General features: G+C 42.9%; 2 protein-coding genes across 2 annotated transcripts; both read left to right on the forward strand.

Moving 5' to 3' along the window:
* Window positions 1-61,638: 61,638 nt before the first annotated feature.
* On the forward strand, window positions 61,639-182,748 carry FSTL1 (follistatin like 1). Its single transcript, XM_030205031.1, has 12 exons — window positions 61,639-61,656; window positions 63,689-63,785; window positions 63,992-64,050; window positions 132,588-132,692; window positions 133,047-133,176; window positions 136,824-136,856; window positions 143,434-143,564; window positions 159,898-160,016; window positions 162,618-162,730; window positions 163,889-163,999; window positions 178,447-178,523; window positions 182,523-182,748. The coding sequence occupies exons 1-12, from the start codon at window positions 61,639-61,641 to the stop codon at window positions 182,565-182,567; spliced, it is 1,038 nt and encodes a 345-aa protein (XP_030060891.1). The 3' UTR covers window positions 182,568-182,748.
* Window positions 182,749-203,799: 21,051 nt separating this feature from the next.
* Window positions 203,800-222,295, forward strand: LRRC58 (leucine rich repeat containing 58). The gene is made up of 4 exons (XM_030203993.1): window positions 203,800-204,434; window positions 216,039-216,167; window positions 217,279-217,556; window positions 218,443-222,295. The coding sequence occupies exons 1-4, from the start codon at window positions 203,977-203,979 to the stop codon at window positions 218,634-218,636; spliced, it is 1,059 nt and encodes a 352-aa protein (XP_030059853.1). The 5' UTR covers window positions 203,800-203,976; the 3' UTR covers window positions 218,637-222,295.
* The last annotated feature ends 66,063 nt before the right edge of the window (window positions 222,296-288,358 follow it).

Below are 288,358 nucleotides of genomic sequence, written 5' to 3' on the forward strand. Positions count from 1 at the left end.
AAACGGGCCTTATTTACTAGTTAATAACACAAGAATATGAGTAACATAGTGGAATAAAACATTATAAAAACAGGTCTAGCTCAAAACGTCTTAGTTTTAGTCCTGGATGTTTTTGTTTTCCATTATGGTTGAAAAACATCTAAGTCTCAGGAATGCCCAAGTCCCACCCTGAATACGCCCCTGATACACCCCCTTGAGATTTGGACATGCTTCTGATGGACTTCAAAGAAAAACATCTAAAAATTAGTTTCGAAAATACAGATTTGGACGTTTTTGTGAGAACAACATCCAATAGCTGCTTTATGCCACTTTTTAGCCATTTTTCTGTTTTGAAAATGAGCCCAATAGTGTATATAAAATTTACCCATGTTCTCTGGAAATGTAGGTGTGGATATAGGCACCAGTTCTAGGGCTCGTGTAAATGTCCACATCTGCAGTGCAGATGTGGGTTATGCTACAGATGCTAGTATTGTCTAAAGAAAAGTGGCACCTAGTTTTCTTTATAAAATAGTTCCGAAAGTAGGTGCCTGTTTATTAAATTACTCAAAGTATCATATCCCCCAAGCACAGAGGATGGTTGACCCTTTAGCCTTTCACCTTATAGGTCTTATAAAGCAGAGTGACTATTGCTGCAGTTTGTGGATTTGATGTAACTTCTTAAACTTTCCAGTATTCCCCACTCCATTTAAACTCACTGTTCAGTGTGAATTGTACCGCTGTGGCTTATTTAGTTTTGACACCTGCAGTGTTATTTTCTTAGTAGTGCATTGGTAGTAGCAGGTGGGCTTTTCATATGCAGATCACATTTTGTTAGGGAGCTTGAACAGATGTCTGAGGCTTCTTTTGGGGCCATTAATGTGCAAAGGAGTGGAACTTGCTTCCTTGTACAGCTGCAATGCATGCTTACTGTTACTGCAGAACCTGGGCGCTAGGTTTATACCGCATTGTTGATGATTAATCACAGTCAAGTTGACTAATGTGTCTCCTTAGAATCACGAGGCCAGTCTTAAAAATTTCATTTTTATTGAGTGGCCTTTAGCGGGCGTAAGATTTTCTGGGGCTTTTTGTTAGACATTTGATTTGCAAGACTTATAGTAAAGAAAACTATTTTTAAAATGTGGGTTTTTTAAAACTGAAATTACAATTGGTAAATTGGTGAATCTATTATATGAACAGATGAATTGCAAGGAGGGTATAAGGACAGGGACCCCAAGCTTTCTAGACAATGGTTGAGGCAATTTATTTTATTAATTCATTTATGACTCCTTTTACCAAATGGTGGTAAAAGAGGCCCTGCAGTGGTATCAGCGCATGGGTTTGCCGTGCGCTGAGGTCCCCTTTTACCCCCACCAGTAAAAGGCTTTTTTTTATATAGGAAGGAAATGGTCATGCAGTAAGTTAAACACTTGCTATGAGGTCATTTCTTGGTGGAGCCCTTACCGCCTCCTGTTTAGGAGGCAGTAAGAACTTCTGCGGTTACCAGGCAGTGCACAGCACCCCTGCCACTCAAAGAAAAAACAAATTGGCACGCCAGAAACGGTGTATGGTGGGGGCAGGAACTACCACCAAGATCCTCCAGAAGCCCGGCAGTAGAGCCAAAGTGCAGCACGGCAAGCCCACTGTAGGCTTGCCGTGCTTTCGTAAAAGGGTCCCTTATTTTTTGTTAGTTTCAGCTCATATCTTTTCTTTTCAGTAGTAGTTCAAAGTAAATTACATTCAGGCACAGTAAATAACGTTAAAGAAACTTTCTGGTCTATGGAACCATGAAGTTCTGTCTGATTGGACAATGAGCTTTAATGCTCTTTCAAAATCCATCCTGGAACCTGGGGATCTTAGCATATAGCACCCCCTACTCCTTAGGAAGCAACCAGGATAGCAATGGGATTTCAATTTCTAAAGTCCTTAAGCTATTTTTAACCTGGTGTTGGGAAAGATACAGTAGGATAATATGCTAATCAAAACTTGATTTGTATTCATAAAATAATATATGGAGACAAATGACCTGAGATATACACTGCTGTCAATTCTTTGTCAATCACAGCAGCTAGCACACATCAGTCATAGGAGTTGTGAATATACAGAGTTTTTTTGAAGTATTTTTGGTGTATGCTGGTCACTGTGACTGACATATAATTGACAGTAGTGTATATCTAAGCAGGGGTGTAGCCAGACTTCGGTGGGAGGGGGGTTCAGAGCCTAAGGTGAAGGGGCGCATTTTAGCCCCCCCCCCCGGTGCCGCCGACCCCCCCCCCCCCACCATTTTAGCCACCACCACCACCACCACCCTTGACCACCCCCAGCGCCAACCCTTTCGACCCCCTCTTCCTGCCGCCGCCAACCCTCCCCTGCCACCGCAGTCGGGTACCTTTGCTGGCGGGGGTCCCCAACCCCCACCAGCCGAAGTCCTCTTCTCCGGCGTGGCCGCGTTGCTGATCTGCAAGGGCAGGCTTCTGTTTCTGTGAGTCTGACGTCCTGCAGACTCACAGATGTACAACGTGCAGGACGTCACTCACAGAAACAGAAGCCTGTCCTTGCAGATCAGCAACGCGGCCGCGCCAGAGAAGAGAACTTCGGCTGGCGGGGGTTGGGGACCCCTGCCAGCAAAGGTACCCGACGATGGCAGCGGTGGGGGAGGGTTGGCGGCGGGAGGGGGGGTCGAAGGGGTTGACGGCGGGGGGGGGGGCAGGGCCAAATCTACGGGGGCCATGCCCCCGTGGCCCCACATAGCTATGCCCCTGTATCTAAGATCTTTATTCTCCATATGTTTTTAATTAATTTTTGGATTTGTCTTCTGTCAATATTGATAATAAATCATCAGCTATCATCAATACAAATTAGTTGTACAGTATATTTGTTATTTGCTTTACAGTTGTTTATTCTGTGATCTTTATTTTTGGTTTATGGTGTGCTGATCTTACAACACATGTGTATGCATTCCTATTCAGCCCATTAAATCAGTAGCCCATTTCACTAGGGGTAGCTGGTCACAAGATACAGGAGAAGTGACACCTCACCAGTCAGAATGTTGGTTTGAGTATAGGGGACACAGAGAAGGAAGATGCTGAACATGGGGAAAGATAGCTACACAGAGATGGAAGATGGATGGTGAGCATGGAGAAAGAAGAAATGTCAAATGGGCAGGAGACCCTGGCAAGTGAGTTGAGAAGACAGAGGGAATGGAAACCAGAGCCTGGAACCAACATGATTTGAAAAATAAAATGACCAGACAACAAAAGGTAGAAAAAATGTTATTTTCTATTTTGTGATTAGAATATGTCAGATTTGAAATGTGTATCCTGCCTGAGCTGGTGCTAGACATGGCTGGGGCCCAGGTGCAGAAATTTCGGCGTGGACCCCAAAGCCCACTATTAGGCTGTGCCTTCTTCAGCTTCCAGGAAGTTTAGGGCTCTCTTTGGCCAGGGGGCAGTTGACCTAGCCAGTGGCGTTCTGAGGGGCGCTAACACCTGGGGCAGATCGCCGATGCGCCCCGCCCCCCATACAGCGCAACCCCCCCTCGGCGAAGGAACACCCCCCCACCCCAGCGAAAGAACCCCCCCCGGGTGAACACCGCTGGGAGGGGTGCCGCGCGCCAGTCAGCGTCATTGGTTTCCATGCTCCCTCTGCCCCGAAACAGGTTACTTCCTGTTCCGGGGCAGAGGGAGCATGGAAACCAACGACGCTGACCGGCGCACGGCACCCCCCCAGCGGCGTGCACCCGGGGCGGACCGCCCCCACTGCCCCCCTCCCTTGGTACGCCACTGGTCCTAGCTGCACTCCCCTAACGCCATCCCTGGCATATGTGATCTTCATATTTTGCACAGAAAGAAAAAGAGAAGAACACTTGCTGGACCCATGGGAGGTAACATAACCAGGGGGGACCTAGTCCCGGTCCCTCCTTCTGGGGTAATCAAACATATAAACGGCGAGTGACCGAACTCACTCGCAAATGTGCAGTAGAGGCTTCCCTCTCAATACGTGATGACGGGGGCGGGACAGAGAGGGAAACTGCACTCCCCCCCCGAGATCCCCGCCACTGGTAACCCCCCCCCCCCCACCCGGCCCTCTGATCGCAATTAATTCAACTTACATCGCCGCAGCACACAGATCAGCTGAGCTCCGGTCGGCCTTCCTTCCCTGCCTGTGTCCTGCCTTCGCCGACGGTACGTCACACGAGGGCGGGACACAGGCAGCGAAGGAAGGCCAGGCTGACGGGAGCTCAGCTGATCTGCGTGCTGCGGCGATGTAAGTTGAATTAATAGCGAACAGAGGGCCTGGGCCAGGTAGAGGGGTGGCGGCGGCGACTCCGGGGGGGGGGGTACCGGTAGCGGCGACCTCGGGGGGGGGGGGGGGGGGCAGCGGCGACCTCGGGGGGGGGGGCCTTGGAAAACCCCCATTCCAATAGTAGCCCGTTTTAACGGGCTCAACGGCTAGTATAATATAACATAACCAGGGGAGCCTAGTACTGGTACCTCCTTATGGAGTAACAGAACAGAACCGGGGGGGGGGGGGGCTAGTACAGGCCTCTCCTCCTGGGGTAGTATAACCAAGGGGGCCTAGTGCTGGCCCTTCCTCCTGGAGATAACATAACCGGGGGGCAGTGTTGGCCCCTCCTCCTGGGGTACCATAACATAACCAGGGGGGCCTAGTGCTGTTCATTCTTCTTGGGGAAACATAACATAAAATAACCTGGGGGGCACAGCTAGTGCTGGCTCCTCCTCCTAGGGGTAACATAATATAACATAACATAAGATAACCAGGGGGGCCTAGTGTTAGCCTCTCCTCCTGGGGTAAAATAAGATAAGCAGGGGGGGCCTAGTGTTAGCCCCTCCTCCTGGGGTAACATTGAGGCAGCCATGGCATAATTATATATATATAAGAAATCATATGAAGGGTTAATTCTGTTAAAAGCTTGGTATTTGAATTGAATTCTTATTTCAAATTTCAACTTTTACTTTGTAAGTGAAGTGAAGGTATGCCAGATGGTTCAGATTATATTGAACTCTAGCGTTTGCCGGGCTGGGTTAGAAAGGTCAGAGACAGGAATTTCTTTCACCCTTGTGATTGATGGATTGCTAAGCAAACACATATGTATGAGCCGGCATATTGCAGGCAGTTTGTTTGGGATTGAATTGAACACTGCTTGGAAGAAAATAGTTAGATTCTAAATAATTCTAGATATAAATAGATTAGTATTTACAAGTTTTTGATATTTAGAATATGTCTTATAAGAAATACTGATTCTGTGTAGTTAAATGTAGGATGTTTGTTCAACTCTGTGTTACTTTCAAAATGATTCTTTGTCTGATGTTTCTAAGCAAGGACTGCAGTGAAGAGGCCAACATGTGGTTTGACTTAGCCATAGTTCTGGCTGGTTCAATGTATAAGCTGATAGGTGAACGAGGTCAGGGCTAGTCAGCTCTCTTCTCCTTGATTAATTATAGCTAAGTGTAGGACTGGCCTCCTGAAAGAAATAACAGACCATAGCCGTATGCTATTAAGTAAGATTAGCCTTTGACCCCTTTAATGAATGCCAGAGTTTAGTTAGCAGTTAGTATGAACCAGACTAGGAATATGAGAATAACCAATCTCACTAGGGCCTCTTGGTCTCTAAGTGAACCCAGGTTAAGCTATAGATGAGAAATCAATCATAATGAGAAATGTAAGAGTTCTGGAGACCAAATGTCTGGTGTAAGGGGCCCCAGGTCACAGGTCAGTTTAGGATGTCTGGAACCTATGTAACTGATATTTTTAAAGTAATGATTGGTTGAGGCAAAGTGACCAATCTATTCCTTAACCAATTGGAGAGTAAGGGGGCTGGGCTAGGCTAGGCTGGATAGAACAGTATTTAAGTAGGAGCAGAAGCAGTTTACGTCAGAAGGAGCTCAGAAGAAAGGAAGAAAGCTGGAAGACAACAGGAGAGACAGCAGAAGAGAAGCAGCTGAGACAGAAGCCACATGACACAAAAAGAGCTGAGAGAAAGAGAAGAGAGCTAGAACTGATGTCTTGCTTTGTTTGCTGGCAAATAAAGAAGATTACTTTCTCATTCTGGTGTGTGCTGTCTGACTCCTGAAGTATCACAAATTCATGCATCCATTCCTGCAACAATTCTTGGTGGCAGCGGTGGGATTCGAACCCACTCCCCCGAAGAGACTGGAGAATATTCGCCGGGTATGTATTCTGTATTCTGTATTGTAATTCTAGCTAGAAAGTTGTAAATCAGCCCCTCAAACAAATTGAGGAAGGAGAGCCTGATCAACTCTCAGCGAAGGCCCTAGTACCTTCTAATCTAGAGGAGATTAGAAGCGAAAACGCTTGAGCTTATCTGTATCTGAGAAATCTGAAATTGTTGGGTGGGATTTTCTGTATGGAATGTGTGATGCGTGAATGATTAACTGAGTGCGGACTTCTTATAGCTGCATTTCCAATTAACGCGAGTTCAATTGGTCAGCAACGGAAGGAAGCGATTGCTGTCTGTCTACCTAGTGTTTCGAGAGTGCGGACCCCTTACTGCACTTTCAAAAATTCCCTCCCTTTTTGTGTGTTGTAACTGTAAGCATTATGGGTGGGACATCATCTAGACAAATTGATACCCCCCTAGATTGTATGCTTAAGAACTTTAAAAAAGGATTTTTAATTAATGACTATGGACAGACTTTAAGCTCAAGTACTCTAAGAACCTTGTGTGAAGTTGAGTGGCCATCTATGGGAGTGGGGTGGCCCCCTAGTGGCAGCTTAGATATTGAAGTAATCCGGAAGGTCTACAGCATAGTTGTAGGAGAACCAGAATATTCTGAACAACTCCCTTATATAGATTCCTGGGACAGCCTTGTGACTGACCCTCCCTCGTGGTTGAAAACTTATATGGGATCCCCAGTAAAATTCATGTTAGGCCGTGTTCAAAGAAAGATTAGAAAATCTAAATTAGAAGAGGGAAAGAGCCCTAGGAAGCCTACCACCCAATCGGTGGCTTCCGCCCCTACCCTGTCTGAGAAACCCATACTCTCTGATGACCCCTCAGACCTTGAGCCACCACCTTATGGCCCATTGTTGGGGTTCCGTGCCGCCCCTAGAGATCCACGCCGCCCAGCTCAAGCCTCTCCAGCACAGGCTTCTCCGGATAGTTCTTCCCCTCCTGTGCAAAACCTGCCACATCCTAGGTTGGACTTTTCACCCAGTCTCTACTCTCCTCTGCCACATCCTCTCCTGTTAACCTCTGAAGACCCGCTTTGGGTTCCACTCCCTGACTCCTCAACTCCTGACAGCCCAGCCTCTCCCTCTAATACCCCTACCCACTCATCAGGGGCCCGGCATCCCTTTCAATGGACTGAATCACCTGTGACCACCTCTCAGTCTATGAGTACCCCTCCCCATCCCTCAGGGGTTCAACACACCTCCACTGAATGGGTTAGACCTGCTGCAATCACCTTTGAGCATGATAGGAGGGTAGCTCCTAGCTCTACCTCAGGTTCTATTCCCACCTCCTCGAGAGTTCTGCCCCTCCGCCAGGTAACTACCACTCGACCGGATCCTAATAATCAGGGTCAGGTTATACAGGCACAGGCCTATCAGTATGTACCCTTCACAACCACCGATCTCCTGAATTGGAAGACGCATTACCCCTCTTATACTGAAAAGCCTCAGGCAGTGGTGGACCTAGTGGCTAGCATTATGGCCACCCATAACCCAACCTGGACTGATTGTCAACAACTTCTCCTGACCCTCTTCACAACTGAGGAGAGGCGGAAGATTTTGCAAAATGCTGAGGCCATCACGCGAGCACGTGCTCCCGAGAGGACACCGGACCTAGAGGGGTGGGTTAGAGCTCGGTTTCCTCGCGCAGCTCCAGCTTGGGATCCAAATGATGGGCAGCACTATGAACTGTTGTCTGGCTATTGCCGGGACTTACTGGAAGGTATGAGGAAAGGCATAAAGAGGCCCATTAATCTGGCAAAGGTTTCTGAAATTCTCCAAGGGGCAACTGAATCCCCTGGGGCCTTTCTAGAGCGACTAATTGAAGCCTACAGAACATACACCCCATTTGACCCTGAAGCCCAAGAAAACCAGAGAATGGTGAATAGTGCATTGGTGGCCCAGAGTATGCCAGATATCCGGAAGAAGTTGCAGCGTCAGGAGGGATTCGCAGGGATGAATACCACCCAGCTAATTGAGATCGCAACCAAGGTTTTCATTAATAGAGATCAGGAGGTGCGCCGAGAGGCTGACCGGAAGATGCAGAAGAAGGCCGACCTTTTAGCGGCAGCCATTACTAATTCCACCCTTAATCGAGGTCGACCTCTAGCTAATGGGAAGCCAAAGTGGGACCCCGGACCACCAGCCAGGCCCCGAGATTCCTTCAATCAATCCCGGCCAAGGGGGGAGAATCCCAGACCAAGATTGGAGAGGGATCAGTGTGCCTATTGTAAGGAAAGAGGGCACTGGAAAGATGAATGCCCCCAGAGGCGCCAGGGACTGAGAAGGGGACCAGGAGATCGAGGAAGCCGAGGCCGAGTTCGAGAGGGAAGATATGAGCCTCCTGAATCTGACATCATCGGGATAGCCGAGATGGCAGAATGGGACGAATAGGACAGACCGGGTTCCTACAAACTGGGCTCCCAGGAACCTATGGTCAAGTTAACTATAGGGAGCCGCTCAATTCCATTCATGATTGATACAGGAGCTGAACATTCTGTTGTGACGGAGCGATTAGCGCCTGTGTCTGGAAAAACTGTCCGAGTGGTGGGAGCCACGGGGGTGCAGAACCGGAGGCCCTTCCTGACAACCCGTAGATGCCAATTAGGCTCACACATAGTCACTCATGAATTCCTTTATATGCCAGACTGTCCAATCCCTTTGTTAGGCCGAGACCTGCTGTCCAAGCTTAGGGCCCAAATTTCCTTTGACTCTGATGGCCAGACTTCAGTCTCCTTTCGGCCCCCAACATCCAGCCCTAAGGGTATACTGAGTTTCTGTTGTCCTCTTGAAGAAGAATGGCGGCTGCATCAGTCACATAGCCAAGTTGACCTACCCCTGGCAGACAGCTTTCAGGTCAGTGGGGTATGGGCAGAAGATAATCCCCCAGGGTTGGCCCGAAATATTCCTCCTGTACATGTAGACTTACTTCCAAGTGCCCGGCCAATCCATCTTCGTCAATACCCAATTCCCAGAAAGGCTCTGGAAGGGATTCAAGCACATTTGAATCGTCTGTTATCCTATGGAATTATTCGTCCTTGCCAGTCTCCATGGAATACGCCATTATTGCCAGTTCAGAAGCCAGGGACTGAGGACTACCGGCCAGTCCAAGACTTACGAGTGGTTAACAAATCCACTATTTCATTACACCCTGTAGTGCCTAATCCATATGTCCTGTTAGGATTGATACCTTCTGGAGCTACCCATTTCACAACACTAGACCTAAAAGATGCCTTCTTTTGTATTCGGGTGGCCCCCGCTAGTCAATTGCTTTTTGCCTTTCAATGGGAAAACCCAGTAACAGGAAGGAAGCTTCAGTATACATGGACCCGCCTGCCACAGGGGTTCAAGAATTCCCCCACTATTTTTGGGACAGCCCTAGGACAAGATCTTAAGACTTTTAAATCTGAGCCTTCCAGGCAAGTTTTACTCCAGTATGTAGATGACCTCCTGATTGCAGCAGTGACCCAGGAAGAGTGTTTTGAGGCTACCAGAGAATTGCTGGAGCTACTCTTGGATGCAGGCTATAAGGTCTCACGCTCAAAGGCCCAACTTTGTCAGTCAGAAGTGAAGTATCTGGGCTTTTGTATTTCCCAGGGAAGTCGGAGACTGGATGCTAGTAGGAAGCAAGCGGTAGCTGCAATTCCCCAACCCAAGTCCAGAAGAGAAGTTAGGGAATTTCTGGGAGCAGCCGGATTTTGCAGAATTTGGATTCCAAATTTTGCATTGATGGCGAAACCCCTTTACCAAGCCACAAAGGGGGGTGAAAAGGAACCATTTGAATGGGGACCTACTGCTCAACAATCCTTCATTGCCATAAAGAAAGCCCTACTCCAAGCCCCTGCGTTAGGCCTTCCTGATGTGGAGAAACCTTTCTCATTGTATGTCCATGAGCGACAGGGGGTTGCTCTGGGTGTGCTGACCCAGATGATGGGATCCTGGCAGAGGCCTGTTGCATACCTGTCTAAACAGCTGGATGGAGTGGCTAAAGGATGGCCAGCCTGCATGAGGGCCATTGCAGCAACAGCCTTACTGGTCCAGGAAGCTGATAAGTTGACCTTGGGGCAAGAACTGGTTGTTAAAGTCCCCCATGCAGTTCTTACCCTCATGGAGTATAAGGGCAACCACTGGTTTACAAATAACCGCATGGTTAAGTACCAAGCTAGCTTGTGTGAGAATCCACGGATACACCTGGAAACAGTGGCTACATTCAATCCTGCTACTCTTTTGCCAGCATCTGAGGGACCACCGGATCATGACTGTATCCAAACCATGGATGAAGTGTACTCCAGTCGACCAGATCTTAAAGATGTTCCGTGGAGGGACCCAGATGTAATTTATTTTACAGATGGAAGCAGTTATGTGGAGAACTCCAAGCGATTGGCAGGCTATGCTGTGGTGACAGAGGACAAGGTGATAGAAGCAAGAGCCCTGCCCCAAGGAACTTCAGCCCAGAAAGCAGAACTTGTGGCCCTCATACGAGCTCTGGAGTTAGCAGCAGGACTGGTAACCAACATTTATACTGATTCTAAGTATGCCTTCACAACCCTACATGCTCATGGAGCTTTGTATAAGGAAAAGGGACTCATAAATGCTGCAGGCCAACCTGTTAAGTATGGACCTGAAATACTTCAGCTGCTAGAGGCTGTTTGGGCCCCCAAGAAGGTAGCTGTCATTCACTGTAGGGGACACCAAAGGGTAGATACTCCAGTGGCCCGAGGGAACCGCCATGCTGATCGGGTGGCCAAGGAAGCTGCTCGAGGACCCCTAGCAAGTACTGTGACTCCCCTGTTCCAAATTCGATTGCAAGAATGGACGCCTATGTATACCCAAATGGAAGAGAAATGGGCTCAAGAGGAAGGTGCAGTAAGGAGACCTGATGGCTGGTTACATCTCCCTGATACCAGAGTTCTGGTGCCACGCCACCTAGCTTGGCCTGTAGTGTCTCAAGCTCATGACCTATCACACTTAGGGAAAACAGCACTAGCCCGCCTACTCAGTCGAGTAGTGGTGCTGGAAGGATTGGATAGTCTGGTTGCCACTGCCTCTGCCCGATGTACTCTCTGTGCCCAGAATAATGCTCGTCAGGGACCCCGTATTCCACCAGGAGTTCAGTCTAGAGGACTAACACCCTTTGAGTCTTTAGTTATAGACTTCACAGAAATGCCCAGGAGCGGTAGGCTCCGATATCTTTTGGTCATGGTCTGTACCTTTTCTGGGTGGGTGGAAGCATATCCTACAGTCACTGAGAAAGCCACAGAAGTAGCTCGAGCTCTCCTTAGGGATGTCATCCCCAGGTATGGACTGCCCCTTGCCATAGGTTCAGATAATGGTCCCGCCTTTGTTGAAGCTACACTTCAGGCCCTGTCCCGCGCTTTGCGCATTACCTGGAAATTGCATTGTGCCTATCGTCCCCAGAGTTCAGGGCAGGTTGAGCGAGCAAACAGAACCTTGAAAAATAGCCTAGCAAAGATTTGTCAGGAAACCCAATTGAAATGGCCACAGGCATTGCCACTAGCCCTCTTTCGCCTCCGATGCACCCCAACTAAAGGAACAGCCCTCTCTCCCTTTGAAATTGTGTATGGGAAGCCCCCAGCCATTTTACAGGGAATTAAGGGAGACATAGGGATTTTAGGGTCTGCCCAGGTGCAGGAGCAGGTAGCCCTCCTGGGTAAGATAATTTCTGAGCTTCAGTCTTATGTGAGAGAAATAAACCCTGTCCCCTTCCAGGCTCAGGTACATTCCTTCCTGCCAGGGGATAGAGTTTGGGTGAAAGATTGGAAGCTCCAGCCTTTGGGGCCCCGATGGAAAGGACCTTTTACTGTTTTGCTTTCTACCCCTGCAGCTGTGAAGGTCGCAGGGATTACTCCATGGGTCCATTGGTCTCGAATTAAGTCTGCTGACCAGACTGAGCCCAGCACGGATCAGACGGAGCCTAGACAGTGGAGAGCAGAAAGTGATCCAGCGGAGCCATTGAAGTTGCGCTTGACCCGAACCAAAGAATCTACTAGCTGAAAAGAAGGGTCAACTGCATACTGCAGGAGCGGCTGAACTTCGGCTTCACACTGAGACTCTTTCTTGCCCTGATTCTGGCTTTCTTGGAATTTGAAAGCTTGATCCTTGTCAGTTGAGGGTCTATCCCAACTGGTATAAGAACTCAAAGACTGAGAACACTATATGAGAGTAATCTGTGATTAGCACAGACTGTTGAAATATTATTGCTTAATTAGTTTGCTGTATTTGTTTTAGATTAGGAAGAGAGAAAATGTTAGTAGTTTGGATGCTTTTGTTGTTTTCTACTCCTTGCCTCCTTGTTCCTAATACCCCAACTCGCTCCAACCTTTGGTTACACTCAGTCCAGGAACTAATTAGCCAGGCAAAGATTACTTCCCCTTGTATTGTGTGTTCCCGATTTTCTCCTTATACCACAGATGTCCCAGCTGTTCCTGTCCCTGTGCAGCTCCCAGCTCTTATACCTCCCTACTTTTCGAGTTCAGGTCCTTGGAGCCAGGATTATACTTGGTGGTCCTTTTATAATGCTACTTCCCCCTCTGAATCTTCTCTAAGGCCAGTTTTTACGTCTCCCTATCCAGCCTCTGGAGTGTTTTGTTTAACAAGAAGCATCTCAACTGTTCTTCCCATTCCCTGTAATTATACTAATGTTCTCCCAGAAAAAGGAGAATCTGTGTGGGTAGTTTCTCCAGGTACTCCTATGTGCCCTGCTACCATACCTGTAGATTATGACCCAGGTGATTATCTGGCTCCTAAGCGTACCACTGAGAAGACTATAGTGTCCAAGCTTATTTTCTACTTTCATAAGTCCCCGGGGTATGAAGAGTTACTAACAAATGAGCAGCCTGTCACAATTGGGGATTGGCGCCTATGGTGTGCAAAGTCTCCATTTCGTCTTCGTTCCCCCTGGGATAGGGGCTCGCATTATGGGCACCCTAAGTACCCTGTCCAGCCTGAGCCAACATTTATTGGGAACTTTCCTCACCCTCTTCTTGGTCATTACTGGCTCTGTGATAATGTCCTCCACATGATTCTTCCCCCTACATATAATTTTGTGTATTGGTAACCTTGAATTATTTTCCTAAAGTTATTCCTCTTAAGCCACTATCCCCGCACCGCTCTAAGCGAGAGGCTTTGTCCTTACCCTCCTCCGTTGCCACAGAGGATGAGGCGATTGAATTAGCCCTTCAGTATATTAATTCTACTTATCCTCTGACTAAAAAGAGACTTGTAGCCCTTTCTGCCACAGCCTGGATTCCAATTGGAGGCCCAGTAGCGGGTATTACTGAACTAGGTATGGCTACCCGGAGACTTCAATCCCTACTCCATGTTTTAGTTCATGAGCTGAACGTGGTAGTCAATGCATTGCAGGATCAAATTAATGAATTAAGTATAGTTTCTCGGTATAATCGTATGGGCCTTGACTATCTCTTTGCAGCTCAGGGTGGTCTCTGCACAGTGCTAAATTCTTCAGAGTGCTGTACTATTGTCATAAATAGGACGCATGTGGTTAGGCATGCCATGGATAAAGTCCTACAGTTGGCCAGCCTTAATGTGGAGGATTACCGAGGAGGATTAGACCTTACCTCCTGGTGGTGGTCATTGACCTCCTGGATACGCCCCTTGTTCATTTCCCTAATAGTCTTAGTTTTAGCAGGGTTGTTGTTTTGTTTCCTGGCCTCATGTGCTTCGGCAGTATGCCGTCGGACCTTAACAAGTAGGGTAATGGTGATTCACAAGTCTATTCCTAATTAGGATCACTATAATCTCCAGAGTTTGAGTAGTGAGACTTATCTCTGCATAAGCTGATTTTAGTCTCAAAGGGGGGAATGAGGCAGCCATGGCATAATTATATATATATAAGAAATCATATGAAGGGTTAATTCTGTTAAAAGCTTGGTATTTGAATTGAATTCTTATTTCAAATTTCAACTTTTACTTTGTAAGTGAAGTGAAGGTATGCCAGATGGTTCAGATTATATTGAACTCTAGCGTTTGCCGGGCTGGGTTAGAAAGGTCAGAGACAGGAATTTCTTTCACCCTTGTGATTGATGGATTGCTAAGCAAACACATATGTATGAGCCGGCATATTGCAGGCAGTTTGTTTGGGATTGAATTGAACACTGCTTGGAAGAAAATAGTTAGATTCTAAATAATTCTAGATATAAATAGATTAGTATTTACAAGTTTTTGATATTTAGAATATGTCTTATAAGAAATACTGATTCTGTGTAGTTAAATGTAGGATGTTTGTTCAACTCTGTGTTACTTTCAAAATGATTCTTTGTCTGATGTTTCTAAGCAAGGACTGCAGTGAAGAGGCCAACATGTGGTTTGACTTAGCCATAGTTCTGGCTGGTTCAATGTATAAGCTGATAGGTGAACGAGGTCAGGGCTAGTCAGCTCTCTTCTCCTTGATTAATTATAGCTAAGTGTAGGACTGGCCTCCTGAAAGAAATAACAGACCATAGCCGTATGCTATTAAGTAAGATTAGCCTTTGACCCCTTTAATGAATGCCAGAGTTTAGTTAGCAGTTAGTATGAACCAGACTAGGAATATGAGAATAACCAATCTCACTAGGGCCTCTTGGTCTCTAAGTGAACCCAGGTTAAGCTATAGATGAGAAATCAATCATAATGAGAAATGTAAGAGTTCTGGAGACCAAATGTCTGGTGTAAGGGGCCCCAGGTCACAGGTCAGTTTAGGATGTCTGGAACCTATGTAACTGATATTTTTAAAGTAATGATTGGTTGAGGCAAAGTGACCAATCTATTCCTTAACCAATTGGAGAGTAAGGGGGCTGGGCTAGGCTAGGCTGGATAGAACAGTATTTAAGTAGGAGCAGAAGCAGTTTACGTCAGAAGGAGCTCAGAAGAAAGGAAGAAAGCTGGAAGACAACAGGAGAGACAGCAGAAGAGAAGCAGCTGAGACAGAAGCCACATGACACAAAAAGAGCTGAGAGAAAGAGAAGAGAGCTAGAACTGATGTCTTGCTTTGTTTGCTGGCAAATAAAGAAGATTACTTTCTCATTCTGGTGTGTGCTGTCTGACTCCTGAAGTATCACAAATTCATGCATCCATTCCTGCAACAACATAAGATAACCAGAGGGGGCCTAGTACTGGCCCCTCCTTGGATAACATAACATAACCAGGGGGGGGCTAGCGCTGGCCCCTCTTCCTGGGGGTAACATAACACAGAAATCTACTTTAGCTGTATTTGTAACCGTGATAGAACAATGGTTTCAGAAGATGCATTTTCTAGAATGTCAAAACCCTTGTTTTCCTTGAGAATGAATTAAAAACCACAAAGAACAAGTGGTTTCTGGGTTTTGTTTTGGTGCAATTATCCTGTTCCAAGTGAATTATATGAAGACACAAAATGTTACCATTTTGACTTAAGTCCATAACAACAAATTATGCTGCAGATGTATTAGCCCTGGTCACAAAGGAGAGGGTGTATTGCCAGAGCTGTTGATGAGATCACAGGCAGCTCAATTTCTATGTAATGGGGTGGGGAGTACATTTAAGGATTCTGCTGTGTGGCAACAGTTCCAGCACAGATGGGAATTCTTGATCATATAACAACCAGAAATGGGAGGTTCAGATACAACTTTTCTCCGTTCTGAGATAGCTGGCAGTTGCAAAATCCCAACACAGCCACTCCATCCTTACTTTAGCACAGAAAATCAGAGCATACATTCAGAGCTACAAGGTTTTGGTTTTCTGAATGCATTTTCTTTTTATGACGCTTTGTGTTGTGAACACTGGTGGCCTTTCAGTGCTTTTTGCCCCCCTCCCACCTCCACCCTTTTTTTAAAGAATTCCAGCAGCTCTTTGAACTTCACCACCATGCAGAGAGAGAGAATCCAAGAAACTGACATGCTCCAAGTGCTTTCTATGTGCACATCAGGGCAGGGTGTCTCCTCGCCATTAGTTAACATATACACAGTCTCTTGATAGCTCATGTTTGTAAAAAGTGTGTGACAGCCCTAAAAACTTAACATCATTTGTTTATGGAAGACTGACCACCTGGCTCTACAAGGAAAAGATGAGTCATCGCTGGTAGGGAGAGAACTAAACTGCTGCAAAGGGAAATTTCAGTCAAAAAAAGTCTTTGAAAACAGGAACAGAGCCAGAAGTTCCATGCAGAGTTAGTGGAGCCAGCTTTCTAGACTGGCCATCCCTGTGTTTGTACATATATATGAATCCCCCACAAAAATGTCCTGGTTAGAGTTCTCTTGAGCCAGGCAGGAAAGGGAGAACAACACCTAAGAGCAAAGCAGGATAAATGGTAGGATTGTCGACTGGCCGGTTTATTAAAGGCCAAGTCGGCTGCCGGAAAACCCCTAAAACCAGCAATACAAAAATTGGGGGGGGGGGGGGGTTCTGCCCCCAACCTTGCGGCCCCTCTCTCTCCCCTCCTGGTTCCAGCCAGTGTCTCTCTCATTCTCTCCACACTTCTCAGTCCAGCATCTCTTACACCCTCCCACAACAGGGCCGGCGTTAGGGTTGGGCAAACAGGGCAATTGCCCTGGGCCCACATGTCACTGAGGGCCCCAAACAAACCTGCCTGAAGTTCAAAGATGGACAATCTGCAAGCATGCTTTGGGGCCCCCTCCCTAGCATCTGCCCTGAGCCCCATCATGTCTAGCACTGGCCCTGCTCCCCAGGTCCTTCAAACTTGCTTCTTTCACTGGCAGCCATTAAGGCAGACTGCTCTGGCTGGCTCAGGGACTTTCCTTTGCCGGGTCCCAAGGAGGTTGAAGAAAACAGGAGATTGGATGTTCCTATCCAGTCCATTATATAGGCTGAAGCCAGTAGGCAGAGCTTTAGTTCACCCAAAACAATAGCAAATGCTATTGAAAATAACAGCAAAAGATTAAAAATAAATGAGTGGTCCAACTGTAAAATGTCTAAGGCTGTTCCAGTAATCCAGTTGGATAGGCACTGCCTTAAAAGGTGGAGGACAAAAGCTTTTTTTTTTTTTTTACTTATTTGACAGCTTTTTTATTTGAAAGCTTCCCATATATAGATATAAATATCATGAAATAAAAATTGAATATCACTAAAACAGCTTTAAAATATATCTGGTAGAAATAGCAGTTATAACCTCTGTATTTTGTGCTCATTTTTCTACACTGTTCTATACAATACAGATGGCAAGATTTCAGTGAGGATATCTTGTTTCTTGATGGGTTCATCCTAACTGTTGCTGTAATCTGCCTTGGGAAGCCTGGAGGGGCATAATGGAACAGAAACGCCTATCTCCATGGGCGTTAATCTCCGAGAACGGGTCCGTGAAGGGGCGGACCGAACCGTATTATCGATAAAAAATAGACGCCCATGTTTTATTCGCCAATGTGTGAGCTGGGCGTTTTTGCTTTTCAGCGATAGTGGAAAAGGAAAGTGCCCAGCTCAAAAACGAATAAACCCAAGGCATTTGTTCGTGGGAGGGGCCAGGATTCGTAGTGCACTGGTCCCCCTCACATGCCAGGACACCAACCGGGCACCCTAGGGGGCACTTTTACAAAAACAAAAAAACAGGTAAAAGAGCTCCCAGGTGCATAGCACCCTTCCATTGTGTGTTGAGCCCCCCAAATCCCCCTCAAAACCCACTGCCCACAAGTCTACACCATTACTATAGCCCTAAGGGGTGAAGAGGGGCACCTACATGTGGGTACAGTGGGTTTGGGGGGGTTGGACGACTAATAAGCATTAAGCAGCACAATTGTAACAGGTAGGGGGGATGGGCCTGGGTCCACCTGCCTGACGTCCACTGCACCCCCTAACAACTGCTCCAGGGACCTGCATACTGCTGCCTGGGAGGAGGGTATGACATTTGAGGGTGAAAATAAAAAGTTGTGAAACATCATTTTTTTGTGGTGGGAGGGGGTTAGTGACCACTGGGGGAGTCAGGGGAGGTCATCCCCGATTCCCTCTGGGGGTAATCTGGTCATTTAGGGCACTTTTTGGGGCCTTATTCGTGAAAAAACAGGGTCCAGGAAAAGTGCCCTAAATTCTAGCTACAAACGCATCCATTATCGGCGAAGGGCGCCCATCTCTGTTCGGGTGATAACCACGCCCCAGTTCCGCCTTTGACACGCCTTCGACACGCCCCCATCCACTTTGTCCGCATCCGCGACGGAGTGCAGTTGAAAGCGTCCCAAATTCGGCTTTTGATTATACCGCGTTATTCGTTTTTGTGAGATAAACGCCCATCTCCCGATTTAGGTCGGAACTTGGGCGTTTTTCTCGTTCGATTATAAGCTGGCTGGTGTTATAAAGATGGAATATATTGAAATTAAATGGAAGTAAAATTAAACTCTTCTTTTGTTGAAGCACATGGAATCACATCGTCATCTGTTTTGTAGAAGTTTACATTTTAGACACACAAATGGATTATTCTGTTTTTAGGCATTTTAGGGACAAGTGGTTTTATAAGTCAAAATAAAAATAAATATTTTGTTTCACGAAGATCTCTTTTGTTTAAACATAACTAAATGGGCTAAAAGCCCTTAATGCAGTCCATTGGTTTTCTTATATTTTGTTCTTTTGATGACTTATACTGTGCCAAAACTGAAAACTCTTATCTCTTATATCTGGTCGATAATAAAAGGAACTCACTGTGAACACTATCCACCCTAAAAGGTTGTTTTCTGGCTGTACATGAGGAATTGTGATATTGAATAAATAAGTGTATGTTTGTGTCCCTAGTCGTGCATCCAAAGGTTATATAATCCTTTCAAGATAGCCAGTTAATTCTTTAACTTATTAGTGGAACATAACCACAAAGGCATGATATGGTCACATTTTCAATATGGTAATACTAGGGCCCAGCTAAGGAACAGGTTATTTTGAATTAGTCTTCACTGGACCAAACTTGCTTTCATTGTGTTATCACCATCCAGCTGAATAGGTAGTGTCTTAAAAGGTGGAGGATAAAGGATTTTTTTTTTTTACATTTATTTCCCACATTATCCCAAGCAATACAGACACACACTGGCATGACAACCTCATAGGCCTATTTTACTTCTTTCTGAAAGCAGGCTACAAATTAAGACCAACTCAATTGTAGCATATCGCAGGGGCGTAGCCAGACACCCAATTTTGGGTGGGCCTGGGCCCAAAATGGGTGGGCAGAAGAACTCCGCCTTGTCCCACAAGTGATTTGGTCTCTCCCTCTCTCACCTGCATGCCATATGGTCTCTCAAATATCCCCCCTCCCCTGCATACCTTTTAAATAGCAACTTTTCACCGGCAGCAGGCAGCAACTAATACACTCTGCTCATGTTAGCCCCACAGCCTTCTCTCTGACGCAACTTCCTGTTTCCGCATAGGCAGGAATACATCAGAGGGAAGGCTGTGGGCAGTATGTATCAATCGCTGCTCACTGCAGGCAAAGATCTGTTATTTCAAGGTATGCAGGATGGACAGTTGTTGGGAATTTTAGGCTGGTGGGGCTTGGGGATCCCTGCCAGCCACATCATAGGTGTGCTGCCCCAAGCACACCCTTGGCTACACCACTGAGCACATGGCCTGGATCTGCTGGTTAGGGGTAGGAGCTATAATATGAGCAACACAGTACAAGCCTCTGCCTGAGGTCCTGCTAATATACAGCTCAGACCTCCGAAAAGTTCTAGGAGACTTTACTGCAGACAAGGCCACAAGTAACCACACAAAACCCAATTGCTTTGTTTGAAAGCTTCCATAGTAATCCAGAATTTTTGAATTGCCTGCACTGTTTCTTAATCCTTTTGGAAAGGGCTACAAACACTTATGTAAAAATAATTCAGTTTCCATCCCTAAATTCATTCTGTGGGATTCCTGCTGAAATGTCCATATGGATAATGAATACTGGCTCTGAGGATGTCTAGTGAAGTGAAATCAATGGAAATCTGGTCTGGTGAACACCATCAAACACCAAAAAGGAGAAAAAGTCCCCTGTGAAAAGATATGGAAGTAAGGGAGGACAAAGTAGACAAAGGAAACCTAGGAGTCAAGGAATGACAACTACAAACTTTATTATAACAAAAAAGAAAATTAAGCCAATAGATCTATGTAAAACAAATCCTCAAAAACAAGAATTCAGAAGAAGGACTGGACATGGTGTAATGTTTCGGCACAACCACCTGCATCAGGAGTCATAGTAATCTGAATGGTTCTAAACACAACCCTCCGTTGTTGAGGGTTAAATAATCCTCAAAAGGAAATTATCAGTCTAAGTTCTATCCCTTCTAAATGCTCCAAAGAAGTTTAGTGTACAATTGCTCTGAGGATCTCTAATGAAGTGAAATCAAAGGAAGTCTAGTCTGGTGAATACCATCCAGCTGATATTTAGTGCCATTTAAGTGGCCAGGAATGGCTCCTGGCTGCTTAAATAGTGCTTAGCTGGCTAAGCACTAATATTCAGCACGAGATAGCAAGTCAGTGCATAGTGACTATCCAGTGATATTTCATGATATAACCCACTATCTGCTAATAGTCAGATGCTGGCCAGCTACGTTTAGCAGCCAAATTAGACCACCTAAATAACAGTCCTAGCTTTAGCCGCTATAATCTTAACTGGACAGTGCTGAATATTAACTTAGCTGTTTAAGTGTGGGCCGTGCTCTCATTATTGGCTTCCATGTGTTACATTCAAGGGTTAACTGTCAAAAGATGCTCAGTTCCTAAATTAGGATCTTAAATTTAAGATTTTCATTTAACTTTAGGATAGCTATTTATTTTCCTAGATTAATGGTCATAACAACTCCCCCCCCCCCCCCCCCCCCCGATATTCATCCAGTGGTAGTCAGCATTTTCAAAGACGCTAACCATCACTGGATGAATTTGCCACTGAAAATCCAGGAATGGCCCACCCACAACAATTTAACCAGGCAGGAGGTTAAATTGCAGTTGCAGGTTGCCAGAACTACCTGGTCAATTTCTATGTCCTCATACATTGGACTTCTGGGGCTAATATTAAACTGGGGTAGTTAACATTTAATCAAGCCAGCAGTTAAAGTGAAACTGGATATTCAATGCCGGTACCCCAGTACCTGAGTATCAGCCAGCGCTGATTATCTGGTTTCAGTGCTGACACAAAAGGCAATTTGATTAGTAGCAGTGATATTCAGATCACTAACGCTTTTGCCATCCTAACTTTATCCAATCGCTATCCAGTTAGCGATCTGAACATCACTGCTAACCAGGTATCCTCTGGCTTTGACCAAGCTCTGTATGGATAGTGCTGAGGTAGTCAGAGGAAATATTTACTGGCACTATCCATGAGTGCAACTTACTGTCCCTCTCATGAGCCCTTAACTGGTTAGCAGCTCCTGTCCACTGGATAAGCCTTTTAGTATCGACCCCTCTGTTTTCATGAACCACTTCACTGTTTAAGTCTTGCCTTCTTATTTCTATTGTTCTGTGGCTATGCCTTCTTTGGGCTCCAACTCTTCTTGCCTAGCTCTGTCTGGCCTCTCCCATATAAGTCCTGCAACTCATCAACATCTGTGGACCCAGCCCAAAGGGAAGGTGATCTGTGCTGGCAGAAGACATCCACCTGGTCCCACTAATGTACATCTAATCTTACCTTGGCCTGTGTGTGGCAGCTTGTGGCTCAGGAACACTTCACCTGCTGCTCAATATGCCACGACACCCACATTCCTAAATTTGTAAATTTAGGATCCTAGTGAATTTTGGAACCTATATTTAAGTTATCAACCCTAATTAGTTTTCAAAAAAGCCAATTTAGGTGCATAACTAAAAGTTACATACCTAAACTCTTAGAAGACTGACCTGTTGCAAATGCTTAACTATTAGATTGACGGCTTAAGTGATGTATCCTTTTTCTGATGCTCAGAAACAATGTGTGTGAAATATCTTAAAGGGTGTCTTAATTCTTTTTTTTTTGTTGTTGTTCTGGTTGCATGATATGCTTTGGTGGTGGTAGGGGGAATACATTCATGACCAAAGCTGGGGTTTTTTTTCCACTGGAATTCCTTGGTTTCTTTCCAGTTAACTTTAAAGGTTTTAATTTATATATATCACTGTCTCTCTGATAAAAGGGCTGCATTCCATGTAATTAAAGTTACATTTCCAAGCCCAGAGGGAACATTCTAATTAGTTTCATGTTTGTTCCAAGAATGATTATCCTGCATGAGAGTGAAGAGCTGAAGAATGTTCTGTAGTTGTGGGGGTTCCATAGGTTTACTTCTGGTGCCCAAAGGCAGGAATGAAACTTGAATATCTTCTGCATCCAGTCTTTTCTATAAAGCTGTGCTTTCTCAACAGTTTCCTCCAGAGGCGGAACAAGAGATCATTAGATTAGAGCCAACCAATATATTTAAAGTTGGCACTGTATCCTTCTCCGAGGTCAGGCACTGTTCTTAAGTACTGCTGCAATGTGGACAAGTACCATGTGCCCATTTGGTTTTCTGTCGTTCTCTGCCAAAAGTATCGAGCCTGAAGCCCAAAGGAAGGTTGTGAAGATGTGTTTATTTTTTGTTTATGTGTTGTATTTAAATCTGATGCTCACTGCTTTCATCTGTTGATACTTATTTTAATATGTAAATATCAATAGTGGAGTCTCTCACAAACAGTAGGAAGTTATTAGTTGTGTTGTAGGTGACAGTGGATAAGAGGCAAGTGGCCCATTCAGTCTGCCCAGTTGTCCTCTTCTCTGGTTCTCTAACACTTTGCATGGTTGAGCAAAATCTTGGGTCCCTCTGATTGTTCCTTCGCCACATCTTTTACCTGAGTCCCAATCCCCCTAACACTGTCCTCTAATCTATCTGAAGCATATTTAAATTCCATTACAGTGTTGGCTTCCACCACTTCCAATGACAGGCTATTGTAGGCACTGTCATTTTCTTTATTAGTTCTTATGTATATTAATGTACAACATCTACCACCCAGGCTCCCACTCAGGCTCCCTACCAGTTCTTATGTCTAAGCTTTGTAATAATCCAAACAGGCACCAAAACTAGTGAGGCAGTTTTATCATAGTAACATAGTAGATGATGACAGATAAAGACCTATATGGTCCATATAGAGAGGCATGTTCAATATGATGTCCAAATGGCGAAAAAATTTTTTATTGGAAAACACGCAAAGAGCTATGTCTATAATGGAAGAGATAAATAAACAATTTTCAAAAATACAGTATTAAAACATTTAATACAAAGATGCACTGCAAACATCACAGATGTTTTGAAATAAGTATCTCTGTCAATCAGAAATACACTATGCAAAACGTGCAATGACAGTAGTGTGTCAAGAAAGTGTCCGTAGCAATGGCAGGATGTTCCCTCCACGTGCAAAATGTGCACATACACCTCTGCACATGGAGGAACTTTCCTGATTGTGGACAGCAATATCACTGCACAGAGAGCTCAGTTTCTCCATAGAGAGCTAAGTACCACCACCACCTGCCTCCCTGCAATGTCTCCACGAGGGCATGGAGATCCATCAGGAGCAGTCTGGAAAGGTGAGTGTGAAGTAGTGCCCCCCCAGGATCACATCACCAGTCATGTGCAAGCACCATACATAGGCAGAGTCACATACAGTGAGATCCGAAGGAAGACCATCAGGCCCCCTCCCCTCTGCTTATGGCCCACATCTAAAAAACAACCTAGTACACATCCCCCAGCTCCCATAGGACCCCCTCCACTAACCATTAAATGCTGAAATGGGCTGAACATTTGTGGACCCTCTAACATCCCCCCCAGCATGCTGCCCCATGCCCACATACTGAAAGGAACATTGGCAGCAGCTCACAAAAGTACATGCAGCCACCTAAATGCATACTTGTTGTACCCCACTGCCCATACCCTCCTCCCAGCAACAGTGCACATGCTCCACAGAAAGGGCACCATGCCATCTTCTGTCCCCATAGCCACCTCAGCTCACACAGTACCTGTGCCTGTGTACTGCATACTCACCCCCTCAGCCCCCTCCCAATCTGGCAGTTGCCATTTGTCATAGGCAATGTGAGGAGTATTGCACAAAATGTCATAAATAAGATAAATATGTCAAACCAAGAAGCCCCAACACCTGAATCCTGTCTCCACCAACTAGTGTTTTGCAAACAATTTGGCATCCACAGGGACCTTGAGGCACTCAGGCGCCTGTACAGGCGCATGCAGCAGGAAGACACAGGCCTCATCCAGTATATGAGGGAGCACCTCAAGATCCAATGTAAGCACCGCTGACATTGAACTTCTATAACAGTTCTGTCCTGGGTCACGGCACGAGAACGCAGCTACCCCCATTACAGTATGCCCACAACCCCCGTATCCACTGGAATGTGTTGTAGCTAACCCCAAACCTATGAGATGACATGGAAAGGAAGGAGGGGAAGAGATATTAGCACACTCCTGTGACCAGTAGAAAAGTGTCCAGCATGTCACACACAGCTACCTAGCACATTGCAGCAGCTATGGCAGGGCAAATAAAACAGTAACCAAAAAGACCCATAGTGAGAATCAAACCCACATCCCTGCATTGAGGGGCCACAGCCCTAACCCCCACACCACACACATACCTGACAAAGGAGTCTTCAAGGAGGACCACAGAGGGCTGTGAGAGTACAAGTTGCCACCCAAATGGATGGCCCCTCATGCCCCACAGCCCACACATAGAAACATAGAATCATGACGGCAGATAAGGGCCAAATGGCCCATTCAGTCTGTCCTTCCTCAGTAACCACTAGCTCCTCATTTTCCTAAGGGATGCCACGTGCCTGTCCCGTGCTTTCTTAAACTCTGACACACTTGGAGGCTTATTTTCAAAGCACTTAGAGGCATATTTTCAAAGCACTTTGGGAGGCTAAGTTCCATAGGTTTCTATGGAACTTTGGGAGGCTAAGTGCTTTGAAAATATGCCTCTTAGCCTCCCAAAGTTCCATAGAAACCTATGGAACTTAGCCTCCCAAAGTGCTTTGAAAATATGCCTCCTTGTCTCCATGACCTCCACCAGGAGGCCATTCCATACATCCACACTGATTGTATATACCATTGTGAGGTCCAAAGTTAGGTGTGCTGCCCTGTGAAACATCTCTCAAGGCCAAAGCTAGGGGCCCTTGAAACCTCTATATGATAGTGGGACACAATCCCCTCCTTAGGGAAACTACCACCTATGCGTACTCCTCCCCCAGGTCCCCCCAAGAGCATGCCCATGAGTCATGGGGTGATGTGCAACCACTGGCATCACAGAGGGCCCTAAGCCAGCTAGCATGATTATATCACAGATGAATGCACCCGAACCTAGGTTTCCCACCTTGCAATATATAAAGTTTCGTTCTCATGTGGGTCCCAGCAGAGATGGCCAGAAGAATGGGAGGATCAAACAAAGTCTCCTGCAAACTCTCAGCCAGATGTAGGCCGCATTGGCATGGGGATGCACACACATCCAGATTCCTGACAAGAGCTGCAACAATGGCACCATCCATGCAAGAATGCAGTGGCATACTACCTGCTAGCCACTGCCTAGACACACATGACCCTCCAACAAGGCCTGGACCCATCTTGCATGCCTATAGAGAGATAACCTTCTCAGGGGACAAACAGATATATCATTGTCTCCAGAGTTCTTTGCTATGTCATCTCATTGTTGCCACAGAACATAGATGTCCCCCGGGTAACAACCAACAGCCCCCAGCTGTCCCTTCATACCAATAGCCAACTGCACCACTATGCACTCCATGTAGGATCTGATTACCTAAATTGCAAACCTTTTAAGCACACAGGTCACCTCCAGCTGCTCTCCAGCCTGCCCTGGACCAGCCCATCCCGGACCAACCCACCCAAGCCTAGCCTGCTGCCGGAAGGGTCTTGGAGGAAGTGATATTGGACTTTGGGCAGTGAGAGGTGCCCTTCATCCCACAACAGAGCTACACTCAGCACCAGATAGAAGTAGAGGACCCCTGAAGGACATGCTCCCACTGAAAGGGGAAGGGGAGGACAAAGAGCCCCCTCCAAGGCAGCTAGGCAGGAGGTCACAGCAGCTAAGGCCCCCCCCAAAAAATGGCTGCCATGCCTGCTGGCGAATACGCCCACTGTTAGTCACCCTAGCCCAGCTACTGCTACAAGTCACAGGCATGTGCAGAGACATATAGCAGGAGCTGGGAGCCATACACCACATACAGGAGCAAATACTGAGGGAGCTCAGGATGCATTGTTAGGAGCAGCTGCAGCAGCAGCCACAAATAAGGGCAATGGACAAAACCATTGCAAGTAATAGAAAGTATTATTTTGTTACAAATGCAATGTTTTCTGATATAAGCTAACAAAGGTCTATGCCTCCAAAAATATGTGTTGATGCCCTGATATGCAAGGCTGACAACTGATGTGTTTAAACACTACTAGCCAATCCCTAGGAAAGAAACTGTAGATGAGGGGAGGGAACGGGGTTGTGGTTAAAAATGAGGGAGAGAAGTGTTCAATGCCTTTGGTGTCCACAATCAGAGCAGCTCCTCCTTACTGTAAAGTGCTCAACCAAAGGGCTGCCCAATGAAGAGGGATCTATTGTGGCCTGTATCACAAGAAGCCCATGGGACTCAAACCTACCACCCCCAGGATCCAAACCATTATGCAATGCCTCCAGTAGCTAGAAAGCAGGTGACAGGGAATGTGTTAAGACCTGCCACAGCCAGTAATGGCAGTTGAACTTAGACTGGCTACTCCAGCACCTGACAAAGTGTGAGGCATATGGAAGAAGCTATCAGGTTCCACAGTTGGGGGAAAGGAGGGAAGCACACATGACTGCAGTCTTTTTAGTCCCTTCTAGCTCATGGCTGTAGGGTATCTGTTAATGGGGTCTTTCCCAAGATGAGACATTAGGCCAGATATTCCCATGCCAGAGCCTGTGGGCACCCTGGCCAGAGATGGTGAGAAGATGGCCAAGGAATCTGTCAGAGAGATGTGCAGGCAATGTTGCCAGGAAGGGGGTAGCAGCTACTGATGTAGGCCACATCTGGCCTACTCTAAGCATTTCCCTGCCTATGCCTAACAGTTTGCAGCAGGAGCCCAGCCCCATATACCCCCTTCACTCTGCAGGCCCACACCCATTTTCAGACTGCATACAGCTAATCAAAGTAAAAGAGTGTTGTCTCGCACTAGCCATCAGTATGGTACCAACCAGCAGGTGTGCCTAGGCGGTGCCTGGACTAGAATTTACTCTGTTCAGCATGCTGTCTTGCCCACAACCAGCATAGCTCAGGGCTTAGAAAGAGCTGCTTCCTACCTACGTATTTACATATTTAAACCTACTTACAAAATGAGGTAAAGGAAGGGTAAAAATATATACACAAGGAGGGAAAGGAACTATTATACACGTCTGTTGTCTCACAATAGCGACCAGTCAGATACAAACCAGCAGGTGTGCTTTGCCATTGCACAGAGTACAGTTTACTCTGTGCTCAGCAGGCCATAGGGCAGGGGAATAGTATAGGCACGGTAGGCACACTGAGGCTTTGTCTAGTACACTACTCATCCAGCAGGTTCCTGGCCCTCCCAGTAGATCCGGTGAGGCTCCCAGAGGCAACTGCCCCCACTGAGAGCAGGTGACAAACAAGCTGGTCCTGTGTGGCCAGCAGCTTTAGGGAGTCCAACAGTTAGGACAGGGGCCCTGGCTTCAGGGTCCACTGAACATGAGGGCCAGGACAGGGATTAAAGTATAAGATGTTGGACATTGTCAGTCTCAAGCCTGGGAATGGGTGGCTATATGCTCCAAGCTAAATATGGTCTACCACACAATGGAGATATGGAGGACTGCAAAAATTAAAATGGAGCCAGCTGAAGAGGGATGTGAAGCGCCAGGCTAGAGAAAAGCCACCAGATGTGGACCCTGTGAACCTTACCCCTGAGGAGCACAGGATGCACAAGACCCATTCTTAGGGACTCCATCCCCTTCCCCCCCCCCCCCCCCCCCCCCCCCCCCAGCTTCTCAGGCAGGCAGCCACAAATGGGCGTTTCTACAGTAGTAGAATCTGCACATATCCCCCACAGTAACATAGTTTCAGGATCAGAATTTGAATTTATTATTTATCTGCCCTTCCCCAGAGTGGAGTACAATACATGCAGTAAAAAACATTAAATCCACAAAAGTTAACAAATATATCAATAGCAAAAAAACACTGTGTTTCAAGATTCCTTCCATCCTTTGTGTTCCTGTTGATCAATTCTTGCACTTTACTTTGTCCAGCAGCCAGGTCCTAGAAAAAGCAATCTGTTAGCAGAAACATAAGGCAGACTAGGTCTCAGGTCATCTCCCTACCAGAAGGGGAAGGATAGGTTCTGATGTGTCTGCTTACCTGGAGACAGTGGCAAATGGGGACTCCAGCTGGCTCATGGTATGCAGGATTCAGCTGCCTGATGATGGAGAAATAGAATGGCTAATGAGTTTCATAAAAAAATACGGAAAGTGGAAAGAACACAGATATCCCATGGAGAAACACAGGAAAAAAGCAAGGAGTGGAAATGGAGTCAGGCTCATCGAAACAGGCCAGAGACACTAGAAGTAAAACAATAATCTTTAATGGAGGATGACTCAATATGTTTCAGAACACACAGTTCCTTCCTCAGGAGTCTTGTTATCTGTATATGAAAATGTAAATCCTCAGGTAGTGAATTTTAAGAATGAGTGGTCTTTAGAAAGACCTTTGTGGTGAAGGAGAGTCCTGCTGCTTCTAAACATCGCTAAAAAGCAGTGAAATTAGTTAGTTTTCCAGGTGTTGAAGATTCCAGCCTGATAATCCACCTCCCTCTTAGCAACATAAAGCAACGTAGAGGGTTGAAAATGTTGTCTACATTTGCTTGATTATTTTATTTTCAGCACTTGATATACTGCAAGTGATCCCTAAGGCAACTATGAGGTTTACAATTTCTGTTACAGGTACTTTGCACTGTCCCTAATGGGTTCACAATCTAAGTTATATATTGTACCTGGGGCAATAGAGGGCTAAGTGACTTGTCCAGGGTCACACGAAGCTGCAGAAGGAATTGAACCCGGTTCGCCAGGATCTCAACCCACTGCTGACTGTCAGGCAGCAGCAGGAATCAAACCCAGTTCTCCAGGTCTGCAATCTGCAGACATCATTCTTCCCAAAGGTCTATTCCCAAAACGTTTAAGTAACCACAGCTGAAACATCTAAAGTGCCCTATAAACACCTGCATCTCGGTCCACATCCCACCCATACTATGGCTTCCAAAATGAATCCCCCTAGCAGGGAGGGCAACTTTAGCAATACTGAGGTTGAGCTGCTAGTGAAGGAGACAGTGGCATGCCATAGCAATCTTTTTGCTTCAAAAGAGCAAAAACTGTGCTTATACCAAGAGAATGGGTGGCCATATACCATAAAGTAAATGAGGTCTACCTCACAAATCGAGATGTAGAGGACTGCAAAAGGAAATGGAGGCAGCTGAAGTGGTTTATAAAGCACAAGGCTGAAGGCAATCTACCGGATGCAGATCCCGTGAACCTCACCCCTATGGAGTGCATGGTGCACTAGCTTTTTCCCAAGGATACCTTCACATAGGCTGGGGAGTCAGGTAAGGTTTGGGAAATAAAGATGCTGGCTGCTCTCTCTTTTTAACCCTTTGTCAAGCATGGACAGTGTGAGGAGTTGTAATGGAAGATTTTAAAGATTGTTTTTCAACTCTGCCTTGACCGACAGTGCACTCGGGGTCTGTATTTTTGATTAGAAGTAATTCTGTTTGTGTGAAATGTGGAAGAAGATAAGACACAGCTCTAATTAATTTGGTATGTGAAGGGAGAGGTGGAGCCTGTTTTGAGTTCAGACTGGCCACCTGGACTGAGAAACATGTGACCACATTCCCACAGTATGGCTTGTTTATCTAAACAGAGAAATTCTGGGGGGCGTGGCTAAGCCTTGAGCGGAATGGCTGCCTGATTTCTCAGCTCCCGCTGTTTAAAAGACTCCTGCACTACCGTCATTCCCAAACAGAGTGTAAGTGAGTGTGACAATAGTGGGGTTACTCACTGTCCATCCGGGTTTACCATGGCTGGGAAGAATTCAAAAATGGACCCGATATCGGCGCCACTACCGGCTCCCAAGCGGCACAAGCAAGATCTCCGCTCTGGGACTGCCATGGCAACTGAAGCTACTTCTGAGATTTCGCTACATGTTATTATGGAAGAGCTCCTTTCCATTAAATCGCTCTTGCAGGAGAATCAGACCTCTCTGCAGGATATTAAGGATGAGATTGTTGACATGAAGGCGAATCTCTCTAGTATGGAACTCCGCACTTCGGCGCTTGAAGGTACAGCTGAGAGGCAGGGAAACCTGCTTATGGACTTGCGAAGGAAGTCCACAGAAGTGGATTTCTTAAAAAAGGAGGTTGAGGACCTGCAAAATAGATTAAGACGAAATTCTGTTCGTCTGCTGGGCTTGCCGGAGGGCTCGGAAGGTTTGAATTTAAGGGCCTTCTTGGAAACTTTTCTACCGAAACTGCTGGACCTCACGCCGGAACAACGGTTAGAAATCAAACAGGCTAACAGCGTGCCATCTTTCAAACGGCTGAATCAGCAAGCTCCGAGGCCTATAATTATAAAATTCCTTCGCTATCCAACGGCATTGCTCATCCTGCAAATGGCAAAATTAAAGGCGCCACTTGCGTGGGAGGGTGCGAAGCTCTTCATCTTCCCGGATCTGAATAAAACCACTGTCCAGAGAAGAAAGGCTTTTCTGCTGTTCCGGGATCGTCTGAAAGCTCTTGGGGCTCAGTATGGTCTCCTTTATCCAGCGCGAATGCGTGTGACTGTTCATAACACGACTAGAAGTTTTGACGACCCGCAACTCCTGGACTCTTTCCTGGACTCATTTAAAAAGTGACTTTGTTCTTCACATGTTATGCTTACTGCTGGCTTATTTTCCATGATTACTGTTTGATGGTAGTTCCAAGTATCTTAGGTAGATGAACGGGCGGTCTTCAGCTCTACTTTCCATCTCCCATGATCTCTTGTTCTTTAGTTGCTTGCAACTTTTGTTATTTTGAATTTTGCCCTCAGGGGTTTAGTTTTGTCTGTGTTATGTTTCTTTTGTTTTTTTTATACAATTCCATGGCAGCACCTGGGTCCCCGTATCTTTTTGAGGACTTGGGTGCTATCTTCATTATTAGTGTTCCATTGCGGTTTGTTAGAGCTTGCATATGTCTCATGTATATTTTCCTAGTTTCTCCTACCACTACATTATATTGGGGGCTATTTATTGCAATGTGCCTAGAATTTCGCAGTTGCCTATTCTTTTCTTACAAGGGAATGTTAAGTAGCACTCTGTACTTGCTATGGTGCCTCCTTGTTCTGCACATGTGGTTACTCATACTGGGTCCTCCCTAATGCAGCTTTACTGGTACTGCCCCACTCTGATAGGGTCTGCTTTCCAGTTCAAATCCCTCACTACTTTTGAATGGAATTTGATTGGGTATTGCTCATTATTTTTTTGGTGTATCTAAATTCGTAGGTGATGTCTGTGTTTTTAATAGAGTTTCCTTTTTCTCTTTATTGCAGGGCGCATATTTCACTGTTATACTTCTCATAGCTTCAGTTTTGGTGCTGCTATGTTTCTTCTGCACTGTCTTCCCGCTGGGATTTCCTACCCACTGGTTGGTCATGTCAATTCAACACTGCTTTAGCTACTATAGTCGCTGTGGGAGTTTTCCAGTAATATTTCCTTTCACCTTTCAAGTGATGCATCTCTATCGCTTCATTTGTACTTATTTTGTAATTAGATGAAAATACTTTCCATTAATGTACAAGGCTTAAATAATCCTATAAAGCATAAGAAGGTATTGTTGTACATTAGGAGATTACAGGCTGACATTATTCTAGTACAGGAGACACATCTTCTGGCGGCTGATGCGGTGGGATTCCAAGACCAGTTCTATTCTCTTATTGCCGCTTCTTCTGCAGTGCACAAGAAAAATGGAGTTGCGATTCTGGTTCGCAAAACATTTACTTTTTCCATTATAAAACAATGCTCCGATAATGAGGGCAGATGGCTATTGGTGAACTTGGCAATGCCTGCTTATGATCTGTTAATAGGCAACTTGTATGCCCCGAATTCTGACTCTCCCACATTCTTTCATGCTGTGACTGCTGAGATTGTTTCCTTTGGATCCACACATATCCTTCTTGGGGGTGGTTTTAATCAGGTTCAGGATCTTCTTCTGGACCGGAAATCCAACTGCCTCTCTAGGGTGTCGAAATCCCTATATGCGATCCAGGACCTTAAGACATCCCTGGGTTTGGTAGACCCTTGGCGTATTTTCCATCCCACGGAAAGGGACTTCACTTTTTACTCTCCTCCTCATGGAAGCTTCTCTAGAATTGACTACTTTCTAATCTCCTCGAATTTATTGCCACACACATGTGCCGTAGATATACTCAGTAGAAGTATCTCCGATCACTCACCAGTGTCTCTTAACTTTAATGATTTCTTGCACAAACAGAGTACACCGCCTTGGAGATTTAATAGTCTGCTGTTACAAGATGATACTTTTGTACAGTTTCTTCACTCCAAGATCGAGGAATTCTTTCATTTCAACATTTTGGAGGAGGGCAAGGTTCTCTTGTGGTGGGATGCTTTCAAGGCTACTACACGGGGGCACATAATTAGTTATTCCACCATGGTAAATCGCAGGCGCAGAAGAGATCTGGTTGAGAAAACTACCAAACTCAAATTATTAGAACAAAGGTATATTGTAGATAATGATCCGACGACTCTGTCGTGCTTGCAGAACTTAAAGTATGATTTTAACACGTCCCTTACCCGAGAGGCGTTGGACTTGATTCATACTCATAAATCAACACTTTACGCGGAGAGTAATAAAGCAAGTCACCTTCTTGCGCAATACCTCAAAACTAAAAGAAGCAGGAATAGGATTCCACAAATTGTTGACTCCACAGGGGTTGTACACACTTCTGATGAAGCTATTGCTCAACAATTCTACTTGTGCTATAATAATTTATATACTTCTGAGGTTCCCTTTTCCATAGCGTCTTTTGGGGAATTTGGGAACCATCTTGATAGGCCTCTAATTGACCTCTCTCAAAACCACTCTTTAGAACAGCCCTTCTCCCATCAGGAAATATTGGAAGCAATTCATTCTCTTTCTACAGGGAAATCACCAGGGAATGATGGTTTCACTGTAGAATTCTATCAGAAGTTTGCAGATCTTCTGGCACCCAAGATGAATATCATTTATAATTCGCTCTTAATGCATGAGGGTCAAACTGGCTCCTTTTACCAATCGACAATTATTGTGATACCCAAACCGGACAGAGATCACTCTAAGGTTGAGAATTACAGACCTATTTCTTTAATTAACATAGATAATAAAATATATGCAAAAAATTTGGCTCGGCATCTGCAGCATATTGTTCCTGATATAATTCATAGGGATCAAAATGGGTTTACGGTTGATAGACTGGCTAGTGATAATTCTAGGCTTTTTTGGAATATCCTAGCACATGTCGAGGGTTCCCGTGAACCATTTATAGCGGTATCCCTTGACGCTGAGAAGGCCTTTGATAGAATTGAATGGGATTACTTGTTCCATACTTTGGCTTGGTTTAATTTTAGCCCCTCCTTTATTAAAATGATAAAAATGTTATATACTAATCCAATGGCTTCCCTCTCAGTGAATGGTACTAATTCTCAACTTTTTCCCCTTAGAAGAGGTACTAAGCAAGGCTGTCCATTATCTCCTCTCCTTTTTAATATTGCTTTAGAACCATTGGCAATAGCCATTCGGGCTCACTCGTCTATTTCTGGTGTGTCTGTAGGCGAGGAGATGTTCAAGCTTTCCATTTATGCGGATGATATATTGTTATATACTACACCAAATTCTCTTCCCAGTATATTGGATGTTATCAATTCTTTTTCTTCTCTGTCTGGTTATAAAATAAATTGGTCCAAATCAGCTGTAATGCCGCTAAATTCACTGGTGCATAGATCTCAGATTTCTCACTTCCCATTTTCCTGGGAGCCTAATAAAATTAAGTATCTGGGCGTATGGTACTCAAAGTCGGTGGATCAGACTATGGCTCTTATTAAAGACCAACTCTTAACTTTAACCTCTTCAATTTTGAATTTATGGTCTCCACTTTATTTGACATGGTGGGGAAGGATAGAGGCTATTAGGATGGTTCTAGCTCCAAAGTTAAATTACATTTTTAGTAAGACCCCCTTCTCTTTTCCGAGTACTCTCTATAAAAAGATTGACTCTCTGCTGCTTAAGTTTCTTTGGAGACAAAAACCCCCTTGTATTTCACTTAAGAAACTTAAGCTACCAAAGCATTTGGGAGGTCTTAATGTTCCTGATTTTAAAAACTATCACATTGCCTTTCAACTTGCACAGTCTCTGCAGTGGTTCCAAAGGGAATTTTCACATCTCATGCCTAGGTGGCTGATTTTGGAGGCCGCCTTGGTCCATCCGTGCCCTTTAAGTGTTCTCCCTTGCACGGATTTCTATCCATACACCAAACATCTTAGGCTGTTAAAAGCCTCTGCTTCTACTATCCGTACATTTAGAACTGGTCTTGGATATAGTATTAGTTCGCTGGAGGATGTCTCTCTCTGGTATAACTCTGCCTTCCCCACGGTTCTTCTGCAGTCTCTAAGGGAGGAGTGGATGGGAAAGGGAATATGGTTGTTATCTCACTTATTTCTTGCTGGTACTCTGTTATCTCCGGATGCTGTATCAGCATTATATGATGTCTCCTTAATAGATCCACAGGGATGGAGGGACATAGCTCAGTGTATTTTGTCCTTTCAGGTCTCTAACTCTCTTTTGTCTACTCCTTCCGATTTTGTCTCCTTCTGTCATAGCATTGCAGCGGGTAGAAGGAAGGCATCTGTTTTGTATAAGAAACTTCAAGATTCCTATGTGGATGCTGTTGCTCCCTTGCGGCTGTCTTGGGAAGCGGATTTGAGTTTTGACACAACTGACTTTGATTGGTATACCTTTTGGGTTAATTCACTGCATCCTACTAAATCAGCGGCGATATCCCAATCCTCTTATTTTATATTCCACAGAGACTACTGGGCCCCTGCTAGAGTGGCTAGGATCACTAAAAGTGTTACCTATAAATGTTGGTCATGTCAAGGCCCTGATGGGTCACTAGCACACATGGTTTTCTTCTGTAAGAACGTTAGAGCATACTGGCGACTTATTTGGGCAAAAATGTGTCTTGTTTTTCATCTGCCAATGACCACAGCAATCTCTTATGAAATAGTGATTTTAAGAGCCTCTTCTCCTTCTGTCACTATTTTGGAATCGGATAAGAAATTGTTCAACATCCTATTAGCTGTTGCCTTGCATTTAATTATCTCCAATTGGAAAAATAATGTACATTTAAATTACAATGAATGGTGGAGCTAAGTATGTGTGATCAGAAAGTATGAAATGATTTTGGCTCGCAAACAACATAGAGTTAAGTCAGTATTAAAGACCTGGGGCCGCTTGGATTTATTTTGTCAAGAATCTCCTGTCATTACCTAACCTTGCGTATTCCTGCTGGTTTCTAGGGATGGAACGCTGCTAATGCTCTGATTTTTTTATTGTATATGCCATGGATTGTTATTATAGTTTGTTTATTGTCTGTTTTATGTTTTACGCAAAATTATTAATAAAAATATGAAGCAAAAAATAAAAAATAAACAGAGAAATTCTCAAGCATTCTGCAATTTTCCTTAGTTCTGAACATGAGTTCTAAGCCTAATAAAAAGGGGGATTTTTGCCAGTGAAATTGGGAGCTCATCTTTGAGTAACGTACATACTGTGCAGAACTATATTTCCTGGTCAAAGAAACTCCTGGCTTTCGCTGTGAACATGGCCCCCCCTCCCAGCTGATGATAAGAGCCTGGATGTAGAGATTAAGGACCAGTGACGTATATATATTATGATGTATTATTGCTTCTTTTCCTGGTCAAGAGACTCCTAGCATTGCTTGGATGTAGGGACCAGTGATGTAATGATTGTTTATTTTTAACTATAGATAGGTATTGTTTCTTTTCAGTTATATAGCTTAATCATTGTGTATATATCTTCATCATTGTGTATCTTAGACAATTATGAACCTCTAATAAAAGTCTCATTTACCTAATATGAATCCAAAAGAATCCACAGTAATTACTGAGTAGTCTGTCAGTGAGGCAGGCTGTAAAATCAGATCAGAACAGGAGGCTGAAAGAAAACCCATCTGTACTAGAGGTTATCAGATAGGTGGAAGGGAGGGGGTAAGAAGGCAAACCAGACTACAGGCAGAAAGGCAATTTATCAGGGTCCATGTCCTAACAATTCAACATAGAGTAGTGGTTATTGCTTAGGTTTGGGAACACTCTGTTCACTAGGTCAAGGGCCCCAGTGTCTCATTTTTAGATGCCTTCTTCCCCTCTCCCATCTCAGGCCATCAACCACCAGTGGCTATTCCTGCTTTCAAGGCATCTGTGGCCCTCTCACTGTACTCTTCAGACTACTGCTACTATCCTTTCTTCTCCACCCACCTGGCTGTGTGACTGACTGGCATCATAGCTTCTGAGGTCCACAGTGTTCCATACCCTTGGCTTCTGCTTTGAGGGATGTGCAGGCATAAATCATATGGTGCATGACAGTAGCAGTCCTCATCACCTGTGGTATACGAGTGCACTTGGAAGGATATGTTCAGGTTATGATGAGTACAAATAAATATTGCACTTTCTTTACGGAAAAACTCTGTATGAGTGTTTGTCTGGTACAGACCCCCAGCTGGTGTGGTCCCTGATCTGCTCTGTGTGCAGGGGGTGGGGGGTGGGGGGGGGTTCATCATCCTCTTGGTCTGGCTGCTGCTGCATGTCCTCTGGCTGGGGCCATCTTTGCTGTGCCAAGTTGTGCAGCATGCAGCAGGCCATGAAGATCTTGGTAACCTTTTCTGGGCTGTACAGGATCTCCCTTCTGGAAAGGTTGAGACATCTAAATCTATTTTTGAGCTGGCCAAAGGTCTGTTTGATGTTGATGCAGGTGTTCTTATGGTTCTTATTGTATTCCTTCTCCACCTCATTTTGGGGGTGGACAATGGGAGTCATGAGTCAGGTTTGCTGTCACCTGTGGGGGGAACAAGAATCACAGACATGAGTGTGCATTGGCTGGTATGGGGACCTTGTGGAGTTCAGGTCATGGGTGTGCGTTCTGGGGGCATCTTGAGGGAGGGAGGGAGTGTTGTGATGTTAGAAGGGGGGAGTGAGAATGGGGGTTAAGAATTCCTATACTGTTTATCTAGGAGCCAGGTGCCGGTGATCTCCCCTCCATCAAACCTGTGGTAAATTCCAGAATACTGCAGGATCATCATGAGTGGACCCTGGGTACCGAGCATACACATCCACACGCCTGGGCATATCATGGAGTGATATGATTTTCTATTCTTATAGGTGTCCTCATGGGCAAGTGGGGGGGGGGGGGGGTCGAGTGTGATGTATGTACAGCCAATGAGGCCTATGACTGAGGGGAAGCAGTCTATGACGTAGACCTGGATCATATTGTTCTGGAGGGCCTGGGCAGTAGTGGGTAAGGTAATATACTGTGTGGTGTGGGTAAGGAATGCATCAAGGAACTGGACAAGATAGTTGGAGATGGCAGGCTGGGTGAGGCCTGTATGGATTGCTAGCACTGACTGAAAGGTGCCAGTGGCAAGAAATGCAAGGGAGGCTGTGACCTTAATTTGGACAGGCGCTGGATTATTCCTGCATTTCCTGGCCTGGAGAATGGGTTGTAGCTGCAGACTGAGGTGCTGTATACCAGCTCTATCAAAGCAATACCTAGTAAGACACTCCTGGTCAGTGAGGTCCAGGAAGTGGGTCCTGGGTCTAAATACTCTCAGATAGGATTATCTCCTCCTGGGCCGCCCCTCCAAACTCTCATCCACATCCAGCAAATCAGCCACAATAGCATTCAGCACATCCATGATTGATGTGCAGGTGTTCTACCACCATAGGTGCAACTTACTAACCCCAGTAACTCCACTGTGCACATTTCCACCTATTGCACCTAGTGAGACCCAGCACCAGCACACAGAACAGTGACAAACTGGGACTGGACAAACAGAGCAACAATGAGAGACAGAAGATAAGTAGGTAGGGAGGTAGAATGGGATATGTGGTGGTTTGGCGACAGTGAGGGGTTGGTGGGGGAAAGGGGCCAGATACAGAGCTAGGAATGGTTGTGGCTGGGAGGGCTAGCAGGTGTGGGCAAGGACTTGAGGAGGTGAAACAGAGGAGGCAAGGCAGGAAATGTGAGGGTCAAAAGGTTCAGACTGAGGCAAACAAAGGTAAGAAACCACTCAGTAACTCACCACTCTCTCACAAGCGACCAATTCCATCTCCCCACTCTCCAACTCAGATAATTCATAAATGAGTCCAAAGACAGGCTTCGACTTGACCTAGTTGCTTTTAAAGCAGGTGTAAATCATGTTTTTCATTCCAGCCCCAGGAGATTGTTTTGCTGTCCATCACATAATGCTGCCGATCTCATGCCCACGATAAGCCCTTGAAAAATCCCTTCTGAAAATGCTTAGTTTTTGGTGCATATCAGACAAACTTTTTGTGGGTAAGTTTGATTATTTGATTTAAATGTTTTTGTGTGAGAAACATGTCCATCTACCATTTATACTATCTTTCTTTTTTTAGATATTTTTTTCTTTTATGAGCCCTTGAGTCTGCCTAATAATTTGGTTAGAGTTGTACCTGCCATGACACTTACCCCATTGCACCCCATCTCACCTTTTCCTTGAGCAGGTCCCATTGCTGCTGTGTGCCGGCAGTTGCCAGTCCTCCTAGGGTACACACACATGCCAAAAAGCTCTGATTAATTTCCGGCAGCGGCAACACTGATGACACTGGTAAACCCCATAAAGGGCATCACTGCCTGATCCACGATACTTAAGGGAGCGCTTGTCTTCATCCCAGGGCCTTCACAAGAGGTCTTCAGCCTTGTTTTTGTGTTCCTGCCTTGAAGAATCCCAGCCTTGCCTTGGACCCAGCCCCGTGTAGCCCTAGACCCAGCCCTGCCTAATTCCTGCCAAGCTCCAGTCCTGCCTTGTCTCTGAGTTCCTGCCAAGCTGCAGTCCTGCCTTATCACTGAGTTCTGCCTGTCTTGTCTAGTCTTGACCATTCCAAGTTCATGCCTGGCTCTGCCCTGTCTAGTTCCAGTTCTTACCTTGTTCTGCCTTGTCTGGTTCCAGTTCTAGCCCTGCCTGCCTTGTCCAGCTTTGTCCAGCCTGGTTCTAGTCATGTCCTGTTTGCCTTGCCCAGCTCTATCTGGCCTGGTTCTAATTCTTGCCATGCCTTATCCAGCCTTGCCTTGCCTATCCCTGTGCCTGTCTTGTCTTGCCCAGTTCTTGCCCTTGCCCTTGCTTTGCCTTGTCTGGATCCAGTTCTAGCCCTGTTTGCCTCTCCTCATCTGGGCTCAGTTCTAGCCTTCTCTGCTGTCTCATATTTAGCCTTGTCTTCCCCTGCCTTGTCTTCAGTCAATCCTTGTCCTGTCTTGCCTAGTACTCCTTTGTTCCAGCCTTGCATCAGTTCCTGCCTGGTTCCTGCATTGCTTCAGTTCTTGTCTTGGATCACCCTGCCTTGATGCCAGTCTTGAGGATGTGGTATTAGTGGTTAGTGTATCTGGGTTTGAAAAAAAAAAAAGGTTTGGACATGTTCCATAGTCTGTTATTGAGATGACATGGGTGAAGCCACTGCTTGCCCCGGGATTGATAGCATGGAATGTTGTCTGACCCAATATGGCTATTCTTATGTTTTTATGTTATATTACTCATGAAATCAAACTGTCTAAGTGATTTACATAATAAAACAAGTAACTACATATTCCAGTATGTTGTCTAGAATAAATAAGATTAGGAAACACTGGTAAATTTTACATGAGGTCAGAGAGAGAAAGTAAGAGGAGTTAGAAAATAAGGTGACAAATTTAACGAACGTTGCATATGAGGTCAGAGAGATGGTTAACATACAGATAGGTAAGAGAATAAGAGGAGTTAGAAAATAAGGTGGAACATATAGATAGGTAAAAGAGGAGTTAGAAAATAAGGTGACTAATTTAAAGAAAGTTGCACATGAGGTCAGAGAGATGGTTAACATATAGATAGGTAAAATAGTAAAAGGAGTTAGAAAGTATGGTGATTAATTTAAAGAAATGTGCACATGACGTCAGCGAGATGGTTAAATCTTATCACAGCTAGGGTAAGAGTGGATAAATATGTCCTGCTGCAGTATATGCAGCCCGTGTCACTCCTTGTGTGTGTGAGTGAGACTAACAAGTTAGTTACTTCTTCCATTAAAGGCCTGGTTGAAGAGCCAAGCTTTAACCTGCTTCCTGAAGCAGAGATAGTCTTGTGTTAAGCAGAGCCTTTCAGGGAGTGCATTCCAGAGTGTGAGGGCTACTCCGCAGAAGGCTCGCTTGCGGGTATCATACTTGATTTTATATGACTTTTATAATATAGAAAGATATATAGACTGTCACCCCATGCTGGTGGGTAGTCTGGTGAGGCCATTCCCTGAGCTGGACACTCTTAGAAACATACTCTACAAGGTAGAAAGGAAGTCAGTAATTTTATTTACAGTCAGTCTTTATAATGTGTCTGATTTATATCACAAACTTAACAGTAGGCAATAGTTTTCATATCCAAGTCAAATTCATCTGGTGACAAGCAGTGTTTAAAAATAACATTGACCACCACTGGCTGAATACTGTCAAATCTTCAAAATGACCAAGCAGACACCTGCTGTCCCCACCTGTCCTTGCACTGCACATCTGTCCCCAAAATGCTAAAATTCTGACTCTTACCTCCAAGTAATGCCATGCCCATGGCAGGCTGTAATTTTTTTTAATTAAAATAGTTTAAAGATTATCCAAAGATGGTGTAGTCACATGCATGAGACCACACGGGTTCTTTCTTCAAAAGTAACAAAAAAAGGACTTGTATAGTCTCTATAGCTCAAACAGAACATCTTTCATAATTTTTATGTTGGTTTGGAAGAAAGATATCACAGCTAATCCAGCTGTCTGAGGTCCAGTGCTGCTAGTGGAATTGCATATTAGTGATGCCATAGTAAAATCTACTGTCTGATGGTGTTCTCTGTTTTTTTTTTTTTTTGTATACCCTTTGTACTTTTTAAATGCTAAAGGGTCAATATTCAGCCAATGGCACTTACCCCCAGATTCTATATAGTGTGCTTAGATTTAGGTGCCAAAATTGGCACGGACTCTATAACACTGTGCATAACTTAATTGGCTTAACAGGCTAATGAGCACTGATATCAGCACTTAACAAGCAATAATGAGCACTAATTGGCACTGATTAAAATTTAGGTGCACAACTCGCTAAGCATATTCTGTAAAGATGTACCCCGAAATTCTAACACATGCAGGCAAAAGGGGCGTGGCTAGGGTGGAGAAATGGGCGTTTCATGGGCGTTCCAAAATGTAGGCGCCTAGTTATAGAATATGGCCCAGTTCGCCTAAATCTACACACTGAGATTTACACCAAGTTTTCATTGGTGTAAATGGATGCACGGAGATTTAGGCACTGATATATCAACTAAGCATATTCTATAATTGGCCCCTAAATCTAGCTGCCGATTATAGAATACACTTAGCACTGATTTCAGTGCCATTTTTTTTAGGTGCCATATATAGAATCTCCTCCTTAGTGTTTTGCAGACCACTGCTAGTGTTATGCCCAGAAATTCTGTGCTAGGCCATGTCCAGGCTCCAGCACTGAATTTCTAAGTTTACAGAACCAGCTAAACCATAGCTGGTTAAGTGTGATATTTATTTATTGCACTTGTATCCCACATTTTCCCACCTATTTGCAGGCTCACTTAATTGGTTATGGTGCACTGCATAAAGATAGGGCTGACATTTATGCAATCCTATATGTGCAGTTACCTTGCCAGTTAAGTGCTGAATATTAGCACTTAATTGGCAAAGTGCTGACTTCAGTGGCGTACTGACCTTATATGGCACTCTTATATGGCACACACCGCCTCAGGCAGCGCATACTCCCCTTCCTCCAAGCAAGGGGGTGAGCAGAGCAGGCACACGCTGTCAGCTCTGCCAGTCCCCTACTCTGGAAGAGGAAGTTGACCGAGGGGGCAGGGGACCGGCAGAGCCAATAGCGAGCGCCTGCTCCTCATACCCCCTTGCTGCCGGCACCTGGGGCAGACCATCCTCACCACCCCGCCCTAGGTATGCTAGAGGCTGACTGTCTCCAAAATAGCCCCACTAACCACTGAAAATGAGTGGTTAGCTCCAAATAAGCGCCTTACCAGGTCAGGAGCTGTTTCTGGCTGTCAGGTTCTCAGGTTCAGAGCCCGCGGGGCCGGGCTCTGGAGCAAACGTGAGCCCTTGGGCTGCTGCCGAGGAGCGACAGCAGCAGGCAAAACCCACCAACCAACACTGGGCACACTGTCTCCTTGGAAAAATGGCAATGAAGACAAGAAGAGATGAAGATAAGGCTTGAATGTGGCCTGGGCCTAATTTGCATAAAGTATAGGAGTCAGGAAGCTCCCTGGTTTGGGAATACTGCTGCTGAATGAACTGAATGGTGTAGCCTGTCTGATTCCCTTTTATTAGAGGCAAAGGCCCTATCCCTGGTGCTGAAGGACCAGTAACCAGACTAGTCAAGGGTCAGTCATTAATCTGCCTCCTGATGCTCTAAGCAGTGATTTTCAACCGCTGTGCTGTGGAAGTTTGGGAAAGGATCATTCGGAATCCACCGCTTATTTCTGGGCATCTCTCCCACCTGTGCTGGAGTCCAGCATCTCTCACTCCCAGCTCCTCACCTGCCCCCTGGGTCCTCTAAAGGGCACAAAAAGTGGAACACAGCAGAACAGTGGCATGAAGTACTTGAAGCACAGGATCTCCCTTTACACACCTCCAATGTCACTAAGGTCCTCCCAAGGAGTATCCTTAACCACACCCTCTCCAAAGGACATCACGCGATGTGATACTCACCAGCGAGCTTTCTCCAGAGTAGCCCCCACACTCTGGAATGCACTACCTTAAAAGTTTCACTTAACACAATACTACCTCTACTTCAGGAAGCAGGTGAAACTATGGATCTTCACCCAGGCCTTTAATGGAAAAAGTAACTAACTTGCTAGTCACACACAAGGAGTAACACTGGCTGCACATATTATAGCAGTACATGTTTATCCACTCCTACCCTAACTGAGATAATATTCAAGAACCTTTCTGACCTCATTTGCAACTTTCTTTAAATTAGTCCCCCTATCTCCTTGCACCCTGTGCTATTAAAATGTTTTATTGTGTTGTGTTGACATTGTAATGTAGCATACTATGCCATACCTTGTATTGTAATTTCATTATTTTTACTGCTGTAATTGTCTATTGTGTATGTTGATAGAACATCTAGGGTTTTAGGGGGTTTCTTAAACTGCTCTCACAATAGAGCACAAGTGAAAAAATTATATGGGATCGTATTGCTTAAACTGAGGTATTTACGCTTTATTGGATTTTATTTATTTGAGGATACCATTCAAACTCCTCTTATTGACCTACAAGTGCATTCACTCTACAGCTCCTCAATGCCTCTCCACTCTCATCTCTCCCTGCATTACTCCCCCGGGAAATCCATTCACTGGGTAAATCTCTCTTATCTGCACCCTTCTCCTCCACTGCTAACTCCAGACACCGTTCCTTTTATCTTGCTGCACCATATGCCTGGAATAGACTTCCTGAGCTGGTACGTCAAGCTCCATCTCTGGCTGTCTTCAAATCTAAGCTAAAAGCCCACCTTTTTGATGCTGCTTTAAACTCCTAACCCTTATTCACTTGTTCAGAACCCTTATTTTATCATCCTCACTTTAATATTCCCTTAGCTCTTGTTTGTCCTGTTTGTCTGTCCTAACTAGATTGTAAGCTCTGTCGAGCAGGGACTGTCTCTTCATGTTCAAATGTACAACGCTGCGTACGCCTAGTAGCGCTTTAGAAATGATAAGTAGTAGTAGAGGATCATTTCAAACTGTTAGTTCAATTACTGACCTCTCTGGCTCATACCGACTACCTTAATGCTTTAAATGTTGGAGTCTCTATAAAGGTAATGCACCGACTTCAGTTATTGCAGAATACTGCTGTGAGACTGAAGTTTAGAGCGATAAAGTATGACAATTCAAACTTAGGCCTTTTTTTTTAAATGTCATAATTTTTAATGTGCTTCGAGGTTTCAGACCAGAGTATTTTTCACACTTTCTTTACTTGCATCTAAACAGTCATGGAGTTGGTATCATTGTTTTTACTCTTCTTTCCAATTTCAAATAACTAAGCTTTGGAATGCTTTCCTTTATATCTGAGACAAATTTCTTCCTATCTGAGTTTTTGTTGTGCTGACACCTTTTTAGTTTGCAAAGTATTATGCTAGTGATAATTAAATTTTATTTTAGTATCCAATTTTGTTTAAATCCTGTAGTTCCTGGCAAATGCATCAGTCTTAATTTTTTGTATGTTGCTTAGAACCTAAATATCAGTGAGTAGGTTACTAACAAATATAAAGAAGAAAATAGATCATGCCATGGTGGACTGAACATTGGGACAACAGGGCAGTGCCAGAGGGTCCACAACAGTAGAGGGTCCACAACAGTAGGGATGATTAGTGGCCCATGATCCTTACTGTCTAGGGGCCCAGATCACTGTCAGTCTGCCATTGGATCATGCTGGGCAGCAGCAGCTAGAGTGGTACTAACATTACCACAGGAAGTAGCACTGAACCAAGAGAGTGGACAGGGCTGCAGCAGCAGGGCCTGGAGCAGTCGTGGCTAAGGCCGGCATTAAAAATGCTGGAGCCCAGGGCAGCAATGTAGGAGGAAGCCCCAAAGCCAGCTGGCAAATTTCATTATCTTCTACTTTGGGCAGGTTTGGAGCCCCCTCGCTTGTTTGCATCCCTGTAACGCCAGCCCTGGACATAGCAGGTAATAACCACAAGTGGATGAGGAAAGAGGATTTTCTCTCTTTTTTAAATCTGAGAACAGAACCCACTGTAACCAAGACAGAAGGCAGGCACAGAAAAAAGCAGCACCAGAAGCAGAGAAGGTCAGAGGAAGAGGAAGATTTTCTTTCTAGGTTTTCATATGTGAGGCTAGAAAGGGAAAGGGAATGGGACTTGATATACTGCCTTTCTGTGGCTTCTGTAACTACATTCAAAGTGGTTTACATAGTCTATACAGGTACTTATTTATACCTGGGGCAATAGAGGGTTAAGTGACTTGCCCAAAGTCACAAGGAGCTGTAGTAGGAATTGAACCCAGTTCCCCAGGATCAAAGTCCACTGCACTAACCACTAGACTACTCCTCACTCTAGAAGAAACCACAAGGAGGGGGGGGGGGGGGGGAGAGATTAGCCTTTAGTGGAACTGTGAACTCAGTCCTTCTCCTAGTTTCATGGAAATTAAGGGGAACCAAGTACAGGGATATTTGTTTTTAGGAACACCAGCTTTTCCTACTACTACTATTTAGCATTTCTATAGCGCTACAAGGTGTACGCAGCGCTGCACAAACATAGAAGAAAGACAGTCCCTGCTCAAAGAGCTTACAATCTAATAGACAAAAAAATAAATAAAGTAATCAAATCAAATCAAGTTTATTGCTAGTCTTGAACAATGTGGACTCATGATATTCCCTGCCATTGACAATATCTCTTCACTGGGCCTACTGGTTGATAGGAAAGGAACTGCTAGTGACCTTAGCTAGACCTTGCCAGGCTGTAGGATTGTATGTCCAGTATGGCGAGTCTGTGGTTTATGAAATCATGAGTGGAGTAGGATAGGTTACTAGGGAATAGTTATTTGTTCCTTCAAATAGTTCTTAGACTAGGGGGACACTCCATTAAACTAACAGGTGGTATATTTAAAGCAAATTGGAGAAATTATATTTTTCACTCAATGAACAATGAAGCTGGGGAATTTGTTGTTGGAGGATGAAGTCAAGACATTTAACATAACTGGGTTTAAAAAGGGGTTGGTCAAATTCTCAAAGGAAAAGTCCATAAACACTTAATAGTTAGGTAGGCTTGAGAAAGCCACCACTTATCCCTGAGAGGGAGCTGCAAGGAATGGATCTTCTCTTTGGGATCAGCTGGTATTTCCTAATGACACAGACTGGCCACTTTGGCGGCAAGATGCTGGGTGCAACCAACAGCTTTTCAGCCCCAGCATGATACATCTTATGTAATGGCAATAAACAGGAAGCAGCTTGGTAAATGTACTAGAATTAAATCAGTAATAAACTGAACTCATGAAATATTCATGGAGCACAGCTATTGCAGGAACGAAGCAGGAAAGAGAAAGTAAAAAATGAACAAAGGTGACTAATGACTAGAGGCTATGAGATACCGAGCACATTACTCCATACTAATAATCTCTTCTCTGTCAGCTAATATAACCAGTCCATTTAGGGAAAGTGCATCCTCCTTTCCTAGAATTCATCTTACTGAAAGGTCTAGTAATTTATCTTAATCCCTTATTACCTGTGTGTACTTCAGCAACATTAGTCTGTTCCATCAGTTTGATATTATATCCCTTACAGTAGGATGTGAAGTCCCAAAGAAGAGAGATTTGCATTGATGACAGGCCCAATGGAATTTGAATTGTTAACCTTAAAGGCAAGATGCAACAGAGGAACTAGAGAAGCAGGAAGAAGCTGGGGATAGTTATCTCGCTGTCAGGAAGTAGGATGACTCCATTTGTTCAGCAAAGGGCATGCTCTCATTGGTCACACAATGTCCAGAGCCTTAAAAAGGGGCTGAATGTGAGCTGTAATGCTAAGACAGAAGCTTTGATAACTGGTGCTATTGCAATTTGTGCTTAAATCAGCTCATGGCAGAGTAGCCTAGTGGTTAATGTAGTGGACTTTGATCCTGTACAACTGAGTTCAATTCCCACTGCAGCTCCTTGTGACTCTGAAGAAGTCACTTAACCCTCCATTGCCCCTGGTACAAAATAAGTACCTGAATATATGTAAACCACTTTGAATGTAGTTGCAAAAACCTCAGAAAGGCAGTACATCAAGTCCCATTTCCCTTATGTCTGTTACTATATGTCCAATATATGTGCATGTAATTGTCAGAATATAAGGAGAACATCAGAGACCAGGTCTTGCTAGTACAGCAGGCTGCTGGGATACATTCTTTGAAACTTCTGCTCATCCAATCCTTTTCTTAAGTGTTCTTGCAGAGTGTCTAACTTCTCATATCCAAACCCTGCTCTAACATTACTGCTCCATATGTGGTCACCCTAACAGATATCCTGCTCTATATCTGGTACCCCTCACAGGTACCTTTCACTATACCTGGTCACCATCACTGGTATCCTGTTCCATACCTGGTCACTCTTACAGGTTGTCCAGCCCCTGCAAAAGACTAAAGGCATCTGTCTCAACTTTGGATCCAGCAGGCGGCAGCCAGCATTTTCATGTCCATCACTGGCTGTATTCCCGGATATTCAATGCCGGGCCATGTCCGGACACCAGAATTCAATATCCAGTTCCAGGTTGGCTGCTAAAGCTTATGCGGTTAAGTGCAATATTCAGCCCTTGACCACATAAGCTGAACTGCTTAAAGATAGAACTGATAATTATGCGGGCCAATTTAAGCAGTTATCTTATGCAGCCAAGGGCTGAATATCGGCATTTAACCATGTAAGTGCCAACTCCACCCTTGGAAAGCTCACGTTAGCCAGCTTCGGCACAGGTGCTAACCATGAATATTCAGCGGCACTAACTGGTTATGTGCTGCTGAATACTGGTGGCTAGCCACAGGCAAGTGTTCCCCATTCCAAACGTAGGACCCAAGAGACCGGCACAGCTCCAGAATCTCAACGCTTGGATGAGGCAGGGGCATAGTCAGACTTCGGCAGGAGGGGGGCCAAAGCCCAAGGTGAGGGGCACATTTTAGCCCCCACCGGCGCCGCGGACCCCCGCCACCTTGACCCCCCCCCGGCGCCCCTCCCCTTTCAACCCCCCCTTCCCCCTGCCAACGCTGCCAACTCTCCCCCGAGTCTCCCACCGCTGTCAGGTACCTGTGCTGGCGGGGGACCCCAAACCCCACCAGCCGAAGTCCTCCTCAGTTGGTCTCTGGGCTGGCACGTTGTTGCAGCTGATGTGGAAGCCTAGGATTCTGTTTCTTCTGTGTGAGTCATCCTGACGTCCTGCGTGTTGAACGTGCAGGACGTCAGGACAACTCACACAGAAACAGAATCCTAGGGAAAGGGGAAAGGGAAATAGGACTTGATATACCGCCTTTCTGAGGTTTTTGCAAATACATTCAAAGTGGTTTACATATATTCAGGTACTTATTTTGTACCAGGGGCAATGGAGGGTTAAGTGACTTGCCCAGAGTCACAAGGAGCTACAGTGGGAATCGAACTCAGTTCCCCAGGATCAAAGTCCACTGCACTAACCACTAGGCTACTCCTCCACTCCTAGGCTTCCACATCAGCTGCAGCAATGCGCCAGCCCAGAGACCGGCTGAAGAGGACTTTGGCTGGTGGGGGTTGGGGACCCCCACCAGCACAGGTACCCGATAGCGGAGGGGGGAGGGTTAGCGGCGGCAGGAAGGGGGGGTCGAACGGGTCAGTGGGGGCCAGGGCCAAATCTGGGGGGCCCAGGCCCCCGTGGCCCCACGTATCTACGTCCCTGGTAGGGAGGAGGGTCTTATATTTGGCCATGTCGGATATTTGATAATAAAGAAACCTTTTTATGAACAGTTTGTGCGATCTATGTATTCCGTACATCCTCAATGGTTTCAGCTATGGAAGTAAACAAGAACAGAACTCATTTACAACAGACATGTGATTTGATTTTATTCTAATTCCAACTTGCTATATTCTTTCCTGTGAAGTGTAAACACAGGTGTGATACCAGCTAAATACTCATAAGAATTTCCATACTGGGACAGACTGAAGGTCCATAAACCCAAGTATCCTGGTTCCAACAGAGGCCTATCCAGGTCACAAGCACCTGGCATGATTGAAAACAGTAAAACAGATTTATGCTGCTTATCCTAGAAATAGGAGTGTACTACCATTCACCTTGCCAGGATGAACAGACAGATGCAGAAATGTGATCAGAAATTAGGGAGGCTAACAAACTGGATAACACAGTAATAATGGGTGATTTCAATTACCCTGATATTGACTGGATAAATGTTGCATCAGGGCATGCTAGGGAGTAAAATTCCGTGATGAAATCAAGGACTCCTTTATGGAGCAGCTGGTTCAGGAACCAACAATTGGGGGAACAATTCTAGACCTAGGCCTTAGTGGATCGCATGATCTGGTGCAGGAGATAATGGTGCAGGAGTCACTTGATAACAGTGATCATAACATGAAGCATAAGGAGCCTTCAAGAGTAGGGGTGTCAACTCAATACCTTATTGAACAAACCCGACACAGTCCGTGTTTCAGTGAACCCGCCTGTGTCAGGAGTCTCAAAGCGCTGAAAGATGCCAAAAACCAGTGTGGGAACACCAAAAGGCATATAAACATTATCTTGCATGAGTGAGGACTGACATGGAACTGCAGAGTACCACACTGAAAAAACACAGACAGAATCACAGAATAAAGTATTGAGTTGGTGCCTCTACTCTTGAATGCTCCTTGAGCTTTTTGTTGCATTTCCGCTCCTTCCTAAGTATGCTTTGGACTCCCTCTCCTGCACTTCCAGTGATCATAACATGATAAGATTTGATACAATCTCTGGAGTAAGTACACACAGGAAATCCAATACATTAACATTTACCTTTCAAAACGGAGACTGATAAAATGAGAATAGTAATTAAAAAAAACTTAGAGGAGCAGCTGCAAAGGTCAAAAATTTATATCAGGCGTGGATGCTATTCAAAAATACCATCCTGGAAGCCCAGACCAGATATATTCCAAGTATTAAAAAAGGAGAAAGGAAGGCCAAAAGTCAGCTGGCATGGTTAAAAAATGAGGTGAACGAAGCTATTAGAGCTAAAAGAAAATCCTTCAGAAAGGGGAAGAAGGATCTGACTGAAAATGATAGGAGAAAGCATAAGGAATGGGAATCAAATGCAAAGCGCTGAAAAGGAAGACAAAGAGACTTTGAAAAGATTACATAGAAGGCAAAAACATATAGTAAAAACGTTTTTAGGTATATTAGAAGAAGCTAGTAAAAGAATCAGTTGGACCACTAGATGACCGAGGGATAAAAGGGGCACTCAGAGAGAAGACAAGGCCATAGCTGAGAGATTACATAAATTCTTTGCTTCAGTCTTCACCAAGGAAGCTGGGGGAGAGATACCAGTGCCAGACATGGCTTTCAATGCTGATGAGTCAGAGAAACTGAAATAAGTCTCTAAACCTGGAAGATATAATGGGGCAATTTGACAAACTGAAGAATAGCAAATTGTAAGGACTAGATGGTATACATCTCAGAGTACTAAGAGAATTGAAAAATTAACTTGCAGAGCTATTGTGAGTGCAGTAATATGTAATTTATCTTTAAAATCGAGCATGGTACTGGAAGATTGGGGCATGACCAATGTAACACCAATTTTTAAAATGGGTTCCAGAGGTGATCCCGATTTCAGTGCCAGGCAAAATGGTAGAGACTATTATAAAGTACAAAATTATAGAGCATATATATAAGCATGGATTAATGAGTCAAAGCCAACATGGATTTAGTAAAGGGAAATCTTACCTCACCAATCTACTATATTTCTTTGACGAGGTGAATAAACATGTGGATAAAGGTGAGCCAGCTGATTGTATCTGGTTGAGAATGGTATATAATGCCTTTATATTGCTCCATGATACGACTGCACCTCAAATATTGTGTGCAATTTTGGTCACTGCATCTCAAAAAAGATTTAGCAGAATTAGAAAAGGTACAGAGAAGGGCAGCGAAAATGATAAAGGGGATGGGACAACTTCCCTATGAGGAAAGGCTAAAGCAGCTAGGGCTGTTCAGCTTGAAGAAAAGATGGCTGAGGAGAGATATGATAGAAGTCTATAAAATACTGAATACTGAGTGGAGTGGAACAGGTAGAAGGGAATCACTGGTTTACTTTTTCCCAAAATACTAGAAATAGGAGGGCATGCAATGAAGCTACTAAGTAGTAAATTTAAAACAAACTGGAGAAAATATTTCTTCATTCAATGTATAATTAAACTCTGGAATTCATTGCCAGAGAATGTGGTAAAAGCAGTTAGATTAGCAGGGTTTTTAAAAGGTTTGGATAATTTCCTAAAAGAAAAGCTCATAAGCTATTATTTAGATGGACTTGGGAAAATCTGTCACAACCCTCACCTGTTTTCTGTGGCCTCTAGCAGCATTTCATGCCAAAAGAATCTGTTTTAGTTTCTGGAACTCTGCACTTCCTTTATAGCCCTCCGAGAGGGTGCTGGCTGATGACAACACTTCCTGTCTAGTGGTAAATATAAGAAAGATCCTGACTCACAACTACTGCTTTTGCAACAGGTTACCTAGCTTTCCCTGGGTTGTGTTGCTTTGCGTGTTCCTGAGTGCCTGCCTTGTCCTGTTCCTGTTATTTGCTTAGCCTGTTCCAGGGTTCCTGCCTTGTGCAGCCCCCAAAGGTTATTTTAAAAACCACTTCCTGCCTTGGTGCCTGTACATTTCTCCAGTCTCCCTGCCTTGGTTCCTGTATGTCCCTTCAGCCTGCCCTTGTTCCTGCTCTCTTCCTTAGACTGATTTCCTGGCTTTTGACCTCAGCCTGTCTCCTCCACTCTTCTGATTGCCACCTGCCCTGGCCTTGCGGATTGCTTGGACTTTCTTGCCCCTTTCCAATACCATTGTTGGTATCTGGACTAGCTTGCCCACTGAGACCTCTGTTACTGTATGTCCAACTCTGCTGGTGTGCCTCTACACTTGGCAGCCCTGGTCATAGCCTAGTTGTGACTCACTTGCCACCAGTCGGGGCCTTTGGGCTAGTTAGGCAGTGTCAACTCGGCAGTGGCCCAAAGGCTCACCCTCCTTGGTGTGTGACAAATACAGTCCTTATTTCTAGGATAAGCAGCATAAAATCTGTTTTACTGTTTCGAATCCTGCCAGGTGCTTGTGACCTGGATAGGCCGCTGTTGGAAGCAGGATACTTGGGCTTATGGACCTTCAGTCTGTCCCAGTATGGCAACTCTTATGAGTATCTGCATCACTTCCAAGTCCCCACCCCGCCGGGTGCATTCTTGTTACCTGCTGGGGTGCTGGGAACAGCTGCGCGGCTGTCGGCTCCACTGGTTCCCTGCTCCTTTTGCCCCGGAACAGGAAGTTAACAGCAGACGAAGCAGGGAACCAGCAGAGGCGACAGTCGCACGGCTGCTCCCTGCACCCGAGGCAGACCACCCCCTCTGCCCCGCCCTCGGTACGCCACTGAGTATCTGGCTCACATCACACCTGTGTTTACACTTCACACGAAGGAATATAGCAAGTTGAGATTAGAATAAAATCAAATCAGATCAAATGTCTGTCATAAATAAGAGTTCTGCTCCCATTTACTTCCATAGCTGAAACCATTAAGGATATACAGAATATGTAGATTGCACAAGATTTCTTTATTATCAAATACCCAACCACTTCAGGGCTGTATTAGGGATACACTAACATATTATAGCTCAATCAAAACACACACACACACACACACACACACACACACACACACACACACACACACACATATATATATATATATACAGTGCAATCTGCTTAAGTGCAAGGGTCTGGGACCAATGAAATACATGCAGTTAACCGGAGGTTGCACTTAACCGTTGTGACCCAAAGAAGATTGACATCTGATAAACATATATACAGTACTGTTTATTATACGTACAGTATACAGTCTCCGTTAACTGACGTTAGGTTTACTTGAAGTAATCAGTCATAGTCCTCTGTACACTCTTGGGTCTATGAGTTCCATAGACTACGTCTGCCAGACGGTAAAAACTGTCATAGCACTGACATCCAGTGGCCTCCAGATAGGCCTGCACAGTGTTGAGACTCTCCAGGGCTCTTGCAAAAGTGACAGGAGATTGTTAAATTTCGTCAGCATGTGCCTTGCTGCTCATTTCATTGTCTGTTTCATCATCAGCCGTTGCCTGCATGTAGGCGCATATCTCAACATCTGTGCTATTGTCAGCTGTTTGTAGATCGTAATCAACAGCTACGTAATGATGAAACTCCTCTTCAGTAACACCGGCTGAGATGTCAATAGCCTGTTCATCTGACGCGTTTGCAACAGCTGCATCTGTTTTGTCCCTCTCCACATCCCTAACGAAGCTTGCCCACTTGTAGCAGTTCACAATGGTTGCCTGTGTAACATGATTCCAGGCTTCTTTCTGTATATGTAGGGAATCCAACAGTGATAGATTACGAGCCAGTTCAACAGCACGTTTATCCTTGCCAGTCTGGTCATCCATAACGCTCATCAGACGATGTAGCACAAGAGCCCGATAATGTTGTTTGAAATGACCACCTTGACGTTAGACAGCCTGACATCATCACTGTGTGCAGCACAATTATCACAAAGCAACAAAATCTGATGCTTTTGTGCCCGCATTCTAGTGTCTAACTTCTTTAGCCATTGCTTCCAAATTTCCCCAGTCATCCATGAATTTGCATTTGCCTAGTATGACACAGGAAGTCGCTTAACATTCTTGAAGCAACGGGCTGTTTGCTCTTTCCAATGACGAGTGGTTCCAACTTCTCACTCCCATCCATATTGCAGCAAAGGAGGATCGTCAGTCAGTCCTTCGACATTTTACCTCCAGTAGTTTCAGCATGTTTGAAAGCAAGTGTTCCATCAGGAATCGCTCGCCAGTAGAGACCATTTTCGTCAGCATGGAAAATGTCACGAGGCGCAAACTCGTTCAAGATGGAAGAACTGAAGCAACCCAATTTTCAGCACCAAAGTCATCAGCGTCTTGTTTTTCCACCATGCTGTTTCTTGAATTTTATGTTGTTCCTCTCCTTCCATCTTTCCAACCATCCAACAGTGGCTTTGAATTCAGTTAGTCCAAGACCTTCGGCTAGCTGATTAGCTTTCTCCATAACTAGTGGACCACTGACAGGAAACTGTCTGCTCCTGACTTGAGAAAACCACCGAAGAAGAGCATCTTCTACACCCTCAGCTTTTCCCCGCCCATTTACCTTTCCTGTGTCAATTTGTATTGTTTTGCCAATCTTCCAGAAGCTGATGTTTCTGCTTCAAGCTATGTGAAATTTCACTGGGATTGACACCATATTCTTTAACAATAGATGCTTGACTTTGTTTGTTTTCTAATTTTTTAAGAACTTCTATTAGTTCAGCCAGTGTTAAAGTCTTACAGTTGCGCGATGACGACTCCAGTATACACTCTAACAACTTTCTTTCGCTTATTCTGCCTGTGGCAGTTAACCAATCAGATTTCATATTTATCGCCCCTTCTCACATGCCAATCGGCTTCCATATTCCGTACGGGCGCTTATGCTGAGTCTTTCCTGCAGAGGAGCGGTCTTAAACCATGCATATAAGCGAATCTTGCACTTATCAGTGGTGCGCTAAACCGAAGTTTGTCCCCATAGAAATTGATGGCGCCAAAAACAGGACTGAAGTACGGCATGCAGTTAAACAAAGCATGCGCTTATCCGACGTGCACTTATATGGAGTGCACTGTATACACACACACACACACACACACACACACACGCAATAATGAAGAGATGATTAAAAGTCATTTTGGCTCCCCATCTCCACATTCAGTTCAAGCATTGCCTACTCACCTCCATGTGCATTCACTCAGCAGCAAATAATTATATCTCTTGTATGCCTCTTCTTTTACCTCCCCCTGCACCCTGCCTCTTACTCTCAGCTCATGAAGCAGGCTGTTCCTAGGAGTAGCCTAATGGCTAAGGCAGTAGGCTGAGAACCAGGGAAGTCAAGTTTGTGGCTCCCTGTGATCTTGGACAAATCACTTAACCCTCCATTGTTTCAAGTACAAACTTAGAGGCTGATGCAGAAAGCTACCACAAGCAGAAGCATGTGGTTATGTTACTGGGCACATGATGCACAGAATTTAGGGGCCCTTTTACTAAGCAGCAGTAGGGCTAATGCACAGGTACTGCTTGCCAAACCTAGCGCTGGCACCCTGCGGTAGTTTCAAAGCTGGCACACACTGTTCCCCATGGTAGAAAATATGTTTCTATTTTCTACTGTGGGTGTGTTCCTGGTGGTAATCGGCAGCGCAGCCACATTGGTGCATGCTGATTACCGCATGAGTAGCACGAGAGCCTGTACCGCTAAGTCAATGGGTGGCGGTAAGGGATCAGGCAGTAAATAGCCGCACGTTACTTTTGACTTTACTGCACAACCATTTACTGCCTCCATTTAAAAAATGTCTTTATTTCCCAGCTGCGGTAAAAAATGGCCCAGCACGCACCAATTTTAGACATCCACATTACCATGAGTTAGTAAAAGGACCCCTTAATTTGCGCAATACACAAAGGTGCACAGTGTATTAAAATGAATGGTAATGAGACCATTAGGTCTTCATCTGTGATGCATGGAAATAAACCAGGGATTTTGAATGCATGTGAGAAATTCATCACCACATGCAAGGTAGCATAGTTAGGTTAGTCAAGAGGATTTAATGCCAGTTTTGGGGATTTACTATCAGATTTTTATTTTTTTTCTGCCACCACAGCAATTACCTGCGACTTTAAAAGACAGAATGGGAGGTAACAGATTTGTGCGTGGGTCTGAAGAAAATGAAGCTACCAGCCCATATATGTGCATGAACCAGGATGTTGTTGTGTGCCTTTTAGCCTCACAAAAATTTTATGTGTAAGAAATTTTAGTGAGGATATGTTTATGCGAAGAACAACATTCTGGTTCATGCACAGATGTGTGCTGGCACTTTCATTTCTTCTGATAAGTGCACAGTGAAGCTGCCTTTACAGTAGAATCTTTGTGTGCTGGTGCAGGTATCCGGCAGGCTTTCCTTGATTAGCGTGCAAGTTCTGCACACTTTGAATTTGCATCTCATTAACATACTGCACCAAATCATGCACTCCTGGACGGATGCATTTCAGCTAAAACTTAACGCAGAAAAAACACAATGTCTCATACTCACCTCACAACATAACACAAACAACTTCTCCACCATATCCACACCATACTGCTCTCTTCCCGTCTCACAAAATTTGAAAATTCTTGGAGTTACCATTGATCGAAACCTCACACTCGATACCCACGTGAAGAATATGACGAAAAAGATGTTCCACTCCATGTGGAAACTCAAAGAGTAAACCTTTCTTCCCGAGATTCATCTTCCGCACCCTGGTACAGTAAATGGTAATAAGTCATCTGGGTTACTGCAACACACTGTACACTGGCTGCAAAGAACAGACTATCAAAAAACTCCAAACAGCCCAGAATACTGCCGCAAGACTCATATTTAGAAAAACTAAATATGAAAGTGCAAAACCCCTAAGAGAGAAACTTCACTGGCTCCCACTTAAGGAACGCATTGCGTTCAAGATCTGCACGGTTGTACACAAAATCATTCACGCAGACGCCCCAATCTACAAGCTAAACCTTGTGGACCTACCTCCCAGAAACGCTATAAGATCATCCCGCAAATTTCTCAATCTGCACTTTCCAAGCTGTAAAGGACTAAAATACAAACTGATGCATGCCACTACCTTCTCTTACATAAGCACGCAGTTGTGGAATGCATTCCCTACAGCCCTGAAAACTATTTTTTATGTTACATTTGTACCCCACGCTTTCCCACTCATGGCAGGCTCAATGTGGCTTACATGGGGCAATGACGAAATAACTAACTTTCGCAAATCTCTGAAGACATACCTCTTCAACAAGGCTTACAAAGAGAACCTATAGCCTTACTAAACTACCATGCCAAAATGAAAGGTCACCTTCTATACTTACCCGCCGAACACTCTCCTTTTTCTCTTCCCATACTTAATCTCTGTGCATTACTAATTGTATCTGATATCCTGGAATGACAATGTCATAACAAAACTCTGTAAGCCACATTGAGCCTGCAAATAGGTGAGAAAATGTGGGATACAAATGCAATAAATAAATAAATATATTTTATTGATAATTTTGTGGCAGAAGCCATGTGCTCAGGCATCGGCACATGGCTCTACCATGTGGTTTCTGCATCAACAGATTGTAAGCTCTATGGGTATAGAAAAATATCTACCATATCTGAATGTATCTTACCTTGAACTTCTGAGAATACCCTCTTCTCTAGCACTGCTGACTCTGGACGCCACACTTTTCCAACTTGTTGTACCCCATGCCTGAGAACAACAGGAAGAAACCCTCTGCACACACAAATCACACCAAAGGAGCAGAGGTGGCCAAAAGGAAGAAAGTGTCTTTTATTGTAAATGTAACCCAACTTTGTTCTGGCAACATAGCTGAAGTCAGCATTTCTGTCACTGGCTTTAAAGGAGTATCACACCATTTACTTGGTTGACCACTGAAAATTGGAGAACAAACAGGAATCCGTGTGAGCCCTGATGCAGGCATTTATGCTGAAACTCAGTTGAGTTGGGTCATCAAACATATAAATGACAAGTGACTGACTCACCCGCAAATGCGCAGTAGAAACTTCCCTCTCTGTCCCGCCCTCGCGTCAAGACATGATGGCGTCAGAGGGCAGAACAGAGAGGGAAATGGCCACTGGAGCCTGGAGATGAAGCAACATTGCCGGCGCACCAACCTCCACCTCCCCATCCCCGACGTCTTCGCTGCCGCTCCCACCCCCCTCTGTATCGGGCCCCCTGCACTGACAAGACAGCGCCTCTCACCTCCGGATATGGGGGAAGGGCATGGAAGAGAGGAGGGTCGGTGGATGGGGTGAGGCCAGGGGAGACAGGAGGGCTGCTGGACATGGGGGGGAGGGCAGGGGAGAGAGCAGGGTTGCTGGACATGGCTCGATGGAGGGGAGGGCAGGGGAGAAAGGAGGGTTGCTGGACATGGGAGAGGGGCAGGGGAGAGAGGAGGGTTGCTGGACATGGGGGGAGGGCATGGGAGAGAGGAGGGTTGCTGGACATGGGGGGAGGGCAGGGGAGAGAGCAGGGTTGGTGGATGGGGGAGGCCAGGGGATACAGGAGGGCTGCTGGACAAGGGGGGGAGGGCAGGGGAGAGAGGAGGTTTGCTGGACATGAATGGATGGAGGTGAGATTTATTACATTTTGCAAAACACAATCTCGCCCGTTTTAACGGGCTTAACGCTAGTCTTTACAATAAAGGACACTTTGTTGAAATCTCCTTTCTTCCTTTCAGCCACCTTCTTGGTGGTATCCTATGCCTGGAACAGCCTTCCTGAGCTGCCAGTTGTGGTCCCATTCCTGGCTACATTCAAGTCCCACCTAAAGTCCTGACTGTCCATGTGACCATAGGTGAATGTAAATAAAGTCCATCTCAGAAACCTCTATGTATCTTGACTAGATTGCAAGCTCCGTAGATCAGAGACTGATTCTTACAAGTATCTGTACAGCAATGTGTACTTTTAGAACTGAAAAGCAATAGAATGTTCTCTAGTTTCTTTCCTTTATTTCATACAAAAGGAAAATTAGAGAAGTCTATTTTTAACATTTACGTAAAGGGAACAGCATTAGCACTGCAAAGTGTTAGATCATTTTACCATAGTGCACAAGTTACTCTATGTTTACCAGTTAAACGTAACTGTTATTTACAGAACACTGTTTATTTTATCTTGAGAGAAGACCTTTGCCTTTAATTCCACTAAGCGGAAGGATGTCTAGCTGTTCATAGCCCACTCTTCACATAATCAGGTCCGTTCTATAAATTGGCACCTCAGCCTAGGTTTCCTAATGCCATGTGCCTAGTGGCAATTCCATAACAGCATCTTGGCACTAAGATTCCAGCATATGTTGGCACTGGCGAATCCATGTTTATGTGCACCCTCTTATGCCATGCCAATGGAAGGCGTACGCTGACGCTCCTACGTGCAGTGTTCCCTCTAAGCTGAGCAGGAGTCCTCCACCTACAGTCCTGTCAGTGGGGGGTGCTGTTTCACTATCACTTTTTCAATAGTGAGGGACAGGCAAGTTCTGCAAGACGCCAGGGAACCTGCTTGTCCCTGGAGATTGAAAACACCGTTTTGAAACACCACCCCCTGCTGGCAGCAATGCAGTTGAAGACTCCCGCTCACCTTACTATCGAGCTCAATTTCAAAAGAGAAGGACATCCATCTTTTGACATAAATCGGAAGATGGACATCCTCCCAGAGACGTCCAAATTGGTATAATCGAAACCCAATTTTGGATGTCTCCAACTGCAGTTCGTCGCAAGGACGTCCAAAGTTCAACGGGGCGTGTCGGAGGTGTAGTGAAGGCGAGACTTGGGCGTGCCTAACACTTGGACATCTTTGACCCATAATCGAAAAAAACAAGGACGTCCCTGACAAACACTTGAACGTTTTCACCTGGACATGTTTTTATTATGAATAAGGCACAAAAAGGTGCCTGAAATGACCAGATGACCACTGCAGAGAATCGGAGATGACCTCCCGTTATTCCCCCAGTGGTCACTAACCCCCTCCCACCCTCAAAAAACATCTTTAAAAATAGGTCATGCCAGCCTCTATGCCAGCCTCAGATGTCATACTTAGGTCCATGACAGCACATGCAGATCCCTGGAGCAGTTTTAGTGGGTACTGCAGTGCACTTCAGACAGGTGGACCCAGGCCCATACTTCCCCTACCTGTTACATTTGTGGAGGAAACAGCGAGCTCTCCCAAACCCACCACAAACCCACAGTACTCACATCTAGGTGCCCCCTTCACCCCTAAGGGCTATGGTAGTGGTGTACAGTTTTGGGTAGTGGTTTTTTTTTTTTTTGGGGGGGGGGGGTTGGGGGGCTTAGCACACCTATCAGTTTGTTTTTGATTTAAGGTAGGAAGAAATAAAGGTCAACCAACATGTTGTAGGTGATACTCTTATTCTGAACGAACTTAATATACCCTTATTTCTACAGACAAGTACAGTTCCCTTGACTTAGAATGAGAGGAGGCATGTACATTTCCTACATTTAAGTGACTGTGTGCAAAACAGTCCTGACTGCATTAATGGAATTTCACAGTGTCATGTCTGACGCTGGACTTGGGATTGTTTGATCCAGAGCGCTAGAATTAAACACTATTGGTTTCCTTCCACAATCTGACTAGACTGTACATAAACTGTCCCCCAGGTCACACACATCCTGCAGTTCAGATTGCTTGCTGCCCCTGCCAGGGGCTCAGTCCAAGACTGGTGATAGGGTTGTTGGCCCATGGTCAGATGAGAGCTCTTGAGGGGAAATGATTGCATGCAAGGGCAGACCAAGCCAGTCAGATTTTCAGGAAACCCACGATGAATATGCAAGAGAAATTTTCACACACTGCATCCATTATATGCAAATTTCTCATATGTATTCACTGTGGATATCCTAAAAAACAAATTGGCTTGCTGTGCCTCAATAACTGGGTTGAGAACCCCTTTACCAGGGGGATCCATAGGTGAAAAAGAGGGAATGTTTTAGGGATTTTTTGTTTTAATTAAGATGTGAGACAATAAATAAAGCACTAAAGATAAAGCCAGAGTAGGTTTAAATGGGTCAGACCAGAATGGATATGTTAATCGAACTGGAAAATAAGTACATTTTGTCCCTTTCTAAAGCTTACTTGTTCATGCTGAAGCCCTGGCCAATCCTGGGGACAACACTCCTGTGATACTTTCACTTTCCTTCAAGTGTTTGAAATTCAGGTCAGAGCCACAAATTTCAGTGGCTCAAACTCAAATGCCATAAAAAATAGAGAATACAGAACTTGTAATAAAATGATCTCTGCAGTCAGATTTGCAGTCTTAATGTACAGTGATGAGAAACTGTTATTTTATGATCTTTCCATTAAAAAGCCTGATTGAAAATAGTTTCTAAAGCCTTGCGTCTGATTTGGTGTTTGGTTTTTTTTTATCATCTCTAAACCGGCGCTTTTCACTCATCAGAGGAGGTAGTCATTCCTAAGACTACTCACTTCACTTCTGTATCTTTCATAAAGAAACAATACCTGTCTAGAGTGGGTGCCCTTTCCTGGAACTCTTTGAGTTTCAAATAGATTACATGTCTACTGAATCATACTGACTGAGCTGGACGGACTGGTCTCCCACTATCCCCAATCCACATAGCAGGTCACTAGTCTAGAGGTGAGTTGGAAATCTTACACCAGTGAACATATGTGACTGAATTAATATCCAGAAACTGCATGTGAACGTCTGTGAAACCTGGACAAAATGGTCCCTGGAATGCAAAGTGCCATTAGTTCTTTGATTTGGGGGGGAAATTGTGCTGTGTGAGTGGTGATCCAACACAAAATATTCAAAACTAATTATAAAGATGAGTCCAAAAGCTCAGGTACATTGTCCTAGTGTTATGCCAAGTGCTCATCGAAAGTAATTACTTCTCAACTTAAAGTAATTAGTTATGGTAATTTAAATTACATAGCTGGAAAAGTAAAGTACTGATAACTAATTACTGGTCCTTTACTTCAGAACATGACATGCATGCAGCAGTTTTATTCAATCAAATAACATAGTTTAATAAAAACAGCTTTTGCAATAAACATATGCAATTGTCTATACTGGAGCACAGTTCAATTAAACCAGAGTTAAGCTACCTCATTGATTGAGCAGCTATGTGCCATGGAAGTTTACAGTCTCGGACAAAAGAACATTGAAGTACCACCCTCAATTTATGGTTTTCCTTTTAGCCAAAAGTCCAAGAAGAGATGTGTGTATGTGGTAGTGCCGTCCTTCAAATTCTGATGAGAACCCCTGTGCCAGAGCTGGTGGTGGGAGGCGGGGCTGGTGGTTGGGAGGCGGGGGATAGTGCTGGGCAGACTTATACGGTCCTGTGCCCTGAAGAGGACAGGTACAAATCAAGGTAGGTATACACAAAAAGTAGCACTTGAGTTGATCTTGTTGGGCAGACTAGATGGACCGTGCAGGTCTTTTTCTGCAGTCATCTACTATGTTACTATGTTACATGGTAAGGGAGCTATGTTCCTTAGAGCAATTTATAAAGTCCACTGCAGTGCCCCCTTAGGTGCCCGGTTGGTGTCCTGGCATGCCAGGGGGTCCAGTGCACTACAAATGCTGGTTCCTCCTATGCCCAAATGGCTTGCATTTGGATGTTTTTGACATGGACATCTTTGGTTTCGAACATGGTCGAAAGTCATAAACGTCCATGTCTAGGGACATCCAAATTTAAGGATGTATTTTCGAAATGAAAGATGGCCGTCCATCTTGTTTCGAAAATACGGGGTTCCCCGCCCTGGATTTTGCCATTTTGCAAGGATGTCCAAATCGCAACTTGGACGTTTCTTTTGAAAATGCCTCTCCACGTGTGCCAGTAATGCATATAATTTATAGTATTCTATAACCTACATGCACAACTGGGAGACATGCCCAAGGCCCACTTATGCTCTAACCCTTCTATGCCCCCTTGCAGTAGGTGCTATTGCACTTAGATGCTATCTTATAGAATAGTGCCCAGTGCATATAGGTGGCCTGTCAATCAATGGTGCCTAAGTGGCAGGTACCTCTAAGTGCCAGCTTATAGAATTGCCCCTAATGCCTTTTAGCAAAACACTCATAAGTCACCCTGAAACTCTTTTTTTGTAGCACTATCCTGAGAGGCAAGGAAACAATATTTCTATTTACGAATATCTCCATTAATCTAATTGAAATGTTTGCACACCCTTCTCTATATAAAACTGCCGCTACGGGTTTTGGAGTGGAGGAGTAGCCTAGTGGTTAGTGCAGTGGACTTTGCCCCTGGGGAACTGAGTTCGATTTCCACTGCTGCTCCCTTCATTGTTGTTGAATCTAGTCACCCTGTCATAAGGTATTTCTGTACCTCTGTGAACATCGTATTCTACAGATAGGACATAGGATCTTTGTATGCTATGGCATAGGGTTCTGGTATGCTACATGTTCACTTACAAGAGCGGAAAATATTTATGAACGATGAACATCCACAACGTCCCATTTTGCAAGTAGTACAAGAAAGCGGAGAAAGAAGAGAGGGTGGAGGCAGGGGGAGCGGCCGGGCTCCTACAGCCTGTCTGTACAGAAAATAGAATTGTTTATTTATCTGTGCCTCCAAATATTTCATCTGGTCCAACAGAGAGTGGAGCAGCCCGGCGACGTGTCTCCAATCTCCACTTCCCCCCAAGGCTTCCTAAGTCCTGAAGGTTTCATCCTCCCCTGATCCGCCAGGAAAACTTCCCATAGCTCCACCCCATCTTCCCTTTCTTCTGCTGCAGCCCATCCTCCCTCCGGTCCTTCTGACCTTCCCTCTCTCGTCACTGGAGGTGGGAGGGAAGAGGACGAGGGGATGGGATACTGTTTCAGCGTCAGGGTAGCTCACACAGCCCTGACTCGAGAGCACATTTTGCAGTTTAAAGCAGAAGGGACGCCCACCCCCCACCTTGCTCCGCATTCCAGTATTCCGGAGTCTGCTCGATTGCAGCCCCCACCAGGGTAAGGAGAAGCGATCGGATGGCTGCGACAGGAAAGCAGCAAAGAGCCCGCGACAATGTGGCTTCATCCATCTCAAATAGACAATTGAAGAACAAAGTTTATTTCGAGGGGGGGGGGTGGGGGGGGGGGGGGGTGGAGGATTGAGAATAAACTTCTTAGCCTCGCTCATCGCCACACTCAACGCCTCTTCTCTCTTTCCTTTCCAGATGATCCTGAAAACTTTGCCAGTCTGGTCCTCCTGGCCATCTCCTGGGTCCATGCACTGGTACGTAGAGGCACCCAAGGGTCCTGCCCTACTTCCCGGCGGATTCCACGCTTGAATCCGCTTGGGGGCAGCTTTCTCACTTGGCTTCTAACAGCTGGTGGTGGGGGAGGGGCGGAGGGAGTTTGAGTGGGGAAGTGAGTGTGAGTGCAGACTTGTCTTAGAATCAGCCCCCCACCCCCCCACCCCCCAGGATTTCAGAGATTACTTCTGATCCTTTTGTACTTGGAATGTTCAGACTGGAGGAGGAATTATGTGAAGTCTCAATGTGAGTCAAAACTCAATATTTGCTCCCTTTAGATTAGAACAACCATTTGGGCTAAGATATGCACAAAAAATAACAACAAAAATAAACTAAGAAATAGTTAAAAACAGAATTTTAAGGCTAGAGAGTTTAAAAGGAGCTGTGACTTAAAACGTACATTCTCCCTCCAGCTTGTATTTCCGTTTTAATATTGTACAATAGCAAAATGAATACAGATTAGAAATCTGCTGTTTATTTCTGGCCTGTAAATTAATTTGACTCGTCTTCTTGCTTTTGTACTCGTATGACTGACTTTCCCTTGCGTACTGTAATAGTGTTTCCCTGAGCACGCTATATAATTTTCCAGTGTTTTGTGAGTTCTTAAAAAAAAAAAGGTTTGTGATCTTATTGTTCTGTTGTTCCCTACTTTTTCAATGGCTTTTGCACATTCTCCGACATGAAGTTCTCCGAAGCAACGCTGTAATGAGTAAGAGACAAACCTTTAAACGTTAAAAAAAAAGCCCATTTTTACCTTCTTGTTGGTTTCAGCTGGGCTAGAGGATGAGGTTTCAAACAAAGACTCTGGTGTACTCAGGCTTTTTTTTTTTCTTCACATTCGTGCCTATGGGAGAAAAAGCTGACTACATCAGGCCAAAAGTATTTGGTATTGCAGTATAGAAATCTGGAAGTGATTAGAAAAGGCAACATCCGAAGGGGTCACAGGGGGAGGGAGACAAAGAGAATGTAGGATTTAGAGAACAAACTATTTCCGGTGGGTATTTTTTTTTTCTGCTGGCAAACTTTCCACTTCAGATATGTAAGAGAGTACCCCAACCCTTTAGTTGAGTTGTTAGAAGCACAAAGGACAACAGACCTCTCCCACATGTTACATTCCCTGTATGTGTACTCTGAGCTGTTATCCAATGCGCTCTTCATATATGGGCCTAACCAGGGACAATTCTTGTGATCAGAATACCATGTCCTTCTGTAGCTGGATCATGTTTTGTACTCTCTTCAGTAATGGGGTTGTAATTCCTCCCCCCCCCCGTTTTGCTCTTAAAGGTGTCCATTTACCAGCTGTGGTAAAAAGGAATCAGCAAGTAGCGGCAGGGGCTGTTTTTTGCCACGCACCAGGGCCCTTTTTACTGCAGCAGGTAAAAGCCCCTCAAAAAGACGTGGCCGTGCAGTAAGGATTATCCTTAACCGCGTGGCCATGCAGAGGGAGCACTTACCGCCATTCAATTGAGGTGGTGGTAAAGGCTCCCATGGCAACCGGACAGCAATTACCGCCGGGTTACCACAGTGCTAGAAATTACGGAATTATTTTCATACCGTCAGAAATGGCACACACTTGAGACGGAGCTACCACCGGCGGCCGCTTTGGGCTGGCAGTAATTCAGGGTTGCCATGCGGCAACCCTTTAGTTAAAGGGCTCCTTAGTGACTAGCTGCATGCCATAATCATTAAAAAACACCTGTTGAAAAAGGCATACCCCACCGACCCAACTTAAATATGCCTGTACCTTGCAACACAACAAAACCAAAGCTCGTAATGGACATAGAAGAACTTTTGCCCTCTACGATTCTCTTCCTCTCTACGATTCCCTAATGTGTCTCTTACACATGAACCTTATTCTATCACAACATTACTGTATTTGTTCACACCGGAATTGGCGAATGCCTTTACGGTACTCTGTAAGCCACATTGAGCCTGCAAATAGGTGAGAAAATGTGGGATACCAATGTAACAAATTAAATAAATAAGGGAAAGGCTGGATCACATCTGGTTTTACACCCACTCCCCTATGACCTCTCTCGGACTTGTAGATCTTAATGAAATTGGAATTGCAGATCTAGAGATAACAGGAAACCAGGACTGGCTTAACTTGGTCCTTCTTGATCCTTATGACTTGCAGTTGTCTGGTTAGCAGAGCTTTGAGCAAAACGTGGAAGAAAGCCGCTGACAAAACTAGGCCCCCGTAATGTATATATATTCTGGTGTAAGGGTTAAACCGAAATTAGCCTCTAGAAGGACTCTGGACATAATTTTGTTTGATTTGCTGAATAAATCCTCCATGCTACCAAGAACAAATTTGTGTGGTATGGGGAGGAATAAGCAAGAAGATGGGGCAAAGACTCTTTTCGTCCACCTTGGGAAAGAGTCAGATATGCAACTGGGCTGAAGCACACAGATTACTGATTTTCATTACATTATTCTAGAAAACAAAAGTAATATTGATCTCTTTTAAAATGAAAGCCAAATACTCTGCAAAGATGGTTAAAAATATACCTGTTTTGACAGGATGTGAAAAGACACAAATGTAACCAAAATTATGCATGAGAGTATAAGAAAAGCCATGCTGAGTCAGACCAAGGTCCGTCGAGCCCAATCTGGGTCACAAGTGCCTGGCATATCTCAAGATGTAGATGGTTTATGGTTTATTTGTGGCAGAGCCGGTGGTGGGAGGCGGGGCTAGTGCTGGGCAGACTTCTACGGTCTGTGCCCTGAAAATGGCAGATACAAATCAAAGTCAGGTATACACATAAAGTAGCACATATGATTTATCTTGTTGGGCAGACTGGATGGACCGTACACCTTTCTCTGCCGTCATCTACTATGTTTCTAAACTATGTTATATATCACCTTTTGTAAACATACATCAAAGCGGTTTACATAAAATGTAAAATGTTACATTAAACATATGTAGAGCCGCTTTATAAAAGGAGCTCAAAGAAGGGAACATATGTATTAAAATAGGAAAATAAGAACTAAAAAAGATAATGTAATAATAAATTGTAGTTACTTACCCTGTGGCTGAGAACATCTGTAACTACTGAGACAGAAAAGTCTTTTGAAAGAAGTTTTAAGTGCCACCTTAAATTTAATAAGAGGGTTCCGCATGAAGGGCAACTAGAAGGGTATTCCAAAGAAGGGGGGGCTGCACAGAAGAAAGCAGAATGACGAGTAGATTCTAAGGTTTTTTTTTTACTAAGCCGCGGTAGCGTTTTTAGCTCACCGTAGAAATCAGCTGGGTAATGACTCCTCTCAGAACCTAGCATTTTATACCTGTAGTCAGTATTATTTCCCACAGGGCCGCTGAGGGGGAGGGCGGGGGGGGGGGGGGGGGGGGCAAAATTCTCCAGGCCTGGGTTTCCAAGGGAGGCCCAGTGCTGGGGTTTCTCTCTCTCTCTCTCTCTTCTGCTCCTGATGGGACCTGGGTGATCGCATCCCGACAGGAGCAGGAGAGAGAAAACTCCAATGCCGGGCCCCCCTTGGAGGCTGGGGAGGACCCGGAGGAGCAGACACTGCACGTCTTCCTCCAGCGCTGCTCTTCACTCTGCCCATTGCTTTCTAAACGGCTGCTTTTCTTCTCAGGTCGCTCATTCTCGGTTTTGAAACCTTTCCTTCTAACCCTTCAGCAATATCTCTCACAAATATATTAAACAGTACCGGCCCCAGCACCGACCCCTGAGGCACTCCACCACTCACCTTCCTTTCCTCCAAACAGATTTCGTTTACCATCACCCTCTGTTGCCTGTCAGTCAACCAGTTTCCTATCCAGTTCACCACTTTGGGTCCTAAGTTCAGCCCTCTCAGCTTATTCACGAGTCTTCTGTGAGGGACAGTATCAAAGGCTTTGCTGAAATCCTAGTAGATTACATCTAGTGCATGTCCTTCATCCAATTCTTTGGTCACCCAGTCAAAGAAGTCAATGAGATTCATTTGGCAGGATTTTCCTTTGGTAAAGCCATAAAACTTTAAAGTTTTATGGTAAAGCTACAACTTTAATTTGAGTATTAGGTGTGCCAATTCCAAAAATATTAGAATTATTATATATTGCTATTAATAAAGGTTCAAGTGCAATATTAAAAAGAAGAGGAGATAGTGGACAATCCTTTCTTGTACCTCTGTGTAATGATAGGGATGTGGTTAATTTATTGAACTGACATCCAGGAGGAAGGATTGTTATAAAGTGTTTTAAGCGAATTGGAAATTTAGATCCAAAGTTAAACCAATCTAGGATTTTAAAGTGATAGGACCATTTAATGCAATCAAAAGCTTTTTTTGCATCCAAGGAGAGCTACAGAAGGATGATGGCTCTTGGAGCCTATATAATTAAGGGGGCCTTTTGCTAAAGATTAGAACATGTTATCTATATCAGAGCCTATAGGAATAAAATGGGTCCTTTACTACTACTACTACTTAGCATTTCGCAGATAACATGTACTAATCTTTAGTAAAAGACCCACTAAGTGAATAGAACAATCTAAGATTATCTCTTATAAATCTGTTTTTCATAGATCCTATTTGATTAGGATGCATAAGACTATTTAATACTTCATTTAATCTATGTTTTAGTTAGAATTTTATAATCTACATAAGTAATGCCACACTGGGAAAAGACCAAGGGTCCATCGAGCCCAGCATCCTGTCCACGACAGCAGCCAATCCAGGCCAAGGGCACCTGGCAAGCTTCCCAAACGTACAAACATTCTATACATATTATTCCTGGAATTGTGGATTTTTCCCAAGTCCATTTAGTAGTGGACACATTTAGAAGAGGGAGAGGTCTATAATTTTGAAGTAGTGTGATCTCTTCCAGGCTTTGGAATAAGAGTTTTAACACCAGTAGCAAAATTGTGTTGATTAATAGGATCACGATACATGGAATAAAAATAATCCACCAGAAAGGGCATAAGTAAAGATTGAAAGCTTTTAAAAAATTCTGCTCTACAGCCATCTGGTCCTGGCGTTTTATGTGTAACTAATGTTTTAACAGTATTTTTGAGTTGTTGTTGTTGTTTTTTTTTTTTTTTTACCAGAAATAGGAGCTCCCAAAAGTTCTTGTTTGTTTGTCAGAGTGGGATGATCAAAATCTTGAAGGAAAGAATCAATGGTATCAGAGTCAATAGTTGATTCAGACTGGAAGAGACTGAAAAAAAATCACAAAGGACTGCTCTATATCTGTTTGAGATTTAAAAAAATTGGAATTTAGTATTTTTAATAGAGAAGATTTGAGTTTTAATACATTTACTTTTTAAATATTGAGACAGCAAGTGACCAGCTTTGTTGTCTCCAATATATTTCCCAGACTTTTGTATAAAAAAAAGTCAGCCAGTGTACTACTAAATAGTTTGTTGTGTTGATATTTTGCTGTAATGAATTCCTTAAGTAATACTGGTGATGAAGATAATTGATGTTTGGATTCTAAAATCTTGATGTTATATTCAAGATTCTTGAATTCAAGATTATCAAATTTTTTGTTTGTTTGTTTTTGGAACTATAACTGATTATTTCTCCTCTAAGAATAATTTTATATGTGTCTCATAATACTACAGCATTGTAATTCTGGGGAGAATTATAAGTTAAAAATTCCTTTGTGACATTTTCAATATGCTGAAGAAAATCAGAGTCACGTAAAAGGTCACTGAGACTTGTGTGATACTTCCATACCTAGTTTTAGGTTCAGAGAAATAGCAGCATGATCAGAAATCATAAGTTGAAAAGCTGCACAATCTGCTACATCTGATATTAATGTTTTTGATAATAGAAAGAAATCTATTCTGGTATGTGTATTATAAGATGTAGAATAGAAGGTATAATCTCTATTGGTAGGATTAAGTATCTGCCAAGGGTCAATAAGATTCAGATTAGAAATGAGATCATGTAGCTCTCTCCATGAATGTGATTTGGCACATTTTGAAGTTGATTGCCTATCTAGAGTTAGATCTAAAGGGAAATTAAAATAACCTGCTAAGGTAAATAAACAGTCATTCTCAAGTAAGAACTGAGACAATTCCCTAATAAAATCAGGATTATCAATATTTGGAGCATAAATATTTAGAAATAGATATTTAACATTTTTAACAAATCCAATTACAGCTATCCATCTGCCATCTGTAGATGCCTTTTGAGATTTAATAGTAAAAGGAAAGGGTTTGACGCACTACAGGAGGATAAATATGATCAGAGATCCACTGGAATTTTAATTTTAGACATTCTGATGTCGGTAAATGTTTTCCTGTAACATAATAATGTCAGAATGTTTTTTAAAATATAGTTGAAGATCTTTTTCCCTTTCACTGAGTGGTTTAGTCCATTAATATTTAATGAAAAAAATATAAGCATTAGCCATAGTCAAAATAGTTCAAAAATAAAGCAGTATAAGAAATTCCATCACTGGACATGAGTAAATCTGGAAAAAAGGAATCCAGGAAGTAATAAAAAGGTATAGAATAGGATTGTAAACCTACACCGTTAAACATAGAACGCACATTGGGTGTGAGAGACATGACATGAAGAGGCATACAGGAGAGACCTGTTACATAGCAAATACAAACATTCATTCAAAGAAAGGATAAGGAAAGGGGATGAGATTTGATAGACTGCCTTTTTGTGGTTACAAAGAAGGGCATTTTCGAAATCCAGGGGCGGGGTAACCCATATTTTCGAAACAAGATGGACGTCCATCTTTCGTTTCCAAAATACCGTCCCTAGATTTAGATGTCCCTAGACATGGACGTTTCTCACTTTCGGTGATTTTCGAAAGCAAAGACGTCCATGTCAAAAACGTCCAAATGCAAGCCATTTGGGCGTGGAAGAGCCAGAATTTGTAGTGCACTGGTCCCCCTGACATGCCAGGACACCAACCGGACACCCTAGGGGGCACTGCAGTGGACTTCATAAATTGTTCCCAGGAACATAGCTCCCTTACCTTGTGTGTGGACCCCCCCAACCCCCCCCCCCCAAAACCCACTACCCAAAACTGCACACCACTACTATAGCCCTAACTCAGTGGTAACCGAGCAGTGTGCGGTGCTGCCCGATTACCACCAGGTAAGCCCCCAGTGTAAAAAATAAAAAATAATTCTTGGCGCACCGGAAATGGTACGCAGTAGGGGCAGTAGTGCCAGATTGGTGCACAACAAAGCAGCGGTAGCTCTACCGCTGCTTTGTAAAAGGGCCCCTTAATGACTTGCCCAGTGTCACAAGGTGCTGCAGTGAGAATTGAACCCAGTTCCCTCAGTTCCCAGGCTACTCCTCTGTAGTAAAAGAACACCTTTCATTCCTGGCCTCTCGTTCATAGTGATGCTGGTGTTGGGTGACAGATTCTTTGATAGCTGTGGTGTAACTTCTTGGGAAACTGGATCTCCTTGTGTAATTCCTGGATTTGGGCCAGAGGAAAGGAGGGAGCCCAGCAATATTTCCTGGATACATGAATCACTGCAAATCCTGGTTCTTCTCTACCTTCCCTATTGAATATTTTGGCCTCAGGTTTTGTGGTCAGTAGATTTGCTTTGAATAATTCACCAAATCCTCAAAATGTACAGAAAAATATACAATTTTTGATGGGGCTATGGGAGGCACAATAATTTTCTTTGGCTACTCTGAGCTTCCAGCTCAGTTGGAACCATGGCTGGAATTTGGCACCATAAACCTTCATTCACAGCTGCTCAACAAGTTTTTTCCTCTGTATCCCTTTGAAGTTCATTCAGGCCCCCTCAGCCCAGTCACTGCAGTGACAGTCCTCAGTCTGGGGTCACATTCAAAGGCCATTTCTGGACTTCTATCTCATGCCACTAGGTGTCACTGTTGTGTAGTGACTCAGCTCCTTCCACCCTGTGAAAACTGGGTGACTGTGAACACTGTCTTCACAGCATCCTGGCTGACCTGGGAAGCAGAAGAGATGAGTCAGAAATGGAGCCCATTTCCTTTATACAGCAGTGTGCAGCAGAGTTACTGAACCACTGGGCCAATCCTAGAACAACAGCATTTTAACAGAGCAAAATATTCATATTCCTATGTGGTGGAATTGCTTAAATAGGTACCAAGTTAACATTTAAACTCAATTCTCTTTATGTGTTTATTGAAAACCTAGGGTGCCCTAATACATCCACCTATAATTCTATTTTGTACTGTAAGCACGCTACCCCCAAATTTAAAAAGAAACACTTTGTGTTGGTTAGGTTTTAATCGAAGATGTACGTATAGATCCTGAGTTGTGAAGAATGAAAATAGATCTTTACAGCTGTTTTAATGGCATCATATCTGACCCATGTGGAAAAAGAGAAAGAAGTGCCCTGAGGAGCCATGGTCCCAGTGCAGCTGCTCTGTGAGTACCCTTCTGACCCCTTTTAGGCAAACACATCTGTTGTTAGCTGTGGACAAGACTCTCCCCACGTGACCCTCATTTGCCAGAGTGCTAACTGGCTCTGCAATTAACAGGGATCTGCTAACAAGACTGGGCCAGGAAATAGTTGTGGTGATCCATTACCACAGTAAAGGTCTCCATCTTCTTAGGGCTCCCCACTGTCTGAAATTCCTGCAGTTTCAGTGGGAGTGCAGCTGGGGGGGGGGGGGGGGTTTCCTAGGGCTGGGAAAACTTTAGATTTCCTAGAATGTTTTACTCCAGGACTGTTTTAAAAGTTTGACAATGTATGATATCTTTTTTAGCTTTGTAATAAATCAGATGCTGCTTTAAGTAAAAAAATAAAAATCCCAGAAGTTTGGCAGTACAAGTGAATTATATCCTCATGTGAATGCCCTGATAGTTTGGGAAGAAATAACTGAAATTAATCATGATGTTCTTGGTGTTTACATCAGAAGGCAGCTACTCACTTTAAGGGCGGTGCTTGATAAGGAATATTTGACCTGCTACATCAGCAGTATTTTGCATAACTGCTGAAGTGAAATGGAAGTAATTTGGGCAGACTAATATCAAAAGAAAATGTTGTGCATTACCTATGAGAGAGATCCATAATCATTTTGAAGAAAAGACCTTTTCAAGCGAAGACTGTTACTCTGGCAGGCACAGCCCATGTAAAAGTCTTAGGAACTGTAGGGAAAGGGAAATGGGGCTTGATCTACGCCTTTCTGTGTTTTTTACAACTACATTCAAAGCAGGTTACATAGTATATACAGGTACTTATTTGTACATGGGGCAATGGAGGGTTAAGTGACTTGCTCAGAGTCACAAGGCAAACTTTTAGTCTTGTGCCTCTCCCTCCAATTAACTTTTAGGCCCTCTGCCCCACTCCCAACAATCACAATTATCGCTACACCATCCCTCCTAGAATAATCTGGGTAAATAGGTTATTTTGAAACTGCCCACCCTTACAACTGATAAAAGAGTTGGTGGTCAGGATCTATTGTTATTCTTTGACTACAGCTATTCATGCTTGTCAAGACTATGGAAAGCATGGTGAATTCTCAGCTCGCTGATTATCTGGATACATTTTCGATTCTTCATGCCTCCCAATCTGGATTCCAGTCTCACCACAGTACCGAGACAGTACTGGTTACTCTCCTGTCCAACTTTAGGAAGGATCTGTCTTTTGGGAAAAACATCTTACTTCTTCAATTTGATATGTCAAGCGCGTTCGACATGGTTGACCACAATCTCCTCCTTACGTTACTAGCTGCATATGGTGTTGGAGGTACTGTCTTGGATTGGTTTAGGGAATTTCTGTCTTAACGATCCTATCGGGTCAAAGTCCAGTCTACTATTTCGCCATCTTATCCCACTCTATGAAATTATGCCATCCCTGCGACACTTTGTTCCGTACTTTGTATCATTTCTGTGATACATCGTACCTAATCTAAGTAATTATGTCATCTCTTTGATACATTGTTTCCATCCCTGTATTATCTCTGTGATACTTTGTACCATACTTTGTAAGCCGCACTGAACCTGCTATTGAGCAGGAAAGAGCGGGGTATAAATGCCACAAATAAATAAATAAGAACATAAGAATAGCCCAGTATCCAGTTTCCAATGGTGGACAATCCAGGTCACAAGTACCTGGCAGAAACTCAGTAGCAACATTCAAAGCTACCAATCCCAGGGCAAGTAGTAGCTTCCCCATGTCTGTCTCAATAGCAGACTATGGACTTTTCTTCCAGGAACTTGTGTAAACCTTTTTTTAAACCCAGATAAGTTAACCACTGTTACCACATCCTTTGGCAATGAGCTCCAGAGCTTAACTATTCGTTGAGTGAAAAAAATAATTCCTTCTTTTTATTTTAAAAGTATTTCCATGTAATTTCATTGAGTGTCCCCTGGTTTTTGTACTTTTTGAAAGAGTAAAAAATCAATTCAACTTTACGCATTCTACACTACTGAGGATTTTGTAGACCTCAATCATATCTCCCCTCAGCTGTCTCTTTTCCAAGCTGAAGAGCCCTAACCTCTTTTGCCTTTCCTCATATGAGAGGAGTTCCATCTCCTTTATCATTTTCTTTGAATCTTTTCTAATTCTGCTATATCTTTTTGAGATACGATGACCAGAATTGAAAACAATACTCAAGGTGAGGTTGCATCATAGAGTGATACAGAGGCATTATAGTATTCTTGGTCTTATTTACCATTCATTCCAGTATTTATATACTGCTTAGACCTAAGCGGTTTACAGTTTCATTTTACAGGTACTGGGTCTGTCCCTAGTGTGTTCACAATCTAAGTGGTACTACATTGTACTACTGTTGTACCTGGAGCAACAAAGGGTTAAGTGACTTGCCCAGGGTCACATGGAGTTGCAGAGAGAATTGAACCTGGCTCCCCAGGATCTCAACCTACTGCCGACCATCAGGCAGTAGTGGGAATACGAATCCAGTTCCCCAGGTCCGCAATCCACTGCACTAACCATTAGGCCACTTCTCCACTCCTTTCCTAATAATTCTTAGCATCCTGTTCGCTTTTTTGGCTGCTTCTGCACACTGCTGTTTGCTGCCCCGCCCCAGAATCTGCTGCTCTAGGTGACTGCCTAGCCCTGCCTAATGGTTGGGCTGGCCTTGCTGGCAGGACAAGATTCTGGGTTGTTAACTGAAATATGGTCTGAGAAAGTAGAGAAAAGATTACCTAATTTTGTCTTAAGTTCTGCCAATGTTTGTGCAGAGATTGGGAATTCAATCCATGACCAGTGATTTTAGGCAAGTGTTTTATAGTTTCTAGCCTCTGCACATAGTAAGTGTGTTTTCTGTACATATTTTCCCCACTCACTATACTAGATAGTACTTTTTTACCTTACACTCTGTCCCCCTGATATTCAGCTGGTGGTGGTGAGCATTTTGCTGCCAGTGTTATTCCTGGATATTCAATTCAGGGCCTGTCCAGCTTCAGTATTGAACATCCAACTTTTTTTTGAGCCGGCTAACTCATGGCTGGTTAAATCAATATTCAGTCCTTGAACTCATAAGCCAAACTGCTTAAAAACAGGATTATTTATACAGCTCAATTTAAGCAGTTTATATGTACGGTGAGGGGCTGAATATCTAGGGTTACCGTATGTCTGGATTTACCCGGACATGTCCTCTTTGAGGACATGTCCGGGCAACCGGGTGGGTTTTGCCAATCTGCCCGTTTGTCCGGATTTCTGGACAAACGGGCAGGCTGGTGGGCGAACAAACGGGCAGATTGCTAGCCTCCCCTCCCCTTACTTACTACTGCCCTGGTGGTCTAGTGACCTCTTCTGCCTTCGGGGCAGGAAAGAGCCCCCTCTTTCCTGCCCGGAGCGCTGCCCTACATGCATCCTTCCTGTTGCTGATCTCGGCGTCGATTAAAAATGGCCGCTGAGAATTGAAGTGACCTCGCAAGACTTCAGCTCTCGGCGGCCATTTTGAATTGGCGCCAAGATCAGCAACAGGAAGGATGCATGCAGGGCAGCGCTCCGGGCAGGAAAGAGGGGGCTCTTTCCTGCCCCGGATAGGTCACTAGACCACCAGGGCAGTAGTAAGGTAAGGGGAGGGGGTGATGGGGAGGGGGGTGACGGGGTGTGTGACAGGGGGAGGGGAAATGTGACAGAGGGCGGGGCGAGGGTGTGTAAGGGGGCGGGGTGTGTGGTGGGGCGGGGCATGTGTCCTTTTTGGGGAACAAAATATGGTAACCCTATGAATATCAGTACTTAACCCAACTCCACCGCTGGAATGCCGGCTTTTCAATTGCGACGCTAACCAGTCATTTTTAACTAAGATAACCAGTTAAGTGCCAATGAAAGTGACTGGGTAGCCACAAACAAGCAGTTTAACCAGTTGGCGGCTGTTTCCGGCCTGTTAAATTGTTTTGAAAATCAGCAGGTGTGTTTTCATTCCATTCCATGTGGGGTGAGGACAGGGGCCACACATTGCCCCTATTTCACACAGTTGATATGCAAACCACATGTAGTTGGATATATGCATTAACATACAGTCATTTGCATTGTGTCTGAGTACAACAGAAATATGCTTCCTGAGAAGGTCAAGGTGGGGAACCAGCTGACAGCAGAATGGGCTGTCTCAATGAAAAAGAAAATCACTTGTAACTCAGAAATTAAAAATGAAGCAATAAGAGCAGAGACTTGTTGGACAGAATGAAAACCTGTCAAGTGCCACTGTTTCGCAGTAGACTTGAAGGATATTTTGGTTGGTGACAGACAGGCAAGTTAATTCATTTTTGTCCCAGTCCTTCAATGGCATTCCCTTACACTTATTCATTGTTAAATATTTTCTAGCTAAGCACCTCTTCTGGATCCATTCTCGTGATAACCTGTTTTCTTTCCCTCTGTTTTCTAAATGTACATAGCGTAAGAGCATTTTCTGTCTGCTATTTCTTCCATAATATACCTTACAAAAAATGTGAGAATTTTCTCAAGCAGGCATGTTCGATCTTTAATATTATTCTGTGTAACTTTTTCCTGGGACTGTCTGTTTGCATAAATACATTTCATTGTCACATAGTGAAGCTTGTTAGGCAGCGTGTAAATGGGAGACAGAGGAGAAAAAGATTAGAGACCAAAGACAGATAATACTAGTACATCACAAGGAGTAGATTTCTCAAAAAGAAGCTGAATGCCAAATTTATTAAGCAATGGTAAGCACTAATGCATGCTTATCGCATGCTAAAAGTTACTACTGCAGGATGTGCTCAGGTGTCCGGCGATAGTTCTGGGATCAACACACACCAATTCCGCACTAAAAAATATAAACAAATTTTTTTAGGAGGGGCATGTTTGAGGGCAGAGAGTAGGTGTGCCCTATGCTAATCAGCAAATTGCTGTGTGCTGCTGATTAGCGCGGGAGCCCTTACTGCCTAGTAAATAGGTGGTGTTAAGGGCTCCCACGCAAATGACCATGCGCTAATTGGGAATTTAGCATGTGGCCATTAATGGGGAAAAAAATTGTGGCCATTTTACAGCAGTGCTAAAAATGGCCTCAGCGAGTGGGAAATCCATACGCTAAAATTAGCACAGGCCATTTTTGAGCATGGCTTAGTAAAAGGGCCCCTTAGTTAGCTAAGTTAAGATGCTTTTAAGTCACAGCCTAGCTAGCTAGATTGTGACTAATGATGCGCCTAAATTTAGCTGACAATATGTTTTCTAGCCAGCTATATCTGTCTGGACATGTTATTATTATTATTTGTTACATTTGTATCCCACACCTTTTGCAGGCTCAATGTGGCCTACATATAACCGTTAACGGCGTTAGCCGGTTACGGTTTGAACAAATACATAGTATGAATGAATACAAAGTGATATTGTGTTATAATGAGGTATATGTATGGTAGGAAGCATTTGGGGGGAACTTAGAGAGGGAAAGGGGGAAGAAGAGTCAGGTAATGCCCGTTACGGTCTTTGGTTATATTGTGTTGCAAGTGACCGGTATTTTTATGTTGGGTCAGTGGGGTATGCGCTTCTGAACAAGTCTTTCTTTAGTGCTTTCCGAAAATTTCGGTGGTCGAGTGTGGTTTTTACTGCTTTTGGCAATGAGTTCCATAGTTGTGCGCTTAGGTAGGAAAAGCTGGTTGCATAGATGGATTTCTATTTGAGTCCTTTGCTGCTTGGGTAGTGGAAGTTTAGATATGATCATGCAGATTTTGTGGTGTTTCTGGTTGGCAGATCAATGAGGTCTGTCATGTGAAGAAAGACTAAGGAGGCTAGGGCTTTTCAGCTTGGAGAAGAGACAGCTGAGGGGAGACATGATAGAGGTATATAAAATAATGAGTGGAGTGGAATAGGTGGATGTGAAGCGTCTGTTCACACTTTCCAAAAATACTAGGACTAGGGGGCATGCAGTGAAACTACAGTGTAGTAAATTTAAAACAAATAGGAGAAAATGTTTCTTCACCCAACGCATAATTAAACTCTGGAATTTGTTGCTGGAGAACATAGTGAAGGCGGTTAGCTTGGCAGAGTTTAAAAAGGGGTTGGACAGTTTCCTAAAGGACAAGTCCATAGACTACTACTAAATGGACTTGGGAAAAATCCACAATTTCGGGAATAACTTGTATAAAATGTTTGTACGTTTGGGTAGCTTGCCAGGTGCCCTTGACCTGGATTTGCCACTGTCGGGGACAGGATGCTGGGCTCGATGGACCTTTGGTCTTTTCCCAGTATGGCATTACTTATGTACTTATATATCCCGGTGCCTCGCCATAAATAATTTTGTGAATTTCTCTGGGGCTGCCGACATTTTGTGTGGCTAAATCTAATCACCTATTTTCACTAAGAAATGGATATTACCAGGACTGTCGCAGGGAACATGGTGGCAGGGAAAAATGGTCCCCTCATTTGATACAGTTGGCTAGAGATAGGTTCACCTCCAATGATGGTGGATTGGCAAGAAGGAGGGCACCTTCAGTGGCACAGCCAAGCATGGCTATGGAAGAGTTTACCTCCAGGCTGGACTGATGGTGGTAGTAGCATAGTGCAGCAGTGAGTAACATTCGTTAAACAGGTACCCACCTTTCAGATGGCTATGTGATTCCTGTGGCCACTCTCACATTGGGGCAAGCTGGATGCAGGCTTTGGATTGAGAAGGGGTAAATAGATTCTGATTTCTTTAAGAAAAGTACTGCATCTCCTTGTGTGCAATGGAGTCAAAACAGGACTTTATGACATGAAATTCTTGGCAAGCCTGAATGATAATCAGTGGCTAGCAACCACTAAATCTGTGTAGTGGCTAACTCAGTGACTGTTTTGTGCTCCAGCATATAGAAAACTGGGCTTAATTTCCAAGTCAGATCTGTCACCTTATGAGGCCCAGACATCCTGGAACAGAGATACCTTGTAGCTGGATTTAGGGCTGTGGTAGCGTGAACGAGGGCAGGCTCTGGAGCCAGGATAAACCAGAATCACATAGTAGGTTTAAAGTGAACAAAATAATATTTTATTGAAGGTGTCGGGTAAGGGTCCTGTTCACAGGTGGAGAAGAAAAGTAAACACATACTTTTCATACACATTCCTTTCTACTACTACTACTACTACTACTATTAACATTTATATAGCGCTACAAAGCGTAAGGGTATCCCTTTGTGGCCTGCTCCTGTATAACCACATCATACGTTGCTGGGCTTCAGTCTGGCTCCCCAGAATTACTAGTACAATCATTAGCAGTTTAGGGTCAAAGATACCAAATTGCAAGGTTCCAAGTCAAAGTTGGCCTACCTAACTGTAGCAGTTGCAGTATATGCAGTGGAGCATCGCTGCTTCCCTCTGGGTCTCCTTAACCTAGTTGTGCCCTGGGATTTTATACTTCCTGGATTATGCCCTTCTGGCTCCACCCCTCCCATATCACTTCCCCCTTGGGCAGGACTATGGGTTTTAAGGTGGTTCTGACACTGTGAGAGTATCCTTAAGGGAAAGACTATAGACTCCCTCACTGGAGCCCATGAGTCCGAGAAGGAGCCCTAGTCCATAGCCATCATTTGAAGACTGTCACTTCAATAACTGGGCTAATTGAATTATTTCTAACAACCCCTGTTCACCAGTCCTCGAACCAATCTCATTTCTTCGGTGATGTTTCGGACGCTGTCCTTGAGTCCATTTCTCCTGAGGCATTGGTCTTTTCCTTTGTCCTTGGGTTTGTTCATCAATCAGGGTATCTATCCTGTGTTCTGAGCTGTTCCTGGCTCAACCCCCCACAGCAACAAGATCTTACATTCTTCCATCCTATTTTTATAGGCATCTTTAGATGAGAATTGACAATTTTATATTACTTTAATGCTCAGTAGAACAGAAACTTAATGAGAAACATGACCGTTCATCCCTCACATGCATTAAAGTATTGGAATACTATAATGGCAGTGACAAGCCAACGGTTCCCAGCCAGTCACGAATTTCTGTCGTGGCACAGCCAACGTCTTTATCTTGTACATTTTCATTCTGTGTCACTCCCACCACTTTCTCCCAAGCATTCATCTGCCCAATAAATAATGATCCAGAGCCTGTAGGCTAATTACTTTTAATTGCTATATAATTAGCTGGGAATCATTGGTGCCTTATCTCATTCTGAGTAAATAAAAATTGATTCTGAATTCCTACCTGTGTCCACAGTAAGATTTCTGTCAGTGACTGGAAACACAAGTAGATTGGCTCCTTCAGTTGCTCAAAGCCACCAAGTCTGACACCTTGATCATCTGTACCTATGTTTGTGTCCAGCCTTGGGGGGGGGGGGGTACAAAAACAAAGGAATTATAGGGGTAGAGGCAGAGATAATAGAGGGAGGCCAAAGCAACGCATAAGAAATTTAAAATGTATAATAACAGTACAAAATATTAGCAAAATAAAAGAGAAATCATTGCATACTGAATAAATTTCTACAAGCATTGCTAAGAACACTAGAAGCTTTTGAACAACTGTGCACAGATTTGATCCAGCAGCAGTACTGCATATCAGTCTAGTTTTGTGGGTATTTAAAATGTGCAGATTGATCTACTTCTTAGACTAAATGTTGGCAGATGCATCGCATGACACTTCCATCTATGTATCCTGAAACTTAAACAGGAATGCATCCCTGGAGGATAAAATCTACATGTTTCTGAGCTACATTTACATAATTGAGCTGCTATCTTTGAGTAAGCAAGTACCATAAAAGGAATTAACATTTGGAATTTACAGGATGATAGGGCTGGTTCAAGCATAGTGAGCATCTGAGGCAAACTTTCAGTTTTGCACCATGTCAATTAACTTATAGACCTGATCGCCTCTCTCCCCCTAGATTTTGAGAATTGAATTCAACCGTTATGCTCACCTCAATACCACCATGCTTGTAAAAATGCATAAAAGTGTAAATGCACAAACTGATCATGTTTTGTTTTGTGTGGTTCTCAAGATCTATTGTTTTGCTTTGACTGCAGCTGTTCTTTGCTGTCTTCCCCCAGAAGCTGCCACCCAAAGTGTCTTCCTGCCAGCCCTGCAGGATACACATCGATGGTGGTAGACTAGCACCATCATAAATTGTACTAGTTTTCCTAACAGGACAGTTTTTTCTTAACTTAAAATAAAGGAAGCTATAGATGGATCCAGATGTGATGTCCACTCCTCTCCACTTAATTCACAGCAGACAATACAGCCTTGCATGTAGATGTACTGCTGATGTACAGGGTCCAGACTTTTGATAGTCCCTGGATCAGCTGCTCAGCTAACTTCAACCTCTGGACCAGCTGAATAAATGTTTTGGCTCAGGACCTTTGAGGCTGTGGTTTAAGAGAGAGAGAGAGCAACATGACATTCTTTTGTTTTTAGATCATGGGAAAACAGGCTCTTGTCTTGTCCCCTGTGACACAGGAAAACGTAGCCAGCAAAGAGTCCATAGCTGGAAGGTGTGTGGAAATAAAGGCCAAAGTCGACAGCCTTAAAGCTATCCTAATTTATGCTCTCAAAACTGGAAAGGAAAGAGAGTATGAAAGCAAGCTTGAATTTATGTATGTATTTAGCAGACTTATAGCCTATTTTTCTATTTGCTCAAGGGAGGGGGGATACAATAACACATAATAAAAAAATTTAAACAATAATAAAATTGTTGTATATTTGTAAAATGGAACCGTTGATGGCAATTTGCAACCACACCATGGCTAAATGGGAAAATATTTGGTCCTGCATTTTGCTTCATTGTTCTTCATGATCTGTTCATCAATTCTTCTCTGGGCGCTTTGAAGTGAGTTGTCTTTGGTTTGGGAAGTGTCATGGGAGGGAATGCTATAGGACTGATGATGAACATGGTACTCTTCTTTAAGTATGGGTTGGGGTAGGGGGGTTGGCTTTGTGGGGGGTTGTGTTCATTGAGGAACATAGTGTATAATGTTTAGAGGATTTTCTGAATTTCTTTTGTTGGCCTGATCCGGGTGTTGTATTCTTGTCATATGCCTTGTTTTGCCTGTTCACCAGTTTTCTGTTGCATATTATGTACTATTGTTCTTTGTTGCTTGGATTTTAATGAAGACCTCTTGAAATTAGAAATAAACAAACAAGATACATACAAAATAAAATAAAACAATATCAAAAATTAAAACAATAGGAACTAATGTTTAAGTTCTTCATAGAAAAATTAAGGGGCCTTTTACTAAAGGGTGATAAGCCCTTAACTCGTGGTTAGCATGTGCATATAGGCTGCTGCAGAAACATGTTAAAGCATTTTGTGGTATTTTGCCTGTTTGTGTGTGCTAACCACATTACCTGTTTTAAAAATATTTTTGGGCGGAGAGTGAGCATGGAAGTATTAACCATCAAGTGTATTATAATTAGCTCACGCTAAGTGGCTAACACAGGGTTAGTGCGGGAAAACTTAATGCCTCCTAAACTGGAGGTGGTAAGTGTTGCTACATTAATTCTATGCAGGTACCCCCTACTAATGGGAATGTTAGTGCATGACCTGCAAATAAAATGAAAAAGCCCTACAAAGATACCGAGGTAAATCTAGGCTTAGAGAAAACAACAGCACAGAGAGGTCAAAGCGCACAATACAAAAACAAAAGAAAAACAGCACTACTGGCCTTCCAGGTTAAGATAAACAATGGTTCTTTATTCATGGACCTGACATGGGCCGTGTTTCGAAACTCAACACCTGTGTCAGGGGTCAAATAAATGTATAAGTGTAGACTCTTAAATATCAGAAAAGAGTAGTCCCAACTTTATTAAGCATGGACCAAAATTGCTCCGCCTTGTACATTGGTAAAACGCCATCCTCTGTTGCCATTGCCCGAGGACAGCATTTTACTAAGTTACGAGGCAGATAATAGGTTAGTTCTTCCACCCCTCTTCTAAAACTAGATGGGAATCTACTAGATCTAGTGCTTTTTACTTTACTTCACCAGCACTGTGGAACTCCTTATAGTAGCTTCTTAGGCTTGACACATCTTATACATCCTTTCATGCTCTATTAAAGACCTACTTATTCCAGCAAGCTTTTTATGTATAGGCCTGGATTGATTCTGCAGCAGGAGGCTTTAATTAGAATTAACATCACAGCTTTCTAGGTATATTCTTGAACGCGGTGAGTGTAAATTCTAATGCACACTGCTGAAAAGGGGGCGTGGAATGGGCGGGCTGTGAGTGTTTCAAAAACCTTTGCGAGATATTATAGAATACACTCGATCTTAGGCCTGATTTTAAGTGGCCTAAATGGGTGCGCCTAAATTTTAGTCTCAAGAACGGCACGTGAGCTGATTCTATAAAATATGTGTAACTTTAGGCATAGTTTATAGAATCATGCTAACTGCGTGGTTTTACGGCACTGATTTGTAACGTGCAATATATAGAATTCCCCCCTGTGTGGATGTGCTATATGTGTTGGTGTGTATGTCCTACACATAAATATTCTACATGCATGTATCATGTGTGTGTATCTGTCCCGCATGAAACAGCACTACTATAGTCATGGAACCCTATGATGTGGTTGTCGCCTTTTTTCCCTGGGCATGCATATAACATCGATGCTTACCAAGAGACTCCTCTATGCAAGTGCTAGACGCTTTGCCTACTGAGCCACTTTCAGAACAGGGGCGTAGCCAGACACCCAATTTTGGGTGGGCCTGGGCACAAGATGGGTGGGCCGAAGAACTCTGCCTTGGCCCACAAGTGATTTGGTCTCTCCCTCTCTTACTGCATGCCATATGGTCTCTCAAATATCCCCCCTCCCCCGCATACCTTTTAAATAGCAGATTTTCACCGGCAGCAAGCAGCAACTAATACACACTGCTCATGTTGGCCCCACAGCCTTCTCTCTGATGCAAATTCTTGTTTCTGCATAGGCAGGAATACATCAGCGGGAAAGCTGTGGGGCCAGTGAAAGCAGTATCAGTTGCTGCTCACTGCAGGTGAAGATCTGCTATTTAAAAGATATGCAGGAGGTACAGTTGTTGGGTGTTTTCGGCTGGTGGGGCTTGGGGATCCATGTCAGTCACATCATAGGTGTGCTGCTACTGGGTGGACCTGAGCTGAAAGTGGATGGGCCTAGGCCCACCCTTGGCTACGCCACTGTTTCAGAATTTTTGTGTATCTCATTTGCATCCGATTTCTTTTGAGCATTGATTGCTGTTTCAAAATTGTTAAGTTCAACCGCGGATATAGATGCATGCAGTATTTAAGAGTGACTTTTGAGCATCTGGCCCATGTGTTTATACCACAGCTTAAAATGGCGGCACCCCGACATAATAGCCTGGACAAAATAGCCCGGACAAAGTAGCCTTGTAACAAAACAGCCCTTGTCAAACTGGCCCATAACAAAATAGCCCCGTACCAAAATAGCCCGTAACAAAATAGCCCCTGTAACAAAATAGCCCATAGCCCTTCACAAAAATAAGAAGTATAGTAAAAACTCTGTCTCTCTCCCACTGATGGTCCAGGTTCTCTTCTTCCCCTCTATCCTTACCTCCCAATATAGTCCAATCTCCTGCTTATAATCGAAAGAGAAAAACGCCTATATTGCGACCCAAATCGGGAGATGGGCGTCTTTCTCCCGTGGGCACCCAAATCGGTATAATCGAAAGCCGATTTTGGGCGTTTCCAACTGCAATCCGTCGCGGAAATGGGTAAAGTTGACGGGGGCGTGTCGGAGGCGTGGTGAAGGCGGAACTGGGGCGTGGTTATTGGCCGAAGAGAGATGGGCGTCTTTAGCTGATAATCGAAAAAAAAAGGCAATTTTGGGTCACTTTTTTTTTACCCTTTTTTTTCACGAACAAGTCCCAAAAAAGTGCCCCAACTGCCCAGATGACCACTGGAGGGAATCGGGGATGACCTCCCCAGACTCCCCCAGTGGTCATTAACCCCCTCCCACCAAAAAAAACCACTTTAAAAACTTTTTTTCCAGCCTCTATGCCAGCCTCAAATGCCGTACCCACCTCCATGACAGCAGAATGTGTTCTATCCTGTGACAGCCTTTCCCTGGTTGTGATGTGGCTCTCGGGTGAGTGTGACACCTTTTCTGTTATGTGGATGTAGGATATTGGGCTCCGTGATTCCACTAGCTTGTGGCAAATGCTCACAATGTTGGTAGTTGGTAGGCTCAACTCCCATGGTGCTTTTCCCCCTGCTTACTGGGTCAGAGTGTGCCCTGTTGTGTTTCCGGTAGTCCATGAGGTGGTGGCCATTTTTGTCAGCCAGTTTTAGATCCCTTTCACGTGTTAGCCACGTTACAGAACTTAGTTCTTACCTTGAATGTGGTTGAAAGAGGGCATTGTACAGCATTCTGCCAGCTCGGACCTACTGCTCATCTCAGTACCAGGGAGACTCGTTGCCAGTGGGGCACAACCTCTGATCTGCAGTTAACGGTGAGTAAGCGTGCTTATTCCAATAAAGAACGTTTTCAGAGAGATTAGTCTTCAGGTGTCAACTGGTGTGCCAATGTTATATAGCAGCAACAAGTCCTAGAGGCCTGCGTGTATGCAGGTCCCTGGAGCACTTTTAGTGGGTACCGCAGTGCACTTCAGCCAGGTGGACCCAGGCCCATCCCCCCCTACCTGTAACACTTGTGCTGGTAAATGGGAGGTCTCCAAAACCCACTGTACCCACGTGTAGGTGCCCCCTTCACCCCTAAGAGCTATGGTAGTGTTGTACATTTGTGGGTAGTGGGTTTTGGGGGAGGGGGGTTGGGTGCTCAGCACCCGTGGTAAGGGAGCTATGCATGTGGGAACTTTTTCTGAAGTCCACCGCACTGACCTCTAGGGTGCCCAGTTGGTGTCCTGGCATATCAGGGGGGCCAGTGTACTACGAATCCTGGCCCCTCCCATGACCAAATGGCTCGGATTAGGACGTTTGTGAGCTGGGCGTTTTTAGTTTCCATTATCGCTAAAAAAAACAAACGCCCAGCAGAAAAACGTCCATTTTTTCAAAAATACGGTCTGTCCCGCCTCTTCACGTACCCGTTTTCAGACATAGACGCCCATGGAGATAGGCGTTCGCGTACGATTATGCCCCTCTATGTCTCCCTCTTTCTCCTGCCTACCCTCCACAGTCCGGTATCTCTTCGGCCCTTCCCCCTGGCCATCCTCCAACATTCCTGTGGTCCACCAGCAACATTAACAAGCTGCTTCAGCTGGCCCTGGAAAAATTCTCTGTTGTGTCTTACCTATGTGGACATAGGAAGTTGCATCAGATGAGGCGGAACGCAACAGAGGGAATGCTTCTGGGGCAAACGGGAGACATACCTCAGCTCAAAGCAGCAGTGGGACTCAGAAAGACACACAACAGGAGCAGGTAAAATACTCATGGGTGGGCTCTTTTGTCAGGGGCCATATTGTGGGCAGGCCCTTTTGTCAGGGGCTGATTTTCTGGGGCCTGTTTTGTTCTTTTTGTTGTTGGGACTATTTTGTGTTTGGGCCTCTTTGTTGCAGCTTTTTTTGTCTGGGCTATTTTGACCAGGTACCTAAAATGGCATACTGTGAGGCATTCTGAGGTGTCCCACGGTACTTATAACATGTGCATGCACTACTAGCACTCTAAAAAAATACAATTTAGTTTTCCTGCAGGGGGCGTGCCTGAGTGCTGCTACATTGCAGCGTGCTAAATGATTAACACAGGATTAGCACGTGAACTCTTACCACCTACAAAATGGGTAGTAGTTAGGGCCCATGTGCCAATAGCCATGTGCTAATGGCACATGGCTACATACAAAAATCTAGAAACCAATTGCTTAATATTTTGCTAGCAGTTGCTTTAAAATCAGTACTATCCAACTGGAAAGATAATTCTCTTTTAAACATTCATTTCTGGTGGCAATCAGTATTGCAACTTCATCAATTTGAAGTTTCAGTAATAGATTGGGAAGATTTACCTCCACTGGCACTTAAAGTATAGTCTAGCCTTGACTCTTATATGTCCACTATTTAAGTACTTTACTAATAGTTTTGATCCCTGTTTCAGACCTTTTCTAGATACTATACATGATATATAAACAAATTTCATAATTCTCATATCTAGGAATTTCTCTGACAAAATTATGTTTATACTGCTTTGTCTCATTTAATTCTTTAATAAGAAATTTCAGTTGTACATATGTTCTTTTCAAAATTCAATAAAGATACTTGGACACAAAAAAAAACAAATCTAGAATTAATGATATATGAGAGAACACTGCTAGCAAAAATTGTGGAGAAAAAAGAGAGACTTCAGTAAAACATGGGTTAAAACCAACCACATGTCAAAAATCCATCACAGGACTCTGAAAAATAAAAAACCCACTACTCAAAAACGTATAAAAATTTAAATACACCAGCCTATAACAGTGCTCTCAACATCCCACAATGTTAAATTGTTGTGCCAATCCCAGTGACAAACTTACCTGATGCAAAAGCTCAGTCCATTTTTTAAATCGCCAGTCCATCCTCAAATTCAAACAATGTGCTTTTTGAGGCAACCAAACATACACCCAACAGGGGTTCCCTGTTTCACAAGTCGCTGCTTCAGGGGAGAATGCAGCCCATAAGCTCAAAGATAGTTCTGGGTAACTGAAAACACCAAAATTTAAAACTGACATCATATGAAAACTCCACCTCCTCAATTTCTACACCAATAGGATTTGTTTAAAAAAAAACACCAACCATTCGATATTAATGTTTAAACCCGCTGACTCCACTGTGTTAAAAAAAGTATATCCATTTCTGTTTTCGCTGAAAAAGCAGCCTCTTGAAATTACCACGGTGATCAGCTCGCTGAACATGTTCCAGCACCATACATCTTAATTCAGAAAAAACATGACCTTTTAATATGCAATGGGGGGGCCATAGGAGCTCGCATCTTCTGAGTGGTCAACCAAGATCTATGTTCCATTAATTTAACAGATAAAGACCTTGAAGTTTGACCAATATAAAACAACCCCCAGAAACAGCTGATGACATAAACAACACTTGTAGATTGACAGTAGTTTGCTGGGTAAGCTTACAATATTTGCCAGAACGTGGATCTTCTTTAAATGTAGCTCTTTCCATCATAACAGAACATACCACACTTATGATGACCCCCGTTGTCAATACTATGGGACAAAAAATTGTTTTGCCAAACTTCATTTCGACTCAATCGATCCTCAAGGTCCAATTACGCACAAAGGAGAACAAAAAATCTATATTAGCGAAACAAGGGTGAGATTGAAGAATCACTACACGAGGAAGTATAGCTCTAATTAATTTCTTAGAGTGGAATATTTAGTCACAAAACATTAGATGTCCATGGCACGTGGCCATTACTTTTCTGGCCACTGCAAAAAAGTAGCCTTAGTGCATGGGAAAGACCAGCAATGCCTCAGGTATAAGATTAGGTTTTAAATCCCCTGGGGACAGGGAAATGCCTACTGTACCTGACTGTAACTCAACTTGAGCTAATTCAATCCAACTAAATAAAAATGGCCAAAGTTGTCTGTCTATAAAAAAAGCAGTGGTTTGGTGTAGAGCAGGAGTGAGCAATAAACCTACAGCAGTGAAATTCAGCCAGTAAACATCAAATCTAATCCAGGGCTCTCTATAATACCCTTAATCCCAACAAAGGTTCTGATACAATTTAAGAGACCAACACATTCATTGGGAAGTCCTATTTAACAAAATACAACAATACAAATGATCAAAAGTCATTCATTCTTCAAATATTTCTGGAAAAGATACGATTTCCGATGCTTACGAAATAGGGCATACAAAGAAAAAGATTTAATATACGAGGGTAATGCATTCCAAATAATAGCAACCCAAAAAGGGAAAGAACTATCCCATGTTTTTTTAAAACAAAGTCTTTTAAATGTGGAAACCTTGGTAAGCTACGATCAGATAATCAAAATGATCTGCTAGATCTGTTAGTTCAGTCAAATGTACAGAAGTTTGACCAAAAAGAGTATGTAATATTAAACGGGCCATTTTAAACCACATGCGAGCATGACATCCCATCCCTTTTCCAGCATTGCTCCTCTGTGTCCCTGTACCTATACTACCTCAATTTCCAGCTTTTCTTCTCTATGTGGCTTCCTCCTACACAGCCTATCCTGGGGCTAGCATCTCTCTTCCTCCCCTACCCCCCATTATGGTCTGGCATCTCGCCCTCCCTCTGTGAGTCCAGTGTCTCTCCCCTTCTCCAATCCCCTCCCCCCCAAAAAACAGTCTTTCTCTTTTTCTCTCCTCCCTGGGGATCCACCATTTTCCTCTTCTCTTTTCCTCCCCAGTCTGGTTTCTCTCTCTCTCTCTCCTCTCCCCCTCCCTGTACAAATCCAGCATCTTTCATTATCCCTCCCTCCCAACAGATCCAGCATTTTGCCCTCTCTCTCTCCCTCCCCCAGCAGATCCAGTGTCTCTGCTTCTCTATCAACACCCCCTTCCCTAGTGAATTCAACATCTCTTGAATCCCTCTTCCTTCCTCCTCCTGTGGAAAGATGCTGGACCAGGGGAGGAAGGAAGAGGGAGAGATGCTGGCACTTCTGTGCTGCAGGTGATATCAGGGACAAAACAAACCCTGGCTTTTCTACTGCTGGTTTTGAGGGTCTTCCAGCAACTTGTCTGGCCATTGAAATACCAGCTAGGCCATTTGAAAACAAGCCAGTTGTCTAGATTTATAAGCCTAATTAATGAGCATGTGCTGAAAATGAGTGCTAAGCTCCTATGTTTTTTTCCCAGCCCTTAATCTGCCCCTGTTGTTACCCACGTTTTAGGCTCCTAAATGTAGGAGTTTAGTGGAATTTTGAGTATAAATTTAGACGCTCAGCCCTAGTAAATTTTCAAAGAGGTCAATTTAGGAGCTTAACTCTCAAAGTCAGAAGCATAAATCCTATGAATATCAGGACCCATATTTCCATAGCTAAGCTCTAAAAACTTACATTGCAGCTGAAGGGGGAGTGTCTTTCCTGAGCTTATTACTTATTCATTGCTTTGATAGTGCTATATGAGATTATGGGCTTGCAGCTGCTGGAGGAAATCCCTTGGACATTAAAATAATGTAGGTTTTCCATTACACTGATGTCATACCACTTTGTGTTTCCACGTTAAAGAGAAACATCACTTGTGGTTCTGACAGGTACATCACAGACTACCACAGAGATGTAACCAAATTGGTTACCTTGGAAACTAGCGAAAATAATATTTTTTTGTTCTAAATTGAGGGCCTGTAGAAGGTTAGATGTCAAGATGTCAGTATACCCTTTTTTTTCTTTCTTTTACTCACCAGGCACAAATCATTGTTTGATATTTATCTATGAAAGATTTTCTTAGCCAGTCCTCACTCCCATCTATCTCAGAAGAGGGTCTGGTCCACTGAGCAGCAGAGATAACTGGGTAACTTTGCCCGGTTGTCTTTAGCTCGATTTCAAGTTTGCCAGACTGGCTTAGGGCTCCTTTTACAAAGCCGTGCTATCAATTCCAGTGCTGCAAATGCAGTAAAGCCCATAAGAATTGAATGGGCTTCGTTGCATTTGACATGCCGGAAATGCTAGTGTGGCTTTGTAAAAGGAGCCCTTAGTTTGCAGCTGAAAAGCACCCAAATGTAACCAAACAAAATTTGTTGAGCCAGGTTTAAGCCAGTTGTTTCTGCCACTTCAGTATGTGGGGATAAATTAAAAACCCACCCCAGGAAGCCCTCTGGAGCAGCCCTTCTGACTGGCTACATTTGTGCACCCTACGAATCTTGGAATACAAAATTAGGACTAGATTTACTAAAGTTTGCTACTGAGTTAGAGTGTGTTAATTCTAAATAGGTCCCATTGCATAAAATTGGACCTGTGGTCAGATTTGGAAGGGCTGGAGTGGGGCTCAGAAGTTGGGGAGCAGGGCCAGTGTTGGGCAGACTCCTGTGGTCTGTGCCCTGAAAATGACAAGAACAAGTCAAGGTTCAGATTATATTTGTGATATTTTGTTATCCGCTAAGTTAATTATGCAGAATATAAATGAATAAACTAAACTAAGATCAAATATGCATATGTAGTATCATATCATACCTTATGCGATGAGTTTATCGTGTTGGGCAGACTGAATGGACCAAACAGGTCTTTATTTGCCATCATCTACTATATTACGTGACGGGGCATTTTCGATATGACGTATAAGTCGGACTTTGGACATTTTGTGCTAAACGTCGCAAATCCAAATAGGAAATATGGTCATTTTTTAAACAGCAAAATGTCTCTTTTTTTAAAAAAATGGCCACATGCAAGATGTTTTCATGCTGTGTGCATTTATCTTTTTTGGACCATTTTTGAAAAGAAAAATAAAACATCCAAGTGAAAAATGTAGAAAATCCAGTTACAGGGATGTGAGAGGAGCCAGCATTCTTAGTAGACTGGCCACACAGACATCCCAGGAGAGCAATGGGACACCCTAGGGGGCACTGCAGTGGACTTCATAAAAAAGCTCCCAGGTACACATCTCACTGTTACCCTTTTATACTATACTCTGAGCCCTCCAAAATCCATAAAAAAAACCTACTATACCCAACTGTACACCATTACATTAGCCCTTATGGGAGAAGGGGCCACCTAAATGTGGGTACAGTAGGTTTTTGGGAGTGTGGGAGAGCTCACACTTTCCACCACACGTGTAACAGATAGAGTGGGATATGGGCCTGGGTCCTTCTCTCTAAAGTGCATTCCACTGACCACTACACTCCTCAAGGGACCTGTTTGCTGCTCTAATAGACCAGGCCATAGCATCTGAAGCTGTCATAGAGGATGGTAAGTAACATTTTTAGGGGGTCAGTGACCACCAAGGGAGTAAGGGGGGGGGTCATTCCTGATTCCCTCCAGTGGTCATCTGGTCATATAGGGCAACTTTTTGTGCCTTATTCATTCTAAAAACGGGTCTAGACCAAAACATTGAAGTTTCAGCCCTAGACATTTGTGTTTTGTTCCATTATGGCTATAAAACATCCAAGTGTTAGGAATGCTCTAAGCCCACCCTGATACCCTTGTGATTTCGACGCACTGCAGATGAATTACATAGATAAATGTCAGCAAAATAGGTTTTGAAAATACCAATTTGGACGTTTTGAGAAGAAATTTGTCCAAGTGCTGCATTATGACACTTTTTGGACATTTTTCTCTTTCAAAAATGAGCCCTTTATGGTAGATAACACACAGTGATGCACGTAAGTATATGGTAATGCAATGGTGCCTTTTAGTAAGTCTAGCCACTCTAGCCCTTAGCTGGTTACAGGGAAAGAATCCCAAAGTTAACCAGGAACCTATTGTCTCTGGAAATCTACATGTGAAGTAACATTAGATAGAACATAGAAATCAGAATTGAGACGTTCGGGTCAGGACATGTCAATTCCAGCAATATTTTAGAAAAGGATCCACTGACATGGAGCACTTTCTAGAATGCATGCAGGAATGCACATGTATGTCCTGGCTACACACAGCAGCAGCAGCCATTTTGCATTTGTCAACATTTAAAATGTTAACGGACCTAGAACATCTGCACATGCGAGACCTTTCGACCCCCACAAGCCATCAGTTTCAGGAGGTGTAGGAGAAATTTTGGATGACACTGACTTCTCAAGCTCGCAGTAGACTGTTGAAAAAATTTTTTTTTAAAATTTTTGACATTGTTTTGTTATGTTGTAGCTAGTGTTTCTGTGTGAGGACTCATGGTGTGTGGAATTTGGGCTTAGGGTGGAGGTGTGATTTTTGTGTTGTTGCATTCTTGACTGAGATAATAATGTGCATCACGTTTCCTATATTGTTTATTGTGCAATAAAAAACATTTTCAACATATAATGTTAACAGGAGCAATGCAGCAACATACTGTAAATGTCTTAAGTATCAGAACATAGACACATGCAATTGTATGTGTGCCATTTTAGAAACCTACATGTCTAAGTTCTCCCAGTTAGATACAGAGCACACAATCATTCAGCACTGTTGATTTTTGGGGAGAAAACTGGGGAGTAAGGGAATGAGGTCCCTTAATCCTTCTTATAGAACATAGGCCAAAGTGAGCACTTTTACAAAGCCTATATGTCTCCAGAAGCAATGTAAATCTTGATGTCGATCTCAGAGATTACAGTGGTGCATTCCCCTTCCAAAATGGGGAACACACATGTATTTTTGACCCCGCCTTAGCCCCACCCAAGCAACAGTCCCTTGCCATATGCACATACTCACTTTCTAAAATTTAGTTTTCTACTTGTATCCAATACGGCACCCCAACATAATAGACCATGACAAAAAAAACCCCCACAAAACAGACTAAAACAAAACAGACCATGACAAAAAAAACCCTCCCCCCAAAAAACCCAAGACAAAATAGACTCTACACAAAACAGGGCAGGGAAACCTCCTTAATCAAGCTGGATTATCTTCTCAAGCAAATTTATGATTCTCACTAGATACCAAGTGTGGATAGTGAAGTCAAGTCGTAGGCAGGTGCCAGGACTTTCAAGTGACAAGCCGTGGACTTTCTCAGTAAATCTATTTCATCAGGCCCTTCTGTCAGGAGTCTATTTTGTCAGGGACTTTTATGTTGGGAACTTTTTTGTCTGGTTTCTTTTGACCAGTTTCTTTTGACAGGGTGCCATCCAATACACATGAAAATACACATAGGGCTACTTAAGTAACCACTTTAGGGGGGGCGTTATGAATGTGGGCTACCGTTAAGATGTTATTTTACTGTTAACTCGAGTTATTAGTAACTAGGTGTTATTATATAAAATGGGGCCTATGCTAAAATAGCATGAGTTGTGATAAAATAACCCATCTTACCAGTAGTCCATGTTGATGACATCCCCTTGGTGTCACTCCAGTACATGTCACATCTAAATTAAGTACTGATGACTGTCAGGTGCAGCCAAACTTATTAGCCCACTGAGGCACACCTGGACACACCTGGCCCTGGAGATTATTATTACATGCTACCTGACCTTATAAATTAAATTCAACCCAAATGTATCTACATTTTGGAATTTATGACCTGATCTGACCACTGTTGGAGACAGGATGTTGGATCAGTAGGCCTTGGTTTGACTCTTATTTTATGTTGGGTTTTTTTTCATTGCTTCACTGTAAAGTCACCTTCAGAGCTGCTGCATTGAGATAATGGATTGCTGGAAGAGATTGTTCAACACAGGATTCCTGGTCCATCATAGAATGCTGACGTATTCTCTATTTTATAATGCCCATAACACTCCTGGAGGAGTAGCCTAATGGTTAGTGCAGTGGCCAGAGAGCCGGGGGGGGGGGGGGGGGGAACTGGGTTCAATGTCTACTGTAGCTGCTTGTGAGTCTGGGCAAGTCACTTACTCCTCCATTGCCCCAGGTACAAAAGAAGTACCTGTGTGTAATATGTAAACTGCTTTGACTGTAACTGCAGAAAGGCAATATATCAAATCCCATCCTATTTCCCTTTCCCTAAAATGGCCATCCTCCTATGCAAAAGGCAATGGGATGAAAACACTCAGTGCTGCAACACTTCTTTCATCAAGTTGTCAACACAATTTCAAAAATATCATGTGTACCTCTTTGTGTGGAGGAAGTGTTGATTACTTAATTTCCACCATCAGAAGTGATAGTTTTTAATTTGACTTTCATCAGTCGTGGCAGCCTTTTAACAAATTTATGACTCAAATTATTTTCAATGGAAGAGAGGCAGAATAGGCAATCCAGTGCTTCTGCCTCTGGGTGTACAGTCTTACACAACTAAATTGCGCGAGAATAGGCTTTTGGGTCAAGGACTGGGCATTGTCCTAAAAAAAGAAAGAAAATTAAACTGAGGCATGGATAAGCATTAGACAAAAAGAGAATCCTATCTAGAAAGTGGAGTGGAGGAATGGCCTAGTGGTTAGGGTGGTGGGCTTTGGTCCTGAAGAACTGAGTTCAGTTCCCACTTCAGGCCCAGGCAGCTCCTTGTGACTCTGGGCAAGTCACTTAACCCTCCATTGCCCCCATATAAGCCACATTGAGCCTGCCATGAGTGGGACAGCACAGGGTACAAATGTAATAAAAATAAATACAGCAAAGAGACACACTTGCAGATTACAGAGGAAAGCATTACCACTCCTGCTTCACCAGAACATCTTGAACTTTTTTGATTTGTTTACGTATGCTATAACCAGTGTTGATTTACTGTATTTTAAAATTATACACTATATTTCTTTCCTCTCATCCTTTCCTTTATACACAAACTGAAGCCATTCAACTGCCACACAATAAAGCACTTAATTGGTTCACAATAACAGAGCTTTGTTTTTGGTAGAAACAAAGCCTTTTTGATGTTAACTAGTTCTTTCATCAGAGGACTTTCTACCACCCAAACAAACAGCAGACCATTTTCCAGTTCAGCCCCTGTCATCTTGGCTGTGGGAAATCATTTCGACATAAGTACATAAGTATTGCCATACTGGGAAAGACCAAAGGTCCATCAAGCCCAACATCCTGTTTCCAACAGTGGCCAATCCAGGTCACAAATACCTGACAAGATCCCAAAAAAGTACAAAACATTTTATACTGCTTATCCCAGAAATAGTGGATTTTCCCCAAGTTCATTTAATAATGGTCTATGGACTTTCCCTTTAGGAAGCCGTCCAAACCTTTTTAAAACTCCGCTAATTTGTTCTGTATTTTCAAGAGTTAGGAGCCAGAAAAAAAAAGCGTACATGTCTGCTGGTATTTTTCTCCCTCGTTCTCATTCCATATGGATGGAAAGTGTTTCGCCGAACCCTAGCACCAAGAGCACAAACTGTGGTTTATTTGTTTATTTATAATGATATTTGTGTCCCACATTCTCCCAGAGTTCAGGTTCAATGTGGCTTACAAACCAAACAATTTAGTACGTATATATTTTAGGGCCCTATATACTAAGCTACACTATAGGCATTCTAGCATTTATAGCACACGCAAAAACTGGAGATACCCATAGGAATATGGGTATCTCTAACGTTAGCACATGCTAAAAACACTAGTGCACCATAGTAAACAGGGCTCATAGTTATAAATCTTCTGATAAAGGAAAAATGTTGAGTAAATCTTCTATACATGGCCATATGAAACGTTACAAACATTAGTTTATGAATTATTTTACAAGACTGTATTGTGTAACAAACATCAAATTATAAGCAGGTATACAGGATAAAGTTTGAAACAGCATTTTGCATAAAACTGGCTATTCCTATGCGTTTGTATTTGTATATAAGTCCATAAGTGTCACCATACTGTGACAGACCAAAGGTTCATCAAGCCCAGTATCCTGTTTCCAACAGTGGCTAATCCAGGTCACAAGTACCTAGCAAAATCCCAAAACAGTACAATACATTTTATGCTGCTTATCCTAGAAATAGTCAAAAATCTATGGCAATACTCTACTATATCGTCTACAATACTCAATACATAACTAGTAGAGATGAATTAGGGAGTTAAATGCAACATGCATTGTTGGGGAAAGTCTCATACAGTCACGGGGGTAATTCTTACCACCAATGTAGGTGAACCCTCGTTGAGTGACACTTATAATCATAGACTGACCCCCTCCTTCCAGTGTTTGTGAGTGTTTAAGAGTTAATCTGATTTTACTTAATTTGCTTGTTTTTTGCACATTAATAACAATTAGATCACTCCACCAGTTTATTAATGTGCAAAAAACAAGCAAATTAAGTAAAATCAGATTAACTCTTAAACACTCACAAACACTGGAAGGAGGGGGTCAGTCTATGATTATAAGTGTCACTCAACGAGGGTTCACCTACATTGGTAGTAAGAATTACCCCCGTGACTGTATGAGACTTTCCCCAACAACGCATGTTGCATTTAACTCCCTAGTTTATCTCTACCAGTTATGTATTGAGTATCCTAGAAATAGGCAGTGGATTTTCCCAAGTCCATTTTAATAATAGCTTATGGACTTATCTCCCCTCAGCCTTCTTTTCTCCAAGCTGAAGAGCCCTAGCCATTTCAGCCTTTCCTCATAGGGAAGTGATCCCATTATAATTTTTGGTCGCCCTTCTCTTCACCTTTTCTAATTCCACTATATGTTTTTTGAGATGTGGTGACCAGAATTGCACACAGTGTCCAAGGTGCAGTCGCACCATGGAGCAATACAAAGGCATTATAATATCCTCATTTTTATTTTCCGTTCCTTTCCTAATATACTTAACATTCTATTTGCTTTCTTTGCCGCCGTCACACACAGAACAGAGGGTTTCAAAGTATCGTCAACCGATGACTCCTAGATCCTTTTCCTGGTCGGTGACTCTTTACACAGAACCTGGCATTAAGTAGCTATAATTTGGGTTCCTCTTTCCCACATGCTTCACTTTGCACTTGCTCACATTAAACATCATCTGCCATTTAGATGCCCAGACTCCCAGTCTAGTAAGGTCCTCTTGTAATTTTTCACAATCCTCTTGCGATTTAACAACTTTGAATAACTTTGTGTCATCAGCAAATGTAATTACCTCACTAGTTACTCTCAGCTCTAGATCATTTATAAATGTGTTAAAAAACAGCCGTCCAAGCACAGACCCCTGGGGAACCCCACTATCTACTCTTCTCAATTGAAAATACTGACCATTTAACCCTACTCTCTGTTTTCTATCTTCTAAGCAGTTCTTAATCCATGCAAATCCTGTTTCAAAAGCCTGACCAAAAAAGGAGCAGAAAAGGGAATCATATAAACCGTATTAACTGCAGTAGGATTAATCAGTGAGAGAAAATCTCTTTAATTCCAGGTAGAATTTATCTTTCAGTGATATGGTCTTTATATGGCAATTCTATATTCCTTCCAAGAAAAAAAAAAAGAAATAGGATACCTAAGCTGCAAATATTTAAAAATCAAAATTAGAACTTCATATTTGATTTATACAGTCACTGCAAGTTAGTGTAACGATGTGAGCACTGGTGTGATAAGATCACCTATTGAAATGTTCATCAGAACTCTTGCTGCTGCTGCACGATGAATTAATTGAAGAACTCCCAAAATAGAGACAGGAACGCCAAATTATGTATGTATGTATGTATTTATTTATTTATTTGTATTTATAGTCTGCACAATGCATTGCAGAAATCCTTCCTAGAAAGGCCTAACTACATACAGAAAAGTAGGTGTTAAGCCAGGGGTGGACAACTATGGGTCTCGAGGACCACAACCCGGATGGGTTTTCATGATTTCCACCATGAGTATGCATACAGTCTATTTGTATACAGTGGAAGTAGTACCTGCAAATCAATCTAATTCATATTCATGGTGGAAATCTTGAAAACCTGACTGGGTTGTGGCCCTCAAGGACTATGGTTTCCCACCCTTGCACTAGGAAAACAGCACTTAGTGTTATGCAATATAGGAGTAATTCTATAAAGTGGGTGTCAACATTTAGGTGCCAAGTGTGCACATAAATGAAATATATGCTCACGTATGTGCACAAATATGTGCAAATGCGAAAATTTCATCTAGGTACTATTGTATAAAGAGGCATGTAAATGCAGAGGTGCATAGTTTTCAATTGGGCATACATATGGGTGGAGTCTGGGGGAGGGGCATAATTACATGCATAAATTCTAGAATGCTATAATCATGCAGGTGTTTTACCATTTATACCAGCTCTATCTATTTATTTATTCCCACAGCTTCTATATCTGACTATCCATGGTTCTAAGGGGTTCATAATAAAACCAAGAACAACAGTTAAATAAAACAAATGAAACAAAACCGATAGAAAATAAAATTTTAAAACACAGATTATTGAGCCTTATAAGATATTTCTACAGAACTGTAGATAATTCTTTGCATTGCCTCAGGAAGCACATTCCACAACTTAGCACCTTCTGCATAAAATAATTGCTCACACCTAAATTACAGGTGCATATCTTGCCTGTTATGCTAGTATTTTATAAAGGAGTAGGAATCTACTTTTCCTTATAGAATAAGCACCACATAGGTGCCCTCTAGGCAGGGCCACTGAGGGACAAAGCTGGGCCCAAGGCAAATAATGTTATGGGACCTGCCAGCACCGCCCCCTCCTGCCGTAGCTGCCACCTCCCCCCTGCCCCAGGCCTCTACTTGCCTGCAGCTATTGAATGGCAGGCAGCACCAATCGAGAGAGACTGCTCTGCCGGCCACAGGTCCTTCTTCCTGCTGCATCCCTCCTCTCCTGTGGTGTAGGTTCCTGTTTCCTCATATGCAGGACCAAGGGCCCAAGGCCAGCAGAACAGTCTCTCTCAATCGCTGCTGCTTGTCATTCAGTGACTCCACGCAAATAGAGGATGGGGGGGGGGGAGAGGGGTTAGAAGGGAGGGAAAGATTCTGGATCTCACCTGGACTTCTGGTGCCAGGCCTCCCCCCCCTTGAGGCTGGGCTCGGAGGAATCTTGCCCCCCCCCTCGCCCTCCCCTCTCAGCGACCCTTCTTCTAGACATCTAAATATAGGTGCACTGCCATAGAATTACCATCTACATTACCGCTTACCAATTTTTGGAGGATCACAACCCCATGGTCGCAGCCACAGTGATGTCCATGATCTCACTGAGGCATGTTGGAATGATGCACCTATGTACTTCCAGGCCATGTTTTTAGATTGTAAGCTCCTTGAGCAGGGACTGTCCTTCCATGTTAAATTGTACAGCGCTGCGTAACCCTAGTAGCGCTTTAGAAATGTTAAGTAGTAGTAATAGTAGTAGTTGTGACCTTAAAAAACATGGCAAGTAAGACCCACAGTTTGAAAAGCCCTGCGCTGTATGCACGGATGTTCTTAGGAGTGGAGAATGGGTAGAACCAGGCTGAGATTGACAAATATGCGCATTAAGGACTAACCCCCCTGTTTACTAAGCTGTGCTAGCAGCTGCCGTGTGCTAATGCAGACAGCTCATTCATTTTGAATGGGCTCTATCGGCGTTACAGTGTGGCTTAGTAAACAGGGGGGTAATTCAATAAATAGTGCCTCAAAAATCTGCGCCAAAAATAATAGTGCTTAGCACTATTAAGTGCATAAATACATAAGTGTTGCCATACTGGGACCGACCGAAAGTCCATCAAGCCCAGCAACCTGTTTCCAACAGTAGCCAATCCAGGTCGCAAGTACCTGGCAAGATCCCAAAACAGTACAATACATTTTATGCTGCTTATTCTAGAAATAAGCAATGGATTTTCCCCATATCCATTTTAATAATGGTCTATGGACTTTTCCTTTAGGAAGCCATCCAAACCTTTTTTTAAACCCCGCTAAGCTAACTGCTTTTACTACATTCGCTGGCAACGAATTCCAGAGTTTAATTACACGTTGAGTGAAGAAATATTTTCTCTGATTTGTTTTAAATTTAGTACTTTGTAGCTTCATTGCTTGCCCCCTAGTCCTAGTATTTTTGGAAAGAGTAAACAAGTGATTCACGTTTACCCGTTCCACTCCACTCATTATTTTATAATATTTTCTATAAACAGCGCTCAAAGTTAGGTGCCATTTATATAATAGCGCTTAGTGCTGGGAACCATGACTGTTTTAGTCACGACCATTTACACTAATAAAATTTTGGTGTAAATCCCCATGCCTAAATTAGGTTGAGATCTCCTTTATACTATAACAGAGCGCATAAATTGTGGGAATGCCTCCCATGGCCGCGCCCCCTTTTTGGATCCATGCGTAAATTTTATGTGTGGATCTGGCCACATAAACTTACATGCATAAATTGTAATTAATGCCAATTAGTATCGATAATTGATAGAGCCCAATTATCAGTGCTAATTGGCTCATTATTCAATTAAATTGCATGCACAAATTGGGTGCACGCCCAAATTTGCACGTGCAATTTTTAACGCCATTTATAGAATTCGAGGGTAAGTGCCTATTTGTACTGGCTCCCAAAGTCCAGGAGTAACTTCAGGGAGGTTGTTTTATAAACTCGTATAGGCACATATATAGCCTTTGTAAAACAGATGCACCTATGTGCCTTCAGAACTGAGGTGCCCTGCTATAAAAATGTTCTCACTGCTATATTATTGCTGGAGTAGCCCTTGGGCAGGGGACAGCATCAGAGCTCCTTCCAAGCCCTTTCTTCATGGGTCCTACATCTGGCTACTAGGTGTCCCTCCAGCATCCCTAGGCCCAGCTGACTGTCTGAGATAGAAATCAAACTCAGGTCCCTTCACCTGGTAGCGCACAGTACTGCCAACCTGCAATACTTTTCTGATATGCCCACTTGTCCCTTAGAAAATGGACAAACGTAAGTTATTTTACACAGTCCAAGAACATCTAGTAGGTGGTACCTAGCTGTTTGGTGACTACCAGCTTAGACTGGATACAAACTGTTTTCTGTTGCCACTCAGTTTAGGTCTCCAGTCTGTGGAGAAGACTCTATTGCTTCCTACACTGTAATGTTAAAAGCTCCATAATTTATTGCCTTGGTTATGAAAAAGATTACTAGGGAATCATGCATTCTTGGAGCGGATACATTACTCAATGTGCCTGAGTTCTTATTTGTTTTACTAGGCCAAGGAATGAAAATGTTTTCCTGTTTCCAGCCCCCACACTCACTTCCTTTGGAGGGTCTAGACAGTCTGTTTAGAGTTGCATTTCTTCTCTGGCACCAGCTCTACTGCTTAATTATTTGTGAAAGTATTTTCTCCCTCCTTTCTCTTTTCCACTAAAACTGAAAGATATATTCAGGGTATTATCGTAATGCTGCACTCATCAAGAACAACTTGGCACAAGGGATTGCAGGTTAATTCTTACTTTTCCCAGCTCTTGCTGTAAAAAGCCTTAAGTCAGCAATGGTGAGAGGAATTGGAACTAAGCCAAGTTTTAGAAGGGAGTCTGAAGAGAGCTGCCTGACCTGAATAGGAAAAGTCTCATATAGCTAGGGGAGGATGGAATAAAGAGCTCAATATTCTATGCTGAGAAAATATTGAAACTCTGAAGAAAATCACAGGAGCACTTAAGAACACCAGGGCTTTCAAGTTACCCAGTTTCAAGAGGAAAATTGAAGGCCAGTCCTGGATTTCTGCCAAGCTCATCCTGATGCATTATAGGACCTGCAACACTGATTTCAATGGTAGAATCAGGGACTGCAAATACCTTACTGCTTTGGGATGTAACTTTAAAACTAGGAGTGGCCGAAAAGTCTCCCTCCTGGAACTGGGTAACTTGGCAGCTCTGGAATACAGCACTCTGCCAGCCAGCTGTACAGTCAGTGGTTATTCCTGGGTAGGGTTATCGTATGTCCAGTTTTTGCCAGCAAGCCCAGGTAGACAGGCAGGTGGGTATCCTATCCTCCCCTCCTCTCCTTTACCTTAACATTGTGCTCTGGTGGTCTAGTGACCTGTTCGGGGCAGGAAAGAGCCCCCTCTTTCCAGCCCGACGCATCTGCAGGCTGTCTTTCTCCCAAAGCCGATTCAAAATGGCTGCCAAGAGTTCAAGCGGCGGCCTCACAAGACTGCTTCTTAGAATATGCCATACAAAAAATATTCAAATTGTGATTATCACGTCATGAACAGCACAAGCTCCTTCCACTGCCAGACACTTTATTTAAAGCAGACAACTTTTAGTTTGTGTGGTGACTGTATAGGATGTGGAGACCACTAGTCCTTTACATTTTTATTTTGGGTGACAAGGGCCATCTTTGGCAGCCCTTGCTCCAGAGTCTGCTTTCAAACATGCCAGACATTCTGCAAAATAATAAAAAACCCTTCAAAAAGACACTTCAATCTCGACTAGTCCTTCAAGAGTCAAATATGAAAAATTATGAAACATCCTTATCCCAAGTTAAAGAGGTGGAATGTAAATTATTGCTGATGTTGTTCATCGTAAGCTGGAGAACTTAGAAAATGGAGCTAGATCATTAATTTGAGAATATTAAACTTTCCTTCTATTAAATATAGCTCCTCAAGGGACTTATTTCATAAATTCTTAAAAGAAGTTCTTCAATATCCTGAGAATAGGCTTCCCCCAATACAAAAACTTTATTATTTACCATCTTCACTATTTCGAGAAGCTAGGTTGAAAGGCCACGCCGGGGTGAATTCGTCTTCTGATAGTCTGGATGTCTCAGCGCTTTTAGAGAGATCGCAAGATGAGGTGGACTTTCGGGCCACCTTGTTGGTCTCCTTCGTATTTTTCCAAGATAAAGAGGCCTTGATAAGACTTTATCTGAGACAATCGATTCCAGTTTTCTTTATGGGAGAAAAGATTCTGATATTTCCGGATGTCTCCAGATCGACACAGGAAAGAAGGAAAAAATTTCTGTCTATGCGACAGGAAGCTTTGACTTTGGGTGCAAAATTTCAGTTAAGGTTTCCATGTAAATGTGTTCTTCAGATAGATAATACTACCTTTCATTTTTTTTAACCTTTACAACTTCAATCTTTTTTGATTGCAAGAGTTCCTAAAGCAGATGGTTTTGTAGATTATGTTTTTGCAGTTGGGTAGGTGTAGCAGTAGGTAACCTCTGGTTTCCAGGTTTGCATTTCTTGGGAATAATTCAGTCAGATCTAGCATGTATTCAGGAGACATTCCAAACAATATTTTATAAATGAGGGTGCTAATTTTGAAGAATAGTTTTGTTTTGATTAGCAGCCAGTGTAGCATTTCAAGCAGTGGAGTTGCTCTTTCATATTTCAACTTTTTGAATATCAGTCTTGCTGCCGTGTTTTGGACAGTTTTCAACTATTTTAGTGTGTTTTATTTGCATCCTGCATATGCTGCATTACAGTAGTCTAGTTTTGACAATATCATCGATTGCAGTATTAACCAAAATGATTGTCTAGGAAAATAGTTTCTAATCCTTCTCAATTGCCATAGTTTTCTGAAGCATTTTGATGTGACTGCTGATACTTGACTGTCCAGAGATAGATGTTTGACTAGAATCATTCCCAGTATTTTTAGTAGTGTTTCTATTTGGTATGCTTGTTGGTTGAATGTAAGTTTTTGGGGATTTGTGGGATTGTGTGGGCTGGATAGAACCAGGAATTTGGTTTTGGCTCAGTTTAGTTGGAGTTTGAAGATTGTGGCCCAGTTTTCCATAAGGTCCAGGCCTTTTTTGACCTTTTCTAGTGTTTCCGTGATTCTGTGGTTAAAAGGTATGTAAACGGTGACATCATCTGCATATATGAATGGGTTGAAGCCCATTCCAATTTTTTGCTGAGTGGAGCCATCTGAACATATAGGTGATATAGGAGAGACCTGTGGTACCCCGCACTCAGAGGTCTAAGTGGCTAATAGCTGGTTAGACATCTTTATGATGTATGATCTGGGCTTTAAGAAACAAGTGAACCATGTTGCCACTTCACCGTTAATTCGCATATTGTTGAGTAGGGCCATTAGTACTGTGTGGTCTACTAGGTCGAATGCACTAGACATATCGAACTGTAGTAGTAAGATTTTCTGCTTTGGCATATTAGGTTTCTGAACTTTGTTATCAGAGTGCTTATGACTGTCTCTGTGCTGTGTTGTGGTCTGAAACCTGATTGAGAGCTGTGAAGTATTCTATTAATTGTTGTGTTACCAGTCCTTCCATTATTTTAGTCAGTAGTGGTATTGAAGTTTGTGATATCACTGATGTTGTTTGTGGTGTTTTTGGGGATTGGGGTAAGTACAATGTCGCCCTTATCAGGTGGAAACTGTCCATTCAAAACCCTGTATGTGTTGTGTTCAGTGAGACATTCGATGAATGGTGGATTTTTTATCATACAGTTGGGGCAGTTGTCTAGCAGACAGTTTGCATGTGCGTATTTTGTCAGTAATGTCTCAACTGTGTTGGTTTTGGGTGGTTTAAAGACAGACCAGATTCTGTCTGCTGTGATATGAGCATTGTTAGTTTCAACTCTGTGTAAGAAGTCTGTGATGGACGTTTGTGTTTTTACAAGATTTGTTCTTGTCTTTACTATTTTTTTGTTCAAAATATTGTGCAAGCTCCTTTGTTGTCGGTGGTGTTTTGGTTGATGCTAATACAGCTTGGGTTTTCAATAGGCTATTCATAAGTTTGAATATTTTTTTAATATTAATCTGTTCAGGGTTCACGTAATTGCTGTATTGTTCTGCTTTCCTTATTTTTTGGTTATATGTTCTTATGGCTTTCCTCCATATGGTTTTGTTTATTTCTATTCTGTTTTTGGTCCATTTTCTAATTTCCTGCATAGTTTTTTTTTAATATGTAGTAACTCATTAGTAAACCATGGCCATGGGGTTGTTTTTTTATTTCTTGTTTTCGGTTTGAGTGGTACTATTTTGTTCAGTGTGTTTTCGCTTATTTTATGCAGAAAATTAGTTTGCTCTAACTGTGTAGGTGCCCATTGGAATATTGTCGGTGCCTACACAGCAGTGACTTAGCTAGGGGGGGCGCCAGGGGAGCAGCCGCTCCCCCAAATGTAGTTCTGACGGTGCCGGCGCCTATTTTTTTCTCAATTTTTGCATTGAAAATGTACGCCGGCCCCGGCGGAAGTCCACTCTTGTGTCGCTTTTCTCCCCCTGCGCCGTCAACCTGGCTCTGCTTATGCTACACAACATGTGCTAAAAACGCTAACGCATCTCTAGCGTGGCTTAGTAAACAGGGTTCTTAATGTCTTTTCTGTTAAGCAATGGAAAGACACCATTGTTAGCTGTGCCTAGGACATTAGTTGGGACAGGCCGGGATGAGAATGAGGAATAACATCTGGAAGGAGGAAGAGTATGAGAAAGAGAGAAGTTAATTAGGAGGGAGGAGGTAAAAAAAAAAGGGGGAAAGTGTTTGGAAAGTGTGTGTGTGTGGGGGGGGGGGGGGGGTCTGCTTTATATCCAGATATTCAACGCCAATGTACAGGACGTCAGACTGAGAAACCAAACGAAGGAAGAAGACTTTGGCTGGCTGGGGTTGGGGTTGGGGTTGGCGACGGTGGGCGGGGGGGTTGAGAGGGTCGTCAGCAGGGGGGGGGACTAAAATGTGCCCCCTCACCTTGGCTCTGGACCCCCTTACCGCTGAAGTCTGGCTACGCCCCTGGTTAGCACACAGCAATGTAGCTTCACTAATCGATGAGCACAGAACATGCCTGCTCTCCACCCCCAGACCCACCACCAGTGATAAAAAATAAAATCTGTCTTTTTAGCATGTGGTTAGTCACACCAATCCCAAAACTATCGTGGGATGCCTGAGTGCCCCATGGTAAGGCAGCTTAGTGAAAGGACCTCTAAGTGATGGTTCTTAATAATTGATGTTATAAAATAATTGAGATGTAAAGTCACCACTTTTTGTGAATGATATGTTTTGAGCAAGATGTGCATGAAGTACAACAAGGACACTTTATGAATGGGAGTACAGATTTGTGTGATTATTATAAATAATTGAGACTTGATGTCCAGAAAAAGACTGTGAGATCAAAATGGTCTCTTGAGGTACGAGCACAAACCTTAAAATATATACATATGAAAATTTTTTTGTATGCTTATATATTTGTTTATTTGGATAGGAGTGGGGTTATAGTGATTTGAATTATATAGTTTAATTTCCCTTCCATAAGACATTAGTCTCCTAACTTGGCAGACTAAGGGCCCTGTTTACTAAGCCGCGCTAGAGGCGCATTAGTGCTTTTAGCGCGCTAACTGTGTAGGCACCCACAGTATTCCTATAGGCGCCTACACAGCGCTCTAATTTTGTGCATGAGCTAAAAACGCTAGCGCACCTTAGTAAACAGGGCCCTAAGATTGTTCGGGTCCCAGAATATTGGGGGTGCTCGAGCACCCACAGAGCTGGCGCCTGTGGTTGGTTGGTTTTCAGAATATCTACCGTGAATATAAATAAGAAATACTTTGTATGCAGCTCAGACTAGCTGGGAGTCCTGAAAAGTTTGAGAACTAATAAATTTCTGAATGTATAGCTCAAGTTTCTCTTAAGAAAGGTAGGGACTAAAACTCCATAGATGCCATGGGACAATCAATCTGTTCCTTATATCAGGATTTCCCATAGCTGTCCCGGAAACCCACAGCCAGTTGGATTTCAGAAAATATATCATGAATATGTGTGAGACAAATTTACATGTAGTGGTTCTCCAATCTGTGCCACTGCATCTCATGCATTTTCATTGGAAATGAACTGAAAGCCCAAGTGGCTGTGGAGTTGCTAAGACCGCTTTGGAAAGCCCCGCAGTAGAGCCTTCTAATGCAGGGGTTCTCCATATAGTCCTTGGGACACATACAGTCAGTCTGGCTTTCAAGATATCCACAATAAATAAGCATATCATCTGTATATACAGTGGATGGAGTTCATGTAAATCTATCTCATGCTTATTCATTGTGAACACCTTGATAATCAGACTAGCTCTTTCCTACATAGACTTCGCTCATGCACATTAATTGTGCATATCCTTTCAACTCAACTGGCTGGGTGTGTTCAGAGGACTGGGTTGAGACCCTCTGTTCTATAGTACTGAGGGTTGAAGAGGAGCTTCAGACTGGGAATACTTTTGAGATGGGAAAACCAAGGAATGGTGTAGGAGCAGCAATAATGGAGGGGACCTGGCATGTTCTGATTGGACAGTTGTGCCGAGGTTGTTTCTCTCTAATTGGTTTGCTGAGTTGTACCACTGACCCCTTTGTTTGGGCTCCAGCTCTGTGTTTGCTGTTGTAATGAGGAAAGTATGTGGTCTAGGAATGCTTGAGAAGGAATTTGCCTGTTTCTGTGTTTTATGATCTACGTAGCCTGGAACTGTTCATACCAAACTTCTGGAACTAATTACAACATTACATTGTGAACAGAACATGGAGATGCCGGCAAGGCAGGGAAAAGCTTTTGTGGCATTTAGCTTCAGTGAGCACTTCAGTTTCACTTAGACAGAAAAAGAATGCATGCTCATTTTCTCAGATCAGAAGCACATTAAGAAAAAGATAAAATCCTTTTTGACCTATATATGTTTGCAGCAGCAACTGCATGTTGATGCAGTATGGATAAGGCTGCCAACTGGATCCAGATTCGCAGGACAGGGTTTGCAGAGACTTGTAGTTCTGATTTATCCATTGCATGCCTTATGAAAAGCAAGACTACAGGGTCCCAGTGTGCACTGGGGTAAACACTGGACTGGATCAACCGTGTCCTGCAAATCTGAATCCAATTGGTAGCCTTAAGTATAGAAGTACCTAAATGAATCTCAGAGTTTCTGAGTTACCCAGTCAGAGGAGAGAGGCTTTGTGGTCAGTCCTGGTTTGGAAATTACATCCCAAAGCAGTGTGATATTTGCAATCTACAATTCCATTCATTGAAATCAGTGCTGAAGGTTCTATAAGGCCTCATGATAGAGTTGTCAGAAATTGGGGACTGGTTTAAAACCTCCCTCTTGAAACCGGGTATCTTGGCAATCCTATAATTTTTTTTTAATAGCGCTTTTAAAATGGTTGAGTAAAGTGGTAGGGTAGCCATGTTAATCCACTTTTTAAGGTAATAAATAGAAATAAAACAAAACAAAGAAAGTAAATTGATAAGTTTTTTTTTATTGGACTAACTTAAATACATTTTTTTGAGTAGCTATCCAAGGTAACCCTTCTTTTTCAGAGTAGAAATTCAGAAATAAGCAAATGATGACATACATCAGAATACATATGAAACATAAAATAATTACAATGAATGGTTGAGAAAAGTAAGCACCATAAGTTCTCAGGTAGTACATATGACCATGCATTTAATAGCCTTTGTAACTTTGGTAGTCTAAGTGCTTTGAAAATACACCTCCTTGTTGCATAAGAACTCAAGGGTCGATGCAGTAGAGATCAATTTGGATGGTTTAGCACATGGGTTCTATCATAAAATTAAAACTGTGTGATACAGAGGGGCATTTTCGATATGACGTCTAAGTCCGACTTTAGATGTTTTGCAAAAAACGTCCAAAATCTGAATAGCAAAGAAGTTCATTTTCAAAAAATGAAAACCGTCTATCTTTTTTTTTTTTTTTTTAAATACTTTTTAGAACAAGGTTTTGTAATTTGGATGTTTTGTTTTTTTGGTCCATTTTGGAAAAAAAAAACTGTCCAAGTGCAAAATGCACAAAATCAAGCCATTAGGATGTAGGAGGAGCCAGCATTTTTACTAGACTGATCCCCCTTGGCACCCCAGTAAAGCAATAGGACACCCTTGGGGGCACTGCAGTGGACTTCATAAAATGCTCCCAGGTACACATCTCACCATTGCTCCCTTACCTTGTCTGTTGAGCCCCCCCCAAACCCACTACCCCCAACTATACACCACTACCATAGCCCTTACGGGTGAAGGGGGCACCAATATGTGGGTAGGGGGAGTTAGAAGTTTGGATCCACCTGTCTGCAGTGCACTGCACCACTACTAGACTATTCCAGGGACCTGCATGCTATTCAAATGGACCCGAGTATAACATCTGAGGGTGGCATAGAGGCTGGCAAGTAATGTTTTTAATCACATTTTTTGGGGGTGGGAAGGGGTTAGTGACCACTGGGGGAATACAGAGAGGTCATTCCCTGATTCCCTCCAGTGGTCATCTGGTTATTTAGGGCACCTTTTTGTGCCTTATTCGTTATAAAAACAGGTCTAAATCAAAACATCTTAGTTTTAGTCCTGGACGGTTTTGTTTTGTTTCATTATGGCTGAAAAACGTCTAAGTCTTATGAAGACTTATTTCAACGCAGGGGGCCCGGCCCGGTGGCAGACGGTTAACGATGGAGGGCGGGTGGGACTGCAGCGCCGGGCCCCCCTTGGAGGCCCCGGCCCGGAGAATCTTGTCTCCCCTGCCCCCCCCCCCCTCTTGGCAGCCCTGGACTCACTCTCTGCATGTCCAAACTGAACAAAAGTACCAGCATACATTACCACCTGTTATCAGCATATAAAAATTAGCCTCGCACAAATTTCTTGCACATAACATTTTTTTTATTTTAATTTCTTTATTAAGTTTTCAAAATTTACAAGATAATACTTATAAATCAGAAATACAGCGAAGTAATTAGAGGAATAGCATTCATTATTCATCAATATCCAAAAAGGAAAAAAATTTAATCTCCACAACTAATATGCTTTCTCTAAAAAATAGGTAAAATAAGCATAAAAAGAAAAGATAAATCGCTTTCTTAGACCACAATCAATATAGGGAGAGGAGACATCTAGTTGAAGGAGAAACATAAAAGTAATACATTAACGTAAATGGCCTGGCTCGTATACCTCCAGCTTTATATACTATTTCTTAATACTCATCAATCACTATCTGGACAGTTTCTTACTATCTATAAACGTTTTAAGCTGATCTCGTTCAAAAAAGATGTACTTATTTCCCAGGTATTTAATACAGCATTTGCATGGATAAGCCAGTACAAAAGAAGCTCCCAATGCTTTAACCTCGTCTCTGTAGGCAAGAAATGCTTTTCTACGATCTTGTGTGGATCTAACCACATCTGGAAAGATCCAAATTTTATGACCACAAAATTCTTTATTAGAGTTCTTAAAGTAAAGTCTTAATAAGGCATTCATATCCTGCTCAAAAACGAATGACACCAAAAGCGTCCTTCGAATTGATACTTCTGATATAGATTTCTGCAACAATGCTGATAAGTCTTGTAAATTCAGTTCAGGTGTCTGTATCTTTTCTGCTGGATTCGCCTTAGATTGTTTAGATTCAGGTAAATAATAAATATTATTTATCGGTGGAATTGCAGATTGAGGATAAGCCAAAACTTCCATCAAGTATTTTTTCAAGAAATCAATCGGGGCGATTCCAGGTGAAACAGGAAAATTTAAAATCCGTAGATTCAGACGTCTATTATAGTTTTCAAGAGTTTCTAATTTTAAGGAAACCTTGATTTTATCTTTTATCAGAGTATCTGTTACTGCTTTCAGAGATGAGATTTCAGTTTTTTGAGTAGACAAATCTGTTTTAACATCCTCATGAGCTAACGTTAAAGCATCTATTTTATTTACCAGCAAAGCCATATCCTGAGAAGTTTTTGTAGCCAGAGTCGTTAGTTGTTGGATAGCTGACTTAGAGGCAGATGCACTAAAGCTAAATGAGCCTTTAATGACCCTCCAACGAGGAAAATTTGATCCGTTGCATGCATCAAAGGGCTTTTACCGAGGAAGCCAGCAGCTAACGAAAACGGAATGGAGATGAGCAATTAGTGTGAAAACCCCATTGAAACGACATGCACTAACCTTTTCCGATTGCCTTTACGCAGGAAAAAGGCAGGAAAACTAACGAGAGGTCTGGACCTCTCGTTAGGACAGCTCTGTGCCAGGAAAAATCATTAAGTGAAAAAATAAACAAACTTTGAGCCAATCCCAGCGCATTAGCAGAGCTAAAAGCGCTGTGATTGGTCCAAAGGACGTCAGCAAACACATCAAATAAAAAAAATAAAAAAAGGATCGGGAGGGGGCAAGGGCACTCATCAGGAGCGTCCTGTATGGACGGCCTTGCCCCCCCCCCCCGCTGCTCCCCACTTTCCGCCGCTCCCCCCCCCCCGAAAAAGCAAAATGCTAGCTGCCCCGGTCCCCCTCCCTTCCTGTTCCTGTGTTCTGCAGAGCTAACTCCGCCTCCCGTCATTCTTCTGCCCCGTGCCCCGCCCCCGCTGCCCCCCCTGAGGTCGACTACGCCGCTCCCCCCCTCCACCGAGACCCCCCTCCCTATTAACGACCCGAGCAGCGCCTCTCACCTCTTTCAGAAGCGCTGCATGGGCAGGAAGATCTATTGTGTTGGTTGTAGTCTCCATGACGTCTCTTCTTCCCTGGCCTAGGCCCCGCCTCCTTCTGACGTAAGTAACCTACGTAAGTAACCTGATGAGCACCCTTGCCCCCTCCCGATCCTTTGTTTTTGTATTTTGCTGACCGGGTAGCCACGTGTATTTGTTGTGGCTTTTTTTTTGTTTGTTTTTACGTTTGCAGCATGCGCAGAGCAGCCAGCAAAACGCTTGGCTGCTCTGCGCATGATTTAGGGGCCGATTACCGATGTGTATTGTGATTCTGTGATACATTGTACGTTTGAATACCGATCTGAGCATGTGTGACTTTTTTTTTTGGTGCATTCTTCGTTTTTTAAAAATCGTTAGGGACTTTAACGATTTTGATTTTTTTACGTTTGGTTGCTGCATCTGCCTCCAAATGGATTGTAGAGTTACCGCTTGGGGAACCGCATGTTCCATGGTTGTAACGTCTGATTTCTGGGGCAGAGTACCTCTGTCTGAGGGCCTTCGGTCACCGACTTCCGGTTCCTTCGCGTCCTCAATACTCGACCGCTGGATTGCAGGACAAAGTGGTGGATTAAGGTCCGGGGGGATAGCGATGTCTCTACCCCTAGTGGAGATGTCGCTCCTTCTACATATCCAAATGCGGGGTCCCTCTCACCGGTTTTCGCTGGGGTGCTGGAGACATAACGCAGGAGCGTTTGCTGACCGGGGGCAGGTAATCGGGCTGGCGGTAGTAAACCCTTTACCACCCCCTTCCTCTTAGTGTGCGGCATATAGAGAAGGAAAATAAGGTTGAACAGCAGAGTTTCAGCTCATGCTAACCGCGGAGTCTCCAGCTCGAGCCGCCATCTTGACTCCTCCCCTCCCACATAAAATTTTTTTGAGGCACATAATTATGGGTAGAACAACAGGCGCAGGTGTGGCAGGCACTTTCACCTTTATTTGGATACATGCACGTGAGCTGTTACCTCCCATTTGTCTTTTGAAATTGTTCTGGTCACTGAAAAAAACCCTACAAAACAGTTATGTAAACCCCCAAAGTGGGACTATATCATCTCGACCAACCCTTCTATCAGGGGTGGCCCAAAGCAATCTGCCACCTGAGGAGAGGGCTGGGACGGCACTCCACCCCCTCCGGCTGTGGTCTGCCATCTCCCCCCCTTCCTTCTTCAACCCCCCTTCCCCAAGCCCACCTTTGTCTTCCAAAAGACAGAAGTGGCAGTGATTCCCATAGGCTGCCCTGCCACCGGCACCAGCCTCTTCTCTCTATTGAGGCCCACCTCTGAGGAAACAGGAAGCTATGTCAGAGGTGGGCCACAGTAGAGTTTAGAGGCTGTGCTGGCAGCAGGGCAGCCAATGGGAATCGCTGCTGCCGCTGCCTTTTAATAAACAAAAGTAGGCTCGGGGAAGTGGATTGAAGAAGGAAGTGGGAGTTACCAGACCATGGCCGGTGTGTGAAGGTTCTGCCGCTCCCTAAAGAGTACCACCTGAGGCTGCCACTGCCTTCTATGCTGCCCTGGACCTAAATTTATTGCGTTGTGTGCACTTTAAAAGCCATTGTTTCTGTCTGAATACTTAATTACTTCATTACCATACATTTTAATGCAGTGTGCGCCCATGCGTACTGCAAGAGTTAATTCCCCTTTCTGCATTGTGAGGCCAGTACTGTGCAAATACATCCTGCGGTAACAGTGCACTTCAGCTTGCGGTAGCTTTCTGTATCATCCTGTCGTAGAGCATTGACCAGTGGCAAGCCAGTATTAACAAGACATGATGTCACAGTTTTGCCTGGGCTGACTGTGACTTCACCCCATTCCTGGAACAGTGAAAGAAATAGATGTAGTTCAGATGTTTAACATCTTTATAAATTCAATAAAAACAAAGAGGTGATATTCAAAAGCACCTATCTGACTTGTGGGCGAGTGTGAAAACTTTGAAGGACATACGATATTTGATAGGTAGCCACTGTAAGTGGAAAAGTAATGGTGTTACATGATCAAACCTTTTAGCTTTACAAAGAAAACGTGCTGCTCAATTCTGTAAAGTTTGAAGTCGTTTAATTTGTACAGAGGGAGGGCCAGCATAAATCATGTTACAGTAGTCCAAGTGGGAAGTGAGAAAAACAGTATGTAAAGAATTGAAGTCCAAGATAGAACGAACTGATTGCAGTTCCCTATTCTGAAATCAAAGATGAAAATAAGTTGGTCGGTCCCATGACATTTTAGAACCCTGATCTGTCCTCCGGGATATGTTCTTAAAATAATTTGACATGCTTTCTGAGTAAGCAGTGGAGCAGCTAGTACAGCAAATCAGACAACACAGTTTGTTATGGCAACTATCAAACAAATATATATTTAGACATTTTTAAAGAAAACCACAGTTTATAGAAATTTGCATGTGGACCAAATTGTTTCCAGAAACGTAAAACTTCTTTAACCAGAATTATTAATCCCATACAATAAAGCAAACAAAGCATGCAACTAACACTTGGAATATAATAATGAGCAGGTTAGATCATCAACTAGCATGCCCAGACCTACCAATGCTACATTGACAATGAGACGTGGTAAATAACAGCTGTAGCTTTATTAACATGAACAGGAGAGGGGAGGTAGTACTTAACCAATAACCTGAGTCAACAAGACCAGTTTTTCATGTACCTTGTCACCAGCCATGCCCAAGCAAACTGGGTGACTGTGATCAGTTTTGTCAGATGAAGTTATGATGGTGACCCAACATACTGTGGCAGGCAAGGCCCCTTCCACACTCTCACTCTCAGACTGCTATCTCAAAGGCTATCATGCCCCAAGTTAGCTATTGCCAATGAGACAACTCCCTCTAGTTCTTCTGTCATTGTACATCTAGGGTGCTCAGACCCTCATAACCCCAGCATGGAAACTGGAGTATTTTTGACTTGGGTTGCCCACTTAAGAACAAAAATCCATGACAAATTCAATTAACAAAATGCGTTCAGCCAAGGGTATTCAACAGGGGTATTCAACATTCAACTGATTACAAACATGACTTTTATTGCATTTGCTAATCGATCAAGTGACATTCTCCATGTAGATCATGCTGGGAAGGAAATAGCCAAAGCTGTATCAGGCTTTTTAATGACTTGTGTGCATTCCCCACCACTCCCCTGTCTCATCCCTTTCTCAGAGTGAGTCATGATATAAAATAATTCCCTCCAGGAAGGATTCATTGGCCAGTATTTTTTGAGGGGGGGGGGGGGGGATGAGGAAGGAGCCAAGGGAGTGCCGGGGAATTTGACAGTTCCCTCAGTGCCAGTTCAAGCCTACCACTAATACAGAGCTTCCCATATGGAGTCATGAAACCTACATTTGGGGTCATGACCTGGGCAGGCCCTCCATAGAGACCTCATTGGGCCACACCTCCAGGGGTCGCATGCTTTCTATGGTTGAAATAATGGGTTGTGGCCACTGAATATTTGATAAGCGCTTTTGTATAATATTTCTTAGGCACAGTCACCTTTCTTGTGCTGCTTATCTCTAACATTACAATATTTACTGTCGACATTTTTATATGGCATCTTAGAAACATGTAAGTGACACAAGTTGCTTCACTGCAAGGTTCTTATGTTACCACATGGATTCTACAGTTCTCTCAGATGCTCCTTCTACATGCAGATCATAGGAGCGGCCATATTGGGCGAGACCAAGGGTCCATCAAACCTAGTATCCTGTTTCCAACAGTGGCCCAAGCTCTGCCCAGCTATATTTGTGGGACTTCCTATGCGAAGATCAAATGGACTCAAGGATACACATTTGCTTGCTTTTGTGCCTTCTGTGTATACCTGCATGTTTGTGTTGGAAATCTGTTTGTCATTAATGTTGCATGGAGTAATAAAACATCCTTGTCCTTGCACTGTCCTTTGGCATTTCCTTCGAAGGCTGTCATCCCTGGCTTCTCTAGGTTTTTAGTTGTTATTTTTTTTCTTTTCTTGGCCATCTGTTGTCATAGCAACACAAAAGAACATTTTAATAGCATCTCTTTTTCACTCCATGTAACACACCTAGAGCTTTCCTACCAGGAACAGCTAAAGCTCCCTTTGCAGCCTGTTAACCCCTTGAGGGTTCTTGAACATCCCACAGGACCTCTGCAGGGCAATTCTATAACAGGTCACCACAGTTCCCTGTAAGCTGAGCGGGAGTCCTCAACCTACAGTCCTGCCAATGGGGGGTGCTGTTTCACTATAACATCCTATATAATAATTTGCACCTCCAACGTTCCATCCCTGTCTGGCTGCCTGGGTTTGTAACATCTCATGACGTCAGCCAGCCTCCAGCGTTCCATTCCCCCTCACTGCCCCACCCTTGTGTCAAAACATAATGATGTCAGAGGGCGAAACAGTGAGAGGGAAGGGAACGCTGGAGGCGAGCTGACGTCAGGATGTTACCAACGGAAGGGAAACCAGCCAGGAAATGATGAGGTACAAAGGAAGAGAGAATCGCGGTGCATCGAGGGGAGGGCAGGGCAGAGCAGAGCAGAATCAATGGACAGGGATGGGATGGGATGGGAGGAGAGGACAGGAGAGAAGAGAATCGTGGGACATGGATGGGAGGGCAGGGAAGAGGAGAATCGCTGGACATGGATGGGAGGGGAGGGAAGGGAAGAATCGCTGGACATGGAGGGGAGAGACAAAAAATCGCTTACAAGAGAGCCTTCCTAGAATCCATTTCATTGTTGAGGAAACGGGCTGGGTTCCACTAATTTTCAATAATGAGGGACAGGCAAGCTCTGAGGGACTCCAGAGTACTTGCCAGTCCTAGCAATTAAAACACAATATTGAAGCACCACCCGCTACTGGCAGCAATGCGGTTGGAGGACTCCCCCTCAGCTTAGAGGCAACAGTGCAGGTCACCCAAATTACATGCCACTTGAGAGTGGAAATGTGTAGAACACTCTCACTTTTATGGGTAAATGTACATGGGAGGGGCATAGGCAGTGCTGCCACTTGTACACACCACTTTCTTTAAGCGCCATGTTCACATTTAGGCACCTGCATTTACACCAAGTCAGTGGCTAGTGTAACTGTGGGTGCCTAGATTTTAGGTGTGCCAATGCCAAAATATGCTAGTATTTTTGTAATGGAATCCGGGTGCCCATATACCATTATAGAATAAGCTCTCACTGCAGTATCGAGGTGTCTAAAAGGAGGCTCCCACTTATAGAAATACTCTCATTGGTAATGGATGCACTGAGGGATCTTCTTCACCTAGAGTCTGGGACTGTGTCTACCTGGGTTAGATATTCCCCTCTTCAGTCAATTTTGGGGAATTCATGTGCTAGAGCCCCGAACATAGTCAGGATCAAGAGTCATGTTCAGATGTGTGAGGTACAACCCTAGTCTAGGCACAAAATGGAGTGTGGGGAGTTTTCCGTTTAAGTTGAAGGACTGGGGCTAACAGCCCCAGCAGTGATGTCTTGGAGGGGTTCCCTAAGCCACTCAAGAACCCTTTTAAAAATTATTTTATGAAATATAGAAACACAGAACGTGATGGCATATAAGGAACATGAGTCTGTGTATTAACTATCTTCTGTGCTCATGATTTATCAACCTAGCCGATCTTTAAGATCTGAGGGAGTCCAGTTTCTTTCTACTCCTGCTTGAAAAGTGACCCACTGAGGATACAAGGAATGGTACTTTTTAAATTTCAGGTTTGCTCAGACCCAGACACACTTGGCTTTCACAGGCTTTTTTCCACTTCTGAAATAAACCAAACCCTGCAGATTTTAAGCTGAAAAAAAATTAGAAATCCTCTCTTCAAATATCCCAATGCCAGCTGGCATTAGGTTTCCAACGGTAAGGGCAGGGTTTGTTTGTGCGCTGTTCTCTCATCCATTTGACTACTTTTAAATACAATTTGCACTAATCTTTGGCGTGCACTTTATTTCCTGTGCTGTAGCCCTCTGAACATTCTGCATATATTAATGCCATTGCTAGTCCAGTGTTAATCACCTGTAGCACTAGTGTTAGGTTCTGAGCATGGGCCCATGAGGGAAGGAAGGATAGATAAGGAGAAACATCTTCACAAGGGCTTGCCAGGGTGAGAAGGGGAGAATAACATCTGGAGAGAGGAAGGGCATGAGAAACAAGGATGATAATTAGGAAGGAGAGGTGAGAAGGAGTGAGAAACCTTCAGGGAAGAAGAGGATGTGTTTGGAAAGAGGGGTGAAAGGGGGGGGGATAATTTCAGCAGGGAGGGGTGAGACAAGTAGGAGAGCCTCTAGAGGAAGAGAGTGGGATGGGGAGCACATCTTCAGAAGGGAAGGGTGAGAAGGGGGAAAGAGTGTCAGGAGGGAAGGAGTGAAAATGGAAAAATATCTTAGGGGGAAAGGGATGGTGAGAAGAACAGAGAGAGAGGGAAGGGGGAGAACAGCCTCAAGAAAGAGAAGGGTAAGAAGGGGGAATAGCATTAGGAAGGAAGAAAAAAGTAGGTGTGAAGGAGGAAAGAGTGGAGGGAAGAAGGAAATGGAAGCAAAGGGGGAAAGCTCCTTTGCTGAAGAATGTGGAGTGTATGTTACAAAAGAGGAGGTACAGTTTTCTTGAGATTTTGTCTAATGCTGTATAAACTTCAGGCTTCACTTCCATATAGAAGTAGGCGAAAGTTGTTATCAATTATAATGATATCTTTACTGGATGGTTGATACAGCCTGGGTTTTATTTTTTAATTAATGCATAGAAGGCCTTTGGGATTTTTCTTGTATCATCTTTTATAGGTAATTGAAAGGAGGGGAAGGGATTGTGATGTGGTGTTGAGTATGATGTGCAGATATGTCACATTGACTTGCCTCCCTGTTCTTACCACAGATACTTCTGCCCCTGTCAGCTCCTAGGAGTATCAGTGTTACTGCTCCGTGTAATACTTCAACCTTGCAATCAAAGTGAGGTCCATTTTTTTTTTTAAATAATGGTAGGGGGAGGGAAGGATTTTGAATTTCTGCTCAGGGCAGAGAACACATTAACCTGGCTCTGCTCCTATGGCCAATGTAATTTTAAAAGTATCCAAGTCTCTCAGATTCACTGCTAGTGTTGGTCTCAACTCTTGCATTGTTCCAAAGACAGCCTGCTTCTGGAATTCATAAGATCTAACATGCCCAGGCAACCTATCAAGATGTGCTTAGAATTTTTTTTTTTAATCGTTCTGGAGGTACTCAATACAGTTGGGATCATTTCTGTGTCTTCCTGTCACATTTTCTTGGTATCTGATGGCATTTGTTGGTACTTGAAGATCTTTTCACGCATAGTACAGAATGTCACTTAGTACTGACACGTCTATTAATAGCGTTGTCCGTGTGCCTTTCTCCTTTATCTCAATAGAGGTCAGTTAGTGACGAGGTCCTGGGGACCAGAGCAATTGCTCAGCAGAGATTTCATCTGCTGAAGCATTGGTGAATGAGGCGCAGCCGCTTTCTGATCATAAGAATGGTGAGGATGCATTTCATCTAGATGGAGAGACATTTCCTTTGTGTTTAATGGTTTTTTGTTTTTTTTTTGAGAAACAAAGGATGCTTTCAACATAGCCAGTCATAATCTTTCAACATGAGGGGAAGCTGAGAGGTTTGCCTTGAATAATTAGCACTCATTAGCTGAGTTTCTGACTTTTGTTCAGCTCTTCTGAAACTGTTCAGAGGAACCAAGACCTATACATGTTACTCCTGAGCAGTCAGGTTTGCTGGGGGGGGGGGGGGGGGGGGGCTCTCACAGACTTAACTGAAAGCTGATGTTCTTCAGCGGTTTCCTAGGATTGCATGTTGAAATAATTAGAGACTGAATAGCATGGTGTATGTCAGAGGTTTTCAACCCAGTCCACAGGGCACACCTAGCCAGTCGAGGTTTTCAGAATATCCCCATTGAGTTCAATACTATACTTAAAGTAACCACTATCCACTTTGAAATGCTAATCAAAAAAACTTTATTGCACTACAAAAGTGCTCCAATACAAAATACAAATCCCTTTATAAAACCCAATACCCTCCCCACTGTTCTCACATACCATTCATAGCACATTCACACACTATCACACAACGCAGGAAAATTAGTGCTCCAACTTGTGGATATTAAGCTACAGAACCATAACCACCAGCTCAGCATAGAGTCTTAACCCCAAAAAATTTAGAGCGAGAACTCTACTACATATCAGTCACCAAATCTTCAACGCTTGTTCACATGTTGCTGCATACCGATGATTATTACAATGCAAAGCTCAATCAATATCCTGAGCTGTGCTCAACTTGACAAAATGCCAGTGGATAAATGACAATTCCTTCTTGCAGCACGTAATACAACGGGCTGCCAAACTTGTGAATCAGCCTTTTTCCTCTCTTTAGCTGTTACAGGAATTTGGCATCCCCAAGCACACAAATCGTCAGCACCCAACACAAATTTGTGTTTTGCAGAATCGCATCTTCAGGGGTGGTGACTAGAACACAAATTACAGTGAGGAGAGAATTTGCTTATAAAAGATACACACTTCTTCTAAAACTACATTCCTAATCCAACAAATTATAGTTAACATACCTTGCTAAACTTTAACATCAATTTGGCATTGCTCAGATGGAGTTCCAACCGACTGCCAGGAAAATGGTGCCTGATTACTCAAAGACGCGAAGGCATAACCCTTAACCTGAAGGCAGAGCAAGCCTGTTTATAAACCAGCCCATTCCACCTCCTTGTTAAGTCCTATAGGGGTCACTGTTTTCCAGTTAAATATAATGCGTTGTTCGACTTGAGTCATCTTTTGCAGTATGTTGTTTCCCCTACTCAAATCAAACTTTACCAAAACCAAAACTTTAACTTCAGTTAAATCATGTTTAGCACCAACCCAATGTGCTATTGGGGGGGGGGGGGTTCAACTTTTAAAAGTTTAATATTGCTCAGATGCTGTGCAAGACGTTGTTCAATAGGGATATCCTGAAAACCCAGACTGGCTGGGTATGTCTCAGTGAGAACTGGATCAAAAACCTTTGGTATAAATGATCCCCCACTCTCCTTCCAACAGTGGCCAATCCAAGTCACAAATATCTGGCTAGATCCCCAAAAAGTACAAAACAATTTATGCTGCTTATCCTAGAAATAAGCACTGGATTTTCCCCAAGTCCGTTTTAATAATGGTCTATGGACTTTTCCTTTAGGAAGCTGCCCAAACCTTTTTAAAACCCCGCTAAGCTAACCGCCTTTACTACATTCTGTGGCAACAAAATTCCAGAGATTAATTACATGTTGAGTGAAGAAAAATTTTCTCTGATTCGTTTTAAATTTACTACTTTGTAGCTTTATTGAATGCCCCCTAGTCCTAGTATTTTTGGAAAGAGTAAACAAATGCTTCATGTCTACCCTTTCCACTCCACTCAATATTTTATACTCTTATCATATCTCCCCTCAGCCGTCTTTTCTCCAAGCTTCATACCCCTTTTTAGACGTTTTTGTCTTTCGAAAATGAGCCCCTTAGTAACCTATGGAATTTTGCAAGTTTAAGTGCTTTGAAAATGAGCCCCATTTGGGCTCATTTTTGAAAGAGAAGGATGCCCATCTTTAGACACAAATCGGAAGATGGGCATCCTCACAGGGTCGTCCAAATCGGTATAATCGAAAGCCGATTTTGGACGTCCCCAACTGCTTTCCTTTGCAGGGATGGCCAAAGTTCAAGGGGGCGTATCGAAGCGTAGCGAAGGCTGTTATGCCGAAACATGGCCTGTGTTGAGGACACCCAACTGGGACTTGTATATTTTGGAAGAATAAACTACCTCTGTTTTACATCATCCTGACACCTAGTATGTTGCCACTCCTGTGTTTTCCTTGTTGGGCCCTTTTGTGGAACCCTTTGGTTTTCCTGTATTTTGGAACTTTACCAAACATGTAGCATGTATAGATTACCTAAGTGTGTAAAATCTGCTATTTACATATAAAAATGCTTCTATAATAAGGGCCTATATCAACAAGTTCACACCTTTTATCTACATGTTTATCCACACCTTGAAAGAATTGTAATTGATTAATTAGGCATGGTGGCCTTTTTCTAAATCCATGTTGGCTCTTCCCCATTAAGCATTCTTTATCCATATCACCAGTAATTTTGTTCTTAACAACAGTAGCCACCATTTTACCCAGCATCAATGTTAGGTTCCCTGGTCTGTAGTTACTTAGGTCCCATCTGGACCTTAGTGCTTCATTGGCTGCCCTCCATTCCTCAGGCTCAGAGCAGAATTGAATGATAGGTTAGTAGCAGATTTGCAGTTTTGTTTTTGAGTTCCATTAGAACTCTGGGATGAATACCATCAGCACCCAGTGATTTGCTACTATTTAGTTGGTTTACTCTAGCACTTCTTCCAGATTCATTCTGATTTGTTTCAGTTCCTCTGAATTATCACGTGCAAGGAATGGTTCCAGTGTGAGTATGTCCCCAACATCCTCCACAATGAAGTCTGAAGTAAAGATTTCATATAGTTTTTCTACTACAGCCTTATCTTCCCTAAATGCTCCTTTTTCATGCACTCAGCAGCATCCTTAGCACTAAAGTTCTGCATGGAGTTTTGTGTATGTTTTCTTGTTTTATTTAATTGTGTGAAAGTCTTTTGAAATTTATTTTTCTGCTATGAAAAGTGACTCAAATGGATTCTGGGTGACCCACCTCCTTTCCTGTTTTTGTTATATGGGTTGATTTAGACTGACTATCAAAATCCAATTAAATGCAATAGAGCTCTAACTGTTAAACTCACCTTTGAGACTTTAAGGGGGGACGTTATCAACTCCCCCAGTCAAGCCCCCCACCCCCATTCCAGTACCTAGCATCCCTGGTGATCTATGGGTTCCCTGGGCAAGAGTGACCCCCCAGTCACGCCTGCCCTTCTGGTGCTGTCTGGCAAAATGGTGGCCCGTAGCAGCACTAGTGAGCTGCTTTACATGCATTTGCATATCTTGCATCTCATTATTGTGGAATCCACGGTGACCTAAATATTGTCACGGTAAGACATCAGGCTGCATTAGGACCCTTTAAGTCACATTAAGGAGCAAAACAAAAGCTAGTTAAAGCCCTAACACAGCTTGACAACTCCCCCCAGTCTTCACCTTTGTTCTCATTTCTAGTGGGTTGTTTAAAATTGCAGATGACAATTGTACATGATTGTACATGACATGCTGATCAGTCTGGATACCAGTGTTATTGCCCCTTTCTCAATTGATTCCATCTATATCCCACCTGTTTTCACTCTTCACAATCATAACCTCACTGTTTTAGTTCAAAACCTTTTATTTCTTTTCCTTTTGTGATTTTCTGTTCATCTTGACTATACTATAAGTTCCAAAAAAAAAATAGGGACTTACCATTATGTATCTCTGTAGAGTACTGCATTCATCTGGTATTCACTAAAAAAAATGATAATGATGATGATAATGTTGAATTTTTGGCTTCTGCCCTTGACAGCTTTGCTTTGCCAGTGGTTTGTGATAGATGCACTGCCACCTGCTGTTAGATTCTGTTATTCAAACACTGAACATATTTCTGATTCTTTCCGATGTGGCAGTGGAGAAATCCATGAAGTATGTAAGTTTTGAAGGGGAGCAGCTGAAGAGTCTCTGTGTATTTGGGGAGGGGGAGGAGGGAGGGAATCATTTTTTTCTTCAAGTCTTGCTGGGTACCTTCATATGGTAACCTTGCTGTATAAAATTACAAGAGGACCTTACAAGACTGGGAGACTGGGTATCCAAATGGCAGATGATGTTTAAATTAAGCAAGTGCACAGTGATGTATGTGGGAAAGAAGAACCTGAACTATAGCTACATAATGCAAGGTTCCACATTAGGCGTCACCAACCAGGAAAGGGATTTAGGTGTCATCGTTGATAATACGTTGAAACCCTCTGCTCAGTGTGCGGCAATGGCTAAGAAAGGAAATAGAATGTTAGTATCATGGAAAAGAAAAATGAGGTCATTATAACGCTTTTGTATCACTCCATGGTGAGACTGCACCTCGAATATTGTGTGCAATTCTGGTCACCACATCTCAAAAAAGATATAGTGGAATTAGAAAAGGTACAGAAAAGGGCGACAAAAATGATAAAGGGGATGGCATGACTTCCCTATGAGGAAAGGCTAAAGCAACTATGGCTCTTCAGGTTGTAGAAAAGACTGCTGAGGGGAGATATGATAGAGGTCTATAAAATAATGAGTGGAGTGGAATGGGTAGATGTGAATCAGTTGTTTACTCTTTCCAAAAATACTAGGACTAGGGGGCACACAATGAAGCTACAAAGTAATAAATTTAAAACATATCAGAGAAAATATTTCCTCACTCAATGTGTAATTAAACTCTGAATTCGTTGCCAGAGAATGTAGTAAAAGCAGTTAGCTTAGAGGGGTTTAAAAAAGGTTTGAATTGCTTCCTAAAAGAAAAGCCCATAAGCCATTATTAAAATGGACGTGGGGAAAATCCACTGCTTATTTCTAGGATAAGCAGCATAAAATGTGTTGTACTGCTTTGGAATTTTGCCAGGTACTTGTGACCTGGATTGGCCACTGTTGGAAAAAGGATGCTGGGCTTGATGGACCTTCGTCTGACCCAGTGTGGCAATACTTATGTTCTTAACATCTATAACAAATCTCAGCAAGGCAACACACCAGTTGAGGTATGGTATGAAAGAAAAGGAATAATACATACCTAGTGGTCACCCAGGAGAGAAAGATGCCCACCCATAGTTTATGCACTAGGGCAAGAGATGGTTCTAGCATCAGTGCAGATATCATCCCTGCTGCACATAAAGGTCATGGTGAACTTCTGGTATTCATAATGCTCTACAAAGTAAATTGCTAAGTTATAATGTATTGCAGAGGTTCTGAAACCTGTCCTGGGGGTGCATAGGTCAGTCAGATTTTCAGAATATCCCAAATGAATACGCATGAGAGAGATCTGCATGCCTGTCACCTCCATTAAATGCAAATCTCTCTCGTGCATATTCTTTACAATCCTCTTGATGGGCGTTCAAACTCTTCAATTGTCAAGAAGTATACATAACTTAAATAAATTCTATTTGATGACTCTCTTATACAAGTTACCAAAAAACTTTTATTGAGTTTTAAAAAAAAAATTATTTTAGCAATAATTTCAAACATTAATCAAGAAAAAGAAAACTTGGACAGAAAAGTGTGATTAAACATTTAACATTATTTCAGTATTAAAACAAAAAAAAAAGGAATTATCACATGCAAATCATACTGAAGTCCACATTTTAGGATCCAAGATTACAATCAATGGAAATTCTAATTTAAAGGAAAAATACACAGAATTCCTATTCATCAAAAGAGAAAAAATAGCCAAATCATTAGGTACACATTACCCCCCCCCCCCCCCAGTGATCCGTTTAGCTGACAAAAAAACTGTAAGATGGGAAGGTTCATTAAAAAACATATTTAACCGACTGGTATCTGATTACACATTTACAGGGATATAGTAAAAAGGAAGTAGCCTCTAACTGAAGAACATCTGGCTTCATTAATAGGAATTGCTGACATCTCTTCTGGGTGTCTCTGGAAACATTCAGAAGGATTTGAATTTTCAACCCCCAAAATGTCTTCTCCTTAGTTTATTTTATTCAGTGTTAATAACAATCCACTTATGATAGTATTGTCACCTTCCTAAAAACACTCTACAGTAAACACGTTCCCTTAACCCAAAAATATTTAAAGCTTGAACTTATTTCTCGTGCACACTTTGCTGAAGTTCAGTATCCAAATGTCCAATAGCAAAGTGTGCACGAGAGATAAGTTCAAGTTTTAAACATTTTTGGGTTATGGGAATGTGTTTACTTTACAGTGCATATTCTTTAGGGATATCCTGAAAACCTGACTGGCCTGTGGATCCCTTTGAGTACCCCTGATGTATTGCCATAAATACATATATTTATTTTGTTTGAAGTAAAATATAGGCATTATTAGCATTTTGATTTGGGGAACTCATCCTGATTCTTTCCCCCTCCCCCACCTGCTTCAGGATGATGTGACATTAACTGGCTTGTGAAATCTGAGGAATAGGGAACACTAGAGTTGTTTTTTGTTATTGTTGTTGTTTTAGGAATAAAGTAATAGGGCCAATGTTTAACTGAATAATATCCAGTTAAAAATACCCAGACATTTCAAATAAAGTTTTAAAACAATCTGAGATAAATCAGCCAATCTGTGGCAAATTTATCCAGATAACTGTAGCTTGACAGTGGCTGAATATCATTGCTATTCAGCTAAAGTTTCAACTTGCCCTGCCATACCTCCAGCAGCTCCTCATTTTTAAAAGTTATTGCAGTGGTTTCCCAGCTTCCACTGCATTCAAATCTCTCTCATTAATATTCATTGTGGATATCCTGAAAACCTGGGTGGCTGGGGACCCCTTAGGACAGGTTTCAGAACCACTAGGTTAGTGGCTGGAAAATTCAAAACAAATATTTATCCAGCTAACTACTGAATATAATCATATAGATGCTTTTTAAATGTCAGTCTCAAGAGATATATTTTTTAAAAGTTATTTTCTCCTGCTGAGAGGACATAGCACTGTATTTTGTGCTCTGCACTTCGATGAGGAAGGACATTTTAGCACAGAGATATATTTTTAGATGTTTGTTTTGACCAACTTTAGGTATATCTGATTAGAAAGTAAATGCAACCCAGATTAAAAAAAAAAAACTACTTCTAATTAAGGCCTTCCTTTTCAACAAAAGTTTGTGTGTAGTATGTTTTTAAACTAGTCTTATACAATGATTTCAACTGCAGATCAATAGGTAAATCATTCCAGAGACAACCGAGCATCTAATAGTCTCACACCTTACTATAGTGTGTGAAGGGATCACCAACGATATACGGGCGGGGGGGGGGGGGGGGGGGGGTTGCGACAGTTTACCCTAGGTGCAGGATATAAGGGGTGCTGGATGTTTGTCCCTAATGTCATGGCTCAGAAGAGCTGGTCTCTCTCCCTTTCCTTTCCCCCCGATCCTGGATCACTAATCTATTTTGCTATAAAAACTGCAGCAAATGTGTTGGTGCATGAAACAGTGAAATGTTCTAGTTTTCAGAGCTGGTTACGATCTTCTTCATACATGTTAGCTAGGTGATTCCCATACAGAATGAAAGAATAGCCTTCTTAAACTGGGCCCAAAATAGGAAAAAGACTCTGGTATATCCATCTCTAAGTACAGTGGTGGTGAATACATTGCCTGTTACCGACATAATAAATCTCTCCCTTTCCTCACTACAAAGAATGTGATATTTGGGCAGGATACTGCAGTGCTGCAGCCCACAGTACCTGTGTTTCTATGGAAGTCTCCCATTCAGGTTTAAGTCCTGATAAGTCACGTTCTTACCCAGGGTAGCTTTTCCAGAGATTGGTACTGTATGACTATGAATTTTGACAGGAAAAATACCACTAGAGGGAGCTAGCTTACAGGACTTGTCATTGCTGCATAGGCTTATTATTCATGCCTGAAAAGCATCTTTATGGTGATTCAGGCCATCTGTCTACGCAAAGGCACATAACTTTTCTGATCACCTTGAACCTTGGTGTGAAAGCCAACAGAAGAACCCTAGTGGTAAAGAAATGAGAAGGAAATGCCAGAAATTTACTGGGGTCTGTGGCATTGCACCAGGAATGAAACTGGATGGGCAAGATGGGCCTAAATAATCAATGGTCCTTACTTGCTGTCTTATTCTCTGTTTCTTACCTACTAGGTCCTGGAATTTATCTTACTGCATATGACCTAGAGAGACACAGAGAAACAGGAGCCCAGGACTGTGTCTGTCAGTACCAGCACAGGCCTTCAAAGAATTCTCCTAGCAAACTTTTATTGTGAAGTAGAGGACAGGGTGAAGAAAAGGAGTGTCATATACAAATGTAATATAAGGTCATTTGTGCAAGTGCATCCATGCAAACAGATATGGACAGCATCCCTCTAGTAGAGGTTGCAGTAGCAGGAGTGGGGTGTTCATGATTCATCTTGCTGTGCGGTTCTGCACATTATTCAGACGCTAAGGGTTAGATCTTATAGTTTATTAAAATTTGCTATACGTCCAAGACTAACTCGCAGAGCACAGCAGTGTACAAAATTTTAAAAAATGATAGAAAAAGAAAAGAACTACAATATATTGATAGGAAAGGAATTCAAACACACACACCATGCTCAAAGAGTAAAGATAGGGTACTGTAGAAAGAGGGGAGCAGTACGTAGGCTGGGGAAGAGGGGGAGGGACTGGAGAAAATGGATAATAGCGTACAGGACAGCTGCGGACAGATCAGTGGCTACTCTCTGGTAGTATCTTAGACACACTGATCATTATAACATACCTGGACTTTGTATTACATCTGCTCCACTAGGAGATACCTAAGGAGGCTCATTTTCAAAGCACTTAGCCTCCCAAAGTTCCATAGAAACCTATGGAACTTAGCCTCCCAAAGTGCTTTGAAAATATGCCTCCTAGTGAACCTGAATGTAACCCACATTGAGCTACTATTAAAAAAGGCGCGAGCTGAATCCAAATAAATACAGTGCAATCCGCTTAAGTGCAAGGGTCTGGGACCAAAGAAATACATGCAGTTAACCGGAGCGTGCACTTAACCGTTATGACCCAAAGAAGCTTAACATCTGATAAACATATGTACAGTACTGTTTATTATACGTACAGTATACAGTCTCCATTAACTGATGTTATACAGTCTCTGTTAACTGATGTTTGGCTTACTTGAAATAATCAGTTATAGTCCTCTGTACACTCTTGTGTCTGTGAGTTCCATAGATTACGTCTGGCAGATGGTAAAAACTATCATAGCACTGACATCCAGTGGCCTCCAGATAGGCACGCACGGTGTTGAGACTCTCCAGCGCTCTTGCAAAAGTGACAGGAAGTTGTTGAATTTCATCAACATGTGCCTCGCTGCTCATTTCATCATCTGTTTCATCATCAGCCGTTGCCTGCATGTAGGCGCATATCTCGACATCAGTGCTGTTGTCAGCTGTTTGTAGATCGTAATCAACAGCTAAGTAGTGATGAAACTCCTCTTCAGTAACACCGGCTGGGATGTCAATAGCCTGTTCATCTGACGTGTTTGCAACAGCTGCATCTGTTTTGTCCCTCTCCACATCCTTAACAAAGCTTGCCCGCTTGTAGCAGTTCACAATGGTTGCCTGTGTAACATGATTCCAGGCTTCTTTCTGCATATGTAGGGAATCCAACAGTGATAGATTACGAGCCAGTTCAACAGCATGTTTATCCTTGCCAGTCTGGTCATCCATAATGCTCATCAGACAACGTAGCACAAAAGCCCGATACGAGCCAGCTCAACAGCATGTTTATCCTTGCCAGTCTGGTCATCCATAATGCTCATCAGACAATGTAGCACAAGAGCCCGATAATGTTTTTTGAAATTGGCTAATGTGCCCTGATCCATAGGTTGGATCAGAGAGGTAGTGTTTGGTGGCAGGAAGACCACCTTGATGTTAGACAGCCTGACATCATCCCTGTGTGTAGCACAATTATCACAAAGCAACAAAATCTGACGCTTTTGTGCCCGCATTCTAGTGTCTAACTTCTTTAGCCACTGCTTCCAAATTTCCCCAGTCATCCATGAATTTGCGTTAGCCTCGTATGACACAGGAAGTCGCTTAACATTCTTGAAGCAACGGGGCTGTTTGCTTTTTCCAATGACGAGTGGTTCCAACTTCTCACTCCCATCCATATTGCAGCAAGGGAGGATCGTCAGTCGGTCCTTCGACATTTTACTTTCTGTAGTTTTGGCTTGTTTGAATGCAAGTGTTCCATCAGGAATCGCTCGCCAGTAGAGACCGTTTTTGTCAGCATTGAAAATGTCACGAGGTGCAAACTCATTCAAGATGGTAGGAAGAACTAAAACAACCCAATTTTCAGCACCAAAGTCATTAGCGTCTTGTTTTTCACCATGCTGTTTCTTGAATTTTATGTTGTTCTTCTCTTTCCAACCATCCAACAGTGGCTTTGAATTCAGTTAGTCCAAGACTTTCAGCTAGCTGATTAGCTTTCTCCATAAGCAGTGGACCACTGACAGGAAACTGTCTGCTCCTGACTTGAGAAAACCACCGAAGAAGAGCATCTTCTACATCCTCAGGTTTTCCCGCCCGTTTACGTTTCTGGTGTGGATTTGTATTGTATTGCCAGTCTTCCTTAGAAGCTGGTCTTTCTGCTTCAAGATACTTGAACTTTGACTGGGATAACACCATATTCTTTAGCAATAGATGCTTGACTTTGTTTGTTTTCTAATTTTTTAAGAACTTCTATTCGTTCAGCCAGTGTTAAATACTTACAGTTGCGCGACAACAACAACGACTCCAGTGTGCACTCTAACAACATTCTTTCACTTATTCTGCCTGTGACAGTTAACCAATGAGATTTCAAATTTACCACCCCTTTGTCATGCGCCAATCGGCTTCCATATGCCGTGCGTGCGCTTATGCGGAGTCTTTCCTGCAGAGTAGCGGTCTTAAACCATGTATATAAGCGAATCTTGCACTTATCAGTGGTGCGCTAAACCGAAGTTTGTCCCCATAGAAATTGATGGAGCCAAAAACGGGACCAAAGTACGGCATGCAGTTAAACAGAGCATGCGCTTATCTGACGTGCACTTAAATGGCGTACCCTGTAAATGTACAGTAAGGCAGTATTCAGGCATGGATTAGTTCTTTTACAAGAACTGCATTTTGTAATTGTATCTCATCAAAGAATAAGAGCATTTGCAAGTGGCCCAATTCTAATTTCCTTCTTTGATGCTGGTTCAGTCAATTATTTTTGTTTTTTTTCTATTATTATGGTTTCACGCAACCTGCCAGATACTCTTGGCTGGGTTTGGCACTCTAAATATTGATTCCTTCCCAAGAACCTAGAATATTCAGAGGTATCAGAACAGGATGTGGGCAGGCCCAAGTATTGCAGCCTTCTGTAGTTGACAGATGGTCATTTTTGCCAATGCCCAGTATGATCAGATGTTGATCCAAGTTTTTCGATATTGCTCCAAGGATGGCAGGGACCATAACGTCAGGTTTTTACCAGAGTTGCTCAGCTTAAATTATCAAGTCTTCAAATTTCGTAATCTTCTCCAACTGTTTTCAACATGGCTGTCTCCTATATTACCACATCTATGATCCACACCTGCTTTACAACCACAGTGATACTGGGCATACTGTGTGGCAAGTGTTTATCAGTCTGTGTCCTGAAGTTTTAGAGAATTTGGGCTTGTTCATTTTCTACTACAAGTTCAATTTTGTAGTCCCACCAATTTGTGGTTCTGGATAAATGATACTTTTGGCAGATGTTCCAGTGTATCATGGTCACCACTTTGATATATCTTTCCTCATAGTCAGTCTGGGTGACCTTTTTATAGCCAGCAGATAGGTGTTCCACAGTCTCTTCAGTTTCTTTGCATGTGGTGTCATTAGATACCTTATTAATTTTAGATTTATCGCATTTGTCTGAAGTGCTTGTTCCTGTGCTGCCATGATAAGTCCTTCAGTTTCTTTGTTGAGTTCCTTTGTTCAGCCACTACCACATTTCATTGTCAACCTTTTCTTCAGTGTCTCTTATATACTGTCCAAGGAGCCACTTTTCTATTTATCACTTGTTCTGGTCTGTATTCCTGCTTGGCTTCTTTGGTCTTAATTTTATTGCATACTCTTCACTTTTGTTAATGTGGGCAGTCAAGCCTTGTTTCTCCGCTTCCACGGTTTGTACTACCTGCAGCAATCCTCTCCCACTTATGCTGCAGAGAAGATAAAGTCTGTCTACATCATGAGCTACAGACACAATAGTATAAACAGCTGTCCTAAATTTGCCTACTTAGCTATGCGACTGCTGGCACTGAATATTGCCGGCACCCACATACCAGCCGGCTCCTGCCCAATTCCGCCCCCTGTACCATCCCTGACCTGCCAGCTTTTTTGATGGCCAATCAGAGCCAATATTCAGCGGCACTACCTGGTTAAATCCTGCTAAATATTGGTGGTTGGGTGGTCATGAGCAATTTAAGTGGGCAGGTGCCTCTCCTGTCCGCTTAAATTGACTTGAATATTGGGCAGAAAGTTTCCATCTGTACCTGAGTCCAGTTCATAATTTCAGCACTGTATCTGATGACATGTGTGACCCAGACGTTGATGGCCTAAACAGTATTTCCACCATTAAGTTTAGCCTTCAGGATTTTCCTAACCTTTCTGAGATAATAATAATGTTGTTGTTATTGTAGCTTTGCACATTCTTCCAGATGCTCAAGGCTGGGTTTGGCACACTAAATATCGAGTTCTTCCCAAGAACCTAAGATATTCAGAAGTATAAGATGTAGCACATTGCAGCCATTGTTGACTGGTTTTAACTCCATTAATTCAGATCCTACCCAATGACCTGGGAATCGTAGCGATATTGGTGTAATATACGTACTGTTCCAAATAGGGTAGGGTTTTTTTTTTCCAATGTTATTATTGTTGTTATTATTGATTTTGTGTGTGTTACAGGAGGAACCAAAGAGCAAATCCAAAATCTGTGCCAATGTGTTCTGCGGGGCTGGGAGAGAGTGTGCTATGACTGAGAAGGGAGAGCCAACCTGCTTGTGCATTGAGGTACGTTAATGTGCAAACTCCTCAAAGAGCCCAAAGGGATCAGAGAATACGTCATGTGACAAACTAGCAGAGAATACCCAGGTGCTGTCAAGACAAGTTGGTCTTATGGCTGTACCACGAAATACTACAATTTTTTAGTTGAAGCTTTGGGCCTTGGTTGGAATGACTGAAGCAGAAGTAGACTGGATGTGAGTTTGGATTGTTTTATTTATTTATTTATTTGGACTTATTTACTGCCTTTTTGAAGGAATTCACTCAAGGTGGTATTGCTTTAATTTTCTAAAAAAAAAATATTTTGGCATGTGGGGCTATTTTCCTTGGCTCATGAAATGCTTCTGTTTTAATCTGTTACAGAAGTGCAAAGCACATAAGAGGCCTGTGTGCGGTAGCAATGGCAAGACCTATCGGAACCACTGTGAGCTGCACCGAGATGCCTGCCTGACCGGCTCCAAGATCCAGGTGGACTATGATGGCCATTGCAAAGGTAACTGCAAAACCCCTACTGCACTGTGATAGTTTTGGAGATCCAGAGCTTCCAGGGAATTGACAGCAAAATGTTATATATAGCAGTAAATCTCTGTATAGGCTTTGGAGCTGAATGTGCCTAAGTTGTCCTGATTATCTTTGTGGCATTTTGAGAGAGTCAGTGTTTGAAAATATTTCAAAACAGGCTGTACAAGCCTGATCAGTGGATATGTTGTGGGGGGGGGGGGGGGGGGGGAGGATTCCCTTCCTTCTATCCCCATTGCTCTTGCAGGCCATATCCTCTGATTTAGCTGTAGTCTGTGGCCCATGGTTGAGGACCATTACTGCAGTGGCTGGGTTGAACTGAGAATGAGTATTGAATAGGGGGGAAAAAACACTAGTTAATTGTGGAATGAAACCTTATGATGCCAAATACCAGCTCTGGTTCTGATTGAGCTGCAAGTGCAAAGCAGTTGGAGTAAAACTGTACTTCTAGAGGATAACTTCAAAAGGTTTTTCCACACATAAAGGCCATTTTAGAAATTGCCCCACAGTATACATTCATATAAGTATGTGCTCCAACAAGATGGCGCTTAATTATGCACACACTACACGTATGTGTTCCTGGGGGTTGAGTTTGGTCAGAGTGGGGTGGAGTTGTGATATACACCTATATTTTGTAAGATAAGTGAGTACAGGCATAGAGTAGAAACACATACACATAAACATCTGCATCAAAGCAGGCATTTACGTATTGTTTGGGCTGAATCTGGGAGCTTTATCAAGGCACATAGGAGCCTATCAGGCTTATTTTTGAAAGAGAAGGGCGCCCATCTTCCGACACAAATCGGGAGATGGGCGTCCTTCTCTCAGGATCGCCCAAATCGGCATAATCGAAAGCCGATTATGGGCGCCTTCAACTGCTTTCCGTCGCGGGGCGACCAAAGTTCACAGGGGCTTGTCGGCAGCGTAGCAAAGGCAGGACTGGGGCGTGCTTAAGCGATGGGCGTCCTCGGCAGATAATGGAAAAAAGAAGGGTGTCCCTGACGAGCACTTGGCCAACTTTACTTGTTCCATTTTTTCTTGCGACAAAGCCTCAAAAAGGTACCCGAACTGACCAGATGACCACTGGAGGAAATCGGGGATGACCTCCCCATACTCCCCCAGTGGTCACCAACCCCCTCCCACCCTAAAAAAAAAAAAGTTAATTTTTTTTTTGCCAGCCTCAAATGTCATACCCAGCTCCCTGACAGCAGTATGCAGGTCCCTGGAGCAGTTTTAGTGGGTGCAGTGCACTTCAGGCAGGCGGACCCAAGCCCACCCCCCCACACCTGTTACACTTGTGGTGGTAAATGAGAGCCCTTCAAAACCTACCCGAAACCCACTGTACCCACATGTAGGTGCCCCCCTTCACCCCTTAGGGCTATGATAGTGGTGTACAGTTGTGGGGAGTGGGCTATGGGGGGGGGGGGGGGGGCTCAGCACACAAGATAAGGGAGCTATGCACCTGGGAGCAATTTCTGAAGTCCACTGCAGTGCCCCCTAGGGTGCCCGGTTGGTGTCCTGGCATGTCAGGGGGACCAGTGCACTACGAATGCTGGCTCCTCCCATGACCAAATGGCTTGGATTTGGTCGTTTCTGAGATGGGCGTCCTCGGTTTCCATTATCACCGAAAATCGGGGATGACCATCTCTAAGGGTGACCTAAGGACGACCATCTCTAAGGACCATCTCTAAGGACGACTGCCTCCGTCATTATATGCAAATCTCTTTCATGCATATTCACTGTGGCTATCCTGAAAACCTGACTCGTAAGGGGTACTCCAGGACTAGACTTAGAGTATCTTCTGTGGTGTTTACAGTTGTGTCTCTTAACTCCTTGGCAAGGCTGCTTGTCCTGAGGGAAAGTTAGTCACCATCCAGGATGAAGAAAGTCCACATTATCCAGGACTTACTGTACTGTTTGACTTGTGTAACAGATGCAGGGATTTCCCAATAAAAGGGCTAATTTGCTTATGACTGCCCTTTGCACACCAGCTATAAAGACAAAGAACAAGCAGTTTCTGCGTCATGCTTTTGCGTGGCTGTTTTGATAAGATTACAACACCAATAGCTTGAAGGTCTTATTACAACCTGTCAAAGTATTTATTTCTCCAATTTCCTGAAAGAGTTTTGGGGGAATTGTTGCATTTTTGCTGACACTGGCTTACAAATGTTAAATTGCCTTCTTCTCCTGGACAGATCAAAACACACCGGACAATATTCACCCGCCGGTGATCAGCGTTTTCTTAAACACTGGCCATTTCCAGTTGAATTATTCCCAGATATACAGTGCCAACACCTATCTAGGTAGCAGCACTGAATATCTGGGTATTTAGCAGCACCCAGAATTTATCTGGGCATGGCCTGTACTCAGTTCCATACCTGGATAGCTAACTGGGCATAGTTAGGACTGCATTACGGAGGGAATTCAATAAATGACGCCGAAACTTAAGCGTCAAAAAAATTCTGTGCTAAGCACTATTCTATAAAGGATTCACACCTTGTATAAAATAGCGTTTAACACAGATTCCGCGCCTAACTGTCGGGTGCCGGACTTACACCTGCTGAAACCTGGTATAAATGATGGTGCCCGGTTAGGCAGTATTCTGTAATTCTGCATGCAACATTTCGGAACGCCCCCGAATACCCATGGTCATGCCCAGGGCTGCTGAGAGGAGGTGGAAGGGCAGGGGGGCCCAGCGCTGGGGTCTGTCTCTCTCCTGCTCCTGACGGAATCTGGGTGATCAAGTTAACGCAATCACCCGGGTCCCTACAGGAACAGGAGACAGACAGATCCTGGCGCCAGGCCACCCCTTAGAGGACAGGGAGAAGCAGACAGAGGATTCTAAATTGGGGCCCCTGGTTTGGCTGGTGGGGGTCTCCAAGCCCCACCAGCAGAAGCCATCCTCCAGCGCTGTTCTCCGCCGCATTGCCTGTCCTGCTTCCCCTCATGTTGTGCATACTCGGTTTTGATGAAATTGAGCATGCACAACGTGAGGGGAAGCAGCCGCAGGGCAGGCAATGCAGTGGAGAACAGCGCTGGAGGAAGGCTTCTGCTGGCGGTGGCTTGGAACCCCCGCCAGCCAAGGTATGTGGAGTTGCTGCGGGGGGCAGGGAGGTGAGGCAAAACATGCCCCCCCCCCCCCACTGTGGGCTCCAATCTGAAGTCTGGCTATGAGGCATCCTGAGGGGCAGCAGTGGCGGTCCTGCACCAGGCCAGGCTCAGTCTCTCAGCTGCCCTGGCCATGCCCACTTTTGAGATAGGTACCATGGGAGTTAGTCAACGTGCCTTATAGAATAAGTACGCATCCAGATGCATGTACAAATTTTAACGAGTGCCAATTAACATCAGTCATTGGTTGTTAGTACCCAATTATTGATGGTTCAGGGCTCATTATCCAATTTATTTGCACGCGCTTCTCGGAAGTGTGCCCGAAGTTGGGCGTGCAACTTTAGGCACCATATATAGAATCCAGAGAGTTTATGTGTCCAACATGCCCATGAGCACTGTTTTTCATTTTACACCTGTTTCTAGGGTTCTAATCTCACACCACAGAGTGGAGAACGAACCATAATGGGATTCTGTCTTCCAAATCCAATCAATTCCTTTCTGCTTTGTTCACAGAGAAAACAGCTGGCAAAGCTGCAGCTTCTCCAGGTGAGGAAGGAGAGGCCTTTAATGTTTCCGAAACAGACAGATGATGCTTCCTACGTCACAATCATGAAATATGTTCAGTAAAGTAGACTGTAGCATGTGGGGCCCTTACATGAACCAACATCCAGTAACAGTTACATCCCAGCCTTTTTAAAGGAAGTTATGTTGAGCCCTAATGCAAGGCTATAAGAGGGACCAATGAGCAAAACACACAGTTACTACAAGTGTATGAGCATGTTAATGGGCACAGAATGTACCAAGGGGTTCAGTGCAACAGGTAGCACGTGAAATACACGAGACAGCACAGTATATTAAAATGCATAGTATTGAGGACATTAGTATTTATTTGATACTTATATGCCATATAATCCAAATTCAATTATTCAGTTCTATGTAGCTTATATGAATAATAAAACAGTACAAAGCATTCACAGATACATGTTAGATTGCTATAAAATTACAGAACATACTTGAAAATATTGTAACAGCAGAAAGTCGATTGTATAAACATCCGAAATAGCCATCTAATAAAGGAATTTGTTGAAAAGAAAAGCTTTCAGGAATTTACGGAAGGTCAGGTAGTTTCTAAGTTGTCTTATCTTGCGCGGGATGGGATTCCACCATTTTGTGCCCAAGTGGGAAAAGTCTCACAATTTGCTGCCATATACAGAAGTAAACAATTTTATCGCTTACAATGTGAGAAATTCACCGCACAAGGCAGTGTAGAAGGGTTAGTTGAGAGAATTTTATGCCAGTTTTGGGGATTTACTGCCAGTTTGTTTTTTTTTAATGACTGTAGCAAGTATCTGCAACTTTAAACGGCAGAATGGAAGTAATACGCACCTTAAGATGAAGCCAGTAACAATCAGTCAGGGGATTACTTAATGCAACATAGACCATGTTTCACCCTGGAGCTGTTTCAAGGAACATCCCCTGAGTATTATAATTAAATCAACTTTAGTATGGTAGAAGAGTTAAAGTAAAATATTGTAAAAAGTTTGGAAAAAGTTCAAAACATTGAACATAAAAAAGATATAAAATTCTTATACCTGTAGACCAACCGATGAAGAGGTGGGTGCATAAACCTTACAGATTTAAAAGGTTGTGTTCAGTAAGTGGCACCGCTGAGGTCTATGGTGTATATTCGAAATGCATGGGAGGTAGTTTATATATTGGGTTAACAACAACCTCCTGAAAGATTGTTGCAAGTGATGTTTGGTATTATGAAATGATTTGACACATACTTGTCAACAATGCAGAAAAAATGTGGAGAATAATATGTCAAGTATAAAACTTAGTAACAAAAACAAAGAGAAAAATAACTGTGGCTCTAAAAAATCAAATTAGACAAGAATGTTGAAGGGTCCAGTATTGATGCAAGATATGTATTACTGATCTTGCTAACACTACTACTACTACTTATCATTTCTATAGTGCTACTAGACGTACGCAGCACTGTATACTTGAACATGAAGAGACAGTCCCTGCTCGACAGAGCTTACAATCTAATTAGGACAGACAAACAGGACAAACAAGAGATAAGGGAATATTAAAGTGAGGATGATAAAATAAGGTTTCTGAACAAGTGAATAAGGGTTAGGAGTTAAAAGCAGCATCAAAAAGGTGGGCTTTTAGCTTAGATTTGAAGACGAACAGAGATGGAGCTTGACGTACCGGCTCAGGAAGTCTATTCCAGGCATATGGTGCAGCAAGATAAAAGGAACGGAGTCTGGAGTTAGCGCTGGAGGAGAAGGGTGCAGATAAGAGAGATTTACCCAGTGAACGGAGTTCCCGGGGAAGAATGTAGGGAGAGATGAGAGTGGAGAGGTACTGAGGAGCTGCAGAGTGAATGCACTTAAAAGTCAATAAGAGGAAAAGACCTCAGTACACCCGAACGTCAACTTGAATTATAGCGTCTTTCACTGGGGGTGTGGTGATCATCATCATCGGTCTTAAAACCTCGTAATGTATTTTTCCAATTTTTTGAGTCTGATTTTATTTATTTGTTTGTTTCTTACTGCAAATAGCAAATAACTTTCATTTATTATTTATTCCAAAACCACTTATGTTCATCTTATTTCTAAAAGAAAAAAGGCCGAGCACTTAGCTAGAATTCAAACGGCGTTCGGGTGTATTGAGGTCTTTTCCTCGTGTTAGCAAGATCAGTAATACATGTCTTGCATCAATACTGGACTCTTCAACATTCTTGTCTTAGTATAAAACTTAGTCACCAACTATGTGGCAACTGTTGAATAGAAAAAAGGGGAACACTGCATTAGGTACTTACAAATATGCCATGATGTTACATAGAAAAAAATCAAACTGTGCAATGTAATTGTTATAAGGTGATATCTGTTCTAACATGCACGCTGAAAATCAGCGCAAATAGCACGCTAATGTAGTCAAACGGATGTTAATGAGGTCATTTCCTATTCCCTCCAAATTCTCAGAGAACAGCGCACAAAACAAAGCCGCCTTACCACTGAAAAAATAACGCCAGCTTGGAACAGGCATTAGGGTGTTTGAAGAGAGGATTTCATATGATTCTTTCTTCAAAATCCATCGGTTGTTATATAGTTTGGAAGCAGAAGGAAACCTGTGCAAGTCCCTAAGTGCTGGTAGTGAGAGACGAATGTGTGCGAGTCAGAGCAAACCCAGAAGTGAAAGCACACATTGGTGCCTGTTTCCTGCATTTAAATATATACAGTAAGCCTTACAAAAAAAAACAACAACCTGAAATGCTTATATTTAAAGGCGCAGAAAACAGATGCCAGCGTGTGCTTCACTTTCAGCTTTGCCAGTTGCATGTGCATAGGATCTGAGTTTACCACAAAACTGTTCTGCGCATGCGCCAAGCACATTCCACCCTTGCTTTCGTTTTTGCAGTGTGCATGTAATTTTTCCTTTGAACAATGGCGAGCTAGGTTTCTGAACGGTTCCAACAGTATGGTTTCTGCGCTGTTGGCTTACTGCGGGAGTTCTGAGCATCAGTCCAAGAGTGCAGGAAACTGCTTGTAAAGGCAGGACATTTACCTTCTAATTCTGTAAATGGTGTGTACATATAGAGTAGCACCACCTATGCGCATAGCTTAATTACTTAAGTATCAATAATTGGCATTAACTAGTTCACTAATAGGCATTAATTTGCAGTTACACACATGAGTTTGAACTTATTCTATAAAGTACACATGTAAATTGTCCAGCGCATAACTCCAAAGGGAGTGTTCATGTTGGAGGGGCATGGGCAGGCCTTTCAACTATTCTAGCGCAGTCTTTATCAGGGGCGTACCAGACCTCAACGTTTAGGGGATACAGAGCCCAAAGTAGGGGGTGGGGACAACACAATTTGGCCCACCTCCCTGCCGCAAACCCTGCTCCGCCACAACCCCACATACCTTGGTTGGCAGGGATACCCAACCCCCTCCCACTGAAGCCTTTCTCCAGCGCTGTTCTCTGCGCATTGCCTGCCCTGCTTCCTCTCACGTCGCATGCATGCTCGGTTTTAGTGAAAAGTGAGAGGAAGCAGGGCAGGCAATGTAAAGAGAACAGGGCTGGAGAAAGGCTTCAGCTGTCAGGGGTTGGGGACCCCTGCCAGCCAAACCAGGGGCCCAGGCCCTCAGTAGCTACGCCAACGGTCTTTATAGAATACTATCAGTTACACGTGCAAGGTGCCACATTTAGGTATGTGCATTTACATTTGCAATAGACATGGTGTAAGTAATTGTGCCTAAATATTTGTGTAAAATGCCAGCTTATTCTAGTACTGTATCATGGCAACTACCTGCTTAATTGCTGTTATAGAATTCACACTTAGAGCACAAAATGTTGGTGCCTAACTTTAGGTGACCTTTCATGAATTGATCCCATAACTTAGGACAAGTAGTGCAGCCCTGCACAATAATGGAAGATGGAGAGGCAAAACAAAAAACAAATCCATAAAGTGGCAGAAGGATGTTTTTCTCTCAAAAATGTCCAAGTTGCAATTTTTGACACCTCAGGTTTAGATGATTTGCTCCACAGTTTGTCCAAATTTCAAGGGGGCATGTTCGGGGCTTGTTTTGGGTGGGACAGAGGTGGCACCAAAGATAGACGTTTTTCTGCAATAATAAAACAAAACAAAAATGTCTATGTCCAAAATTAAGATGTTTTTGGCTAGACCTGTTTCAGTCATGACTAAAAGGGGCATTTTCGATATGACGTTTAAGTCCGACTTTGCGAAAAACATCCAAAATCCGAATAGGAAAGAAGGTCATTTTCGAAAGAGAAAAACGTCTATCAGTTCCGAACAACATTTTGTTATTTGGACGTTTTGGTTTTTTTTGGTTCATTTTCGAAAACAAAAAAAAAAAAAGTCCAAGTACAAAACACACAAAATCAAGCCATTGGAATGTAGGAGGAGCCAGCATTTTTAGTAGACTCATCCTCCTGACATCCCAGCACAGCAGTAGGGCACCCTAGGGGGCACTGCAGTGGACTTCATAAAATGCTCCCAGGTACACATTTCACCATTGCTCCCTTACCTTGTCTGCTGAGCCCCCCCCCCCCAAACCCACTACCTCAACTATACACCACTACCTTACAGGTGAAGGGGGCACCTATATGTGGGTACAGTGGGTTTCTGGTGAGTTTTGGAGGGCTCACAGTTTCCTCCACAAGTGTAACAGGTAGGGGGAGGTAGGTGCCTGGGTCCACCTGTCTGCAGTGCACTGCACCCAACACTAGAGTACTCCAGGGACCTGCATGCTATTCTAATTGACCTGAGTATAACATGTGAGGCTGGCAAGTAATGTTTTTCATCACATTTTGGGGGGATGGGAGGGGGTTAGTGACCACTGAGGGGAATAAGGGGAGGTCATCCCCGATTCAGTGGTTATCTGGTTATTTAGGGCACCTTTTTGTGCATTATTCGTTCTAAAAACAGGTCTAGCTGAAAAAGTCTTCGTTTTGGTCCTGGACGTTTTGTTTTGTTCCATTATGGCTAAAAAACATCTAAGTCGTAGGAACACCAATGTCCTCACCTGAACACGCCCCTGATACGCCCCCTTGAGATTTGGACGTACTTCTGACCGACTTCATAGAAAAACGTCTAGAAATGGGTTTCAAAAATACTGATTTGGGCGTTTTTGTGAGAAAAATGTCCAAATTCTGCTTTATGTCACTTTTTAGACGTTTTTCTGTTTTCAAAATGAGCCCAACAGTAAGATAATGAAATGCTAATTTCAAACACAGAAAACTAGCACCCTACTCAGGGAAAGCCCTGCCAGACACATGCATACAAAAGTTCTGCAGTGAGGGTGGCTCACTGTGTGCATGGGTTTCAAAAATACTGATTTGGATGTTTTTGTGAGAAAAATGGCCAAATGCTGCTTTATGTCACTTTTTAGATGTTTTTCTGTTTCGAAAATGAGCCCATAAGTGACCAAAAGGTGCCCTAAATGAACAAATGACTAGTGGAGAGATTAAGACATAACCCCCCCTCTTACTCTCCGCAGTGGTCACTTACCCCCTCCCACCCCCCAAAGCTATGGAAGAAACAGAACATACCAGCCTCTTTGACAGCTTCAGGTGTTATGTCCAGTCCTAATAGAGCAGCAAGCAGGTCCCTGGAGTGGTCGGTGCAGTGGACTGTAGAGAAGGGGACCCAGACCCATATTTCATTCTAACTGGTACACTTGAGTTGGAACGTGTGAGCCCTCCAAAACCACTAAATACCTATTGTACCTATATATAGGTGACACCTGAAAGCTTGAGAGCTATTGTAGTGGTATACAGTGAGGTACAGTCAGGGCAGGCGTTAGGGGTGGGCAAACAGGGCAATTGCCCTGGGTCCCCATGTCACTGGGGGTCCCAAAAGAAAGACTGACAATTTGCAAGCAAGCTTTGGGGCCTACTCCCTAGCATCTTCCCTGGGCCTCATCTTGCCTGGCACAGGTCCTGGGTACAGATGGTATTTTTCTGCTTCTGTAAGGCTCACCATACAATATAATGGGGTTATGGTGAGATGTGTACCTAGGACCTTTTATGTGAAGTCCACTGAGGTGTCCCCTAGGCTGCCCCGCTGCTCTGCTAGGATGTCTGTATGACCAGTCTACTAAGAATACCCAATGTACCTGAATGTAACTCACCTTGAGCTACTACTGAAAAAGATGTGAGCAATAAAGAATGATGGCTCCCGGACATCTCAATGACTGGTTTTTGGGTGTTTTTCTCTTGGACGTTTTATTTTCCAAAATGGTCCCAAAAGAAAAACTCACTGAGCACAAAATGTCTAGGAAAAAGGCGATTTTCAAACCACAAAGATAAGACGTTTTTCAGGTTCAAAACTGGCAATGTTCACCCCTCGATTTTTGGACATTTTACTGAAAATCAGACTTAGATGTTTTATCGAAAATGCCCTCATAATGTTCTGGTATGCAATAACAGCCATAAAATGATGTAATGGCAGAGTCCATGCGTCCAGTTCCCTGATCGTCTGGGGGTCCTAAAGGATTTCCAGCCTGTCTTTGCAAGTAGCCTAGAGACTGGCTTTTTTTCAATGTCTCTCCTTCCTTCTTTTTTCCCTTTCCCATTTCTCTGGAAGTCGTGTGCTACCAGTCTGACCGGGATGAGCTCCGCCAACATCTCATCCAGTGGCTGGAAGCTGAGATTATCCCCGATGGTTGGTTCTCCAAAGGCAACAACTACAGTGAGGTCCTGGACAAGTACTTCAAGGTAAGGAGAAAGACAAACCTTGCATGCCCTTTGAGCCAGATCCATCTGATAATCTTTTTTTTCCCCCCAGCCACTGGCATTCTGTGCCCATCTCTCTTTTCTTCCCCATCGATCCTTGCACCTCCGCTCCACCCTCACTGGCTCTGGCCATTTAGCACCCCACCCCAGTCCTGGCTCCTGTCCTTCATTCATGGCTGCCAAGAGACATAGCCGGGCACAGAGCAGAACTGGACCGCCACAAGCCACCCCTCACTCACACCGCTACCATCCGTCCCCTTACCTTTCTGTCTGCTTCCAGGGGGGCCCAGGCCTGGCACCGGCAAGCTGCTTTCTGTGTGCCTGCTCCCACTGCCTGTCCTCTCCTGCTCCTGTCCATACTGGGAATTAGGACCCGGATGATTGCATTAACAGATATCACGCTAATGCAATCATCCGGGTGCTGGGGTGACACATAGGAGCAAGGGAGGACAGACCCAGAAGCAGGCAGCAAGAAGAAGCTTGCTGGCACCGGGCCCGGGGAATTTTGCCCCCCCCCCCCGCCCCCCCTCTCGGCGGCCCTGCCTTTCTGTCTTCCTCCTCCTCCTATCCCTTTCCTCCCCCCAACCCCATCATCAGTGAACCAAGTTTTTCTCTTTCACTGCTGGTCCTGTCTCTCTCCACAATCCCCTTTGGACTGTGCTGCAAAGTGCAGTCTCCATTGAATGTCTGCTGTCACTCTGTGGAGGAATAAATACAGTCATCTGCCACCAGCATTCCTTCTGTTGCCAGTTAATAATGAAGAAATAAACCCCAGCACAGCAGAGTAAATCTCACTATAACCTCTCTAATCCTTTGCCCCCCCCCCCCCCCCCCCCCCCACCGCTCCACTGAATGCTTCTTTGGCTGTGCAGAACAACTTCAAAGGGATGAAATGAGGGGACAAAGAGGATTTAAATATGAAACTGTTGACAAGAAGATAAATGGCACTACACAGGAGTTTATTAGTAGTGGGGGTTTTGCCATGACAATGACCTCCCCCCTTCCCTAACAAAGAATTCCACAGATGCTGCTTGTGGTTTGTAAGTGAGGATACAGCAGTGTTTCTTAGATTCCATTTAACTCAGGTGCACCAGGGACACTTGCTATTAGGTTTAGTTATGGAGCATCACAAAGAGAGAAGTCCTGAATGCATATGTGTGTGCACATATGTGCAATCCAGCCCTGCCACACACATTATCACAAGCCCTTTTAAATGGCTAGTCTGCGGGCTCCTTTTACAAAGTGGCACTAGCGATTAGCGTGCGCTGAATGCGAAGAAGCCCATGGGAATTGAATGGACTTCTTCACATTCAGCGACCGCTGATCTGTAGCATCGTTTTTGTAAAAGGAGCACTGTGTTTGTTAATTATAGAATTTTCTTAACTGAGGTGCACAACCAGATGGTAAAATAGTGTACATTAGGAGTCTGCAGGCAAAAATGTTCATTTTGGTTTGTTTCCCTTAGCATTGTGGAGATTTTGTTTTGTTTTATTTGGGTTTTTACAACTGTTTATTTTTTAAGTTTCGGGGGTGAAGCTGTTAATAGTGCATACTGTTGCACATAATGCATGATATTGATCAAATAGTGTGCCTTATTGCTCAGTAGTGCACAATATTGCACAAGAGTCTGCCTATTCATAAATAGGGTGCACTACTAAGTAATAGTGCACAGTGTTGCACAATAGTGTACACTATTTATGACAGGGAGAAAAAAAAATACATTTGGGTTTTTTCCCTGTCATTTCAGGTTAAAAATTACAAACACATCTCTAGTGTACATTACGTCAGTGCTTCTAAACCCGGTCCTCGGGGCACACCCTGCCAGTCAGGTTTTCAGGATATCCACAATGAATATGCATGAGATAGATTTACATGCACTGCCTTCCTGGTATCTTTTATTCTTTTGTGTTTCATTTTAAATCAAGTCAGCTGTTCTGCAGACTAAGGAAATATATTTCACTTATCTAACCTCATTCCTTTTCCCTCCCTCCCCCTCCCCAAATGCCTGTTTTTTAACCCAGTTAAAAGCAGCTTGGCATGTCGTCACAAACCCTGGAGAGGTGAAGCCAGTCAACATGATAAATATTTATTTGAATGTAGCCCATGAAAACTGGCAGGCACTGAGGGTCAGATGCACTAAACTTAACGAGCCAGCAATGTGGTTTTTAAACTGGTTCTAGCCAGTTTAGCATGCAAGTAGTAAACCGGGACATGCATGAAAGGGTTCTCCGAGCCATTTTCCTGTCACGGTAGCAGCTAATGAAAATGGAATGCAAATGATCTAATTACTATTATAATGTGAATGCGATGTGATGCACTACTGTTTCCGACCAAGTGCACCATGGAAAACCTAACTGGAGGTCTGCACCTCTCGTTGGGGCTGCTGTGAGTGGGACCCATGCAGAGGAGGACGCCCATCGCAAAAATTGGAAGAAAAAAAAACATCCAAGTGCTCGTCAGGGACATCCTTTCAAGTGCCTATCACTTGGACGTCCTTCACTCAAAAAAAAAAAAAAGGACGTCTCTGATGAGCACTTGGACTGTTTTTTTCTTCAGATTTTGTGATGGGCGTCCTTCTCTTGGACGTGTTTTTCTTACGTACCCGAAATGACCACCGCCGGAGAGAATCGGGGATTGGGACGTGCGAGGATGTCCAAATCAAAACTATTTGGATGTCCCTTTCGATTATACCCCTCCAGGTCTCTCTTAGCCAATCACAGCGCGTTTAGCTGTTACTGGTGTCAGCTAAACGCGCTGTGATTGGCTGAGAGAGACCTGGAGGAGCATAATCGAAAGGGACGTCCAAATGGTTTTGATTTGGACGTCCTCACACATCCCGATCCCCGATTCTCTCCGGTGGTGGTCATTTCGGGCACGTAAGAAAAACACGTCCAAGAGAAGGACGCCCATCACAAAATCTGAAGAAAAAAACGTCCGAGTGCTCGTCAGGGACATCCTTTTTTTTTTTTGAGAGTGAGGACGTGTATGAAGCCGTCTTTGGCATGCGCAGAGCAGCCAGCATAACGATTGGCTGCTCTGTGCATGCTCAGCTGGCCGACTGGCTTCCCCTCCTTAAGAAGGAAATTGCATGCAAATGAGCTAACAGCAAGCAGCTCATTTGCATGCGATTTCCTTCATGCATGCCCGTTTTTTACCGATTTATTTATTTGTTGCATTTGTATCCCACATTTTACCACCTATTTGCAGGCTCAGTGTGGCTTACAATGTTCCGTTATGGCATTCGCCATTCCAGAGTAAAAGATATGGTTAGTGTTACATAAAGAATAGTATGACATAGTAGAAATTTAGCAGACAGGCAAATAAAGCGCTAGTCAGAGAGTAAGGTATCGTGGTGATGTGTTACATTTGTACTTGTTAATCGTTGTGGTATGCCTTGTTGAAGAGATAGGTCTTCAGAGATTTACAAAAGTTGATTAGGTCAAAAATTGTTTTTAAGTTACGTGGTAATGCATTCCACAACTGCATGCCCATGTAGGAGAAGCTGGACGCATGTGTTAGTCTGTATTTTAGTCCTTTGCAGTAGGGGAAGTGTAGATTAAGGAATGTGCGGGCTGATCTTTCAGCATTCCTGGGTGGCAAGTCAACAAGGTCTAACATGTAGGCCAGGGCATCTCCGTGAATGATTTTATGAACTAGAGTGCAGATCTTGAACGCTGAAGGCTCACCTTTTCACTGCTGCCTTTGGCTGCTAGCCACTACCCATTTGTCCTCCTCCCTGTTCCTCTTTACCCTGTAATTCCCTTGCCCGTAATGTCTTGTCTGTCTGTTTTACCTAGATTGTAAGCTCTTTGTGCAGGGACTGTCTCTCTATGTCAATTGTTCAGCGCTGCCTGCGTCTGGTAGCGCTATATAAATGCTAATAGTAGTAGTAGTCGTAGTCTAGATGACTCAGCACCATTGACTGTACCAGGTTGTGAAAAATGGCCCTTGGGAAGAAAGGTTTTACTCTTTTAAGTTTCTACATTGAATGGAACATCTTCTTAGTTGTATTCTTCACATGACTTTCAAGTGTAAGATTTCGATCAATGGTAACTCCGAGAATTTTCAGGGTGTCTGAAACGGGAAGGGAAAGGTTTGCTGTGGTTATAGTGGTGAATTTGCTTGTATTATGTTGTGAAGTAAGTATAAGACATTGTGTTGTTTCTGCATTAAGTTTCAACTGAAATGCATTTGCCCATGAATGCATGGTTTGGAAGCTTTGGTTGATGTCATTGGTGATTTCCTTTAGATCATGTTTGAACGGGATGTAGATCGTGACGTCATCTGCGTATATGTATGGATTGAGTTTCTGATTGGATAGTAATTTGGCCAAGGGTGTCATCATTAGGTTGAAGAGGGTCGGTGAGAGGTGTAAATTCTAGGGGCCCTCTTTGCGCCCCAGGAAAACCCTTCTGTAGGGCCAAAGGGTCTGTTCTTCCACTATGTGTTGGGCCGCCTGCCTAAATCCTTTTGATATTCCATTCCAGTGATATGTCTCTTGTGTAGATACCAGAAGGCATAAGTCTAGGATACTGTCCATGACCATAGTCTTCTATCTATCAGGATCTAAGTAGATACTTGTACATTTAAGTGTCTATAAATATATGGTATTGGAAATCTATAAAATTTAGTGTAAAAAGTGCGTGTGTGTCTTAGCTTCTAGTTAAAATGACAGGTAAAGAGTAATTGGAAATAGAGACAGAGATAGATTTCAGAGAGAAGACTTTAATCTTACCAAGTTGTTCAATTAAGTACAGACATCAAACAGATTCTGGATATAACCGGACAGAGAGCTCCGCTGCTTCCAATGCGTTGGGGAAGGACTCCGAAACTATGGCAAAATCTCCCTCCTTTTATACCCACAGCTCTCAATAGAAGTCTATGGCAGGACCTATTTTTTATAATATTTCACAATTTCTGAGATCATACTTTCGCATCCGGCCACAAGTACATCTGTACCCAACTCCTTCCGTTCCATCTATCTCTAGAGATTGCCACATTTTCCGGTAATGTCAACATGTTTTCTCTTCTGCCAGAACATCTTATTTTTAGCATATCAGTTTCACTTCCTCTTTTTTATCATCTTATGATCTCAGTTTCAGCTTATAGAAAGACAAACTCCATTTTAATAAGCGCTACATACAATTTGTATCTGATTTTGTTAAGACTCATCTATAAGGCCATTAGTAGGTTATCACACTATTCCAGTGGATAGATCTTAAACTAGAACGCATATTAACTTGCAGGAAAAGCAAGTCCTTGCTCAGCCAGTCATAGATTTTTAAACCTAGCTGGTATTTTTACAGCCTGAGTCCTAAAATCTGGCCTTCCACCCTTCCGGTGGGCATCCAGTGAGGGCCTCTTGCTGTAGTATAATTATACAGAGGGGAGATCCTTGAGGAACTGCACATTCGGGTATCCATGGGGGTGATGTAATCGAGTTAGATATCACTTGGTATGATCTTGTGGTCAGGAATCCTTTAAACCAGTTAAGAACGTTGCCTCCTATTCCGAAGTATTCTAGGATGTGTAGTAGTATTTCATGGTTAACCATGTCAAAGGCACTGGACATGTCAAATTGTAAGAGAAGTATGTTGTTGCCAGTTGCAATTGCTTGTTTAAATTTAGTCAGGAGGGTAACTAGTACTGTTTCGATACTGTGGCTGGACCGAAATCCTGATTGAGAATCGTGAAGAATTGAGAATTTGTTTAGGTAGTTGGTGAGCTGCTTGGTAACCTACTTCTGTTAGTTTGGTTATCAGCGGGATGGATGCTACTGGGCGATAGTTGGTTAAGTCATTTGTACTTTTCTTTGCATCTTTTGGTATAGGGGTAAGTAGTATGTTTCCTTTGTCCTTTGGGAAGAGTCCATTTTGTAACATATAATTCAGATGCATCATTGGGTCAGATATGAGTTGTTGAGGGGCAAGTTTTATAAGGTTATTAGGGCATATGTCTAGTTTGCATTGGGATTTGGCGAATCTTTTGAGTGCTTGGGAGATGATATCCTCCGAAAGTGTGTTGAAGTTAGTCCATGTTCGGTCAGCTGGATATTCATCAGGGTTTGGGTCTAGACATTCAAGGAGTTTTATGTAGTCGATAGTATTGGCCGGAATCATGAGTCGTAGCGTTACAATTTTCTCTTTGAAGTATTTTGCGAGATTGTCTGCTGATGGGGTGTCTGAGTTGTTAGAAGTAACTGGTGTAGTGTTTAGTAATTTGTTCACGAGTTGGAAAAGTTTATGTGTATCCTTGTAGTCTGGTCCAATTTTAGTTTTGTAGTATGATCTTTTTGTTTGTCTAATGATGTATTTGTATTTTCTTTGTAGATTCGCTAAGGGATCGGTAAAGGAAGGGCTCTTTCCATGGAGTTAGTGCATCTGGCTTTGAATTGCTTCTGAGTGCACTTTTAAATACCACAGCAAAGGGAACTGTATAGATCTGTGTAGCTAGAATGCTTCGTAGACCCTTTAGAGTGCTTCGACCCACTTATACATCCAGTCCTCTACTTCACATAAGAGGAACAGGGAGAATAGCTTTAGTCTGCTTTCACTCTGCTTAAAGCTCTGAGACAACCGTTTCTCATGAAGCCCCAGAGCTCAGTGTGATCACACATTTCTTTTTTTAAAATCTTATTTACTGTTCTTCCTTCTTTAATGATGTGCTCTTGCCTGGACTTGACAACAGAGCACCACAGGGACATCTGAGAAGTGGAAAAGAACAGGCCATTCATTATGTGAAGTGAGCGCAGCCAGTGGGGGAGGGACAGCTCTATTGCTTCTTCAGAGTGTTGGGGGCGGGGAAGGTGGACTAGAAAAGCTGATAGTAAAACCAGGAATCTGCTGGGGAAGGATTACAGCCCTGCATGGATCCTATAGCAAGATGAAGAATAATAGGCAACCAAGTATACAGGCACTGTGAACTGTGATTTGGCTGTTATACACAGCAGCCAAGAGGGCCCCTGAGAAGAAAATTATAGCCATGCCCCTAGCTAGCTCCACCCCACTCCTCCCAGTCACGCCCATAGCTTCACCCCACCTCCCAGCTAGGGGTATAGCTATACCCCTAACTCCACCCAGTCCCACCCCCAATGCCCTCTTGGCTCCTCCCTCAATGGACTTCAGTTGGCTGCAACAAGCAGCTTCCTTCTAAGGCAGCAGGGGATGGTTTAGTAAAACATCATCTCCTATTGCCGTGGGACCAGTCTCACAATAACAGCTGTGAGATTTTGCAGTTCTTATTCAAGACTGGCCCCATGACAGCAGAAGGTAACATTTTATTAAGCCATCTCGTCCTTCCAATGGTGAAGGAGGCTGCTCAGCAGGAGATCGCCACACCCCAGTGGGAGTACGGGAGATGACCCATGAAAGTGGGAGACTTGGCAGGTCTGGTTATATAGGTGGGGCAGCCACTGTCTTTGATCTGAGCCTGGGCCTCTCAGTGCAGGTAGCCATATCTGCCCCTATCCCCTGTGTACATCAGTGGCGTCTCTAGACAGAAATATTTGGGGTGGCAACAGTGGAGCAAAGTACCTATGGGGGGTAGCAAGCCAAAATGATATTTCCGCACATCATACCCCTCATTTGCCCTACTTTTATAATTAGTAATACAAGACACCAGGGCCTTCAATGCAATAAAGAAACCCTACCCCCCCCTCCAGCTAGTTTCAGTTACCCAGTAAAACTACCATTATAATTCATAGGATCATTCAACAAATTCTTCTGTGTGAGCGTAGAGTCTGGATTTTCTTCAGAATTCTACAGAATCACAATATAAAGCGTACACCTCCAGTTCTATATCACAAACTAAATATTCTCCAATAGTGGAGCTATCCTCCTTAGAACTCACCATTCAAAAAATATTCAAATTGTGATTACCACCTCAGGACTGGACATGCTCTTTCCACTGCCGGACATAGCCACAGGGGAATCTTTGGGCTCAGCCTCCACCAGAACTGCAGCACCCCTTTACCTTTGCTGGTGGGGATGCCAAAACCCTGCCAACCAAATAAATACAGTGCCATCGCTGCCCTCCTTACTACTACTACTACTACTTATCATTTCTATAGCGCTACTAGACGCACGCAGCGCTGTACACTTGAACATGAAGAGACAGTCCCTGCTCGACAGAGCTTACAGTCTAATTAGGACAGACAAACAGGACAAATAAGAGATAAGGGAATATTAAGGTGAGGATGATAAAATATGGGTTCTGAACAAGTGAATAAGGGTTAGGAGTTAAAAGCAGCATCAAAAAGGTGGGCTTTTAGCTTAGATTTGAAGACGGCCCGAGATGGAGCTTGACGTAACGGCTCAGGAAGTCTATTCCAGGCATATGGTGCAGCAAGATAAAAGGAACGGAGTCTGGAGTTAGCGGTCGAGGAGAAGGGTGCAGATAAGAGAGATTTACCCAGTGGAGTTCCCAGGGAGGAATGTAGGGAGAGATGAGAGTGGAGAGGTACTGAGGAGCTGCAGAGTGAATGCACTTATAGGTCAATAAGAGGAGTTTGAACTGTATGCGGAAACGGATAGGAAGCCAGTGAAGTGACTTGAGGAGAGGGCTAATGTGAGCATAACGACCCTGGCGGAATATTAGTCGTGCAGCAGAATTTTGAACAGATTGAAGAGGAGAGAGATGGCTAAGTGGGAGACCTGTGAGAAGCAAGTTGCAATAGTCTAAGCGAGAGGTGATAAGAGTGAGAATGAGGGTTCTGGTAGTGTGCTCAGAAAGGAAAGGGCGAATTTTGCTGATATTATAGAGAAAGAAATGACAGGTTTTAGCAGGAGAGGGAGGAGTCGAAGATGACCCCAAGGTTACGAGCTGATGAGACAGGAAGGATGAGAGTGTTATCCACAGAAATAGAGAATGGGGGAGGAGGAGAGGTTGGTTTAGGGGGAAAGATAAGAAGCTCAGTCTTGGTCATGTTTAGTTTCTGATGGCGCTGAGACATCCAGGCAGCAATGTCAGACAGGCAGGCTGATACTTTGGCCTGGGTTTCGGCTGAGTTTTCTGGTGTGGAGAGGTAGATCTGGGAGTCATCAGCGTAAAGATGATACTGAAAACCATGGGATAAGATCAGAGTACCAAGGGAAGAAGTATAGATGGAGAAGAGAAGAGGTCCCAGGACAGATCCCTGAGGTACACCAACTTACAGTGGGATAGAAGTAGAAGAGGATCCACTAGAGTATACCCTAAAGGTATGCTGGGAGAGATAAGAAGAAAACCAGGAAAGAACAGAGCCCTGAAATCCAAGTGAGGACAGTGTATCAAGGAGCAGGCTGTGATCAACAGTGTCAAAAGCAGCAGATAGATCGAGAAGGATGAGGATAGAATAGAGACCTTTGGATCTGGCTAGGAACAGATCATTGGAGACTTTAGCCAGCGTTGTTTCAGTTGAATGAAGGGGGCGAAAGCCAGATTGAAGTGGATCAAGAATAGCTTGAGATGAAAGAAAGTCAAGGCAACAGCGGTGAACAGCATGTTCAAGTATCTTGGATAGGAAAGGGAGGAGGGAGATGGGGCGATAGTTTGAAGGACAGGTAGGGTCCAATGAAGGATTTTTAAGGAGTGGTGTGACTACGGCATGTTTGAAGGCATCAGGAACAGTCACAGTGGACAGTGAAAGATTGAGGATATGACAGATAAACGGGATGACAGTAGGAGAGATAGTGTTAAGTAGATGGGTGGGAATAGGATCAGAGGAACAGGTAGTTAGTTTCGAGGAGCAAAGAAGATGTGTAGTTTCCTCTTCAGTGATTTCAGAAAAGGAAGAAAAGGAGGCAGGGGTTGGAGGGTTGAGAGAAAGGACTAAGGGAAGGAGAGGTGGAGGTGACCTGGTTGACAATGCAAGTTTAATCTTGTGAACCTTATCATGAAAGAACTCAGCCAGAGTCTGGGGGGAAAGTGAAGGGGGGTTGGAGGTGAAGGCACTTTGAGGAGAGAGTTCAGTGTGGCAAAGAGACGATGAGGGTTTGAGCCAAGAGAATTAGTCAACTGGATGTAATAGTCCTGTTTGGCAAGTAAAAGAGCAGACTGGAAGGAGGTCAGCAAGAATTTGAAATGTATGAAGTCAGCATGGGCACGGGATTTCAGCCAAAGGCGTTCAGCAGAGCAGGCACAGGAACGTAGGTAGCGGATTCTAGAGGTCAGCCAAGGTTGGGGTTTGTTACGTTTTACAGAACGGGGAATGAGAGGAGCGAGAGTATCCAGAGCAGAGTAGAGAATAGTATTATAGGAAGAGACAGCCTCATTGACAGACTTGGATAACATAGTGGTAGAGAAGAGATTTGAAACATTGGAGGACAGAGTAGAAGGGTCAATAGCTTGAAGATTCCTAAATGTATTGGTTAAGATTGGACGGGACTGGAGAGGAGGGTGTTTAAGTGTGAAAGTTATCAGATGATGGTCAGAGAGGGAAAGAGTTGAGGCACAGAAACTGGAGAGTGAGCAGTTAGAGGAGAGGATAAGATCAAGACAGTGGCCATTCTGGTGAGTGGGGGCAGTGGAGCACAGTTGAAGATTGAAAGAGGATGTTAAAGCAAGAAACTGCGAAACATAAGAGTCAGAGGGATCATTAGCATGAATGTTAAAATCCCCAAGAATGAGGGAAGCCGGCAAGTGCTTTCAGCCACTGACACCGGGCCTTCTTGACTTTCTCCTCACTCTGGGTGTCTTTTACTAAGGCGTGCTCACGTTTTTAGCGCGCGCTAAAATTGTGGCTGCGCTAAATGTTAGAGACGCCAATGCATTCCTATGGGCGCCTCTAACGTTTAGCACGGCCACACGCCTTAGTAAAAGACACCCTCTGTTTCCTTAAGGCAGAAGTCGGTGCGTGCCTTGATGCTGGGACCTCTCTCGCATGTGCCCATGAAACGCCCATTTTCCCAGCCACATACCCCTTTTTGCCTGTGTGCATTTAAAAATAGGCAGAGTGCGTTACAGAATAAGTTTAGGGAGTTGTGTGCATAAATTCTGAGTACTGACAATTAGTGCTCATTATTGCTTGTTAAGTGCTGTTAGAGCTACTACTACTTATCATTTCTAAAGCGCTACTAGATGTACGCAGTGCTGTACACTTGAACATGAAGAGACAGTCCCTTGTCGACAGAGCTTACAATCTAATTGATTGGCTTGTTAAGCCAATTAAGTTATGCGCATTGTTATAGAATACGCTTGGATTTTGGCACAGAACGCTAGGCACACTATATAGAATCTAGGGAATAGCAGCTAACCAGTTATATCCTGTGATATAGCCAGCTATCTGTGAATATTCAAGTGTTGGACAGCAAAATTTAGCAGGCAAACTGACCGCATAAATAGCAGTTCTATCTTTGCTCACTATTAACATAACCGGCAAGCACTGAATATTCACATTACCGGTTAAGTTAGAACTGGCCCAAAACCCCTGTATATTCAATGCCAGTCACGGGAAATGGCTCAACATTGAATATCCGGGTCAGTGCCACTGGCAGCAGCTAACTGCGCTGCCTGCCAGTGGCTGAATATCGGGGGGGGGGGGGGGGGGGGTACCCATGCTGGTCTCTTCCAAATTCTAAGCACACATAATATTTGAAGGAAGTGTGTTAGGTTTAGTGTGTAGTAAAATAGCTGCGGGAGGGGGGGGGGGGTTGTATGTGACACAGGACATCAAACACATAACATATACAATGTGAACCAATTATGTATGTGTTTGATGACTTGTGTGACATCATAGCCCACCTATGTGAGGTCATATGTTGCACTGCTTAGAACACAGTTACTTCCAGGGCTTAAGGCAGAGCTTCTCAAACTTATCCTGAGGACCCCACAGCCAGTTAGGATGTCAAGATATCCATAATAAATATTCATAAGATAAATTTGCATAGATTGGAGCCAATGCATACAGATCTATTACACGAACATTCATTGTGGATATCCAAGCTGTGAGGGTTCCCAAGACAGGTTTGGCAAGCCCTGGCTTAAAGGAACTTAATGAATTTCAAAAATGATGACATAGACTTGAACATCCCAATATTCAAAACCCTGTATCCATACAGTGGTTGACACTATCCGTCCTTATTCAGATGCACTGTCAGGGCAAATCCATAAACCAGGTGCTAATATTTATACACTCCTATAGAATAGGTTTCTACCAAGTGCCCTTTTATAGAATTTGACCCTATACAGATAGTGCTGCTGAATATCCTTCCAGACCATCTCAGCACCAGTCAGTGCTGGGGCAGTACAGAGGCATAGCATGGATGGAGGAAGAAATTATCCAGGGGGCAGCTGTCCTAAAGATATCAATATATTTTTCTGTTATTGCTTGCTTGCTTGCTTCATAAGAACAATACCTGAATTTTAAATTTATGTGGAACAAATGTCACAGATATTCAAATAAAAGAAACAGAAGCGAAGTAGAGGGCTGAAGAGCTCGGGTGAACATCTCTAATTGGGAGAATACTGTAAGCCTCTTCCCAAAAGCTTCTGCCAATTAACTAACAATTGTCTTTGTCAGTGATATTCTTTCTCTTGGCCTCTCCCAGGGACGGAAGGCAAAGAGCTGAACAGGTGTCAAAAGCAAACAATAGCAGACTCAATATTGCCACTGTTCAGATTGTGTGGGTTGCTTGCTGCTCTATCCAGAATGATGTTCAGTGTTGCTTGCAACCTAGATAGCAGCACTGAAACGCCATAACTGGCATTTAAAAATACGACAACTGCGATGTTTCAATATTAACCCAGAAATGTTTAGATCATAGAATAAAGGTATTATTACTAGGTTTCTGTGGGCTTTCCTGGCCTTCTAAGTGGCTCACACATATCTAGCATAGGGGGTTCTCAACCAGTGGCGTAGCCAGACTGCCAATTTTGGGTGGGCCTGAACCCAAAGTGGGTGGGCACAAAATTTTCTCTCTACCCCCCTCCCCCAGCAAAATGTAGTCACACTCAGATACATTTGTCACACAGGGTAAAGTGCTGCTTTTCAGTGCATCAGATTTCAGACAATTTATTTAATAGCCTAATCCTTTTCAGTGAACTTTCAGAGGCCAAAACCTCCTGCCTCAGGTCAGTATAATGCTGTTACGGTATCCTCTCCTGACCTAAGGAAGGAAGTATTGGTCTCTGAAACTTTATTAACACCATATTACTTTATCCTAAATTAAAAATACAATTATTTTCTTTACCTTTGTTGTATAGCCATTTACTTTTTCTCATTGTGTTGCTCCCAGTCTCTAGATTCTGCTTTCCTTCGTTTTCGCTTAACTCTTCTGCCAGGGTTTCCTGGCCATTTGTCATTTTTCTCTCCTTTTTCTTTGCTTTCTTCAATATTTTTCTGCCTCTCTCTGTCCAGATTTAATTCATTCTTACTATCCATTCTTTAATTTCCTTCATCTACTTATGGCTTTTCATCTTTTTCTCACCCTTGTTCTCCCCATGCCCCTTCCTCTTATTCTCCAGTCTTTCACTACTCTCCTTTTCCATCCAGCAGCTCTCTTCTTTCTCTCCCCATCCTTCCAGTGTCTCCTCTCTCTCTCCCCATCCTTCCAGTAGTCTCCCCTCTTTCTTTCTGCATCCTTCCATCCAGTGTCACCTCTTTCTCCCTACCCTTCCATCCAGCGTCTTCCCTCTTTCTCTCCCCATCCTTCCACCCATCTACCCTCTCTCCTGATCCTTCCATCTAATGTCTCTCTCTCCCTCCTTCTAACCAGTGTCTATCTCTCTACCCTTTTCTGTTCAGTGTCCCTTCTCTCTCCACATCCTTCCAGTCTCGCCCCTTTCTCTCTGCATCCTTTCAACCATCTCCCCTCTTTACCTCCCCATCCTTCCATCCAGTGTCTCTCTTCCTATCCATCCGTTTTCCCTCTTTCTCTGCCATCCTTCCATCCGTTTTCCCTCTTTCTCTGCCATCCTTCCGTTTTCCCTCTTTCTCTCCCCATCCTTCCGTTTTCCCTCTTTCTCTGCCATCCTTCCGTCTGTTTTCCCTCTTTCTCTTTCTCTCCCCATCCTTCCGTTTTCCCTCTTTCTCTGCCATCCTTCCATCTGTATTCCCTCTTTCTCTCCCCATCCTTCCGTTTTCCCTCTTTCTCTGCCATCCTTCCGTCTGTTTTCCCTCTTTCTCTCCCGATCCTTCCGTTTTCCCTCTTTCTCTGCCATCCTCCCATCTGTTTTCCCTCTTTCTCTCCCCATCCTTCCGTTTTCCCTCTTTCTCTGCCATCCTCCTATCTGTTTTCCCTCTTTCTCTCCCCATCCTCCGTTTTCCCTCTTTCTCTGCCATCCTTCCATCTGTATTCCCTCTTTCTCTCCCCATCCTTCCGTTTTCCCTCTTTCTCTGCCATCCTCCTATCTGTTTCCCTCTTTCTCTCCCCATCCTTCCGTTTTCCCTCTTTCTCTGCCATCCTTCCATCTGTTTTCCCTCTTTCTCTCCCGATCCTTCCGTTTTCCCTCTTTCTCTGCCATCCTCCCATCTGTTTTCCCTCTTTCTCTCCCCATCCTTCCGTTTTCCCTCTTTCTCTGCCATCCTCCCATCTGTTTTCCCTCTTTCTCTCCCCATCCTCCGTTTTCCCTCTTTCTCTGCCATCCTCCCATCTGTTTTCCCTCTTTCTCTCCCCATCCTTCTGTTTTCCCTCTTTCTCCCCAGTCCCCATCCTGCCATCCGTTTTCCCTCTTTCTCTCCCCATCTTTCTGTTTTCCCTCTTTCTCCCCAGTCCCCATCCTGCCATCCGTTTTCCCTCTTTCTCTCCCCATCCTTCCGTTTTCCCTCTTTCTCCCCAGTCCCCATCCTGCCATCTGCTTTCCCTCTTTCTCCCCAGTCCTCATCCTGCCATCCGATTCAGGCCCGCCAGCCCCAGCTACAAAAAGAAGAAGCGCTCAGCTGATTGAGCTGAGCGCCGCCACCAACGCTAAAGACGAGAAAAAAATGTTTAAAAAAAAAAAGCGCGGCACCGCAAGCAGCCTCGAAGCATTGGCTGCTGGCTCTGCAGGCTCCTCCCGTCTCTTATGTCACTGGCCCTGTTTCGCTCCAGGGGCAGTGACGTAAGAGATGGGAGGAGCCTGCAGAGCCAGCAGCCAATGCTTCGAGGCTGCCTTTGATGCCGCGCTTTTTTTTTTTTTTTTACATTTTTTTCTCGTTGTTAACGTTGGCCCAGGCCCACCCAATTTCAGCTCTGGCCCGCCCACTCCCATTGCTCCCATTGCCGGCCACTGCTGCTTTTCCTGTTGAGCAGCAGGGCCGGCGCTACAAAAAGAAGAAGCGCCGGCCCTGCTGCTCAACAGGAAAAGCAGCAGTGGCCGGCAATGGGAGCAATGGGAGTGGGCGGGCCAGAGCTGAAATTGGGTGGGCCTGGGCCCACCCAGGCCCACCCGTAGCTACGCCCCTGTTCTCAACCCAATCCACAGGACACACCCACAATAAATATACATGAGATACTGTAGATCTGTATGTAGTGTTGTCATTGTCTGCACATCTATTTCATGCCTATTCATTGGGAACATCCTGTACGCTTGACTGGTTGGGCATTTAAGAGGCCCTGATTGAGAACCACCACTCTAGCACTTTGTAAAGTGATGATAAAGGTAAAGTTAGTCCCCTGTATGAAAGTACCACGTCGCATACAACTTATGGGGGTCATAGGAGCCAACTTTTCAAAATTATTGGGGGTGCTAAGCCCAATGGAAATAACCCCTCCCTGGACACATACAAGAAATTTTCTCAATATTGGGGGTGCTCAAACACAGCACCCACAGAGTCGGCTCCAGTGATGGGGGTTGCCATTTGCATGATAGTTTCTTGGCAGACTAGTAGCAGGGTGGTTTGCCATTGCCTTACCCAAAGTGATGGTACTTTATTAATAACAATCAGGGCTGCAGATAACGGGGGTGGGGCAAGATTCCCCAGGCCTGGCCTCCAAGAAGGGCCAGTGATCAAGAGACTGCTCCTCCAGCCACAGGTCCTTCTTCCTGCCGCTTCTTGCCTATGTGGAAACAGGAAGTTACTTCACAGGAGGTGGGACGCTGCAGGAAGAAGGGCCTGTGGCCAGCAGAGCAGTGTCTCATTTGCTACTGCAGGAGGGGGGCATCAGTGGCGGGGGTGATGGAGGGGCAGCAATGGGGCCCTGTTCCCCTGGGCTCAGCTTTGTCTCTCTGCAACCTTGATAACAATAGAGACTTTCATTCAGACAAGATACCAATATTCAAAAAAGCATAGCACTCAACTTCTGCAGCATGCTGCTTTGCAAAGAGGAGGATTTCTAGTTTGGTTCAAATCCAATCAGATGCAAGTTCTTTCTGCAGATGCATGCTCCAGTCCTCATATGTTTTTCTTCCTCCCTTAAAGAGCTATGATAATGGAGATTCTCGCCTGGACTCTGGTGAATTCCTGAAATTTGTGGAGCAAAACGAAACAGTCATTAACATCACCACTTATGTGGACCAGGAGACCAACAAACTACTCAGGTAAAGCAGAGGCTTAGAAGTGACAGGGAGGAGTTCCTTCATTCTTTGATGTGTGTAGCAGAGGGTCTCCCATTTTCCTCATTTACAAGGAGACATTCCCCATGAGAAGTTGCAGGAAAGCCCCCCCCCCCCCCTCACCACATACCTCCAATGTGTAAAAAATAGCTACTATTCCTCCAAAGCTGGATTCTGGAACACAGAGATTTTTAAGAGTCGGGGTGTAGTCATGGGCTGGGCCGCCCCTCAAGATAGGGGAATGCATTAGAAACTGGTTGAGAGACAGACAACAGAGAATAAGGTCAAAGGAGTGATGAGTTGAGTGAAGGATCTGTCCTAAGACTGGTTCCAGTCAGTATCTTTGTCAATGATATTGCAAAAGGGTAGGGTGGCAATTCTAGAAGTGGGCGCCTTCTTGTAGGTGCCTTGATGCCATGCAAAGATCATGCATTCTATAACAGCGTCTGGGTACCCAGATTCCATTATAGAATATTAGCATAACCTGGTATTGGCATGCCTTACATTTACCTGCCTGAAGTTATACCAGCCATATATCTGGCATAAATGTGGGCACCTAAATGTGATAACGGTATTCCATAACTTACAATATTCTGTAAGCACAACTTGGCTCCTCATCAATGGCTCTCCCTTTCTCCATCGATACGTATGCCCCCCTTGCATTTCCACATGATAGCACTTATTTGCATCCTTATAGAGTAGCACTTAAGGCACTAACTCGCATGATTGCTATTTTGTTGTCACACATACGCACACTAAGAGGTGCACAACTTTGGATGATCAGTTATAGAATTGCCCTTTTACCACCTAATTCTCTAAACTTGGGTGCACAATTTTGCGACTAGCACACAAAATTGCACAAGCAAGTTATAGAATAGCACCTAACTTACCCCCTGTTTACAAAGTCAATTATTGGCACTGATTGGCTCATTAATTAATTTGCGGTTATGCACACTGATTTGCGTGAGCAACTCTAGTCGCCATATGTAGAATCTGGGAGTTAGTGCCTAATTCTATAGCACATAACAGCAAAGGAGGCATTAACATGGGATGGGCTTGGGCGTGTCAGGCACTTACGTACTAAGGTTATAGAGAACTGTCAGTTACACACGCAACTGACAGTATTTAGGCACGAGCATTTACACCAGTCCACTGTTCCCTGTAAGCTGAGCAGGAGTCCTCCAACTGTATTGCTGCCAGTAAGGGGTAGTGCTTCAATACTGTGTTTTAAATTGCTAGGGACAGGAAGGTTCTCTGGAATCCTGCACCTCACTATTGAAAATGTGATAGTGAAACAGCACCCCCTACTGGCAGGAATGTAGGTGGAGGACTCCCGCTCAGCTTAAAGGGAATACTGCACCAGCCTTTGACATGGTATAAATGCTTGTGCATAAAGTTAGGCATTCAAATACCAACTTACACTAATATTCTGTAATGACTTCAATGCCCAGCTTTGCCTTTACAGAATACTAGCTTAGCGTTCAATTTTTTTTCCACCTAACTTTAGGCCCCCTTTCTTGAATCTATCCCGTAGTGGGTAAAGTTTATCTTTTTGCACCCCTGAGGGTTAGACAGAATGAAAAGTGATCTAACAAAAATTTAAGAAATGGTCAAGCATTTGACATGTAAGGTTCATTACAAAACAATATGCAGAATCATGTGTTTGAGATGCAGAAATCCAAGCAAGAGGTGCACGAAGGGGTGGAGACAGCAGGAGATACTGATGGTGTGCCAGCCACAAGTGAATGCTCCGGATATTTATGTCGTATGACTTCAAGATAGCAACAGTGTAATATAGCAGTAGCCAAGCTCAAAGGGATGGTAGAGTACATAGGATGAGTAGAAAAAAAGAAAGTAATACCACTGTACAGGTCATTGGTGAGCCCTTATAAGGAGAACTAGTCCAGTTCTGAAGGCTATACCTCCAAATAAATATAGACAGGGTCTTCACGTAAAATCTTATGATATAAAACTTAAGGACCTAATATATTCATCTTAGAGCTGAAGAGAAACATTCAAACATCTGAGAAAGATAAAAATACTTTAAGCCAGAGATCACAGTATGAGGCTCTAAATGTAAATGCAACGTAATATACAAAAATATGTCTTCATGGAAATAAGGGTGGTGGATCCATGGATGGGAAAGACAAAAAACAGTAAAAGAGCTGAAAGCTTGGGAAAGGCGCAGAGAATCCCTAGTTGTGAAGGCAAAGTTCTATGGCATTGCACAGCACCAGAGAAATTGAGCAGATTCAGGGGTCCTGATCTGGCCTCATATTCTCTGTTTCTGTGTTCCTATGTTCAAATCTCACTACTTCTTAACATGGAGCTGTGTTCTCCCTTCTATCATCTTCAGTGATGATTATGGCCCTGGTGTTGTCATGTGGTGTTGGGAGAACAGACATTTTTGCTGCCAATATACAGCATACCAAGTCAGTCATTGCTTAGTCACAGATCAGGCTCACATCCAACTCATTGGTTTGTTTTAGAACCTTTTTTTATTTTTATTTTTATTTAATGGCTTTTTTCTACATGTGTCAGCACAACTGAGTGTGTGTGTGTGTGACAGTGATGTTGTCGTTTCAGGGGACTCTGTGTTGATGCTCTCATTGAGCTCTCTGACGAGAATGCTGACTGGAAGCTGAACTTCAACGAGTTTCTGAAGTGCTTAAGCCCTTCATTCAATCCTCCTGAGAAAAGTATGTGCTGCAGACATCTAACAAATCCTTCTGCGTATTAGCATTCATGCTTCTTGGCAGTAATTTGAGCTGCTCTAGTGTGAAAATAACCCTAAGGATGTAGTGGCATAAATTCCACCCAGGCAACCCTAGCAATGCAGAAAGGGCCGGGGAAAGAGGGGCCCACATATAGCTACTCCCATATCTTCTGAGGTGGACGGACCCCCTCCTCTGGGGGCCTTTTTGATATTTTACTTAGAGGCTCCTTATACTATAAGGATATATTTCCTCTGTCACAGACAGCAATCTCTTGCTTCCTCAGATATGATTGATCGGTCTCTGGTGACATTTCTGAAATGACTGATCAATGATCCATTTCTGTAAGTACATGAGTGATCACTCTGATCTGTGATTTGTTTTCTCACATCATTTATCACTGATAGTCCAGTTGCTCGAACACATTTTTTCAAACACAGATGATCACTTTGTAATCTGTTTCTTCAGATGCTTTCTTGATCATTCTTTTAAGAATGCTTCCTCAGACAAACTGGTCCTTTGTCAGTGATTGTTTCCTTAAGCCTATGAGTTCTCTTTGATAATCTGTTTCCTGAATAACATGATTGATCACTCTGATCATCAGGACTGGATTTAAGCAGGGCCAGCTGCCTCTATTGCCAAATTTTGATAGGCACTGGAGCACCTCTGCCGCTGCCATGTATTGATGGGAGCCTACTGCTACCACATTGCTGTTCCAGAAAGTGACAAGCCACAGCAGCAGCTCCTATTTAGAGATAACTTTAGCATGGGCTTGAGTGGTGTCACCTGCAGATAGGCCCTATGGGATCAGTTCTGCCCCATTTTGCCTATGGGGACTCCATATAAGGGCAAAAGTGGCATCCTATGGTGTGTAAGGCTCAAAGCAAAGATATTTCAGTTATTAATCTGGGCGGCAGTTGAAAAGGAAAAAACTGTGAGAGAGGGAAACATTTTTGGAAGCTTTTTCATTTTTTAGTAAAATAAGGTTTTTTGTGTGTTTTATTTTGGTAGAAAACAAATATATATCCATATGATTTATTTTCTAAGGAATTGATTGTTCTATTATCTGTTCCCTCAGCGACATAATTGATCATTTACTAATATGTTTCTGCCATTGACATGCTTTTGGTCTTCCTTTCCCAGAGTGTGCCTTGGAGGATGAAAGCTATGAGGATGGAGCAGAGACCCAAGTGGAATGCAATCGTTGTGTCTGTGCTTGTGGAAATTGGGTCTGCACCACCATGACATGTGATGGTAGGTTCACCCCCCCCCCCCCCCCAACAACCTCACCTCCTCAAACTGACTTTGCTACCTAGGACTTTGTGACTATGTAGCTATGTGTGCTCTGTTGTTTTCCGTTTTCTTTGTGTACTTTTTAGTCATTTCCGTCTACCAAATGATCGCCCTTCTGACTGGCCTCTGGAAATTATTGTGCATACAAAAAACTCAACGTGCCCTTCATAATTCATTTTCACTGTGCAGAAACTGAAAACAAAGAATAAGGGAAGGGGAATGGGACTTGATATACAGCCTTTCTGTGGCATTTTGCAACTACATTCAAAGCAGTTTACATATATACAGGTACTTATTTTGTACCTGGGGCAATGGAGGGTTAACTGACTTGCCCACAGTCACAAGGAGCTGCAGTGGGAATTGAACCCAGTTCCCCAGGCTCAAAGTCCACTGCACTAACCACTAGGCTACTCCTCCACTCAAGAGAATTATGTAAGAAAACTGAGCAAACTGGACTTCTGTGGAACTGGCACACAGGCACATGTGTCGATGCAATTCTGACATCTCATTTCAATCATGGAATTTTCTGAACATATTATCCTTATTTCATTATTCCACTGATCCTTGCAAATGAATCCATAATAAAGACATCAAAATCCAAAATTGCTGGTGTACCCTTTAGTTCCCTCCCCTTAATTTATTTACATTCAGATAGATGAAGATGGCTGTTTCTTGTCCACTAAACTACATCAGAAATCCCAGGACACCATGAGGCATATTTTCAAAGCACTTAGCCTTCCAAAGTTCCATAGGTTTCTATGGAACTTTGGAAGGCTAAGTGCTTTGAAAATGAGCCCCCATGCCTCTCATCTTACTGTTATGTCCATTATGAAGGCAAGTCTATAACAGTGTGGTTATAGTTAGGCATGTAGAGGGCACCTTTGTGTGTCTATCCTTTAAAGGAAAATAGGTGCGGTCAGCACTTAGCGGTTAACTGGTTATATTACACGATATAGCTGGTTATCCATTAATATTGAGCATATTGATGGCTAAGTTTGATGGCCAAATCAGGACACTAAAATAGCAGGCCTATCTTTGGCCGGTTTATACTTGACCGGCCAGCTCTGAATAGTCAATGCCGGTTACCGGAAATGACCCGGCACTGAATAGCCGGTCTCACCACTGACCGTGGGAGTTAGCCAGGCTGCCTATCCCAGTCTGAATACCAGCCCCATAGTATTCTATAAGTTATGCGCATAACTGTATGTGTCCTGCCCATGCTGCACCCATGTGTACACCTGTTAAATATGCACCATGTAAAATATGTGCATATTTACAGATTAAGGAGAAAACCAAAGAAAATCCCACAAGTCACGGCCGGCTCAACCTATAGACCAGGTGAGGCACTGGCCCAGGGTGCCAGTGATAAAGAACGCCAAAATCCCAGTCTCCCTTCCCTCTTCCCTTCCCTCTGTCCCTCTGCGTATAGTTCAGTAACCACAGGATAGGAGGGAAGGAAGAAAGAAGGAGAGATGCAGAATTGGGATTTTGGACTTGAGAGGAGGAGATACTGGATCACCTGCAGGGGGAAGAGAACGGAAAGAAAAATACCGGATTGTGGGTTGGGGTGGGGGAGCACTGATACAAAAATTGACTCAGGGCACCACAGTCCCTTGAGCCGGTCTTGCCACAAGGCAGGAAACACAGTGGGAGTGACCAAACAGATGACGCAGGTGATCCAATACAAGAAGTACTTTATTATACAATGGCACACAGATCTCAGATGATTGAAAACATACAGGTCTCAGAGTTCTTGTTGTGTAAAATAGAATACCGGAAGTAAACCAAAGATTCAGAGGCTTGATGAAAACTCTTGTGGCTCCAAGGAGTTTTCATCGAGCTTCAGAATTTTTGGTTTAGTTTCCATATTCTGTTTTAGATAGCAAGAACACTACATCTGATTTATAATACAAGAAGATCTCAATAGCCTGTACTGACTTTTGATGAAAGCTACATTGCCGAAACACAGCCCATATCGAGTCCGGATACTATTTGCCATCAGAGACCTGTATGTTATCAACCATCTGAGATCTGTGTTCCGTTATATAATGAAGTACTTCTTGTATTAGATCACCCAGTTCATCTGTTTGGGCATTCTCACTGTGCTGTTTCTTCCCACATTTACAGAATAGCACTTAAGTGGATTTTTGGCATTTACGTAAGCCGCATTGAGCCTGCCATGAGTGAGAAAGCGCGAGGTACAAATGTAACAAAAATACGTGCATACACACACATACGTGTGTGTTTATTAGTATTTAATCATGTATGCATAATTCCTGCATAAATGTTAGCCTCCAGTTTGCAGAGCTGCCCCCTAAGGGCTAGATTCTATCCCTCTTGTTTACTAAGCCGCGCTAGCGGCTGCCGGATGCTATTGCCAATACAGCTCATTCATGTTGAATGGGCTGTGTCGACATTGCCACTTGTCTTAGTAAACAGGGGGTTGTATATGGCACCAAAACAATCAGCACTGAAAAAGGCTGTATCCTATAAGCTGTGCTTATATTTAGGCCTGGTTTATAGAATAGCGCTTATGCCCGGGAAGCGCGCCTAACTTTTGTACCAACTGAAACATGGTGCAAATGTATGCGTATCCTGGTTACTCTATAACAATACTCGTTAATTTTAGGAATGCCCCCATTCCTCTCATGAGCCTCCCATTTCCGTGCCCCCTTTTTCATATTGGCACATAAATTGTAGGCTCTAATCCCACGCCTAAATTTACTACTACTACTACTACTACTACTTAACATTTCTAGAGCGCTACTAGGGTTACGCAGCGCTGTACAAATTAACAATTAAGGACGGTCCCTGCTCGGAAGAGCTTACAATCTAAAGGACGAAATGTCAAGTTGGGGTAGATAAGTTTTCTGAGAAGAGGTGTAGTGATTAGGAGCCGAAGGCGACATTGAAAAGGTGGGCTTTGAGCATTGATTTGAAGATGGTAGGGAGGGGGCACGGCGTATGGGCTCAGGGAGTGTGTTCCAGGCATGGGGTGAGGCGAGATAGAAGGGACGGAGCCTGGAGTTGGAGGTGGTGGAGAAGGGTACTGAAAGGAGGGATTTGTCTTGAGAGCGGAGGTTACGGGTAGGGACGTAAGGGGAGATGAGGGTAGAGAGGTACGGAGGGGCCGCAGATCGAGTGCAATTGTAGGTGAGTAAGAGAAGCTTGAACTGTATGCGGTATCTGATTGGGAGCCAGTGAAGTGACTTGAGGAGAGGGGTGATATGAGTATATCGGTTAAGGCGGAAGATAAGACGTGCGGCAGAGTTCTGGATGGACTGAAGGGGGAGTAGATGGCTACGTGGGAGGCCGGTCAGGAGTAGGTTGCAGTAGTCAAGGCGAGAGGTAATGAGAGAGTGGATGATAGTTCGGGTGGTGTGCTCGGAGAGGAAGGGGCGAATTTTGCTGATGTTATAGAGGAAGAAGCGACAGGTCTTGGCTATCTGCTGGATGTGCGCAGAAAAGGAGAGGGAGGAGTCGAAGATGACACCGAGGTTGCGGGCAGATGAGACGGGGACGATGAGGGTGTTCTCAACTGAGATAGAGAGTGAAGGGAGAGGGAAAGTGGGTTTGGGTGGGAAGACAATAAGTTCAGTCTTAGACATATTCAGTTTCAGGTGGCGGTTGGACATCCAGGCAGCAATGTCGGATAAGCAGGCCGAGACTTTGGCCTGGGTATCCGCAGTGATTTCTGGTGTGGAGAGATAAAGCTGGGTGTCGTCGGCATAAAGATGATAGTGGAAACCATGAGAAGAAATCAGGGAGCCTAAGGAAGAGGTGTAGATTGAAAAAAGAAGGGGCCCAAGGACAGATCCCTGAGGAACTCCAACAGAGAGCGGGATAGGGGAGGAGGACGAACCATGAGAATGTACTCTGAAGGTACGATGGGAGAGATAAGAGGAGAACCAGGAGAGGACAGAGCCCTGGAACCCAAGGGAGGACAGTATGTCAAGAAGTAGGTTGTGATTGACAGTGTCAAAAGCGGCGGATAGGTCGAGGAGGATGAGGATGGAGTAGTGACCTTTGGATTTGGCGAGGAATAGGTCATTGCAGACTTAAGATAGTGCCGTTTCTGTTGAGTGTAGGGGGCGAAAGCCGGATTGGAGCGGATCGAGGATGGCATGAGAGGAGAGAAAATCAATACAGCGGCTGTGAACAGCGCGTTCAAGTATCTTGGAGAGGAAGGGTAGGAGGGAAATGGGGCGGTAGTTGGAGGGACAGGTAGGGTCAAGTGATGGTTTTTTGAGGAGTGGAGTGACCACAGCATGCTTGAAGGTGTCCGGGACAGATGCAGTGGAGAGAGAGAGGTTAAGTATATGACAGATGGTGGGGGTGATGGTAGGAGTGATGGTGTTGAGTAGGTTAGTGGGGATGGGGTCAGAGGAACAAGTGGTGGCTTTCGAGGAGGAGAGGAGATGGGCGATTTCCTCTTCGGTGATAGCAGGAAAGGAGGAGAAGGAGGCCTGGGTAGGTTGGATGAGAGAGTGAGATATAGGCTGAAGAGGAGGAGAGGGAGTAGTGGTGAATTCGAGGTTGATCTTCTGGACCTTGTCACGGAAGTAGTGGGCCAGAGATTGAGGAGAGAGTGAAGGGGGGGTGGGAGCAGAGGGCACTTTGAGGAGGGAGTTGAGGGTGGCGAATAGACGACGAGGGTTAGAGCTAAGGGAATTGGTCAATTGGATATAATAGTCCTGCTTAGCGAGGAATAGGGAGGATTGGAAGGAGGATAGCATGAATTTGAAGTGAATGAAGTCAGTAAGGGTGCGAGATTTCCTCCAGAGGCGTTCAGCCGAACGGGCGCAGGAGCGAAGGTATCGGGTGCAAGGGGTCAGCCAGGGCTGGGGATTGGTACGTCTTGTGGGCCGGGAGGTGGACGGTGCAAGGGTGTCTAGAGCAGAGGAAAGAGTGGCATTGTAAGTGGAGACAGCTTTGTCAACGGATGTGGAGGACAAGATGGAAGGGAGGAGATCAGAGATAGTAGAGGATAAGGTGGAGGGGTCAACAGCCTGGAGATTTCTGGACGTAGTAGTTAGTGTTGGGCGAGAGTGAGGGGGAGGGTGCTGAAGTGTGAATGTGATAAGGTGGTGGTCGGAGAGAGGAAGAGGTGAAACGCAGAAAGTGGAGGGTGAGCAAGTAGAAGAGAGGACGAGATCAAGACAGTGGCCAGATTTGTGAGTAGGGGTGGTGGGGCTCAGTTGGAGGTTGAAGGAGGAGGTAAGAGTGAGGAACTGAGCAACATATGAATCGGAAGGGTTATCAGTGTGGATGTTGAAGTCACCGAGAATGAGGGATGGGGATGAGGGCTCAAGAAAGACGGAGAGCCAGGCATCGAAGCCGGTAAGGAAGGATGGGGGGGATTTATCAGGGGGGCGGTAAATGACTGCAACTCTGAGTGGCAGTGGGTGGAATAGACGGATGGAGTGAACTTCAAAGGATGAGAAGCTGTGAGACTGAGGTAGGTGGAGAGGTTGGAAACTGCAGGCGGGCGAAAGTAGTAGTCCGATGCCGCCACCGCGGCCTACTGGGCGGGGCGAATGGGAGAAAAGATAACCTCCGTGGCATAGGGCTGCAATTGAGGCAGAGTTGTCCGGGGTGAGCCAGGTTTCAGTTAGGGCGAGCAGATGAAGGGAATGGGAGATGAAGAGATCGTGGGTGAAGGGAAGTTTGTTGCAGATTGAGTGGGCGTTCCACAGGGCACACGAGAAGGGGAGGGAGGAGGGGGGGAGGAGGGGAATAGGGATGAGATTGGAGATATCGCGGGATCGTTTGCATAGATGAGATGAGGACGAGGACAGGTGTGGGGGACCTGGGTTGGGATTGATGTCACCCGCGGATAGCAGGAGAAGGAGCAAGAGAGTACGGAGAAGGGTGGGTGAGGAAGGGCGACGAAGGCGATGAAGACGGGATGCGCTTAGGAGGAAAGGGGAAGGGTTCATGGCAGGAAGGAGGTGTTGAAGGTTGAGAGCTAGGAAGGAGGAGGAAGACAGTAGGGATGGAGAGGTGGTGGGGGACAGGGGTAGGTAGGGGAGGGCGGAAGAGGACAGGGATGGGTAGTGAGATCGTGTGGAAGACAGCGGTGAGAGGGGGAAAAGATTAGGGAGGGACAGGGCAAGGAATAGGATGTGAATGGGGGCCATGGGTAGTGACTGAGGTGTTCAAAGGGAAGGTAGGTGGGCTGGGAGACAGGCAGGTGATGGTAAGCAGTCGGGCAGGAGAGTGATGAGCTGGTAGGAGGATGGGCTGGGAGGCAGGCGGGTTTCAGGGTGGGTGGTAGACAGTCAGGTGATTGGTGGTAAGTCAATGATTGGCTAGTAGTCAGGTGATTGATGGTAAGTCAATGATTGGCTAGTAGTCAGGTTGAGTGGCAGGCTGGAGTGGTTTGAAGCAGGAGCTGGCGGACTAGGACAAGCTGATGCAGACAGACTGGAACAGGCTGGGACAAGCTGAAGCAGACGGACTGGAACAGGCTGTATCAGGCAGACTGGAGTAAGCTGGCTGAAGGAGAGGGCCTGGAGTAAGGGAGTAGCTGGAGCAGGCAGGCTGTAACACGCTGGATCAAGTAGACTGGAACAGGTTGAGGCAGATGGATTGGAACAAGCAGGGAAACATAAAAATATGATGGCAGATAAAGTCTAAATGGCTCATCCAGTCTGCCCATCCTCTGTAACCCCTAACATTTCCTTTTCCTAAGCAATCCCACATGCTTAGCCCATGCCTTTTTAAATTCTGACACAGTCCTTGACTCCACAACCTGCACTGGGAGGCCATTCCATGTTTCTACCACCCTTTCTGTGAAATAATACTTTCTTAGATTATTCCTAAACCTATTCCCTCTTAACTTCATCGTATGCCCCTTCGTTCCAGAGCTTTCCATCAGTTGAAAAAGGCTCACTTCCTATACATTAATGCCCTTAAGATATTTAAACGTCTCTATCATATCTCCTCTCTCCCTCCTCTCTTCCAGCGTATACATGTTCATAAGCCTGTCCCTACATTTTTTGTGTTCAAGACCACTTACTAATTTTGTAACCGCCCTCTGGACCGACTCAATCCTGTTTATATCTTTTTGAATATCAATTAAATCTAATTAGTGCCCATAGTTGCTTGTTAAAATGCCAATTATTGGCGCTAATGAGCTCGTTATTCAATTAAATTACGTGTGCAAATTGTGTTGACTTTTATAGAATTAGAGGGTATATGTTTAAAGTTATATCTATTTACCTTATTTTGATTACTAAATTATGTTGGAATGTATTGTATTTTAACATGCATTGCCTGTCAGCAATCTTTTCTCTGCTATTACTCTGTGACCTCTGATGTGAATTACTTAGAGAGGTCACAGCTATGCAACTTCCTGTGGGGGTTAGACACAGCACATGGAGCACATGGAGCTCATGATCTCTCCTAACCTGAGAGGATCTATGGTGGTGTGAGCATCCATTACCATCTAAGCACATGGAAGGAGCTGATAATACAAATGTATAGTAATATGTATATATAAGCCTGTCTGATTATAATCTAACTACAAACTGTGAGTAAACAGATGTTTTGTTACTTCAACTTTAAAGTGACTCAGCAGTGAATTATTCAGGGGTGAATGAGAGAGAGATGAAGAAAGAAATTAACATTTCTAAAGCTGAAGCTGTGTGTACTAAAATCTGCTAATTATTTACTATAAATAATCCAACAAAAGGGTTATGGGCCCAGGGCCCAGGAATTGAAAAAGAAGAGAAATATTACCAGGCAGAAAAAAAGGCCACATTTTTCTCTTAAGTTTTAAAGGAAAGATTCAGTCTGTCTCTCTCTCCCCCCACACAGCAGACAGAAGGCTAAGAAAATGGCTGAGGGAAGAAATTCACCATTGTTCTATTCTCTCAAGGTGCCTAAATTAACTGAGTTTAATTATCAGCAGTGGGAACTAAGATTCATATGTCTCCTTCGAGCAAAAAGATTAGATATATGCTTAGACCAAGACAGAACAGCTGAAAATATGGCTGAATGGGACAATGCAAACTATTATGTGAAGTGCATGCTTTTGGAAGCTCTCTCAGAGAAACAAGCCATATTAGTGGAGGGAAAAGATACACCAAAGGACATTTTATATAAACTGAGAACTATGTATGCAACTACATATGCAAAGCAGCAACCAATTTGGTTAGCAGAGTAGAATGAAACCAAATTAAGGGATAAAAGTAAATGTAATGATCACATTATGCATCTTATGTCTTCATTTCAAAAGCTAGAACTTTCTGGAATTCCCATGTGTGATGCATTGAAAAGAGCATTTCTTTTTACCTCACTATCAAAGAAGTTTGATGTTTTTAGGTCTGTAAATGAGGCCATTGAAGGGCAATCTTTTGAACAGGCAACATCAAAACTAAGGCAGGAATGCATAATAAATGATTCTGAGGAGATGTGTTCTCAAAGCAAGTCAGAGAGAAATGAAACAAATTTCTTGGCAAAGAACAGAGGAAGGCGGAGCTATGGGAAAACTCCACCCAAGGGCAAGCTGATTTGCTACTTATGTGGAAAGGAGGGACATGTATCTAAATGGTGTAAGGAAACACAAAACACTCCCTCTAGCTCACCTAAGCCAATGGAACTAAAGAATTTTCAAACCAGGAAATGTATGAAGGACAAAGATAAACACAAGGGCTTTCTAATGGCAGAAAAATCTTTGACTATGGTAAATAATAATTCAAATGAAAGTACTTGGATTTTGGATTCAGGGAGCACATGCCATTTAACCAATTGTAAGGATTTCTTTCAGGAAATGTGTCCAGAGGAAGGTATTCTTAAAACTGCAAACGCAGGGACTGCTAAGATCCAAGCAAAAGGTATTGGATTCTTAAAATGCAAAGTGTCTAATGAAGTTAAAGAAATTCCTGTAAGTGATGTCTTGTATATTCCCCAAGCAGTTTGCAATATGCTTAGTGTATCTACATTAGATAAGAAGGGATTTGTGATTCATTTTGAAAACAGTAAGTGCACAATCTCTAAAAATGATGAAGTGTATGCTGAAGCTTTTATGCATAATGATGTTTATAAGCTGAACATTTCAGGTGAAGCCTCACATATGGCGCAAGTAAGGAAGAATGATGGTAAATGTAGTCTGGAAATCTGGCACCGCCGCCTGGGACATCGTGATTCTAAGGTGATCCAGGATCTTTACAGTAAGCAACAAGCCACTGGCATTCAGATAAGTGCAGATACTGGTAAAATGGAGAAATGCATAGACTGTGTTACTCAAAAAGGTGTGAGACCCTCATTTCCTGCATACACAGGAAATAGGAGTAATAAAGTGCTGGACTTAATACACAGTGACTTATGTGGACCGTTTAATATCCCATCATTGGGAAATAACAGATTTGTGCTAATATTCTTGGATGATTTCTCTAGATATTGTGTGGCCTATTTGCTGAAAGAGAAAAGTCAAGTCACAGACATGCTGAAGAAATACGTAGCCATGGTGAGCAATAAATTTGAAAGAAAACCAAAGGTTCTTCAGACCGACAATGGTGGTGAGTTCACTTCACAAAGCATGCGCACATTTCTAGAACAAGAAGGCATTCAACATATCACAACAGTAGCTTATACACCAGAGCAAAATTCTGTTGCAGAGAGAAAATTTAGGTCACTTGTGGAAATGACCAGATGTATGCTGTCAGATAGCAATCTCCCTAAAAGACTATGGGGGGAAGCCATTCTCACAGCAGTGTACCTACAAAACAGAATGCCAACTAAAGGCGCTGAGCGCACACCACATGAGACATGGCATGGTAGGAAGCCAAACCTGTCACACATAAGAACATTTGGAAGTACAGCATATGCTCATGTACCAAAGCAAAGAAGGCATAAGCTGGATTCCACAACAGAAAGGGGCATTTTAGTTGGCTATGCTCCAGGACACAAAGGATATAGAATTTTGAATCTGAAAACTGGCATTGTTGGCATAAGACATGTTACATATTTTGATGAAAACAAAAGGGTTGATAAAGGCTGGATTATCCCAGATGAGCCTTATCATCCAGAATATGAAACTAGAACCATAATAGACATGCCAGTGTATATAAATGCCATACCAAGGCAGATGTCTGAAAGCAACTCACCTGTATCTAACGAGGAACAGGCAGAGGAAGCAGACACAGAAAGAATCATTGAAGAAGACAGTACAGTTGGAGAAGGGGAATCAATTGGAGAAGAACTCTCAGATTTAGAGGATGCGGAAAGGTCAGACCAACCTGTTGTCAGACGCTCATCCAGGGAAAACAAAGGTGTTCCACCCCCAAGACTGTCTTACCTAACAAAGTCAGCAGAAGCTCAAGAGCCCTTAACATGGGATGAGATTGAGAAAATGTCAGCAGAAGAAGCTGCTGAATGGCGTAAAGCTGCACAAGAAGAAATTGATGCATTGGATAAAAATAATACTTGGATTCTTACAAAATTACCTCCTGGCAAGAAAGCTATAGGATGCAAATGGGTATTCAAGTTAAAAAGGAATGCACAAGGAAAAGTGGAAAGGTATAAAGCCAGATTAGTGGCAAAGGGATATCTTCAAAAATATGGAGAAGATTTTGATGAAGTGTTTGCACCTGTAGTGAAACACACGACAATAAGAACACTTCTGAGCATTGCAGTCTCAAAAGGCATGCAAGTCAACCACATTGATGTGAAAACAGCGTTTCTTCACGGAGATATAACTGAGGACTTGTACATGGAACAGCCAACAGGTTTCATAAATACAAAACAAAGACAGCTAGTGTGTAAATTAAACAAAGGTCTTTATGGATTAAAGCAAAGTGCAAAATGTTGGAATGATAAATTGCATGAAATATTGACAAATTTAGGATTTAAGCAAGGTGAAGCAGATAAATGTTTGTACACTAGGTGCACAAATGGACAATATGCATACATTTTAGCTTTTGTTGATGATCTGCTCATTGCAAGCAAAAGTGAGCAAGAGTACAAGGACATTGTAAAGTGTTTAAACCTCAATGTTGAGATAAAAGAACTTGGTAATGTGTCATACTATCTTGGTATAGAAATTGAGAAACAAAATGATGGTTCTTATCTTCTAAGCCAGAAGCAGAAAATAAATGAGCTTATTGAAAGTTTAGGTATGCAAGATGCCCAAGTTGTAAGCACTCCCATGATCACTGATTTTCTGAAGGATGAAACAGTAAGAGAACCTTTACCAGATAACATCCAATATAGATCAGCCATAGGTAAGCTTTTATATCTAGCTACCACATACAGGGCTGATATAGCAAATGCAGTAGGAATTTTGAGCAGAAGGGTCAGCTCACCTACCAAATCAGATTGGACTGCAGTTAAAAGGATGGTAAGGTATTTAAAGGGTACCATTGATTGTAAATTAAAGATTTCAGCCAATAGTAATCCAAAACTAATATGTTACTGTGATTCAGATTGGGCAGGGGATCATTCTGATTATAAATCCACAAGTGGATATGTGTTTATGTATGGAAATGTACAAATTTCATGGGCCAGTCATAAACAAAGTATTGTGAGTTTGTCTTCTACAGAAGCTGAATACGTGGCCGTATCGGAAGCGTGCAGAGAACTGATGTGGATTGAAAAACTTTTGCTGGATTTCGGAATAGCTGAACAGAGACCAATCCAGATAATGGAAGATAATCAGAGCTGCATCCGACTGTCACAGAATGACAAGGTTCAGTCACGCACCAAGCACATCGCAACGAAATACCACAACGTGCGAGAGTTGGCGAAAGAAGGGGTCATCAGTCTACACTATTGTCACACCAGTGAGATGACAGCTGACATCATGACCAAACCGTTACCCAGAGAACATTTTGTGAATCTGCGTATAAAGCTTGGACTTTGTATGAATAAATAATTGCATGACAGTTATGCATGAGAAGGGGTTTGTTGGAATGTATTGTATTTTAACATGCATTGCCTGTCAGCAATCTTTTCTCTGCTATTACTCTGTGACCTCTGATGTGAATTACTTAGAGAGGTCACAGCTATGCAACTTCCTGTGGGGGTTAGACACAGCACATGGAGCACATGGAGCTCATGATCTCTCCTAACCTGAGAGGATCTATGGTGGTGTGAGCATCCATTACCATCTAAGCACATGGAAGGAGCTGATAATACAAATGTATAGTAATATGTATATATAAGCCTGTCTGATTATAATCTAACTACAAACTGTGAGTAAACAGATGTTTTGTTACTTCAACTTTAAAGTGACTCAGCAGTGAATTATTCAGGGGTGAATGAGAGAGAGATGAAGAAAGAAATTAACATTTCTAAAGCTGAAGCTGTGTGTACTAAAATCTGCTAATTATTTACTATAAATAATCCAACAAATTACAGGGTAAATATTCATCTGGCGATGGTGAGTGTTTTTTGTTTTTAGCCGCTGCCAGCTTTATACCCTGATATTCAATGCTGGACCATGTCCAGTCACTGGTTTTGAATATCTGGGTATGTGCGGCTGGCCGGGACTTATCTGGTTAAGGCCAATATTCAACCTTACTTGGATAAGTGAAACCGGACAAAGCTAGGCCTGTGTTTTATGCAGACCAATTTGTCCGGTTATCTTATAGTGCTGAATATCGGCCCTGAATTGCATAATCGCTGACTCCATCTCTAGACTTCCCACAACATACCCAGTTTCAGTTTAGACGATTAGAAGTAATACTCAGCGCCACTATCTGATTAATTGCTGCTGAATATTGGACGATAGCCCTGCACAGGTGATTTAATTGGGCAGGAGCTTCTCCTGCCAGGCTATGGAGATGGTTTTCAAAGCATTTAGACTTAAAAATCTCTATAGGTTACTATGGAACTTTGTAAGTCTAAGTGCTTTGAAAATACATCTCCATATCACCTTGAATATTGACCCTTATATGTTCAGTGGCTGAATTTTGCTGCTGAATGTAAAACTTCATCATGCTCTTACAAACCGTATTGCTTTGCTGGGTGGATAAATTTGGCTATTCTACAAATAAAACAGCTATAGAAGAGCTATAATTATTGATTTTGTTTGGGTTTTTTTATTTTTGTTTATGCTCAGGCCAAACAGATGTACATGTGCTCTGGAGCTCTACTACTACTTATCATTTCTATAGCGCTACAAGGCATAAGCAGCGCTGTACACCATACATGAAAAGACCATCCCTGCTTAAAGAGCTCACAATCTAAATAGGACAGACAGATAGAACAAGTAAGAGGTAAGGGAATTAAAGAGGTGGGGGGGATAAAAGGTACAGGGCAAGTGAGTAGTGGTTAGGAGTCAAAAGCAGCATCAAAGAGGTGGGCTTTTAGCATGGATTTGAAGACGGCCAAAGACGGGGCTAGACGTACAGGTTCGGGAAGTCTATTCCAGGCGTGAGGTGCATTAAGATAAAAGGAACGGAGTCTGGAATTAGCAGTAGAGGAGAAGGGGACAGACAAGAGAGATTTATCCATAGAATGGAGTACCCGAGGGGGGGGCGTATGGAGAGATAAGAGTGGAGAGGTACTGGGGAGCGGTAGAGTGATTGTACTTATAGGTCAGTAAGAGAAGTTTGAATTGAATGCGGAAACGGATAGGGAGCCAGTGAAGTGACTTGAGGAGAGGGCTAATGTGAGCATAGCGACTCTGGCAAAAAATGAATCGTGCAGCAGAGTTTTGGACTGATTGAAGAGGAGAGAGATGGCTAAGTGGGAGGCTGGTGAGAAGCAGGTTGCAATCATCTAGGCGAGAGGTGATAAGAGTGTGGATAAGCTCTACACTCTGATCCTATGTTCTGGGTGGAAAATGCATTCAATTAATTTCATTCAAGTATTTTTACAATGCTTAGACCTAAGCAGTTTACAATTTCATTTTACAGGTACTTGGACTGTCCCTAGTGGGCTCACAATCTAAGTAGTACATTGTGACTCGCCCAGGGTTGCACAGAGCTTGCAGAGGGAATTGAACCTGGTTCTCCAGGATCTCAACCCACTGCTGACCATCAGGCAGCAGTGGGAATTGAACCCAGTTCCCCAGGTCTGCAAACCACTACACTAACCATTAGGCCACTCCTCCACTCCATTAATGAAGATCATGGTCCTAAGCAATGGTGTAAAGTTCCACCCTAGTAGTCTCTGTGGTTTAGGAGGGTTCAGAGAAGGAGAGGACCCATGATTATCTGATCCTGTATCTTCTCAGGTGGATCCTTCCTGTTCTGGGGCCCCTTCTGATATTTTGTTTGCTGACCCTTAATATAAACTGGACTGGGGCAAGGCCAGTGTATAATAATCAAAGATAACACTGCAAGAAGAGAAGGCAGGAGGCACAAAAGAGATGTAAACTAGGGTGATTCTGCAAGGATCCCTGCCAGTGCTGCATCTGACTAGAAGCGCGTTATCTAAATGTTGGCTTTTCATTACAGGGAAGAAGAGAGAACCCACAGAAGAAATGACTGAGGAGGAGCTGAGCAGATACGTACAGGAACTGCAGAAGCACCAGGTTTTAAAGGGGTTTCATTAACCCTCTTTTTCTGTGTCTTTTCCCGACACCCCACATTAGCCCTCATTCTGATGGCAGTCAAAGAGAAGTCATCTCCAAAACCATCTGTGTTAGAGCGGCTGCTTGCCCTCATCCCTACCAGTTGCCCTCGGGGAATGTTCTATTTATTTGCTCAAAATACTGTTACTGGAATAAAAGGTCATTGGGCATTAATATGCAGTCCAAACAATAGTGCAGTATAACCAGTGTCAATATTACAGTAAACTAATACTAGACAAAAAGTGACACTTCAAAAGGTGGCTCAATGGCTGTAGAAATTTTTTTGTAAATGAAGAGAATCCCTCAGAAACCTGTGAGACGTGAGGTCCGACAGGTTTCTGAGGGATTTGCTTCATTTACAAAAAACTTTCTACAGCCATTGATCCACCTTTTGAAGTGTCACTTTTTGTCTAGCATTAATATACAGACCTGCTTCCCATTTGAAAACTGCCACAGGTATAAGGTACCCAGGGACTCTTTTTGCAGGAAAATTTCCCTGGAAAATAATGCACGTAGGACTTTATTTACTAAAGTGCGCTAAGCAGTTAACACTAGAAATAGTGCGCTCTCATGGGCAGATGATTGAAAGCACTGCGGTGTTCCAAACAGCGCCCTAAAAATAGCACTGGAACAGTGGCTTTACAGCCCCTATCATCAGAGATAATAGCATGCAAATTTAAGCACGATATTCACTCTGATTATAGGGTAAAAGTGCGGGTGGATTGTGCCTGAGCATGCGCTCGGGCACAATCCTCCCGCACTTGTCTGACAGGTCTAGGCTGTCAAAAGCCCAGACCTGTCAAACACAGGGGCTGAAGGTCCATGGGACCACCAGACCTCCAAGTACCCCCACCCCGAGTCAAGCGACATGGGGGACTGGAGGACTGGCAGACCTCCCGACCCCCCCACCCTGACACACGTTTGGGGGGGGCTGGAGATCCAGTGGGTCTCCAGCCCCCATAACCCCCCCTGGCATCCCCTCCCATGAAAGGAGTCCTGGTGGCCCAGTGGGCCACGAATCAATCCTCTCCCCAGCCCACCCCTGGTGGTCTTAGTGGCCCTTCCCCACCCCCCTATCTTTATTGGAGGAAGGAGGTGGCCTCCCTCCTCTTCCATTGGCGCCGCTTCAAAAATGGTGGCACCTGGCCCTGCCAGTGCATCCTGGGATGCGCTTGGCAGGGCTTCACACCATATACCTCCCCAGAACGTCCCCCCACCCCCATGACTTCTCGCAGCAGCCCTGCAGTATTACACGTGTACCGTGAGCTGCCACTGCCTTATGTGGATCCCATTGAAATTAGCCCCAATATTCACAGCCAGTGCCCGAACATGGCCTGGCACTGAATATCTGGGGCTAATTCTGCTCACAGCTGTCAGCATTTAAAAAAAAAAAAAACCCTGACTTCTGCAGGCTGAATATCTACCTCATAGATACTAATAACTGGAATTAACAGTAAAATGATATATCTTAACGGTAGCCCACATTAGTAACTAGTGGTGTTCCTTGGTCGACTGCCACCCAGGACTGATCACCGCTGCGCACCCTCCCGGTGCATCATATCGCCTCCCTGCCGCCCCCCCCCCCCCAAGTGCATCACATCGCATGGCCTCACCTCTCTCCCTGGTGCATCGCCTCCAACCCCCTCCCCCGTGCATTGCTGTTACCTCCTAGGGGTGCTGGGAGAAGCCGCGTGGCTGTCAGCTCCACCGGTTCCCAGCCTCGGAACAGGACATAACATCAGAAGGAGCAAGGAACCGGCAGAACCACAGCCGCACCCTGCAACCCCCTTCATACTCCCGGGGCGGACCGCCCCCACCACCCCGCCCTCGGCACTTCACTGTTAGTAACTATGCCCCTCAGTGTCACTTCCTGTCCTGCATATCCATTTCCTGAACAGCAAGTGATCATCTGATAAGATTGTAGTTATCAACGTGGGCTGCTGTTAAGGAAGTTGTCAATTTGGCCTTCCATTAAGGGGCATAGTTATGAACATGGGCAACCGTTAAGATGGGTTATTTTACCAAAAGTAGGGTTACCATATTTGCGGAGATAAAAAAAAAGAGGGCATAAAAATAGAAATATTTAAACCAGTCTAACCCCCCCCCCCCCCCCCAAACCACTGGTACTTTTTTAAACAGCAGTTCTTCGCTGGCAGTGAGCTAGGACTGACACATACTGCTTGCACCAGCCTCACAGACTTATTGAAAATGAAAAGGTAAACCAGAAGGGGAGGGGAGAAGAGAGAGAGCAGCCAGCTGTCTGGGATGGGAGGGAGAGATTCCATACCAACAGTACATGTGTGTGTGTATATATGAGCGGGCGGGGGAGGGAGAGCTAGAGAGAAAATCAGGCAGATGGGCAGGAGGGAGGGAATTAAGAGAGAACTGTGAGGGGGGAGGGAAGAAATTGAGAGAGAACCACAGAAGGGGTGGGAGGGAATTGAGAGAGAAAGTCGGTTGGGTGGGAGGGGGAGGAAATTAAGAGAGAACCGTGAGGAGGAGTGGAGGGGAGAGGGACAGAGGGATGGGTCAACATGCAGCCCTGAAAATAATTCATCTTAATGGTAGCCCATGTTGATAACTTCCTCTCAAAATGGGACCCTGTGCTAAAATAGCACATGTTTTGGTAAAACAACCCATCTTAATGGTAGCCTACATGGATAACTTCCTCCCTTAGCCATATTATTTAACTTAGTAGTTATTAGTTAACTAGGTCTCATTGCATAAAATGGAACCGTGCTAAAATAGCAATAGTTAATGGTAAAAGAACACATCTTAGAGGATGTTATCAATGTGAGTTACCAGTAAGATGGATTATTTTATCACAAACTTGTACTATTTTAGCACAAGTCCCATTTTATGCAATCAGACCTAGTTACTAATTACCCCCGTTAACAGTAAAATAACAAATCTTAACAACAGCCCACTTTGATAACTTCCTCCCATGTGAAGATAAGTACAGCATTTGGACAGCTGTATTTTTTTCTGTACAGTCTTACACCCTGAACAGCTAAGTGAAAGTCATAATAGGGTAATGTCAAGACACTCTTCAATTCATCTTTATAAGACAGACAGATAGGGAAGAGTCAGGAACAACATTTAACAGAAGAAAGCCATGGGTTTTTCTGCAAGTCAGAACAAAGGACAGAAGGTCTTCAGCAACTAGATTGCGCTTGGAGTAAAAGGGATGCTGTGCTCCTGTGAAGAGTAAGCAGGAAGATTCTGCATGCATTTTGTGTACATTTTAGTCACGTTTGATGTGACTTCAGCTCTCGGCTGGTTTCTTCATTCTAGACAATTACAATTGAATGACCCCTGACGCAGGCGCTTCGCTCTGAAACACAGCCCGTGTTGGGTCAATGGTACAAGATTTATGTCCAAGACGTATGATGTGCAATTAAGGTTTGTCTCGCTTGTGAAGGCTCCTGGTACTTTTTTTGCTGTTTGCAACTAGAGCAACAAAGAGGCCTCCAGAACTGGAACGATGGTACAGTCTTTATTGAAAATGACCCGACACGGGCCGTGTTTCAGCGCTCACCAGCACCTGCCTCAGGGGTCGAGATGAATGTATCTTACTTACAGTCCCAGAATAAGTGTACCGAGTGCTTCGTGTCGAAGTTCAAAAAGAACCGCAAGCTCACACATTCCTGGTCAATGCAAAGTAAAATAAAACTAAGACTAAGAACACCAGTGTATATTTGCAACTAGAGCATCATGATAAAGACATTTTCCTTGCACTTGGCAGCTTCTTCAAAACTAAAACCTCATTTGTGTTGTGCAATGGGAGCTATGGGGACTTAACCTTTGATCTGGCCTGCATCTACTTTGGGTCTTCTCTCGTAATAAGCAGGAAACTGAATGAGCTTAGGCTTGAACTCAATCTGACTTTTGCAGCTTGATTTATTAGAATTGCACAACCCTAGCATTTCACTAACATTTGTTGTTGACTTACATCTGCAGGAGACAGCTGAGAAGACCAAGAGACTAAATACTAAAGAGATCTAGGCCAGCAGGACTCTTGGAAGAGGAGCATCAGGAGAATGCCTGTTCCTTTTCCCATCAATGCTGAGATGACTAGGGTTTGCTGTCACCAAATCACAAATATTTACAATGTATAGCAATGAGTTTTGTTTTGTTCTTTTTTTTTTTTTTTTTTGTTTTGTTTTGTAATAGAAAAGAAGGTATGTAGAAACAGGCTTTAGCAAAAGCGTGTATACAGTGTTTAAAGAATTCTGCATTCAGTGTTATGTTACGTTAATGGGAGTCTGAAAATAGGAAAGGGGCTGCTTATGGAATGTTCTGGGATAGAGTTTCTGGATCCTGTGAAAGACAGTATGCTGGCTGTTATCATGGACCAATTTGTGTTTTGAGTGGCATGTGGATTCCTCTCACCAGTATTAGTAAACCACCTTAAATCAGTCTACCTTAAAAGCACTAACAGTGCCAGTTCAGCTACTGTATATGGGACAGATGATATTGTTAAGTATGGGTTATATGGGATGAAAGTGAATCCTTGGAGGAGGTGAAGCACTTTATATTGGTAGATGTCTGCAGGAGTAGCAGGCATCAGAAAAGACTAAAAAGTCAGGTCACATGTGTCCTGTTGAAGATCAACTGTAATCAGCTTCTCAGAGGTCTAGAAGAGAGGAGTGGTCTTCTCTTGCTCCTCTATCAAGCAGGGATGCACCAGATGAACTGATCCCCCTAAACAATTATTTGGGGATGGATCAGTGACCTCTATCAGTCTTGTTCCACTTTGCAATCTCCTACAGCTTATACAAATGATTATGGGCTGAGACACACTGTCTTTCCTGCCAAGCTCAACTAAGATCTCCTTTGACATTTCACAAAGGTGCTAAGGTCCAATAGGACACAAGATCCTTTTCTTTAATGACTGATATTTTAACATATTTATGCTTTTGTACTTGTAGGTAGCGGTAGGCTTTTTAATTGTTATTTAAGCAGTTTTAATCCAACATGGTATGTGTGAATCAATCCACATTTAATATGTAATTAAAAAAATGCAAAAAAAACTGTAAACATTTTCCCCTCATTCTATGATCTTGTGCACACATTTTTGTGCTTAGCTCGTAAAATTGCACATGCAGGTTATAGAATACTGCCAGTTACTTATGGGGTCCTTTTACAAAGGCGTACTGAAAAATGGCTTGTGGTAGTGTGGGCGCGGGTTTGGGGCACGCACTGATCTATTTTTTAACGCACCTGTAAAAAAGGCCTCTTTTTTGGGGGCCGAAAATGGATGTGCGGCAAAATCAAAATTGCTATGTGTCCATTTTGGGTCTGAGGCCTTACCGCCAGCCATAGACCTAGCGGTAAAGAATCTGGGCAGTGATAACCTATGCATGTCAAATGCCATTTGACGTGCGTCCGTTACAAATGCCAGAAAATAAAAAATATTTTCCAGACGCTTGCCAAAATTGAAATTACCGCAAGGGCCACGCGGTAACTGGGTGGTAACTCCAATTTGGCACGTGCTCGGTGCCCTATGTAACTTCTAGACCGATGTTCAAAACCTAATACGGGAGCTAGAGGCAATTAGCACCAGACTCATGCCAGTGTTAGTGAGCACAGAATGCTCAAAGCAGGGCCGCCAAGAGAGGGGGCAGGGGTGACAAAATTCCCCAGACCCGGGCCTCCAAGGGGGGCCCAGTGCTGCAGTCCCACCCGCCCGCCCTCGGCTCCGTCGTCGACTGTCTGCCACCGGGCCAGGCCCCCTGCATTGAAATCACAGCGTCTCTCACCTCCATGTGAAAGCGCTGCAGGCAGCAGCAGATCACCTCCCTTTGGGCCTCCTTCCCTCCCTGTGTCCTGTCCTTGCAGAAGTTACGTTAGACGAGAGCAGGACACAGGGAAGGAAAGAAGCCCGAAGGGAGGTGATCTGCTGCTGCCTGCAGCGCTTTCACACGGAGGTGAGAGGCGCTGTGATTTCAATGCAGGGGGCCCGGCCCGGTGGCAGATGGAGGTGGGGCAGCGGCGACCTCGGGGGGAGCGACGGGGGCAGGGTCCCGGGCCCGGCCTAGTCTCTCGGCAGCCCTGGCTCAGAGGGCTGTAGCGAAGGAGACAATGTGCATGTCAAAGATGAGTGAAAATAGCATGCAAATGTAGTCCATCAGATGTTAATGAGGTCATTTCCAATTTCCTCCCTATGCTCAGAGAACAGCGCACAAAACAAAGCTGCCATTATCGCTGAAAACCTAATGCCAGCTCGGAGCATGCGCTGGGATGTTTGAAGAGAGAATTTCCCATGATTTTTTTTTCTTTAAAAGCTGCCGGCTTTTTATTTAATTTGAAAACAGAAGGAAGCCCATGCAAGCCTCTAAGCGGTGGTTGTGAGAGGCAAATATATATGAGTCAGAGTAAACCCGAAAATGAAAGTACACATTGGCGCCTGTATTCTGCACTTAAATATGAGCTTTTCAGGTGAAAAACATTTTGAAAAGCTTATACTTAAAGGCGCAGAAGAACAGTGCCCAAGTGTGCTTTCACTTTCGGGTTTCCTCAAACTCGCTTATCACAATGCACCAGGCATGTTCCTCCCCCTTGCTTTCAGTCAAACTGCACATATCATTGGCATCTTTTTACGGTTGAGGAGATATTTTTCTGCGCTGCTCTCGTGGTATTGGTTGGGCACTGTTCTCGATAGCGCCAAATTTTGAGCGTCGGCCAATTAATTGCCTACTTTGGTGCAAATTGATACTAACAACCAATAATTGGCAATTATTGGAGTTAATTGGAATTCGCCCTAATTTGCAGTTATGCACTTAATTACACTTAGGCAATGTTCTATAATGTTAGGGGTGAATTCTGTATTTAAACGCTATTCTATAAGCCTCGCTTAAAGTTAGGCATGGTTTATGGATTAGTGCTTGTGCCCGTGAATCACACCTAACTGTAGACGTTGCCATTTGCATCAACTGAAATGCATATCCCCCCTCATTCTATAACAACACGCATAAAAGTATGACCCTCCCATTTCCGCACCCTCTATTCCAACTTGCGCATAAAATTTAGGCAGGGATCCTGTGCCTAAATTTATGCGCACATATTCCAATTAAATCTAATTAGTGCCAGTAACTGCTTGTTAGAAAGCCAATTACTGGTGCTAATTAGCTCATTTAATTAAATTGCATGTGCAAATTGGACATATGCCCAAATTTGCACGCACTATAACTGCAAGAGGGGTGTGGCCTGCGTAACTGCGAGAGGATATGGACCCAGGAGGGGCATGGGCAGGACAGAGGTATGCCAAGCAGTTCTGCACTAACCTTTTAAAATACTATCAGTTAGGTGTGTAACTGCCGCGTTTAGGTGTGCGCGTTTGTACCTGCCATAGAGCTAGTGTGAATACTTGCACGTACAGTTACACGCATAACTGCAGATTTATGCTAGTATTCTATAACGGCAATTAAGCATTAAGGGCCCCTTTTAAGTATATAAGTATTGCCATACTGGGACAGACAGAAGGTCCATCAAGTCCAGCATCCTGTTTCCAACAGTGGCCAATCCAGGTCACAAGTACCTGGCAAGATCCCAAAACAGTACCATACATTTTATGCTGCTTATTCTAGAAATAAGCAGTGGATTTTCCCCAAGTCCATTTTAATAATGATCTATGGACTTTTCCTTTAGGAAGCTGTCCAAACCTTTTTTTTAACTCTGCTATGCTAACTGCTTTTACTGCATTCTCTGGCAACAAATTCCAGAGTTTAATTACACATTGCGCGAAGGAATATTTTCTCCTATTCATTTTAAATTTACTACGTTGTAGCTTCATTGTGTGCCCCCTAGTCCTAGTATTTTTGGAAACAGTAAACAAGCGATTTACATCTACCCGTTCCACTCCTCATTATTTTATAGATCTCTATCATATCTCCCCTCAGTCATCTTTTCTCCAAGCTAAAGAGCCATAGCCGCTTTAGCCTTTCCTCACAGGGAAGTCGTCCCATCCCCTTTATCATTTTTGTCACCTTCTCTGTACCTTTTCTAATTCCACTATATCTTTACAAAGGCAAGGTAGAATTTTAGCGTGTGCGAAACACTACAGCTGCCCATATATTTCTATAAGCGTCTTTAGTGTTTAGCATGAGCTAAAAACACTACCATGCCTTTGTAAAAGACCCCCTTAGTTGCTGTTATAGAATTTGCATTTAGCGCACACACTTTAGGCAATCTGTATAGAATAACCACCACACTTACATCTCCTGCTGAAAAGTAGAAGGCACTGTGGTCTGCCTGTATGGGATGCCAAAGGTTCACAGATTAGTACAGCACATTGAGAAAGAGACATAATGAAGCAGGCACAGCACTCCCAGACACTCTCATTCTGTTATATTATGAACTACAGTAGTAGCTAAATATTGTGGGAAAGGCGTTGAAGGCAGATGAATGACTTGGTGTATATTTGGCACCATCCATGGGCTCACCTCTCATTACAACTTACCCCCCCCCCCCCCTTTTTGTTTTTACAAAACCACACTAGCGGCTGCCAGTGTGGTAATGCCGACACAGCTCATTCAAAGTGAATGGGCTGTGTTGGCACTGCTGCATGGCTTTGAAAAAGGGGAGAGGGGTTAATTTTGTTTCACTTGAAGTAGAGGAGTGTGGTAGCCTGTTTCACTTGAAAAAAGTATTTTCTGAGCAACATGATTTGACCTGGAACTGAGCATCACCAAAAGGAAACCACCTGTAGGAATTTGGCTGGGATGGTACTGTAGGAGCTGGTTAAGTTCAAGATAAGGGGTTTGCGTCAGGGGTTGTCTGTGAGAATGAATACAAATGAAGTATTGTATTATTCTGAAACCCCTGTCAACTGGAAAAGCCCCTGTATATCACTTGCATACTGCCACTGGGTTTGAAGTGCAGATGTGAGAAAAAGAACAGCTGTTCACCTTGAAGAATCTACATGGAATGTCATTCTTATCCTCTCTGTGTGCCTTGGCAATGATAGTGTTGGAGCTTTGATCAGAAAAGCCTGAAATGTCATGTTGTTGTTATAATAATAATAAAAAAAAAACAAAGTTACCCACATTCTGGAATTTTTTTTTTACATTAATTAAACATAAAAGCTTCTAGTCTGAGAAATACAAAAGGTGTGCAGCAAGTCATTTACTTAAATAACTTTCAAGGAGACATAATCAAGTCAATATTCAGCCACTGGCGGTCAGCGTTTCTGTAAACTGCCGCTGATAAAATTCAACCCGGATATTTAGTGCTGGGCCATATCCGGCATAGGCACAGAATATCCAGGTCATCAGCAGCATTCAGAAGTTATGCAGGTATGGCTAATAGTCAGTGTAGTACCCATATAGCTAACTGCCTTTTGAGCAGTCCTACATCCCTGGTCAGCTTTTCAGGCACCACCCCTGAATACTGCCAGTACCTGCATAACTCCAGGCTCTGCCCTGACTCCACCCCTGGACTGCCCTGGCACTAACCAGAGCGTACTGCAACGGTCAGAACCAATATTCAGCAGCATTGCCTATCAAGTACTGCTAATATTGGTCCCAGCCCCTCAGCATGGTTTAAGCGAGCAGGAGCCTCTGGAATTCGTTGCCAGAGAATGTAGTAAAAGCGGCTAGCTTAACGGGGTTTTAAAAAGGTTTGGATGGCTTCCTAATGGAAAAGTTCATAGACCAATATTAAAATGGACTTGGGAAAAATCCACTGCTTACGTCTAGAATAAGCAGCATAAAATATATTGTACTGTTTTGGGCTCTTGCCAGGTACTTGTGACCTGGATTGGCCACTGTTGGAAACAGGATGCTGGGCTTGATGGACCTTCTGTCTGTCCCAGTATGGCAATACTTATGTACTTAAACTATGCTGAAATTCTACCCTCTATATCTTTATCTTTATCTACATAGTTCTCTCTATATATACACACACACTACAAGAACATATATATGTATGCTGAGTTGACCCAATTATTATTTAGATTTTGCTCATACCTTTTTCAGTAGTAGCTCAACGTGAGTTACATTCAGGTATACTAGGTATTTCCCTGTCCTTGGAGAACTCACAATTTAATTTTGTCCCTGAGGGGGTGGATGGTTAAGTGACTTACTTTAGATCACAAGGAGCAGCAATAAGATTTGACGTGGCACCCATGGATGTCAAGCTCAGTGCTCTAACCACTAAGCTACTCTTCCACTCCAATTAGTTTCTTGTAGCATAAGAAACATGATGTAAGCTCAATATTTCTAGACAATTTTCCATTTACAACAATATGAGATTATGCAGAAGAGGTCGCACCTAACCTTTATACCTTTCAGGAAATCTAGACTGCCCCTATTTGACTGACTGTACATTTGTCCTTTAGATTGTAAGCTCCTTTGAGCAGGGACTGTCCTTCTATGTTAAATTGTACAGCGCTGCGTAACCCTAGTAGCGCTTTAGAAATGTCAAGTAGTAGTAGTAGTAGGTCAAGATACTCAATATTTTCCAATACCATCAAGCGGGATCATTGTAATATAAAAATGACAGCAGATAGAGACCATATGGCCTATCAAGGCTGCCCATCTATACCAACTAGTAAGCTCTACAATCTCTTCCGCTCCCTCAGAGGTCTTCTATGCTTGTGTCATGCTTTCTTGAATTCAAATACAGTCCTCATCCACTGAGAGGCCATTCCATGATTCCACCACCCTTTCTGTAAGGAAATATTTCTGTAGATACTCCTCCCTTTCACCTTTATCCTATGCCCCCCTCGTTCCCAAGCTTCTTTTGGATTGAAAGAGGCCTGCTAACTACTCTGCTCCAGTCCTGCAGCTTCTTTCTTTAGCTAATGAGGCACGGAGAACTCTGCCAGCCACACTATTTGGTCCAGCTCTGATATATGAGTTCACTACATGTAAGAGTGAAACTTCTAATTGTGCAAGACATGGCATTTCTAAAGTATTTATGGAATTGGTTAAATTAATTTTCCAGCATAGGTTGCCCACATGGCTGGTTTATTATTTATTTTTGAAAAATCTTATATACCACCCATCCAGGTACAGCCCTTTCTCAGTGGTTTACAATCTTTCCAACATAATAATGAGTACAACAGACATGTTTTATGTTATTGGATATAGTCCAGTGACTTTCCAGGGCTACAAGACAGTGGCATGGCATAAGTTCAGGGGATCTACTCAACTAGATCAGAAAATCTCCACAAGCTCACTCATAGTGTACTGTATTAACATAGCTATCAGGGCTTGGCCTCAAATAAAATGGTGTGCACTCTTACCACATCTATAATTATAGATATTTATCTTTGCTTCATTATTTAAATAAAGGAGGAAAAAACCTCAGATACCCTGCTGCACTCAGCACATAATGCTTATAGTTAGGCAGTGGCGTAGCCATTCAAGGTGTGTGTCTTGTGTACGCACCCCCTATCAAAGTGTCAGTTGATTACTATTAACAATATTCCACACCTCCCTCTTGCCATCTGCACATGGTCCGGCATGTCTCCCTTCCCAGCCCTGCAAAGCTCTCACAATTCCCTCCCTCCCTTAAAATTACCTCCAATCTTCACCTGGGCATCAGCAGTGGCACTCAAAGGCTGCCTGCAGCCTACACCAGGGCTTTCACTCTGAACCGCCCCTTCTGATGCTACTTCCTGTTTTCTGAAGGGATGGATGGTTCAGAGAGAAAGCCTTGGTGCAGGCCGCAGGAAGCCTATGTGTGCTGCTGCCACCACCCAGGTGAGTGGAGGAGTGGCCTTGAGGTTAGGTGCAAAAGGTTATGGTCCTGAGGAACAGGGTTCAATTCGCGGTGCTGTCTAATGATTGAGGCAGTGGGTTGTGACCCTAGGCAAGTCACATCCTTCCACTGCCCCAGGTACAAATAACACTTAGATTGTGAACCCATTAGGGACAGAAAGTACCTGTACAGATATTTGTGGGTGAACTGCTCCATGTCTATGTGTAGGCTCAAGCAGTATATCAAATAAGACTGGAGGTGATTTTAAGAGGTGGGGGTGGGAGATGCACCCCCTGTTAAAATTGCTGGCTACCCTACTGTAGTTAGGGTTGTGTCTTACAATCATCGGTCAAAAAAAATCCTTTACATTTATTTCAATAATAAATACATAAATGTTTATATTTTTAAATTTTTAATTTTAGATTCTCAAATTGTGACACACGCTTATCTTAAGACTTATAGAATAATCCAGCAGGGCCTCCATTTCACAACCACTTCAAGGGTCACAAATAATTTAATGCTGTGCTGCCATACCTTTACGCAGCCTGGGCACATAACAGGATAAGCTCTGTACCTGCCACCCTTTAAAAACAAGCCCATGGTCAGTTTTACAAACTTATACCACAGAAAAACAGTAACATTCAATACTACTCACTTCACAGCATGGTTGCTTTCATTTAAATACTGAAACATCCAAATACAAAATGGCGACTTTATTTAAAAAGACACTGGTACGGCCCAAAGACCAATCACATCAGGCAAAAAATGACATCACTGTGAAGCGGAAATGAAACTCACTATCGCAGTGTATTCCACTTTATCATTTAAACCTGTAGGGGCAAAGCTCCTCAAATATATATCCACCATTGCTCTTTTGTTTTAACTTCATTTACAGTCACCTCCCCATATGCTCTTCGGTATATGGCAATGATCATACATCTCAAAACGTTAAAAACTTGAGGGTTCTCTATGCAATACATGACCATAGGTTGCTCTGCCTTCTTTTTTTTAAGACTGGACTTATGTTCATTCATTCTCACATGAAATACTCTACTTGTCTGCCCTATATAAAGTTTATTACAAAGACACCTAGCCAAATAAACAACAAATTCAGATTTTCAGATTTACAAGTGGTGAACAATTTTAACTGATAAAACTTTCTTATCCAAAGGATTTTCAAACTCTTTCTGTTGAAGAGTTATTGCACAAGTTTTGCAACTACCACATTTAAAGTGTCCAACAAGGGTAGAATTCTTTGTTTTAGAAGGAAGTAAAGATAGACTCAAGATCTCTTTTAAGCTTTTATTCCTGGAGAATGCAACCCACAATTCAATGCCCTTGAAAATCAACAACAATTTCACAATTTCCCACTTTCTTTTAATAATCCCTGCTGCAACTGAACTCCCTTCTGAATATCTACTAACGCACGTTTGTGTAAAATCATGCTGTTCCATGCTTCTTGACTATAATAAAAACTCACAGTGACTATATTTAGCCCTCTTGTATGCCCTTTTCAATGTTTTCTCAAGATAATCTCTTGCCTTTAAAGCAGTCATCAACTCATGAGATTGTCCTTTAAATGTCACAATTTGAGAACAAATTCTTCAGTATCTTAACAACTGAGAATATGGCAAACTGTCCTTCAGTTTGAGTGGATGACAACTTTGATATTGAAGAATTGAATTGCAATCTGTAGATTTTGTAAACACTTTGGTACTAAGACAATTGCCATATTGTATGATCTTGTTGCAGGAATTACCACTATTGTTAGCAGAATCTGTGGTACTTCAGGAGTCAAACAGCACACACCAGAATGAGGGAGAAATCTTCTTTATTTGCCAGCAAACAAAGTAGAACATCAGCACTAAGTCTCTTCTTCTCTTTCTCAGCTCTCTGGATCTTATGGCTTCTGTCTCAACTCCTTCTCTTCTTCTTAGCTCTCTCCTTCTAACGTAAGCTGCTTCTGCTCCCAGTTATATACAGTTTTAAACCCCTCTAGCCCCCCTTACTTTCCAGATGGTAAAGAATAGATTGATTACCCTGTCTGAACCAATCATCTCTACACCTATATTCAAAATATCAGTTACATAGGTTTAATATTTCCTAAACTGACCTATGATCTGGGGCCTCTCACACTAGACATTGTGGCACCTATCTCTTGGCATTTTATTATAATTAAATTCTCATATTCCCAGCTAACTTCATACTAACTGGGTTCTGGCATTCATTAAGGGGTCAAGGGCCAATCTTACTTAATGGCATACAGATATAGTTTGTTATTACTTTCAGGACCAGTCCTACACTTAGCTATTCATCAAGGAACCAAGTTGACTTTTCCTGACCTCTTTCACCTAGCTAGGACTGTGGATAATTCAAACCAGATGATCTATTTAAACTTGCAGAAATATCACTTGAAAGGTCAGACAAAGTTGAATTGAAAAGATATTCTACATAGAAATAGAACTTACTAATTACACAGAATAAAACATATTCTAAAATAAGCAGAAATCAGAATTCCTTATAAGACAAAATATAAAGCACCAAGAATATCTAAACTTATTTATTCTAAACAACGTTCAATCTAATCCTTTTAAAACTACAGTATGCCTGGCTCATAATGGTATCCATATGTACTAGCATTAGCAATCCATCACTCAAAAAAGGGACAAAGAGAGTTTAATTTCTCACTGACCTTTCTAACCTCTTAGTCTAGCAAAAGTTAGACTTCTTGAGCAATTAAAAACAGATGGCCTTCCTCCACTACTTGCAGAACTGAACCAAACTTTTAAACACCAATTAACAAATATAATTTCTCTGCCCAAGCTGCCTCAATCTCAACATAACAAAAATATTATCCTATGTGCCTAGACCAAGGGTTCTCAGCCCAGTCCTCGGGACACACCTAGCCAGTCAGGCTTTCAAGATACTTACAGTTCTGGAGTACCTTGCATGGAGAGAGCGCTGGTAGAGAACAGCCTCCCAGTTTGCAAGACAAAAACTCATGTCCAGCACTTCTGAACTGTAAGTTAGTTTTCCTTGTTTGATTACTGCAAGAAGATTTTGGTTCAAGAGTTCTGAGTCTTCTCATAGTGATGTTCTATACTCTGGTTTAAACTGCATGCCAATCACACCCAGTGAGAGGGCAGAACAAATATGCCTGAGACAGATTTACATAGAATGGATGTAGCAGGGGCGTCCAGAGCCCGAGGTGAGGGGGCACATTTTACCCCCCCCCCCCCCGACACTGCTGACTCCCCCCCCCCGCCATTGCCGACCCGCCGCCACTTTTCACAACCTCCCGCCCGCTCGACCCCCCCTCCCGCCGCAAACCCTCCCCCGCCATCGCCTACCTTCGGTTTTGCTGGCGGGGGACCCCAATCCCTGCCAGCCGACGTCTTCTTCATCCTGCAGTCAAAAAAGTCTTCGTTCTGTTGCATGCTGATGTCCTGCACGTACAAGGTGCAGGACATCAGCATGCAACAGAACGAAGACTTTTTTTGACTGCAGGATGAAGAGGACGTTGGCTGGCGGGGATTGGGGTCCCCCGCCAGCAAAACCGAAGGTAGGCGAAGGCGGGGGAGGGTTCACGGGGGGGGGGGGGAGCGAGAGGGTCATCAGGAGGGGGGTCCAGGAGGACATCTACGGGGGCCCAGGCCCCCTCAGGCCCCACGTAGCTATGCCACTGGGATGTAGTGCATATAAATTTATCTCATGCATATTCACTGTGGATATCTTGAAAACCTGACTGGCTAGATGTGTCCTGAGGACTGAGTTAAGAACCTCTGACCTAGACTAAATGCATAACCCGTGTAGTAGCAAAAGTCAAAGACTAAACAACTGTCAGCATGGTTACCGGGTGAACTGAAAGAAACTATTAAAGCTAAAGTGATGTCTTTTAAAAGAAACAGAAAGCGGATTCCAGTGAAGAATACTGCATAAGCACTGGCAAGTTGAGGTGGAAGGGCTCCCACTCTAACCTGATGGTAACCAGGTAGCACACAGCACTGCCTGATTTCTGCCGGGTTAGTGCAACACTAAAAATTACAGCCCTGTTTTCCTAGCTTGGGAAATGGTGCATGCTGGGGCTGGAAATACCAGCAGCACCCACGTTGGGCTGGCGGTAGCTCCAGATTAGCATGCAGGAAGCCTGTGTTGGGCTTACCGCTGCTTTGTAAAAGGGCCTCTCAAAGAACCATTGATATATGCTTTTACTGACAGGAAGGATGGTCAATTTTCAAATAGTAGAAGAAAAGTCACCTTTTCTTCTAAGTGGTGTAGCAGAGGTCTGCTGTTCTGCGTTTTGTTTTATTTTGGAGGGGGGATTCAATTTTCATTTAACCCATTTAACTGCGTAAATGACTTTTATGAAATTGCCCCCCCCCCCACACACACACACACATATTTAAAAGCATAGGGGGGAAATCTATAAATGGCACTCAAAAATGTGCCCTGAAAAAGATCAGCAGTAAGGGCTATTCTATAAACAGCGAATGCAACGATTCCCATGCCTAAAGTGGAAGAGTAGCCTAGTGGTTAGTGCAGTGGACTTTGATCCTGGGGAAGTGAGTTCGATTCCCACTGCAGCTCCTTGTGACACTGGGCAAGTCACTTAAGCCTCCATTGCCCCTGGTACAAAATAAGTATCTGAATATATGTAAACCACTTTGAATGTAGTTGCAAAAACCTCAGAAAGGCAGTATATCAAGTCACAATCCCTTTCCCTAAACGTAGGTGCCAGATTTATGCCTGCAGAAATCTCACGTCAATCTTGGTGCCTAAGTTAGGCACACTGAGGCAGTATTCTGAAACTACACGCTTTGAGAGTGCAGGTGAGAGGGGATCCGGGAAGGCATGAAGAAAGGGGGTGCAGGGAGCCAGGGAATCCCAACGGGGCAGATTTCATATGCACAACACCCACATTCAGAAAGCTGGGCTACCGGAGGCAGAGAGGTTGGCTGGGTTAAGGAAGAAGGGGAGGAACTACCAGTCCCAGAATCCTTCTCTTCCCCACCCGGCTGTGCAAGAGTTAGGGGAGGAGATAGAAGATTGGGAAATGGTCTCTGAGGAAGTTGATGAGGGCCAGCTGGAGAGATTGGGGGCAGGGGAAGTTGAAGAGGAGGATAAAATGGAGATTACTGAAGGGCTAGGGGAGGAACAGATGGAGATTGGAGCTCTGGCTCAAACCCGAAAAGCTGCAGTAAGAGGGTGGCTAGCTGTGCCTTGGAGAGACTGGCGGAAGACCGGAGGAGAGAGGCTGAGGCGCTGGGGAAGATCTCTACTAAAGAGGGAACAGGTGCAGCCCGGGGAGAGAAAGAGGGCTGGGCACAATTGAAACCCCAGCCTGAACCAGGTGGGAACCAAGCTGTGTAACTGTGCTGTAAGGAGGTGCAAGAAAGACTGTGTAAACTGTTTCCTACTGAAAAGGTCTGGGCTGCAACCTACTAAGCTACTGTGTTTTCTTTCGGATAATGTACTGTTCCCTAAGAGAAGTAATCTTAGGTCAAGTGAAGTGAAGTTATATGGACTGTTTTGAACCTGACTTGTGCTTTGGGTAGCAAGCCCTAAACAACCTGGAGTTAAGGTGTGCCTGGGTGTTTATGTTGACCTGAAGCAAGAAAATAAAAGCCCTTACTTATAAACATTGTGCTTTGAATGTGCCTCTGTGAAAGGAAAGGAGGGAGGAAGGAGTCCTGGAAGTTCTCAGGGCCTGGAGCTGAGGCTCAAAGCAGCCAGATTGCTGTGGAGGGAGGCAGCAGCCGGGTGAAGAAGAAGGCAGCTAAGCAGGGTCGAGCCTGGCTGGGTCCTGGAAGGGAGACCCAGCTACAACGCACATCTTTTTACAACACCCCTGACATACCCATGGCCATGCCCTCTTTTGAGTTACACGCCATGCCTTATAGAATAGCGCAAATCCTAAGTGATGCCAATTAACTTCAATAATCGGTTATCACCCATTTATTGGTAGTTGGGGGCTTATGACTCAATTCGCTTAAATCTCGGTGCTATTCCATGGATTGTCTCCTTGGTTCTCTGTCTTCTCTTGAGAAAGTTATGAGAGCTATGAGTTTTAGTTTTTATTCTTGAGATGTCTTGATTTTTGCCATAGCTGCTATCTACACCATCCTGATACATAAAAGCATCAGTTTTTAATGTTACTGAGTGGTTTGACAATAATGTGACTAATTTTTGCTCAAAATCCCCATAACACCTGAGAAGCTTCAAGAAACATTGGTGGTGGTGCAGCAGCAAAGTGTAAAATAATAACCATAGCTTTTGCATGTGCCTCAAGCCTGAGCATAACATTGCCAGCTGTGTCACTTGTCAAATGAAAGTGAAGAAGCATAAGCATTTGACCACATCAGCACACAATACCAGGATCAGGGATATCTTGACGGCCACCATTCTGCCACAAAGTACCCCTACAGGAGTATTCTCAACAGGAATGAATGGAGTGTTGGTCTTACAGTCCAGGATCCAGCCACTTGTACATCTCAAGTAACGCAGGAAAGCAACATAGGCCTTTCAGTCTTGGCATTGGCAGCCCTTTGAGGAGTTGGACAGGAAGAGAAGTGTTGAAACTCCATCAGTTGATTCATGGTACTAGCTCTGACTACACAGATGCCAGTGCAAGATGCTTTAGTAATGCCTAGAGGCACAGAACTGAAGGCATGGCTTTAAAATACAGCTTCTCAAACTGTGAGTCAGAACCCCAAACGGGATCACAAAACCTATGTTTGGAGTCACAACCTGGATAGGCTCTCCATAGGTGCATTATTATTCTGCACCTCTGGAGGGCATCACACAATTTTATTTGGCCATGATCACGATGCCACAGACTCAAAGATTGATAAGTGCTGCTTTAAATGGTCTCTGCACTGGTCTTTCTGATGTCACTATCCAGTGTGTGGACAAGTCAGTCACAACAAGGGCGACAAAAAAAGGGGGAACAACAAACGATGTACACACTTAAGGGGAACAACAGACGATGTACACACTATCCAGTGTGTAACAGAAGATAAAGCTTAGAGACCCCTAGCCAGCCCTCTGTTCTTAGACATCCCCAACAGTATCTCTCTGACTTGGATTTTCACAGTCCTGTAATTGGTTTATGGTTCAGAAGGCTGTAGTAAACAAGGAGTACATGCATAAAATATGTGGCCAAATTTATCTATGATGATTTTGGAAAGAAATTCTGCAATACGAATTGGCTCATATATTTGTTACAATGTGTAGGAAGAACTAACAAATGTGGCCTGTGAGGTAAAGTCAAAGAAAAGAGAGGCCAAATCAAGAATCATTGTCAGACTTTTCATACCATCTCTACAACCACTTCCAAACCATCCTTCGCATCTGCTAGGAGGTATCTTAAGTGGAACCCAGTCTCTTCTGAGGAGTGTGTCCTCTGCCATCTTTGTTCTCATAGTCGGCAGGCTCCTTGCTTTGCATCAGGCAGAAAAGCCACAAAGCTACTGCCAGCTCTCCATCTGAACCTTGGATGAGGCTTTGAGTGCATCCAGTTGGACATAGCCAGTATCTCTGTAATCATTTCAGAGAATTTTCCTGTTAGGGTGACGTTGAGGACTTATATAAATTATAGGCTCAGTAAAATCTTGAACACTTGGGTTCAAAAAATAATAAATTATAAACAATGCCTATTGGCATCTACCAAGGACATACATAAGAGGAAACTTCTCTCTTATAGACCAGTATGATCAAATCCATTTAATCTGGGGAAAGAGTACACAATCATTTTACTCCCAAGCATTTCCTGATCCCAAAGAAAATGGACTTCATCCCATTCTACACTCAAGAGCCTTGAACTAATTCTTTATAAAAGGAATGTTCAGGATGGCTTTTCTTCCAAAAAAGGGGACTAGCTGTGCTCCCTTGTTCTCAAGGAAGTGGACACACATAGAGGCCCTGTGATTTGGGTGTACCTCAGATTTATAATAAGGAACCACCTCTTTCATGATTGCATACTACCCTTTTGTTTAGTATTTGCTCTATGAGTATCACTAAATATCTAACTATGGTGGGTAATGGCACACCTATGCAAACTAGGGGTGCATACATTTCCCTATTGGATGATAGAGCATATCTTTTTTTGGGGGGGAGTGGACACAGAATCTATGAATACAACAATCTGGGGTATTAGAGCCACTAGGGTTTCATCATCAATTACCCCACATTCCCTAGCCTGTCAGCTGTTGGAATTCACAGAGTCCTGCTTGACACAAGTCAGGTGAAATCCTTTCTTAAACAACCACAACAAAAAAAAAAAGATTTTTTTTTGTAAAAGGAACTTTACCGACATTGGATTAGGACATGTTGAAGTTGTTTGGCCTTTATGGCATCAAAAGTATGTCATGTATGTCACTGTCTTGGAATATCTCAGTATGAGGGATGCCCAGTATACTTCTCACTACCAGTGGAATCAGGCCACTCAGAGCTTACAACATGCTATCTGAGTCATCAAGCAGCCTGCTGGCACAGCAATTCAAAACTAGCCAGGTGAACCTGCTTGGAAGTTCCCAAAAATTAAATTGTCCTGACCACTGATTTAATCCAAAATGGTTTAGGGAGCTTCTATGGAGGGATTCCACACCTAGGGTATGTGGTTAACTCATGAGAACCTTCACCATGATTCCTAGAGCTAATTGTAATTTTGGTTCATTCTAAAGGCTTTCAAAGATTGATTAGCCAACAGAATTATCCTAGTCCAGATGAATAGACAGATAGCCATGCACTGCATCAACAAGCAGAGAAGAGAGGATCATATCTCTGGGCCACTTCTCACAGGATAACTCTGGGTCACCTACCTAACAGGGAAGGACATCTTAGTGGACAAACTCGGGTCAAGTCTTGTAGCCCTACAAGTGGTTTCTAGATAGAGAGATACCAAATTAGATTTTGTGAATGGGGGCATTAAAATAGATCTTCAGGCTTTAATTGGAAGAGGTTTATCTGGTGTGATGGACAAGTCCTAGACACTTTTTCCTGTTCCACACAAAAACTGTTTAGATTACTTTCCACAGCTGTCTTGAGTTGGGACAAAGAATCAACTCAAGTTTATTTTCATCAGTGCAGCTGGCATCTGTCCCTGCTAAATAGAAGGTAAACACATCTCTGTACAGCCTTTAATTTGTTTTTCTATGGGACTTGAAGTCTCTTATCAGGTCTTATGTAATATCTTAGGAATTCAACATGGTAGTAACCCAGCAGATTTAAGTTCTATGAGAATGAGAATGGTTATGTGGAAAGTGAGGAGGATAAAGCGAATGTGCTAAACAATTACTTCTCTCCGCAGTTGGCTGCTGAAGAAATATTTGGGAATGGAGAGGATACTGCACCGTTTAAGGAAGAAAGAGTTTATAAACAGCTGGAGAATCTGAAGGTGGACAAAGTTAAGGGGCCACATGGGATACATCCCAGGATACTGAGGGAGCTCAGGGAGGTACTAGTGGGACCTCTTAGATTTATTTAATACATCTTTAGAGACGGGAGAGGTTCTGCGAGATTGGAGATGAGCGGATGTGGTCCCTCTTCACAAAAGTGGAGACAGGGAAGAAGTGGGAAACTACAGACCGATAAGTCTCACATCGGTGGTAGGAAAAATAATGGAGTCGCTGCTGAAAGAAAGGATAGTTAACTTTCTAGAAGACAACGGGTTACAGGACCCGAGGCAACATGGCTTTACCGAAGGAAAATCCTGCCAAACGAATCTCATTGACTTCTTTGACTGGGTGACAAAAGAAATGGATGAAGGCCGTGCGCTAGATGTAATCTACTTGGATTTCAGCAAAGCCTTTGATACGGTCCCCCACAGAAGACTCGTGAATAAGCTGAAAGGGCTGAACTTAGGACCGAAAGTGGTGAACTGGATAGAAAACTGGTTGACCGACAGGTGGCAGAGGGTGGTGGTAAATGGAATCCACTCAGAGGAAAGGATGGTGAACAGCGGGGTTCCTCAGGAGTCGGTGCTGGGGCCCATTTTGTTTAATATATTTGTGAGATATTGCTGAAGGGTTGGAAGGAAAGGTTCGCCTTTTTGTGTTTGACACGAAGATAACCGATAGAGTGGATACCCTGGGAGGGAGCAGAAACGATGAGAAGGGATCTCCAAAAGTTAGAAGAATGGTCGAGGGTCTGGCAGTTAAAATTTAATTGAATAAATTTCTGGAAGAAAACCTCAAATAACTACCTGAGTCTACCTTATACATCAATACTATAACTCAGTCTTTACCCAATTACAAAATTAATGAAATTAACCACTCAAAGTGATGGTAATAATGTGCTCAGTCCGTACCCATTCCAACCATTATATCCCCAAAGGAATATGTGGCAGTGCCACAGATGGAACCATCATAGAGCACATTAGATGTTCCGCCTTCTTAAATCGTGTATGTACATACAATGCCTACCACGGCTGTGCTGATAGTCATTAGTTTTACCCCCAAACCCTGTGTGCCAACATATATTCTTAAATATGCATTGAAAATTACTTTTCTTATACTCATTTATGACAATAGCTCTTCAATATACATAGCACACTGCATAATACAATGCTAAAGGATAAGGAGATACAGCTGTGCTATTTTATAACAATAAGGAGATCTACTGAACCATGTGCTCAGACAACTGCAAAGCAGAAATATAACAGCCCTACCTAAATGTGTAATTTCACATTATAATATCATTAATATCCGAATAATAGCCTCGGGGCTTTATTTTTGCCTGGGACACGGTTCAACCTCGTGGCTTGAACAGGGAGGTTGAGTGCTGTGAGATTGCGAAGTGGGTTTGGGACAGGGGTGACATGATACAAACGTTCAAATATTTGAAAGGTATTAATCCGCATATGAACCTTTTCCGGAGACGGGAAGGTGGTAGAACTAGAGGACATGAATTGAGGTTGCAGGGGGGCAGACTCAGGAGTAATGTCAGGAAGTATTTTTTCACGGAGAGGGTGGTGGATACGTGGAATGCCCTTCTGCAATAGGGAATGAATGTCTATATTTTAAACCTCCCAAGTCCCACCCAAAACTTGCCCAGACCACCCGTTCTTGCCAGATGCAGCATATTCTTCAGTTTTGGACATTTATATCCTGGCTTTGTAAATTGCAGTATGGACGACTAAAATACAAATACCCCCTGATTCTAGAAAGTTGTAGGCCCAAATCTGCATGCACAAGTTGTAGAATAAAGTCAGTTGTGTGTAACTTAATTTAATAATGAGCAGATATTTGGTGTTGAGTAATAATAGGCTATAATTGGGACCAATTAGCAATTACCCACGTAATTGCCCTTAGTTGGCATTCTGTAAGTTAAATGCTTAAATTTCAGAGTGCATAACTTCAAGGGGGTGCAGACCTGGGAGGGGCACTGGCGAGTCAGGAGCACGTCAGGCATTTCTGCGTGCGGGTTATAGAATACTGTATTTATAAAGGGAAAGGGAATAGGACTTGATATACCACCTTTCTGTGGTTACAATCAAAGTGGTTTACATATTATATACAAGCATTTCTTTTGTACCTGGGGCAACGGAGGGTTAAGTGACTTGCTCAGAGTCACAAGGAGCTGATCAAAGCCTGCTGCACTAACCCGGACTTTGCTATAAACAGCAGTTGTGCACCACTTCTGTTACAGAATTCATGCTTAGCATGCATCGTCCTGGTGCTTATTTATTAGGATTTATTTACCACCTGTTTGAAGAAATTCACTCAAGACCTGGGCTGGCAGAGCAGGGTCCTTCTGGGCTTAGTGCCCACCTCCCAAAGGCTATACACACCTCCCCAGCTCCAGACTCCCCCCCCCCCCCAAGCTCAAGTCCAGTCCAACCCCCACCAGGTCCAAGCCTAACCACTCCCCACCCTCACATGGCCCTAGACATCCTAGAAGAGCTACCTTCTTAACTAATGGTGGTCCAGGGGGAAATCTGCGGGGGGGGGGGGGGAGTGTTAGGCTGACCCTTCTCTCTACCCTGCACAGTGGAATCTTACTACATCTTTCCCCTGCTGCTCCATGTGAATTTAGGCAAGTCATTTAAGCCTCCATTGGTTCAGGTACAAGAAAAAGCAATATTAAGGTCCCCTGAAGGACTATCACTAACCACACCCTCCCAAAAGACATTACACTATGTGATACCTGCAAACGAGCCTTCTCCGGAGTAGCCTCCACACTCTGGAATGCACTGCCTGAAAGGCTCCGCTTAACACAAGACTATCTCTACTTCAGGAAGCAGATGAAAGCTTGGCTCTTCAACCAGGCCTTTAATGTCTCATTCACACACACAAGGAGTGATGCAGGCTGCACATACTGCAGCAGGACATGTTTATCCACTCCTACTCTAGCTGAGATAATATTTAACCAACTATCTGACCTCATGTGCACCTTTCTTTAAAAGTAGCCACCTTATTTTCTACCTCCTTACCTATCTGTACTAGCCATTGAGCCCGTGAAAACGGGCTACTTTTGGAATGGGTGGGTTTCCGCCCCCCCCCCCCCCCCCGGAGTCGCCGCCCCTCCACCCGGCCCGAGCAGCACTGTAAACTTACATCAGCAGGCAGCAGCAGGCACATCAGCAAAGCTGCCGTCGGGGCGGGCTTCCTTCTCTGCCTGTGTCCCGCCCTCGTGTGACTAACGTCGGCGAGGGCGGAACAGAGGCAAAGAAGGAAGCCCGACGGCAGCTTTGCTGATGTGCCTGCTGCTGCGTGGTGATGTAAGTTCACAGTGTTTGGGCCAGATGGAGGGGTGGCGGCGACTCCGGGGGAGTGGGGGAGGGGGAGCGGTTCCGACGTCTGCAGCATGCCAGTAGAGACTTCCCTCTCTGTCCCGCCCCCACATCACGTATTGAAGCGGGGCCGGGGGAGAGGGAAGTCTCTACTGCGCATCTGCGAGTGAGTACGGTCACTCGCCGTTTATATGTTTGATGTTAACCATCTCTCTGACCTCATGTGCAACTTTCTTTAAATTAGTCACCTTATTTTCTAACTCCTCTTACTCTGTTACCTAGCCATATGTTCCATCTTTGCTTATACCCTACACTATCAATTAAAATGTTCTATTATGTATTGTGTTTACATTGTAAGTAGTATACTATGCTATACTTTGTATTGTTATTTGAATATTTTTACTGCTGTAATTGTCTATTGCTCATGTTTGATTTATTCTTACTGTACCTGCCTTGAGTGAATTACTTCAAAAAGGCAATAAATAAACAAATAAACACTTAGAAGCATATTTTCAAAGCACTTAGCCTTCCAAAGTTCCATAGAAACCTATGGAACTTTGGAAGGCTAAGAATACCTAAATGTAACTCACCTCGAGCTACGACTGAAAAGGTGTAACCTACTTTCCTGGTATGTGAAGTCAAGGAAAGGAACACAATCCTGCTGACTAATGCCAAGGTCAGCAACTAATTCCCAGCCTGGTGCGGCCTGACGTCACAATGCCTGCTTCCCGTTCCAACTAGGCTTTCGTCTGACTCTGACCCCTCCCTTTCACGGCAGGAGAGAACGCTGAGCACAGGTCTATGACCGAGGCTCAAGGCTGCTGGTGGTCAGTATGGTGCAACGCTATAGCGGGGCGGACGCAGCTCGAGTTACCATCCCGGAAGTTGCGTAAGTTGGGTGCCTGGGAAGTTCTGAAGCCACTTCAGTGAAGTGTAGCAAGCCTGGTACTAGGTCGTGTGGATCTTCCACCGGCAGCAATGGAGGCACAGCAGCAAGAAACGGCGGACGGTGAAAACGTGCTGAACCTCTCTCGGCTGGGGCTAGAAACTCTGAGCGCTGACACTGTGGCCGAGGAGCGCCGGAGGGAGGTGCAGCAGTTGCTGTTGCCCCACAATCGTTTGTTGGTGCTGCCGGACACGGTTGCTTCCTTCTCCCAGTTGTTGCTGCTGGATATCAGTAATAACGGACTGGCCTTCGTCGGCGAGGCTCTGTTGGGCCTGGCTAAGTTGAGGACATTGCTGGCCAAGAATAACCGGCTGGACCAATTCTCGCTGCCTAAGGAACTGGGGAGGATGGGGCTGGAGGTGCTCAACCTGGGCGGCAACCGCTTCGAGGAAGTGCCTAGCCAGCTGCTGGAGCTGCGGACCCTCAAGTCCCTCTCTATGGGGGGGAACCGGCTGAAGAGCATCCCCGCTGAGATCGAGAATCTGAACAGGTACGTTCCTGAGGGGGGAACACTTTTAGGTAGCCTACTGTGTGTGTGGTGGGGGGAGGGGGAGAGTGATTTCTTAAATGTCTGCACACAATAAAGGGGGCTTGGGTTTAATCTTAAGTCTAAATGTCTTTTTGGTGCTCAACTGCTCTTCCACTGACTGCCATCTCTTACCATAGAAGCCAGCTGGTGCTGGGCACCCCCAGTATTGAGTAAGTGCCTTCATTGTACTCAGGAAAGGGTAACTTATTTTGATTGGCATTGTCAGCTTTGAAATGTTGGTACCTATTTATGTATTTATTTTTAAATTTTGATTTTGTGCACTCCTTTTTCAGTTATAGCTCAAGGTGAGTTACATTCAGGTACACTGGGTATTTCCCTGGCCATGGAGGGCTCACAATCTAATTTTGTACCTGAGGCAATAGAGGATTAAGTGACTTGCCCAAGATCACAAGGAGCAGCAGTGAGATTTGAACCACCAGGCAGGTCTGGATGTCAAGTGGTGCTCTAACCATAAGGCTACTCCTCCACTTCATCTATGCCCAGGGCTGGTGTTAGTGGGGTACAAGGAAACAACAAGTCAAGTGGAAGATATTCAGAAGGACCAGACTGAAGTCACAGATGTTAACAGTCAAAAATGATGATTTATTAAGACCCTACACGGTTCGTGTTTCGGCCAAGAGGCCTTCTTCAGGGGTCTTTCAGAGGTCTACCCAGGATCTGTCCTCTGACACTCCCATTCCTCTCAGTAGACTCCTTAAACACCATCTGGACCTGTGTGTAAACTTGTAAATCCCTTATGGCTGCAAGACGGTGGGGATTCCACTTCCACCTCACATCTGCCTACCAGTGAGGTACAAACAGTGCAGCAGCAGGATCGCAAAACAGCAGGTTCATAAGGGACATTGGAGTCTTCATGGTGCCCTATCAAATGTGGAGTGCCTCAGGGCTCAGCCCTCTCTGCATTACTTTCCAATTTTTACTTATGTTCTTTAAGTGATGTTATTAGGGCCTAAGGTCTTTTTTTTTTTTAATTAGATGACATATTTATTATATGCCCCTATTGCCCTGGGGGATGGTCCTCAAGGTGACCAGAGGCAATTTCTCCAGATGAGTTAGTTTTTTGCATAGTATGACAGAAATGAATCTCACTCCTAAGCCAGTGCATGTGGAGTATGATCAGTTCTTTGATGGTTTGGTGCTGTTTCTTGGCCTGATGGTAAGTTGTTATAAAACTAAATCCCTCTTTTGTTCCACTGCTTGTTACAACTGACATGGACTTTTCTGTGTGCGGAGAATTTCGGTATATTGGTGTTTTGTTGGATATATACCTGCCTTTCTGACCACATGTAACCACTGCAGTCGAGAACGCTTTTCACAAGCTGAAGATACTTAGACACTTGTATCCTATTTTAACAGAATCTGATTTCCATAATATGGTTCAAGCGCTTATGCCCTGTATGGATTTGGGAAATGTAATGTTGCATGGCTTGCCCACTTCTATTCTTCAGTCTTTGCAGTTGGCTTTCTGCCAGGTACTTGTGACCTGGCATGGCCATTGTTGGAAACAGGATACTGGGCTAGATGAACCATTAGTCTGACCCAGTATGGCTATTATGTTCTTATCACCCCGGCTCTGATATGGCTTCACTGGTTGCTCATTGAACAACATATATATAATATAAGGTGCTTAGGTTCTTTGTTTAAATGACGATTGTGTTCATGTCTTCATTTTTTTTTCATTCACTTCGGCCACATATAACGAGTCGGCTGTCATGTATTTGTTCACAGACTACGTACACTGTGGCTCCTTTGGTTACTGGTAGGCTTACTCTAATCTATGCACCCGTCTTTTCTTGTGATGCGACTGGTAGCCTGTTCCACAGGGGAGGCACTTCACACAACATTAGTCATTTTCATAGGTTTTTAAAGGCCTGTTTAGAAGAAAGTATTGACTATGCAGTGAAAGAGGAAAACCACCTGGAGTGACAGCTGTAGGAGGGCCATTCGCAAAACAGCAAACACCAGTATGGCAAGCAGGATAAAATATATTTACACATCAACCCAACTTGGCCATGTTTCAACTTCAGCCTACATCAGGGGTAATCTAAAAAAAACATTTATAGACTACATCAATAAAAAAAAATAACAATACGTGGCTGCGTTTGATATGTAAATAAATTTTATCCTGCTTGCCGTACCGGTGTTTTTGTAACTGCCTCTCCAGGTGGTATTTCCTTTGTGCTATTTTTGTTAGAGTTTTGTTAATTTCCATCTGTTTCTTCTGAGTTTGTGTGTTATTGTGTTGATTGTAGATTATGGTTAATTCAAAATAGTGCTGCCAAGTTGATACACAAGTCTAAATATGATCATGTTTCTCAGTTGTTGATAGAGCTTCGCTGGTTGCCTGTTTACATTGTTAGTAATATATCACTTATCCTTAAAATCGAGCGTGGTCCCAGAAGATTGGAGGGTGGCCAATGTAACCGATTTGTTTTAAAAGGTTCCAGAGGAGATCCGGGAAATTGTAGACAGGTGAGTCTGACGTCGGTGCTGGGCAAAATGATAGAGACTATTATTAAGAACAAAATTACAGAGCATATTCAAAAGCATGGATTAATAAGACAAAGTCAACATGGATGTAGTGACTTACCAATCTACTACATTTCATTGAAGAGGTGAACAAACATGTGGATAAAGGTGAGCCGGTTGATATTGTGATCTGGATTTTCAGAAGGCGTTTGACAAAGTACCTCATGAAAGACTACAGAGGAAATTGGAGAGTCATGGGATAGGAAGTAGTGTTCTATTGTGGATTAAAAACTGGTTAAAAGATAGAAAACAGAGAGTAGGGTTAAATGGTCAGTATTCTCAATGGAGAAGGGTAGTTAGTGGGGTTCCCCAGGGTTCTGTCCTGGGACTGCTGCTTTTTAACATATTTATAAATGACCTAGAGATGGGAGTAACTAGCGAGGTAATTAAATTTGCTGATGACACAAAATTATTCAAAGTCGTTAAATCGCAGGAGGATTGTGAAAAATTACAAGATGACCTTATGAGACTGGGCGTCTAAATGGCAGATGACGTTTAATGTGAGCAAGTGCAAAGTGATGCATGCGGGAAAGAGAAACCCGAATTATAGCTACGTCATGCAAGTTTCACCATTAGGAGTCACGGACCAAGAAAGGTATCTAGGTGTCGTCATTGATGATACGTTGAAACCTTCTGCTCAGTATGCTGCTGCGGCTAAGAAAGCAAATAGAATGTTGGGTATTAGGAAAGGAATGGAAAACAAAAATGAGGATGTTATAATGCCTTTGTATCGCCTTGTCGAAATGATGATCGCCTTCATCTAGCATTTCCTTCTGTGAAGAGCGAGCGTTAAATCTGGTCATAATAAATCCTTTAGTTATCGTTCAGTGAAAGTATGGAACTCTTTGCCTTTAAACATTCGTCAGTCTTCTAGTTAATTTTCAAAAGATGCTAAAATTTTACTTATTTCACAAATCCTATTTTTTGTAATTTTGTACTGTAACATTGTATACTTATATTTTTGGTTTTGATGCTGTATTTACTTGTTTGATACCTTCCTTGAACCCGCTTTATCACGGATATGATGGGACATAAGTACTGAACATAATATAACATGCTGTAAATGTTTGATTGTATCCCACCTTGACACATGGTGATTTGGTGGGTTATAACCTTTGCAAACAATTTCTTCCTGGGCCCCCATGCCACAGAAGGCCTCAAACCTGCTTGAAGCTAAAGGAGGCACAGCCTGCCAGTGGGCTTTGGGGGCCCTCTCCATAATTCCTGCCCTGGGCACTAACATGTCTAACACCTGCTTTGCCTATGCCTCTTGCAGCAGCCGCTGCTGTGCCTTTTATGTGGTGTCTGTGCACTTTAACACATGCCTTGAGCTTTACTGGATAGGTTGTTTAGACAGTGAATTGCATGAACTTATTACCTTTCTTTTGCTCACCTTTGCTCAAGTTTTTCCATTTCAGTGGTTAGACCTTGAGAGCCTTTAAGCTTATACATTTACCAAGATTTTGATGTTGAGCAATTGACTAAGGTATCCAGAATGAAATGAGGGCATTTAAGGCACATTCATAGAGCACACCTGTATTGGGGCCTTTTCTATCAAGCCGCGCTAGTGGTTCCTAGTGCGCAATGCCGACAAAACCCACTCACTTTGAATGGGCTCCGTCAGCATTGCCGTACAGGAACCGCTAGGGCGGCTTCATGAGAGGCCCTTAGTGTTCTCAGTGTTGTTTTGTTTTAAAACAACTTGAGATTGTGCACAGACTTCAGTTTCTCCCTTTGAGTAGCTCCAATTGAGTACGTCTGTGATTAAGGGCCCTGTTTACTAAGCAGCTTTATAGACATGTTAAAGTTTTTAACATGCATTAACCATGTACGTGCCTACAATATCTCTATAGGCACCTACATGGTTAGTGCATGCGCTAAGTGTAAGCGTGCTAAAAACACTAATGCACCTTAGTAAACAGGTCCCTAAGTTTCCAAGCTTTATTCCCTTTATCTGACCACTGAAGAAATAGCACTTAAGTATAAAATCAGCATGGTATGAAGCTGCCTGTGTATTGTGGAAAACTTTTTTTCTGCCGTCATCTACTATGTTACTATGTTATAGTTCTAACACATGGGATGACAGAGGCATAGTCACTAGTTCTTGGGGGGGGGGGGGGGGGGGGAGGGTTGGTGGGGGGGTACTCTGTGTGTGATAAATGAGAGCACCAATGTTTTTATTAAGGTTTATAAGTTTGTTGATCTTAAATTCAAATGTTGTGTAGTTCTAAAATTCTTTTTCAGATATCCTGATTGCAAACATGTTGAAGGGAATGATACTGCTCCTAAATGAGTTTGTTATAAAGAAGGACCACTGTATAATCCTTAAGTATTAGCCCTTGAATAAATCTAATAGGACTTGTCTGAGTTGAATTCAGCCTAATCGAGGAACTGTGATTTATATTAAAACTCTTTCCCCCCCTCTTTTTCTTTATTCTGGGGGGGGGGGGGGGGGGGGGGGAGGGCTTATTGAATTAGGCCCCAAGTCCTCCTTAAATACAGATCTATAAACTGTAGTATGCTATAAAGATGAGCCACTCTAATTGGATATTAACAGATGTGTGTGTGTGATAGTGTATGTCGAGACCAATTGTTAGAATGCTGGAGGTGCCAGCAATTTAAATAAATAAAATATGATGTGATTTTATCCCAAAATATTTTATGTATTTATTTATTTATTAGTAGCATTTGTATCCCACATTTTCCCACCAATTTGCAGGCTCAATGTGGCTTACATTTGCCGTAATGGCGGTTGTCATTTCCGGGTAACAAAATTACAAGTGGTGTTACGTTAAGGTGCATACATACATGGTATATAGCATATATGGAACTGATCATGGTATATATATACCATGTGCATACATACATGGTAAAGAAGAATACATTAAGGTATAACATGTAGGTTACGTTGGTTGAACATACATTTGGTCTTTGACTGTAGAGAGACCCTATTCGGCATAAGGTTTAAAGTGGTAGTGCTTGATCATAAATGAGAAGAAGGTTAATCAGTCTTGTGATGAGATTTCGGTTTAGCATGGATCGTGTATAGCATTATTATTCAGAATTTAAGATGGATGTTTATGGTATGCCTTTTTGAAGAGATCTGTTTTCAGTAGCCTTCGGAAGATGGTTAGGTCTTGCGTTCTTTTTATGGCCTTCGGTAGTGCGTTCCATAGTTGCGTGCAGATGTATGAGAAACTGGTCGCATATGTGGATTTATATTTTAGTCCTTTACAGGTAGGATAGTGGAGATTGAGGAATGTGTGTGATGATCTTTTTGCGTTCCTAATAGGTAGGTAGGTCTATAAGGTCTGACATGTAGGTTGGGGCTTCCCCGTAAACGATTTTGTGGACCAGGGTGCAAACTTTGAACGTAATTCGTTCTTTTAGTGGGAGCCAGTGTAGTTTTTCTCTTAGGGGTTTGGCCCTTTTGTATTTCGCTTTCCCAAATATGAGTCTGGCTGCTGTGTTTTGTGCGGTTTGAAGTTTCTTAATGATTTGTTCTTTGCATCCGGCATAGATGGCATTGCAGTAGTCAAGATGACTTAGCACCATTGATTGTACTAGGCTGCGGAATACTTCCCTTGGGAAGAAATGTTTGACTCTTTTAAGTTTCCACATTGAGTAGAACATTTTCTTTGCTGTATTTTTTGCATGGTCTTCGAGTGTGAGATTTCGATCAATTGTGACTCACAGAATTTTCAGGCTGTCTGAGACCGGAAGGGTGTAATCTGAGGTGTTTATGGTATTGGGTTTGTTTGTGTTGTATTGTGAGGACAGGATAAGACATTGTGTTTTTTCTGCGTTTAGCTTTAGTTGGAATGCGTCTGCCCATGAGTTCATTATTTGGAAGCTGTGTGTAATTTCATTTGTGATTTCGGTTATGTCTTTTTTAAACGGGATGTATATCGTGACATCGTCTGCATAGATGTATGGGTTGAGTCCTTGGTTAGATAGCGATTTGGCTAAAGGTGTCATCATTAAGTTAAAAAGAGTTGGTGAGAGCGGTGATCCTTGTGGTACTCCACATTCAGGTTTCCATGGTATTGATGTTTTTGAGTTTGAAATCACCTGGTAAGTTCTTGTTGTTAAGAAGCCTTTAAACCATTTTAGTACGTTTCCTCCAATCCTGAAGTAGTCTAGTATGTTCGGGAGTATTTGGTGGCTGACCATGTTGAACGTGCTGGACATATCAAATTGTAGGAGTAGCACATTGTTTCCAGTTGCAATTAGTTGTTTAAATTTGGTTATGAGGGTGGTTAGCACTGTTTCAGTGCTATGATTGGATCGAAATCCTGACTGTGATTCGTGTAGTATCGTGAATTTGTTTAGGTAGTTTGTAAGTTGATTGGTTACCATACTTTCCATTAGTTTTACTATCAGGGGGATGGATGCTACTGGTCGATAGTTGGTTGTGTCATTTAATTTTTTCTTTAGGTCTTTGGGTATGGGTGTAAGTAGTATATTTCCTTTGTCCTTGGGAAAGAATCCGTGTTGTAGCATGTAGTTCAGGTGTGACGTAAGGTCTGTTATGAAGCGTTTGGGAGCGGACCTTATTAGGTTACTGGGGCAGATATCCAGTTTGGAATGGGTTTTGGAGAATTTGTTGAGTGCTTGAATGATGGTATCTTCAGTCTGCAGATCAAAGTCATTCCAAGTTCGATCTGCTGGGTATTCACCGGGAGTAGGATCCAGGCAATCCATGAATTTTTCGTGATTAGTAGTATTGAGTGGTATTGTAGATCGAAGTTTTATTATTTTCTCATTGAAGTATTTGGCAAGTTGGTCAGCCGATGGGGTGTCTGTGCTGGCTGTGGTAACCGGTGTGGTATCTATTAGTTTGTGCACGAGTTGGTAGAGTTTGTGTGCATCTTTGTAGTCTGGTCCTATTTTGGCAATCTTATATCTGTCTCCTTCCGCTGGTGGATGGACATAACCCATTTGTTCTGGACTGGTCTTGTAGAACTAAAGGAAAGAAAAATGATGAGGTAAGACATAATTTTTCTGTCATCCCATTAAGATGAGGTGAGCTTGAGTGAAGATTTAGAACTGAATCAGGATAGTGTGTAATCTATGAGCTGCTTAACATCCTGTATTACTTCTCATTCATCCATCTTCTGTTGCGTTTCCTGAGCCAGGGCCAGTTGAGGAATTTAGAGTTCAGAGTTTGGATGGTGCTTTGCTGTTTTGTTCCTGTGATGGATGTTCTGTTGAATAGGGTCCTTAGTGGCTTGGCTGTGTCTCTGGTTTTCAAGTGAAACTGCCTTGGCTGCTCCGTCTCAGTCCACATCCTACTGGGCGAGTTTAGATCTTTCTCCCAGGGATGCTAAAACATGGAGTGGGAACCTAGATGAATGCAAACAAAGATGAAAAGGATTATTTTTTTTTTTTTTTTGTCAAAAGAGGGAAAATTTAAAAAAAAAAATGCATGTGAGGGAAAGAAACTCCTGATAAAATTCTGTGGCTTCCTTCCCAGTAATCTTGGCTTTGATAGCACTGGGAAGCAATAAGAGGCTGAGTGGAGGGGGGGGGGGGGGGGCTGCCCTAAGAATGTGTCACTTAGTCATAAGGCCAGCATGGTTTCAAAGCACATTGTGTCCTTTGCCAGCTTATAGTATTGTATGTGCACTGTTTGTGGTGGATGTGTATAAATTGAGACTGAATTTTTTTGCTTTCTGATGTACCTCATTTATTTTAAGACTTTGCCAAGTTTTATGTTACAGGCAAGTGCTGAGCCCCAAATTACCTCAGCCACAATGGGTGTTTAATGTCTTCCTATGAGTTTTTATGGTCAGCTTCCTGTTCTGAAGTCTGAAACTAACCTCTGCAGTTCCTCTCCTCTTCCCCACTGTGACTTTTGCAGGTCAGATGTTTGACCTGCTGGACTGAAATCTTAAAATTCATGGAACTAGAATTGCTTATTTGAGAAGGTCCGGTAGAGCCTTTTAGGGTACATCGTCATAACCTGTCTTGTAAGGAAATTGAAAAGCTCCCTAGCTGTGTCCTGAATTCAGTGTAGGTGCCCCTCTCATCTGTTGCTTTTAGGTGATGAGTTGTGACATTAGTCCAGTCCCCATGTAGGCATGCTCCCTTCATGTAAATAGCATTAGTGTGACTAAATATTCCACAGAGAAGCGAAAGAGTGGAAGAGCATGACAGTTCAATGATTAGTTTGCAAAAGTACTTCATCCAGTGTTTTTCATAGCATTGGGGCAGGTGGTGGCACTATCGTATCTCTTCCTATTATGAACTAACCAAAGTGTGTCTGTTACTTGGCCTGGTCCCTTTCACAATCTGTAATTTTTTAAAATGTGTTTGGAGTAAGGAGCCCTTTCTCACTGACAGGCTGATCAGATTAATGAACTGCTTTGAGACTGTCGCTGAAAATCAGAGCATAGTTTAATGCAGAGCTTCCCAAATTGAGTCACAAAACCTGCTGTTGGGGTCACAACCAAGGGTGGGCTCTTCATAGGTACATCATTATTCTACACCTCCAGGGGGGTCACAGGCACAAAAAGATAGGGAAGCACTGGTTTAACGTGGTGTTGTAAACATATGCCATGCAAATGACTGTGACATTAAAAAAGATGCAGTAATATGCACATAGATTTTAATTTGACCGGCCTTCAGCAGTGATTCGTCCATTCAGTGACAAGAGACCTGTCATCTCTGAGGGGTAGTGAATAAAGGAATATTAAGTGATGGCTATGGCAGCACTGAATGTTCAGCTCTTCAAGGAATGTGTGTGTCTAAGAAAAACATGGACATCGTTTATTAATATTGAGACTAAAGGGCACTAACTCCTTGCATCACAGTACAAGGTATACCTTTTAATAAAAAGAATTGTGCTAAATTAGGGATCCCCCAAGCTACAGCCGTGGAGTCTCCACTGCATCAAGCCACAGGTCAAGAAATAGACTGAGGGAAATGTTTTTGGAGGAGGAGGGATGGGGAACCCCTACACTTGAGCATGTATTTGAGATTGGTGTTTTGTTTTTCAAACCAAATTCATGTTTGAACAAATATATGGAGTGTGGTACTCGGTCAAAATAGCCTCGACAAAAAAGCACCCGACATAATAGCTCCTAACAGCCACTGTCAAAACGGCCTGCCCACAATATAGCCCTCGACAAATTAGCCCCCCCTCCCCCCCTTTTTTTGTGATGGTTTTTTTTTTGTTCTAGGAGGGCTATTTTGTCTGGGCTGTTATGCCTGGGTGCCATCAAGTGTATATGTAATCCACACTTCTGGAGTTCTTTTTTTTTACTGTAATAACTTGATATGGCAAATGCCTTTACGGTACTATGTAAGCCACATTGAGCCTGCAAATAGGTGGGAAAATGTGGGATACAAATGTAACAAATAAATATATGACACATTGTACAAACACACCGGATGAAGGTGCTGATTTCTCTCTATATCATCATATTATAATATATTCAAGGTCAGGAGTGGGCTCCATTTGGCTGCTGTATGTGTTTTCAATATATTTGGTGTTGGCAGGGGGGTCTGCCTATCAGGAAAGTTAGATGAGAAGAGCAGGAAAATCATGTTGGCACAGTAACTAGTTCTTTACTCTGTACCTTAGATCAAGATCATGTCCTAGCATTTAACAAAAAAAACAAACGCCTGTGGGGTGTTTGTGCATTTCTCTCTATTGAGAGGTAATAGTCACCACATTTCTATTTAAAGGCAGTAAGCGGATGACATATATACACGTTTGTTGTGCATAAAAGTCCTTCCTGAATTGGTCTATATAAGCTATATGCGTAAGAAAGGTTCACACAACCCAGTGTTTGGTGTATACAGTTTAACACTACTTATTCTATCAGCCTCTGAGGGACTGCATAGATCAACTTTCTGCAAACGCTTTAAGTCAGCAATTAACAAATTTTCTGTGGTCTGTGACCCCATTTTTACAGCCAACCACACAACCCCCGGAGGCACAAGCTAGTGACGTTTATATGTACAGCCTGCCAAGGCTACAACCCCAAAGGTGGGTTTTGTGACTTCATTTGGAGTTGGGACTCAGTTTGGGAAGCCCTGCTTTAGGGAGGCTTAACATTTCCTGTAGATAGATAGGAAACGGAAAGGGAAATGGGACTTACTTATCACTTCTATAGCGCTACAAGGCATACGCGGCACTGTTATACCGCCTTTCTGTGGTTTTTGCAACTACATTCAAAGCGGTTTACATATATATATTCAGGTACTTATTTGTACCAGGGGCAATGAAGGGTTAAGTGACTTGCCCAGAGTCACAAGGAGCTGCAGTGGGAATCAGTTCCCCAGGATCAAAGTCCACTGCACTAACCACTAGGCTACTCCTAAGAGAATGTGTGCACTTAGCTAGCAACTGGGGGAGAGGAGGCAGGAAGGCCAGAGGCTCTTCTGTCAAGTACATCATCCTTCACAAGTGTCGGTCTGCTAAGGTCTAAAGGTTCCAGCTGTGCAAAGTCTCATAACTGTTGCTTAAGAAACACTTTTTTGTAATGTGTAACATGGAAATTGGACTTAATGTGTTAGGTAGTTCTTTAAATTACAGGATTATTGTACCCTTTAACATACATTATATTGATATGCTGAATTGCAGAAGCAGTACGAGTTGATGAAGCTGATGCCACAGAGCTCATTCTAACTCTCTGCTTGTCATGTCTCTTGCACATAAATTCACCCACACCCCACCTAAAATTCCCCAGAAGTAATTGAGTGTCTGGTGATGCCCTGCTATAACAAAGAATAACCATTGAAAATGGGATGGAGAGATTCCTGAGAGGATCACACCATATTTCAATACTGTGCATTTCTGGAGAGTGGTTTTGTGGAGTTAACCAGCCTCCAAGCTGAAAGACACTGTCATAACAAATTCTTATATGGCTTATTTGGTTTTTTTTATGCTTTGGGATGTTAGATGAAGCGTGATATCAAACTTGATATTAACTACAAATAATGTACATTATGCAATAAAAATAAAACTTTTTTTTTTTTCTTTTGCTCTCTTCCTTGATTTTTAAGTTTGGAGTTCCTGTATCTTGGGGGGAATTTCATCACTTCGATACCCCCAGAGCTAGCAAATCTGCGTTACCTGAGCTATCTGGTGCTGTGTGATAACAAGATCCAGAGTGTCCCCCCTCAACTGGCACAGTGAGTACTTGGCTGTCCCACTTCATCTATCTGAAATGACTTGGAGCATCAGTGTAACCAAGCAATTGCTCTCTGAGAGGCATTGGAAGAGAAGAATTAGTGGTCACACAATTACTGTCCCAGTAAAAAAAAAATCAGTACTACATCAAATGGTGCACACTCACTTAATCTGATCAGAAGGGTTACTAAAGAAAAAAATCATTTAGTAAGAACATAAGCGTTCCATACTGGGACAAGCCAAAAGTCCAACAAGCCCAGTATCCTGTTTCTACCAGTGGCCAATCCAGGTCACAAGTACCTGGCAAGATCCCAAAACAGTAAAACAGATTTTATGTTAGGTTATATTTACTGTTTCCTTCCAGGACTGCCGAGAGGTAGGCAAGATTCCCTAGGCTCAGCCTCCCTTAGCCGAGATGCTGTTGTGGTTTTCTTTTCATTGATTACCTTTGAATTGCATTCCCACTTAATAAATAAGATATTTCAACTACCCACCCCTCATAAAAACAAGCTCTTACCAGCTAGGAGGTAATCGTACATTTAGCACTTAGTGCAAAAGACTGGATTGTACCCATCATGCTGCGAGACTGCTTTCTGTATCTTAGTATTAGCGAGTTGTTTAGTTATTTAAAGTTGCTAAAGCAGTATGGATACCTAAACTAATATATAAAAAGCTTTACGATTATTTTTTTTATAATTGTATGCTTTTATTTTTTGTGTGCATCTCATTGAACTGCAAAATGTTTTTTTTATGCTGAATCATTTGCTGATGAAAACACCCTGTGGTGACAGATTTGTCTCTTCTCCACTTAATTGGCTTAATTGACTATAATTTCAGATGTACCTAGGTGGGTGAGAGTTGGGGAAGATGGGTTAGAAAGAAGACTAAACAGAGGCAAAATAGAATTTAAACAAGCTAATAATTTTTTTTAAATGACATTCAATCATTTATCAAGAAAAGAGCAATTGCTGTCATAAGGCACAGAGCCTTAGTGGCCAGTTTTCATTAAGAAAAGTGCATCAGAGACCACGTATGGTAAGAGCATCCAACTTCCTGTTGAAAGTAGCGGTCTCACTCCTAACACCTGATAGAAGTCTCTTTCATTGGTTTCAGGTTGCACTCACTGCGCTCCCTTAGCCTGCACAATAACCTGCTTACATACCTGCCCCGTGAGATCCTCAGTTTGATCCATCTACAGGAGCTAAGCCTGCGTGGGAACCCACTAGTGGTGCGTTTTGTCCGTGATCTGATGTATGATCCTCCAAGTCTGTTAGAACTGTCAGGTCGAGTAATCAAAAGCCGTAACCTTGCCTATAGTCGCTGTGAGCTCCCGGAAAACCTCCTCCGCTACCTGGACCTTGCCAGCAAATGCCCCAACCCTAAGTGTGCAGGTAAGCTTTGTTCTGTACATACCCTGTCATTTCTCCCAATTCCCAGCCTGGTGACTTTCCTCCCTTATTTTTGTTCCTCTGGATGGGCAATAATTAAACTTGAGAAGTTGTGATGTTAACACTTTGGGGGTTTATGCCTTAATTCTTTGTGTTCAGTCATTGCATATATGTCCCTTTCAATTGATGCTGCTTTTTTTTTATTGTGGACTTCACTCAAATGGGTTTTGAGTCCTGCTTGATCATATTAGAATAAACCGGTGAATTATCACATTTGTTCGGTCTTCAATGTATGCAGACCCAGTATAATGGTGTTGACTTACAGCATCTATCTTTTTCTCTTTTTTTTCTGTGGAGGAGTAGCCTAGTGGTTAGTGCAGCGGACTTTGATCCTGGGGAACTGGGTTCGATTCCCACTGCAGCTCCTTGTGACTGTGGGCAAGTCACTTAACCCTCCGTTGCCCCAGGTACAAAATAAGTACCTGTATATATGTAAACTGCTTTGAATGTAGTTGCAAAATACCACAGAAAGGCGGTATATCAAGTCCCATTTCCCTTTCCCTAAATGTCAGCACCTTAATCTGTGTGTGTGCCTGTTATCTGGCTCGTCTCTGTGTATGTCTTTGACCTGGAGGAGAAAGGAGAGGGTATGGTTTGAATAGAGTGGCACATAAACCTTCTGTTTGGAAAGAATAGTGAAATGGAGCTAAGTATATCAAACCATTGGATGGCACTGAACAGGTTTCAAAGGATGAATTTTACAATTTAACTACAGGGTGCCACTTAGCCAAGGCCACAGATATTAATCGGCAGTACACATAACAGCCCTCAGAAGCTGTTAACTTTTTGTGTCAACTATTTTCCTCATGTATCCTTGTGTTTCCTACAGGTGTGTACTTCGACTCCTGTGTTCGACAGATCAAATTTGTGGATTTTTGTGGGAAATACCGGCTTCCTCTGATGCACTATCTGTGCTCTCCGGAGTGCTCCTCCCCATGCAGCTCCAACTCTCAGAGTGAATCAGACTCCGAGGATGAGGCTAGCATCGCAGCACACAGAATGCAGAAGGTTCTTCTTGGGTGAAAGAGACAAAACAAGTGGACAAACCAGCACCTTAACAAGAAGAAAGTGGCACCATTGATTCTGAGGCAGAAAATGCACTGATAATGTGAGGACCTGAAAATTTTGGTACGTTGCAGCAAGTACTACTCAGACCAGGATTTTGTGGACCTCGGGTAAAATCTGTCTAGTAGTCTTTTTGTCTAATCTTGCACTAGACATTAGGTGCTTCAGCATTGCCCAGTTTCTGGCTGCCTTGTACCTGACTGTAACTACGTTTTATTAGCCTGCTGGGCTCTTGTTTTGTGTGTGTGTGTGGTTTTTTTTTTTTGTTTTAAACGAGCCTCTCAAAACATGCAAAATTTGAAAAAGAAATCTCAACCCATTTCCATATTGAGCAGATTTACATTTGCTTGGAACGGAAATATTTTGCCTGTCTGTCTCCTTCCTGTAGTGCTTCTATTTTCCCACAGTGAATGTGTCTTTATCGGCTTTCCATAGTACCTGCAACAAAACTCACCTCCTCTTCTGCTGAAGACCCAGGGGAATTCATTTAATGATAGTGCAAAGTCTACCAGGATGGATCCGTCTTCTGCCATTTCTGTATTGGGCTGGTTATGTAACTTCCATCTTGGGCAAGTCACTTAACCCTCCATTGCCTCAGGTACAAACTTAGAGAAATATCCGGAGTACCTGAATGTAACTCACCTTGAGCTACTACTGAAAAAGGTGTGAGCAAAATCTAAATAAAATCAATATCAGTTTGTGTCTGAGACACTGACACACCTTTTGCTGTTAAACTGCAGACTGAGATGCTGCTGACCTTTTTTTGTTTGTTTGTTTCTTTCCTTCCTACCCTCCCTTTATCCAGAGGAGGTCTTACCTGTTCAATTTCATCTTTCATGACAGATACCCATTCAGAGCTCTTTTCTCCTTATTACTCATGGGCTGGTTGTCTTGCCTGTTAGACATGACCAGGGGTTGTGTGTGTTCAGAATCTGTTCCCGGGACTAGCTAAGTCTAGTTCATCAACGAAGATGAGAAGAAAAAGGTCCCCTGTCAATGACCCTTTCAGGCATTCAATTAGTGGTGTTTGCGAGGGAGGACATATGCAAGCACTTGAAGAATCTTCACTGCAGAATTCATTCTAGTTATCAGGTTAGACTTTGAATATATCTCAGTTAAATTTCACCTAATAGTTTGCCTCTAGCAAGATGAGTACTGTGATCCAGTATGTTTAGAGCAGAACTGTTGTCGCCTCAGACTGGCACCATGTGGCTTGTGAAAGCAAGTAATTACATAACTAGGCCGTAAAAGTAAAAGTAACTTTTTACTCAATATTTTATGGAACTTTACTACGGTTTACCCACGTCTTCATGGTTTGCTGCAGTAGTAACTTCATGAAATGTCATTTTCCTTGGACTGTAAATTTAAGAATAAATAAGCAGTGCCTTTTTCATTGTATGCCACAACAGATGTCATAGACTTGGCTAGTGTGAGAAATTCTGTAAACCTACTGGAACAGGAGTTACCCAATAACCAGAAAACAAACTTAAAAGCACCCTTGTACAATTGCACAAGGCTTCAGTTACACTGCATACCTCAATTGTAACAATAAATAGTTTTCAAAATGCTTGAGTGAAACCTGTAGCTTTAAAATCCATGGGAAATGCCTTAACCAGTAAGGAGAGAGGGGAAATTGTACTTACATGCATCCACCAAACATGTTTTGGTGCTGGCTATTGATTGCCTACCTCCCAAACATGTTATTTCTACAAAAACTCATCTTAAAAATCCCAGGGCTGTTGCAATCTTAAAACAAAACAATGTGGGGAAAAAAGTATGAGCTGTACTCGACCGAGTACACATGTGCCCATTCATTTGTGTGACATAGAAACCAGGTTCAAATCTCAATTCTCCCACAGACACTGCTTTTGTTCTTGGACAACTTACTTGGCTCTCCATTGCCTCAGGTACAAACCTATTGTGTAAACTTCTTAGGCAGGGAAACCTACCAAAGCTCACCATAAGCTTGAGTTTCGAAAGGAGAAGTAAGGAATTCTAAAAATCCAGATCCAGTCCATGTCCTGACTCCCGATGCTGCTGTTCACACCTGCTGTGAAGTCGGCAATGTCTGAGGCACTTACTCTCTCAAGATGGGTTGTTTTTGTGTACTGCTAACAATACATTTCTCCCATGGTCCTGCCTATCAATCATCTTTCTGCTGGACTAACAGGACTGAAAATTTGTTATTACATTTCCTGATTTTAATATCACAGCTTGGTGTTGGCTTTAGGTTCGGCTTTTGTACTTTGGCAGCCATGTGACTTATAGTATAGAAGTTTTACTGAAATCTAAATTCATGTTAGATCCCAAGGAGCAACAGTTTTTTTTCTGGTAATAAAGATAACAACCAATAGAGGGTCCTGATTTAAATTTGGAATTCAAGTGTATGAGTTGGAGCTTCCACTGTCTTATCATGATAGACATGTTATCCTAGGCAAAAGCTAAACACCTAATGAGTAAATAAATTATCCTTTTTATTTTATTTTTTTTGTAAACATCTTTGATCACTAAAAGGAAGTTTTTCAAAGGGATAAACTAAACTTTGCATGGTACAAATCGAGTTCATTCTTCAGCAATGCTCAATTACATATCATTTACATAAGAAACAGTATTTCAGAGTATGGAGCCAATCTGTTCTAGCTATCAGTTTACACTTGGAATATATCTTGATAAAAAGTGCACCTAAATTTGTAGGTTAATGGCCACTTTTCACTCCTGGCATGTTTACAGCCCATAGCTACATTTTGAAAGAAAATGTTTTGCCTGCTGCCAAGACTATGAACTTTGCATGGTTATGGTATAATGTATTTGATATACTCCTTTTTATAGACATATAGCAAAGCGGTTTACAATAAATTTCACAGAGACAAAAAAAATGTAGAGGAGAGAACAGCTGTGGCAGTTCTTCAAAAGAGCTAGTGCTACTGCTGTACAAGAGGGGAGTGTGTGGGGTTTTTTGTTTTTTTAGAGGGCAGTAGCCCTTATTCTAAGGCCAGTCCTGTTAGAATCTGCACCTCCCTGATGGGCCAGTATCCTAGACCCACATCTGAGGCTTTAAGTTTAAAAACCAAAATAAATCCTTGGTGGTCTATTAGGCTTTATGCCATTCTCACACTAGCTCCATTTTAGTGCTCAAAATAGAAGCATATACTCCGTTGAAGTCCCAGCCCCCCTTTAAAAATAGATTTCCTGTCCTGAGTTCCCCCCCCCCCCAAAAAAAAAAAAAAAAAAAAAACTCACTCGGCCAAAAACATTACCCTCCAGTAGCATGTAGGACTGATTCCTTCTTGCTCTTGCCTCAGTGATTCTGCCGTCTTTCAAGATGGTGATACCTGACCCCTGGTTGATGTTGATCATTATTTTAAAGCTTACTTTAAAAGAAAATGGGCCCTTTTGCGTGAAAATGCTATCCCTTTTTCACTGGTAACATGCAAAGTCAAAAAAGAAAAAATTTCACACTAATACTTAAATTCATAAGAACAGCCATACTGGGTCAGACCAATGGTCCTTCCAGCTGTGGTCAATACAAGATCACAAGTATCACCATTCCACGCTACCAATCCCAGAGCAAGCAATGGCTTCCCCTATGTCCATCTCAATAGCAGGCTATGGACTTTTCCTCTAGGAACTTGTCCAAATCTATTTTTAAACCCAGATACACTAACCACTGTTACCTGGTCTTTGTACTTTTTGAATGAGAGAAAAACTGTTTCACCTCCACCCGTTCCACTCCACTCATTCATTCATTCATTCAAATATTTATGTACCACTTAGACCTAAGCGGTTTACAGTTTCATTTTACAGGTACTGGGTTTGTCCCTAGTGGGCTCACAATCTAAGTAGTACATTGTACTACTGTTGTACCTGGGGCACCGGAGGGTTAAGTGACTTGCCCAGTATACTTGTCATATCAAGAGTAGATATGTCAAAATAGGGATAACTTTACCAGACCTGATAACGGTGATTGTGTGAAGTGATAGATCATGCGGCAACCAGGCCAATTAGATAAATCAAATTTATTTAAATCATGATTTAATAAAATTGTTAGGAAAATTATGCACTAATAACAGTGCCTGTTATTTTAACTGCATTAAAACAATAGTACCATAACAAAATTGGTTCTGTTCAAACATCAGAATTCAAGTAGTAACTTTAGAAGTCCACACAACATATGGTCAGGGAGTATGGAGAGTGCTTAAGAAAATAATGGCATTAGAAAAAAGAATATTTACTACCCTGGAGGAGCAGGTGGAACCAGTCCTTCCATTTCTTTGTTACCCAGTTTTCATTTTGCCCTTCAGGACGGCAGGATTATGTTCTGTTACTTGCATTTTCTGTTCTGTAGAGCCGTATTTTCAAAGCACTTAGACTTATAAAGTTATATAGTAACCTATGGAACTTTGTAAGTCTAAGTGCTTTGAAATGGATCCCTTTGTCTTCTCCCTGGCATTTGTATTAGATTATCTACTACTTCCCACACATTTGCTATTCATTGACGTTTTGTCTGTACATCACTTGACAAAGGTAATGGTTTGGCTGTGTTTATATACCACCTGCACAGACTGATCAGGTCTGTTCTCTCATCTCCATATACTGCAATAAACACATTCGTAGACTATAATAACTTTGATCAAGAATATCACAAATACTAAGCATATGTTCACTTTTAATGTTTTTTTAAAGTAATTTTAAAATCTGATTTAAAATTCTAAAAATGTTTTTCTTAATGATCAAAATTGACTTTTGTCCACTCTTCAGCATTGCAATTAGTTCAATACTTTTTAGGTTAACCATTGCTGCACAGTGAAAGGACATGACATGAAAAGATAGTTTTATTGGGTATTATGTGTTGTTTTCAGTGGCTTTGTGTGCCAGTGCACGGTCACACATTTCAGGCTTATTTTTATAAGAAAAACTAGTCACGGATTAGTCATTTTTTGCCAGTTCAAGCCTTTTCCCATTAATAATAACGGGGATGTTGGCCCACATGGTCGCATGGCTTCTATACTTAGTACCAAGGAAATACAAAACATCTGCTTGCTTGCTTGGTTAGTTCAGTTCATTAGATGTTGGACTTTTACCTTTTGATGCACAAACCCTCTTTTTCTTTAATAGGTATGTTTCCTCTTATGTATGCACTTAAGAGCATGAATTTATCAGAACAGTCACTAATTGGAAGAGCTTGTAGTTCACCTCCTTCGAACACTTTACCCAATGGGACATGTTCCATTGCACTCCTAAAGGCATTGTATGCTCTATCCAGTTGGTATACTCATTTTCAGCTGTTGAAGTCCCTTCATTCAAAAGATGCATGCAAATTCAGAAAGTATGAATCTGCTGTGAAGGGTTCTACTTTCTTACCATTTTGTGCCAAGGGAAATTTCATGAGCATTTGTCTTAGTTTGGTGTATGGAAAACATAGCTAACTGATAAATTAAGTTTTGTTCCATGTCTGAGTATAATTCAGCCCATTTACAGGCAATTTTCAAAGCCATTTCATTGTCTACAAATGTTTTCCAATGATAATATACTATTTCAAAATTGTCTAAATATATTCAGGTACACACACACAAACGCACACATACGTTTTGCTTACACTGAGAGGAGGCATTCCTGGCAGTGGGTTAGGACAAAAATAGCAATGTATGCAGATTTGCTTTTTCAAAACTCGCATTTTTGACTCAAAATACCTGCAGGAAGATATGTGCAGGTGTCTATGGGTACATCTTCCTTAGGCAGATGTCAAAGTGAAATATGTACTTGTTTTCATTCTCTTAAAAATTGGTGCAAAATTTACAGGTACATTTTTCCCACACATTGGCAGTGTGGAGAGTATGAAAACTTATTCTCTGAACTGGTGTGTTACCACATTTGCTGCAGATGGATTGAATTAAGCTGGAATCATCTCCATGTAACATGTATTAAGAGGTTTGCAAAGAGTTGTTTGATCTTTAAGTGCCTTATAGAATTAACTGTATGTTTTGATAATGTGTGAATGTGAATTTTTTAAAGATTGTTAACAGTATTTTCATTGAGTTTTAAACTAATAAAGTAAACATAAAACCTTTCTGAATTAACTTGTATATCATTTTAATATTTAGGAGATATATTCATGATTGTGTGAAGTAGTCCTGTCAAGTTCAATGTGTGGTGTATTTGGTGAACTTGGTCTGGTCTGTTATGTATGATTAGTTCACAATACTAAATCTCCACGTAATGTAACCCAAACTTTTTACCATCTTGTGGATAGGCTTAGACTAGAGGTATTGTAGGTAAATAGTGAGAGACCCTGGTAGAATGATTTGGAGGGGGGGGGGCGATGAGAGTCTTTCAGCTGCTTACAGCCTTGGGGGGGGGGGGGGGGGGGGGGGGTTGGGAAGGAAGACAATTCTATAACTTGGTACCTCCATTTAGGCTGAGCACCAGTTCTGTAATGGAATCTTTGTGCTAAGATGCTGTTCTAGAATACTAGCATAAACCTGAATTAGTGAGCCTAAATTTAGGCCAATGGCAGGTATAAATGGTTACGCATAAGTCTTGCCTGTTCATCCAATAAATATATCCTGTGACCTTCATACTGTGTATGTGTTTGTTGGAAGATCCATCCACAACCCTACTGATCTTTACTACACACCCAAGTGCGCCATGCAAAGCACATAACTTTTTTATAGTACTGTATAAAGTATGCATGTAAGTTGGAGACATGCCCATAACTGCCAAAACTCAGCCCACAATTTACCACCTCCCCCCCTTGCAGTTACACTATAGCACTTAGGCGTGACCTTACATAATACGTGTAAGTGGCATGTAAGGCTCCAAGTTATAGAATTGCCCTTTGCGTCTTCAATCTTAGACTTCAAGGGCTGCTAGCAGGTCAGGTTTTCAGGATACCAAATTTCTCATGAATATGCATGAGAAATTTTCATACAGTGAAGGTAGTGCCAGAGCCGGTGGTGGGAAGCGGGACTGGTGGTTGGGAGGCAGGGATAGTGCTGGACAGACTTGTACGGTCTGTGCCAGAGCCGGTGGTTGGGAGGTGAGGATAGTGTTGGGCAGACTTATACGGTCTGTGCCAGAGCCGGTGGTTGGGAGGCGGGGCTGGTGGGTGAGAGGCGGGGATAGTGCTGGGCAGACTTATACGGTCTGTGCCCTGAAGAGCACAGGTACAAATCAAAGTAGGGTATACACAAAAAGCAGCAAATATGAGTTATCTTGTTGGGCAGACTGGATGGACCGTGCAGGTCTTTTTCTGCCGTCATCTACTATGTTACTATGAAAGTAGTAGGGATAGCCTGAAAAAATGACCTGTTGGTGGCTTTGGCCTGGAAGTGAAGACCAAGGGCTTACAGCATGGAAGTTGGGAATGAGAAGAACCTTTAGAAACTCTTGACATCTACTCCCAACTCCTTAATGGATTTTTTTTGTGACTTTAGATATATGATTTGTCTATTATTGGATGATGATATACAATTCATTCATGGGATAATATTTGTTGTAAAACAAACTTGGAACTAAAATGGGTGTTCGTTCCTTAGTTTGTATCCAGGGTCACCTCAAAGGTGTAATAGCAGCCAGAGAAGTAACTGTTGTCTGGAAATTTATTTCTGGCTTTCCAATACTTATTAAATCTTCAGTCAAAATATTGGGAGTCATCGTAGATAACGAACTACACTTTCAATCCCATGTTTCTTTTTTTTTTTTTTGTAATTTATAGAGAAAAGTACAATACTGCAACCGTTAAAGGACATGTTGGAAAACTTAATAGAACTCATCACAAACTTACTTATATTCAGAGGTATCAAAGTTGTTATGCCAACACTACCTCAAGTTCCTTCTCATTAATATACAACATTGCCCATCCCTTGCTCCAGCTGGAGTAGAGTTTTTCTGTATAAAACCTTGACCCTTGAAATCTTACCATCCACATCCCTAAGAAGCAACCTGTAAGCTCCATCACATTAAGAAGGGATCCCAAACTTTTTGTGGTCCATCAACTTTTGTATAGTCAATACATTCCATTTAGTGTATGTATGTCCATCAGTTTTTGTACCACCTCAGTTCTGTTAAGCATGGTTGGCCTTTTCCAATAATAAACACAGGTCTAGCTCCAAAGCAAAGTTACACTCTGTAATTTCCTGAATCAGCACCCTAATCAAAGCCCAGAATTATTGGTTCTCCAGGCATTCCCAGCAGAGGTGGTAGAAACTCCCTGTTGCCCCATATCCTCTCTCATGTACATTATCTCCATTTTTAAGGTGTTGAGGAGTAATATACATCTGATAAAGTATTTTATATTCCATTTCCTGTAACCGGGCTGGGGAAGTTTGCAGTTTTGAAAGATCACTTTCCACCCTTCCTAATCATTTCCCCCAAATCCTTATGCCAATTATCCTGAAACCTCCCCACCACCTACTGTGTTCAGTAACATAGCATAGGGACCAGACAACCCTCCTTTATTCCTTGCTAATTTCCCCCAAAACTCTTTGAAAGGTGATGGAGCTCTCTGCAAGTCTGCTAGCCTGTTATCTCCTTGAAAACAATGTCTGACTTGCCAGTAGTATAACCCATTACTTTCCACCAGTTGGTAGTTTTCCTGCAGCTCTTCAAAACTGATTATAGTTCCATCCACTCCAAGGAATTGCCCCAGTCTGTAAAGGCCAAAGGATGCCAACCCTGATATCTGGTATAAATGTTTACGGAGACAAATTTCCTTATTCCTTAGCATTCTACCAGAGCAGTTCAGAACAAGTGGGTTATGTCCATCAACTAGTGGATGGAGACAGAAAAACAGAAGTTACAAGTGATTCACCCCTGAAGGTAGCCACTGAATCCTCAGTATTTTTCTCTGTCTCCAAGTGGATGGTAGATGCTCCACTGAGTGCTTTTCAGCCAGCTCCTTGAACCAGTGGTATCTGGGTATTAGTTGAGCAGGGGGTATCTTCATCTATGGTTTAAGGTCCTTGTAAATATCTCAAAGGCTGGATTGAAGCTTGAGTGACACTCAGTGGTGCTGAGTCTCCCCCCCCCCCCCCCCCCCCCTCCAAAAAATTATTTCTTACTTGTAATAAAGTAGACTTAACCTTATCCCATATCCCCAAGGTAAGTTTTGTATATGGGATTGGCATATTTTCCCCACGATCCTACCCCCTTTGGGAAGCCATCCTCTACTGTCTAGTAAGGTGTTCCCTAATGTCTTGTTCTCCAATCAAACCCACCCTTTAGAATGTAAACTGTCATCATGTTAGCGCAGCCCTAATTTGGGAAGCCTGATAATAAAACAGCAGATTAGGGATTCCTAGCCCATCCTGATGTTTTCCCTGAAACAAAATATTCCTTGCTACTCTTGGTGGTCTATGCCTCCAGATATATTGAAAGACCGTCCTTTGAAAGTCCTGCAAAACTCCCTCCAGGACTTCAACTGGGAGTTCTAGGAACAAATATAGGAGCCAAGGAAGCACATTCATTTTAATATTCGCCATCCTTCCTAGCCAGGAAAATTAGTAAATACCCCAGTACTTTAAATCTTTCTCTGTTATGCAAAATTTTATAAGGATTGATCTGCACCCTCAAATATTTCACACTTTGATGTGCCCATTTAAAGAAAAAGTGGGACCTCAACGATTCCTCTGCTCCTGGACACAGCACCTGCTTCAGGACTTCAGCTTTGTCATAGTTAATTTTAATCCTGAAACTGTGCTATACTTCTGCAATACCTAAACTAAAACAGGCAATCTTATCCTGGGCTGGGACAAAGTAAACAGGATATCATCAGCATGTAACATCATCTTTGAAGTGACATACCCCACTGTTATCCTCCATGGCCCTTACTTGTGCTTCTGAAAGTTCCAGCAACAAAGCAAACAGCAGGGGTGATGGAGGACATCCCTGTCAGGTCCAAGTTCCCAATTCAAAAGCATCTGTGTCCTTCCCCCCCCATTAACCCAAATACATATACTGTACTCATAGACAGAAGCTAGGGCCAATTCCCTTTTTTCATCATCGTGAACACAAATGCCCAATTTATGCAGTCAAATGCTTTTTTCATGTTCAAGGCTACTAGGACTGATGGAAGTTATTATTTAGCCCACCATACTAGGTCTAACACTCTTCCCTACAAAGTAGCCAGGCATAAAGACTGATTCAATCATATGTAAGTTTAGGAAGGTAGGGAACCAGATAATTCATTAATATTTTAGCTAGGATTTTCATATACAAAATTCAAACGTGAGCTTGGGTGATAGGACCTGCAAAGCTTGGGATTTTGTCCTGATTTAGGTAACACCACTATACCTGCTGTTTTCAGATCTCTGTCAGCACTCATATCCTCAGTAGAAATCAGGTGCCCTTTGAGCTGTGGAAACCTCCATTACATCAAGGTAAGGACTGGAGCTAGTTCAGCATGTTGCTTCTTCCCAACCTATGTTTCTAATGTGATACAAAGCTGTTTTTGCCCCAAGATTAATACATTCCACCAAAAAGTTCTTGGATATTTGTGTGGTTCAGACATTTGTACATGCTTTGGTTATCAGTAAATTAGATTACTGTAATTTTACATGGTGTCAAAGTGGCTACGACCAGACATTTACAACGGGTGCAGAATCATGTTACTCCTCTTACATCTGAGCATTGGTTACCAGCAACAACTAGGATTGACTTTAAATTTGTGCTACTAACCCACAGAACATTCTACACTAGATTGCCAGCTTATTGAGCTGACCTATTAATTCCTTACAACCAGTTTCATTTGTTGTGCTCTCAGCAGCTAAATCTTTACATGATGCCTATCTATATTGAGATGTGCTTGAAAGCAACTAGGAGTCAGCCAGCAAGGTGGAGAAACTGGATCCACTACGACGAGAGGGATAATGCAACAACAGAGGAGTAGCATGATCAACAGGACTCCTCCAAAAAGCTAAGAAGATGTAGTGTAGAAAAATATTCTTTAATTGTAAATAAAATGGGACTCGACATGGCACCATGTTTTGGCAACAATGCCTGCTTCAGGAGTCTAAAAATCACAATAAAAAACATAATGTAAAAACATGAGTAAAAAACTAACAACAAAGAATAGCAAAAGAGTCATTAAAAAAAAAAAAAAGTAGAAACATATAAAAAGTAAATAACATCAGGAGTATCAAAAGAGTCATTAAAAAAGCAATGTAAACTATAAAATATTAAATCATTTAACAAAGTGTGTTGATACACAAGATGTGGGGTACAAACAAACATATAAAAATATATCACAAGATGCTAACCTGTGTCTAGTAGTAGCTTAAAGGTAAAACTGGAGTATTATGCATGGAAGAACATACCAAATCAAGTCTACAATAAAGTAGAGTACAGCACTTATGTATGAAGAGATGTATAAAAAAAATGGAGCAGTATATATGAGAACCACAAGGGAGAGTGAGAAAATGATGATTATGAGAAGGGAAGAATGTTCACTCTTTCATCTGGTGTTTTGTCGGTCTGAGAACGGAGTTGAAATTTTTTGACCAGTTGACCCTGATGCAGCCTCTTGAAACGCTGGTCATGGTTGGTCATGGTCAGCTCTGTTACAATCAGAAAGAAGAGACCCTGCAGCGAAGTATTTTAAGCTGACATTTTAAAAAGATTTTTTGTTTAATGTTTCAGTCATTGAAATTATTAAGAAGGTTTGTTGCCGATGATGAGGAAGTCCTGCTCTTCCAGCCTGTAGCTGGGAGTTTCTTGAGGCTTTTTCCTCCTTATTGTTAAAACTTTTCCTATTGCTTACAGTATTGATTATATTAGAATCTTTTTTGTTTTGTTGTATAGATGGGTCAGGGTGGATTGCAAGGTATAGCCTGAGTGTGGTGTAGATGGACTGGGAGAAGGGTGGTAAACTGTGGCAATGAGTTGGGTTGAGGTTGGAAGAGAGACTAGTGGAACTTGCAGTGTTGTATAGTAATTAAGTAAATGAAACTAGTTACTATCCTTAATTAAAAGTTTATCACTTTTACTTGTAAAGTAGTACAGGATAACATTTATTACTTTTACTGAAGTAATAATTTCACAAATTTTTGCTACTTTTATTTACTCAGTTACATCTGATATTTGCAGTTAAAAATAAAAAGTTAAAGCAGAAGTGAGATGTAAATGAATAATTCCTCAGTAAACCAAATAAAACAGCAAAACTTGGGAACAAGATTTTGCTATTGCAAACCTTGTCACGCAAACAGTGGATCATCTCATCTTAAATTTTGCCGTTCAGTGAATATAAGCTCTAAGAACAGTGGAGCTGCCTGTGGTTGTTGAACTGGTTACTGGTCACCAGCCAAACAGACCAATGATGAGTTGGGTTAAGTTAAGGTGGTGATGAAGCTGAAGCTGGTTGCAATTCTTGGTGAACAGACATATATCTCTACAAAAGCAAACTGCTGGTCATCCCATAGAAAATTTTGCATTGGTGTGACTGTCCAGTAGATTGACAGAGTCTTTGGAAAGGAAGTCTGCTTGTCATTTTGAAAATTTGTCATTATTGTAACAGCAGGGTGTTCCAGTCATCCCCTGAAGCAGTGGCAGTGAAACAGGACATGTCTATCGGGATTCTTCAAGTTTTGTGCAGCTTTTGTTTATTCAGATAATGGACATTAGACAGTCAAGTCATTTTCACTTTTGTTTTTGATAGCACGATTTGTGAGTTGGGCGGGTGACACAACTAATTTTTTCCTTACTCTATGGACAAAATGGCCATGGACAATGATGATTAAAGTGCTGAATTGAAGGTCACAGGACTGCATTATTAATACGTTTTCTATTGGAGATTTTACATGTGGAGTTTTTTTTTCTTGATCAATGATGATGTTGAGTGGGTCATGTGGCATTGCTTGCTTGTGTATCTGGCTCTTAGATTGAGGTCTTTTGATTAACTTTCCAGTTCCTCATTCACTACTTATATTAAATGGCATTTTTTTAGAGTAACTTCTTGATTTCAATTACCCCAATATTGACTGTGTAAATGTAACATCGGGGCATGTTAGGGAGGTAAAATTCCTTGATGAAATCAAGGACTGCTTTATGGAGCAGCTGGTTCAGGAACCAAAAAGAGGGGAAACCATTCTAAACCTAGTCCTTAGTGGAGTGCTTAATCTGATCCAGGAGGTAACGGTGTCGGTGCCACTTGATAACAGTGATCATAACATGTCAGATTTGATATAATCTCTGGAGTAAGTATACACAGGAAGTCCAATATATTAGCATTTAACTTCCAAAAAGGAGATTATGATAAAATGAGGAGAATCGTTTAAAAAAAAACCAAAAAACTTAGAGGAGCAGCTTCAAGGTCAAAAATTTATATCAGCCATGGGTGCTATTCAATAATACCATCCTGGAAACCCAGACCAGATGTATTCTACTTATTAAAAAAGAAGGAAGAAAGATCAATTGACAGCCAGCATGGTTAAAAAGTGAGGAGAAGGAAGCTTTTAGAGCTAAAAGAAAATCCTTCAGAAAATGGAAGAAGGATCTGACTGACAATAATAAGAAACAACATAAGGAATGGCAAGTCAAATGCAAAGTGCTAATAAGGAAGGCAAAGAAAGACTTTGAAAAGAAAATTACGTTGGAGGCAAAAACATATAAGTATATTAAAAGCAAGAAGCTGGCAAAAGAATCAGTTGGACCGCTAGAAAACTGAGGGATAAAAGGGGCACTCAGGGAAGACAAAGTCATAGCGGAGAGATTAAGTGAATTATTTCCTTCAGTTTTCACTGAGGAAGATGTGGGAGAGATACCAAATCCCTGTATACCTGGCAGATGTAATGGGGCAATTTGATAAATTTAAGAGTAGCAACACCTGGACTGAATGGTATACATCACAGAGTACAGAGAGAATTGAAAAATGAATTTGCAGAGCAATTGTTAGTAATATGTAATTTATCTTTAAAATCAAGCATGGTACCAAAAGATTTGAGGGTGGCCAATGTATTGCCAATTTTAAAAAAGGGTTCCAGAGGTAATCCGGGAAATTACAGACCAGGGAGCCCGACATCGGTGCCAGGAAAAATGGTAGAGACTATATAAAAAAAAACCTAAATTACAGAGCATATACATAAGCATGGATTAATGAGACAAAGCCAACATGGATTTAGTAGCGCTCTAGAAATGTTAAATAGTAGTAGTAGTAGTCAAGGGAAATCATGCCTCACCAATCAACTACATTTCTTTGAAGGGGTGAATAACATGTGGATAATGGTGAGCTGGTCGATAAGAGTTAACAAAGGGGCCGTGTAGATATTGAATAAAGTGGGTGCTCGGTGTGCAGCGGTTTCTAAGAAAGCAAATAGACTGTTAGGAATTATTAGGAAAGGAATGGAAAACAAAAATGAGAATGTTATAAAGCCTTTGTATCACTCCATGGTGAGACCAAACCTCGAATACTGTGTGCAATTCTGGTCACTGCATCTAAAAAAAGATATAGTGGAATTAGAAAAGTTACAGAGAAGGGTGACGAAAATGATAAAGAAGATGGGATGACTTCCCTTTGAGGAAAGGCTAAAGTGGCTAGGTCTCTTCAGCTTGGAGAAGATATGGCTGAGAGGAGATATTGATAGAGGTCTATAAAATACTGAGTGAAGTGGAACAGGTAGATGTGAATCACTTGCTTACCATTTCCAGAAATACTAGGGCATGCAATGAAGTTACTAAGTAGTAAATTTAAAACAAATCAGAGAAAATATTTCTTCACTGAACGTGTAATTAAACTCTGGAATCCATTGCCAGAGAATGTGTTAAAAGCAGTTAGCTTAACAGGGTTTAAAAAATGTTTGTATCATTTCCTAAAAGAAAAGTCCATAAGCCATTATTAAACTGGACTTGAGAAAATTCACTGCTTATGTCTAGAATACTTGTCAAAAAATATGTATGGCTTTTATTTTCTCCTCCACTCCTATTACAACTAACAAAAATATATAGGAGAATGTTTTCAGAAACACTTATATTTAATAAATAAGGTAGAGTCTCATATCATTACACACTGCTACTATTCACATCACTCCCGTGGTGAATCTATGCTCGTGCATCAAGGTCTAATCATTGACTCGTACCTCCACCAACCTATGTTTTACTCTATCTACAATCAAATTATTGTACTGTAGTGTATACATAAGACACTTAGCTTAACGGGCTGATATGCTCCTCTGTAACTAGTGTGCCTGTGTGCCCCGACAGGTGCCTGTTTCGCAACGCTTCATCAAAGGGGACTCTCACACCGTTTAACCTGAAAAATACCACAAGCGTGTCTAAGATCAAACATCAAACTACAGTGTTTCTTCAAACTTATATCTCACAAGGTAGCAGACTATTGTGTGTCTCATCGTATTCGATCGCTGTATGCTCAAAAATGGTGACCACGCCGATCTTTAACTGACCGTGTACCCGGAAACAGCTGTTTCTAATATCCTCAATTCATACTAGAAACTGGTGCTTTACAAAAAACAACCCCACTGCAAATAAGTATTGAGACCCTCTGGTTCCACCATATCAAGTTGGTGGATCCAAAAGGTCTCACGTTGCAACAGCTTCCTATTGAAATCTCCACCTCTACCTGACGGATCCACTTTCTCTATAACTTTGCATCTAAGATCTTCAAATAAGTGGTTATTCATTGTACAATGTTGTACCAAAGGAGCCCCCAAATTACGTGCAATTAGTCTAGATCTATGTTCTATCATCCTTATATGGATTGATCTAGTCGTTTTGCCTATATATAGTTTCCCACAGGGACATCTAATGTAATATACTATACCTGTGGTGTGACATGTAGTATACCCCCTCAGCTTGTACAGAATACCTTTATGTGTGAAATCTGTCCCTTCCTCTGTGATAGTACAAGTTTTACATTGCGATTTCCCACACATATAATGTCCTAATAAATCTGGCAATGATGTCCGCTCATTATCAGTAACAGTTGGTAATTGGGCAGGGCTCTAAATTTCTTTCAAATTTTATGAGCATGAAAATGCTGTCCTTAATGCGTGGTTCATAAACAAGGAGTGGGACTTCATTATGTCCCAATGCTGTTTCATAATACCCGCTATCCCTTCTCCTCTGGGGACATAGCGTAACACATGCTTGTCTCCTCCGGGGACATAGCGTAACACACGCTTGTGGTATTTTTCAGGCTAAACGGTGTGAGAGTCCCCTTTGATGAAGCGTTGCGAAACAGGCACCTGTCGGGGCACACAGGCACACCAGTTACAGAGGAGCGTATCAGCCCGTTAAGCTAAGTGTCTTATGTATACACTACAGTACAATAATTTGATTGTAGATAGAGTAAAACATAGGTTGGTGGAGGTACGAGTCAATGATTAGACCTTGATGCACGAGCATAGATTCACCACGGGAGTGATGTGAATAGTAGCCGTGTGTAATGATATGAGACTCTACCTTATTTATGAAATATAAGTGTTTCTGAAAACATTCTCCTATGTCTAGAATAAGCAGCTTAAAATCTGTTTTACTGTTCTAGGATTTTGCCAGGTACTTGTGACTTGGATTCGAAACTGTTGGAAACAGGATACTGGGTTTGATACTTTGTCCTTTACCAATATGGCAATGCTTATGTTATGTTCTTGTGTTCTTAGATTACATCTTTCCATGAGTTTAGAACAGTGATAATTAAAGATACTATGGCGCTCATTTTCAAAAGAGGAAAGCGTCTCAAAAGTGGTACAAACTGGCAGTTGTACATTTTTCCTCCCAAAACATCTAAATCTTGATTTTCAAAAAGGCAGAATTGGGATTTCACTGAGTATGTCAAATAACAAGGAGCCGTGGTTTTGGTGTGACTTGGGTGGGTTTATAATGTGGATGTTTTTCTGCGATAATGGAACAGAATAAAAGATCCAGGGCAGAAAAGTTGTATGTATTTATCTAAACCTGTTCAGTCACAACTAAGTCTGAAAAAAGTACCCTCACTGACCAGCTGACCACTGCAGGGATGAAGGTATGACCTCCCCCCCAATCCCTCAGTGGTCACTGACTCCCCTCCAAAGATGAGACAGTGACAGTAGATTTCAGGCTCTGACAGCTTCAGATATTATGGTCATTCCTAAGAAAGGAGCAAACAAGTAGATGGCGTTGTTTGCTCTTAAATCTAAATATATATGTGACCTGCAAGCCTTAGTGCTATTGTAGTGGTGGACCTTTAGGTACAGTAGGTTTTCTCTGTTCCTGGAGGGCTCACCCTACAATATAAAGGGGTTTAGGTGGGATTTGTACCTGGGTCCCTTTATTTGAAGTCTACTGCAATGACCACTAGGCTGCCCTCTGCACTGCCGGAATGTCTGTGTGACCAGTTCACTAGGAATGCTGCCAGACAGAGGTCCCTATGGCTTGTTTTTCCTTGGGAGATTTTTAAATGGTACTTGGATGTGTTCAGCCTGAAAATGTCAAGCTCAAATCCATAATTGAACCATAAATTTAGACATTTTTCTGGTTTGATTATGGCTATGAGCTAGACCTTTTTGTTTTTATGACACATTTTCAACAGAACGACCCAATTTGGACTTAGACGTCATGTTGAAAATGCCCCTGTAGTCGCTACATGAAAGATAGAACAAGAGCTTTAGATCTGAGGGTTTTAAACTTTCCTTGAACCCCCTCCATATCCTCAACGGAATTGTTTAATAAATTCCTCCAAGAAAATCTAGGGCTATCTGATGCTTTTGTGCCCCCTCTCCAAAATGTTATGTACCTGCCTTTCAGATGAAAGAAGGAAGAACAGATATTACAAGAGGTACAAGAAGGAGTTTCTCCAGATAGCCTACTTGTTTGGAAACATGCATGCAGGATAGTCAAGACAGAGCCACTCTGCTAGTGTCATTTGGTTTCCTTTCCAATAAGGAATCTATAATGAGGCTTTACTTCAGACAAAAACAAAGTGAACCATACAGACAAACAGACACTGGTGTTCAACTTGTTGTTTCTCTTATGCTGTTATAATCAGCAGAGAACAGAACAATTGAGATTAATGAAATACATGTGGCTATTGTGTCTGGGTAGAGGATTAATACAGCAGAGGTTGGTGCAGTTACCACAAAGTTTGTAGTAAACTTATCAGGCATTAAGTTTCAAACAAAATGTGAGAGTAGGGGCAACATGCTTGGACTTCCTGTGACCTATGAAGATCTGCAATACCTGCACGGCTGACAGATTTGCTAGACCAGTGGTGCTCAACCCAGTCCTCAGGACACACCTAGCCAATCAGGTTTCAGGATACTCACAATGCATGTGTGTGAGAGAGATTTGCATACAGTGGAGGCAGTGCATGCAAATTTATCTCGTACATATTCATTGTGCGTATCCTGAAAGGCTGACTGGCTAGGTTGAGAACCACTGCTATAACCCAAAGGTTTAATGAATACAAACTCAACTGTGCAATTTGAGTCTATGCCAACTATTATAAGGCCCTGCCTTTCCCAACTGGTAAGTGTTTAATCTTTTTGGTCATAGGACTGGTAGAATCTTTGATCAGATCCTGTTTAGTAAATACACCAATAATACAGCTGGGTACTTGCTTGCTGCCTTTAACTCTTTCCTCTTTTTGCCATTTTTTCTATGGTTTGACACCTATTATCAAAGGGTCCTATGCCTCAGGCCTCATACCAGTTAATATGGAGCTGGGAAACTTTCAAACGTTCCTGTGCTATTCATGTGTGAACAGGATAAGGAAAAGGATTAAGAGAAATGTCAAACATAAGTAGTTTAATTAGTCTTGAGAGTTGCCTGCTATACAAAGCACTAATCTTTCCTCTGACTCCAAGGGTGTGGAAGAAAGAAGATGAGGAGGCAAGAGTTGGAGGAGGTATAACTGGGATAAAACATTAATAAAGTGGTACGGATTCAGATGTAATCCAAGTTTTATTTACATGTTAAAAATGTGGCTAACTATAATTGTAAAATGTAGAATGCTTAAAAAACTATAGCGTAGATGACTCAAACTAAATGTTGGCTTGCAAGACATGGGACCTATACCTTTTAATCTGTGACAGAAATATTGGTTTAAATCTACTTCACTAGTTAAACAGAAGTTCACTTTGGCAACATGAGCAGTGGCTGAATTAGAGAGACTTGAAATTGTGAGTGGTAACACCTGTATAAAGACTTCTAAGTGTGTTGCTATAACATAGTAAATGATGGCAGATAAAGACCTGAACGGTCCATCCAGTCTGCCCAACAAGATAAATTCATTTTACATGGTATGTGATACTTTATATGTATACCCGAGTTTGATTTGTCCTTGTCTTTCTCAGACCACAGACCGTAGAAGTCTGCCCAGCACTGTTCTTGTACTAAAAGTTCTGAAGCTAACGTTGAAGTCCCTTAAAATTTACACTCCAGCCCATCCATATCTATTCAGTTATGATCAGGGCACAGACCGTAGAAGTCTGCCCAGCACCGGTTTTGCTTCCCAATTTCCGGCATTGCCACCTAATCTCCACTAAAATTCTGTGGATCCATTCCTTCTAAACAGGATTCCTTTGTGTTTATCCCACACATGTTTGAATTCCATTACCATTTTCATCTCCACCACCGGCATTTCACGTATACACCACCCTTTCCGAGAAAAAATATTTCCTGACATTACTGCTGAGTCTGCCCCCCTTCAACCTCAATTCACATCCTCTAGTTCTACCACCTTCCCGTCTCCGGAAAAGGTTTGTTTGCGGATTAATACCTTTCAAATATTTGAATGCCTGTATCATGTCACCCATGTTTCTCCTTTCCTCCAAGGTATACATATTCAGGTTGGCAAGTCTTTCATACGATTTGGAACACAAATCCCATATCACTTTTGTAGCTTTTCTTTGCACTGCTTCCAGTCTTTTTACATATAATTTTTTACATATAATTTCCAGTCTTTTTACAAATAGTCTTTATAATTAGCAATGGAATGGCCTGGTGACAGATAACCTGTTTTTCATTTCTGTTGGAATATTACTTTGATTTTGATCTTCCTTTCAACTATTTTACACAGACCTTAAATGTTGTTGCTATTGCCTCCCTCTCCATCGGAAGGCTGATTCATGCATAAAGGTGCCAAGGTAGCCTCCAACTTCTACTCCAGTAGTAACGGGGGGGGGGAGGGGGAGAAGCCATCTCCAAAAGGTTCCAAGTTGATGACCTGCTAGAAAATCACTGTGTCCATCAACCCTTTATGTGAAGACCATTTACAGCCTTATCAATTTCAAGTCTATGCCTATTAACCCCTCTTTGTGTAATACACCCTCACCCTTGAGCATATCTTTTATGAAAAAGGAAAGAGTGATTTGATTGGAATTGCGTAAGATACAGTACTCAGTTTAGATTTTTCAAGTCTAAAGCCCATCCTTTGAATTTCAGAATCTGCTGATAGCCAAGTCAAAGTAACTGTAGACAGCTTTTCTTGAAAATGATGATTAAAAGTATACCTCTGTTTCTCATTGCACTTGTTTAAAAATGTTGGCATTTTGCCCTTAATTTGTCACTACTAATCAGATAGTTGTTATTATCTGAATTTTGTATCTTGTACAACTTACAAAATGTTTTAAATAAAAACGGGAGAAAAAAAAGTATGCCTCTGTTTTCTTTTGCTGCAAGATTTTACTGGAAGGGCTGCTTCCTGCTTAGCAGCAAAAAGACAGCCATATCACTTTTAATCTCATTAAGCTTAGCTTGACTCATACCAAAAGATAATAGAATTCTCATAGATGTATAGGCAATCTGCACAAGCAGTGGTTAAAGCCAAGTCTGAGTATGCACTCGTTAGATGACATTTTAATTACATGTCATTATGCTTCAGTTGGTAGAATTTTACCTCTGGGCTGAAAGATGGTGGGTTTAAGTGCCACACCAAACTGTGAATCAATTCCGAATGTTGACACCACAGAGCAGTGGATGAGAAAATGAAAGGAAGGAGTGTTAACATACCGTAGGCAGTATTTTTTTTCTTTTTAGTTGAAATTTGAAATACTGAGTCTCTGCCATGGAGACTTCAAGAACAGCATGGCACCTTGCACTTGCATAGAGGAGGGAGTTAATATGAGCTAAGAGGAAAGCAGGATATGTGTGCACATAGAGGACACTTTTTAAAGGCATTTCTGTGCAAAAAACATGGTCTTATGGGCAGAAATGAGGCTTCTGAAAATTTCTCAATATATAAGTGCCAAAGTATGTACATATTGAAGTGGCATTCCTAGGGGTGAGGTTAGGGTTGGCGTAGAGACTGCACTTACATGCGTACTTTTGGGTTTCCAAAATCCATGCTTAAGATTTCATGGAAAAAGTAATAATGTAAATAGTTCTGTAGATCTGTGCACATACTTTTTTCAAGTCAGTTGTCGGGGAGAACCTTTTCCCTTTAAAAACTGAAGTGCAACCCATAGACTTTGTATAAACATCATTTTTTTTAAAGTTGTGCCCCTGCAGTCTTGGTCTTCAATCCTAGTCCTTGAGGGGGCTGCCAATAGAGCAGGTTTTCTGAATATCCCTAATGGCTATGCATTGTTTTGTTTTAAATCATTGTACATCAGCTATAAATTATTCACAAAAATACTTGAATTAGCTTTAAATATTTCTTCACTTAATGTGTAATTAAACTCTGGAATTTGTTGCCAGCGAATGTAGTAAAAGCAGTTAGCTTAGTGGGGTTTAAAAAGGTTTGGATAGTTTCCTAAAAAAAAGTCCATAAGCCATTATTAAAATGGACTTGGGGAAAACCCACTGCTTATTTCTAGGATAAGCAGCATGAAATGTATTGTAGTGTTTTTGGATCTTGCCAGGTGCTTGTAACCTGGATTGGCCAGTGCTGGAAACAGGATGCTGGGCTTGATGGACCTTCGGTGGGTCCCTGTATGTTAATACTTATGTTCTTATGTTAATTTGTGGGGGAAGGAGAAGGAAGAAGGATCTAATGTAAGGTACTGTAATGTACCTCACACTAAATATGTATACTGAAAGGGCGAATGGAGTTAGGGAGTGATGAGGATAGTTCTTTCTATCTTCTTCCTCTGATCCCTGATTCCCCCATTCTCCCATCCCTCTTAACCTCCATTCCTTATCTCTCTTCCCTCTTGTTGAAAATATTCCCCATTTCTCTCCTCTGAGATCCCATTTCTTTCTATCATCCAGAATCCCTCCCCTTTCTCTATTTTCTGTCTCCTTCCTCCATTCCCAGTACTGATCACTAAGATCTCTTCTTCCCTCAAAAAGATCATATTGATTGGAAACACAAGCAATGTTAGAAAATCTACTTTATTTTTAATTTTATAACAGGTAATCTAGGTTGGAAGTACTATGGGGTAGCCAGTGTGAATTCACAGGTGCCTTTATAAAACAGCCTCACAAAGTCAGTGTAAGACAGTGGTGGGATTAAGGAGGGGAGAAAAGGGAAAGATAGTAATAATTAAATAAACAGTAAAGGGGCTCATTTTCAAAGAGAAAATGTCCAAAAAACATCATAACGTAGCAGAAGGACATTTTTCTCTCCAAAATATCCAATTTGCAATTTTTGACACCCTGATTTTAGACGTTTTGCTCCACAGTTCATCTAAATTTCAAGGGGTTGCATTTGTACCCCTCATTTTCCAATCAGGTAGTCGGTTCAATGTGGCTTACAGTTTAATTTAGTCAAACATGTTCTGTAAGCGTTAGAAGTAAATTTGTCCTAGTTTAGCATCTGTTAGTGGTCAAGTGTCATAGTGTGTCTGTTGGTGGTCAGTTTGATTATGGGGGATCGCCGCAGAATAATTTTTTAAAGAAGTGGGCTTTTAAGTGTTTTCAGAAAGTTAAGTAGTTGTTCATGCATTTGAGGGCTTTTGGTATTGTGTTCCACGTTTTGGGGCAAATGTATATCAAGATGTTGAAGAATGAAGATTTGTATATCAAGCCTTGACATTTGGGAAAGTGGAGTGTGAGGTACTTTTGTGCGCCTCTGATAGTGTTTCATATAGGTAGATCTATTAGATTATTCCGGTAAGAGTCCAAAAATTATTGTGTGGGCTATAGAGCATATCTTGAAGGATTTCTGTGCTTTAATTGGTAGCTAGTGTAGGTTTTGGAGTAGTGGCTGAGTGCTTTTGAATCAATGTTTTCCAAAGATAAGTCTTGCTGCTGTGTTGGGGCAGGACATGGGTGGCACTAAAAGATAGACTTTTTCTGCAATAATGGAACAAAATGAAAACATCCAGGGCCAAAATTAAGACCCTCAGAGAAGGCTAAGGGTCGGTATGAGCTTTAAAAGGTACTGATGGTTAGGGTTCAGAGACACCCGATTGCCTGGGGAGCAGAGGGAAAGAAGATATGCCGGGCGGGGGCAGGGTTGTCACGACCACCGACTTTGGGCTCAGCCTTACCTAAAATTTAGTATCTGGCTATGCCCCTGGTCCCAGTATGGTGATGCTTATGTACTTAAAATTGCAGTGAAAAAAAATGTTAAAAAGTCTGCAAATGACACAGGAAACTAAAAAAACAAATAGCATCTAAATAGACAGCAGATAGCATCTAAAAATGCCCCACCAAGTGACTAAACAAAGGGTCACCAAGTTTTACAGATACACAGTGAGAGAAATGTTCCTATGTTCTGAAATAGTTATCAGTTCTAGTGATTAACGAGGAAAGAGTATCCATTCATCACTAAAGCTAGCAGTAGAATGGATAAACAACAGGATTGTTTAGGGCTGTGAATCTATGCCTAGTTCTGTTGTACTTAGTTACAATGCTGTTCCCTAGTAATTAGTGGAATAATCTGCTCTGTAATTGATACTTATGTTGATTTCTCAAGAACAGGCACCAGGTTTGCCTCCAGCAGGCCTGTTTTTGAGAGTCACGTCTTTTCACAGTAGAACTGAAGAATAGGTTTGTTTGAGAGAAGGGGAGAATAGAACCACAAAGACCATGACAGGATTAACTCTTTGGCAGCCCCCCCCCCCCCATTAGGCAAACAAGTGTATTGAGCTCCCCTTCCCCCATGGTAAATACATTTTGAAACCCCTACAAAAGGGGCCCTGCATGGTTCCCAACCTTTCCAGAGCTAGTATTGGGCAAACTTTTACAGTCTGCTCTCTGATCGTGGCTGGATAGATTCATCTTCAGAAGTTGGAGAGAAAGACCAGTGCTGGCTAGGCAGGCTTCTACAGTCTGTGCCCTAATCGTAGCTGAATAGATTTGGATGGGCAGGAGTGGAACTTTTCAGGGGCTTCGACATTAAATTCAGAAATTTTAGAACAAGGGTAGTGCTGGGTAGACTTCTACAGTCTATGCACTGAAAATGGCAAGGACAAATCAAGCCCAGGTGTACATATGAAGTATCACATACCATATGTAATGAGTTTTTCTTGTTGGGCAGACTGGATGGACCATACAGGTCTTTATCTGCCATCATCTACTATGTTACTATGTAAAATGGGCATAGGAAGGAAACAACAGGTCAAAAGTCTTGCTCACTAACTCTTCCAGTTGAAGGGCAATGCACAGGGGGTGGGAAGAATAGAGAGACCTATATAGGCAGTAATGTTTCTGGAGTAGCCTAGTGGTTAGTGCAGCAGACTTTGATCCTGGGGAACTGGGTTCAATTCCCGCTGCAGCTCCTTGTGACTCTGGGCAAGTCACTTAACCCTCCATTGTCCCAGGTACAAATAAGTGCCTGTATATAATATGTAAACCACTTTGAATGTAGTTGCAAAAACTACAGAAAGGCAGTATATTAAGTCCCATTCCCTTTTTACACACTCTTATTTTTCTGCCAGCAACTGACTTTCCAGGGCAAAATTTAGCCTTGGGAATCACTGAATTAGCACATCTGAGGAAGCTCCTCCTAAACATTTGGAACATTGGTATGTGTCTAATTAGCCCATTCCTTAATCCTGACCTGTCAAAAGGGAGCTATAATTTAGGGCAACCGATAATTCTCTGATCACTAGGATGTTCTTCATTCCATGTTATTCTGCTCATTCCAAAGTATTTTGGAATTTCCTAAAACAGTAAATCTATAAGCTTCCAAATGCTATTAAATATAAACTAAAATATATTACAGTGCAGTAAAGTGCCTCATTGTTCAGGGTGTTCCCTAACCATCATTGCTGCATTCTGAGGTTTCTGCATATTTTTTTAATGGTTTATTTGCATTCAGATGCACAAAAGCAAAACTGATTTCAACAGTCGCAACACAAGGCAGTTATAAAATTATTCATAGGTGATACTTAGCCCACAAGAATAAATGCTGGTGGGAGCACGGACATGTTGTGATGGTCCATATGTAGTAGGAGTGTAAGAAAATTCAGTTGTATTGGAAAATGACCCCGGATTATATCAGAACATTTATAGAAGTGGACTTGCCATAGGACCCCCACAATTTTATTACTGGGGCTGTCCACACAAGAAAACTATGGCTAATTAGGCAGCTTGTATTAGCTGCTAGGTGTGAAATCTCAACACCCTGATGGACCGATGATCAGAAGCAAACACTGGTGCTAGAGGCTATTAGCACCATACTAGTGCCTGCTACCGCCCTATGATCAGAGCCCCCGAGCGCATGAAACAACGTGCTCACGGGCTCTGAATGCAACTAGCATGCAAAACAGGGCTCTTAGCGCAAGTAACATGCAAATACATGCAAAACTTATTCCTCCCCAATGATCAGCAAGCAGCGCTCCAAACCATACGCCAGCTCGGAGCTGGTGTTAGGGTTTGCAGACCATTGGGGAGGAATGGTGAGCCCTGTCCAGCATGCATTTGCATGCTAGCAGGCCCCCCATTCCCCCCAATGCAGCCACCTGCAGGAGCAAGAACCCCAATTCCCCCCAGCAACATGGGGGCTGGAGGTCTGGTGGAACTCCAGTCCCCCTGACCCCCTGACACAAATTCAGGGGGGGCTGAAGATCCAGTGGGTCTTCAGCCCCCTAACCCCTGTAGCATTCCCCCAAATAAAGCCCTGGTGGCCCAGTGGGCCGTGAATCTAGCCCCCCCTGACCTGGTAGTGTAGCGGCCCTCTTCTCAGCCCCCCCCTAGCTTTGTTGGAGGAGGGAGGTAGACTCCCTCCTCTTCCAGCAGCACTGCCTTGAAAAGGCAGCACTCAGCCCTGCCCAGGGCATCCCTTATATGGTGTGAAGCCCCGCCCAGTGCATCCCAGGATACACTGGGTAGGGCTAGGCGCCACCATTTTAGAGGTTGTGGTGCTGCTGGAAGAGGAAAGAGTCTACCTCCCTCCTTGAACAAAGCTAGGGGGTGGGGAAGAGGGCCACTACACCACCAGAGCAGGGGGGCTTGATTCGCGGCCCACTGGGCCAACAGAGCTTTACTTGGGGGAGATGCTGGATGGGTTGGGGGGCTGGAGAGACCCACTGGATCTCCAACTCCCCTGAGCTTGTGTCGGGGGGTCATGTCGCTGACTTGGAGTGAGGGTACTAGGCCACCAGGGCCATGCTGTTTGGAGTCTGGTGGTCCCACAGACCTCCACCCCCTGTGTTTGACAGGTCTGGCTTTTGGCAGCCCAGACCTGTCAAACAAGTGCGGGAGGATTGTGCCTGAGCAATCCTCCCACACTTTACCCTATAATCAGAGATAATAGCGTGCATAAATTTGCACGCTATTATCTCTGATCATAAAGGCGGTAAAGCCCCGTGCTGTTCCAGCGCTATTTTTAGAGTGCTATTTGGAACAGCGCGGGGCTTTCAGTCATCTGGGCATGAAAGAAGACAATTATATAAGTGTGGTTAAGAAGAGTCTAGAGAATGTACACTATGGAAAAATTATGGCTACCCAACCTTATAAGGTGACGCAATTTGAGAAGAAGTAGTGGTGGAGCTTGATGTACCGCAGGGTTGAGCTCTATTAACCTCTTTATTTAACATCTTTTTGGCATTGTTAGGTACAGTGTTTGAATCTCTAGGTATCTTTTACCGTTTATATGCTGATGATGCCCAGTTATTTTTCTGGTAAAGGCTTGGGGTCATAGTTTGGATAACAGTTGAGTTTCTATATGGAACGATTGAGGAATTGGATGATGGTGATTGGTTTGGTTTTGAATATTGCTAAAACCGAAGTAATGATTGTGGGAAGAATTGAGCAAGATATGTGGCCTGATTGTGTGAACTTAGGGAATAGATATATTGCTGTTCAAAAAGAGATGAGGTTATTAGGATTTTATTTAGATAGTGCACTCAGTATGAGAATGCAAATCTCTAAGGTAGTGCAAACTGGGGGGGTTTCAGCTACACCTCTTGCATAGATTAAGACCTATGTTATCTGCATATGACTTTAGAACTGTTGTGCAAAGTTTGATATTCTCTCGGTTGGATTATTGCAATGCCCGGTACCTTGGTTTATCATTTCCACGACTCAGGGCATTGCAAGTGGTACAGAATGCCATAGCATAATTCTTAAAACAAATAGAAGGAAATATTTTTCCCCTCAACAAATAATTAAGCCCTGGAATGCTGCCAGAGGATGTAGTAACAGCAGTTAGTGTATCGGGGTTTAAAAAAGGTTTGGACAAATTCCTGGTGGAAAAGTCCATAGTCTGCTATTGAGGCAGACATGATCAACAAATGTGAACATACACCACTCCTCCACAAAAGGCGGTGTACAGTAAAAATAAATCAAACATAAGCAATAGACAATTACAGCAGTGAAAATATTCTAATAACAAAACAAAGTATGGGATAGTACACTATTCACTTATGAGAACATATATTACCGGCTCTTAGGAATTTGCATTGGCTACCAATTATTCAGCATACTCAATATAAAGTGTTGGTCTTGGTTCATCAAACCATTTACCCCTTTGTACTTTAAACATGTCCTCAAAGTGTACCATCCGAAAAGGAACAAATTGCAAGATGGGCATCCTTCTCACAGGGTCGCCCAAATTGGCATAATCGAAAGCCGATTTTGGGCGTCCTCGACTGCTTTCCGTCGCGGGGACGACCAAAGTTCACGGGGGGGGGAGGGGAGGGTGTCAGAGGCATAGCGAAGGCGGGACTGGGGCGTGCTTAAGAGATGGGCGTCCTCGGCCGATAATGGAAAAAAGAAGGGCGTCCCTAATGAGCATTTGGTCAACTTTATGTAACCCTATGGGTTAAATTTGAAAAGATTACCTGGCTCCTTCTGGATCTGGTATGGAGACAGTGAGCAGTGCAGTGAAACTGAGTGGTCTGTGTGCATGCGCTGAGTGTTCCGCATGCTAATGGAACTCTCAGGAGAGTGACAAACAGCTCAGGCTGGCAGTTGGGAGAGAACTCTATTGGTGAGAACATGTTACTAGGGAAAGACCGGAAGAAAGTTGATGCTGGAGATCATCACCTGAAAGAAAAGGCGCCCACCGTTCAAGAGAGCCAGAGAGAGAAAACAAAGAGAGCAGCTAAGTGACTGAAACTATTTTAAAAAGTGCACATAAGAGAAAATAGTAAAGGAAACCTGAACAATAAGGGAGAGATAACTAAAAGAAGAAAAAAAGAGTAGAGGAAAACTTACATGTTGAGATCCTTGAAGGTCTCTGGAAATCTGAAAGACAGGAGAAAAGAAAGTTTAAAGAATCTAGTGTTTTGTAAAATTGAATGTGCTTAAATGATTTATGTGCCTAATATTTATAATTATCTGAAAATGCTCCCAATGTTTCTAAACTGATTTGTGTTGCAAACCTGTAATTGAAATACATATGTTAAATTTGCAAGTTGGTAAAATTTCATTAACATTTAAATATAATTCAAATAATAATATAAAAAAATATTTTCTTTTTATTGTTAAACTCCCTGGTTGGTGTTGAGTCATTTTGGTGAAACACTGTGACATATCTGGTGCCATCATTTAATACCTTGCTCTGCCACTAGGGGGGTTTGCATTTACTTGGTCCATTTTTTTTTACGACCAAGCCTCAAAACGTGCCCAAACTGACCCGATGACCACTGGAGGTGGGATGACTTACTCCCCCAGTGGTCACCAACCCCCCTACCCTAAAAAAATTTTTTTGTTTTTAATTTTTTGCCAGCCTCTATGCCAGCCTCAAATGTCATACCCAGCTCCATGACAGCAGAATGCAGGTCCCTGGAGCAGTTTTAGTGGGTGAAGTGCACTTCAGGCAGGTGGACCCAGGCCCATCCCCCTCTACCTGTTACACTTGTGCTGGTAAATGTGAGCCCTTCAAAACCCACCCAAAACCCACTGTACCTACATGTAGGTGCCCCTTTCACCCCTTAGGGCTATGGTAGTGGTGTACAGTTGTGGGGAATGGGGTTTGGGGGGCTCAGCACCAAAGGTAAGGGAGCTATGCACCTGGGAGCAATTTGTGAAGTCCACTGCAGAGCCCCCTAGGGTGCCCGGTTGATGTCCTGGCATGTCAGGGGGATCAGTGCAGTATGAATGCTGGCTCCTCCCATGACCAAATGGCTTGGATTTGGTCATTTTTGAGATGGACGTCCTCGGTTTCCATTATCACCGAAAATCAGAAATGACCAGGTCTAGGGACAACCATCTCTAAGGACAACCAAAATTTCAAGATTTGGGCGTCCCTGACTGTGATCTGTGTAACCCCACAATCCAACTGTTAACTTTCATTTGTGAAATCATTAGTTTTGTTGTTAATAGTTTTGTTTGAAAACAGGTGGAATATTATACCCTATGAATGAGACAAGATCACAGGCACAAAAAATCTCATGTAGATATCAGTGTCCTGGTGTTCAGACCTTGGCAAAGACCTTGGTTTCTGAGGGTATTTCCCACTAGTTAGCTATTGCTGTGCAATCTCTTTTCATATGACCTTTTGAGATTGTGTTTGGCAGTTTTTCAGTTTTTTTGTATTAGATTACCTTAGCAGGATTAACAGTCCATACTGTCTATAAAATGCTCCCAGGAACATAGCTCCCTTACCTTGTCTGCTGAGCCCCGCAAACCCCCCCTAAAACCCACTACCCACAACTGTACACCACTACCATAGCCCTTATGGGTGAAGGGGGGCACCTAGATGTGGGTACAGTGGGTTTATGGTGGGTTTTGGAGGGCTCGCTGTTTCCTCCACAAACGTAACAGGTAGGGAGGGGGGTGGGCCTGGGTCCACCTGCCTGAAGTGCACTGCACACACTAAAACTGCTGCAGGTACCTGCATACTGCTGTGATGGACCTGAGTATGACATCTGAGGCTGGCAAAAAATATTTTGAAAGATGTTTTTTGAGGGTGGGAGGGGGTTAGTGACCACTGGGGGAGTAAGGGGAGATCATCCCCGATTCTCTCCAGTGGCCATCTGGTCATTTCGGCCACCTTTTTGTGCCTTGGCCATAAGAAAAACAGGACCAGGTAAAGTCGTCCAAGTGCTCGTCAGGGAAGCCCTTTTTTTTCCATTACGGGTCGAGGACGTCCATGTGTTGGGCACACCCAAGTCCCGCCTTTGCTATGCCTCCGATACGCACCCTTGAACTTTGCCCGTCCCTGCGATGGAAAGAATTTGGGGACATCCAAAATCGGCTTTCAATTATACCGATTTGGACGACCCTAGGAGAAGGACGCCCATCTTCCGATTTGTGTCGAAAGATGGGCGTCCTTCTCTTTTGAAAATGAGCCTGTTAGTCAATTAAGTGGTTTATAAGCTTTCAAAATAAATTGTGAAAAATTGCAAGATGACCTTAGGAGACTGGGCATCCAAATGGCAAATGATGTTTACTGTGAGCAAGTGCAAACTGTTGCATGTGGAAAAGAGGAACCCGAACTATAGCTACATGATGCAAGGTTCCACATTAGGAGTCACCGACCATGAAAAGGATCTAGGAGTCATCGTTGAAGATAGTTTGAAACCCTCTGCTCAGTGTGCTGCAGCGGCAAAGAAAGAAAATTGCATGTTAGATATTATTAGGGAAGGAATGGAAAATAAAAATGAGGGTATTATAATGCCTTTGTATCGCTCCATGGTGTGACTGCACCTTGAATATTGCGTGCAATTCTGGTCACCGCATCTCAAAAAAGACCTAGTGGAATTAGAAAAGGTACAGAGAAGGGTGGTGAAAATGATAAAGGGGAAGGGATGACACCTATGAGGAAAAGCTGAAACTGCTTTATATACTTCTACCATATCTCCCCTCAGCCGTCTTTTCTCCAAGCTGAAGAACCCAAGCAGTTTCAGCCTTTCCTCATAGTATTTTATAAATACTGAGTGGAGTGGAATGGGTAGATGTGAATCACTTGTTTACTCTTTCCAAAAATACTAGGACTAGGGGGCACGCAATGAAGCTACAAAGTGTTAAATTTAAAACGAATTGGAGAAAATATTTCACCATTCAGGGGTCCTTTTACTAAGGTGCACTGAAAATGGCCTGACGTAGTATAGATGCATGTTCTGGGCGCGCACAGAATAATTTTTCAGCGCACCTGCAAAAAATGCCTTTTTTAATTTTTGCGGAAAATGGATATGCGGCAAAATGAAAATTGCTGCGTGTCCATTTTGTGTCTGAGACCTTACTGCCAGCCATTGACCTAGCGGTAAAGTCTCACACAGTAACTAGGTGGTAATGACCTACGCACATCAAATGCCATTTGCAGCACGCCTAATATGCGCGTCCGAAAATAAAATGATTTTTCAGACACGCATATCGGGCGCATGCCAAAAATGAAATTACCACAAGAGCCACATGGTAGCCAGACGGTAACTCCATTTTGGCATGCGTTGGGTACATGTAGATGCTTACGCGGCTTACTAAAAGGGCCCCTCAGTGTGTAATTAAACTCTGGAATTCTTTGCCAGAGAATGTAGTAAAAGCAGTTAGCTTAGTGGGGTTTAAAAAAGGTTTGGATAGCTTCCTAAAAGAAAACTCCATACTCCGGGGCGGTCTTAGGCAGAGGCGACCAAGGCGGCCGCATAGGACCCCGCGCCTAAAGGGGCCCCGCACGGCGCGCCTCAACTCTGCCTCGCTCGTGCCTCCGCTCCGACCTCCGCCGCTGCTCGCCTTAGTCGCCTGAGATGATCCCCATTCCCGAGGCTCAGCCACTCCGCTCCCGCCACCACCGGCACAGCACCCACCCCCGGCTTGGGCCTGCTGAGCCCGCTGTCAGCTCCCGAGTCCCTGGACCCCAGCGACTAACTGAGCGATGCCAGCGAGCCAGCCCAGGCAGCAATGGCCCCGCCCCCGACGGCGACGACAGACAGTTGCAGCGCGACGGCTCACGTCCAGGCTCCAGCTTCCCGCTCAATGTCCCGCCTTCTGATGTATTTCCTGTTTCCAGACGCGAGGGCAGGAGTCACTGAGCAGGAAAAGCTGGAGCCTGATCGGAGGTGGTGAGGACGTGAGGTGAGCCATCGTTGCTGATGCCAACAGTTGTGCACTTACGCCAAATCGAAATCGGATTCCATGCAGGTAGGAGATCAGGAGAAGTGTCTCTCTCATCTAACGACGCTTGCGGACGGTGCAAGGGTTGGAAATGTCTGCCTCCCTGAGAGGAATTTGGCCCAACAACATTAGTTGCTGGAGAAGCTGAGCAAGTAAGATCTTCTGGCTTGGAAGAGGCTGTTTCTAACATATCTGGGTTATTTTCACATAGATCTGCAGATATTTCTCCTGATAAAAATTTGGATGGCAATAGCAGATTTAGCTAAAACACTGCTTCCAGTAATTAATGATATGACACCTCGAATTAATCATTTGGAAGCTAGACTGCAATCACAGGAAGAAAAGATTACTAAGCTAAAATCTGAGAATGGAAATCATTAAGTAGCAAAATCTGATATAAAGTAGGTACAATCAGTTCAAACTATTTTAGTAACTGATGTGGCTACTTGCCTTTCTGGTTTGATGGGTTACAGAGTAATAGGGGAATTTGAAAGTACTGGATCTTTTCTTAATATTTTTCCTTTATTCTCCTTTGTTATGAGAATTGGAACTGCTAATTGTAGTGGACTTGAACTGAATAATTTCTGGGGAGGGGAGGTTTCATGATAGCATTGTGCTTATTATTTCAATCAGTTTTTTTGTACAAGTTTAGCTTCATTTGTCTTTATTTGAAATTTCATAAATAAAAAAATGTTCTAAAAATGGAATAATCTTATCAATGGGGTGGAGCTAGGGTGGGGGCGGGGCTAGGGTGGGGCGGGGCTTGGATGGGGCCCCACCAAATTGGTCTGCATAGGGTCCCGCACTTGCTAAGACCGGCCCTGTCCATATGCCATTATTAAAAATGACTTGGGAAAATCCACTGCTTATTTCTGGGATAAGCAGCATAAAATGTACTGTTCGGGGATCTTGCCAGGTATTTGTGACCTGGATTGGCCACTGTTGGAAACAGGATCCTGGGCTTGATGGACCTTCGGTCTGTCCCAGTATGGCAACATTTATACATAATGCTCATTTAAAAACTTATCCAAGAAAGAGGTGATGTCAAAAGATGGCATTGTAAACAATTGAAAACCCAACTGGAGGAGTGGCCTAGTGGTTAGGTTGGTGGACTTTGGTCCTGGGGAACTGAGGAACTGAGTTCGATTCCCACTTCAGGCACAGGCAGCTCCTTGTGACTCTGGGCAAGTCACTTAATCCTCCAATGCCCCATGTAAGCCGCATTGAGCCTGCCCTGAGTGGGAAAACATGGGGTACAAATGTAACAAACAAAAAACTGGCTGTGGGGTCCCTAAGACAAGTATGGGAAGCTGTACTGTACAGTATCTTAAAGCCATTGAAGGATGATGCAGAATGATGAACAGAAAGATAAAAAGAAGGTCCAGATAGGAATGCAAGAAAAAAGGTTCCAGAACAGCTAAGAAGCACCAGAACAGTCAAAAAAACACTAGATTAAATTTATGAGAACAACAGAAAATTACAAGAAGGGTCCCAAAACAGAATATATTAAATTGCATTGAAAAGATTAAGAATTGGGCCAGTTATAACTTGCTCAAACTGAATCCTGCTAAAACAAAACTTTTATGGTTAAGCAAACAGCATGCAACCTTTTCTTTAACAATTGGTTTAAACAGGAATGATTCATTAAATACTGACACATCTTCCAAAGTTTTAGGAGTCTTATTAGACTCCACTTTAACCCTTGAATTGCAAATAAAAAGCATTTTTGACCAGATTATTTAAGATGAAAAAGCTAAAATCTGTTTGACTGCTATTCCATGAAAAACATTTTACCTTGCTGGTACAATCTATCATATTAGCACTATTTTTTTTTAAGTTTAATTTCTTTTATTGCTTTTCATTAGAACATTAAAATAAGAGCTCGCGGCTTGACAACAAGTAACAAATTACAATACAAGGCAAAATAGGAGCTCACAATCATGAAAGAGAACAGTACCAGAATTAAAATGAGAAGTAGGAAGGGGAAAGTATGAAAAAAAGGAGAATTTACAACAGGACATGAAGCATGCATTTGCCACAAGATACACGAAGTTTGGTAATCATCACTTTACATCATTAAAGTAAGTTACAAGAGGAAGCCATTTTCTCCTATACAGAGCAAAACGAGAAGATTTCTTTGCAAGGTATGTTTCATATTTGTAAGTTTGAAACAACAAGTTCCACCATTCTTGGTAAGTGACTTGATGTAAGGACTTCCAGTGCGAAAAGATTACTTTCAGAGCTAGAGATACCATGGTGTTAACAAGGATACATTCATTGGGATTCAATAAGCTTTTAAGGTGCTGATCTTTAAGTATTACAAATGTAAAAGTTATTGAGCCAGGAAGGTAGAAAATATCTACCAGCTGTGCCCAGATTTCTTTCCAATAATCTTGGATACACACACAGTCAAATATAAGGTGCTTAATATTACCTATTTGAGACTGACAAGACCAACATAGGTTGGAATTAGAGGAAGAAATAGCATGCATCCTATGCGGCGTCCACAAAGTTCTATGCATAAAGAAATACAAAGACTGGATTGTTGAAGAGTTAGAGTATCTAAAGAGGGAGTTCCATAACTGCTCCCATAATTTATCTGAAATAGGCTGCTGAATGTCTTCCAGCATTTTCGCAAACCTGTACACTTAGTAGGGGACTTACATAAAAGATGTTTATAGATGCGAGAAGCAGCATGACCAGAATGCTGGAGCCTCAGATTGAAATCAATAAGCTCAGGGGTTTGAGACAATAGCTGAATTTGTAATTTACTTTTTATTAATATGGATCTAATCTGTAGCCATTGATAAAATTGAGTGTCCGACAGCAAAAATTCCGCTTTCAGATCTGAGAAAGACTTCCATGTCTGGTTATTCAGATGAATCAGATCTTTCAGGGCCCAGATTCCTATACGTTGCCACTGAGGCCAAGAGATTCTAAAGTTGGGATTATTCCATATGGGCATAAATGACGTAACAGACCAAGGAATATTCAAAGATTTGTCCAAAAGCAACAATAATTTATGGCTAGTGTTAATGATTGGGTTAGAGATAACGCTCTTAGGAAGGCGCATGCCAATTAAATACGAATGCACTAGCGGATCAATAATGGATTGTTCAAAGATTAACCATCTGGGCAGGGAAACAGCATTTAACGGAGCAACCCATTCCATGCCTTGGTGCATAATGAAAGCTTTATGATACAGTAGAAGATCGGGAAATTTAACTCCGCCATGTCTTTTTGGTAGCTTTAGCTTATTTAGAGAATTTCTGGATACTTTATGGTTCCATAAAAAATTTGAGAGCAGTTTTTCCAGCCGTCTGTAAAAGGAAAAAGGGAAAAGAAGGGGAATCATACTCATGGTATATGAAACTTTCAGGACTATCATCATCTTAATGGTATCCAGCCTTCCCCACCAAGTGAGATTTAATGGAGACCATGCAGCTAGAGAGGATTCAGCTTGCGCAAGTATTTTGTCAGAGTTAATTTTAATAGTGGTAACGAGATCTCTGTCAAAGAGAACACCAAGGTACTTAAGAGAGGAGGACACCCATTTGAGAGGCAATCCTTGCCTGAAATCTTTGAAAATCTAGAAATTAGGCTAATGAGGGCTTCCAAAGATGATTGAGGATTGGTGAGGTATAGCAGAATATCGTCTGCATATGCAGAGAGTTTAAACTCCTCCTTACCCAAAGAAATATCAGCAATGTCCTTTGAGCTACGAATTGCCACTAAAAGAGGCTCGAGGGCCAGATTGAATAACAAGGGCGAAATAGGACAACCCTGTCTGGTGCCTCTATGCAAAGTAAATGGATTGGAAAATTCACCATTAACTACTATGCGCGCCGAGGGTAGAGAGTAAAGCAGCTGTAGCATATGTATAAAGGATTCAGGGAAACCAAACTGCTCAAGAACGCCAAACAGATATTTCTGTACTACCCGATGAAAGGCCTTCTCCGCATCAAGGGAGACAGATAATACGGGATATTCCCATGATTGGGCAAAGTGGATAACATGGCATAGTAACCTGGTATTATCAGCACCGCATCTAAACTTAATCAAGCCAGCCTGATCTCTGTGTATAAGTGAATGAACAATGTTTTCAATTCTGCAGCTCAAAATCTTTGCATAAATTTTATAGTCCGTGTTTAGAAGCAAAATCGGCCTGTAATTTTGTACAAGAGTGCAGTCTCTGTTAGGTTTAGGCAGCACTATAATGTTAGCATCCAAGAAGCAACCTGAAGAAGACTCCAGCAGTGCCTGAAAGTAGGACAGTAGATGAACTGCTACGGAAGATGAAAAGGACTTATAAAACTCCACTGGTAGACCATCCGGACCTGGTGCTTTGCCTAGTGGCAACTTATAGATTGCAGAGACAATCTCATCATGAGAAATTGGCTTGTTAAGTTGGCTGGTATGGCGGTTCGAGATGCGTGGCAGCTGCAACTCCGAGAGAAAACTGGAAATTTCAGTGTCCTGAGTTGCAAATTCTGAAGAATATAGTGACATATAAAAGGATTCAAAAGTCTCGAGAATTTGAGAAGGGGAGGTTAATAAGGAACCTGCAGATGACTTAATTGACGCAATCCTCTGTCTTGTTCTTTTGCCCTTGGATAAGTTGTAAGCATTTTACCAGCTTTGTTTGCTTCTGAGTAGTACATAGCACTTTGTTTGAAAGTAATCACATTAGAGATGTTTGACAGTAAAGAATTATATTGCATTTTAAGCAACCTAAGCTGTTGGAGGGTAGATTTGGACGAAGAAGGATAAAGAGTTGTTTCAAGTTGATGAATTTCCTTTTCCAGATTAGCAATTTTAGCACTATTAACCTTACGAAGATGAGATGAGTAACTAATTATTTCATCTCTTAGCCAGGATTTAAATGCCTCCCAAACTCATATATAAGAGGGTACAGAGTCCTTGTTGTTGTCAAAAAAATCTGCAGACTTTTGAGAGACGTGTTGTACAAACAGCGCATCCGATAACAGAGTAGTATTGAGTCTGCAGAGAGAAGAATTGGATTTATTAGGTGACCAGTTAAAGTCATATGTTATAGCTGCATGGTCAGAGATTGAGATTTCATGAATTTTTGCATCAGACAGCATGGGAATCAGATCCTTGGTTCCTAGCATATAGTCTATTCTGGAATAAGTACGATGTGGAGCTGAAAAGAAAGTATATTCTCTAGATTTTGGGTATAACAGCCTCCAAAGATCAGACCAGCCATTGGATTGCATAAGATTGTTTAATGTGCTTCTGACTTTAAGTTTAGCAGGCCTGCAGTCTGAAGATCTGTCTAGGTAAGGATCTATTTGGAAGTTGAAATCACCCCCTATTATAGCATGGCAAGTAAGCGTACTCAGGCCAGATGTATTAACAGTGTGAAAAAAATTGGGATCATCAGCGTTTGGAGCATAGACATTTATTAGTATAATAGGTTTGTCCTCGAGAATTCCTTCTAGGCGAGACCATCTGCCTTCTTTGTTGTTGGCACGAGAGATTAGCTGGAAAGACAATGACTTTGTAAGAAGGGTAATAACACCATTTATTTGACCTTTTGCAGGGCTAAAAAGCATTTATCAAACCGTTTACTCAAATGTTTAGAGCTTTCTTGTGCATCAAGATGAGATTCCTGCAGTAAACAGATATCCGCTTTGTTATTCCTCACATATAACATGAGCTTTTTCCTCTTTATAGGATTTGAGATTCCCTTAACATTAAGGGAAAGAATTCGCAGGTACTCCATAAAAATAATAAGACATGAAATCAGCTATGCCGTGTTGTGCCAAAAGGCATATGCATGAAAGGAATATTGGAAATATCAAGTTAGAATAGAATCATCAAAAAAATAAAAAAAAAATATAAGAAAAATAGTAAAAATAGATAACATACTTCATTGAAGAAAAAAAGAGAATAATAATACAGAAAACTGATCCAAGGCACATGAGCCCAGTATGAACACTCAGAAGAGCTTTAGCTAGCTTATAATGTATCTATGTCCAGAGGAAGATCACGTAGCAGCCATAAGTATAAGATATATTCAATTACAAGAGGTCAAGCTGTAGGGCAGGATTTGCTTTCAGGAAAGCTCTGCAGGTCAGCAGGATCAAGATAATGCTTAGTGATGCTATGAAGGGTTACACGCATAGTTGCAGGGTACAATAGACTGTACAGAGCTCCCATAGCCTTCAGCTTCGAACACATTGCCAGGAACAGCTTTCGTTTTTTAGCAGTGGTTTTAGAGAAATCAGGGACTAGCAGGAGTTTTTCCCCTCCATGAAACACCGGGGATTTAGTTCTGACAGCCGTCAGGATTGACATCATTTGGTCATGCCGCAAAAATCTAACAATGATTGGGCGTGGGTAGTTTTTCCCCTTTACGGGCCATATTGAAATACGGTGAGCACTTTCAATATCAATGTCAGAGTCAGCTAGGAGTGCCGCAATATTTATGAAGAGGGTCTTTAAAAATCGGATCATGTCCTTACCCTTAGACTGCTCAGGGAGCCCAAGAAGCCGGATGTTATTCCTCCTCAGTCGATTAGAGAGATCTTCTATCTCTCTCTGCATCAATTCAATTTTATTCAGTTTTCGCGAGGTTTCCTGCTGAAAAGCATCATGGCCAGACATACGGTCTTCTAGAAATTCAATGCAGGCGTTGAACTGGACAAGCTGGGTAGAAATCGCAGCTAACTCTGACTTAATTTCCGCAGTTGAGGTTAGGTTTTGCTGCATCAGGTCACGCAGGGCTTTGATGTCATCAGCGAGAGACTCAGTGCTGCTCGGAGGTAATGGCGTCTGAAGGGCCTTGTCAGAGGTAACGTCCGATTTGTTTCGCTTGGAGGCTGGGGGGTAAGAGCTGTCATTCCTACTAGTTTTGGACGCCATCATATTAGGTGTCAAAACGCTAAGTCCGTGACTTTAAAAAAACCCAAAAGTTGGCTGCTATGGATCCGTTAATAATGAGGCTGGCAGGGAGAACAGTTTAAGCGTCCATACCAGTTAGCGTTGTGCTATTAGCACTATTTGATTATTATAGTTCACTGTACGACAGAGTCACTGATCTCATACTTTAAAAAATTACAACTTTTACAAAACACAGTCATGAGACTAATTTTCAAAAAGAAAAAGCTTGACCATGCATCACCCCTTTTGACCTCGCTTCACTGGCTCCCCATTCAGGCTCAAATTGATTTTAAAATGGCTTGTTTTATTTTTAAAAAATTTAATGGTTTGCTTCCTGAAGATTTTATTCTACTAGTATCCTTCTCCTATGAAGAGAAAACTGTCAGGCTAAAAGATCACTGTTCCCTTCCTTTCAATCTGTTCCTCACAAAAGAATACTGGAAAAGTCCTTCCTCTACAGAGCAACCAGGTATGGAATGATCTTCCCAATACACTAAAGGGAAAGGGGATGGGGCTTTGATATATTGCCTTTCTGTGGTTACAATTAAAAAAAAAAAACTTCATACTTAACATTCTGCAAACATTTGAAAATGCTCTTGTTTGAAAAGTTTCTAATGAAGTCATGATTCTGAATGTTATTTGAAAAACGCTTTTTCTGTAAACTGCTTTGGGCCATCCTGATGGGATAAGGAGGTATAGAAGTACAAAGATTAGATTAGATTAGCGTACCTACTCCTGTGATTATCACATAGCAGAACAAGTCTGAATAGTGAAAAGCTTCTCAGATATCAGTATGACTTTTGGCCTGGACAGTGCTAAGGCAAGCTTTCTTAGAGGAAAGATAAGTAACACTGAAAACATCTCATTGACTAAAGATTGTAATTTAAAGGAACCTGAGTAAGAAGGTGTATATAATATCTAGGACTAGAGGAAGTAGCACTAAACCAGCACAAATCACTGAGAGAAAAAAATCACCAAAGAATTTTATAGATGGTTGAAGTTGATATTGAAAAATGCTTTAATAGTACCACATAAGATATAAGGCATCAATCAGCTTTCAGTTCACATAATCTCATACAGCTTTGGAACTGAAGACTAGTCCCATAAAGATCTTCAAACACTACTGTATGACTGTGAGGGGGTGAATGGAACACTGACAGGTTTCCCTATGAACACTCCCTCATTGGTGTTGAAGTTGAGCCACCTTATGGCAGGTGGCATTAAACTGCTGAGTCAGAGAGGCGGGGCTCAGGCAGAGAGGTGGTTAAATGCCTTGTGGTAGAATAGATCAGGGATGCCCTGAGGGAAGATGTCTCAAGAAGGGAGGCCCTGAGTGCAGAGGTCTCCTGGTGAGAGATCAAGAGTCAAGTCTCCAAGGGGGGGGAGTCCCCGAGGCAAGAGGTCTCCTGGAAGGAGGCTTCGAGTGAAGGAATCCTCCCAGGGTGTTTTACTCTGGCTTTCAGCTTCTCACCTTTGGCGAGCTAACAGCGGACACTTGGATTCCCTGTGCAGAGACAATGTATCAGTTTTGTTGTTGCGAGGTATTCCTGGATGATTGAATCTGTCCTATTTACCTTTGGCGTTCCTTTTCTATGTTATTTTTATTATTATTTACCTGTTTTGTGAACCGCTGCAACCTTTTATTTAGAAGTGGCGGTATACTAAGCAAATCAATAAACATAGGGAGTCCCAGGGAAGCAAGGAGTGGCCCTAGCTCAGAGGTTTGCACCCTTTGTTAAGAAGTAGATGCCCAGGGATTGCATGAGAAGAAATAGAAGACTGCCAAGGTAAAAGGTTGCCTTTATATGTTTTGTAAAGACCCTGGTCCTAGGTGTCCCAGCTGGATCCGGGCCTGGATTTATGTGTGAGTAATTTGATCTATGCTGAAGAAGCCTGCAAGACAGAACTGTTAAGAGATACACCCTGCTTGTGTCTGTGAGGGTTCTATGCCTGTCTGTTAGCCACACTGCCACAATGATCAAGAAAATTCCCCCATGCCCACAAGATAGTTTATAAGAATCAATGTATGCCAAAACTGTACATTCCAAGAACCAAAGGAGGAATGGGCCCTATAGAAATAGTTTGCATATACAGAGTTACTATTTATTTACTAGGGTTTATTAACCACCATTGTAAACTATCATACAGTAGGTCTTCAGGTATACTTAACAGCTAAGGCTGCACATTTAACATGTTAAATAACATGATTAATATGTTAACTGGGGGATTCTATGTATGGCGACTAAAGTTGCATGCACAACTTAATTGATTAATGAGCCAACCACTAATTATTGGCGTTAATTGACCTTAATTGGGATTTACGCACGTATTTTATTCTATAATGCTGCGCATGTAAATCCTATAGTGCGTAAATTCAAGGGGGCATTTTGGGAGTGTTCCAGGGGCGTTCCCAGAATTTATGTGCATTGTTACAGAATAGACCCCATTGGTGCCTACTTTAAGCACTGGCATTTACACCCGCTTTCAGCAGGTGTAATTGCAGGCGCCTTAAGTTAGTCACCATTTATTCACTTAGCTCTATTCTATAAAGGGCACAAATCATTTATAAAATAACTCTCAGCACTTCATTTTTTTCAGCTCCATTTATAGAATCTAGTCCTAAATGTTTAATTTGCATTAAAAATTTTAGCATGATTAGCAGCTTCATCTCTCCCCCACCAGCAGCCATCCAGCATTGTTCTATCCTCCCCCACCCCCACCCCCACCCCCACCCCCTGTACCCAGCTGTGCCCCATCTGCTCTCTGTTTTCTCCCCTTCCCGCTGGCTCACTCATTTTATGTGGTGTGAAGTTCCTGCACCAGTCTGCTGCATAAGAACATAAGAATAGCCATACTAGGTCAGACCAATGTTCCATCTAGGCCAGTATCCTGCTTCAACAGGGCCAATTCAGGTCACAAGTACCTGGTAGAATCCCAAATAGCAGCAAGATTCCAGAATCCCAAAGACTTGAAAGACTCTGGAATCCCAATGAGTAGCAACATTCCATGTTACCAATCCCAGGGCAAGCAGTGGCTTCCCCATGTCTGTCTCAATAGCAGACTATGGACTTTTCCTTCAGGAACTTGTTCAAACCTTTTTTTAAACCCAGATATGCTAACCGCTGTTACCACATCCTCCAACAATGAGTTCCAGAGCTTAACTATTCTTTGAGTGAAAAAATACTTTCTCCTATTTGTTTTGAAAGTATTTTCATGTAATTTCATTAGTGTACCCTGGTCTTTGTATTTTTTGAAAGAGCGAAAAATCGATTCACTTCTACCCATTCTACACCATTCAGGATATTATTTATTTATTATTTATTTGTTACATTTGTGTCCCACATTTTCCCACCTATTTGTAGGCTCAATGTGGCTTACATAGTACCGGAGAGGCCTTTGCAGGCTCCGGTGTGAACAAATACAGGCTGATGTTGTGGTAAGATCAAGTTCATGTGGCACAGCCACATTAGGGAATCGGAGAACGGAAGAGTTATGTCCATTACGTGATTTAGTTTGGTTATGCTGCAGAGATTAGGCATTTAAGTTAGATCAGTAGGGTATGCCTTTTTAAACAGGTTGGTTTTTAGTGACCTCAATCATATTCCCCCCTCAGCCATCTCTTTCCCAAGCTGAAGAGCCCTAAACTCTTTAGCCTTTCCTCATATGGGAGCAGTTCCATCCCCTTTATCATTTTGGTTGCTCTTTGAACCTTTTCTAATTCCACTAATTCTAATTCTCAAGCTCCTATGCGTGTCCGCTGCTTCTGTCTTCACTACAGCTGTGGCAAGTTAAAGGCAGGTGCAAGGACAATTCCCTCTATGTGCTGTCAGACCTAGAAACAGGAAGTTACATCAGGGCTTGATGTAACTTCCTGTTTCTGGGTCTGGCTGAGGCAGAGGGGAACATTGCTGCGCCTGCCTTTCACTTGCTGCTGCCACCACAGCCATAGTGGAAACAGAAACAGCAGACTGGCAAAAGAGCTTGAGACCACATAAAATGAGTGAGCCAGCAGGAGGGGAAAAGGACAGGGAAACAAGATGGGGCAATGCAGAATACAGGGGAGGCAAGAAGAGATGGGGCAATGCAGGATATCGGGGGAGGGGAGTGATAGAGCAGTACAGATTCTGGGAGAGGAAAAGATGGGCAATGCAGGATATATGGGCAATGCAGGAGTGTGTAGAGAGAAAGAACAGTGCAGACCATGGTGGGGCAGAAGAGATGGGGCAATGTAGGGTATGGAGTGGGAAAAGACAGAGTAATGCATGATATGATGGGGAAGAGATGTAGCAATGCAGAATATCTGGGATGAGGACAAACAAAACAATGCAGAACAGGGGAGGAGGAAATGGAGCAATGCAGGATATATGGGGAGACAAGGCAATACTAGATGGGTGGGGGTGGGGAAGAGAGAGATGAGGCAATGGATAATGGTTTTGTTTTTGTGGTAGATGTGGTGGGGAAGGATGAGAGATGGAGTGATTCTAGATGGTTGGGGTGGGACAGAGGGGTGATGCTGGATGGTGAGGGGGAAGAGAGATGGGTCGATGATGGATGATGGAAAGGGAGGAGCAATGTTGGATGGTTGGGGAAGAGAGAAAGGGCTGATGCTGGATGGCAGGGGAAGAGAGGGACAGATGTTGGAAATGGGGGATGGAAGAAAGAAAAAAAAAGAAATAAGGAAGATGATGGACATGAACAGAGGATAAGAAAACTGATTTAATTTTCAGTTTAGTAATTGAAACAGGTCAGTTCAGAGAATTTACTTCTGCTGTCTATATTTTGCACTGTACAGGAGGAAATATGATGGGGACACTTTATGCGATTAATCATGCAATTAACATTTTATATTAATGTGCAGCCCTATTAACAGCATCAATTAATCCAAAATACACAAAAATGTTGAAGTATAAAGGTAAACATCCAGAATCAGTTTCCACCTTTAAACTTGGACAAACATTCTGAAGAACAGAAGTAATGAGTAAGAATCCATTTGGAAAAAAATAAGCAACTGAATTTGCAAAACAAGAGATAATAATCTTGAAATGGCAAACAACGAAAAACAACTGGCAAATGCACAAATACAGCAGGAAACATTTTATCATTAACCAGATACATCAGTTGTTGACCAGATGTGTGGTCTACAAATGTTCTGAAATAAATACAATAACCAAATAAATACAAACTGGTCAATATTGAGCTGGAGTCAGTCTGTGTGTTTATAAATGCTGACGGTTGCCAGCTAAGTTAGACCCGGATTATTCAATGACGGCCAAGTCCGGGCACTGGCATGGAATATCTGGCTCTAACCATATTGCTGCTAGCTGTTTGCACTTATGCGGGTCCCAGCTGAATATCAGCCAGAATCCAAATAAGTGCCTCTGGGGCTCATTTTCAAAAGAGAAAGATGTCTAAAAAGTGGCATAAATCTGCATTTGGACGTTTTTCTCACAAAATGTCCAAATTGGTATTTTCAAAACCAATTTTTAGATGTTTTTCTAATAAGTCCATCAGAAGTGCTTTCAAATCACAAGGGAGCATGTCAGAGGCGTATTAAGGGAGGGATATGGGTGTTCCTAATACTTGGACATTTTTCTGTCATAATGGAACAAAATAAATACATCCAGACTATAAGTTGGGCATTTTGGTCTAGACCTGTTTTATTAACAAACAAGCCATAAAAAGTGCCCTAAATGACCAGATGACCACGACCTCTCTTTACTCCCCCAGTGGTCACTAACTCCTCTCACCCCCAAAAATGTGATTAAAAACATTAATTATCAGCCTCTATGCCAGCCTCAGATGATATACTCCGGTCCATTACAGCAGCATGTAGTCCCCCCCCCCCCCCCCGGAGTAGTCTAGTGGTGGGTGGGTGCAGTGCACTGCAGACAAGTGAGCCCAGGCCCATACTTCCCCCTACCTGTTTCACTTGTGGTAGAAACTGTAAACCCTCCAAAACTCACCAGAAACTCACTGTACCCACATATAGGTGTCCCCTTCACCCATAAGGGCTATTGTAGTGGTGTACAGTTGGGGGTAGTGGGTTTTGGGGGGGCTCATCAAGATAAGGGAGCAACACTGAGATGTGTACCTGGGAGCATTTATTTGAAGTCTACTGCAGTGCCCTCTAGGGAGCCCCATTGCTCTCCTGGGATGTCTGTGTGGCCAGTCTTCTAAGAATGCTGGCTCTTCCTATAACCCAATGGCTTGATTTTGTGCGTTTTTCACTTGGACATTTTTTTTTTTTAATGGGCCAAAAATATAAACACACAGAGCACAAAACATCTCGCAAATAGTCATTTTTGAAAACAAAATAGATACTTTTCTGTTTTGAAAATGGCTATATTCTCTGCTTGTATTTTGGATGTTTTTAGTAAAACGTCCAAAGTTGGACTTAGACATCATATAGAAAATGCCCCTCTCTGTCAGTTTCCTAATTGCACTCCAACCCTCTGCTGATTTACATCCCCAACTCCTCCCCCTGCTGCTGCAGATTCAGACCCTTTTGGATAACAACCCCTCCCTGCCCCCCCTGCTCACCCACTGATTCAGACCCCTCCTTGGTGGTCCAGTGTTCTGGGCAGGAGCGATCCCTGCTGGCTCCTGCCACACTGTCTAGTGGTAGTGTTGCAGTATTATCGACTGGAAAGTGTTACTTCACGATTCATATGTTGGTCATATTCTGGTTAAGGAGAGATGAACTCTTAAACCTGAGGCTGATAGAGTGGTAGTTGCTGCCAAGGATAGTGGACTATGAACAAGATGGTTCACAGCAAACAATGAAAAATATGGTAAAGCAGTTCTGTAAAAGAAAACTGGAACTGGTTACACATCTTGTTGCTGGCTGTAATGTGTCAATGTCAGAATGCCTAGACACAGAAAAGCAGAATAAGGTAGCATGGTTCATCCACTGGAAACTGTGTAAACACTGAGGGGCCCTTTTACTGAGCCACATAAGCATCTACACATGCCCAATGCATGCCAATTTGGAGTTACCACCCAGCTACCGCATGGCTCTTGTGGTAATTTCATTTTTGGTGCGCGTCTGATATGCGCATCTGAACAATAGTTTTTATTTTCAAGCGTGCGTCCGCTATGCATGCCAAGTGGCATTTGGCATGCGTAGGTTATTACTGTCTGGTTAACGTGTGAGACCTTACCGCTAAGTCAATGGTTGGCGGTAAGGTCTCAGACCCAAAATGGACGCGCGCCAATTTTCATTTTGCCACATATCCATTTTCAACAAAAATTTAAAAAGGCGTTTTTTGCAGGCGCACTGAAAAATGGATCTGCGTGCGCCCAAAACACGCGCCTAGACTACTGCAGGCCATTTTCAGCGTACCTTAGTCAAAGGACCCCTTTAACATTGCAGTATCAGAAAAACACTGGGATTATAACCCTATGAGAACTGTGAAAAAAATAAAAGGTTGACCTCACTTGGGACATTCCAGTTACAACTAATGGAAAGCTTGAGGCAAGAAAACAGATACAGTGCAAAGGAGAAAAATACAAGATGGCATTACTACTAGAGAAGTGAGAACTAAATAACTTCCGTACAATACATGAAAAGCCAGGAGATCCTCAGGTACTAAGATGCAATCAGAGACCAAGAAAATGTGGCAGAAAGATTCCAAATTAGACCTAATTGTATTTTGTGCCACTAGCCTGATCATAAAGAATTTCAAAGTGCAACGTAATCTATAATCCATATATTAGAGTACATCATGGGTTACATTCAGTAAATGGCACCTATAAAATCGGCGCTAAAAAAAACACTTAAGTAGTATTCTATAAGTCGCCCTTAAAGCTTGGCACAGTTTATAAAATAGCACTTAAGCCAGTGGTTCCCAAACCTGATCCTGGAGGCACCCCAGCCAGTCAGGTTTTCAGTATATCCACAATGAATAGTCATGAGAGAGATTTGCAAACAGTGGAGGCAGTGCATGCAAATCTCTCTCACGAATATTCATTGTGGGTATCCTGAAAACCTGACTGGCTGGGTGGGGTGCCTCTAGGACCAGGTTTGACCACCGGTTTAAGTAGTATGGTCACACGTAAATTTAGGTGCGACCATTTGCAAATGCCCGCACCTATATTTATGCATGGAGCACCCTTACTCTGTAGTTATGCATGTAGCTCAAAACCATTACCCCGTTCCCCCAAAATACCCATGACTGTCCCCTTTCCACACCCCCTTTTTTGCGCTACATGTAAATTTTAGGTGCACAACCTGTGCCTAGCTTTACACACAAAACTCCCAATTAAATCTAATTAGTGCCAGATGTCTTGGGAGTTGGAGTGGACGGTTAAGGAGCGGCTTTCAACTCCATTTCCACCTTACAGGGTCAACTTGGTCTGTCCGGTCAATTTCCATCTTTTCCAGCCTAAACAGGTTCAGGCTAATTCAAGGATTCAACTTATAACCTGAAGTCCTTCTTAACAACATTTCATGGACCATTTTAGTCTCTTTTACCCTTTCCCTATTTTCTTTTTACTCTGTTTCTTCTATCTTCTCTAATTTAATTGAAATTGTATAACCACTGGTCTGGCGATAGCCTAATCAGTACATTGTAAGTCACTTTGAGTCTGCACAATGTGGAAAAAAGTTGGGTATAAATGTGCTAAATAAATAACTAAATAAATTGCTTGTTAAATAACCACTTATTGGCACTGATTGGCTCATTATTCAATGAAATTGCATGCGCAAATTGGAACCACGCCTAAATCTGCATGCATAATTTTTGGCAAACTTTATAGACTCAGGGGGCATATGTACTGGGAAAGGAAGCTGTGGCACAATGCAAATATTAAGGCAAGTTCTAGCAGTAAATATACTTTAACTCAGGAGTGTGGTTCATTAAAACTGACCCATTTGGAGATGCTGCTCATTTGACTCACTATTATGATGAGTGCTATTATTTAGAATTGCTGCTGGAAAGGGAGTAGCTTTTCCCTGATGATTCTCATTTAAGTGCTGCACTGACACCTTTATCTGGATTTGCTGTCAACACTGTGATTTTCTGTGAGACAATCACAGGCTTTATGTCTGCTACTAAGCTCCTACTCGTGTGGCAGTAACTATATAGCATGCTGCCCATGTAATCTGTGCACGCCACAAGATACAGAGTTTGTTTGGTCCTCTAACTGGAACTAGTGAAAAACCCGAAACCAGGAGTGATAGGTGGGCTATTTTGGTGTTTTTCTGTCATCACCTACTTTGAGATTACAAACTGCAGAGATTTTCAGATTTCTTTGCATATGTTTGCAGTTTTTCTCTGCTTTATTGCTGAAATAGGATTGTTTAAATTTTGTACTGCAATTTTCTGTTATTGACAGCTGCCTATTTATACACTGAGGGCTAAGTTCTATATATGGTGCCTGAAAAATCCGCACTGAAAAAATACTCCTAGGTGCGCCTAAATTTAGGTGTTTTTAAAAATAAAATAAGCCTAAATTTCCATGCAGATTTTAGAATACCTGAGCGTCTGTCTGTGGAACTAAATTTAGTCGTGGGTGATTATGCAAAGTAAAACTTGGTGTAAATCCCAAGCACATAGATTGAGAAACGTCCACAACCTGCCCATTCCAAACCCATGGCCATGCTCTTTTCTACTATGTGACTTAGAATTTACGTGCATCACATTATAGAATACGCTTAGACAGTTCTGCACATAAATTTAATGCCAATTAGTGTCAATGCTTAAGTGGCAATTATCAGCGCTGATTGGCTTGTTAACTAATTAAGTTGTGCACGCAAATCCAGAATATGACTGGATTTGTGCACACAACTTCAATTGTGCTGAATAGGGGGTTAGGTGCTTATTTTTGAAAGAGAAAAATGTCCAAAAAGTGGCATAAACCCGCAGATAGATGTTTTTCTCACAAAAATGGGCAAATCACTATTTTCAAAACTCATTTTTTAGATGTTTTCTTTGCCGTTCATCTGCAGTGCATCCAGATCACAAGTAGGCATGTTAGGGGCATGTTAAGGGCGGGATTTGGGCGTTCCTAACACTTGGACTTTTTTCTGTTATAATGTAGCATAACAAGAATGTCTAAGGCTAAAAGTTGGATGTTTTAGTACCTCATGAAAGACTCCAGAAGAAATTGGAGAGTCATGGGATAGGAGGCAGTGTCCTATTGTGGATTAAAAACTGGTTAAAGGATAGAAAACAGAGAGTAGGGTTAAATGGTCAGTATTCTCAATGGAGAAGGGTAGATAGTGGGGTTCCCCAGGGGTCTGTGCTGGGACTGCTGCTTTTTAACATATTTATAAGTGATCTAGAGATAGGAGTAACTAGTGAGGTAATTAAATTTGCTGACGACACAAAGTTAATCAAAGTTGTTAAATCATGAGAGAATTGTGAAAAATTACAAGAGGACCTTACGAGACTGGGAGACTGGGCGTCTAAATGGCAGATGACGTTTAATGTGCAAAGTGATGCATGTGGGAAAGAGGAACTCGAACTATAGTTACGTAATGCAAGGTTCTACGTTAGGAGTTACCAACCAAGAAAGGGATCTCGGCGTCGTTCTTGATGATACGTTCAAACCCTCTGCTCAGTGTGGAAAACAAAAGTGAGGACGTTATAATGCCTTTGTATCAGTCCATGATGCGATCGCACCTTGAACATTGTGTTCAATTCTGGTTACCGCATCTCAAAAAAGATATAGTGGAATTAGAAAAGGTAAAGAGAAGGGCGACGAAAATGATAAAGGGGATGGGATGACTTCCCTATGAGGAAAGGCTGAAGCGTCTAGGGCTCTTCAGCTTGGAGAAAAGATGGCTGAGAGGAGATATGATAGAGGTCTATACAATAACGAGTGGAGTGGAACGGGTAGACATGAATCGTTTGTTTACTCTTTCCAAAAATACTAGAACTAGGGGGCATGCGATGAAGCTACAAAGTAGTAAATTTAATACGAATTGGAGAAAAGTTTTCTTCATTCAATGTGTAATTAAACTCTGGAATTTGTTGCCAGAGAATGTGGTAAAACCGGTTAGCTTAGCGGGGTTTAAAAAAAGGTCTGTACTGCTTCCTAAAGGAAAAGTCCATAGACCATTATTAAATTGATGTGGGGAAAATCCAGTGCTATTTCTGGGATAAGCAGCATAAAATGTATTGAACTTTTGTGGAATCTTGCCAGGTATTTGTGACCTGGATTGGCCACTCTTGGAAACAAGATGCTGGGTTTGATGGACCCTTGGTCTGTCCCAGTGTGGTAATACTTATGTATATTTCGGCGCAGCCATTTATGCCAGTGAAAACCTGGTGTAAATACCTGTGCCTAAATCTAGGCGTGCTCCCCTGAATTCTATAACCACGCGAGTAGATGTGATTGATGGCCCCGACATGCCCACACTCCTCCCATGACTGCACCCACTTTTTGGCTACCTGAGTGGGATTTTACAAGTGCCAATTTTTAGAATACACCTAAAAAGTTTGTAAATTCCAATTATACCCAATTAGTGTTGATAATTGGTCGTTATTGGTAATATTATCAAGACTAATTGGCTCATTACTTAATTTAGTAGCATGCAAAAGTTGGCCACATACACAAATTTACACCCACTACTTGGCACACCTTATATAGAGTCCGACGATTAGTATCTGGACTACCTACGTAGCTGTGTAGCTCATAAGCCTGGGTTAAGTTTTTGCTATATACAATTGTTGCTACCTCAGTTCGGGTGCGTCTGTCCATAATTTCCATATGATTGTTTGGTTCGATTTACAATAAACAAAGCTGTGGCCAGTTGTGTTCCATTCCCTGTTCAGTGTCTTTATTACTGTTGTACAAATAATATTTTTGAGATTGATTGTAAGTTAGGGGGAGTTGGCAGGAGTAAAGGGGGGTATACATTGGGCACCCAGACGAGGGGCAGCCTCAGCTCCCCATGTTAGTAGGAAGTAAGGGGTGGTTTGGGTAATGAAGAGAGACTGACAGGGGAAGAGTGTGGATGGTATGGTTGGGTAGGCACCAACAGACTGGAAAGGATATAGAGTTGATTAGATTGAAACATAGAAAATGATGGCACAGATAAAGACCATAACCTATCCAGTCTTCCCATCAATACCATCTACTATCTCTTCCTTTCCCTAAAGATCTTTTGTGCTTGTCCTATGCTTTCTTATACTGATAGTCTGTTTGAACCACCGCCACTAGGAGGCAGTTCCATGCATTCCAGAAAACAAAAAGAAGCACCAAGAGCCTTCAAAATCGTGACACAATTCCTTTAATGATATAACTTGAAAAACAATCTTCCATTGGTGACCTGACACAGGCCGTGTTTTGGCACACAGCACCTGCGTCAGGGGTCAAACGTGATGTGACAGCTAATGGATTCAATGTATAGCAACAGAACTTTCTCCCATGCACATTATTAGGTTATCTCTCAGTGCGTTCAAAGCTAAAACTGCCGTTTGATCGATTGAACTAAGGGACGATTTTAGCTTTGAACGCACTGAGAGATAACCTAGTAATGTGCATGGGAGAAAGTTCCATTGCTGCACATTGAATCCATTAGATGTCACATCACATTTGAGCCCTGATGAAGGTGCTGTATGCCGAAACACAGCCTGTGTTGGGTCATCAATGGAAGACTGTTTTTCAAGTTATATCATAAAAGGAATTGTGTCCCAATTTTGAAGGCTCTTGGTGCTTCTTTTTGTTTTCTGGACTTTATTATGTACTTTGGACCCTCTCTGTGTTTGTTTGAGTTCCACGCATTCACCACCTTTTCCATAAATAAGTATTTCCATAAATGACTCTTAAGTCTATCCCCTTTTTCTTTCATCCTGTGCCCCCCCATAACAGAAATTCTTTTCAATTGAGAGAGTCCACCTCCTCTGTATTTATGCCACAGAGGTATTTAAATGTCTCTAAGCTGTCCCACCCCCCTGCTACCTTTCTTCGAAACTATACCGACTTCTATGGTCTATGTCCCAGAAAAGCCAAAGAAAGACCATGAGCAAGTATTTTACATCACATTCATTTTTGATTTAATCATGAATTGATAATAAGTGTGACAGTTGGGCAAACTGGATGGACCATTCAGGTCTTTATCTGCCGTCACTTACATATTGTTACATAGTGTTACATATTGCTATCTTTACATCTATCCTCATATGCTTTATGATGAAGACCACTGACCATTTTAGTAGCTACTCTCTCTACCAACTTCACCCTGAGAAAAACATAGAAAATGATGGCAGATAAAGACCAAACTTATATATGGTTGGCCTTTAACCCACAACCTACAGGTTACAAAGGTAGCTATTCTACCAGATGCAAGCATGTTTAGACTGCGTCGTGTTCAGCATCCCCAATCATTTTTGAAACGTTGGCTCTTATGGCTCCATGAGGTAGGTCCTCACCTTAGCCTTTCTTTTTATCAGCACCAAAAAATTGTAAAGACAAAAAGGAACTTATTCAAAGAGGAGGGGCTAAGGGCTAGGCGCCTAAGGCCTTATCTTTTTTTCCTCACACACAGTATGTTTCTTAGTGCACACTAAGCTTTAGTAAAAGACCCCTAACGGACATTAGTGTGTGCTTAAGTGCCATGTGGCCCATAGGTATAAAATAGGATGTGCAGCATTTAGCATGCACTAAACTTGTAGTAAAAGGGGCCCCTTAATTAAGAACAATGTGAAACACAAAATAGAAAAGTATCTTTTTCTTGATGGAAGTAACCTCTGCGTGTTATACTTCTTAAGTGTGAATTATTTTTTGTAAAGGAAAATTATTTTAAAGGTTTCCAGTGGCATACCTAGGTTGGCTGCCACCCGGGGCAGGTTGCCCCTATGCCCCCCACTGGTGCATCACACACCCCCAGTGCATCACCCCCCTAAGGCACATCACCCACCTCCCCCCTGAAGCACATCATCACCTGGGGGTGTATGGAGCAGTCGCACAGCTGTCTGGTCCGCCGGACCCCTGCCCAGAACAGAAAGTAATGACACAGGGGGCAGGGTGGAGCCGACAACTATGCGACTACTCCATGCACCCCTTGCTGCCTGCACCCAGGGTGAACAGCCCCCACTATCCCACCCTTGGTACGCTACTGAAGGTTTTGGACCTGCTAAGTCTGACTTATTTAATAAAGTGTAATCCATATAGCTACCTTTTATTTTTTCAAAATTCTACAATCCAGCCTGTTTTTCCAATGATAGTGTTTGTAGAATGATTTTCTTCACAAACAACACCATAATTCTGTGTGCAATTCTGGTCACCGCATCTCAAAAAAGATGTAGCGGAATTAGAAAAGGTACAGAGAAGGGCAACAAAAATGATGAAGGGGATGGGATGACTTCCCTATGAAGAAGGGCTAAAGTGGCTAGGGCTTTTCAGTTTGGAGAACAGACTGCTGAGGAGTGGAGGAGTAGCCTAATGGTTAGTGCAGGGGCTTTTATCCTGGCAACCTGGGTTCGATTCCTACTGTAGCTCCTTGTGATCTTGGGCAAGTCACTTAACCCTTCATTGCCCCAGGTACAAAGCTTAGATTGTGAGCCCTCTAAGGACAGAAAAAGTACATGCATATAATATATACAGCACTGTGTATGTCTAGTAGCACTATAGAAATGATTAGTAGTAGTAGTAGAGATATGATAGAAGTCTATAAAATAATGAATGGAATGGAACAGATTGGCATGAATTGCTTGTTTACTCTTTCCAAAATTACTAGGACTACAGGGCACACAATGAAGCTACTAACAGGGAAATTTAAAACAAACCAGAGACAATATTTGTTCACTCAATGTGTAGTTAAACTCTGGAATTCACTGCCAGAGAATGTGGTAAAGGCAGTTAGTTTAGCGGGGTTTAAAAAAGGTTTGGATAATTTCCTAAAAGAAAAGTCCATAAGTCATTATTAAGATGGACTTGGGAAAATCCACTGCTTATTTCTAGGATAAGCAGCATAAAATCTGTTTTATTGTTCTGTAATCTTGCCACTGTTGAAAACAGGATATTGGGCTTGATGGACCTTCAGTCTGTCCCAGTAGGCAACGATTATGTTTTTATATTCTTATATGCCCTGGGAAGTGTAAGGACTATAGATATGTAGTAGCACACCACAGATCGCTCTAAATACAGGTCTTTGCCTCCACAGCCAGATGGTTGCTGACCTAAGTCCCACATCCTTGAACTGAACAAGTGCCCATAAACCTTGGGTGGCTCTAAATTGTGGAACACCCCCTAAGAACACAAATCAGAGTGGAAATGCTGCTGAACAGCACCAAGAATGGAGGTGCAAGACAAAGGGACAGGCTCCCTCTGATTTCACTCAGCAGGTTCGTGGTACATCCTTTTCAGTTATCTGGTGCACTGCAACAAAGCAATAATGTATCTTAATTAATTAAGATCATCATTGCTTCACCACCTGATGCTGGAAAATTATGTTATGCAATGCCAAGACATAAAAAGAACTTTGTATTAAGTAACCGTGACTCTGATGATGACATGAGGCTGAAATAGCTGGTGTCACTGACACCACTGTGTTTTGACTGTCAACTAGGTCAACTCATGTATCCAAGTATAATACATAGTAAATAAGCTAGTGTTCTATATTTTATTGTCTACAAGATGTACAGATGTACTAATGTCAGCATTGCTCACAACGCAGAAAGTCAAAGTTGCCTCCAAAGCTGAAGCACTGGAATTCAATGGAAAGGATGAGAACTTCTGTCCCCAGGAACCTGAGGACTAAGAGAAAATATTCAGATTAAAGGTAGGATATATTAGATATATTCTTTAATGAATCAGTAGTTTCAGTTCATCAAATAGTGGATGTTATATATCCTTTCAATTATATATCTCTCTCACAGGTGCTCTATTAGGAATTCTGTTAAATTCAGGCAATAGTGTTTGGAAGATTTTTCGGGTGAGAATAGGAGAGTACAACCTCTGGTTCTCTGGTGGCATTTTTTTTTTTGTGGTGGTGGGATTTCCATTTTAAGAATCCAAATAAAAATAATCCATCCAAACTAGAGAACAATTAATAATACAAAATCATTCAATAAAAATGCACCCAATGCAAACCAATCAGAAGATTCAGATGGGAAAACGTGTGATGCCAGAGACCTTGGGTATTTATAAGTTCAGAGTTCAAGTGACAGAACAGCCAATCGTATAGATTTAGCCCTCATAAATCAATATTTGATAAATCCAAATAAGAAGGTCAATAATTTGGATAAGGGAGGCAATCACAAATCACTTTTCCAATAACCCAACACTATGATAGCTCAAGGCCATTCAGACACAGTAATCTAATCGTACCTTACAAAATTTAGCATTAGATATTCATGTTTGGATTTTAAATATTTACCCCCCTGTTTACTAAGCTGCGTGGCAATGCTGACACAGCCCATTCAAAGTGAATGGGATGTGTCGGCATTAGCACGCGGCTTAATAAATGGGGGAGGGGGGTCTTTTTTTTTTTAATTTATAGAAGACTTTATTTGAATTTGGAGAAACGTTACCTATGCAGATAAGAAAACATATCCAGTGGAACAAGAGGATATTACAGACGTATATAATCCTATCTACCAACTTATTTATCTGAGTCAAATTTAACCTGTTTACAGAAATCTCCAAACAGATGGATCACTAACGATATACTTCTAGTATTTATAACAAGATTTTCCTGCTAGTTTCACCCCCCCCCCCCACCCCTCCTCACTCCCACTCAACTTGTACAATGTGTTACAAAAGGAACCCAAATAGCTTCCCACTTAGCCAGACTGTTAGGGGGGGGGGGGTCATTTTTTAATGTTTTACATTTTAACGTTTTTAAAAGAAGACTTCAGTGGTGACTCATTTCACATGAATGGTTCGCCTGCCTCTTCATAGGTCTGTAATTTTTGTACATTTAAACTTTTGAATTTTGAAATCAAATTTAGAAACAAACAATTCTGATGCATGCTATAACAAATTAACTTAGCTTTCAGAATGAAGGATCGGATGCCTACATGTGCCATATTTCGCTACTGCTGCTTCAGGGTGCAGTCCTCTGCAAATAAAAATCCACTATAAATAATTGCAACGATAATGATGTTTCAACTCAAATACTGTGTCCATCCTTCCATCTGCTACCTGCCTAAACCAATCACTCCTCACTCTTTCATATTCATTTAATCAAAGATGGCAACACACGCATAAACCGAAACTTTTTAAAGGGGTCAGATGACAAAGCTGGGCCAATCAGTCACTTAGGGCGTCTTTTACTAAGGCGTGCTCACATTTTTAGCACGCGCTAAAATTGTGGGTGTGCTAAACATTAGAGATGCCAATGCGTTCCTCTGGGCGTCTCGTTTAGTACACCCGCAATTTTAGCATGCGCTAAAAACATGAGTGTGCCTTAGTAAAAGACGCCCTTAGTTTCACAATAAAGAGACCAAATTCAATTCCATGTTCAAGCCCCTGGGGGACAAATATTCCTCAATTCGAAGCCTTGCAGATCATTGAAGAGACACTAAAGCATTCATGTCCCTCTAAAATTGCCTTGTCCTTGTCTTGCCCTTTTCTGGACCCAGTTTTTATCTACTTCCGTGTTTTGCCTTGTCTTGCATTTCTGGGTCCCAGTCCCAGTTTTAATCCAGTTCAAAGTCTTGCCTTGTCTTGTCTGCGTTCCAGTTCTGGCCCTTTGTCTTCTTTTCCTTGTCTCGGCTGGATCCGGTTCTTGTGTTGTCCATTGTGTTTAGTTACCTCTGTCCTGCCTTGTTGAGGCTGTTAGTTTATCCTAGTCCAGTCTGTTCTGATTTCTGCCTGTGCTAGCCCAGGTGATTTGTTTGCTAAAGCTCCGGCTTTGGTCCAAGGGCTCACCATTCCTGACAGTTGTAACATAAAGTAAGATTAATTACCATCAGGGCCAGTGTATTTTGTTATAAGGGCTTTGGTTATGGAATAGGTTACTATCCACCTTATAATCAAAAGAGAAAAACGCCTAGATTTCGACCCAAATCGGGAGATAGACGTTTATCTCACAAAAACGAATAAATCGGTATAATCGAAAGCCGATTTTGGACGTTTTCAACTGCACTCCGTCGCGGATGCGGACAAAGTTGATGGGGGTGTGGCGAAGGTGGAACTGGGGCGTGGTTATCGGCCGAGGAGAGATGTACGCGTTAGGGCGATAATCGAAAAAATAAAGGCGTTTTTAGCGAACATTTAGGCCACTTTTGTTGGACCCTTTTTTCACACGAACAGGTCCCAAAAAAGTGCTCTAAATGACCAGATGACCATCGGAGGGAATCGGAGATGACCTCCCCTGACTCCCCCAGTGGTCACTAACCCCCTCCCACCACAAAAAAATGATGTTTCACAACTTTTTATTTTCACCATCAAATGTCATACCCACCTCCCTGGCAGCAGTATGCAGGTCCCTGAAGCAGTTGTTAGGGGGTGCAGTGGACTTCAGACAGGTGGACCCAGGCCCATCCCCCCCTACCTGTTACAATTGTGCTGCTTAATGCTTATTAGTCGTCCAACCCCCCCAAACCCACTGTATCCACATGTAGGTGCCCCCCTTCACCCCTTAGGGCTATAATAATGGTGTAGACTTGTGGGCAGTGGGTTTTGAGGGGGATTTGGGGGGCTCAACACACAAGGGAAGGGTGCTATGCACCTGGGAGCTCTTTTACCTTTTTTTTGTTATTGTAAAAGTGCCCCCTAGGGTGCCCGGTTGGTGTCCTGGCATGTGAGGGGGACCAGTGCACTATGAATCCTGGCCCCTCCCACGAATAAATGCCTTGGATTTATTCGTTTTTGAGCTGGGCGCTTTCATTTTCCATTATTGCTGAAAAACAAAAACGCCCAGCTCACAAATTGTCGAATAAAACATGAACATCTATTTTTTGCGAAAATACAGTTCGGTCCGCCCCTTCACGGACCCGTTCTCGGAGATAAACGCCCATGGAGATAGACGTTTTCGTTCAATTATGCCCCTCCATATGAACTGAAATGCATCACCACTTATTTGGTTATATGGTTATTTGAGCAGAACTAAAAGTAGTGCAAGATATAACAGATGACCTTAGAGTTCATAAGAACATAAAAATAGCCATACTGGTTCAGACCAATGGTCCATCTAGCCCAGTAACCTGCTCCTAACAGTGGCCAATACAGGTCACATGTACCCTGCAGAAATCCAAATAGTAGCAACATTTCATGCTACCAATCCCAGGGCAAGCAGTGGCTTCCCCATGCTGGTCTCAATAGCAGACTATGGACTTTTCCTCCAGGAACTTGTCCAACCCTTTTTTAAACCCAGATATGCTAACTGCTGTTACTACATCCTCTGGCAAAGAGTTCCAGAGCGTGAAAAACTATTTCCTCCTATTTTCTTTTTAGACCGAATAGTAGCACAAATTAGTTTAGGTATGATGAGTATTGAAAATATGGTTGCTCAAGCTGCATTAATGATAATGATGCAAGTTGGTTTTAGATTTAGAGGGTCTTTTACTAAAGCTTAGCTCGAGTTATCTGCAGCAGGGCCCATAGGAATAAAATAGGCCCTGCTGCAGATAACTTGAGCTAAACTTTAGTAAAAGACCCTCTTAATACCAAAGGTCATAGGCATATATTAAGTAAAATAAATCAAATCAATCATTATGTTATCTTTGTAATTTATTGTAGTTTTTGTGTATTGGACTCTTTTAAAAACAATTTGGGTTGAACTTTGGTTAAAGGAAGTTGGTGTATAATTACAACACAGCACAACATATAAATGAGATATTTAAACATTTTTTCTCAGACCAGGTATATTTCTATACATAGGCTGCTAGCTGGTTTTCTAGAGCTTTCCTTAATATTTATATATTGCACGCCCCAGCCACGGACTCACTCATAGTGAGCCAAGACCTACTTAACTGACTCTGACCCATGCCTGCAGGTTTCTAGATTTGTTATGTTCCATCTCTAAAACCTTTAATTACTTCTTTCCAGTCCTGGGTGAGTTGACTGACTTCCTACCACTTGATGCACAGAGTATTAAGTTCCTGTGTTAATGCTGAAAACCCTCTGAGGACCCTCATTAGATTACTGTAAATCCTGAGAGAGAACAAAGGACTGATTTACCAAGGTGCCCCCCTTCCTTTCTGTATTGATGAGATAAAAACTTAATAAACCAGATCCCAGGTGTGATCGTAAACCTGGCTCCTCACAGTAAAGACTCAGATATCTCTGGCTGAATCCTAGCTGTATGAATATGTGTCTGGCATTAAGTTCAAGTTACGGCCTCTCACATTCCTCGTGGTGATTAATTGTATGAATCACTTTAGTTGTTCTTGATACTTATTATGAATCACTAATCTATAAGGCTGCATTTAGGTGCACCTTTTCACTATTGCCCTTAGCTATACATGTTTTGTGCCATAGTACATCTTTTCACTACAGCCAGTCTCCTTGATATTAAGTTTAATCATATTTTAGCCCCTGTAATGTTGCTGTGTCTTAATGATAAGGGGATTGGATTTAATATAATGCCTTTCTGCGGTTACAATCAAAGCAGTTATGTACAAGTACTTATTTTAAGTACTGGGGCAACAGAGAGTTAAGCGACTTGCCCAGGGTCATAGGGAGTTGTAGTGGAAATCAAACCCGGTTCCCAGGCTGCTGCACTAACCTTCAGGCTACTCCCCCACACCACTACAGCTTTATGCATGATCATTTTCATTACAAGAAATATTTTGTTTAACATTTTAAACTTACAATCACTGCAAAAGCAATTGAAAAGAAAACAACATAGGTAAGAGGAAAAAGAAACACAAGAAATATGGTTTTAATCTTCATCCACTAATAAATAGGAAAAACTTAGAGAACCCAAAAGAGGATCAAAAAGCCAGAAAATAAGTCTAAGTCATAATTCCAGCAATATTACAACAGCCTGCCCTGACAATGTATAACACTTTAGTCCACCTATAACTGAATTTGAACCTTTATCTCTTCTTTAGCAGTAAAAAAAAATCCAGCCGCTGCTTGGAATTAAGAAAAAGATCATTTTTACCCTAAAAAACAATATAATTACAAGGAAAATGGAACACAAAGCTGGCCCCTAAGGCCAAAACCATAGACCACAAGTCTAGGAATGCCTAGTACTGGGTCTGTGTAACCCTAGACAGGTCAGGAAATATACAAATTTTTGATCCAAAAAACATCCAACACAGTATGTTGTTGCATTCACTTTCCAGGGCAAAAGTAGCTACCAAACCAGCTCATTTTCAAAAATGATCGCCGGCCATCTTCCGACACAAATCGGGAGATGGCTGGCGATCTCGCAAAAGCGGCCAAATCGATATAATCGAAAGCCGCTATTTTGACACCATTGCCGCTTTCCCGTCGCAGAGCCGGCGAAAGTTCAAGGGGGCGTGTTGGCAGTGATGGGCGGGACATGGGCGGGCATGGGCGGGGTTATGAAATGGCCGGCTTTAGCCCATAATGGAAAAAAAAAACCCGGCGATGAAGAGCATTTGGCCGCTTTTACTTGGTCCCTTTTTTTCAGGTCCAAGCTTCAAAAAGGTGGCCGAACTGACCACATGACCACCGGAAGGAATCGGGGATGACTTCCCCGTACTCCCCCAGTGGTCACCAACCCCCTCCCAGCATAAAAAACAGGTTACAAATACTTTTTTGCCAGCCTCAAATGCCGTACCCACCTCCATGACAGCAGAATGTGTTCTGTCTTCCGACAGCCTTTGCCTGCTTGTGATGTGGCTCTGGGGTGAGTGTGGCACCTTTTCTGTTATTTGCACTGCAGAGTCACATCAGCAATGCATTGTGGTGGGTATAGGTATTGGTAGTTGGTAGGCTCTGCTTTTCCCCCTGCTTACTGGGTCAGAGTGTGCCCTGTTTTGTTTCCTGTTGTAGTCCATGCAGTAGTGGCCATTTTTGTAAGACAGTTTTAGATCCCTTTCCTGTGTTACCCACGTCAGAGAGTGTAGTTCTTACCTTGAATGGTGTTGAAAGAGGGCATTGTACACCATTGTGCCAGCTCTGACCTACTGCTAATCTTAATACCAGGGGACTCTTTGCCATTGGGGCAGTGGCGTAGCGGGGGGGGGGCTGCCATCCGGGGCAGGGCGGTTCGCCGTTGCACCCCCCCTCGGCGCATCGACACCCCCCTCCCCCCGACCAGCTCCCACACCCTACCTTTAAAAAGAATGTCGGAATCCGAGGCGAGGCGCAGCCCCTCACGCCTGCCCTGCACGTAAAAGAAATGTGAACCATCGGGCCTTCTCTCGCTCTGTCTGTCCCACCCTTGCGGAAATAGGAAGTTGCATCAGCGGAGGGCGGGACAGATAGAGCGAGGGAAGGCCCGACGGTCCACATTTCTTTTACGTGCAGGGCAGGCGCGAGGCGCTGCGCTTCGCCTGGGATTCCAATATTCTTTTTAAAGGTAGGGTGCGGGAGTTGATGGGGGGGGAGGTGTCGATGCGCCGAGGGGTGGGGGAGCTGGCAGGGAGCACCCCCCCAAGCTGACACCTGGGGCAGACCGCCTCCCACGGCCAAATGCCTTGAATTTGGCCGGGGTTTGAGATGGCCAACATAACTTTCCATTATCGCTAAAAAACGAAGCCGTCCATCTCAAACCCTGGCCAAATCCAATGCATTTGGCTGGCCGGAACCGTATTATCGAAACAAAAGATGGCCGGCCATCTTTTTCAAAAATACGGGTCTGGCCAGCTGTTTGCGGCGCCGCCAAAATACATCGCCGGCCATGTATTTCGCCAGTGCCGTTCGATTATTCCCCTCCATGTCACCCACTGGGTGACTACCTCCAAGGATGATTCCAGAAACTCTGTGAAGGTCATTCCAAACATGTTATTCCTAACATTGTCCAAGGTATCGGTACCCCCTAAAGATAGATAATAAGCTTTAATACTTGCATAAAATCTTCTTACTATATCCATCAATGAAATTAGAAGGGACCTAGGGAAATTCAAAAATCTGAAATTGTTCCTTCTAACTTGATTTTCCATGTGTTCCATCTTCTGCATCATAAAGTTTTTCTCTTTCATAGTTACAGTATTCAGCTGTTAAACCTCATTCATTTTAGTTTCTAGAGTTTCAATTTTGGTAGCTTGCTGGTCCAATCTTTGACCCTGTGGCACAACAGAATCCTTAACAAGCATAGAATTAGTCACAAACATATTAGAAATCTTTTGAAGAATCCAAGTAGTGAACAATATGCAGGTTTTACTAAACAGCAATTATTAGGGTTACCATATTTGCAGAGACAAAACATTACTTAACTTTCTTTTCTCATTCTACCACAGCATCAGTCTGACGGTTGTCAGAATTTTGCTTCCTGCCTCAGGGACTTGCAAGGAACATTTAACTGGACCAGTTTTCAAAGACTCCAAGGAGCTCTCTTCAATCACATTCTCCATCGGACTGATGCGATGGGAGAATAAGAAAAGAAAGTTAAGTACTTTTGTTTACTGGCGAGCAGAAAGTTTTTGACTATTTAAAAAGATTGAAAAATGAAATGCGCTGGAGGTTTTTTGTGCTGATGATTGACACTGGAACCCTTTATTGCCAAAGAGAAAGAAAATGGCCGAGGGTCAACTGAGACTTTTTCCTCCATGCGTATAAAGTACATGTGTATATGTATCCTCTTACTGATTAGAATAATTGTGACTGGTGTGAGACAGAAAGTATATAGTTGGTTTGAAAGCACTCCACCACCTTCCATTTAATCATTGTTAATGAGAACTATTTTATCTTCCTCAAACCTGAATATATTTACTCCTGCTCAGTGCTGGTGAAAGTCCAGACTAGAGCATTGCTGCAGCTATATTGGTCCCTCTTCTTCCTAGAAAAACAGTTTTGACACATTAAAACTTTTTTCTCTCAGAGAAAATAATAAAAGTTAGTTGAAAATAAACTGTTAATTTACTCTATCACACATACACCAGTAATATTAGCAACCTTTTCCAATTTTCAAACATTGGCTTAAATGTTCCACTGGGGAGGGGGGAACACTTTAGTTTACTTTAGAATCTGACATACTGGTCAAATTGCAATAAAATGATTAACAGAAAGGTAATTACCATAGAAAGAAAATAAAATACATACAAACTACAAATAGCATAAATTACATTTTAAAAAATTTAAAAATTAATAGAAACTCAGGACTAACAAAATTTCACCAAAAGTAAGCTCATAAGACATCATTTCATACTGACAAATCTGATTGGTAGAAGAAGAAGGGATAGTAGGCGATAAATTACAGTTAGCTCTGTGCTAATCATCTGCCCATTCATTGGATCATATGGTTAAGAAAAAACTTGAGCCAAGAGAAAAGGCTCCACACAAGGGGAATGTGGTAATTGTTCCATAGTGAGGGACCATGCAGGAAAATTCAGTCCAGCAAGTAACTAGGTGGATAGTTAGAGGCAAAAGGACAGTGAGAAGATACTCTTAATGGAAAAGGAAGAGATGTGATTCATGGTAAAGGATCAGACCTTTCCCCAAACATAAAGGAATACCTATATGAAGTGCAAAGTGAGAATCCTAAATTTAAGTCTCAAGCTAAAGGAAACCAATGTTGTGCTAACAGAAGAGGGGGTCACATGGTCAAATCTATGTGCATTGTGAACCAGCTTAATAACTGTATTCTGAACAAGCTGCAAATGCTGAAGAGGATTTCAGACCACTGAATAGGAAATTACAGTAGTTGATACAACTAATTGTGATAGTATACTATAAGATCATAGATAAAATACCTTTGGGATCCTGAAAAAAAACTTGAAGGATCAAATCTGTCTCAAAACCATGAAGGGTGTCTTAACCACAAATGCAATTTGATGGTCAAATGTCAAAAGGGAAACAGAAAAAACAGCACCACGGGCCTTTAAAAATGGAACACAGTTCTTTAATGAATGAGCCTTGACAAAAAGACCCGACACGGGCCGTGTTTCGGTGACTAGCACCTGCGTCAGGGGTCCCCACTTCTCATATAGTAAAAGCTACAAAGCATCAAGGCTTTGTAGCTTTTACTATATGAGAAGTGGGGACCCCTGACGCAGGTGCTAGTCACCGAAACACGGCCCGTGTCGGGTCTTTTTGACAAGGCTCATTCATTAAAGAACTGTGTTCCATTTTTAAAGGCCCGTGGTGCTGTTTTTTCTGTTTGGACTTTAGTTTGTACTTCGTTCCCTCTCTTTTGTTATATCAAATGTCAAAAGGGAGTCATGACAGGATCTTAGGGGTGTGATACAGTTGCAGTGCCAACAACGGGAGAGCTTTCTAGAAATCCAGATAATGGCCATTGGTTGACAGCCAGTTTGAGATGACATCTAGGCATAGGTTGAGAGAAATAAGATCTGGTGACACACAGTCAAAGTATGAAAAAAACCTGAATGTTGTTGGCATAATGAAAGTTACCGAAACTGGATTATAGTGCCAAGAGGTGCCAAAAAAAGATTGGTGCCAATACTGAACCCTGAGGACCACCACATGACAATGAAAAGAACTAAGGTTGACAGCCAGTTTGAGAAGACATCTAGGCATAGGTTGAGAGAAATAAGATCTGGTGACACAAAGTCTGAAAAAAACTGAATGTTGTTTGCATACTAACAGCTACAGAAACTGGATTATAGTACCAAGTAGTGCCAATACTGAACCGTGAGGACCACCACATGACAATGAAAAGGACTGAGAAAATGACTTACTAGTGAAAACAAAAAAGAAAGATCACTTAAATAAGAAATAAACCATTCCAATACAGCATGTCCACTATCTAAACTTGTTTGTTGAGTGATTTCTAGTTGATGGTCTATGGTAAAAGGCTGCACTAAGATCTAATGAAACAAGCATTACAAGTCTTCTACCATCTAGTTTACATCAGATCTCATCTAGTTTACTCAGTTAATAAAGACTTGATGCTGTAGTCCAGGTCTAAAACCAACCTGCCTGGGACGGAAGATACTGTGTCAGTGGCATCTAAAAACTTGCAAAGCTAGACTTGAACTATCTTCTTAAGATATGAAAAGGATGCTAGAGACTGGTCAAAAATGTGAAACAATGGAGGGATCTAGATTTGATTTCTTCAAGGGCAGATGGACAATGGCCTTTTTCCAAAGCTGAGGAACCAGCCCCATAACTAAACTTTTATTGATCATAGTTAATATAAAAGGCATAAGGGTAGGGGTGAGATTTCTTAAGTAAATGCAATTAGAATGGATCTAAAAAGCAGATTGATAATGTCATATTAAGACTATAGGTGGTAGCCTGGTTAAATGTCAACCAAGTAGAACAATGTGAAGTATTTGAGTACGATAAAATCAGGTGGAGATCTTGAATGGCTCATAGGTTTTGAAAACTCTGAGCAGATGGTAAAAAACAATTCCTAGGCTGGCTTTTGCAAGAGCAGAAATGCTGAGAAAAATAAGTATTATTTGCCAGTAAAACTTGCCTACAATAGAAACTATGTAACTTCTTACAAAGATGCAGAGTAGAAACTGACTTTTCTTTATGGACATTTCCTCTCTGCATGTATATAGCCTGTTGCCAAAGAAGGCAGAAACCATGATGGTACCAAGAGTACTGGTGTTTTACTGGCAGAGTCAAGCAGAGGCAAACCTATCCAGTGCCACAGGCAAAAGAGAATTCCAGATATCAGCCTAGACATCAACTGAGCGATCAGAGAAATCTTCAGGAACAGCAAAAGATACAGAAGCCTAAATCATCAGGTAGTCTCTCTTCAATCGCACCGAAACACGGCCCGTGTCGGGTGTCTCTTCAATTAAAGTTCACTATTAAAGGATTTTTGTTAATGAAAAAACTGTGTTCCCTTTTGTTTTTAAAGGCCCTTTGTGCTGTTTTTTTGCTTTGTATATTAAAATCACCACCAATAAGAAGATCCAGAAATCGATAAGCTGGATCAGCAGTTAGAAGATGGGGGGAGGGAGTTATTAACATGAGCTACTGTTAAGTTGGGTTATTTTACCACAAGTTGGGTTATTTAAGCACATGGTCCCATTTTATGCAATGAGACCCTGTGCTAAAATAACCCGACAACAGTAGCCCATGTTAATAACTTCTCCTTTGAGTCCTCTTAATAAATCCTTACCTTTAGGTGGAGGACAGTAATTATACTTATCATTTTTATGGTACCATTGGATATAAATAGATCAAAAGAAGGGTGATCGAAGGAGAGACTTTGATCTGCACCAACACAGCCTCAATAAATAACATGGGCAGTCCAGAGACAATTCAGTTAGAGTTAAAAAAAAATGAATGCCTCCCTCCCTCCTGACCCTATTATTATTAAAGAAGGATAACCCAGAGAGCAAGTATGAGAGTTAACAAGATTCACCTTCTCTTGTCCTTATTTCAGTGACACATAACAGATTAAAAATTATGCTCTTGGATAAGGTCACTGTTGAAAGGGCTCTTACTGTCTTTCCAGCAGGAGGTGGCACTAGTCTCTATAAAATGGCTTGGCATACCCTAATGCCTATATTAGTTTCTGTAAAATGCATGCCATCTGTCTTATCTTATTTTGAGCCTACAGGTTCTTGCATTCATACTTTTGCTCCTTCCTTCAGTTACACTCATTCAGTCATACCTCCCACGCTCACACTTGCCCTACATATCCTACATGCATACAAACTCCATTCTATCTCTTATATAGTCAAAAACAGAGCACACATTCCTGGCATTATGAATCCCCAGGAAGGCAGGGATATTAAAAAGCACATATAATACTGACATACTGCATTGATGTATAACCTAAACAGGACTCATTCATACTGACTATTAATGTTAGTAAGCACTATAACACATCCATTTCTCCATCACTTCTTAGTCATTTAGGGCCCCTTTATTAAGCCTCATAGGCGCCCAAGCGCACCCAACCCAAATTGGAGTTACCGCCCAACTACCGGGTGGCTCTTGAGGTAATTTCATTTTTGGCGCGCATCCAATACGCACGTCTGAAAAATATTTTTTATTTTCTGGCACGCGTAGCGGACATGCGCTAAGTGGCATCTGACGCGCGTAGGTCATTATCGCCCAAATTCTTTACCGCTAGGTCTATGACTGGCAGTAAGGTCTCAGACCCAAAATGGACACACAGCAATTTTGATTTTGCCGCACATCCATTTTCAGCAAAAAAAAAAGAGGCCTTTTTTACGGGTGCGCTGAAAAATGATTCTGCGCATGCCCATAACCCGTGCCTACACTACCGCAGGCCATTTTCAGCGCTCCTTTGTAAAAAGACCCCTTAATGTATTTATGTACTATTTTCCTTGTGCCAGACATAGCAAAATGGTCACATTTTAATGAAATAGTAAAATAATAAAAACATAATTTAAAAAGTGGCACCAAAGTTCTGCACTCCCTCTAGGAAGAGCACCAAACTGGCAGAGGTTAAAGAAGTGAGACCAAAGCACCTTACCCCCACAATAGGACTTAAGCCCTCCCAATAGGAGCTAAACCAGCCTAAAACACTCCTTATGGAAAAAGTCCTGTTTTTACTTCTTGTCTAAGGGCCCTGTTTACTAAGCCGCGCTATAGGTGCGCTAGCGTTTTTAGCATGCGCTAATGCTAGAGACATCCGAAGGAATATAAAGGTGTCTCTAGCATTATCATGTGCTAAAAATGCTAGTCCACCTTAGTAAACAGGGCCCTAAATGTCATATAATTCAATTCCAACCTATAGACTAACAGCATGGACTAGGGCCTATCATTCTAGAGCAGAACTTGTTTTCGCTCACTATTCAACAAGATGGAATCTGAAGAAGACGTGCACCCTAATAGGATCTTAAAGCCCAGTTTGGTTGATTCCACTGTAGTTTACTGGAGCAGAGAAGGGTGACTACTGGATTAGTCCACTTGGATATGTGGGACAACAAACAGGTTGTAGGTGATACCTTTATATTGCACTAATGTAATATATATTTGACAAACTTCTAAGAGTTCTGCTCTCTAAGAGCTCCTTTTACCAAGCTGTGGTAAAAGGGGCCCTGTGGTAGCATTGGCACATGGATTTGCCCCATGCCAAGGCCCCTTTAACCGCAGTGGGTAAAAGGCAAAAAATGGAAATGACTGTGCGGTGAGTGCACACTTGCCACGTGGCCATTTCTGGGGGGAACCCTTACCACTACCTACTTAGGAGGTAAGGACTCCCATGCTAACCTGGCAGTTACTGGGCAGCATGCAGTACTGCCCGCTTACTGCCGGATAAGCCCCCGGTGCTTAAAAAGAATTTTCTGTTGTGCCAGAAGTGGCGCACACTGGGGGCATCATTAGCACTGGCTCCTGTGGTAGGCTGGCAGTAGTTCTGGAATGGCATGTGCCAACACCACAGTAGCTCTACCGCAGAGTTATAGACCTCAATAATATATCCCCTCATCCATCTCTTTTCCAAACTGAAGAGCCCTTAACCTCTTTAGCCTTTCCTCATATGAGAGGAGTTCCATCCCCTTTATCATTCTGGTCGCTCTTCTTTGAACCTTTTCTAATTCTGCTATATCTTTTTTGAGATATAGCAACCAGAACTGAATGCAATATTCAAGGTGCAGATGCCCCATGGAGCGATACAAAGGCAATATAGTGTTTCCAATCTTAGTCACCATCCCTTTCCTAATAATTCCTAGCATCCTCTTTGTTTTTTTGGCCACCGCCGTACACTGATTTCAGCGTATTATCTACAACGACACCCAGATCTTTTTCTTGAGACTCTAAATAAAGTTCAGCAGTATTAAAACAGATATTCCACATTCCCGCAAAAGTGGAGCATCAGCAACAAGATGGAAATTCATGCTTGCTGTGAACTTTTATACATCTGTGGTGGTGGCTAGTTATGGTCCTTTGGGATTATAGCATTTTCTTGCATACTGGTGCTATATACATGGATCATTGCTAGTATATGGATTGCGAGCATCTGTTTGAGGCGCCCGTTTGATTTCTCCACTTATTGTACCCACCCTTGAGTGAAGGAATTGTGTGTCTTCATATTTGGAAATGTGGTTCTGACTATCTATGATGGAGTTGATCAGCTATGGACTACTTAATGAGTTCCTCAGGGGCAACTGTGATGAGTTATTGCTGACTGGGTGGTATGGAGGTGTATTTTCAAAGCACTTAGGGGTCCTTTTATTAAGCCGCGTAAGCACTTACGTGCATCCAATGTGTGTCAATTCTGAGTTACCGCCCAGCTAACGTGTGGCCCAGGTGGTAATTTCATTTTTGACGTGCGTCCGATATGCGCGTCAGACAATATTTTTATTTTCTGGTGTGCGGGCGGTAATTGGCATTTTGATGTGTGTTGAGACTATACCACTAAGTCAATGGCTGCTGGTAAGGTCTCAGACCCAAAATGGACAAGCGCCAATTTTAATTTTGCCGTACGTCAATTTTCGGCCCCCCAAAAAGGCATTTTTTTACAGCTGCACTGAAAACTTATCCTGTGAGTGGCCAAAACCTGTGCCTACACTACCACAGGCCATTTTTCAGCGCAC

This window comes from Microcaecilia unicolor, chromosome 5 (genome assembly GCF_901765095.1).
Source record: "Microcaecilia unicolor chromosome 5, aMicUni1.1, whole genome shotgun sequence".
In the NCBI taxonomy this organism is placed as follows: Eukaryota; Metazoa; Chordata; class Amphibia; order Gymnophiona; family Siphonopidae; genus Microcaecilia; species Microcaecilia unicolor.

What these genes read in the sequence shown, in the direction of transcription:
- LRRC58 (XM_030203993.1), top strand. Translation starts at nt 203,977, where the DNA reads ATGGAGGCACAGCAGCAAGAAACGGCGGACGGTGAAAACGTGCTGAAC. An exon ending in GTCCCCCCTCAACTGGCACA is followed by an intron (nt 216,168 to 217,278) that starts GTGAGTACTTGG and finishes CATTGGTTTCAG; the next exon opens with GTTGCACTCACTGCGCTCCC. An exon ending in CCCCAACCCTAAGTGTGCAG is followed by an intron (nt 217,557 to 218,442) that starts GTAAGCTTTGTT and finishes TGTTTCCTACAG; the next exon opens with GTGTGTACTTCGACTCCTGT.
- FSTL1 (XM_030205031.1), top strand. An exon ending in CGATTGCAGCCCCCACCAGG is followed by an intron (nt 63,786 to 63,991) that starts GTAAGGAGAAGC and finishes TTTCCTTTCCAG; the next exon opens with ATGATCCTGAAAACTTTGCC. An exon ending in ATTCAATCCTCCTGAGAAAA is followed by an intron (nt 162,731 to 163,888) that starts GTATGTGCTGCA and finishes TTCCTTTCCCAG; the next exon opens with AGTGTGCCTTGGAGGATGAA.